The 266,848-nt window shown below is 36.7% G+C and overlaps 12 protein-coding genes and 1 long non-coding RNA gene across 16 annotated transcripts; 5 read left to right on the forward strand and 8 right to left on the reverse strand.

Moving 5' to 3' along the window:
• Positions 1-10,357: 10,357 nt before the first annotated feature.
• Positions 10,358-18,286, reverse strand: LOC124460526. 2 transcript variants are annotated; one of them, XR_006954439.1, is made up of 3 exons: positions 18,083-18,286; positions 17,970-18,028; positions 10,358-10,401 (listed from the first exon to the last, which is right to left on the reverse strand). It is a non-coding gene; the product is annotated as an uncharacterized LOC124460526 (long non-coding RNA). The 2 variants fall into 2 exon arrangements; XR_006954438.1 differs by lacking the exon at positions 10,358-10,401 and adding an exon at positions 10,506-10,667.
• Positions 18,287-55,081: 36,795 nt separating this feature from the next.
• Positions 55,082-59,591, reverse strand: LOC6652934 (dynein axonemal intermediate chain 7 homolog). The gene is made up of 12 exons (XM_002075394.2): positions 59,568-59,591; positions 59,338-59,426; positions 58,844-59,282; positions 58,358-58,515; positions 58,207-58,293; positions 57,952-58,151; positions 57,533-57,892; positions 57,322-57,478; positions 56,090-57,256; positions 55,906-56,027; positions 55,753-55,828; positions 55,082-55,697 (listed from the first exon to the last, which is right to left on the reverse strand). Exons 1-12 carry the CDS (start codon positions 59,589-59,591, stop codon positions 55,082-55,084), a joined length of 3,495 nt encoding a protein of 1,164 aa, XP_002075430.2.
• Positions 59,592-64,263: 4,672 nt separating this feature from the next.
• On the forward strand, positions 64,264-182,615 carry LOC6652939 (potassium voltage-gated channel protein Shaker). Of its 3 annotated transcripts, XM_023181334.2 has the most exons (12): positions 64,264-65,114; positions 164,550-164,673; positions 164,751-164,919; positions 165,179-165,275; positions 166,833-167,028; positions 167,117-167,238; positions 167,510-167,663; positions 168,320-168,491; positions 177,136-177,265; positions 179,445-179,635; positions 180,874-181,260; positions 182,505-182,615. In XM_023181334.2, exons 1-11 carry the CDS (start codon positions 64,969-64,971, stop codon positions 181,251-181,253), a joined length of 1,881 nt encoding a protein of 626 aa, XP_023037102.1. In that variant the 5' UTR covers positions 64,264-64,968; the 3' UTR covers positions 181,254-181,260; positions 182,505-182,615. The 3 variants fall into 3 exon arrangements, with proteins under 3 accessions (XP_023037102.1, XP_023037103.1, XP_046867596.1); XM_023181335.2 differs by lacking the exons at positions 64,264-65,114; positions 177,136-177,265; positions 182,505-182,615 and adding exons at positions 142,770-142,984; positions 175,467-175,596 and having other exon boundaries at positions 180,874-181,664; XM_047011640.1 differs by lacking the exons at positions 64,264-65,114; positions 182,505-182,615 and adding an exon at positions 142,771-142,984 and having other exon boundaries at positions 180,874-181,664.
• Positions 76,623-81,123, reverse strand: LOC6652936. The gene is made up of 15 exons (XM_002075396.4): positions 81,108-81,123; positions 79,924-80,509; positions 79,710-79,861; positions 79,066-79,653; positions 78,725-79,009; positions 78,542-78,670; positions 78,264-78,438; positions 78,090-78,205; positions 77,910-78,018; positions 77,762-77,853; positions 77,488-77,708; positions 77,327-77,423; positions 77,125-77,267; positions 76,828-77,064; positions 76,623-76,763 (listed from the first exon to the last, which is right to left on the reverse strand). Exons 2-15 carry the CDS (start codon positions 80,499-80,501, stop codon positions 76,680-76,682), a joined length of 3,006 nt encoding a protein of 1,001 aa, XP_002075432.2. The 5' UTR covers positions 80,502-80,509; positions 81,108-81,123; the 3' UTR covers positions 76,623-76,679.
• Positions 105,446-106,924, forward strand: LOC6652938 (uncharacterized protein DDB_G0283357). Its single transcript, XM_047011488.1, has 2 exons — positions 105,446-105,519; positions 105,667-106,924. Exons 1-2 carry the CDS (start codon positions 105,446-105,448, stop codon positions 106,922-106,924), a joined length of 1,332 nt encoding a protein of 443 aa, XP_046867444.1.
• Positions 182,616-194,617: 12,002 nt separating the features above from the next.
• On the forward strand, positions 194,618-197,871 carry LOC111519653 (potassium voltage-gated channel protein Shaker-like; the record flags this gene model as incomplete). The annotated part of the gene is made up of 3 exons (XM_023181438.2): positions 194,618-194,810; positions 195,031-195,339; positions 197,778-197,871. Coding segments are annotated over 2 exons (495 nt in total), but the record flags the coding sequence as incomplete, so codon positions are not given.
• Positions 197,872-212,109: 14,238 nt separating this feature from the next.
• LOC6652835 lies at positions 212,110-224,077 on the reverse strand. The gene is made up of 6 exons (XM_002075401.4): positions 223,995-224,077; positions 217,323-218,097; positions 214,685-215,253; positions 214,164-214,623; positions 213,692-214,091; positions 212,110-213,630 (listed from the first exon to the last, which is right to left on the reverse strand). Exons 2-6 carry the CDS (start codon positions 217,396-217,398, stop codon positions 212,244-212,246), a joined length of 2,892 nt encoding a protein of 963 aa, XP_002075437.2. The 5' UTR covers positions 217,399-218,097; positions 223,995-224,077; the 3' UTR covers positions 212,110-212,243.
• Positions 224,078-226,229: 2,152 nt separating this feature from the next.
• LOC6652836 (vacuolar protein sorting-associated protein 4) lies at positions 226,230-229,127 on the reverse strand. The gene is made up of 5 exons (XM_002075402.4): positions 228,986-229,127; positions 228,171-228,319; positions 227,238-228,099; positions 226,938-227,166; positions 226,230-226,864 (listed from the first exon to the last, which is right to left on the reverse strand). The coding sequence occupies exons 2-5, from the start codon at positions 228,304-228,306 to the stop codon at positions 226,763-226,765; spliced, it is 1,329 nt and encodes a 442-aa protein (XP_002075438.1). The 5' UTR covers positions 228,307-228,319; positions 228,986-229,127; the 3' UTR covers positions 226,230-226,762.
• Positions 229,128-229,385: 258 nt separating this feature from the next.
• Positions 229,386-235,304, forward strand: LOC6652837 (5'-3' exoribonuclease 1). The gene is made up of 11 exons (XM_023181297.2): positions 229,386-229,632; positions 229,716-230,822; positions 230,983-231,306; positions 231,366-231,830; positions 231,909-232,177; positions 232,244-232,563; positions 232,632-233,528; positions 233,595-234,307; positions 234,382-234,885; positions 234,954-235,094; positions 235,160-235,304. Exons 1-11 carry the CDS (start codon positions 229,558-229,560, stop codon positions 235,229-235,231), a joined length of 4,887 nt encoding a protein of 1,628 aa, XP_023037065.1. The 5' UTR covers positions 229,386-229,557; the 3' UTR covers positions 235,232-235,304.
• Positions 235,305-235,941: 637 nt separating this feature from the next.
• Positions 235,942-239,840, reverse strand: LOC6652838 (probable ATP-dependent RNA helicase DHX34). The gene is made up of 7 exons (XM_002075404.4): positions 239,216-239,840; positions 238,614-239,150; positions 238,176-238,546; positions 237,913-238,110; positions 236,925-237,850; positions 236,618-236,850; positions 235,942-236,544 (listed from the first exon to the last, which is right to left on the reverse strand). The coding sequence occupies exons 1-7, from the start codon at positions 239,769-239,771 to the stop codon at positions 235,958-235,960; spliced, it is 3,408 nt and encodes a 1,135-aa protein (XP_002075440.2). The 5' UTR covers positions 239,772-239,840; the 3' UTR covers positions 235,942-235,957.
• Positions 239,841-239,858: 18 nt separating this feature from the next.
• On the reverse strand, positions 239,859-240,748 carry LOC6652839 (28S ribosomal protein S14, mitochondrial). Its single transcript, XM_002075405.4, has 2 exons — positions 240,306-240,748; positions 239,859-240,251 (listed from the first exon to the last, which is right to left on the reverse strand). The coding sequence occupies exons 1-2, from the start codon at positions 240,366-240,368 to the stop codon at positions 239,928-239,930; spliced, it is 387 nt and encodes a 128-aa protein (XP_002075441.1). The 5' UTR covers positions 240,369-240,748; the 3' UTR covers positions 239,859-239,927.
• Positions 240,749-241,271: 523 nt separating this feature from the next.
• LOC6652840 (N-alpha-acetyltransferase 16, NatA auxiliary subunit) lies at positions 241,272-245,375 on the forward strand. Its single transcript, XM_002075406.4, has 7 exons — positions 241,272-241,375; positions 241,521-241,658; positions 241,863-242,351; positions 242,476-243,263; positions 243,329-243,756; positions 243,830-244,485; positions 244,588-245,375. Exons 2-7 carry the CDS (start codon positions 241,602-241,604, stop codon positions 244,891-244,893), a joined length of 2,724 nt encoding a protein of 907 aa, XP_002075442.1. The 5' UTR covers positions 241,272-241,375; positions 241,521-241,601; the 3' UTR covers positions 244,894-245,375.
• Positions 245,376-256,514: 11,139 nt separating this feature from the next.
• LOC124460567 lies at positions 256,515-260,838 on the reverse strand. The gene is made up of 2 exons (XM_047011622.1): positions 260,407-260,838; positions 256,515-256,603 (listed from the first exon to the last, which is right to left on the reverse strand). The coding sequence occupies exons 1-2, from the start codon at positions 260,801-260,803 to the stop codon at positions 256,563-256,565; spliced, it is 438 nt and encodes a 145-aa protein (XP_046867578.1). The 5' UTR covers positions 260,804-260,838; the 3' UTR covers positions 256,515-256,562.
• Between the last annotated feature and the right edge of the window lie 6,010 nt (positions 260,839-266,848).

The raw sequence follows: 266,848 nt of genomic DNA on the forward strand, positions 1-266,848 counted from the left end.
AATTTTTTTACCCTACATATATTTTATACTACAGTGAATTACCCGAAGCAATCAAAAGATTGCAGGGTACGCCAACTTATTTCGGATTTTTAAAGCCTTCAAAGGAAAAAAAAGGGTAAGGGAAAAAAAGAAAAATGTGTGAGCACTGGCAGAAGAAAATTTAGAGTCCTCTTTCATAGGCATATAAATTTCTCAACACAAATAATAACTGACGTCACAGTGGCCAACCAGCTGCGGTGCCCCGCGATCGCAGCCCATCGACGGGGGTAACCTGCCTGCGGGGAGGTTATATATGTACATATAACAAAAAAATTATATATAAAAGTAATAAATACAGTTTATAAGTTAAGTTAAATTGAGTTAGATAAATATTTTATTTACCCAATCCTGTGAAAAAACGATTGAATTTATTATTGAATATCCTGCAAAAACGTGCATAAATACATTGGAACCCTAGAGACGAATACTTTTGTGACTTACTGTACATACCCAGCGCGATCAGAAAAAAAAGTAACCCCTGTGTACATATGTGCATTTAACTCCGTAAGAAAAGAAAAGTGTAAAGCAAGGGTGGGCACGAAAATTTAACTTGGGAGCCAGAGCATCAGCAGCAGAGGCTGGGCAGAGAAAAAGGTTATTTTTTGGTCTCGACGCACACAAAAATTTGTGTGTCTCGAGTTTTATGACGGGTCATAAACGACCTTTTTTGGGTCGAGCGAGCGATCGTCATCGAACTTGTAGGCAGAGGGACGGACAAGTCCCGAATTTTACGGGGAGGGGGAAAAAGGGTCGAGATCTCGAGCTCGCAACTTTTAGGCAGAGGGACGGACAAGTACCGAATTTTACGGGGAGGGGGAAAAGGGTCGCGATCTCGAGCTCGCAACTTGTAGGGACAAGTAAAAAATAAGGGTTGTTTTGATGAGTGCTCGAGATCGCGTTCCTTTTTCCCCCTCCCCGTAAAATTCGGGACTTGTCCGTCTCTCTGCCTAAAAGTTGCGAGCTCGAGATCTCGACCCTTTTCCCCCTCCCCGTAAAATTCGGTACTTGTCCGTCCCTCTGCCTAAAAGTTGCGAGCTCGAGATCGCGACCTTTTTCCCCCTCCACGTAAAATTCGGGACTTGTCCGTCCCTCTGCCTTCAAGTTCGACGACGATCGCTCGCTCGACCCAAAAAAGGTCGTTTTATGACCCGTCATAAAACTCGAGCACACAAATTTTTGTGTGCGTCGACTCGCAAAAGTGACCTTTTTCTCTGCCCAGCCTCTGCCGGTAAAGAGCCACGGGAGCCAAAAGAGCCACTACGTGCCCACCCTTGGTGTAAAGTTTAAAGTAGAGAAAAAAAGAGAATAGAGAAAAAAAGTGAAACCAAGGAAAAAAAAAAATCAAGTCTGTGTAAAATCTAAAATTTCGTCTGTTTAAAACAGGGCCCGGCACAAAGAGAGCACTGAAAAGATGTAGTAGTATGTGTGCGTAAGTTGCTTTACACTGCGCAAATTGCATGTGATGAAAGCAAAAAAATTAGAAATGCGATAGAAAACCCTTTCATACAAATTGAAGGGTCAATTACGACTAAAAAGTGGACCGCGGATTCGCGAAAATCTTGACTTTTAGGTAGCGTGTTAACCCTTTTTACCTACTTTTGCTAAAAATAGATTTTTTGTCCCACTTCACATTCTCTTTTTTTATCGTATGCATTTCTAAACAACGACAAGTGCAAGAAACCACAATTCCAGGTAGAATGCTCTGAAATTGCACCCTTTTTACCTACTTCGGCCGATGCTCGAAGATTCGATGATGTAAGTGGAATATTTGCATAATATGATTATATTATAATATTTTTGCAAAAGTTGCCAGTTACATAAAAAGAATAAAGGCATTAATTTTTTCATATGTAGCGATCGAGAAAAGCGACATATGTATGTACATAGATGGCAACCTCATGCTCTGTGTGAGGACTTCGGCAGCCGTTCGGTTACACGCATACGAGGTGCTGAACGTTTTCGTCCCCCGGGGGATATGAGTGCCGGGCTCTGGTTTAAAACTTAAATCTAAAAATCTAACTGTAACCTTAAGCAAGTTTCCAATGCAAAAATAAGTGGCTGTTGGCTGTGTCGCGGATTCGTGTCAGAGAAAAAAAAAGTACCGCTTATTACCGTCCCTCTCGATACCCAAGAAAAAAAGTCAAAGTCAAAAGAAAAGAGAGAAGCAAAGAAAAAAAATTTTAAGAGAATGGTATAAGCGGGAATAAATTTGTGGATCGTGTTAGGGTAGTGGAACCTGAGTAATGAACTTGACCTAATTCTGATCAGCTGTGGTTTTTTTTTTCCATTTTTTTTCCTTGTGATTTTTTTTGGTGAACAAAATGTTTTAGCTTCTCCAGCAGATCGTGAAGCGCTTCATCGATGGACCCAATATCAAAGCTGTGAGTTAAAACCAACTTATTTTTCATTAAATTCTTATTTCTTATTACGATGTTTAAATTTTGTTTCAACATGGAGTAAATTGGCCACAGAAAAAAAAGAAAAAAAAACCACAAGAAGAGGTGGGGAAAAAAAGAGGGAATTAATTAAAGGAAAACCAGAGGGCCGGGGCTAACTTCGACCGCGGCAAAGTTTGTATACCCTTGCAACTTTTTTTGGTAACTCTTTCCTTTTCAAAGCGGAAAAACGTTTTATCTAAAAAGGCTAATGTTTGCGATAGAACGGCCAACAATCTTAGCATAGGAAATAACGAAGATATTGATCAAAGTCACTGTTTTCCACCGATCGTTCCTATGGGAGCTATATGATATAGCTACCCGATCCTTATCAAATTTGGCACAGTCATTAACAGATATATTAAACCAACAAATGTTTAATTTAAAAGCAATCACGTTAAAAGTAACGAAGTTATTGACAAAAGTTACTGTTTTCGAAAGATCGTTCCTATGGGAGCTATATGATATAGTCACCCGATCTTGATCAAGTTTTGCATAGTCGTTTATATGTGTAATTAACTTAACAATAATAAATTTCATGATAATAGCTCAGAAAATAACGAAGTTATTAAGAAAAGTCACTGTTCGTGACTTTGCCATTTGTATAGCAGCTATACGATATAGTGATCCTATCCGGCTGAATCCGAGATATAGAACGCCTTCAGTATATACAAGCCTACATGCAAAATTTCAGCTCTGTAACTCTTTCGGTCTAGGAGGAGTTTGCGTTGATCCAGACGGACGGACGGACGGACGGACATGTCGATTTGAACTCATCTCGTCGTGCTGATCAAGAATATATATACTTGTGACGAGTCACAATACTTGGCAGCGTCTAACACCCCATTACCGTTCCCCTTCTGATGTATATATTTAAGTAAACTACGCCCATGCAGGGCCCCTCTGTTGGTTATCTTTCGTTACGCCCATGGAGGGCATATTTAAATGTTCCAACATTGAATTAACTGAAGTTCTTTTCGACAGACTATACTCATGATCTAAATCTATCTCTTTCTGACTAACGACTTGGCGTGGCAGCGGCGTCGACGCGTCGCGGAGTGGGCAATCTCTCAGCATCGGTCGCTGCGCCGCAAGCCGATGCCAAATGGAAAAGCAAAGAAATCGAAAGTGAAAGAGAGAGACGGCGATCGTGACGCGTGCCAAAGCACAAGACGCATCGTATGATTTCACCGTTAGGACATAAGTAGGCAGAGCAAGGGTGGGTTTAGAATTAGGAGAAAATCTCACCAGTAACCACGAGAGTGAAAAGCTGACAAGTGAAACCAGGAGCAGAAGAAAAAAACATAGTGCCCAAAAGAAATCATCATGTGAGATACCAGGAATTAGCAGGTGAGCCCATGTCCAAAGTTCCCCTTGTTTTGCTTGAGTGCGGTAGGGACCCAGATTACGAATTAGTTAATTATTATTATATCTATATATATACAGTGGCGGCAAATTAGTTGAGTACATTTTTTGTTGACCTTAAATTCTGATTTCATTCGATTGTTACTTAATGTTGGTGAAAAGTTTTGATATGTTAATTTATAACGTTCAATTGGTTATTCTATTGAGATGATGTTCTGTAAATTTCGTGGGCATATCTCTAATGGTTTTTTTTTTAAAATGGGTTTTGATAAAAAGCCCCCAAATTCGGACCCGGCAAAAAAAAAAAGACACATTTTCAAAATTTGTAAATTTGATCGTACACCTTTGGACTCAAAGAAAAAGTTTTAGATCTAGTAAAACTAAGATAAACTGCATACCACAAATTTTCAATTTGGAAACACAAAGAGGTGTTTTCAACAGCCCAACTATTTCCCTCTCTTTCTTTTGATGCAAAACGCCGTTAAGTAGGTAAATGGGACAAAAATTCGCCAACAGGCAAGCAATCAGAAGACGCAGTAGGTAAAAAATATTTAAATCTTGAAATAGTTTTTGTTGAAAAAAACCCTTTTACAAAAAGAAAGAGAGGGAAATAGTTGGGCTGTTGAAAACACCTCTTTAAGAAAAAAACACCTTTTTTGCAGGGCAACGAAGTCTATCTATTTTTAATCCGATTTTGATGAGCAATATCTCATTCGACAGGAAATTTGATTGACTATCTTATCATAGTTCAAGTGTAGTTATACTTTAGTGTGTGTTAGTGGCGTAAAGAGACCAAAAAATTCCATACAAAATTAAATTTTTCAATTGGCTGCAAAATGGACCCTGGGGCCAAATTGAAAATTTGTGGTATGCAGTTTATCTTAGTTTTACTAGATCTAAAAATAGATCTAGATTTCTTTGAGTCCAAAGGTGTACGATCAAATTTACAAATTTTGAAAATGTGTTTTTTTTTGCCGGGTCCGAATTTGGGGGCTTTTTATCAAAACCCATTTAAAACCATTAGAGATATGCCCACGAAATTTACAGAACATCATCTCAATAGAATAACCAATTGAACGTTATAAATTAACATATCAAAACTTTTCACCAACATTAAGTAACAATCGAATGAAATCAGAATTTAAGGTCAACAAAAAATATACTCAACTAATTTGCCGCCACTGTATATATATATATATATATATATATCTATCTATAGAGCTATCGGACTGAAATTTTTTTCGGTGTTTTTTATTACCCGGGAAAAATAAAGTATGAAAACCATCAGGATCGGACCACTATATCATATAGCTCACGAAGAACTAGAAGAAACATTTTCATAAAAATCGGAGTATGCTATGAAATTTACATATGTGATTATAAAATAATTGTAAAATAGAGAGTTTAATTGTTTTGTTTGTATATTGATGAATTAAGTTGCAGAAAACAAATTTTGAACATGTAAAATTATTATTACCAAGGACTGCAAGGGTATATAAACTTCGGCATAGCCGATGTTAGCTTCTTTGATATTTTTATATATATATATATATATGTATATTTGTGGTTAGGGTATTTAAAGGTCGCATATACGTTGTCGATGTGCCACGCGCTTTTAGTTTTCTTTGCAAGCGACAGTTACATGCGAGAAAGAGACAGGGACGCACGAGCGGCCAGTAAGAATGAGAATAGTCAATTCACCGTTTGATTCGGGGCGTGTGTGTGAGCTACGAGCATTCTCTTGCCATTTCTCTCTCACTCTTACACACAGCTTTGATTCAACCGTTTTTTTGTCATTCCTTCCTTCACACTGATTTAAAAGTACAGTCGCGCGTTGGGTTTCGTGTTAGTGTATTTTTTTATTGTGCTTAAAAAAAAAAATATACATATATGTACAGTGGCTCACAGCTTATTTCGTGCAGGGGTGTAGAAAAACTTTAACAGCGTGTACCTCTTAAACTATTGAAGATATCAAAAAAATTTAAATGCAGTTTTATTTAGTGATCATTTATACTATATTTAGTTGCTTTATTGTTTTTGTTACTTTTAAAATAACTTTTATAAATTAAAAAAATGAACATCAGTAGCTTTTTCTATGTCACAGCTTATTTCGTGCAATGCATTTAACCCTAAAAATTTATTCTAAACAAATTAAACTAGTATTTGGTGTGTCCCCCATTTTGTTTAATGACCTCTTTAATGCATGTTTCCATTGAGGAAACCAATTTTTTGGTGACTTCAGGTGACATTTTTACCCATTCTTCCAGTGGGGCATTTTTAAGGTCATTTATAGAAATTGGGCGGGAAACATGATGCTTGGCAAAGGTTAGTCGACACTATGAGCCCACTATGAAGCATGGCGGTGGAAGTGTCATGGTTGGGGCATGCATGGCGACTTCTGGAGTTGGAATCCGAAGGAACAATGGGCAGACATATGTATCTATCAGTTTTAAAGGAGATTGTGAAGTCCTGGTTGAGCTGGGATTGCCCAAATGTGGTCAGTCCTCCTGTCCAGTTTCCTGACCTTAATGTGATTGAAAATTTGTGGGCAAAATTTGACATGACCATCCGGAAAAGGTCAATTTCCAATAAAAATGACCTTAAAAATGCCCCACTGGAAGTATGTAAAAATATGACCTGAAGTCACCAAAAAATTGGTTTCCTCAATGGAAACACGCATTAAAGAGGTCATTAAACAAAATGGGGGACACACCAAATACTAGTTTAATTTGTTTAGAATAAATTTTTAAAGCCAGGTCATGCTAAGTAAGAATATCGGCAGAGTCTCCGGCAGGGTTTCTACAGAATTATCAGCAGAGTCATCAACAGAGTTTTCGACAGGATTAATAATCTCATCAACAGCATATTTCGGAGAGAATTATTAATGAAGTCAGCTACTGAGTTACCGACAGAGCTAGCAATAGGTTCATCAACGGAGCCATCGACAGAGTCCCAGATAGAAATTAGTTTTATTAAAATAAAAACTTTTACAAGAGAGAAGAAAAGAGCTAAAGTTACCAGAAGCAGATAGAGCGAGTCAAGGTCATTAGTGAGACTGTAACCTACCGCACTAAGTCGTTAGTCAGAAAGAGATAGATTTAGATCATGAGCATCGTCTGTCGAAAAGAACTACAGTTAATTCCATGTTGGAACATTTAAATATGCCCTCCATGGGCGTAACGAAAGATAACCAACAGAGGGGCCCTGCATGGGCGTAGTTTACTTAAATATATACATCAGAAGGAGAACGGTAATGAGGTGTTAGACGCTGCCAAGTATTGTGACTCGTCACACGGTGTCCTTTCTTCGCGTGGACGAAATGGCCCGTGACCCGTCCGTGCGGCTTCAGTTGGATTCTGAAAAACCGGTGGTACGCCCACACCAAGAAGCATTGGTTTCGTCGTGAGCTCGGGCCGGCGCTCCTACTTGGTTGTTGGGTGATACCGATGTTGGGAGTGCGTGTCGATAGCCGAGGTCGGGCCTCCTCGTCGTTGGGGCCTGAGTCGGTCTCTTTCTGGCTGGTGACCATCGGGGGAACAAGTCCTGCCTGCGTGGATCATCCGTAGGACGCGAAAGTATGACCACCGACATGATAACTGACCAGCGTCGATGGTACGTAATCCGATTGTTTTCTCCTGTTTGTAGGGTTTGTCCCTCTGACGATTGCTCCTCTAGAGGACCGGGGGCGATCACCTCTATGCTACGGAGATGGATCGGGGTGTCGAGTTGGTTTGTCTCCTGCTGTGCACCAGGGTCGAAGAGTAATACTGCTCCTTGTTCATTCTCACATATGGGGACCATCTCGTCAACAATCGTGGCTATATTTGCCACATAATCATTATTTTCTTTACTTGGTTGTGACATGCCGTGAAAAATAAGATATATACTTTATACACTCCTCATCACTTGAATAGGACAGCCTGTACGGTCATTGTATTTTTGCGAAGAACTCAAAAGCGAAATGATAAAATAACGGTTTTCTTGCAAGTTGTCTTTTAGCAGTTATTCACGTCTATCAGAACGCAACAGAAACCTCTGGAAAAGAGCCGTTATATTTTTTTTTTGCTTTGTGTTGGAATTCGTATGAAATTGAGTAAATTTTTTCTGTCACTTGAATAGAACATGCATTTAGTTTGATCGTTTATTTTGGCGAGTGATCATACAAATTTTGTTAAAGAAGGTTTTTTTTGCTATTTTCGAGTATTGGCTTTAATATAAAAACAAAATGGGTCGAGGAAAGTCCTTAACTGATGAGGAAAGAGGACAAATAAAGGCGTACAAGGACTCTGGACTATCAATTGCAAAAATAGCCAAAAATATCAATAGAAGTCGACATGTCATTTCAAATTTTTTAAGTAATGTGTCTGGCTATGGAAATAATATGAAAGGCCGCACTCATAGTGTGATTACCAATGCTGAGAGACGACTAATATTAAGAAAAGCGTCCAATTCTCATGACTCTGTGGCTAAAATTCGTGAAAAATGTGACGTTAATGCTAGTATATCCACTGTCCATCGTGTGATTTCGAAGGCACAACCTCCTCTCAACATGGCAAGAAAAGCGCAACGACTCAGTTTTTGTCGCGAGCATGTGGCCTGGACCACACAGTGGCGCAACGTGGTGTTCTCGGACGAAAAAAAATTCAATTTAGAAGGTCCAGACGGGTATAGTTATTATTTCCATGATATACGCAAAGAACCTCATCATTTGGACCGTCTTCATAGCAGAGCTGGAGGTGTGATGGTGTGGGGGGCCATTTCGTACTATGGCACCTTTAAACTTAAATTTTTGTCATCAACAATGAATGCATTGTGCTACAAGGAAATTTTAGTAGAGGCTTTTCCACATTTCCAAACCCTTTTTGGGCCTCTCCCATGGACGTATCAGCAAGATAATGCGCCAATACATACAGCTCGGCTTGTAAAATCGTTCATAAAGAGCCAAAATGTGGACCTCCTAAGCTGGCCGCCCTACTCACCCGATTTAAATATAATCGAAAATGTGTGGGGATGGCTGACACGGGAGATTTATAGTTCAGGAAAACAATATTCAAGTGTTTCAGAATTAATAAAAGCAATTGAAATGGCTTGGGATTCCATTTCTTTGAATTATTTGGCCAGTTTGTATGAATCTCTTCCAAACAGGATGATTGAAGTCTTGGAACAGAAAGGTGGCTCGACACATTATTAAATCTTTTTTTTTTTACTTTCTTATTTTCTATTTTTGTATGTTAACGAAGTTATGCATATGTTAAAACATTGAAACGAATTAAAAATGTATTTTTGTTGAGGTGTCCTATTCAAGTGACATACAATTTGACTGCCATAATTTGATGAAGTTTGAGAAAATCATTTTTGTTATAAACTATAGCAGTATCATGAAGTTCTTCATTTGTTTAAAACATAAGTATTAAATAATCTTTAATTTAAAAAAAAAAATGGATCGCTAGCTTTATTGGTTGGGGAGTAGTGTGTCATGGAAAACATACGTTGGAGGTGTCCTATTCAAGTGATGAGGAGTGTATGGTCGGAGATGCTTCCTTCTATGCGTTGCACACTTTTGACCAAAATTAATATACCCTTTTTGCAAGGGTATAAAATACCTTTTGTGGTTATTCCTTTATCGATATTTCGAAATACTTTAGGAGATATGACGTTTTTTTGTGACTCATGTAAGGCAAACTTCAAACTTTGAACGCGCTTAGCTCGAAAACACTTTTTTTTTTGAGTGACGGCAAGGATATAGTCCGTAATTCTAGATCGATTGTAATGAAACAAACTGCAATCGACGCAGAGTGGTCCCAATTCTGAGCCCGACCTTTTTCAGAATTTTTGGATTTTCTGTTTGAAAATAAACAAAAAAATAGGCAAACACAGATTTTCATTTTTGAACGGCCGCCATTTTGCCAATCAACTTTTGCGAATATTGTCGACTTGCTCTTTGCCTGCTAAGCCAACGAATGTTACAACCATCTGTCCGATGTAGTTTTTGTAATGTGAGGCTCCTTTCACAGGGCCTATCACTGCATTTTCAAGCACCGTAGAATAGAAATATGTTTAGATTCTCAGATAAACCCTAAATTGGGGCACTCGAGCCAGGACAGGAACCATAAGAACAACCTACACACACCACTTTCGATATCGAAACGGAAAGCTCAAGGTAAAAGCGAGCACGGATATGAGCAGCAGCAAAAATACTGCCGACTGCATTCGAGAACTGCGTCAACGTCAGCGTCGACGACGCGTCGTCGCTTACGATTCGGCTACGCTCTCGCAGTTGCTTCTGTTGGACGTACGTACACTGGGTTGTTGTTGTGTTTTTTTGTTCATTGCTTTTTTGGCCTTCGTGTCGCGGTTTGTCTCTGCATCGTCTGGGGTCTCCAGCGTAAAAGCTGCGTCAGTGGCCAAATAGTCGTTGGGTATACGGCGCGATGTACAGAGCCGCGAGGAACGCGAACGCAAGCATCAGCAGCAGCAGCAGAACAAACAGCAGCAGCAGTAGTAGTAGCAGCCGCAGCAGCAGCACCACCAACATTAAGCCGTAGCCCCTGTCGTAGTCCCTCTATTAAACAAAAAAAAAGAAGAAATTTTAAATGAATAAAAGGAAAATTTACATCAAAAATTTGTAAATTTGGAAAAAATTTTCCAAAAATTTATAAACTCAGCCTAGATAAAAAAAACCCCGTCGCAGGTTTAATCCTTGTTTCCCTCTTCCCCGTCGTCGTTGCCGTTGTCGTTGTCGTCCTCGTCGTCGTCGTTATTGTCGTTGTCGTTGTCTTCGTCGTCGCGTTAAGCCGCAACGCCTATGGCCAGGAAGAAAGCTCAAGCCTAACGGTTAATATAAAGCCAGCGAAAAAAAAGAATAAAAAAAAAGAAAAGAAAAAATATATATTAACTTTCAATTCAAAAAGCAAATATCCAAAAATATCTAAAGTATTTTTTTTTAAAGTGCAACAAATTTTGTTCCTCGTTATGAGTCCTTAACAAAAAAAAAAAAGGAAGAGAAAAAAACCAAGGCATAGAAATATATGCCAATTTGTTGTTTTTGGTTTTCAAATTTTTTTTTTTTTTTTTTGGTTAATGGATGTTGTTATTGGGCTATTAGGCTGTTGAATTGAATCTTTGAGGTAGGTGCTGGCTTTTGTTTAATTTCTCATTTTTGTTGGCGTTTTCTTTTTTTTTTGGTTTTTGTTGGGTGTTTTTTTTTGTTTTAATATTTAAAAACACATAAAACTCTGGTGACGTAAATACTGAAAATACGAAAACAGTTTGTTTTCACATAGATATACACAAATACAAGCATAATATAATGTGTGTGTATGTATGTACATGCGATATACATATGTACCTATGTATATATATATCTATATATATATATAAATGTGTATATATGGAATATAGGTGTATATTTTTCAGTCGACGCATCGCATTATTAAATTAATTTAATCATATTTATAACAGTCTCGACTAGACTATATGGGATCCGTGTGGGAAATCCAGCGTATCAGTGTTTCTCTACATTTTTTCCCCCTCCCCTTTGTTCCTTTTTTTTCTTTTTATTAATGGTAGTTTTTGCTATGGGATTAATTTTTTTTCTCCTTTTCTAGTTTTAGTTTCTTAATGTTTTTGGAAATTTTTAATGGTTTTCACATGCAAAACATAATGTAGAAGAAGGAATGGGATTTTCGATTATACTTGGGGGAAGGGAAGGAAATAAAAATATATTCACATTGGAAATGTCCTTGAAACGAGATGGTGATGAATGTTGTGTGCCTTGGCTTCTCTTCCTATCAACTCAACACAACACAACACAGCAAAGAAACAATTTCAATTTCGGGCTTGAATTGTTTAAAGTACAATAAAGGTTAGAGGCAAGGGTTGACATAAGGGGTGGTGGGGATCGGGGTTGGGGTTGGGGTAGTAAGGAGTGAATCTTTCTACCTAAAGATGCTGACAGCATCTTGGGGCCCACAAGGGAATAAAACGAATTCTTTAGTACAAAATGAAAGGAGAATGATACGATGACTTGAACACTAATGGGATGAGATGCTAAAATGTTTGAGGGATACGTCCGATTGGGGGCCAAGTTAGGCATTCAGCATTTAAGGGATAAATAAATTCTCCACATTTTTGAAAAATCCAAATATAGCCTTAGTAGCTGCTATGTTTTTCGTATTAGTCGTGCAATTCTCAAGGTAGTCTAGTTGAAATGTTAAAATACAGCCATCATTTAGTGATTTATTCTTAATTCTAGGCGGCAAAGGATTTTTTCTTTTTGATTCATTCATTCGAGGCACTAAATTGGTCATGCAAGGTTTGAGAGGATGAAAAACAGAATCGATGAGTCGTTTTATTAATTGGGAGTCTTCACGCAAATTACCCAATCGAATGGGACTTATCTACAGTGCGTGGCGATTCGTTGAACTCTTTTAATTATTATCTTCAATTATCTCTAAAATTCTTACCAAGTCTTCCGATTCACTTGATTGTGTATAAACTTCATATATTAATAGGAACGATATGCATTTTGCATCGTCTACAATTGATAAGGGCATCATATTTACAATTCTTACCGACTTTGAGTATATTTATCTGGGATATTAGGATTGTTGTGAATGGATATGTATAATAAATGGGATGATAGAAAACAAAAGTTAACCATAAACCAAAATGCTAGATCTAGTTGGACAGGAAACTGATATTAGATATGTGGTGGTTCTAGAGCTGTGAAGTTAAGAAAATTTGTCCCCTAAAGTATGCAATAAGCAACCCTTTTAACAAATTAAACAAATTTCAAAGGAGTTGGAAAAGAATTTGTCGAATTATAAATAGAAATATCTTTCAGGTTAGAACGAGGTAACAAGCGTATATTTAAATTTGTTTTTGTATACCCTTGCAAAATGGGTATATTAATGTTGGTCAGAAGTGTGCAACGCATAGAAGGAAGCATCTCCGACCATATACAGTATTTATATTCTTGATCAGCACGACGAGACGAGTTCATATAGCCATGTCCGTCCGTCCGCCCGTCCGCCCGTCTGTCCGTCTGGATGAACGCGAAGAGCTACAGAGCTGCACAGTTTGTATATCTCGGATTCAGTCGGACCAGACCACTATATCATATAGCTACCATACAAACGGCAAAGTCACGAACAGTGACTTTTCTCAATAACTTCGTTATTTTCTGAGAAATTGTCATGAAATTTAATTCTTATTATACCTATAAACGAATTCGCCAAATTTGATCAAGATCGGGTAAATATATCAATAGCTCCCACAGGAACGATCGTTCGTAGCTTCGTTACATTTACCTCGAATTTCATAAAAGGCTTTTAATGATTCTGCCACATTGGATCAAAATCAGATAACTAAATTATATACCTGTAATATAAACTCATGGAGGAATGGCTCACAGCCCAAGCTTGTACGATGATCTTTTGCGAACTTTAGACTTTTTATATAAAACCTTTTTTCTCGTTGATGGCCATGGGAATGGGAAGATTAACAAATAAAACTTGCAAGGGTATACAAACTTCGGTGCGCGGCCTTCTGGTTTTGTTTTGTTTTATTAACTACTCAATTTTAAACTTTTAAATTACTTGCTTCGTTTTAAAATTCAATTAAATGTAAATAATATTCACAGTTGATGAGGGGGAAAAAATGAGACTGAAAACCATTTACAAGACTTAACCAACCAGAGAGCAAAAACCACTTTGGACACATAATTTGTTGCAAATTTATTGAAAAACCATAAAAAAATATCCGTTTCCTTTTCGATTTCCGTTGTTTCTTGCAGCCAAATCAAAGTGAAAGGCAAAGAAGTGGTGTAGAAGGAGGAGGAGGAGAAGAAGAAGAAGGAGGAGAAAGGAGAAAGAAAAGAAGGACGAACAGGAGCAAGTTGTGTTCATAACATTGAGAAGGGAGAAAGAGGAAAACCATCCCACTCACTTACTCATTCAGTCACCGTGGCGCAGCGCATTAAATGAGCTGGAAATGTCCAAGTGGCCGCAATGAAACAATTGGATGATGATGATGATGGTGCCAGCCACCATGGGAACAGAACCAGTAACGATAGCAGCAGCAGCAGAAGCAGAAACAGCATCAACAGGAGCATCAGCAGCAGCAGCAGCAGTAGACAAGCAAAAAGTAATAGCCCCCATCCAGAATCGATCCCCTCAGCAGTGTTAGATTCGAAAATGAATGGTCGTTAATTATCAATAAATGAAAAGAGAAATATATATGTATATAAAAATCGCGAGTGTCAGTGTCAAAAGTGCCAGTGTATGTGTATGTGTGTTTCCTATGTGTTTAAGTGAGTCTGTCTGTGTGTGTGTGTGAGCCAAAGTGGGCGTGTCCTTTTGCTTGTAAAGTGAAATTCAATTCGTTTTATTCCTTTCTTGCATTTTTTTGGCTGTTTTTTCGGTTTTTTTTTAAATGCATTTTTTGTGCTCAAGATAATAATAATAATAAAGTTAATGGATAATGATCACATTCAAAGCAAAAGTCAAAGTGAAACCTAACTAAAAAAAAAAAACATATTAAACATTAAACATTAAACACCATGTAAAGAAATTATAAATATCTACAATAATATATGAAAATTGAAATTCAGCAACGATACTACAAAATCATCTTCTATCTGTCTCTTTCTCTTATTCTCCATCTCTCTTTCTCTATCTATCTCTCACTGTCTCTTTTTCTCTTTCTTTCTCTGTCTCGCTTGAACGGGTCTCGTCTGTCGGTATATATAATAATATATAAAGTAAATACTACAAAATATTTCAAGAAATATTATTAATGAAAAACTTATCAAATTGATGTTCATACACTATAAAAACCAAATGTATACATACACCTAGCTACTACATATGTGTGTGTAGAGCAACATCTGAATATTTCAAATCCTACGGACTTAACATAAGCTACAGAAACCGCAATAAGGTAAGTGCAAATCATTTTTAATACCAATTTTTTTAAATAAGCATATTGAGATTATTGACAAAATCTTACATATACACTCCGGGCCGTACGAATAACACCACATATTACTTCTTTTAATTAAAATTATTAACTTTTTACAATTTTCAAAAACTTTACTGAATTGAAACGCAAGAACTACAATATTTTTGTAGTACATTAAGTTTAAAAATAGCTTACAAATATTTTTAAATATTTATCAATTATAGATATTGTAAAGTGACTTTTTAAATTTAATATCTGTATAGCTATTTCAAGAACTACCACGTTCTATCATCAACATTTCCAGAATTGCAATGGCCATACGATAAAAGTAGTTGGGAATTCTAACTACATGAAATATATCCATATATACTTACTTATGTATATAATTTCGTCATGATTTCTATACTCCAAAGATCTTAGGTTCTGATAGGTAGAAATCGCCATGATTCGGTTTGCAAATCGTGTTATCTAAACACTCGTTCTTAATATAAACTTTCCTTAATAACTATTTAAAATTAATTACAAAAATAGTTTGAAATGGATGATCAATACTTTCTTATGTGGTAACAATAAAATAGGTCATCAATATAAATTATAGTTGTAAAATGGCATCAAAGTTGCAAAATTTTAAAGAAAGGCAATTGTAAAGTATAACTATTAGTCCTTAATGCAACCCAAGAAAAAAATCATAAAAATCAGCTTTAATATTTTCATGTTTTAGTTAATTATCCAAATTTGTGTTTCATGTTTGCTTAATGCAAACTTTTTAAGAAATGTTTTGTGAAATTCAGTTTCTCGAGCAAATTTAAAAGGAATAATAACTACCCAGAAATCAGGTTTTGTTAGTAGTAGAAATAGCGAAATACTAGAAATACTTTTTTTACAGTGACTTTTTCTTTTTAAACATCTCTAATATGAAATATTTTATAACAGTTTTGGTTCGTTAACATTTCGAAAGTTTTCTCAAATAAAATTGCAATCAGTTCAAAGACAATTGTGAATTGTCTTTTGACTCTTCAATGACTCTTTGATGAAAAGTTGAGGACATCTTAAGTTATTTAAGTGGTTTTTAAACGTATTTATTCGCTCAGTGTAACTGAATTCAATCTTCATTACATAGTAGACAAATTTTGGCAAGAGGAAGTAAAGTTTTTAAGAAGAAACCCCCGAATGGTTTTGGATGTCATGGAAAGTAACGAAAGTCCAAGTCAAATGGTTTCCTATTTCTTAATGGCAAGTGATTGCAAATTCTTGAAATGAGAAAAGTTTTGCTGAAAAGTGAATTTTTATGTTTATATTGCGATATTGTATTGTAGATAATGCTACAAATTGTTTTCTCACCACCACGGCCTCCCCCGCCCATCATAGATTTAATTGCAAAAAATAATTCAATTTGCTTCCATTTTATGAGCACCAAAAAGCAAATCATTGACAATAATCAAAAAGATATAGAGACAAAGAAACAGACAGAAGGAGACAGTAAAAGGCTTAGGACAAAAGAACAGGGGTGTTGTGTGCGGAGGGGGTGGAAGAGGATGGGCTAACATTGAAAGGAGGGTGACGGAAGCGCAACAGCCTCCACCACATTGCCTCGTAAATGTGAATGATGTTGATGATGGCCATCCAGGGACCTGACCTTACAAAGGGGCGTAGTCAAAAACTCCTTCAAAAGGGGGGACGATGACATTGATGATGGCATTTAAGAGGTTTTTAGAAAAAGAATAAAGTCAGCGAGGTTTACAATCAATTGAAAATCTTTTCTTTGTCTTTATCATCTATGTATATCTTAAGTTAGAAAGTTAAACGGATAAAGAATATCCAAATAAGGCGAATATCTTGATCATAGTCAGATCTTAGAACTGAATTCTGGATTGGATGACTTAATAAGGTCATTGAGGGTTCCATTCAAGCGTTAATTGAAATGAACAGAAAAGTTCTTTAATAAAGTTTAACTATACTACGACGAGACATTATTGTTTATATTTTGTTTTTGTTTTTAATGGTGACAATTATTGCTGTGCTTTTTTTCGCTACCCAATGAAAAGTGTCATCAAATATGGAATAGTTTTTGAACGAAGACATAGAGAGAAAATTTAATTTTTAGTGGCCATCTTTTTATTTATTTGATCTTTAGCGAATCTATTTCAGCAGATGTGCTCTAAAATTGTAATTATAGAATAGTTTAATGATGGAATATTGAAAATATGCCAACTATTAACCCACACCGTCACAGCATCTCCTTTGTCCTCTCCCCGCACACCCCCTTTATCGACGCCTTTGCTGGGGACCTGTTTACTGCAGGCATTGTCAGAGAGTCCCATGGTCGAAAGTGCCCATAAACATTTTGTATCCAGTTCTTCTCATCTCTCTGTCTCATTGTGTGTGTGTGTGTGTCTGTCTGTGTGTGTGTGTGTGTGTGCAAATTTGTGAAAAGGTTCTAGGGGTCGGTATTTGGGAACGGGTGGCAAAGTGGGTAGTAGGGTCCTCTTTTTTGGGAAAAAGAAACTGCAGCAGATTTTGCCCAAAAATTTGCCAAGGCCGTGTCTTAACCATTTGAGCATTCCTTTACCCAACCAACCAGCCAACCACCCACCCACCCACACACACACACACACACAACCGTGCATATTATTTTTATGCGTTTGTTTGCTTTTGCGAAAAAATAAACGAAGAACATTTTGCTGTGTTTAATTTGCTCAGCTGCCCATCCCCAGACCCTTCCCCGAATCCATCCCCGGACCCATCCCTGTTCTATCCTGTCGCCGCTGCTGCTCTTGCTGCTGTTGTTGCTGCTCCAATAAACAAACAAAAACAAAAAGAGTCCCGCTTCGCACAATTTTACGACTCACTAGAGGCGTACACCATGCCGCTCCAACTCGGGCTTTTTATACAGCCACCGCCTCTGCCTCTGCCTCTGCCTCTGCCGTTTATGCCCACCCCCTTAGCCCTCCATCACCCGCCTCCCCCACCCCATCGATGTCCATATCTTGTTGTTACTCTAACTTGCTTATTGTGTGTATGTGCTTGGAATTTTGTGTGTTTTTTGTTTCGGTTGTTTTGCGGATGGAAGCCTGCCGACAAAACCACCAGCCACAATCACATCACCAATCTTCACACACACACACACATACACACACACACACACACACATAAGAATAAGTAACTTACAAGCGCGTCAGAGTACTGAGACTCCGTAGTTTTTTCCTCTTTCGTTGGTTCCCGCGACTCTAGAAAGATTACAAATATAAACAGAGTGCCCCAAATTGGAATTCGAAGCTTACCACTGCACGGATTCCCTGTACTCCAGCTGGTGGTCCCCATTCCACCACTTTTTGGTTGGCGAACCGGCCAAAGCAACCCCAGGAATAAGGGGGAGCGGCGAGGGGGAACTAGCCACTCTTTTTTCCCGCCTCTCGCAACTTTTTACTGTGTGGGTGAGAAAAATTTGCCAAATTTCTCCACTTTCCTTCCACCGCGTTGCAGCAACAAATCCAAACAGCTGTGATCGCAGTGTTGATCAGCGCCAAAAGCTCAAACTGAGCCGCCCTGGCAGGTGGCGCCACACTACAGTCTTGTTTGAACCGGGAAAAAAGCGCCAGTTTTTTTTTTTTCCCGCGAATTTCCAAATTCAAAATCAACCGAGGCGCTGGCGCCTAAAATTTACATTTTGAGAGATGGAGCGTTTTGTCCTATCAATGGATCACCAAGCTCGCTGCGATGAAGCATTGGTGCAAGATACGGATGCGGCATTTGCTAAGCGGCCAAAAATTATGCGTTCGCCGCCTGGCAAGGCAATTCTCGTGGAGACTGAGACGTTGGCGATCCACGCTAACCGATCAGGAATGGATGGAACACCGGCAATGGCACCCAGCAGCCCGGAGACTACCATTTCTCCAAAAGTTGTATCCAATGTGGTAGAGCTAAATGAGCTGGGCTCGCTCATTTGGGAAATGGACACGATGTTCAATAAAGGAGATGATGGCAAAAAACCGGTACGCCACATAAATCTCGGCACTAAAAATGCCATAGTGCGGATGAAGGAGCTACATGAAGCATTATGCCACATAATGATCGGCAACAAATCGGTGGTAAAGGCGACAAAGAGCGAAATCGCCACCCAAACGTCGCCTCTGAATGCTAGCCAGTCCAGAAGCGATGCAAATAAAAGAAATTTGGCAGGAAACACCCCCAAACGCCAGAGAGAGGAAGCAATTGCCCAGCGCAATACCCCTCCAAAGCGACAGCGTGCAATGGCACAGAACACCACACGCGGCGATCCGGAGCCAGGCAACCTGCAGAAAGCCATCACGCCCAAACCGCAGGCAGCCCATGGAGCTGAGGAATGGCAGACCGTCTCGCGAAAGAGAGTGAGTAAGCCACCTTTGAGGAAAGCCAGACCGGAGGTTATCCTAATCAAAGCAAATGAGGGCTGCACATATGCCGAAATTTTGAGCATGGTCACTAGAAGGCCAGATGGCAAGCTCGATGAAGTTAAAAATAACGTCAAGAGGACAAGGAAAACGGCTACGGGCGATTTACTTCTTGAACTCAAGGGGGGTGGAAAGGCCAACAGCAAAAAGTTGACTGAGGATTTGTGCCAGGTCCTGGGCCAACAAGCTTCAGTTCGAGCTGCCGGAGCAGAGGCATGGCTTGAAATGCGAAACCTCGACCACCTAGCAACAGAAGACGAAATAAAAAAGGCAATGCAATTGAAAATTGGCGATGTTGCAGGGCAAGTGACTATAAGGGGCCTGCGTAAGTCCTTCAGAGGCAAACAGATGGCCATTCTAAGTATGCCGCGTACTATAGCAGCTACGCTGCTAAAAGAAGGCTCTATACAAGTTGGCTGGGACATGTGTTCGATTCGCGAGAGGCATGCCCAAAAAAGATGCTACAAGTGCCTATGCTTCGGGCACAAAGCAGAAAATTGCACTAGTGCCATAGACCGCACAAACTGGTGTCTTAGATGCGGGCAGACCGATCACAAAGCAGCCGCATGCAACAACAAGCCAGTCTGCTTTAACTGCGTAGACGCAAAACGCACGGATGCGAGCCACTACACTGGTAGTCGCCGTTGCCCACTGGTAACCGCAGGTGAGCAAGTCGCCAGTAAGAAATGATGAAGATTTTACAACTAAATCTAAATCACTGCGGGGCGGCGCAAGATCTCTTGGCGCAAACTATACGCGAACTAAACGTGGATGTGGCAGTTATAAGCGAGCCTTATAAGACGAGAACTGGATGTTTTTGGGCTGCGGATAGAACATCTAAGGCAGTCATATGGACCTGCAGTAGTAGAGCGCCGGCCGCAGAGTCTGTATATTCCTCTGACGGCTTTGTGTGCGCAAAACTAGGCGATATTTGGCTATATAGCTGCTACCTACCACCTAGCCTCAGTTTGGAAGAGTTTGAACGTAGACTCGACAACCTCGCTGCGCACGCAAGGGGTAAAAGAAAAGTCGTTATTGCTGGAGACTTTAATGCATGGTCCCATGAATGGGGAAGCAGCTCAACAAATGCACGAGGACGCAGCCTGCTTGAAGCTTTTGCCATACTAGATCTGGCGATTTTAAATACAGGTACAAGCTACACTTTTACCAGAGCGGACTACGGGTCAGTAATTGATGTGACTTTTGCCAGCAGCCAGATTGCAAGCGCCATACAGTGGGAGCTAAGCAGCCACTACACTGCCAGCGACCACATGGCCATTATTTGTAATATTGGCAGTCGAGCCCAACAAGCAGCAGTGCAAGAAAAACGAAAAATGTACAGAGTTGATGCGCTAAACCCTGAAGTATTCGCATCATCACTAGTGATCCCAGAACTAACTGGAGATGCCAACAAGCATGCAGAAATGATCATGGAATCTGTAGCTGCAGCTTGCGATTGCAGCATGCCCATCCGCAGGGCTCATAGCAGACACCATCCCCATGTATACTGGTGGACCAACAATATCGCCGAGGCCCGGAAAAAATGCCTGCGCGCAAGACGCGCGTACCAAAGAGCGCGAGGTAGCATCACCTCTCCACATCTCGGGGATGAATTTGCAAGCAGACGCCGCGAACTAAAACGCGCTATAAAGGAGAGCAAACGCCGTTGCTTCCTTCAATTATGCGATGAAGCGTCGAGCGACATTTGGGGCATGGCGTATAAAATAACCGTCAAAAAGCTGAAAGCAGTCAGACCCGCTGCACCAAGCGAGGGCCACATGGCGAACATAGTGCAAACGCTCTTTCCCGATACCTCATATATGGCTCCCAGGGAAATGCTGCAAATGGATCACACTGATCACATAAGTGTCAGCACAGATGAGCTACTAGCGGCTGTTGCACAAATGCATGACCAAAAAGCGCCCGGTCCGGACGCGATCCCCAACAAAGCGCTTAAACTAGCAGTGCGACTCCAGCCTGAAAAGTTTACCCAGGTGTACTCCAAATGCTTTGAGGAATGCATTTTCCCAGACATTTGGAAAGAACAAGATCTAGTGCTAATACCAAAGCCAAACAAACCGCAAGATGATCCGTCTGCATACAGACCACTCTGCATGTTAGACTCTGCAGCCAAACTGCTAGAAAAACTCATCTGCACGAGACTGGAGAGTGCGATTGCTGTAGCTGGTAATCTCTCGCCGATGCAATTCGGGTTTCGCAAGGCCAAATCAACAATACACGCATTGGCAACAGTTGTTGAAATAGCTAAAAAAGCAATTGAAGGCCAGCGATGGAAAAACGGTGGTAAAAAATACTGCCTAGTAACCACACTTGATGTGAAAAATGCCTTCAACACAGCTAACTGGAGTCGCATTATCGAGGCTCTAAGTATGTTCCACGTGCCTATCCCGCTCATTGCCTTAATAAAGGATTATTTCCGTAATCGCAAGCTACGATATAGCACAAGTAGTGGCGATCGATTGCATGAAGTACGAGGTGGAGTTCCACAGGGCTCGGTGCTTGGCCCGATCTTGTGGAATGCTATGTATGACGGCATCCTACGAATAAGCCTCCCGACTGACTGCCATATCATCGGTTTTGCAGACGACGTGGCTCTCATAGTGGTGGCAAAGCAGCTCGCAGAAGCAGAAGAAAAGACGGTCATATCGATTGGCCTAGCAAAACAGTGGCTCGCGAACGCAGGACTGGAACTTGCAGACCAGAAAACGGAAGCAGTTCTCATCAGCAGCAGAAAAACGGTGGAGCAGGCAAAAATTGTGCTAGACACATGCACAATCCATTCATCTAGAGCAATCCGGTACTTAGGTGTTTTCTTGGATACACGCCTCTGTTTCCGAGAACACATGGGGCACGCGAGTGCAAGAGCGGCTGAACTGGGAAGATCCCTGAGCCGAATCATGCTCAACACACGAGGCCCGGGACAATCTCAACGACTATTACTGATGAACGTCGTCAGGTCGACCATGCTCTACGGCGCGCCAGTATGGGCTGACGCGATGCAAACGAAGTCATACAGACGAGGATTAGAGGCAACATACCGTCTTGGGGCTCTTCGCGTATGCCGTGGCTTCCGCACAATTTCGGATGACGCGGCTCTTGTAATATCAAGTATGGTCCCAATAGACTTACTTGCTAAAGAAGCGCAAAACATTTTTAGAAGTAGGCAGAGTGCGGAATGGTCACCTTCAGCCAGACGGGTGGCAACTGCAGAAGCCAGGCGATCAAGCCTAGCAGAATGGCAATCACGATGGGCAGCATCGCAGAAGGGCAGATGGACTTTCAAGCTTATCCCGGACTTACATACATGGGTAAACAGGCGACACGGCGAAGTCACTTTCGAACTGACCCAGCTCCTTAGCGGCCATGGATGTTTCAGGTCATACCTGCTCCGATTTGGACGCGAGTCCAGTTCGGAATGCACCATGTGTAGACAAGGCATACAAGAAAGCCCTGAACATGTGATTTTTTACTGCATGAGGTTTACCAACGAGAGGCAAAGGCTAACGGCAGTCTTTGGAGAAGAGCCCACACCTTCCAACCTGGTAAAATTGATGGTCACATCCCAATTGGCGTGGTCGGCGGTGTGCACATATGCTGCATCAACGATGAGCAAACTGCGAGAGCTGGAGAGAGAGCGCAATACTGGAGGGGCATAGGCAGCCCACTACAGACCTGCGAAGCAATACCACAAGGCAGTCCCGCAGGATCCCTGTAGTAAAACTAATTCTTCTTTTCATTTCCTCTTCCTGTCTATATCTTTTGTCACTTTGTATATAATTTTGTTTCCTACCTTAAATATAAATAAATGAATTAAAAAAAAAAAAAAAAAAAAAAAAAAAAAAAACACACACACACACACACACACACACACACAGTGGGGTACCTTCTCCACTCAACCAGTCGCGCTCCCATCCTCCATCCCCCATACCCCATCCCCCCGACCATCCATTCCATCAACATATTTAAGCTGCCGCAGAGACAAGTGCCGAAATCCGCCCGAACTGACTGTTCCTTTTCCTTTATTTTTTTTTTTTATTTATTTTATTTCATTTTCTTTTTTATACACTTGCGAAAAAACAAAAACAAAAAAAACAAGAACACGGGGTATATCCATTATGGTCAGATGGAAATATATTCCCAGCCAACATATATTTTGTTAGAAATTTATGTATATTTCGTCATTTATCCAATTTCCAAAAAAAAAAGTGAAAATTGCAGCAAAGATTTTTAACTTATGGCTAAGTGAAGCTTTCTCTTTCTCCCCCTTTCACCCTCTCTCTCTCTTTGTCTCCTTCTCTCTCGCTGTTTCTCAAATTTTATTTTGAAAGTATTTGGAAAATATTGTGCCGAGTTTTAAACATTTTTGAAACTGAACTTCATTAGGTCTTTAAATTGAATACTGAATTAAATTAAACTAAAATGCCAAATGCAATGCATAAAATGAAGATAAAAAGTGGCAAAAGAAAGGGTATAGAGATTTCGTCATGACTGAAGTCGGCTAGTAACGTTGGTATCTTTTTTTTTTTGCTTATTATCCTTTTTGGTGCTTTTTGGCGCGTGCCAGTGCTTATAGATAAAATATATATACAAAATTCTATAGATATACTAAATTATGGAAATATGTATAAGCAAGTCGCTCGTATGAGGTCAGTTAAAAATGGGTTAGACTAAACATAATATACATAAGTATATATGCATACAATGTAGGCATTGATATTCCTTGTATTAATTAGTTTTTACTAATGCTAAACATTTCGCAAATAGTATAAGTTTATGTATGCAAAATAAATGAAACCAATGTGTTCTCAATTTTTGTTGAAAATTTCGTGTCTGTCAGTCAATAACAATTAAATTCGATTTCACCTTTATGTTCAGAATGGTGTTCATATTTATATGCATGAGGAAAAACTTTTATGTTGTAAGCACTTGAAAGGACTACACAATAATCAATTTACTATTTATTTTGAATGTGAGTCCATCATTGGATTCGGCAAATAGCAGTAAATATTCAGAGTACTCGAATGCGTTTTCGAATGATTTAATCCATGGATATATCATACATGTTGGACTGGGCCAGAATCAGAATTCCGTAGATATAAGTAGTCCCGTTTAGATTTATATTTAGTTGTATGGTAATAGGCTTTATTTTAGATTATAATTAGGTTTTAGTAACTATAAATTGATTGAATTGAATGGTAAATGCTTCGTCTTTAGGTTTTTAATGAAAGCGTCGTTTCTCATTTCTCATTTATCTTAATCTTCTTCTTCTTATCTTTATCTTCTTTACTTCTTGTACACGTCTTCTCGTCGTTGGCTCGTCTTAAAAAGTGTTCTTCCTCGTCGTCTCGTAGCAACATTGCCACATCGTCGTTTTGTGGATCGCTTGCCACATCGTCTTTAATGGATCGCTTGCCACGTCGTCGTTTAACAGCTGTTCTGAGGTGTTTTGGTCATTCGGCGTTACCAACCTAACCCCACATACATATACATATGTATATATCGATATATTACAAATTCGGAGCCTAAACTCTCCCCCTCAAGTCGACAATGATTCATTCCTTTTGATTTATTTAAAGTTTCTATAAGTTTATTAAAATAAGTACTCAAAACTGAAATAAACATAGTTCCATATGTAGTTCTATATATCATATAGCTCCCATACAAACGTCAAAGTCACGAACATTGACTTTTCTCAATAACTTCGTTATTTTTTGAGCTGTTGGCGTGAAATTAAATATTTATGAATTTATTACACTAACAAACGACTGTGCCAATTTGATCAAGATCGGGTGACTATATCATATAGCTCCCATAGGACCGATCGGTCGAAAACAGTGACTTTGGTCAATAACTTCGTTACTTTTAAACAATTGCCATAAAAATTTATATTTCTCAGTTTAGCATAACTATTAATGACTGGCCAATTTTGATTAAGATCGGGTGACTATATCAAATAGCTCCCATAGGAACAATCGGTGGTGAACAGTGACTTTGATCACTATCTTCCTTATTTCCTAAGCCGTTTTTCGCAAACATTAGACCTTTTACAGAAAAAACTTTGACGCGGTCAAAGTTAGACCCGGCCCTCTGGTTTTATTCTGTGTTGGTTTCTTCTGTCTACAGTTCGTGCCTGTGAATTTTATGTAGAAATCCTACCGATCGGCCAATCAAGTTTTATAAAGTTCCTTCTGGATTTGATCGGCAGTTGCAGTTTTCGGGCGCAGCGACCTTGCCCTCATATTGCAACCAACAAGAGAATCTCTTCGTGATGACTCACTAGCTTTATAATGTGTAGACAACCTATTGAGGTATCGGCTTATGATTGGTCTTTACGATTAGCCGATATGTCAACTTAATGATTATCTTAGCATTCTTCATGACTGTCTGACCATCCGAAAATATGATTATTTGCCTGCAACTGCCTCACCAGGTTAGGAGATTGGTGTAAAGTAGATTCTAGCACCTTATAAAGATCACAAAAAGATTTGAGTGTGACAACTTGTTGCCATGAAATGCCGCTATGGTCGGCGATGGTTTTCAAATTAACTGTGTGTGTTACCTTTTGGTTAGTTTGAATTGGGCTGGCTTACTTTGGAGTCCGTTAACTTTGTTGATTAACCGCTTGTGCAATGTTTTTATTCCATTTGCACATGTGTTTTAATTTGATTCAACCTCCACAGTTGCTGCTCCATTTAGGCACTCCCCCCGTCCTCCCCTGACGCTCATCCGCCCTGTCCCCTGTCTGTCTGCCATTTTTTTGGGCACTCTGCGGTCGGGCATTTTATTCATATGCACACAAACAACAACACAACGCGACAGAAACACAACGACAGCAATTTGCCACCGCAAACTGGGGGTATGTTAAATATGCAACGTGGCCACAGTTTTCAGAAAGCCACAAAATAAATTGACCAATCTGGTGTACATTATTCTATTTTGCATGCTCCTCCTTCAAATGTACTCCGTCCATGCACCCCCACACCCCCACATCTCCGCACACCACACCGCCTACCATACACACCCCCAACCACCCTGTCATGGTCTCTCTTCTCTGGTCCCTCGATGAAGTCGTGTGCGCGACAAATATACAAAAAATTTTAATGAAGCAATATCCTGTTGTTGTTCCCATACTAAAAACAACAACAATAATAAAAACACAAACACACAGCAGCAGGAACAAAAGGACACACAGATTTTCATCTACAAAATGTTTGGGATGTGGAAATGCTCGAGGGAAATTCTAAATTGAAAATTTTGTTTGGATTTCAAACTGCTTTTGATTAGAAACAATTGCCATAGCTGTATATCCTTCTCTCTCTGTCTCTCTATATATTAAGGTCCTATTTTTATGTTCATATAAACACTTTTTTTTCGATCATTTTAAAAATCGGTATTAACCGTAAAATATATAGAGATTTGGACTAATTTTGGTTTTAGCTTTTTATAATCCATAAGTTCTAGTAGTATTCAGTGTTCTATATTATTATAATTATCCACATGATTATCCTGAATGTTGTTACTATAGCTGTCACATGCTGCGTATACGGTATTGTTGGCTAACGCGCCGTTTGCCATCAAAAAAAGCAATTTAAATCCTTAAGAGGGAAGAAGAATGAAGAATCGGTTATCAATATGGTTATTATCGGCATATAAAAGGGGGTCACAGTTTAGTTTAATTGCACAATAATAAAAGTCTTCGTTTTTTGCAGTGTTGTTACTTAATATTAGATACTTGATAATTATTTCATTCTTAGATACAGTTCCTGCGCTTTAAGAGGGCTTTCTGGATCCGTCGCTTGTTTCTATCATTGAAAATCAATTTTTCAATGGTCATTCTTTTACGCAAACATACAGTCTAAACCAATCAGGTAAAATGAAACTTGTCAAATTTTAACCGATTTTGTATACGATTTTAATATCTCCTTTGAGTACTTTAAAATTCCAATGTTAGTCATGCTTTTCATCAAGTTTCTTTTAAAACGAGACAAAAATGTCAAAGAACAGCAAAGTATTCAGATTCATGAAGCTCCAATAAAGTAAATTCTTGGAATATTCGAAAAATGCATGTCATAATATTCAAGTTAAAATGAGTGTTTTAAAAAAATGCGATTTTGTTGGGATTTACCATTATGACATCGGTCAGAAATTGGTCAAAAATACAGTCAAAGCCATTATCTTCGCGAATCTGTTTGATTGATCTTTTAGTTTGCATTCAAAATACATAAACTTATATTTTGATCTAAAGAAAAGGCTAATTACTAGACCATTTGTAACTTAAATATTAATATATGTATATAGCATGTGGTAATTTTTACAATATCTATTGATTATGTGGGAAAAGTGGAACAACAAATAATCTCAAAAAGACCCAAAGAAATGTAATTTTTTCCACTATTTACTCTATTTAACTTATTGTGTATAATATTCTCTAGAAATCCACGGGGTACTTGTATTAAAATCACTCATAAAAATGTCCTTAGAGATAAATAAAATTTCTTTGGGAATTCTTTGAGAAGTTTCGCACTAAATTCCCCTTGGATAATTAAGAGAAGAATTTTGGGCAATGCTAAAAACTAACTTGCTTAATGGAATTCTTTTCCTGAGGGATGCAGCGCCATTGTTTTCTTTTGCCTTTTCATCTTTTTGGCATTTAAGCCAATTACTTTTGTTTTGTAACAAACAAATGGTTTCGTTAGTTAAAAAAACAACGAAAATCGAATATAAATGAAAGAAAGAACAATATATAAACCAGAGGAACGGGGCTAACTTTGACCGCGTCAAAGTTTGTATACCCTTGCAAGTTTTTTGTGTAAATGGTCTAATGTTTGCGAAAAGGCGGCTTAGGAAATAACGAAGTTATTGATCGAAGTCACTGTTCACCACCGATTGTTCCTATGGGAGCTATATGATATAGTCACCCGATCTTGATCAAATTTGGCACAGTCATTAATAGTTATGGTAAACTGTGATATATAAATTTTTATGACGATTGCTTCAAAAGTAACGAAGTTATTGACAAAAGTCACTGTTTTCGACCGATCGTTCCTATGGGAGCTATATGATATAGTAACCCGATCTTGATCAAATTTGGCACAGACGTTTACAGGCGTAATAAACTCCAAAATATTAAATTTCACGACAATAGCTCTGAAAATCCGTCCGTCCGTCTGGATCAACGCAAACTCCTCCTAGACCGTAAGAGCTACAGAGCTGAAATTTGGCATGTAGACTTGTATATACTGCAGGCGTTGTATATCTCGGATTCAGCCGGATCGGACCACTATATCATATAGCTCCCATACAAACAGCAAAGTCACGAACAGTGGCATGTAGGCTTGTATATACTGCAGGCGTTGTATATCTCGGATTCAGCCGGATCGGACCACTATATCATATAGCTCCCATACAAACAGCAAAGTCACGAACAGTGACTTTTCTTAATAACTTCGTTATTTTCTGAGCTATTGTCGTGAAATTTAATATTGGTGAGTTAATTACACATATAAACGACTGTGCCAAATTTGATCAAGATCGGGTGACTATATCATATAGCTCCCATAGGAACGATCTTTCGAAAACAGTGACTTTTGTCAATAACTTCGTTACTTTTGCCGCGATTGCTTTCAAATTAAACATTTGTTAGTTTAATATATCTGTTAATGACTGTGCCAAATTTGATAAGGATCGGGTAACTATATCATATAGCTCCCATAGGAACAATCGGTGGAAAACAGTGACTTTGATCAATATCTTCGTTATTTCCTATGTAGGCCGTTCTTTCGGAAACATTAGCCTTTTTAGCTTAACCGTTTTTCCACTTTGATGGCTATAGGTAAGAAAAAAGTTACCAAAAAAGTTGCAAGGGTATACAAACTTTGACGCGGTCGAAGTTAGCCCCGGCCCTCTGGTTTTAAATTGGTCTTGCACCTGCTCAGTTTTTTAAATGAAGTGTGGTAGTGCCGTAACTAATGTAGAAATAATGGTTTCGAAAAGTAATTTTTATTATTAAGATGTCTAGTTTGGACCTATATTTTGAGTTGTGTGGAATTCGTTTCGAAGAATATTTGTTTTTTGTTTTATTTATTAACTATATTGGGATGCGTTCTTAATATTGGTCAAGTGCTTGTCTCATTATACAAGTTTTTTTTTGTTTTGTTTTTGGTTTTTGTGTGTGTTTTTTTTTCTATATATTCTATATCGTTTCGGTTTTGTCCAAAAATAAAGTGCGTTTTTGGGAGCGACAGCAGCCGCGACAAATGACATCGCCTTTGCTCAGTCTCTGTGTCCGTCTGCGTCTCCGTCTCCTTCTCTGTCTTCGTAGCTCCGTTTTGCGTTTCCTTCGTCTCGGTTTCTGTAGGCTTTTTTTTTCTTCTTCTAAATTTATGTAAGTTTTATTTATAATTTTGTTTGGCCGTATTTTGTTGTTTCTGTTGTTGCATTTCGCATGTGTCGCTTGGTTGCATTTTGCGTTTTGTCTATTTATAAGCATCATGCTCATACCACACACGTGTTGTTGTTGTTCTTTTTGTGTGTTTTTTTCTTCTTTTCCATACCCTTGCAAAAAGGGTACATAGATTTTTCTTTTTAATGTTTAACTTCACCGTTTAAAGATCAAAAACTGCAAGTTCAATTATAAAGAAAGACACATATAAATATTAAACTGAATTAGTCCTCTAGTATGACTGATTAATTATGGAGGGCATAGGGGAAGTGTATTTAAATGTCACTGGGATTAGAGTTAATCTGCACCTTGTTTTTTTTTTTTTGCATTCGCTGCATCTTTTTCAACGAATTTCGAAAAAATGCAACGCAAATCTAATTGATGTACGCAACAAAGCCATGAAAAGTGGTGACTCGATGCTAAGTATTTCATTAGCTAGCAGGATACTATGTTGTTTTTGTTTGTTATCCTGTATTTAAGTGCAGCCAATCGCCGCGTTTCTTCGAGACGAATGTGGGAATTGGATACGGAAGGAAAAAGTTCGCGAGCTCAAGTGTTATCCCTATTATTTGACTTTTCCGGATAAACTGGATTTTATAGTACAATCGATTTCGCTATAGTATATTGTACCCTCAATAGAAGCTGAAATATTCTACGATATCCAAGTTACCCGCCATAATCGATCACTTTGCCTTAGTTCGCTCTAATAGAACTTATGTAAAAACTCGGAAGAAATCCATTATAGATTTCATAAGAACCTCTATTCATATATGTGATGGGTTTCAATAATTTGGTACACACATCCGTAAAAGGCAACTGAATAACTAGGATCCTGGTTCGAACTCCAGGCTAGTCTATGGAAGTAGTTATTGTCCGAGCCGATAGCCAATAGTTATCAGAGCTTGATAAAATTAGTTAGGTTGATTACAACTATGTATATCTAAATGCATATTAATGATAATAAAATGTATTTTTTTAAATTATTGACTTATACCCTATTGAAGGCAAAGTAAAGGGTTCATGTAATGATAAGCTCTCTACTTGGGTTCAAACTATAATTCGAAATTCATTTCGGATATCAAAACCGTGAATTTAGAGAGGCTCGAGTTCAATCTTCTAAAGAGGATTATTTCATAGACAGCATAAAAAGATGAACAGGTTATGTGTATGATTATTTAGAAAACCACAAAGTTCTATTATAGGATATATTTAAAAACTTTCAAGAATTATATTCGTAAAAATAACTTTTTGTAGGCTTTGTAAAAGAGAGATTATAAGGACCGTATCAGACTTATTAATAAAACAGTCCTAAGTAAATAATTTTAAAAATGAGGGGACTCCGACTGTCCTTAGTGTTAATCCAGGACTACTTATGAATAACTAGATGGACAAGAATTCAGTACAATACAATGTTTATTCCTTAAGGATAAACTCGATTTAGCCATTATTTGATTAAATTTTTTGTAAAAAATGGAAATTTTATAATATTTTTTAATGGGCGACAGTATACACAGTTCTTTTTAATGGGTTACATCTTTGCATTGGTTTGAAATCGATTTGAATAAACCAAAACACATATCATATTTAAGGTCTAAAGAAATACACTTTATCTTGAACATGTAAAGGATACTAATTTAGAAATATCTTGGATACAAATTAGTATACAAATTCAACTCCATGCTAGACGCTAAGCAAAAAATCAGATCAGCATATTCTTAGATGCTTTTATGAATATTTAACTTTCGATTTGTTCATTGGCAACCTTCAAATTCAAATTAAGATTTCAATTTTGGATACATGGTCGTCGATGACCTATAAAAATTGTTCAAGGCAAGTATATTGAATGTTGTACTATATGCCAGCACCAATCAAATTGATCGACACTAAAGAAATGTGGTACCTAGGTTAACAGATCAGTTGGCCAAGTTTGAACACTTCAATTGCAAATTATTGTCTGGTCGCTCTCCATTTTGCTTGATGGCGGCAATTTAGTCTGTTTTTTCTTCTGTTTTTTATCTACCAATTATAAGTATGTGTAGATACGAAAATCACATGAAAATTGGCAAACGAAATCAATTCGAAAACAAATTGAAAATGGGCCAACTCAAAATCAGATGAAAAAAAAAAACGAAAGCGAAAACGAAACGATCAAATGGCAGACGTTTTATGTTCTTCTTGTGGCTGTTGTTCTTCTTGTTGTTGCTCTTGTTAATTTTCTTAGATACATGTGTATAGGTATGTGTTTGTATATATGAACATACACATATACATACATATATTATATGTAGGCAATTTTATAGGCTCACGCACAAAAAGACATGGGGAGTGCGGAGTGGAGATGGGGTGGGGCAAGAGTAGGCGGGCGGGTAGACAAACAGTTGGACAGAGGTGCAATAAATTTGTCGCCGATATTTATAGAGGAGTTTAGACGCACCCAAAACGAAAACTAAATAAATAAAAGAATCGAAGGACACACAATGTGCTTCTTGGGGCCCATCATCATCATCGTCGTCGTCATCGACATCATCATTCACATCGGCCAAGATATTTTATAGTACGCGCGTGTCTTTTGATAAGCAGCTAAAAATTAGCAGCACCTTCCCCTTCCCCATTCGCTTCCATTTACCATCTTCTACCACCATCTATTCGATAAGCATTGAAAATGTCGTAAAAACCAAGAGCCAATAAAAAAAATTCACATTGACATTGTAAACTGTTAACAAATTGAAAACAAAATAATTATTACAATGCAATTAACCAATCCATGGAAAATTTCTATACAATCAAAGTCGAATTATATTCAATGAATATTGCATATATATTAATTGGGCTATGCTATATATTTGATGAAGAAGGTCTCTGACTAACTTCTAAATGAGTGAACAAGTTCATTTACTCACTCAGTTTAATTGAATCACTATCTTCAGCCTGTACTGACTCTATAGTTTTCTGAGGGGACGTTCATTACGGAACTAGTATATCAAGGACCAAGTGAGTCAGTGAGTTACTGAGTGAACATGGAAGTGAGTCAAAAAGTAATGTCTTTAGTGAAGTTGTTCACCCACTCACTGAAGGGAGTCGTTCAATTTTGTTCACTCATTCACAACCGACCCAACAATAATCCCTAAATAGGCTTGCAAAAGTTAAATAGATTTTAGAATTTACTTTTTTTACAATCATTAATAATAATTGATTTGTGTAATTTATTTCCTGCTACTCTGTTCCTTTCTTGGAGGTTGTGAGTATCCAACGAATACTTAGATTACAGAAGGTACTTTTCATTGTTTCTAATTCTTATTCCAATTCCATTCTTGTGTCATGGGGAATATCTTAAGGTAGTCATCTGAGCCCACTGTTTTTCACGCTATACATTAACGATCTTCAATGATCCAAATTTTGATTGCGAATAAATCTGTATGCATTAGAATTGACTTTTTTTTTTTTTATTTTTTTTCGAATAAATTTGAAACTTTTAAAAGCGTTTGTCATAGTTGTCTTACTTATTAAACCGATAACAGTTTAAAAACGATTCAGAAAAGAGAAGAGCTGAAAAATTATTTGCATGTGCCTATGTATGCAGACGGTGTCAATTTTTGGAATGAAATGGATTCTTCTAGTCAGGTACAATCTGATCCTTAAAATTATCACTACCTTTCCTAGTATTTAATAGTCTTAACAATTTGAGTGTACTTCTGTGCCATAAATGACCTCACTAGGTCCAATTGAGCTCCTTAACTGGTCAAATCAATCTATTTACTAGTAGATAAACTGTTTCCACATTTTATTGATAAATGAAATTAAAGTGTTAAATTAATTAATGCTAAATCTAATGTTGATTAAAGAAGTTAGTGCAAATGTTGATCAGGTTGTTTGTCTGTCCATCTGTAATTAGTCTTTGTACTTTCGCTTTGTTTTAGCATACGTATCTAGGCTAAGTTATTTGGGTTTTCAGAGCACTATAAGATTAAGCTGGCTTAAAAACAGACACTTAAAAATATAGTGATAAAAGTATTTTATTTTCAAAGTTTTTGGAACCCAACCCGCAAAAATTGTTTTTCACCATTTCGTACCCATAATTTGTTGAGATCGGTTTACTACATCATCAAATTCAGATTGGTTTTTCCCATAAAAACATGATTTGCTATTGCCAAAGTTAAAGTAAATATGCGGGGACAATTAATTATCGCCGAGTCGGAGAAGTAATAATTTTCTTTGATGGGAAATGTCTGCCTGTCGTTAAGAAAGTACATTTTTTCAAATTTGATTGAAATGGAATAAAATTCAAATTTATCTTGTGTTTTTTTTTAGTCGAGATAATTTACTTTATATATTAATTTTCAAATGCGTGTATTACATATGTACATATGAATATATATGTACGTACATATGTATAAACAAAATAAATCCAAATATTTTTCATCAAAAATTTTGTGTATGGTATATTTTTTTTTCTTTGAATTTTCCATTTTTATTTATTATTTTGAAATCGAAAAAAGAAAAAAAAAGAGATTGATGTTTATTTATAGAGCCTCGCACATAATGTGTGGGCGTTGTTGGCCGCCTCCGGCGACATCAGAGTGACAAATGGGAGAACAAAAAATAATTATGCTTAACTATCATTAAATATAATTGTTCAATTTAAATCGTAATCGATAAATCAATTTGCAATTGGAATAAAATAAAAATCGATTATTTAAGTATTAAACAAGCCACAGGTGTCTGTGAATCCCATTCACCAGGCAGCCAGGAGGAGGCAGTCCTAGGGCAGGAAACAGCCAGGCAAGGTGAAGACAAAGAACGAACAATGCATTTAATGGATGAAACTAGAAAAATGGCCACTAATCAAAAACTGGCACGAATATTGTGAAACATGATAGACATTGAACATTAAAATACCCTTGAATTACTAAAAAGATCGTTTATCTTAATAGATTCTTGATCTTTTCTCTAGAATCTAGTCTTTTAAATTATTTTTTTAAAATTTTTTTCGAATCAAAAATCGAAATTGAATTGGGTACTCACCCTTTAAGCCTAAGTCAAGAACTAGTAAATTTTATATAATAAAATGCCAATTGGTTTTTCGTTTCGTTGTTTTCGTTAATTATTTAACTTACATATATGTATGTGTGATTTTGAAAGGGTTTTGAATGGAAACCTAACTAGTGCTATCCTTGTTTTGATCCTATTTTAAAAAGGAAGTTGACATAGGAACATTCTGCTGATCATATTCCTGGAATGAAAATTCTTGAAAATTGAAAACTTCTTCTCATTAGGCGTCTGCAGGGTATAGAGAAAAACAAAGAGTTACACCAATAACTAATCAAAACGGAGAGTTGAGTGAAGTGAAGCAGTTAAAACAACAAAGGTATAGAAAGAAGAAAAGAAAGAGAAAGAGTGGGATAAACTACATGGACTCAAAAGTTGGCTTCAATACACACACACACACACACACACAAATATATAGCCCAAAGCCGGCAACAGCTGTAGACTCATTCAGCAATTTGTCGCTTCTTTGTTGTTGTTCTTGCTGCCAGAATTCATTTTAAATTGAGAAAAATCGCAGCTACTGGCACGAAATCACGAAAAAGTTTTAATTATTTTCTAACAGGCAAACCCACATGTATGTGTGTATGTATGTATGTCTGTATATGTGTATGTACGTGTTTATATATGGGTATACAACGTGGGAGACCGATGGAGAAAGTCAGAACAATCGAGGAGTAGTAGGAACAAAAGAGATAGCATATATCCAGTGATTCGACAAGTTTCATTTTCCATTGTACCTAAACCTGCCAAAATTGAGTATCCGTTCATCGCTTATGATTCCAAATGATCAAATTATGATTCCAATGCCGTGCAATAAGTTTCATGGGGTTTTAGTTTCCAAAGTTTGGATTAGAGTTGTGGTGAAAAATCTGTGTCTTTTTAATAATCATTTAGAAGCATTACCAACCATTTAAATAATATACATATGTATGTATATATTCTTATTCAAAGTCATATCCATTTCTGGATCAACATTAACTCCACATTGTAAATATTCCGGACTCATTCATATTTTAAGACTTTATTCCTACGAAGTCACAGATCGTATATAAAATTTGAGTTTAAAAAATTGTTGTGTTTATAAGTCGTTTGTCCTTAAGTTGATCATATAAGAAATGATTGGTTTGTTTTTGTAGAAGATTCGATTTCATTTTCATTTAATTTTCAGAAACAAATTTCATAATTCATCTTAAAGCTTCTTGAAATATTGAAACTAATCGAAAAAAACCAATTAATGGTCCCCCTTTTCGTAAGGAAAAATGCCACACAAAATACCGAAATGCCTATGGCATGCACATACATATGCTTTCGTGTGTGTGTGTGTGTGTGTGTGTGTGTGTGTGTATGTGTGTGTGTATGTGTGTGTGTATGTGTGTGTGTGTGTATGTGTATGTGTATGTGTATGTGTGTGTGAGAGTATAAAACTTTTCCGTAAATGGGAAAATGAAGGAAAGAGTCCGGAGTGCGCCTTTTGAGTGGCTATAAAGAAGAGAACGAGAAGAAAAATAAAAATGAGGAGGAGTGTGGGAGCATTGTTGTTCCTGTTCTTGTTCCTGAGTTCTTTAGGCACGCCATGGCATGGCATGATGTGGCATGTGATGCAGTGGGCAAGGGGCAGGGAGCAAGGGGCAAGAGGCTGATCAGGTGGAGTGAATTTTAATGCAGGTTTCTGCTATCTGTGGGTGAGTTTTGGCAGCAAAATTAAATACGTTAAATAATCCATATATGTTAAGTTACTGGCACACATACACACACACATACACACCCATACACACACACATACACACATACGCACGGTGGGAAGTGAGCGATGCCTACATGGCCAGTGATCACAAGGCAATCCTATGCACTATCGAGGGCCGGCGTAGATACGACAGACCAACAGCGAGACCCCAGCGGTACAACACAAAACGCATGGACATGCAAAACTTCACCAGCACACTAGTTCAGAATGTCAACACCGCCACATCGGCAAGAGGACTATTCGAATGGCTGCGTAACGCATGCGAGTCCAGCATGCCGCGTAAAAATACCTGCCCAAGGGAACACATACCGACATACTGGTGGAATGATGAGATCGCCAACCTTCGCAAGGAATGTCATATAGCCAGAAGGAGACACCAACGGAATCGAGTTAGCGATGATTGCGAAACTCTCCGCATAGAATTCGAGCAGAAGCGCAGGGACCTCAAACTGGCAATTCGCCGCAGCAAAAGGAGATGCTTCAATGACCTTCTTGTAGAAGCGGAAAACGATGTATGGGGCAGACCGTACAAAATCGTGATGAAGAGGCTAAAAACCAACCAAAGGACAGAGCCCCACTCTGTTGATGACATGGACCGCATAGTAGGAGAACTTTTCCCCCCCCAGCCACCCACCAATAGTCCCGCAGCACCAATGGATGTGGAAACTATACCTCCAATAAGCGTACGGGAGTTACTGGCAGCTGTTGCGCGAACCAGAGTCAGGTCGTCCCCGGGCCTCGATTGCATCCCCAACGAAGCTCTAAAAATTGCGGCGTACCAGCATCCGGATATATTCGCGTCTGTATTCAACAAATGCATTAATGACGGAGTCTTCCCAGATCTGTACAAGAGACAAAAGCTTGTGCTGCTACCAAAGCCAAGAAAGCAAGCCGGCGAAGCCACAGCATACAGACCTATATGCCTTCTGGACACGACAGGCAAAGTGCTTGAAAGAATCCTAGCGGATAGACTAGATGAGGCACTACATTCTGCCAACGCACTGTCGGATAACCAATTTGGCTTCCGAAAGGGGCGATCTACTATCGACGCTATCCAAAAAGTGGTGAGCATAGCACGCAATGCAATAGCCGGTGATCGATGGAAAGGAGGTGCCAAGAAGTATTGCATTATAGCCACTTTAGATGTGAAAAATGCATTTAATTCGGCAAGGTGGCCTTGCATTCTAGATGCCCTGCGAAATTTCGGCATACCACACTATCTATGGAAGGTAATAAGTAGTTACTTTTCCAATAGAAGTCTACACGCAGACACACTTGAAGGAGAGAAAATATACAACATCACTGGAGGTGTCCCACAGGGTTCGGTTCTGGGACCCCTGCTTTGGAATGCTATGTATAACGGCGTCCTAAATTTGGAATTGCCTGCTGGGGTCGAGATTGTAGGCTTTGCTGATGACGTAGCCGTAGTAAGTGTGGCAAAAAATCTGAGCGAAGTAGAGACAATGTGCTCGAACGGGATCGCTCGAGTGCAACAATGGCTGGCTACAACGGGCCTTCTTCTGGCCGAAAATAAAACAGAAGCTGTTCTTGTAAGCAGTAGGAAAAAGGTGGAGACAGCAAGTATACAGGTCGGCGGCACGCAGATTAAAACAAAAAAGGCAATAAAGTACCTTGGAGTACTCATCGATACAAGGCTCAACTTCAAAGATCACCTCTCGGCAACGGCCAAAAAGGCCAGAATAACTTGCTCTGCCTTATCACGCTTGATGCCCAACACAAGAGGACCAAGCCAGAGCCGAAAAACGCTGTGGCATGGCGTAATCAAGGCAACCATGCTTTACGGCGCGCCCGTTTGGGCAGAAGCAATGTCCACAAAATCGTACGCCAGAGAATTGGACTCAATATTTAGAATCAGCGCACTAAGGGTCTGCTGCGGATTTCGTACGATTTCAGGTATCGCAGCCATGGTACTAGCAAGCGCAATCCCAGTCGGAATCCTGGCCGATGAATCCAAAAGACTCTTTTGGGCACTAAAAGAGCCAAACTTAGTGCCAACCGAAAAAGAATTGCTACGGGTCCAGGCGCGCGAAATAAGTATAGCAAGGTGGCAATCGCTATGGGATATGTCGCAAAAAGGCAGATGGACCCATCGGCTAATCCCAAGCCTAAAAGACTGGTTGGCCAGGGCCCATGGAGAAGTCAACTTCTTCTCGACGCAACTTCTGAGCGGTCACGGGTGCTTCCGTGGCTACCTACACCGGTTTAGACACGCATCAAGCCCAGAGTGCGCATGGTGCGCCAATGGAGAAGACGAGACGGCCGAACATGTCCTCTTCAAGTGCGGACGCTTCGAAACCGAGAGAGAACACCTCGAGGCGGAACTCGGGGAGCAAATCACGGTATCCAACTTGGTCCCAATGATGATTCGTCGCAGGGAAAACTGGGAGGCATTCAACGAGTTCGCGGCTATCGCCATGACTGAGCTCCGCAGAGTGGAGCAGCTGAGTCGAGTCGAATGACCTGAGAGCAGGAAGCGGGTGGAAGCACGCCTGTGTGAAGCAATACCCTCGCTGGCAGTACCACACAAGCTACTTCCCCTCGCAAACTTTTTTCCAAATTTCCTTTCCTTCTTTGTATATATTTCTATCACTTAATAAATGAATTAAAAAAAAAAAAAAAAAACACACACACATACACACACACATACAGTCACAAATATTTTCAAAGTCCCATGGCAATTTGCGGTCATTTGCTTTTCATCAGCTTGGGAATTTTCTTTATTCTCAAATTTTTCTTCTTTTTTCCTTTGACTCTCATCTCGTTTTCTTCGCTTCGTGTTGAGGCTCCTGTGTGTGTGTGTGTGTGTGAGTGCGTCTTTGTGTGTGTCCGTGAAGATGCTCAAATTATTTATCTATTTGGTCCATGGCCTCCATACCATCTCATCTTAATCTTCTTCTTTTCTTTGCTTTACCAGCAAAGAATCTTTTGATTACAACAGGACACACACACACATACACAAGAGGGAAACAACTCAGCCAAGCACAAATACATATTTGATAGCTCGCTTTTGGGATTATCTTCCACATACCCTATAAAACACGGGTATATTGGAGTGAAAGTTAAGTTAAGGGCTGGGGGAATGCTTCTCGGACCATTTAAATAAAAATATCAAAGAAGCTAACTTCAACCATGACGAAGATTAATGTATAAAAATATAGAAAAATGTATTTACAAAATTTTAAACGATGGCAGTATCAGAAAAATGGACTTTCTGCGTCGATTGTACTTTGCTTCATCAAAATTGGTTCAGAATTAGGGGCTGCATCTTTACCGCCAGTTCAAAAAACATAGTTTGAAGAAAGTTGGAACTTTGCCTCAAAAAGAAAAAAATGCATATCTTTTAATACTCCAATACTCTTAATACTCCAAAGCCAAATAAGAGGTAAAACTAAATTTTGACAACCAAGAAAACCCTTAACTGATCTTATTTGAGTTTATTTTTCATCCATCTAGATTCAGATTTCAGCTTACATTTATTAGATCATGAATGTTTACCTTGCAGGAGTTATAATATTGAAGATAGTAGACTATCGTTTGGTGTTCCATTTCACAGGATCTAGAGATATATTTGTCACCGCAAGACCCCTCATTTTGGAGATTTGATGTGATTTCTAAAAATAAAAAACTACAAAACATTTTTAGAAGCTCCATTTAAGTTCGTGAAATAATAGATTTATAATTATTTTCTCCCTCGTTACCCCTATGAAACATTTCGATGCATTCCGGAAGAGAAGAGGAGAGTCTAATCAAAGTCTTGGATGAAAAGAGAAATTACTTTGGGATCCGTGAATACATTAGAATACAAAGAAAAATCTCTGGAATTTCTCTTAAATCGTAATATTAAAACACACACACACTTACCATTCTATTACATATGTAGTTTGGAGAATCCGAGAATTCGATTTCTACCATCGCTATCTTTATAATAGTTGGGCACACAAACGGGCTGAGTTGGGTTTCCTTTGCCTTTTCTCATGACCATTTTGCTTGCATCGCATCGCATCGCCTCGGTTCGCCTCGAACTTTTGCGGTTTAAAGCCAACAATTCAAATTAAATACATAAATTGTAGAATGCAATTTGGTAAACTCATGTGGAATAATGTACACAAAAGCACACAGATGTGTACACACGCATACATACATATGTATGTATGTATGTGTGTGTGTATGCAAGATACATACAAACGTACATACATACATATATTATGTGGCCTGTGGTTTGCATGTGCAAAAAAAAATTAAATGAATGACAAAAACTTGTTTTTATACCATACACCCATAGGGTGAAATGGTATATTAAAGTCGCCAAAATGTATGTAACAGGCAGAAGGAAGCATCTCCGACCCCACAAAGTATATATATTCTTGATCAGGATCAACAACCGAGTCTATCTAGCCATGTCCGTCTGTCCGTCCGTCTGTCCGTCTGTCCGTCTGTCCGTCTGTCCGTCCGTCCGTCTGTCCGTCTGTCCGTCTGTCCGTATGAACACCTAGATCTCGGAGACTGTAAGAGCTAGAGCCACCAAATTTGGTATGTAGACTCGTGTAGTATGTAGAGTGATCAAGTTTATTTCAAATTTTTGCCACGCCCCTTTCCGCCCCCGCAATTTAAAAAAAGCGTTTATCTCAAAAACTATTCCATCTAGAGACACCATGTTTGGTATGTATATTCGCTTAGTAAATGCACACATTTTGTATGTATAAAAATTTTGCCACGCCCTTTTCCGCCCCCGTAATTTGAAAAACTTGATTATCTCCCGTATTTTTTTACCTTATGCAATCAAATTTGGCACACTTAAATTTAATACTAATATCTAGCAAAATACCAAATTTGATCAAAATCGGACAAAAAACAGTTGAGTTATGCATATAAACGTTTTTCCATAAGGCCGGAGTTGGCCGTTGGCTGGTGGGGGCGCTAGGGAGCTCGTATGATTGAGTGAGCGAGATACTAAGATATGCTTGTAAGAAGCATGTGAAAATGCATTTGTTTAATAAAGTTGAAATATTTGCTTTACTGGTGTATGGTATACCTAAGTCGGCGAGACGACTTACTTACTTCATTTTTTGTGTGTGTGCGTGCGTGTGTGTGTGTGTGTGCCTGTGCAGCTGCACGAAGACACAGTTGCCCCAGGCTCCTGCTCATTTTTGCTATCCGTCGCTAGGTGGCGTCGCTGTAATCAAAATGCCAACGCATAAAAGTCAAAAGTCGTCGTTGTCGACGTCGTCGACATTGTCAAGCAAGGCAAAGGCAAGTCAAATTTTAAGCACACACTCACACACACACACACGCACACTCACACACTCACACAATTTCAAGGCAGGTGCTGCGGTCCCAGCATCTCTCAGGCATCTCGGGCTCAGCTTCAGTGCAAATTGAGGTTAAAAACGAAACGAGGAAGGGAAAATAATAACAATAACAACAACAACAACAGAGAAATGAAAAGAAAAAGAACCTAAAGCTGTCAGCATGACACATGCACAAATTTATGTGTTGCTGTATGTGTGTGTGTGTGTGCAAAATGAAGAGAGGAAAAGAGAAGTGGTTCTTATATGAAATGCAGACAGGTGTAAGGTAACAGCAACAAATAACGGCAAGCCAAATCCAACTACCGCTGTCGTTGTTGTTGCCGCCTTCTTCTTCGTCTCTGCAGGACCTCCACCTCCTCCTCCTCTTCCTTAACATCATCACACTCAGCCGCCACTCATCTCGTTCTGCCTTCATTTTATTCTCCCTTGTTCACCTTCTGCTTTTCCGTATGTAACATTTACTTCGTTTCTTTTTCGTTTGCTTTCTTCTCTTTCTCTCACTCTCTCTCTCTCTCTCTCTTTCTCTCTCTCTCTTGTTGTAATTGACACTTAAACTCGAAATTTGACGCAAATTGCTAAAAGTGACAATAAGCAAGAAAAACGTCGGCAAAAAAATGTTTGCCAAGAAAATGCTACGAATTGGACTTGCAACATGTGTTATATACCGTAAACTATAGAGAGATCTGGAAAAAAATTAGTTCATAAATAAAATGCAGGTATTAAGAATTGCAGTTGAATAGAATAGCCCAATACAAAAAATATTATTAATTTGACATAAGGTCAAAATCTTTGTTTTCTATTCGAAGAACACGAAATTCAATGCAAGTCATTTTAATTAAGTAAATTTATACATAGTACTTATTCATGTATGCATGTATTAACTAACTTATTTTAGTTTATACTATGCTGCTTGGTTACAGGTTTTATATACCATGTGGGTCTGGGCACAAGACTAAAACATTTTTGAGCATATAAATGTGTCGTCTTTTGATGCCGATGTGGGATGATTTCTAGGGAATTGGATGTGCCACCGGACGGAGGATATCATCTTGAGCTTTGCTGTTTAGCTCTATGCCAGATTTAGCTGCTGTTTGCTGCTGCTTCAGCTGGGAGCAAAGTGTTGCTTTTTGCCTTCACTTACGTCATGAGGCTAAGTCTATCTCTGTCGCACTTTAATGTACCTGTATCCATATAATGAATTGTAATTTGAACAGACGTGAAAAAAAACTTGAATGCGAATAACAGCAAACGTATGTACATACGTATGCGAGTCTCTCCGTGTGTGTGTGTGCGAATGCATGAATATATGTTAGTGTGCGAATGTTGGAGAGCCTGGCGGCTATTAACTTAAATTACGTAGCATACTTTTGTGCGAAGCATGCGGATTTAACGGCTGCTGCTGCTTTCTGTTGTTATTGTTGTTGTTGCCGCTGCTTTTCATATGTTACAATAGCTAAGCATTAAAGTCCGACATACATACATATACATATATGCAAAAATAACACACGCACATGTATATGTACGCATATGTGTGTGTATAAGTGCATATGTGTAGCTGAGCAACGAAAATTTTTTGTTTGTGCGCTAGGCAACATTTTTAGTGTGTTAGCTGTCTTGATTAAAGTACACCAACACACACACACACACACACACACACACACTGACTCACACAGACAAACATTCACCTGGTCTACATATGTATGTATATATAAATACATATGCATATAGCCATCTGGCATAGTTGTGTTTGTCGTTTAACACATGTAATGCCAGGTAATGGGTTTTACCTATTTGCTTTTGGCTCTTCCCATTGTTGCATTTTAAAAAAATATGACTAGATTTATGCAAATATTAATATACATAAACATAGACATATCCATTCATATAAAAGCAAATTAAAGCCAAATTATTTGACGTCATAGTTTTATGAAAAGTTAGTATCTATGGGTAATAATGCTTAGATAGATATGTATATAAGTGGTTTTCAATGATAATATATATTTTAATCCAGTAGGAAAGTGAAAAAGTAATCATTACTTGAAAGCAGTTAAGAATCTAGGGATGTGAAATGGGAGATGTATGTCTTATCTGTTTATTCTGACCTGCTTAACACGGTGACCGCCAACTACTAGATAACTCGAAGTATGATTTCCCTTCCAAGAAGCCAACTACGAGTTATCTCGTACTACCTTAAACTACTACTTTTTGTGTAGCTACGAGTAAAACCGTAAAACCAGTCGCCAACTATGAGATAAGTCGTAGGTCCTTTTACTCCTTTAAAAAACATCATTTTTGATTTTTGATGATACCAATGATCTAGAAATAGAGCTTTTAGTAATATAATGTGAAAAAATGGCCTTGGCAGTCAACGTGTTCAAAAATGGTAATTGTTGTTGTTGTTGTAGCTTCTTCTCGTCGTAACAGTTTGTTGGCATTAATCTGTAGATATGCCTGGATCATGGGTTGATCTAGGGCTGTGTAACTTTCCCCCCCCCCTTAAATATACCTAAGAAAGTATTAATTGGTTATGAAGGATTATTTTTTTCCACAGGGTTTTCAAATTTGCTGGATCCACCTCTGTCATCTAGCCATCGAAATCTAGATTATGTCCACTTGTTTTAATGCTTGCCATATTGGTATATATATTTCTTAGACATATCTTTATATATTTGCTATTTTATTTCTTGGATAGCAAATGAAAATGAAATTTAAAAATTTATAATTCTCACAAAATTGACTCACACTTTATGTGTCTCGTCTGAGTTCCATTATCGTTTTCTTTGATATTGAATTCTCTTATTATTCAGAAATTTATGTTTGGGAAAAAGAAAGTTAATAGCTTAGTGAGTTCCCCCTTGGCTTTTTGGTTGGTTTGATTGTCAAAGGTCACATTTAGAAAAAGTCAGAGAAAAGTTTAGAGCGAAGTTAAAAGGCCATCGAAAGCAAAAGCCAAAGTCATAGTTATAAAGTGACAGATAGAGAGAGAGAGAGAGAGAGAGAGAGAGAGAGAGAGAGAGAGAGAGAGATAGAGAGAGAGAGAGAGAGAGAGAGAGAGAGAGAGAGAGAGAGAGTGAGAGAAAGGTAGATAAAGAGGGATTAGTACTAAGTTGGATAAAGGATTGGAGGCAAATTAGCACCTTCTTTTCTACATTTTAAATGGCTAGGCGTGAAACAAAAGCGACCCAAAAAAAAAAAGAAAAAAAACTGTGTCAGCTAAAAGAAGAGTAAAAGAAGTGGTAGGGCAAATACAACCAGAGAAGCTTTTGGGCTCATTATGAATGAATGAAGCTAAAAAAAGAAAAGATGAGAGCGAGATGTGTGTGTGTGTGTGTGTGTGTGTGTGTGTGTGTGTGGTAGGCCTGTTGGTGTATGTACATGTGAATGCTGGTCATGTTGTTCAAGAGTCAAGTGAGTTGACATCCAGCTGGGTCAAAGTGCAACAGGAAAAAAAATCACAACATAAATTCTGATGGAAGGAGCACGAGAAAGAAAGACAGAGAAGCAGTGGGGAAAAACGAGAATGTGTTAGTGTATGTGAAAAAAACACAGCATGAACGAAAACCGGAGACAGAGACAGAGAGAAAGAGAGGGAGAGGAATAGGAAACTGGTACACAGCTAAAATGGAAAATTCCCAAATGACATTCAACACTCGAAAGGCGCGTAAATCAAATGAGGACAGGGACAGAGGTTTCTGGCCGAGATAAGGGTGTGGAATGGAAGCCGGGACAGAGTGCTGTTTCAGCTCCTCTTCTACATAACCACAATGTTGTTGTTGTTGTTGTTGTTGCTGTTGCTGTTGCCTAATGTGTTTTGGCATTTGTCCCCTTCTTGCCGTTCTTGTTGTTGTTATTATTGTTGCGGTTATGGTCATGGGGCCAGGTGTCAAAAACGGAAACGGAAACGAAGTTTGCACTTAGTACCACAAAAAAAGTACACACACACACACACACACACTCACACAGACATAACTTAACACATAAATACATAGGTGGTTAACACCATAGAGTATACGATCCCACTGGGTATAGGGGACTGTTTATGATAGTATAAAAAAGGGATTTACCAAAACAAACCGCAATCAAAAATGTTTCATAATTCAAACGTTATGAGCCACATTCATGTAATAATGCACCAATAATGTAAGGTTGTATGTAAAGAAACTAGCTTAATCATTTCCCGATGAAAACTTCTTAAGTTTTTTAATGCGTCCGTCGAAATTGTGTATAATTAACCAATATCAATATTCAAGTTCAATTTGGGTAGCTATTGTTTTTGTTTTATGTTTTTCTCAAGAAGAACTTTTAAAAATTGATCATAAATAATTTTGTTATCCTAAAAGTATATATACAAATAATTAGCATTATGAATTATAATGTGAAATTTGTATAACAAAGACTCTTAAAACTGGAAAAAGCGGATGAGCGAGGTAACTTCGGGCATCTGTGGATTGTATACCCTTTTTTTGTTACTCTTTATACCATACACCCATAGGGTGAAATGGTATATTAAAGTCGCCAAAATGTATGTAACAGGCAGAAGGAAGCATCTCCAACCCCACAAAGTATATATATTCTTGATCAGGATCAACAACCGAGTCGATCTAGCCATGTCCGTCCGTCCGTCCGTCCGTCTGTCCGTATGAACACCTAGATCTCGGAGACTGTAAGAGCTAGAGCCACCAAATTTGGTATGTAGACTCGTGTAGTATGTAGAGTGATCAAGTTTATTTTATGCATATTTATATTTTTGCCACGCCCCTTTCCGCCCCCGCAATTTAAAATGAAGTAAGTAAGTCGTCTCGCCGACTTAGGTATACCATACACCAGTAAAGCAAATATTTCAACTTTATTAAACAAATGCATTTTTACATGCTTTTTACAAGCATATCTTAGTATCTCGCTCACTCAACCATACGAGCACCCTAGCGCCCCCACCAGCCAACGGCCAACTCCGGCCTTATGGAAAAACCTTTATATGCATAACTCGACTGTTTTTTGATCAAATTTAGTGTTTTGCTAGATATTAGTATTAAATTTAAGTGTGCCAAATTTGGTTGCATAAGGTAAAAAAATACGGGAGATAATCAAGTTTTTGAAATTACGGGGGCGGAAAAGGGCGTGGCAAAATTTTAATACATACAAAATGTTTGCATTTAAAAATCGGACAGAAAACAGTCGAGTTATGCATATAAACGTTTTTCCATAAGGCCGGAGTTGGCCGTTGGCTGGTGGGGGCGCTAGGGAGCTCGTATGATTGAGTGAGCGAGATACTAAGATATGCTTGTAAGAAGCATGTGAAAATGCATTTGTTTAATAAAGTTGAAATATTTGCTTTACTGGTGTATGGTATACCTAAGTCGGCGAGACGACTTACTTACTTCATTTTTTGTGTGTGTGCGTGCGTGTGTGTGTGTGTGTGCCTGTGCAGCTGCACGAAGACACAGTTGCCCCAGGCTCCTGCTCATTTTTGCTATCCGTCGCTAGGTGGCGTCGCTGTAATCAAAATGCCAACGCATAAAAGTCAAAAGTCGTCGTTGTCGACGTCGTCGACATTGTCAAGCAAGGCAAAGGCAAGTCAAATTTTAAGCACACACTCACACACACACACACGCACACTCACACACTCACACAATTTCAAGGCAGGTGCTGCGGTCCCAGCATCTCTCAGGCATCTCGGGCTCAGCTTCAGTGCAAATTGAGGTTAAAAACGAAACGAGGAAGGGAAAATAATAACAATAACAACAACAACAACAGAGAAATGAAAAGAAAAAGAACCTAAAGCTGTCAGCATGACACATGCACAAATTTATGTGTTGCTGTATGTGTGTGTGTGTGTGCAAAATGAAGAGAGGAAAAGAGAAGTGGTTCTTATATGAAATGCAGACAGGTGTAAGGTAACAGCAACAAATAACGGCAAGCCAAATCCAACTACCGCTGTCGTTGTTGTTGCCGCCTTCTTCTTCGTCTCTGCAGGACCTCCACCTCCTCCTCCTCTTCCTTAACATCATCACACTCAGCCGCCACTCATCTCGTTCTGCCTTCATTTTATTCTCCCTTGTTCACCTTCTGCTTTTCCGTATGTAACATTTACTTCGTTTCTTTTTCGTTTGCTTTCTTCTCTTTCTCTCACTCTCTCTCTCTCTCTCTCTCTCTTTCTCTCTCTCTCTTGTTGTAATTGACACTTAAACTCGAAATTTGACGCAAATTGCTAAAAGTGACAATAAGCAAGAAAAACGTCGGCAAAAAAATGTTTGCCAAGAAAATGCTACGAATTGGACTTGCAACATGTGTTATATACCGTAAACTATAGAGAGATCTGGAAAAAAATTAGTTCATAAATAAAATGCAGGTATTAAGAATTGCAGTTGAATAGAATAGCCCAATACAAAAAATATTATTAATTTGACATAAGGTCAAAATCTTTGTTTTCTATTCGAAGAACACGAAATTCAATGCAAGTCATTTTAATTAAGTAAATTTATACATAGTACTTATTCATGTATGCATGTATTAACTAACTTATTTTAGTTTATACTATGCTGCTTGGTTACAGGTTTTATATACCATGTGGGTCTGGGCACAAGACTAAAACATTTTTGAGCATATAAATGTGTCGTCTTTTGATGCCGATGTGGGATGATTTCTAGGGAATTGGATGTGCCACCGGACGGAGGATATCATCTTGAGCTTTGCTGTTTAGCTCTATGCCAGATTTAGCTGCTGTTTGCTGCTGCTTCAGCTGGGAGCAAAGTGTTGCTTTTTGCCTTCACTTACGTCATGAGGCTAAGTCTATCTCTGTCGCACTTTAATGTACCTGTATCCATATAATGAATTGTAATTTGAACAGACGTGAAAAAAAACTTGAATGCGAATAACAGCAAACGTATGTACATACGTATGCGAGTCTCTCCGTGTGTGTGTGTGCGAATGCATGAATATATGTTAGTGTGCGAATGTTGGAGAGCCTGGCGGCTATTAACTTAAATTACGTAGCATACTTTTGTGCGAAGCATGCGGATTTAACGGCTGCTGCTGCTTTCTGTTGTTATTGTTGTTGTTGCCGCTGCTTTTCATATGTTACAATAGCTAAGCATTAAAGTCCGACATACATACATATACATATATGCAAAAATAACACACGCACATGTATATGTACGCATATGTGTGTGTATAAGTGCATATGTGTAGCTGAGCAACGAAAATTTTTTGTTTGTGCGCTAGGCAACATTTTTAGTGTGTTAGCTGTCTTGATTAAAGTACACCAACACACACACACACACACACACACACACACTGACTCACACAGACAAACATTCACCTGGTCTACATATGTATGTATATATAAATACATATGCATATAGCCATCTGGCATAGTTGTGTTTGTCGTTTAACACATGTAATGCCAGGTAATGGGTTTTACCTATTGCTTTTGGCTCTTCCCATTGTTGCATTTTAAAAAAATATGACTAGATTTATGCAAATATTAATATACATAAACATAGACATATCCATTCATATAAAAGCAAATTAAAGCCAAATTATTTGACGTCATAGTTTTATGAAAAGTTAGTATCTATGGGTAATAATGCTTAGATAGATATGTATATAAGTGGTTTTCAATGATAATATATATTTTAATCCAGTAGGAAAGTGAAAAAGTAATCATTACTTGAAAGCAGTTAAGAATCTAGGGATGTGAAATGGGAGATGTATGTCTTATCTGTTTATTCTGACCTGCTTAACACGGTGACCGCCAACTACTAGATAACTCGAAGTATGATTTCCCTTCCAAGAAGCCAACTACGAGTTATCTCGTACTACCTTAAACTACTACTTTTTGTGTAGCTACGAGTAAAACCGTAAAACCAGTCGCCAACTATGAGATAAGTCGTAGGTCCTTTTACTCCTTTAAAAAACATCATTTTTGATTTTTGATGATACCAATGATCTAGAAATAGAGCTTTTAGTAATATAATGTGAAAAAATGGCCTTGGCAGTCAACGTGTTCAAAATGGTAATTGTTGTTGTTGTTGTAGCTTCTTCTCGTCGTAACAGTTTGTTGGCATTAATCTGTAGATATGCCTGGATCATGGGTTGATCTAGGGCTGTGTAACTTTCCCCCCCCCTTAAATATACCTAAGAAAGTATTAATTGGTTATGAAGGATTATTTTTTTCCACAGGGTTTTCAAATTTGCTGGATCCACCTCTGTCATCTAGCCATCGAAATCTAGATTATGTCCACTTGTTTTAATGCTTGCCATATTGGTATATATATTTCTTAGACATATCTTTATATATTTGCTATTTTATTTCTTGGATAGCAAATGAAAATGAAATTTAAAAATTTATAATTCTCACAAAATTGACTCACACTTTATGTGTCTCGTCTGAGTTCCATTATCGTTTTCTTTGATATTGAATTCTCTTATTATTCAGAAATTTATGTTTGGGAAAAAGAAAGTTAATAGCTTAGTGAGTTCCCCCTTGGCTTTTTGGTTGGTTTGATTGTCAAAGGTCACATTTAGAAAAAGTCAGAGAAAAGTTTAGAGCGAAGTTAAAAGGCCATCGAAAGCAAAAGCCAAAGTCATAGTTATAAAGTGACAGATAGAGAGAGAGAGAGAGAGAGAGAGAGAGAGAGAGAGAGAGAGAGAGATAGAGAGAGAGAGAGAGAGAGAGAGAGAGAGAGAGAGAGAGAGAGTGAGAGAAAGGTAGATAAAGAGGGATTAGTACTAAGTTGGATAAAGGATTGGAGGCAAATTAGCACCTTCTTTTCTACATTTTAAATGGCTAGGCGTGAAACAAAAGCGACCCAAAAAAAAAAAGAAAAAAAACTGTGTCAGCTAAAAGAAGAGTAAAAGAAGTGGTAGGGCAAATACAACCAGAGAAGCTTTTGGGCTCATTATGAATGAATGAAGCTAAAAAAAGAAAAGATGAGAGCGAGATGTGTGTGTGTGTGTGTGTGTGTGTGTGTGTGTGTGTGGTAGGCCTGTTGGTGTATGTACATGTGAATGCTGGTCATGTTGTTCAAGAGTCAAGTGAGTTGACATCCAGCTGGGTCAAAGTGCAACAGGAAAAAAAATCACAACATAAATTCTGATGGAAGGAGCACGAGAAAGAAAGACAGAGAAGCAGTGGGGAAAAACGAGAATGTGTTAGTGTATGTGAAAAAAACACAGCATGAACGAAAACCGGAGACAGAGACAGAGAGAAAGAGAGGGAGAGGAATAGGAAACTGGTACACAGCTAAAATGGAAAATTCCCAAATGACATTCAACACTCGAAAGGCGCGTAAATCAAATGAGGACAGGGACAGAGGTTTCTGGCCGAGATAAGGGTGTGGAATGGAAGCCGGGACAGAGTGCTGTTTCAGCTCCTCTTCTACATAACCACAATGTTGTTGTTGTTGTTGTTGTTGCTGTTGCTGTTGCCTAATGTGTTTTGGCATTTGTCCCCTTCTTGCCGTTCTTGTTGTTGTTATTATTGTTGCGGTTATGGTCATGGGGCCAGGTGTCAAAAACGGAAACGGAAACGAAGTTTGCACTTAGTACCACAAAAAAAGTACACACACACACACACACACACTCACACAGACATAACTTAACACATAAATACATAGGTGGTTAACACCATAGAGTATACGATCCCACTGGGTATAGGGGACTGTTTATGATAGTATAAAAAAGGGATTTACCAAAACAAACCGCAATCAAAAATGTTTCATAATTCAAACGTTATGAGCCACATTCATGTAATAATGCACCAATAATGTAAGGTTGTATGTAAAGAAACTAGCTTAATCATTTCCCGATGAAAACTTCTTAAGTTTTTTTAATGCGTCCGTCGAAATTGTGTATAATTAACCAATATCAATATTCAAGTTCAATTTGGGTAGCTATTGTTTTTGTTTTATGTTTTTCTCAAGAAGAACTTTTAAAAATTGATCATAAATAATTTTGTTATCCTAAAAGTATATATACAAATAATTAGCATTATGAATTATAATGTGAAATTTGTATAACAAAGACTCTTAAAACTGGAAAAAGCGGATGAGCGAGGTAACTTCGGGCATCTGTGGATTGTATACCCTTTTTTTGTTACTCTTTATACCATACACCCATAGGGTGAAATGGTATATTAAAGTCGCCAAAATGTATGTAACAGGCAGAAGGAAGCATCTCCAACCCCACAAAGTATATATATTCTTGATCAGGATCAACAACCGAGTCGATCTAGCCATGTCCGTCCGTCCGTCCGTCCGTCTGTCCGTATGAACACCTAGATCTCGGAGACTGTAAGAGCTAGAGCCACCAAATTTGGTATGTAGACTCGTGTAGTATGTAGAGTGATCAAGTTTATTTTATGCATATTTATATTTTTGCCACGCCCCTTTCCGCCCCCGCAATTTAAAATGAAGTAAGTAAGTCGTCTCGCCGACTTAGGTATACCATACACCAGTAAAGCAAATATTTCAACTTTATTAAACAAATGCATTTTTACATGCTTTTTACAAGCATATCTTAGTATCTCGCTCACTCAACCATACGAGCACCCTAGCGCCCCCACCAGCCAACGGCCAACTCCGGCCTTATGGAAAAACCTTTATATGCATAACTCGACTGTTTTTTGATCAAATTTAGTGTTTTGCTAGATATTAGTATTAAATTTAAGTGTGCCAAATTTGGTTGCATAAGGTAAAAAAATACGGGAGATAATCAAGTTTTTGAAATTACGGGGGCGGAAAAGGGCGTGGCAAAATTTTAATACATACAAAATGTTTGCATTTAAAAATCGGACAGAAAACAGTCGAGTTATGCATATAAACGTTTTTCCATAAGGCCGGAGTTGGCCGTTGGCTGGTGGGGGCGCTAGGGTGCTCGTATAATTGAGTGAGCGAGATACTAAGATATGCTTGTAAAAAGCATGTAAAAATGCATTTGTTTAATAAAGTTGAAATATTTGCTTTACTGGTGTATGGTATACCTAAGTCGGCGAGACGACTTACTTACTTCATTTTTTACCTACATACGCCAAAATCGAACAAAAATATCGTCTAAAGAACGGCTCACAAACTTAAGGTGGAGTCTGGATAGGCTTCGCCAATCTTTTGTCGCTTCATTTAGTTGCGATTCCCAACTAGTTTTAGCGTTGAAGACACGTTATGGCTATTGCAACTCTGAAAATCTTTAGTAAAGTCTGCTGATTATAAAACTTGGTGGTTCATGAAATATCTATACAGACAACCTTCTCAACTTTTTGAATTGCCTTTAAAATACTTTTCTTCTGAAAGATTGACCTCGAGCCGACCTAAGTGCAAAGTTTGACTTAAATCTCAAACCAAAATTATCTGAAAAAGCTCAACACAGTTTGAAGATCAATACTAAAAGTTCTTCTTTCACGGCCGATTTAAAAATATTGGATTTGTTATAAATTGATTGTATCTGAAAATAAATAAATAAATATATTTACATTTTGAAAATGCGATGAAGAAAGAAACGATTTTTCCGTCCTCCCTTGAGGAAATTTTAAGGAGCAAATCTAAATTATTTCACTTTGACCAGACGCCAGAGACATAGATAATGTATTTTATACCATCTTAAGATTTTAAAACGTTAAACAAATTGCACAAACTAGTTAGGCAGCAATTTGTGGATAATTATACCATACACCCATAGGGTGAAATGGTATATTAAAGTCGCCAAAATGTATGTAACAGGCAGAAGGAAGCATCTCGGACCCCACAAAGTATATATATTCTTGATCAGGATCAACAACCGAGTCGATCTAGCCATGTCCGTCTGTCCGTCCGTCCGTCCGTCCGTCCGTCCGTCCGTCCGTCCGTCCGTCCGTCTGTCCGTATGAACACCTAGATCTCGGAGACTGTAAGAGCTAGAGCCACCAAATTTGGTATGTAGACTCGTGTAGTATGTAGAGTGATCAAGTTTATTTCAAATTTTTGCCACGCCCCTTTCCGCCCCCGCAATTTAAAAAAAACGTTTATCTCAAAAACTATTCCAGCTAGAGACACCATATTTGGTATGTATATTCGCTTAGTAAATGCACACATTTTGTATGTATAAAAATTTTGACACGCCCTTTTCCGCCCCTGTAATTTGAAAATCTTGATTATCTCCCGTATTTTTTTACCTTATGCAACCAAATTTGGCACACTTAAATTTAATACTAATATCTAGCAAAATACCAAATTTGATCAAAATCGGACAAAAAACAGTCGAGTTATGCATATAAACGTTTTTCCATAAGGCCAGAGTTGGCCGTTGGCTGGTGGGGGCGCTAGGGTGCTCGTATGATTGAGTAAGCGAGATGCTAAGATATGCTTGTAAAAAGCATGTGAAATTGCATTTGTTTAATAAAGTTGAAATATTTGCTTTACTGGTGTATGGTATACCTAAGTCGGCGAGACGACTTACTTACTTCATTTTATTTGTATTTGTTGAACTTTATGCAAAAAGAAAAGTTACATGATTTTTTTAATTACTTAAGCATTGAAAATTTAATTAAAACACTGAAATACTTTCAATTAAATTCAACATTTCTCTTAATAGCCAGTCGAGGTAAATGTGTAATGGGCGGAGGGGTGGGGGTGGCGTTTAGCCAAAAGGCGGAAGGCGGGAGGTATTCGCTCATTAACATAACTAACCTCAAAGGCAATAAAATAAATGGCGGGGAAATGAGAAAAAAGAAAGCGCCAGAGGCAGTTTCACATTTATTTGGCAGTTGGCAGACAGTTTGGCGCCAATTGCTGTACACACACACACACGCATACACGCACCCTTAGACATACTGAATGACCTTCAAAAGGCACACGCTGGGAACCAGAAATCATTCATTCCTTCTCTCATATCATCAACCTTATCAGCATCCCACCCACCCATTGGATGATGTTTGCTAGCTGGCGGAATGGGTTTCTGGTTTCATTGCCTAAATGACAGACAGGCCAGCTCGAACGAGCATTGAGGGCTTAACTCGGACAAGGAATGTGTTAATTTGCGAGCTAGATAGAATGTGGGAGGATGGTGATGGTACAAAAAAGGGAAATTACGCTGACAAAGAGCTTCTTATGTGTGAGAAATCATTGGAAGTTATCAGTGGAAAGGGATGTGTGTTCGATCGATTATAAAAGTTTGTGAATAAAGAGACTCAAGATAATCCTAAAATATCGATTGTAACATATTTGTATGTAATTGAAACAAAAACGTTATCTAAAACTATCGTTTAGTCGATGGACATTAATTTGGTCGGTTTTTGCTTAACAAAAACTCAAGGGTCTTATGCCCATCAGGATTCTTGATATATTATCTCTAAGCACAGGATTCATGATTTTTTGCTTCTCCAAACTTGCTGGCTGGGCATGCGCTTGAGATAGCTGGTAGAGATCGGCATAATATTCCATTCCAGGTATACCGACTGCATTGAAACTAGCCGAGACCTCTGTGCAATCGATTATCGATGTCTTCAATGGCGTTACCAGTAGGGTCGAGTAGTATGGCACTTTCTTGCCCTCAATCAGTTCTCGAACCAACAGCACTGCCGTCCTCGATCCGGCCAAGAGATTCCATCGCGACCAACTGAAATTGTGGGACAGAGCCAATGTGGACAGACATGCATAGCAATGCATTTCCATTACATAGTTTTTCTCACACGATCCCTCTGTATAACAGAAGGCATCTTCATCGGGAAATATATCCACAGCGGAAAGTATAAGCGTGGCTTTCAATTCGCTCAATGACAGAGTTTTGCCAATCATTTCGGTTATGCCCTGAGTGCTGCCGCCCTGAAAATTATTTACTGTATAACCCTCCGCAGTGATGGTCATGTCCAAACTGATTAGTGAGGCGGTAAAACTAAACAATATGGTTCCAGGACTGCAAAACAAAAAGAACACATGTGAAAAGAGTTTGACGGACATTTTGGACTTACTTTTTCATATCCGGTCTTAGATCCCAAGTCTGATAGGGCATATTGCTGTATTTATTGAGAGCAAAACCGAAAATACCTGAAACATAAATTACAATTAAAATCGTTAATCGTTAAATATACAGGCAAAAACCCATGACTTAAAGAAGTGATTACCCATTCTCCCTGTACGAAATTGTATGCACAGTTTGTCCTCATTAAATTTGGTATCATGGACGTCACGTGTACTCCATTTGCCTTGTGTAATGGCAGCCAAATTGCTTTGCTTCTGTCTACGCCTGAGCTTAATATTGTATTAGGTGTTGTATGTGTCATATCGTTATATAAACGTAGAACTTACGCCTCACTGTCACTGTTGTCGCTTTGACTGTTCCGGGATAGAAACTCGTTTAATGTTTGACCGGCTGTGGAGTCGCCAGCTGCAGCTTTGCCGGCCTCAAGTAACTCGAGTAAGCTATCGGCGTCATCAGCATCATCGTCACTGCTGCTATCTAGGCTATTCGAGGAGGTTTTGGCCATCTGTGTCTCTGGGTCTCCAATCTCGTCTTGTAACTGTGAGTCTCGCACAAAGGAGATGCCCGTGTAATAGGCAAAGGCAGCAGCTGCAGTAGCCGGTTGTAGCACTTCCACTAGCTCCTGGCTGAGAGGACGCACATCATCGGTTAGTTGTTCCTCATTTCCCAGATCGTCGGCATGCTCCGAGCTAGTTGGTGATAGTTGCTCGGATATCTGCTGCAGCATTTCCTCCTGCTGTTCCCTTGGCAATTGCAGTCGCCACAATCTATCCATGTCCTCAATCAGTTGGGAGAACAGATAGCATTGGGTACTCCGGCCGACTTTGCGAACTGGTAACTGCCGAAATTTAAGCAACTTATCAAAACAGAGGGGCGGAAAGAGTTCAGCTGGCTCATCAGTATCCAGAAAATCAGCACCAATGCCAATACCTTGATCCAATTGCATAGCTTCGATTGTTTGTTCGGAATTGATGACTATGTCTGGCTTCTGCAGTTGCCCCAATCGCACATGAGCCTGTCGGGCCAGAAACATGACCTTTCGTTGCTGCTTCACCATGCCAACTGGTGGCGTATGTTGTTCAAGACGCACACAGAAGCCTTGTGGCAAACGTGGCACTATGAAATCCTTGACCAATCCGTATAGGTCCACATCGCTGGGTATGGCACGTAGGTTAAAGTCGCTGATCTCTCGCAACGGTGGAGCCAAGTCCGATTTCTGCGAACGCAGGCGAACCGGACAGCGGGGTGAGCTCTTCAGGGGACTCGGTTGGGCGTTTGTTGACAATGGGGTGGCTTCTGTCGGCGTTGCCGTGGCCCCAGCTCCAGCTCCAGGTCCAGCTCCGACCCCAACGGCACTGCCAGCGGCAGCATTTGATGTTGATGTGGCCTCTGGTGGCTTGACTCCATCGGCTAGCTCCATTTCAAATGTCTCGACATGTGTCTCCCAGCGACAGGCTATTGGCGGCTCAAACCATATAACCGAATCGGGCAATCTGTATGAGGCAGACGAAGAGGAAGTCTCTAAATTGAGAGTGTTGCAACACCTTAATGCACTTACTGAAGAGTGACTAAGGCCAATTTATCTAGAGCAGCCTCAATCATGCGCATTTCCGCTTCTATTTCCTCGGGCAAACGACGTACTCCAGGCAAAACGGGAGGCGGTGGCTTGTACGTCTGATAGTATTCCTTATGGACCAAACTATTGGCGACCATAACTGAAAGAAAGTGTATGTATGTGTGTGTCTCCCACATCTTTCAATTTCACTTACTAGTTCGAATAAAGGATCTGGCATTTAATTGTTTATCCTGTTGCGGTGTCTCTAGAAAATCAATGCAATAGACTCCACCTATAATGCGATATTTACGTAAGTTTACATCCGTTTCTAGCATGCCATATGCCTCGGGTCCGATTGCTCGTCGTCGAGCCTTATTCAGCTCGTCCTCATACTCGGCATACAGTTTGTCCACGTCATAGGTGCGTTCTTTTGGCGGCTGCGAGCTGGTTGAGTGTTGATCCTGTGTCAATTGTTCCAATTCCGAGAGAGGTATATCACGTGCGCATTCATCCAACATGGCCTGTAAGATCTCTTTACGTTTGCGCCATTCGCGTTTGGTTTGCCTCAAAACCGCTGAGAACAAACAGAAAGTGAAACATGAAAAGTAATATGTATCCATGTAGGCATCATACTTGCGTTCTCAGAGCGTGAATGTTTCAATTGAAAACTACTGCAATAGTCACTAAAATGATCATAATTTAGCCAAAGTCCACGCAACGCAGAACTCTGTAAGCGAACTGTGGGCGGCAATGATATTTGCATTTCGATGGTGGGAAAATCGATTTCATTATGCGCCGATTGTTCACCAATGCGAGCTTTGGGATTGACAGCTCTGAAATGAGTCTTCTGCTTTGACGACGTAGTGAGATAAATAAAAAGACACTTACATTTGAGCATCTTTGGAAAAGGTCCAAATAAAACTTTGAAATACTTCTGAGCTGTATATGTGCTTAGAAACGCCGGGTCTATCAATTCTAAAAGAAGAAGAAGATTTGTAGGCATATTCACACTAACACATAATATAGAAGATATTCTTACTCCATATCGCGTTCGATGTGCGACATTGTCTTATAGGTAAATTCATCCAAATGCTGTTTGAGAAAAATTCTCATCTCAGTTTTCAGTTTGACCAAATCGGCGGCCACATTTGCTGAACGCTGTTTATAAGGCAGCATGTCGTCTAGTTCATTGAGAATCTGAAAAGAGAGACAAAGTATAAAGATTTCGTATCATCAGTTATTCAGACTGATGTTTCTATAGTGTTCATAAGTTTCTTTTCGTAAATTTATATAATTTCTTGTAGGCTTAATCCAGAATTACAAGAGCCTCAAATTATACTAATAGCTGCTAAAAAAATCGTACGATTCCCCTAAACGCAGAAGATCAAAGCAAAGTCAAAAAACTAGCAACTTGTGAAAATGTAAGACACTTAGTGAGTAAGGAATAAACAAAAATACAATGTTTTAATGATCAAAAAGAGTATGATCATTTGGCGATTCTTTTTAGAGTTCCTTGTAGACTTACACCAAGAACTTCCTTGATGCGCTGCGCATAGACATCACCCAGTTTGCCCTGCTGTTGTCGTAGGGATGCTCGTGTCAAGTCCGCCACCTGAGAGTCTTGTGTAAGAAGTGTCCGCTCATCGGTGCGTAATAACCAATTTCTGGATTCCTTTTGCCTTTGGGCAATGTCCGCATGCCATTGATGAATGTATTTACGCAAATCGCTGGGACTGGCCGCATTCGGTAGGCCATTGCAACGCATAAATTTCTCCCAATCACGTTCATGCCGCTCACCATCCTTGATGGCGTCAATGGCCAGGCGCACAGCATCGAAAAACAACATGCTATCCTTTAGCTGGGAGCGACGTAAACGATTTTCGGCGACCTCCTGCTGTTGTCGGTGTTTGGCTTGTTCCATTTCCAATTTCTTGCGCTGACGCGCTTCCTCCAGTTTCTTCAATCTGTAAATAAAATGAAAGCTAGTGACTGTTCTTTATAGGATGCGTGGAAACTTACTTCTCCTTTTCCATTTCAATGCGCAAGAGTTCGGCTTGTTCGGCCTCCAGGCGGGCCTTTTCTTTTTTCGAGAGCTTCTTTTTCGGTGGCTAGAAAGTGCAAAATGAAGGATGAAGAAAAAACGAGAGTAACAGATTATTTGTCCCATCTGAATCATTATGATAATCGTACCATCTTAGTCCTCTGCTTGAAATCAAATGCCGCTTTTCGAGTCTTTTTATTGATCCAACTTTAAGCATGGACATGGACACCATGGCGACTTCTTTCGGTTGTTAGGTAAAGTCAATGCTCAGGTGCAGTCACACAATCCTTTTGGCACGAAAATGTCTCTGCGTCTCTAGGGTGTCAGTTTCTACCTCCATTTCCTTATTTCCTCCCTCCTCTTCTCTGAGGCTTTAGTGCCATAATTTCTTTAATTAAATATTCACACAACAAGACCAAAAGAGATGCGGATAATGGGGAGAAATGGCATAGCAGGGGCAACACGTGTTCGCCTCCGGAGCTTGCCTTCTTCGTGGTGGCCGGATTTACACGTTGTGGCAAAACTGTCATGGGAACAAGTTCAGTCGAAGCCAGTCGGCGGTGATGAAGCTTAAGGCACCAGAAAGAACAAAAAAGAAAAGAAAAAAATTACCGAAACCAAAACCAAAAGCAAAAGCAAAAAAGAAAAAATAACCGAGTCATTTCCCCCCCTCCACTTTCATACATATTTTCATCCATTTTGACCATCGCAAAAGCTTCTGTTTTGCTGACAAGGGACCAAAAAGAGACAGGACATTGTCTGCTCTTTAAAAAGTCTTTGCCTTTTTCTTATTTACCGACTTTTTCGCTATTTTGAGTCTCTTCCTTTGTTATTATATATAAACTTTAAATTTCCGAATCGTAATCATATGATATTTTAGTCATTCCTATAAGTTATTCAGTCCGTTTAAATTCTGAATAAAGATTGAAGTGTGAGCATAAAGTATGTATCCATACTAAGTACCTCTATATCAGGGTGGGAAATTGTTTTTCGATTCCAAAGATTGTTTTCGTTTTGCCAAAAGTTTCCTATTTGAATTTGAAAAAAAAACTTTTTCTTGTTCCCTTTATAAATTGTCTTTACTTACTACCCCTTGGTCTTGATATCCTACATTCTATATTGTTTTATGCCTAATTTAAACTTTTTGTTGTTGTGTGCTGCCTGCTTTTCTATGCATATATTTATACACATAAATTTTCTTTCAAGAGGTTTGCTCTGGATTCATTTTTTGTATACTCTTGCAGAAGGTTACAATAAAACTGATCAAGTGCAGAGGATGATAAAGGTCCGATGTCTTAACTATTTGGGATGAAATCGCTCTAAACGTACCTAATAGTGGGTATATGAGTTTGGTTCCTAATATGTGTAATCGAATGGTGAAAAATAGTGAAAGAGTGTTCAAACTTCGGTGCATTTGTAGTTAGATAATTTGATATTCTTATTTTATTTGTCGTTTACTTGGCATAAAAGTTTTTCATGTGAGACAAGCTTTTTACGTAAGAGTAAAGGAAAAATCCCTTTAAAAAGGATGGTTTGCAGGAAGATGGAGTAAAAATAAAAGAAAGAGAAGGTCTCGAGAAGGTGGCAATGTGACAACGCTGCTTAATTACCAAGGCAATTTAAATGCCAACCCTCAGACCAAGACCCTTGCACCGAGCGTACTCTCGTTTCCCGATTCTCAGCTAATTGCTTACCACACACACATGCACAACCCTTACACACACACACAAACACACTCACTCAGTAGTCACAGGCGGCTTATCAATTTAATGAGCTTCGCTTCGTTTGCAAGTAATAAGAATCGCCACAGAGATACTTCCAGATGGGGGTAACTGGTTAACTATGCGGTTAATTTGCATAACTGTGAAATTAATTATTAAAGTGGCATCGAATCCTATATACCCAGTACTAATTTAAATTGCATTTAGTAAAGTACTATTTGATTTGGTTTAGCTCAAAATCCATTCTGATAATCCTTTTTTTTTTTCAATTTGTCTCAGTTTGCATATGAAAATTTCTTATATTATCTAAGGGTACACAAATTTCATATTATATCCATTTTATTTGCTATTATCCGGGTGATTCCTTAATGCCCATGATTCTTTCTTCCATATCACAAGTACACATAATCCTTATGGGTAAGCACTTCTGTGACTCAATTCCGATGGCATCTGTTGCCATGCCAATATGAATTCGTTCAAGTAATTAGTTACAATTGGAGTTATTTCCTTCCTCTTCGACACACATACACACACGTACATACCTACATACATACATATACATATCTGAGGATTAAACAATAAGTATCAATGGCAGGAGAACCAAATTTTAATATTTCTTTCGATGAAATTAAGCATTTTAAGAAATATCTCTAACGATAAGGAATATTTCATTGCTGGACACTTGTAGTGCATAATTGGAATTTTTGTGTTTTTTTTCTTCTGCTGGCGCAGCTGTTGAAATGAAAAGCATACATAATAAAAATTTATCATACGCACCGTTGACATTGACAGATCGTTGAGTTGAGCTGCAAGCATCTGTCCATCTGTCCATCCGTCTGTTTGTCCTGCCTCTTTGTCAGGCGACAAGCGTCTCACTCACTCAGACACTCACTGAATGTGTCATGCTTGAGTGAACTTTGTAATATGATGAAAAATTCGTTTTCATTTTTTTTGGGATTTTTCTTTTTTTTGTTTTTGCGTGCTTGGTAAATGAAAATTTTGCACAGCGCTGTTGCTGGTTATAATGCTGATGCTTTCTATCGAGATAATCCGGGGAGTTTACGCTTGTCGGGGATATTTCAACCCATTAGTTAGTTTAGTTGGACTTTAGTTTTATGGACTTAACTAATACCATACAAAGTTGTTCATATTTCTTTAATAAAATATAGTTTTGTTTTGTGTTGGCGTTCATTTATCTTTAAATCAATATATAATTCGGTCAAAAAAGGTTGGATTAGTCGACTATAGAGGAAATAGTGCCAAATTTTTCGTATTTATGGAATTGAAATAGCTTCTAGCCAAATCTGAATTAAGTTGTTATGGGATTGTCGATCTTTTTAACAAGAAACGGTTTCAAAGACAATGCATTTCTCATGTTTAAAGAGCTTTTCCAATTGGTGTCACCATTTAATGTTTTTTACTTATCTCTTAAATTCAAATATTAAAAAAATTTTTTTTTTTTTATACTTTAAAATTGATTTTTCCTTTCGGCAGTTGCTTGACAAATTGCTGTGCTTATAGCAGATGCTGCTGCTGTTGTTGCTGATGCTGCCTTGGGCTGAAATTGCTAGCCAGTTAAGCTACGAATTTCCTTTTTTGCCCATCCTGCCCCTTGGCAATCATTGCAGCAGAAAGACACACACATTCACACACACACACACTCATGCATGCAGCAGTGATTATTAATTACTGTCACGTTGCATGTGTGTGAGAGTTGGACGGTTGGTTGGTGGGTTTGTTCGGTGGCTCGGTGACATTTTCGTCATCAATATCAGTTGAGCCTCTTCTGTCGCTTCATAACCAGCATCATCTACATACCCTACATACATACATACATGTATACCCGTTTGAAAAATATGAAATTATGTGTATGTATGTACATATGTACGTATGTGGTGAGAATCATTTTGTGAAAAGGTATGGTTCGGTTAGATATCTGAATGAGCCGATGGAAGGAGGAAGCCTTCTTAATGTGCTTACTGCTACGTTGATGGCATGGCAAATGCTCTTAAGCTTGAATCACTCTTTTTCCTTTACGTATATCGAGTACTTAGCAGTCTGTATGTCAGACTGACAGTCAGGCAGACGAACATAGAGAGACTTCCCATGTTCGATGTCAGATTTGCCAGACATTAAAGCTTATCCTCACCGCTTTTTATGTATGTGTGTGCGTGTGTGTGTGAGGTATGGCATTGTAGGTTTGAAATTGGTCTTGAGTTGGTCAAAGGCCTAGGTGAAATGCAAATAAACTCATGACCACAAAATTTATAACATTTAATTAGCTTCTTGCCTGACATTGACATTTTGACTTTGCTTTGGGAAAATATTGGAATTAAAAGAAAAAAACTTTAGCCATAACAAAGCCATTTAAGCTAGTGTCTTATATTGACATTTTTATTTAATTCAATAAGATTTTAAACTCTTTTTAATCGAAACAATCTGTCATTTATTTATTTACTATTGTGATAAATATGTTTATAAGTTCATTGCATAGATTTCCCAAAATAATTTAGATTTTCTTGCTTTTCACTTTTCAGCTACCTGTACAAAGGAAATTCTCATCCATATCGTATAACAGCAAACCAATAATAAAAAGAAGCAATTTTGGAATACCCAATTACATATGTACATATTTCTACAAATATAAGAATAATATAATATCAATAATAATAATAAATTGAATTAATAAACGTATTAAACGGTAACATTTTTTGATAACTAAATGATAATAAGGCAGACAACTGCAGCAAATATATCAATTAACAACAAGAACTTAGCTAGAACAAAAGAAAAACATAAATTATAATCATACAGTACGTTTTTTTTCAATTAAAACTATCATAAAGACGTTACAATAACTAGCATTACCAGCGAAAACAACAACAAAAGAAGATTTATAATAATAACAATACTAATAATAAAAACTTTTGTTAACAATCAAATTAAGAAATTATAAAATTAAAACAAAACAGAAAGAAAAAACAAAAACCAAAATGCCATTGTGATTCTTAATTTTAGACAATTTAGGCAAAAAAAACAAGAAAAACAAAGTTAATAATTTAGTAAAGTTTTAAATATTAACAAACATTCAAAAATAAAAAACGCGGCAATAAAACGACCAACACAACAAAATTCAACAAAATTTGAGCAATATAAGCAAACTAAAATAATAAAAACAAAATAAAAATATTTACTAAACAAAAGACAAAAATCAAAGGAGACTTAAAAATCAGACGGAGAAGAAGCAGAGCAACGCCAGCCGCCCAACAACAACAACCACAGCAACAACAACAACAACAACAACAAGAAACAAAAACAATTTTATTGGTTGTAGTCCATCCAGAAAGCGAAGAGAAAGTTAAATTTAAATTGAAACGGTCAAAAGAACGAACGGTCAAACAACCGCCCCAAAAAGTATGCAACAGACAAATGTGAGGCCATCCAAAAACTGTTTGCGCCTAGTGCTTACTGTGTTTCCGCTCTTTCTCTCTTTCTATCACTCTCTCGCTCTGTTTAGCACTCTTTCTGTCTCTACTTGTCACTTTATCTTGCTGTCTCTCTGACTTGCTCTATTGCTCTCTTCCTCTCTCTCTCTCTCGTTCTCTCTCTGTCTGTTCTTTCTTTCTTCTTTTGCAAAACGACAACAACTTTTGCTGCAAAAACTATTTGCCAGGTTTCTTAACTAGCTGAATAATAATCAAAAAAAAAAAACAAGCAAATAAAATAATATAAAATATATAAATCAAGAAAACTCAACAACACCTACAGCAACCTAAACTAAACCAACAAAAACAACAACAACAAATACAACAGGAACAACTTTAGCTTTTGCTGCTGCCCCCCACTGCCACTTTTAAAAGGATTAAAGGGTAAAAAAAAGCCGCCAAGATGACCATGTGGCAGAGTGGTGGTATGGGAGGCCATGGCTCCCAAAATAATCCATGGATGAAACTAATGGGCATTGTCCATAAGGAGCGGCGACATACGGATAATGTTCAAAGTCAATCCGGTTCCAATGAGCGCAATCTAAATCAGTAAGTATCCCAAAAATATATATGCCTATATGTACTTCAATTTATTTAAAATATTAATCCTTCTGTTAGTATTATTGCATAACTTAAACCAATTCTTGGTTGGTCTAAGTTATATTTTGTTTTTTGAATCGATTTCGTGTTGAAAGTCAGAGTTTAAAGAGAAGTTTTAAAAGGATATGGTGCATTGAACAGGATATCACTGCCCTTCTAGAGGACAAAGCTAACAAAAAGCATCATGCGGAATGCAAAATAAGTGCCAGCAAGATCAGTTTTGCCCCAATGTATATGCATTACATATACGACATGTACGCCGCAAGTATTGAATGTTCACACGATATTCAATGGGCTGAAGTAAGCTGGACTCGTTGATAACTATCAAATACTGCGTACTAAACTAACAAAGGTGTTTAGCTTTAACTCCGGTTTTTTTTTTTTACCAGACTTAATATCTTTATAAAATAAGTTTAGTATAGATGTCGGCTGGTGAAATAGAAAATTTTAAATTGAAAACCGCTTCTTGATATAGTTTCATCATATTTTCAAGGGAGAGGAAATGTGCCTCAATTTTTGGTCGTGGACTCGCCACTAGCTTCATCTGGAACCCGGAAACACAAAGAGAAGTCAACAAGTCTATATGTTTTGTTTAAAGGAAATTCCTCTAAACATAATAAAGATTTTACAATAGGAAAAGCAAAGCAGCAGCAATTCTTGTATGACAGACTTGTGAAAATATCTTTTACTTCCACATCTACAGTTAGAAATGATACTCATAAAAAATAAATGTCCAAATTAAATGGTTTATTACACATGCCTTTGTTGTTGTAGTAGTCCAGCAGATTGCTAGAAATGATTGTACAAATAGCTGCAACGTGTTCTCATCTCTGTTCCAAGAATCCAAAACAAAGACGCCTTCTAACCATACTCAAGTATACTCACAGGGTTGCACTCAAGCTCCCAATCTACCCCTGACCTGACCTTTACTCTCGCATATACCAAACGATGGCGATGGTGACGGTAATGATGATTATCCCAATGACGCTACTAAGTATGAAAATAAAAATATTATTATCCTTATACTTTCAAGTGCCTTTCATTATGCATATATAAATTCAACCGTATACCCTGTATATGTATATATATATATACATACCAACTAATCAAATACGAAGAGCATATTAGCTTTTAGTTCATTACACAAATTTATACAAAAGTCGTGATGTACAATAACCTAATAGACAGTCAAAGTGTTCTCTTATATAGAATTACTTCAAAGATAATTAATTAAATATGTAAAAAACAGATTTAATTGATTGAAAAGTTTGTTTTAAGATTATAATAAAGAACCATTTTCTGGCTAGTGCTCATGTATATAAAATAAATTTTGTTGTAGGAACTCAGAGAAATTTTAAATCTGACTTGGAATCATTCTAAATGTAAAAAAGAAAAACGAATTTTTGACTAGTATATAGCAAAAAAAAAAAGCTTTTCCTGAAATTTCTATAAGGCGCAGAAAGAATTTCAGAATAGCATTGAACATATTACATTATTAAAGCTAAAACTAGTTAAGAATCACAACTAGGTGAAGCAAAAAATAGTTTTTTCAAAGTTCACTCTCTTCAAAAAATATATAAATATAATCAATTTTTAATCGATTAAATCAGATTAAATTAAACAGAAAAGTTAAAAAAATTTTGGAAAGGGTATGAGTATGATGTCACACTTGTGTAAACCTTCAAAAAACTAGATAAATATAATTTCTGTAATCGTAAAGATGTCAATTTTGATGGAAAGATTTTGTAGGCAATCGCGTAGGCTTATACGATGGAAATAATGAAAAGTTTCTACTCGACATATGCACCAGTAACAACAACATGAGTTGTACAATTTTTATAAGCCAGAGAAACAGAAACGCGATTACACACAGCACAACACACACATTCATGCAAACACACATCAAATATTAAGAGCAATATGCGACATGGCAGAGGAAAGAATCGAGGCAATGCAGAGAGTTTTTGTTTTTTCTTTTATTTTTCCTTTTTTTTGCTACCCTTGCAAGAAGGGTATATTAATTATAGTTACATTTTGGTACATGTGTACATACCCAATCGGCACGACTAATTGAGTTTATTAAGTCGTGCCATCTGTTGGTCTGTCTTTCCGTCTCTTTGTCTGGATCAGCGCAAACTTCTCCAAGACAGTTAAATCTATATAGACGGCATACATAGAACATCTCAAACTATATCTCAATCGGAATCGGTATATGTGCGACTTTGAATGAGTATCGCTCCCATAAGAGCGAAAGCAGTGATAATAATTTTGATTATTTATTTCAAAGTTGGTTTTATTTTCGATTTAATGCCTGTAGGTGAGGAAAGAGTGACGGACTGACTTGCAAGGGTATGCAGACTTCGGTATAGCCAAAGTTAGGCCGACATTCTGTTTTCATTTTTTCTTCTTGTTGTTTTGTAATTTCACCCGCATGCAAGTGCATGGTAATGGTAAATGGATGAACGAATGATATGGCATAAGTTGAGGGGCAAACAGAATGTAAGGGCGTAAATGCTGTATGTGTGTGGGTGGGTGGGTGTGTGTGTGTGTGTGCAGCCTGGGCAGGCTTTTGCAACAAGCGGCATGTGTGTAAATCCATTTATGCTTCAGTGCATTTATAGCCAATTTAAAAGAAAAGCAAAAACAACAGGAAAAAAAAAAAAATAAAAACAGGATGCAGAAAAGAGAAACGCAAAGAAGAGTTACAGATGCAGATGCAGATACAGAGGAATCCTGCAGTGTGCAGGTTCGTTGTTCGTTGTTCGCTGTTCGCTGTTCGGTGTTCAGTGTTCGTTGGAGCTGATTTGTGGCACTAGCACAAGCATATACGAGCAATGGAAATGAATGCCATGTTGTTCTGTCCAACAATCGAGATCCCAACATGTTCATGGGACAGTACATTCCATTTCATTTGCATTGCAGGGGTCCATTTAATTGCGCAGTTGGCGCATGTTTTACGAACTGACCTGCTCCAATAGCCACTCGCGAGCTAGCCAGCTCCACTTCCATTTCGATTCTAACTTGCCGACCCCATACCCATTTACCATTTACCATACAGCTTGTGTATATGCATAGCATGGCATCTAACATTCACATTCAATATGCTAAATAGCACGAGTCCGAGACTCCTTCATGGCATAGTTATGTGCACAAGCAAAGCCGCCAAATCAGCTGGAGTGAGTTTCATCACGTGCCATCTTTATGCCCATTCGCATACACATTTTCCATTTACATTGCCAGTTCCTCTAGTAAGATAAGTAGTTAGATTTACAGCACCCTTAACAACGGAACAAAGTCTGATTACTTATCGTCATTTGTCTTATTTTCCTCAAGCGCATATAAATAGTTTTTTCTTCACTAGGAATCTTTAAAACCAAACAGTTTCTTCATTCAAAGCAAATCTTAATTCTAAATAGATCTTAATGTTACACAAAGGTATAATCGGAAGTTGTGATTTTGGTCTTTGATAATTTTTGTTTTAAAATCGTAGCACATCAGTTAGTAATTATCGAGACTGGCATATATATAGCGACTTTAAGAAGCAATAGATAAGCCTGTCAGCCAAATTTTACGATGTTTCGTGTGGAAATTAGAATGGTTTTAGTGATAAAACTTTTGTTACTGGTCCCGATTCCGATTAGAATAGAGTCTAGAAATTTCGCTGGCCCGTTAATAAGACTAAAAAAGAAATTTGAATTCAATTTTACAATTGGGCCGTTTTCCACTATAATCCGCTTAAGACTAACGAAATATACTCCGTTTGCATACTTTTAGGCATTTTATTTAAAGTTTGAGCACATTTTTATAAGCCATTATAAAATAGATTATATATGACCCAAAACTAAATCTGATATATATTTAGCTCACTGTTCCAGCAGTAATTTTAAAGCGTAAATTTGAAAAAGTGTATTATATAAATTTTGGAGGGAGCTGAATCAAAACTCAAACTTGCCTGAATATTAGAAAGTAATGAAAAAGTTGAAAGAACGGGTAAAAGTTTTTAATGCATGATCGAAAAGGACATTCATAAGTACAAACTGAAGCAATTACATTTTGTCAGCAAGCTCAATAGTTATTTTCCACATCTTTTTTGAGTGGTATGAGACACTTTTGGAAACCAATGAAAGCTCTGGGGATAATAATAATTTCAGACATAACATTAATCGGGTCTGTCAAAAATCTATTGTTCAGAACTACTCTGTTGGGTTTAAACTTTTGTCCATTGCAAACGATAAAAGTTCTTTAAAAGTCATCGAATACATCTATTGTTAATGCATATTGATTAAGGTGTAATAAAATTTAATGGCATTAATGAAAAGTCAATGATTTTAAATATTTAACTATTGGATGCAATTATGTCCACACAAATATTATTAAAGATTTATAGGGTTATGTGTAGGAAAAAATGTTCGTTATTTTTTATATATATTTTTTTGTGTTTAATTTAATGGTATTTTATAGAAGAAATAATGGATATTTAAGCTTCCATTTTGATGGTTATTAATATCGATGGCCAAATTTGTGTTTACTCTTTTATTTTTTGTTTTTGACTTTAAGAAAAAGTTTCTGAAAGATGATACGAGAAAAAAAAGTGATGTTTAAGACTTACTTCAATTTCAATGCTTAAGAGTTAGTTTTCTTTTCGCTTGGCAACTTTTTTTTGGCACATAAGAAAATGCTCTGGACTTGGGCCAAGTTAAGGTCAAATGTAACGCCTTAATGTAGGAAAACAGGCAGACAGTTTTTGCTGCCTCTTGTCGTTGTTTTTTCTAACTGTTGCTATTTGGATATTTATGTAGTACGCTACTTCTGACCTCTGTTTTTTGGTAATAGCAACAGTTGAACATTTCGAAATTTGCATAAATTTTGTAACAACTATTAGGTATGGAGGCATGTGTGTGTGTGTATGTAAGTGTGTATACATACATATATAAATATATTTTAGTGAAAGGGGCAAACTTTTTGAATTTATAGAAATGTGCACGAAACTGTTTTCATTTTGGGTTTCTTCTCTTTCTCTTCAAGTGTGTGTGTGAGTGTGTGTGTGTGTGTATGTGGGAAAGTGGAAGGCATGTCTATATGAATATTTTATAAGCCTTTTACTCTCTGTAGGTCGAGTCTCTATCACATTTATCTCTTGCTTCTATCGTTCTCTGCCTTTACACCGCAGTTGGGTGTAAAAGGGCCACAGTATCGTGACATTGTATACATACTCATATTTCACGTATGAAAGTGACAAAGCCCGGAGACATAATATTCAACATCAAAAGTAAAGGGAAACACAAGGTAATGATGGCCAACGTGGCATGTCACATTAAGTTCATAGGTTCATCCCTTCGAAGTCTTACATTTTGCATCGAATCGAACGTTTTCTTTGCACCCAAGAACACATCGTTAACAACATGCTAATGAAGTAATGTAAAAACTTTAATACAAATTGATAAAGGCAATCATAAATAACAATTTTCCCTTCATTTACCCTAAACTCCAAGCACCACAAGGACATTTATCCATAGAATGGGTATCAAAACTTAACTAAGAATCATAGGAACGACTGTCCTTTCAGTTAATTTATTCATGATAACAATGTCTAGCAAATTGGACGCCATACATATATTTTAGTCTCACCACGAGCAAATGGAAAAAAAGATAAATGTTTGCCTTAAGTTAAAGTAACTTAAAGAACTAAGAAAAATGTATATAAGTATCTATATATACATATATGTATGTGTGTATGTAGATGTTATATGTGAGAAGGAATGGCCTAAATTTCGTTATATCGTTTTTCCAAACTTTATTTTGCCGTTTGGTTTCTGTCTAATTGCTGGCCATTCTTTAGCTTTCTTCGTTAACTTATCTTAGCTTTTTTTTCCATGAACACTCCCGTTTTCTTCCGCTTAGAATTAACCGTTATTATACCCTTGCCAAAATCGTGGGTATGACTATTTAGTAAATCGATTGACCAACCGACCCCTGTGTGTTGTACTAATTTGAAGTTTTAGCATTTCGTATTTTTCCTAATCATATTTTTCGAATTCTTTGGACCATTTATACGGTTTTTGGTTTGGTTAAAAATTTGAATTTAGTAAAATAAACTGGAAATATATAATTATTATAAGGAACTGGTGAAATAAACTCGAAAACTCGAAAAACAAAGCAAAGAATATAGTGAAATGAACTTTTAATAATGAATACTGAAAGAAATAAAACAAAAAGGATAAATAGATATGTAAAGATTGTAATAAACGTTATCAAGATCTAAGTAGTCATAACTAACTAATATAAAGATTTAGCAAAAGTAAGTAATAAAAATATTTCCGAAAAGGGTTTTCAGTTTCTGAAAGACAATTTTCTTAAGAGAGAACCGTTCCGAGGGAAAAAGAAAGGATTTGCTTTCATGTCTAAGCTTTTGCGCACATCTGCTATACTCCTCCTGTGTTTTTTTTTCTCCTTCCATTCTTATTTTTCTTTTTTGGTTTTTGCCAACGTAAGTAAATTGAAAACCATTTGTTAGGCTGTGCTCTGGGCTAAAATCATTTTTCATTTGCCTGTTGAAATTTGCAATACTTTGTCTGCCACCTGTCCAGGTGTTCTATGGGTGGTTTCTGGGTGGTTCTGGTGTAATGTGTGTGGATGTGGATGTGGGTGGCTCTATTGAACTTCACTCAGGTGAAATTAATGAGCGCATTCCATACATGGACACGAACTGGCCACATCCATGCATACATACAACACGCGCCAAACTCGGCTCATTACCATTGGGGCAAGACCATGGGAGTCCACTGAAGTGCACTAAAGCGCAAGTAAACTGAGTGGGGGAGCTCTGAATGTGGCGTTGTTAGGGGCAGAGTTGTTGGCTTATTGGGCTCTCATTTTATTGGCAGCTATAAAAACGTACGTAAAGTGTCAAAGCGAAACGTTTCGTAAATGTTGCAGCGCAGCCAAAAAAAAAAGAAAGAAAGAAAAAACCCCACAGAAACACACACGAACAAAAAGAAATAAACTTGGCCAACATTTCTTTTGGCTAACATTTCAATTGGGTCTGGCCATAAAAAAAAGACAAAGAAACCCAAACAGGCAGTGCTTACATGTAATCGATTAGTCATAGAAATCATAGATCGACGAGTTGGCTACTCACGAAAAGTAGCGTTGATTTGGTTTGAGCCAATTTCGTGGCTTGGAAATCGAATCAATCTTCTTTGCAAGAAATCTTCCGATTCCTTAACAAATGGATGTTCATCGACAAGATCGTCAAAACATTCTTTAAACACTTAATTGATTGCAATTTGATTGGAAAGCAATCGAAAATATGTGGTGATTTAGGTCCATCATTCCTTTTTGATTGAGCAAATTTACTGGTAAAAACATTACATTGACCATTTGACTTTGATTTGTATTGTTGTTTCGGTGATGTAGTTGAATATTCGCAAAACAATTCATTGTGGCACTCAATTAACGCATTTATACAATCTAATGAAAGGCAGTTGACAATACAAATCCGATCTCCCTCCCCCCCTCGTCTGCTCTGTTCTGTTCTGTTCGTTACTTCCCTCTCTTGCTCTCCATCAACAATTCCCTTACCTTTTCAGTTCTCTAGTGTCCCGGGGGTTTGAGGGGTTGGATAAGTACCAGGCAAAGGTGGCAATGGCAGAGGAGAGACGCGCGTGGGCCGGGGCGGAGGAGGAGCCATACCACTTGTGTGTTTATTTTGAGCCTCAACTGACTGCTTGTTGTTGTTGCTTGTTTGGCATTGTGCATCGACAGCTTTTGTCTGTGGCACGCGGCAACCAGAAGCAACCAACAGAAGCGTCAGAAGAGGCATTGTCTAAACTCAGACAATAGGTACCTACCTACTCTGTTTCCCATCCTATGCCCGTACCCCTCTCCTACTAATCCCTCTACACAAGCAGCCGCCCAACATAGTTGTTGACTGCCCTTTGTGAGCGTATAAACCGGATCCGGGCATTTTTGGCATCGCATCATAATCAATCAGCAGCCCAGTCCAGTCCAGCATGTTACCCAAAATGGCAATTTAATGATTTTCAAATTTTCAAAATGGTCAATGAATTCTCAGGGACTCATAGGCAGAGTTTAACCTTGGTTTAAATGAACAACAAGTTCACAGGAAAATGGATAAACTATTCAAATTTTGAAGATAATTAGAAATTAACAATATTAAAGGAGTTCAAGTCCCATTCAGAATGGACATTTTCTTAACAATAGAGGGATGACGATTTAAGGGGGGGGGGGGGGCTGAATGAGACTAGACAACAATTTGAAACACACTCGATCAGCATGCTGGTCAAGTTACCTCGATATCCAGACTATATCGACTCGACGGGTGATTCCTATCAAGAATATATATGCTTTAAGATTTTAATACGTCATATCATTGCATAGAGACGAGTATATCTAATTGTTATTCGAACAGTAACATTTGCTTCTTTATTGGTCAGATGGCCTTTGTCTACAACTTTTGATGTCGAGTGAAAATAATTTAACGCATCAATGATTACGATAGTTTTATGTGTGTTTTAGGTCCTGATTATTGGCTCAACTTGTGTTGGTGTCCTGGCCCTGTCCTTCATCTTTGGTCTTGTAATTGAAGTTTGCTTAACGTTCTTAGGTTTTTATGGATCAGTGAGCTGACACTGGCACTGGAATGATGGTTTTGGGGTTCTGTTTTTCATTTCATTTAGCATTTTGATTAAAAAGGTAAACATAGTAACAAAGGCAGTTAAACAGGAAGAATAAGCCAAGGAGAGAGATGGAAAGAGAAAGAGAATGATTCAGTAAAATGAGCCTAAGAGAGAAGGCACACAGTCAAGCAGTTATTCTCGTTTGCAATTTAATGAAGCAAACTGTTGCTAAACAGCAGACAGAATGGCCTAGGTTTGAGGCATGCAACGGACGTGGCACCGCTCAAGCATGAAAAAACAGAAAGCAAAAGCACCAGCCAAGTCTAACCACTATTTAAGCTAATCGTGGCAAGTCGAATTCAATATACTCTCCTTGTAAAGGGACGTCCTGAATGTATGAAAAGAGACCCATGATATAAATGAAGGATTCTTTTTAATTGTGATTAAGATTTTTGCTAATTTATCATTATGTCTATCTTAAGCAAATTAAGCTTAATTATATTTTTGGCTTTTTCCAATTACATCAGTTGACACTCAGTAAATAAATTATTATATTCACGTTGACCAAAAGTCGAACTTAAAGTCTAGATTTTGCCTTGTTCCTTTTTTTCTCAGCTGACTGTAGAGAACCTTGCCAAAATTGCGGAAAAATATAGCATACTTTTCGCCAAAACACAGACAGAGACAGAATCATCATATAGAAGTTAAAACCTAAAATTATTTGTTAAGTATTGTAATTCTTTGTAGATTTTCTGATGTCATGAGATAAATTTGTATCATTAAAGACACTTGATTTGTTGTAAGAAGTCTTTCTGGCACCCTTCTGAGTGTTTTATTTTTGTTTTCTGTGTTGGTTTTGTGTTTTTTGGTTGTGAGGGTATCAAAAAGTGTGAAAGGCAAGTGAGTGTACATCTGTTTATTGTCCTTGCTCCTTCTGCTGTCCTGTCTTTTGGCAATTTGACAAGAAAGCATTATCCATACAAATGAGCTGAGGGAAATGAAGCAGCGAAAACGGAGAGATGTCGGCGGAAAGGGGAGGCAAAAAAAATGAAAAATGATATTAAATACAGCGAAAGACGAGAGAGAGGGACAGATAGAGAGGGACAGTAAGATAGATAAAGAGAGGGATATGGTGATGGCAATATGCCAACAAATTTCATATATTTAAAATGAAATAAATCAAAGCAACACATGATGGAATAACAGTAACTAACCCATGCCAAAGATTATAATTGATGAAAAATGACAAATTTTTTGTATCCTTGTGTGAGCGAGACCGATATACATACATATGCCGTGCCGAAAAATCGTTTTATCTTGTTGGCCTATTAATTACAATTTAAATGCAAGGGAATTAAAATTTTGCAGACACAATGATTAAAAGATTTAAAGACAAGTTTGATTATTATTTTTTTTATTATTTTTCCCTCTTCTTTTTGATTGCCATAATTAAAACATTAGACACATACGAAATCATCTAAATTTCTTTGATTTGACAAAAAACAAAATAGAAGTTAGATCGCAAAACTTTATATAAAGTTTTAAGATGTGAATAAGTATTAAGGTTGAAAAAAAATGACAAACAAATAATTTTTATTTGCCCATAATGAAATATGGACTATGGAATACGGAATATGGGAAAATAAAAACAGGATGGCGCTCTGAAGTAAGCAATGCTAGAAATGCAAATTGTCAAACATGCAAAGCAATTTAGCTACACTGGGACACTGGCACGCACAAAAGTGCAGAGCAATCAATGCAAGCTCCTCCTTCCGACTCTGCAGACCCTGCCGACTCTCCCAGCCAGTCGTTTCTCACCATCCGCCTTCAGTCACCACCCACATAGCCATCTCTTCTCATGCCGCCCAAGTGACCTGCCAAACATCAAAATGCTTTTGCAGTTGAAACTGTGACACGCGCACGCTCATTGACAAGCCTTCAGTCTGTCACTCTGTCATTCTGTCAACCGGAGGCTTCAGTTGCATTTTTGGCCTACATAAGCGAGGCTGCCACACCACTTCACTTCAGCACTTGCCATCCCCGTCCCCATCCCCAATCCCCACCCCCAATGCCCATCCCCTCCATACATACTCACACATCTTGTCCATTGGTTCTTGGTTCAGTGCAGCTGCTTGCAAATTAACTCGAAATTGTTCACATTTGCCTTTACCTCCGACTTTAGCTCCCACTGTGCGCATCTCTCGTTTGTAGACTTTTCCCTTGGGTTTAGTTTTCATTTCTCTGGGTACTTGTTGCTGTTGTAATTTGCCTGCATCATCCGCTCTGGCTCGAATTCATTTCCGCGCTTCTTGGCCAATTGCCCTTCATTTTATAAGCAAGCCACAAAACGAATTAATCCTAGCTTGGTTTAGTCATCGAATAACCAATGGCTAATTGTTAAAGTCGTAAAAAACTCAAGTTCACCCTTAAGTATGAAAGGAAATAAGCTGGCATCTGGCCACCAGATGAAAACTAACACAGGCCGACATTATATTTGGTGACTTTAGTTTGAGAGGTGCCCCCAAGTAATATGCCCATCACATCCAGATTTTGAGATAATATAATATAATTTGAGGATCAGAGTAGTCTGAATGATATATTAATCATTTTAGAGGAGAATATGATTAACTATCATTTAGTTGTATGAATATACCTACTACCAACTACGTTGGAGATATTCGCTTTAACTTCATTTGTATTGTTTTTGAACAAATTAACTTTTCGCACATCGCTAGACTATTCACAGTGATGATGACTATCAGTTGATGATAATTGAAAGAGACAACATTTGGTTAATAGAGTAGAAAAAAAACACTTATTTATTTTTGATTTTGTTATTGTAATTGTTGTTGTTGTTTGTTGGATTGATTCGATCTTAACTATTGTCGTTAACCAAACGTTGTTCATTATAGCGTATAGGATATGTTAGAGCGTTCCCTTTGTCCCACGAGTAGAGTTCCTAGAATAAAGATTAATGATTGGCAAAATGTAGAAATAATAAAGAGAGCGAAGAACTAGCTTACCACAGTTAATGGATTGTATCCCACAGTGGTTGTGTGACTAAAGGGATTCGAAAATGGTAGATTTGTATTCAACAGTTTACCCTTGTACAGATCGACAACATAGCGAATTTGTGTATTCTTATCGGTGCCGGAATCAATGGCATATAGATTACCGCAAACGATAAACATTTCTCCGAATTGATGATGATCGAGAGTGATATTGAAATTATATTGCATTTTTAGGGTTTTGGCATCCAACTGTAATGGATAAATTCATTTCAAAATCAATTGATTAGATCCTCCACCATCATTTGTTACCTTGGCCACCATAGTATTGTTGGAATCGTAAGTTGAATAGATAACCCATAGACCAACTTCATCTACATTGAAGTCCATGTAGTTGAAGTCCGTTTTATATAGACGATTCGAGGCCGCTATACCGGCATAAGGTAATTGTGTGGCTAGCAAATAAATTTAGATTGAGAAACTTCTTAAGAGCAGCATGTCCATGAATACTTACTTATTTTCTCATTGGTAAAAAGATCAAGTTTTACCACAAGATCGGTATTCTTTTGCTGATAGTAAAACGAACCGTTGAATACTGCATGAGCATTGCCCTGTGTTAAAGACAATGACTGATAAGCAATCGACTGAAAGATAATAGTCATACAGGACACTTACATGAAATCCTTCGGGTATTTTATATTTATGCATGGGCACACTATTCATGCGATACTGTTGCCTTGTGGTGAATTCAAACAAGTTGTAGGGATCATTCTCATTGGTCACAAAAGTCTTGTCCCTATCCTTATCACTCGGAGCAGCATCCCTCAGCCATGAACCGAACTTCTCATTGACAACTTTATGGAACACGGGTTTACCCACAGCATACAGATAACAGGCTAAAAACAAACAGCTTAGAATGCTGAACATTTGACAATCTAAGTAGACTTACTTTTTGGTCTTTTCGGTAAACCGGGATAACTTAAATTGCCAGTTGGCTGTATTTCAAAATTATTTAATATCGAATCCTTACATTGATATAAACTGTAAATAAACGTGTAAATGAATTGATTTCTTAGTGATTTACATTACTCTCGTACCTGGGATCCGGACATTGATCGCACACAGGACACTCACTTTCAGGTGGTCTCTGACCATATACCTTGATGTTATTACCCACATAGGGCGTTTCACTATTGGGATCTTGGGCTGTAAAAAACAAAAACACGTATATATCCTTAGAACAAGAAACGATGGCAAAGTGTAAGTTGGATACTTACGAGCTATTTCAAAATTAACCATTGTGGCATTTAACTCATTTCTGGCCACACAATGGTAATAGCCGAAATCATCTTTACGCAGATTATTAATGGTCAAACGCATTGAGGTCTTGAAGCTAACAATGAATTATTTATAGTAGTTTGAGTAAATGAGTTAAGAATCATCAAACCCACCCATCGGGATACGATTCGATGCGATATTTATCGCTGGGATCTAATATTTTGCCATCGTATGCCCGTTCCCAATAGCGTATCGCCTCGGGGAAGGCCTCAACCTGACATTCCAGAGTGGCGCTACTTTGATATTCGGCATAGATCATTTGCCGATACACTGAAATCATCGGAGCAACTATCAAGAGAGAGAGAGTGAGAGAGAGAGAGAGAGAGAGAGAGAGAGAGTGAAAGACAGAAAATAAAAATCGTGGCAGAGCAAATCCTTCACTCTTACTTACAGTGCACTTCCACAAGGAAGGTGGCATTGGCCACTGGAGCTATGCCATTGTTGGCAAAACACGTATATGCAGCCATTTGATGCCTGGTTATGTTGGTGAACTTCAAGAATTGCCCGCTAATGGAGGCCACTGCAAATATGAAAGAGTATTTAAACGATCGGTCAAGTTCCTACCACTACTCACTCTCCATGCCATTGACATTGATGGTGCGACCATCGTCACGTCGCCACTCAACTTTGGGCACTGGATTTCCAGTGGCTGAGCAACTGAGATTCAATGTTCGACCCTCTTCCACAATGACCGAACGTTGGGCATCGGGTGAGCGTAGATCAGTTATGGATGGCGGTATGAGTAGATCATTGGAGGCGCTGCCATTGGGATATTGCATTTTCCAGGCATTGATTCCTGGTATGCCAGGTGTGCCATTCGTTCCCGGCTTGCCAGGGCGACCACGAGGTCCAGCAATGCCTAAACATGAGAAGATCAGATATTGAATTATATGCCAATCCCTTGCATATGCTCACCCTTGAGTCCTCGTTCTCCGGGTGGTCCCTGGGCTCCCTTAGGCCCTGTAATAGACATGCCGTCCTTGCCATCTTTGCCATGAAGACCATCTTTGCCATCCCGGCCGGCCAAGCCATTCTTACCATCTGCGCCGGCCCGTCCTGGGACGCCATCAAGGCCGGGTTCGCCAGGCACTCCATCACGACCATCGAGACCAGCTCGGCCCACGCCGCCTGCATCACCCTTGGGCCCACGAGGGCCGGCCGGACCCTGGACACCAATACCATCAACCCCCGGGGCTCCTGGCAACCCGACGTCGCCCCGGTTGCCCTTGGGTCCGGGAATTCCAGGCAATCCGGGGTTACCGGTGGGTCCCTTCGGTCCGATATCACCTTGTGGTCCCTGCGGCGCAGGTGGACAATAGTCTTGAGTACCCTTACAGAATCCCGTGATAATTTGCTCCGGCACCCGACAATATGTATTCAAATAGATCCACTCATCGCCGCCCGGTGCCGCTCCCTTTAGTCCGGTGCGCTTTCGTATCTCTGCATCCTGTTCATCCAGCACCTTGCGATGATTGGGATTAAAAAACTCGATCAATGGATCCGCTGTCGACGAAGAGTTGTTATTCCAAATATAGATTCTTGCTCTTAGTCCTACTTACCATGCATAGATGCCGTTGGAGATGTGACATCCCTGCGCATCCTTTTCCCATGTGGTCCATGTGTTGTATGACTTATTTGATTATCCGTAAATTTACGCTCATTCTTTATGAAGGTTATATCCGGAGACTTTGGTATGCTCTGTGTTGTGGAACTGTCGAAGAATTCGAAGTCTAAAAGTAAGAAATGTCCAAATGTATGTGTACATGTACAAACCTTGACTCCGAGATGTCATCTCTGGTCAAGATCTGTAGAACCATGGCTTTTAGCATGTGCTCCGATCTGACTAGTTCATCCTGAAACTGCTTATGAAATGTTGTAATCCTTGTGCTCTGTTGGTGTGTGTGCGTGTAGAAACTTATACCCAGTGTGGCAATTATTAGAGTCAAGGCACCCAAATAGATATAGACGAGAACCAATGAGGTACTACGAATTTCGTTTACCACAATTGGTGACTTTCTAATGCAGTTGCAAGGGCAAGGACATGGCGCCTTTGTGATATGTTGATCCTCTATATCCTTACACGATACAGATGATTGCCTCACATGTTGACAGTTCTCACATAGCAACTCATTCTGGCTGCTGGTGAGGCTACTATTATTGATGTCTCTTAGAATATTGGTCCTTGAATCTGATGACTCCAAATAGGGTCGCTCATTAGCTGTTGTTGTTGTTGTTGCTGCTGTTGCTATTGCTGTCGTTGATGGCAATCCTTCCATCATTTCGTTTGCATTACTTTTCCGTTTCTTTTTCATTTTGGATTTGTGCAAACTTTGATTAACAGCCAAAAACATTTGTGCGCCTGTTCGGAAAGCAATAGTAGGTAATAATAACAAAAACAAAAACAACAACAGCAACAAGAAGAAGAAATTGATCAAATAAGATTTATGGCCGGCAAATGTAATTTAACATGAATATTTTTAGAAACTAAGAAACAAAAAAAAAAAAAAACACGAAAATCAAAAATAACAACACTACAAAACGATTAGATCTCTATATATGTATATATAAATATCTACAGTATATATATATATATATATATGTAGATATGAATCGGGAAGAGTTGGGTGTATGGGAGGTGGGTGTGTGTGGCAGGGGAAATCAGAATCAAAAGAGTTGCACGAGTTGCATTTCTGTTTGCTAATTCTCACATTTGTTTAAACAATTTGATTTTCTGTTGTATGTTTTTGTTTTTTTTTTGTTTAGATACTTTTTTTTTCACACTTTTCCTACGGAGCCACGGGGAGAGAATGAGTGAGGAAGTGGGAAAAGGCGAAGCAGAGACCCGTGGATAAACAGAATGGAAGAGTGAGTGATAGAGAAAGAGTGTGTGAGAGAGAAAGAGAGAGAGGAAGATGGAGAAAGATTTATATATATATATAAAGAAATATGTGGACAACCTCCGTTCGCGTTGGCGTCTAATTTCCGACTAAATTTGTTGTATGTGTGGCGACAATTTTCTCCGGCACAATTCGCCGGCAAAACTTTTTCTTCCTCCTACTCGACCGTTTGACACTTTTTCCATGGCACCAAGACACAAACAAGAAAGAGAGCAACAGAGAGAGAGAGGGAGAGAGAGTGAGAAAGAGAGTGAAAGAGAGCATAGCGAGAAATCAGTTAGTACGTCAGCTAAGTTAATGCGATTTGTTAATTTATAGACCTTAAAAATATCTGACACATTTAATAATCTATTTTATGCATATATGTATGTATAGATCTAAAAATTCATTTTCGATTTGCAAGTTTGGAAACATTTTCGATTTCTATCGTTTATTCGGATTTTCTTTGCCCGCTTTCGCATTTATATATTTTTCTATAAAGAAAAGAAATAGAGAGAGCACTGTGAATGCGACTCTGGGAGTTTCAAGTTTGACGCATGCGCTGCCCCTTTTCGCTTCTGGATGCATGTCGAGTGAGTGGCAAGTGGCATTTGGCATGTGGCAAGTTGTCGTGCGTCTTTCAAATTATTTAAAACAAACGCCAAAAGAACCGATTTATATTTTTTTTTTCAAAAAGTTGAAAGCATTTTGAAATTAGCAAATTGGAATCGACACAGAACAGTTTTTTTCTTTCCTTTGGTTTTTTAGATTTAAAAAACTATTTATCAAATTGAAATAAATTTATAAGAAATAGAAATAGAAATGTTATGTGCATCCTGTTTAATAAACACAGATACTTTTATCTCTAATATAAAGTAGCCATCAAATGTATCAACCAGTGAGTTGGACAAAATATTCATATTTTTATACCCTTGCAAAAAGGGTATATTAATTTTGGTCAGAAGTGTGCAACGCATAGAAGGAAGCATCTCCGACCATATAAAGTATATATATTCTTGATCAGCATGACGAGACGAGTTCATATAGCCATGTCTGTCCGTCCGTCCGTCCGTCTGTCCGTCTGTCCGTCCGTCTGGATCAACGCAAACTCCTCTTAGACCGTTAGAGCTACAGAGTTGAAATTTTGCATGTAGGCTTGTATATACTGCAGGGGTTGTATATCTCGGATTAAGCCGGATCGGACCACTATATCATATAGCTCCCATACAAACCGCAAAGTCACGAACAGTGACTTTTCTCAATAACTTCGTTATTTTTTAAACTATTGTCGTGAAATTTAATATTGGTGAGTTTATAATACATATAAACGACTATGCCAAATTTGATCAAGATCGGGTTACTATATCATATAGCTCCCATTGGAACGATCTTTCGAAAACAGTGACTTTTGTCAATAACTTCGTTACTTTTGACGCGATTGCTTTCAAATTAAACATTTGTTAGTTTAATATATCTGTTAATGACTGTGCCAAATTTGATAAAGATCGGGTTACTATATCATATAGCTCCCATAGGAACGATCGGTGGAAAACAGTGACTTTGATCAATATCTTCGTTATTTCCTATGCTATGATTGTAGGCCGTTCTTTCGGACACATTAGCCCTTTTAGCTTAAACGTTTTTCCACTTTGATGGCTATAGGTAAAGAAAAATTTACCAAAAAAGTTGCAAGGGTATACAAACTTTGACGCGGTCGAAGTTAGCCCCGGCCCTCTGGTTATACATAATTAAGATTAAAGATCCTAAACTTGGTACCTAAACTTTTTGAAACTCCGGCTGAACATACTTTTATGTTCGAGTGACCGAAATAGAAATTTATTAACTCTCAAAATATATCTCATAGCTTGGTAGCTATGATAGATATATTCAGACAATATAAATAAAATGATGTTGAATGAACTATCAACATGTGTGTTTAACACACATATATGTTAGCGTTTCTCTGTGCCCTGCACCCCGACCAACTATGATGCAGCAAGACGAGATTGCTGAATGAGTTCCGGGTAGTATACCCGTCCTCAATAAAATACTCGTTGACAACACACACACATCCCATAACGCTAAGAAGTACATAGTGACCCATTTTAGTCCACACTATCCACTTGTTCCATGAATGATTTCCTATACCTACAGTAAGCACTTTAACGCTTGACCCAATACTAACTTCCTTTCCTATAGCATAAGCACTTTTCTATTCACCTTTGCTCTTTACTCTCAACATCGGTCACAGTACGATCAATAGACGTTGATCAGTCCTCTTGAGGTATATTTAAGGTCCCGATCTCTGGAAGAGCGGCAGTCTTAGTTTAGTCTTAAACTAGCCTCGGAACCAGAAGTACATTCGAGTGATTAATAAACGAATTGTAACTTTAAATCGAAGCTTCTGTGTAATTAGTTGTATGGTAAACTAGTGGTTAAAGAAAGAGTCTTGTGTATCATCTCCCATGTGTATCCGAAGGATCATGGTAATGCCACACCCCGACATGGAGACACGTATGATAGACTCGTAGCTGGCTCCCGAGCAGGAACCAGACTCGTATTTATAGATCAGACTCGTACTTAAGGCTCGTAACTTATATATATAAAAATTCCCTATATACGTACATATATTAAAAAAAAAGAACCAAAATATAAGTATTACATTTTTTTAATCTTTTTTGGTATTGGTTTTTTTTTTGATTTATTTGAAGATATTAAATCTCAATCATTCTCATTTAATTCAATAATTTCTTCAGACTGGAGAGTTGGAGACTATAAAAGCTAGAGTCACCAAATTTAGTATGAAGACTTGAACATGTGTATAATCTGCTCTAGTTTTAGGATTAATGTACTTAAATTATCATTAAAACAAATTATTGTTGAGAAATATTATTTGCTGTCATACCTTCTAGACTTTTTAAACGGACAATTTTTTTTTTTTTAAATAAAGTCTTAATTAAGTTGGATGTGGGTAATCGGCGGACTAGCTGAAACTTAAAAAATTGTATTAAATCTCATCACACTGGCCAAGAAAAAGTTTAATTTATTTTAATTTCATTCTATTTTTCTTCCTCCAATCAATACGTATAAAATTTTAAGTTATAGTCAAAACTTACCTAGAATTCCAATTGGCTTTCGCATTATTTAAATCATTAGTGCTGTCATTTCTCTTGATTTTTGGGCATAAATTGTCATTCATGTTATCCTTATCTTTCGAGCATTTCAATTTTTAGCTCTATCATTATCCTTGGCACTTTGCACTTCATTTGATTTGCATGTCTATTTGTATTTCCATTTTGAATTTCAATTTACATTAGCTACGAGGCAAAATGCAGCATAAAGCACAAAAAGGACGAGATGAGTACTTGGCCAAATGAGCTGTGCCAAGCAGTAGCAGAAGCAGGAGGAAGGGAAAGGAAACGACTCAGGGCATAGAGCATAGGACAAAGAGCAATACTAGGTTTGTATTGAAGATGTAATTTGGCAGGCCAAGCTAAGACTCTGATAAGAGGAGACTTTCTTTTTCTGGTATGCCCAAATATAATAAGCTGCTTATGGCCAAGGCTAGAAGGATAAGAAGCAACAAGCTGCAGGAACAAAAAGAAAAAACTTAAGCAAACCAAACATTCAACAGCAACAACGAAGCCAATAAATCAAAACGTCAAGATGATGGCCTTTGAAGTGCCTTTTAAACAAGGACAATAAGCGGTAGTCGAAAGCATTGGGAGGGAAATGTGTTGCTTGATGCGTTGGGTGCTGGGGTGGCGACTGAAGAAACAACAGACATCGCTTAATTTTCCCTTCACTTATCCGGAAATGACAAATTAAATGACAAGAGCTGAGCTGTCAGCAGCTCAGCAAAACGATTCAGTTTCATTCACTTTGCCATACCCTGTACTTAGTGTGTCAGAATGGAGAGCGCGTGCATTAAAGTGGCGGAAATGAAGCCTTACTTTCGTTGAGAATCAACAGTATAGGATAATTTATGATTGTCCTTGTTCCACCTCAAGCTTTGCATACAATATAAGCATCATTCACTTTACTTTTGAAGTTTACGGTATCTGAAAGTCGGCGCTGTTGCCTAACGGTCCAAAATTCTTACTGTTAATGACAAATTGATAATTTCGTTCTTTCTTTATATGCTTAACCAAACTGTACAATGTTGCGTATACGTAATAAAAGTTGCGAACGTTTTTCTTCGGTTTTTTATGACGATAAAATGAGGAGACATAACTCTTTCAGTCTAGTTTTTTTTACGACTGCAAAAACCGAAACAAAAAAAAAACGAACGAGAAAAATACTACCATAAATGCCTAACAGAGCGAATGGAATTGGCTGCCAGGCTACAAAAAATCGGTTAAGGTAGAGGCAAAAACTTTACCATAACCCCAAGGCATCCATTAGGGAGAACGTTTCGCGTACTGGTCCCTGAGGCGCCGAGAAGGAATTGTTGCATACTCTTAGGGGGCGATTCGTGGCAACTTCGAATGCATGTATTTATCATTAAGCTTCAAATGTATTTTAGGTAGCAATAATAAGTTTCAAATGGGTTGATGTCTGTTCAAACATTTTTAAATTTCATTTCAAGAATTTGCCGTCCAAATAGTAAAATTACTTACATATTTCTATATTTGTTTTAATCGGCAATAAAATAACATTTTTTATATAATCATTTAAATCTTGGATTCCTGCCAGAATATGAGGTCTGGTAATCATTATTTCCAATTTTTGTTTCAATCTGAAATGAAGAAGAATTGGATGACTAACAAGATGAACTTTTTGTATTAAAAGCATTTTAAAGTATACACATATATTCTTGATCAGTACTAGTTAACCGATTTCCGATTTGTATTTGAAATATTCGCTTAGAGATCTTTAATTTGATCTCTAAGTATGATGAATATCTACGACCTCATGCTTGGAAATGTTCCGAGAAATTCTTCAATATAATGATGATATTGCAATTCAGGTCAGGTTATAATAAAAGAGTAAATAATATTCCATGGTATTGACAAAGTCATTTCCAATGCAATTAAAACTGTTTTCATTGGTATTAAAAATTAATGAAAACTGGTTTCTTAATATCAAATAATGCTAATGAAAAAGCAATTTGATTATATTTAATGATTTCGAAATCAGGAAATATAGGAATATTTATACCCTTGCAAAGACGGATGGACATGGCTATATGAACTCGTCTTGTCTTGCTGATCAACAATATATATACTTTATATGGTCGCAGATGCTTTCTTCTATGCGTTGCACACTTCTGACCAAAATAAATATACCCTTATACCCGTATAAAAAAAACGACCCTCTGTTTTTATTTGAATAGCGCAAAACTGAGACAAAATTAAGAAAAAAGGATGAATAATTTGAAAATTGGAACCAAATTAGGAAAAAGTAAGGAAAACAAAAGTATTTAAACTACATTTAAGTAAACGTTGGCCAGGCAGAAAATTCCAAGTACAAATTGCTTTAACAAGAGATTGATAAAGTCTAATGATATTAACTAATAAATATTAATTGATTTGCACAAAGTCAATATTATCGTATTCGAGAGTGCAAAAACGCAGATTGATATAGCCAATTTAAAGGACAATTATGAGCGCTTATGTTGTTAGGTAATTTATTTTGTGTAACGCAAAACTTTTCAGGGCCGTGCTTTTCAATTGGAATTGAAGCCTAATTGATGTTTAAATTTTGTTGGTCTTTGGGCGTGGCAATTGAACAATTGAAGGGCGGCGCATTCATCAAGCCGATGAGAGTGAAGGATAAAGAAGCATCTTGTCGCTGGCTTCCTCCTTTCGGTTTGCTAGTCTGGTCCTTTGATTTTCTTGTTGGGGTTTGCTTTTAGGTTGGTTTGCATTTGGCTTTTGCATATTTATGAGGCTGAACAAATTTAAAGACTGGATGAGAGATGCCAAGGAGATAGAGACACAGAGATAGACAGAGAGGGTACAGAGGAAGCGATAGAACACGTCCTGGTACGTATGTACGTGGTACAAAGCTCGCAGCATCCTCGACCGGCAGGCAGTGCAGCATTTATTTTTCTTTTCTTCATTTTCGTTTGGTTTTTCCTTTTTTTTTTTTTTTTTTTTTTTACGTTTTTGCTTCTTTTCTTTCGATTTGCTTTCGTTTTATTCTTTCATTTTATTGCTCAAATATTCTCTAATACATTGCGAAGGAGGAAAGGAGCAAAAAGGTATGCAGAAGAAGATGCCCTCGGAGCACGTGTTCGCCTTTGCTACGAAGCAACAAATGCCGAGAAATGAGCCCCGAAGGGGCCCAACGTCGACGCCGCAGTCATCGACGACATCGCTGTCGTCGGTGTCGCTGCTGCCATCAACGTCGAAACTCTGCGGCAGCGATGCGTCGTTTCGCCTGTTGAAATGTTCGAAAAAGCATTGGAAATGATGCACAAAGTTTTTCCTTTTCGATAAGCTTTTGCTTTTGTTGAAAAAAAGCTTTGCTCGATTTTATTTCCTATCCCCCGAAAAAGCTGTCTTCCATGCTGTAAAACTTTTGGAAAGATCCGCACCAAAAGAGAGGAGCTTCTTAAAGATAAATCAAAAGCGTCTGACGTCACAGTTGCCCCTTTCCCAAGGGTTGAATCTATAGTATATGTACATATATTTACTATATATATATATGTACACCCCATGCATGTGTCTGTGTGTATGGATGTATGCATGTATCTGTGTGTCAATAAATGTACCAACTTTAAATAAGGTCATTGGGTCACTGCGGCTGTGACGTCAGTGCAAGTACTTGACCTCCACAATAAAAAAAAAAACGCAAAAACAAAAACAAAGTGAAAATAAATCTACAAATACAAAGCCAACAAAATAAACTTTACTGAATGCAATTTCCTTGTACTAATACTTGATTTTCTTGTTGATCTTCTCATTGCAGGTGAGTTAACCGAAACCTGAAATTATTATATTAATACCGATATACACAATTGGGGATGACCCAAGCAAAGGCTAAGTATAAAAATGTTGTTAACATTGGATTGCTTTTTTTTTTAGAAGTAACTTTCAACAAATGAGACTTTTTCTTGTTTCAATTTCCCATCTCTCAAATAATCATCATGCCAAGGAACTTAAATTAGTGTTGGGTCGTTTATGATTGCTTTGAGTTATTAACTAGAAGATGTAAGCTAAGCCCTATTAATATTTTAGTCGGAGATGTTTCAATCGTTGCAAACTTGCTACTACCCTTAACAGATAATTTCCACAAAGATTATACGTAGTGATTGGGGACCTAGTGAGCAACTAGTGAATTAACTTTTTCAGCCAAAATGAGTTGTTTGGCCCAACATTGTTATAAATTGTTTGACTAAACTTGATTTTCGTTGTCTCTTTCAGATAAATTCTAAAGACTGATAAAATCAAGCATGTTATTTGTATATGTTAGCAATTTTTATAACCAGAAAGTTCAATTAGTGGCAGAATATGCCAAAAACTGAAAAGTTGCAATTAGCCATTGATATGAACTAAACTAGTTAAGGACTTCGCTCTGAAATATTTATCGTAAGCTAAATGGCTAAATGGTTAAATGTTTTTTCTTAAGTCACATATAAATCATAATATTAATTACCAATTTCAAAAGAAAACCAGAGGGCCGGGGCTAACTTCGACCGCGTCAAAGTTTGTATACCCTCGCAACTTTTTTGGTAATTCTATCCCTACCTATAGCCATCAAAGTCGAAAAACGTTTAAGATAAAAAGGCTAATGTTTGCGAAAGAATGGCCAACAATCTTAGCATAGGAAATAACGAAGATATTGATCAAAGTCACTGTTTTCCACCGATCGTTCCTATGGGAGCTATGTGATATAGTAACCCGATATTTATCAAATTCGGCACAGTCATTAACAGATATATTAAACTAACAAATGTTTAATTTGAAAGCAATCGCGTCAAAAGTAACGAAGTTATTGACAAAAGTTACTGTTTTCGAAAGTCGTTCCTATGGGAGCTATATGATATAGTAACCCGATCTTAATCAAATTTGGCACAGCCATTAACAGATATATTAAACTAACAAATGTTTAATTTGAAAGCAATCGCGTTAAAAGTAACGAAGTTATTGACAAAAGTCACTGTTTTCGAAAGATCGTTTCTATGGCACACTTGTTTATATGTATAATAAACTCACCAATATTAAATTTTAAGACAATAGCTAAAAAAATAACGAAGTTATTGAGAAAAGTCACTGTTCGTGACTTTGCGGTTTGTATGGGAGCTATATGATATAGTGATCCGATCCGGCTGAATCCGAGATATACAACGCCTGCAGTATATACAAGACCACATACAAAATTTCAGCTCTGTAGCTCCAACGGTCTAGGAGGAGTTTGCGTTGATCCAGACGGACGGACAGACGGACGGACGGACGGACATGGCTATTTGAACTCGTCTCGTTTTGCTGATCAAGAATATATATACTTTATATGGTCGGAAATGCTTCCTTCTATGCGTTGCACACTTCTGACCAAAATTAATATACCCTTTTTGCAAGGGTATAATTAGTATGTTACGATTAAAGCTCGTTACATAGACACTTTGGGTAGCTCAAATAGATTCTATGGGGAACAGTGAGTGAAAGAGTTTATGTCAATTATCGCTCAAAGAATGATTTTTCGGTTTGAGGGAGTGCTCATCTTTATCTAAATTTTTATCTCTTGCACAGTGGTTGCCATTCAAGTTTATATTTGAAACCTAAACAATACTGCAATGCAATGAAATAAGCAAACCTTTATTAGTTGTCTATGATGAAAACATAATAAGAAACCCAAAAGACTCAAGTATTTAAAGGATATAATCAGGAATTGCGCTTGCTTTTATAGACTGTAACAAATTTTGCAAATTTTTTGAATACATAGATTTTGAAGATAGAATTTCTGAAGTCTTTAGGAAACATTTGCAAATTTGTTCTTCTAAAATAAATAGAAAGGAAGCCATTTAAAACAGAATGAAGTAAGTAAGTCGTCTCGCCGACTTGGGTATACCATACACCAGGTGAAACAAATATTTAAAATTTCGTAAACCAAATGTATGTCTATTAAATTGCTTTAACATGCCCTCATACCATATGCTATCTCGCTCACTCTACAAACACACGAGCACTCTAGCGCCGCCACTAGCCAACGGCCAATTCTGCCCTTATGGATCGCGTAGCAAAATACATTCATAGTTTTGTTTAATTTTCGGGGGCGGAAATGGGCGTGGCAAAATTTTTAAATAGTCAATATCTGCGCGTCTATTAAGCTAGCTTACATACCAAATTTAATGTCGGTAGCTTTCATACTTTTTAAGAAAAACAGTTTTATGTAAATTCCGGGGGCGGAAGGGGGCGTGGCAAAAATTTGAAACAAACTCTATAAGCGTACATACTACACGAGACTGCATACCATTTGGTGGTGGCTGGTGGCTGGTGGCTCTAGCTCTTATAGTCTCCGAGATCTAGGTGTTCATACGGACGGACGGACGGACGGACGGACATGGCTAGATCGACTCGGTTTTTGATCCTGATCAAGAATATATATACTTTGTGGGGTCGGAGATGCTTCCTTCTGCCTTTTACATACATTTTGGCGACTTTAATATACCATTTCACCCTATGGGTGTATGGTATAAAAAGAGGTGAAAATTAAAAACACGACTCTCCCAATGCATAAAGAAATATTTGATTTGAATATTTTAGATTTAAATTGGCGACCAGTCGCCATTGAAGGAGTCATACATTAGTTGAACTTAAGTTTACTTAATGTTTTAAACATAAACCAAAATACGAAAAGCAATCAACGAGCCATTGAACCGTTCAATTATCCATCAATCATTCAATCTTGTTAAGCATATGGACCTAGAATAAACAATATTAAGATAGATTCATAAAAAATCAAAAGTGTGTGAGAAGGAAAAAAGTAAACCGGAGAGGTTGAGTGGAATCGAGCAGGAGAAAGAAATAAAATGAGAATGATCATTGGTCAATGGGGTTATGGATGTAAGGCGAATTGTCTGTTTGCTCTCAATGAACACTGCAAATGATCTACATCCATTTACGCCTAACCGAATGCCCATCATCCCCGCCCTCACCACCTCTTGGAGCCTGTTGCTGTGCTTCAATCAATCGGCAAAAAAATCAGCAATAAACTTGGCAATCGCTAAAATGTGAAAATGCATTAAGAATGATGCTTAAAAATGTTCATCTGCCAAGCATTAAAAACGATTTTTGTCGGCAATTGACGAAAACAAGGCAACAAATCGAATACGATATTCCCTTTCTCATATTTTTCGTCTGTCCCATCATTCTTGCCATGGTCGATGGCCGCTTTACGCAACTTTCTTCAGCGTGGTAGGGGAGGTGAGAGGTGCTTGGTGGTTGGTGGGCGGGGTTGGTTAAAATTGTTTGTTAGAGAGAGTGTGAATAGGCAGATGGACAGAGAAGTGAATGAAGGTCGACACATGATTCTTTTTTTTTTGTTTTAGTTTCCATTTTTGTTTTTTTTTTCTTTTTAGTTTATTTTTTTGTTTATGTTCATTGTGTTAATCGTGTGACGATATTGCCCTATCATAAATACGTATGTATCTATGTATGTACTAACTATTAGTATATAAAAGGGAAATACGTAGATGCAAGTCAGTCTGTATATTCTGTGTGTGAGGGGAAGGGAATGCTAGTTTGTGCATCTGTGAGATACACAAAATAACTTACAAATATATACTTATGTGTGTGTGTATACAACGTCAACAATTTATTTATCATTTTACAAATGAAATAATGCAGAAAGTTTTTGGCCATGTATTGCGTTGTGGTTAGAATGTAATTTCGAGGGTTTCTTAAGAAGTATGCATAAAAGAAAAAGTTTAAGAAATGGGTATATCTCGTAGAATTGAGATATATTCCTTCAAACTGTTCAATCTCGTCTCTTTTTGCTACATTAGTCAGAGATTTTAAAAGTAAATTCTCATTTTTTAGTCTTATTGCAAAATTTGTTCGTGTTCAAATTTCGACGCTGAGGGTGGTCTCAAATCGCCATTGGTATTACATGGTTGCATTCTTGTCTCTTTAATACATTCAATTTTCTCATTAGATATATACCCCATGATTTGTCAATCTTTTAAAAAAAGGCTTGTGTCGGTTAGTGAAATGGATATATGCCTATGGGTCGGTTACTAAACAGTAATCGCCCGTAAGCCAAACTGAAAAACGGACAAATAGTCCTCTGTTGCTTTGGGAGAATGGGTCATGTGGCCACCGATCCCCTAGGAGTCAGACTCATTCAGTCCTGACTTGGTAAGAAGTCATTAGGTGACTGACTGGTCAGCCGAAGAAGCAGTTGAAGAGGTTGGAGGTCATCTCAAGAAGAATGAAAAAGCTACTATGGCCCTATAAGGTAAATCTTAAAAACCAACAAGTCATTTTCATTTAAAAATTGTTGTTCCTAATTGCTACTCCTGGAATAAAAATAGCAGCCCTCGTATATTGCTATTCGCGGAATATAAAAAGCTGCCCTCGTATATTTTCGTTTGGTTCATGCATTTCCCTCAATAGATACAAATTTAATGCTTTCGCTCTTCTTTTGCTCTTTGCGTTAGGTAAACCTTGATGATTCAGTTAAAATGGAAAGCGAAAGATATTTATGGTTTCTATGATACTTTTTGGATGTATTGCATTTCAAAAGGAATTCTCGACAAGGTCTAGGCTCATGTCCATCTAACTAGTCAAAATGTTTACATTGCCATTTGTTCTTAGAGCAATTTGAAACAACTTAACAAGGCCAAATTTCAACTTAAATGTGTTTATGTGTTGGTGAAAAGTTCAATAACACGAATTTAATGTATTCAAAACTAACATAATCAATGTAACTGCAAAATCAAAAATTAACATGCATTTTTAGCCCTAAGATGGAATGCTAGACAACCTTTTTCTATTCTAGTTTTGGTTATTCAAAATATGTTATTTTCCCACACTTTTTTGATACTTGACCTAACGTATACGTAATTTTAAGTCAATAATCGATGTAACGATCCTATAAATCGCTCCCTCAATTGCTTACTGTGTAACCCCTGAAGAAGGTCTCCGAAGGAGTTTAAAATTTGGCAAATCGATGTTTTTTGGCAAAAGTCCCTAGTATCAACAATAACGTATACGCAAGGTGTAACACCTAACAAAATTCAGGATGAGATTATCTTCATTATAATGATAAATAAAGTTGCAAAAGCTGAACGTACATCAATCACATGAACATTCCAAGCACAAAAACTGAATACACAAAATACAATAAAAATTAAAACCAGAGGTCCGGGTCTAACTTCGACCGCGTCAAAGTTTGTATACCCTCGCAACATTTTTGGTAACTCTTTCCTTACCTATAGCCATCAAAGCGGAAAAACGTTTAAGCTAAAAAGGCTAATGTTTGCGAAAGAACGGTCTACAATTTTAGCATAGAAAATAACGAAGATATTGATTAATGTCACTGTTTTCCACAAAACATTCCTATGGGAGCTATATGATATAGTTACCCGATCCATATCAAATTTGGCACAGCCATTAACAGATATATTAAACTAACAAATGTTTAATTTGAAAGCAATCGCGTCAAAAGTAACGAAGTTATTGACAAAAGTCACTGCTTTCAAAAGATCGTTCCTATGGGAGCTATATGATATAGTCACCCGATCTTGATCAAATTTGGCATAGTCGTTTATTAGTGTAATTAACTCACCAATAATAAATTTCACGACAATAGCTCAGAAAATAACAAAGTTATTTAGAAAAGTCACTGTTCGTGACTTTGCCGTTTGTATGGGAGCTATATGATATAGTGGTCCGATCTGGCTGAATCCGAGATATACAACGCCTGCAGTATATACAAGCCTACATGCAAAATTTCAGCCCTGTAGCTCTTACGGAGCTCCAGGAGGAGTTTGCGTTGATCCAGACGGACGGACCGACGGACGGACATGGCTATTTGAACTCGTCTCGTCGTGCTGATCAAGAATATATATACTTTATATGGTCGGAGATGCTTCCTTCTATGCGTTGCACACTTTTGACCAAAATTAATATAACCTTTTTGCAAGGGTATAAAAATAATTGATGGGTTTAGGTTTGGCGATTCAAATAAGGCAGACATTTTCCACTGCGAATTATTTAATGTAAACTTAGAGTTTTTTATTATAGCCTTGCAGAGGGTTTTGCGAAGTTGGTCAGATGTTTGGAACCCAGAGCAGGATTGGTGTCCGACCCCATAAAGTATATATGTATGTATATTTCTGATCAGCATGAGAAGCTGAGAGTCCGTCCGTCCGTTAGTCGGTACAAATCGACTTGACGCCTTTAATTTAAAAGCTATTGGCATGAAACTTGGTACTTGTGCTATTATAAACCTCATCCGGATCGGACTATACCGAAAATTGGTGAAAGAGTTGGAGTATTTTTATAAATTTGACCAAAATGTAATAAGATAATGTAGAAGGTCATATCCTAAAATATTAAAAAGCTCTGATAAATATAGCACAAGTTATGGACAGCGCTGCCTACTACGTTGTTGCTTGATTGCAAAGGACACACACATACAGACGCAACGCTACAAAAAGAATGGGTAAGGTCGGTTTAAGCGAAATAGAAAGCGATGCAATGAGAGTGTGAAAGTTATTTATGTATGTATGTATGTACATATTTGACCACATCTAGGCAATGAGTCACAAAAAGTGTTCAAAACACCTAAAAATAATATTTATAAAAATTGCAAAGGTATATAAACTTCGGTATAGGAGAGGTTAGCTTTTTTTATATTTGTCTTCCATTCGAAGTTTCACTTTTCCAGTAAACTTTAATAATAAAGAAAAAGTAATAGAAAAGAAGATCCCATGGAGTGTTTTAATGAAGGGACACGACATTGACTCCATTCTGACTGCGACTGTTGGCATTCCATAGAACTAATCTAAGGTTCATTTTCATACCTTGGTAAGAACGGTGATCGAAAGCGGCATTAGACTACAACCTGTTTAAATTTTATGGACATCATTGCCTCTATTTTCGATGAATATGAAAACTCTTTTGTTGGAAACCACTACCACCGAAATAAGACGGTTTTTCGATTAAAAATTTTCTTTGAGCTGTACTTAATGTTGGCAAACAAATTTTGTGGCTTTTCAACAACTTGGCTTGGGGGATTCCCAAATTTTTACGAAGTATTCAATTACAGTCTTTCGTATAGGAGTTGTGGTAAATATTTGAGAAGTATAAATAAAAATCCGCAGAGCTATCATTATTGACATTTAATTATTGCTATTGTGTGAGGAATATTAAAATGTTTTAGTTATCTTTTATACGATAATGAATCTCTCTATTTCGTTGATGATTGCACCCACACGTTAACGGAGAGAAGGAAAGAAAAGTTATTGTAAGGGTTTTCAATACAACAAACAAGTTCCTTGCAAGCTGTATGACAAATTTACCATTTAGTTTGGTCAATGACCATTAGAGGATAGTTAGATTCGGCTTATATTTTAATAAATGACTTCTAGTTTGGGTTATGAATTAGGTATAATGGCAGCTATGATTAATTAAAAAGTATCATGAATCTTATTCCATGAGTTTGCCACGCATAAACCTAGCTAAAAACCGTTTTAGCCGGCTCGATTGTCTAGAAAGTGGCAAAACACTTTTACTAACACACACACTAACACATACACTTACATACAAGTTGGATGTATTTACTTTTCGCCTTTGTTGTCGTCGTCGTCGTCGTCGTAGTCGTCGCTGTAGTCGTAGTCGTTGTCCATTGTGTGCTTCGGTCGGCGTCTCGGTTGGCGCCTGATCTCATCTGATATTGATGTCCATGCCATGCCGGATCTTCAGTAACGCGTACGCCGGTGAGAGCTAAGCACTTGCTGCACAACAAAGAGCAAACTAAGAAACCAAATATACAATACGAATTTCCAAAAACAAAAAAAATGAGGAAAATATTCAAGCAACTCAATTAGAATTGCATTCTTTGCTGAATTATAGTATAGTTTCTAGTTCTGTTTTTTTTTTTTTTTTTTTTTTTTTTAAGTGTTTTTCTATTAGTGTGGAAAATGTGATTGTTAATTGTCAGCTAAAGTGGCAAATATTCAAAGAAAATAGAAAGAAAAAAGTGTCGCGAATGATGACGTAGCCATTATACCGTCTCTCTCTCTCGCTCTTCGCCATATCAACCCGTCTCTTTTCACCATGTCGGTTCTTCTCTCTCCAACAGCATCTTTGTGTCTCAGAGTCAGGGCGTCTGTCTCTATCTTCTAGTCGAATTATTGTGTATGAAAATAATATATATATATATACATATATGAAAATTTATGTGTTGTTTTTGTTCTTGTGATTTCGTTTTGGAAAATGTGAAAAATGTGTGCGACAACTGACTGCCCCTGCACCACCGCGAACACCGCTGCCCAAAGCTGCCACCGCCCTCTATGTCTATGGGTCTAACGGTCGCTCGGTCGGTCGGTCGCTCATTGCTGCGTGGAGTGAGAGAAAAAAGGCGGCCAAGAGTGAAAATGTGAAACAACAAAAATATATACAAAAAACACAAACCAAAAAAACGACAACAACAACAAAAAATGAGAAAAAAGAAAAAAAATAAATGAAAATTGTTTCGTTTCATTTCTTTTGTCATTTGAATATAAATAAATATATATCTACTTTAGAGACGACGACGTCTGTCTATTTGTCTCCTCGTACATACATAAATACAAACATACATACATATATCTCTACTACAACACAAACAATATATGTATACATATATGTACATATATAGTATATATATACATACATATACCTAAATCGCTGATTGCTTTAATATATCTGTGCCGAATAGTAGATGCCAGCAAGATTGAGAGATACAAGATAAAATTTATACTACAGCCCAACTAAGTTTAGTTTAGTCGATTCAATTTTGAATGGATTTTGCCCTGCATGGCCCACATCACGACGACGCACGGCAGCTTAAGCCAAGCGCCAAGGTAAGCAACAAACATACAAACATGGTCAAAATAATAACCACAATATTTTACCATCTACATCTCCATTCTAATTGCCACCTTAATCCATTCCCAAAATTTCATCCGATGCCCAAGGCGATCGACCGTTTCCTCATTTTTCTCTCTCCTATTTCATTTGTTTGGCCACGCGTTTTGCTTCATTTGGTTCTATCTGCTCCTTCTTCATGCATTGAGAAAAAAACAGCAGATAAATTTGTGAATTTTTACTATTTCTGTTTTCCTCATTTACTTTTTATTATTCTCTAAATATTTACTTTATCACTTTACGACTTTAGCTATTTATTCAAATATGGGGCAGCCGGGAATTGAGTAAATAAATGAAAGTGTATCTTTGATTTGCAAAACATTCCTCGTCTCATTCTACTAAAGTTCGGCAGTCTGAATGACTTTAAAAATTTTTATATATACCCTATAGAGGGGATCATTAAAGTTGCTTACCAATTTCATGCTGTTGAAACCTTAAGAATTGCTGAGCACCCAATCTAACATCTTGATATACTGGATTTACCATATCTGTGGGGAAAGAGAGAATCTTTTAACCCATTTGTTAGAAAACTACTTTAATATCACCTTAAATGCGATCTAATGTCTAATTTACATTCATGCTTAAGCGACCAAAGCCTATCTTCTTTATAATTTTGCAATTCTCCATCTTTATAACTTCTTCTTGGGTTTCCTCTCCTTCATTAAAATTCATGAATCAATAGGAGTTCAAAGATTTAAACCATGTTTGAGTAAATAGTTTATATAAACTCTTAAAATTATTTTAAATACATAAATGATTTAGTTTTTGCAGCATTCATTGAATAAAGATTATAATTTCTGAACCATTCGCATTATGGACAATTTAAATTACCGAATTGCTATTCATTTCACTATTTTAATTACTAAGATTCTATGTGTTTACTTCATTTAGTTTCCAACGATTTGGGGTTTAGTTTTGTCTCTATTCTCACGAATTGCTTAATGATTAACTAATACAAAGTACTCGATAATTTTAGTAATCAATTGACAGTGGTTTTAGCTACAAAGAGTTATTATGTTTACTTTGTCTCCATTTTTTTTAATTAACTGAATGATATGTGTATACAAAAACAACTTTGGATTATGGAGAACATGCTTTTCGATACCCTTTGAAAATGTCGATAACATTATATCGGAAATGCACATAACCTACATTTGAGCATACATTTGTCAGACATTGCATTATAATTGTTGTGTCAACCGCGGCTTTTGTTTTGGTCTTTACGTTGGCCTCGAAAGATAATAATGATGAACATGAACTTATAGATTTCTGTCTTCGATTTTGGCGTTTGCCGTTGGCCAGCAAATAAACATAAACCAAATGTGCGAAGATAGACTAAAGAATGCGAGACCACGAGACGAAACCACCCACCCTCAAGACATACCTACACACACATATATGTACATATATACTAAGGGTATATGTATACTTAGTAGAGGTTAAGCGATCGACCTTGACAGGGTCTTAAATATTGCGCCAACAAGCGCGCGTGCTTGTCACAAAGGTTTAAGCTGGAACTGGGACTTGGTCTGTGCCGACGCTCTTTAACCCATAATTTCTTTGTCTTTCATTTTCTCGCTCTCTCTCTCTCTCTCTCTCTCTCTCTGTCTTTTATCATCTCTCTGGGTCACTCAGCTGGTCACTCTCTTTGGGGGCACTATTTCCGGCATTTCCAGCCAACCCCTTGAAAATTCAATTAGAAAACAAACAAAACCCACAATGCGCCAATCCATATAGCCAACATTTCTGGAATTCTAGCCGCGTCTTTGCGTCTCTGTACCTCTGGGGCTAGTCGGCACTTTAAAGTGGCGCGCGCGCCCGTTTACATCGCCAAATCAACCAGAAAAAGACCAAAAAATAATATACATATAGAAGAACCAAACTGAAAACACAGAAAAGATTCTTCTTTTCTCCTTGTTGCTTCTCGTTTTTTTTTTTTTACAATTTTGTCTTGTTTTTTTTTGTTGTGCGCCGCGTTGGGTTAACCCAAACAAAAATTTGCAAAACTGGTGTCGGGAATTATGCATGCGGCGCCCACTGTGCGCTCGCCAGCTGAGATGAGACACAAAAAGAAGAGGTATCCGAATGCCAACTCCAACCCCAACTTGGTTATTAAAAGTGACCGATTAAAGAGTGAAGCAACTATAGTCTGTCTCTGTTTGTGTGTGTGTTTGTATGTGTGTGTGTGTGTGTGTGCGTATGTGCGCGTGCGTGATTTTGTTTGTGTTATCGTTATCGGTGATCCACCGATCAATGTGTTAATGGCAAATGAATATTTAAAATAGTCATCATTGCAGGCAAAAGCAGTTCGTCATGCAGGATAACTTTAAAATGATGTAACTATAAAACAAAATTTATATTTTCATTTGCACTAACTAGTAGTTCATTAGATTTAAAGAAATTGGTTACATTTTCCAGTCATTTTCCTAATCATACACACAATAGAAGTGGATTTGTGTAAATGTATCGCTTTTATTACGGATTGGATTTGTCGTGTTGCTTGAATTGAGTCATCCAGTAGGTTTTAAAAACGATCAACTATTTGTGAGTTTTAAATCAGCAAAGTAACAACATTGACCCGAGTTGCTGAAGCCTCAAGTGATATGGAGTCAAATATGACTTTAATTTATAATCTTGTTGTTTCTAAACTTCCAAATAATCGAGCTTCACACTGGAAAGGAAACGATAACGATGCCAGAGGTGGTTTAAATGGCAAAGGAAGGCTTTTTCGCCTCTATGAAGTACTTATTCTTGATCAGCATTACTAGCTCATCGTTTGCCCATATTAACACTTAGAATTGGATCGCGGAGACTATAGAAACTAATGCTACCACATTTCCTAGGTACTCAAATTAAATGTGTTTTGAATTTTTGGTAAGCCTAATTCCGCCCCCTTCATTATACCATACACCCATAGGGTGAAATTATTATTTCTTTTTATTAAATTATATTAAAGTCGCAAAAATATATGTAACAGGCAGACAAAGTATATATATTCTTGATCAGGATCAACAACCGAGTCGATCTAGCCATGTCTGTCTGTCCGTCCGTCCGTCCGTCTGTCCGTCTGTCCGTATGAACACCTAGATCTCGGAGACTGTAAAAGCCAGAACCACCAAATTTGGTATGTAGACTCGTGTAGTATGTAGAGTGATCAAGTTTATTTCAAATTTTTGCCACGCCCCTTTCCGGCCCCGCAATTTAAAAAAACCGTTTGTCTCAAAAACTATTCTAGCTAGAGACACAATATTTGGTATGTATATTCGCTTAGTAAATGCACACATGTTGTATGTATAAAAAATTTGCCACGCCCTTCTCCGCCCCGCAATTTGAAAAACTTGATTGTCTCCCGTATTTTTTTACCTTATGCAATCAAATTTGGCACACTTAAATTTAATACTAATATCTAGCAAAGTACCAAATTTGATCGGACAAAAAACAGTCGAATTATGCATATAAACGTTTTTCCATAAGGCCGGAGTTGGCCGTTGGCTGGTGGGGGCGCTAGGGTGCTCGTATGATTGAGTGAGCGAGATACTAAGATATGCTTGTAAAAGCATGTGAAAATGCATTTGTTTAATAAAGTTGAAATATTTGCTTTACTGGTGTAAGGTATACCTAAGTCGGCGAGACGACTTAATTACTTCATTTTTTTCGCAACGACTGAATCAAAGTCATCAAATTTGACACATTAACTTTTCCTATTAATCTCTATTGGTTCAATCAAATTAGAAATAACCTAGGTATACCTATAAAAGTTTTACACAAAATCACAATCATAAGGAAGGAGTGTGAGATGGCATATGCGTATATATCATGTATCAAAAAGAAAGTTAAATCCCAAGTCCAAGAGTTTTTCTCCCCCCCCCCCATGAGGGTTCTTGGTTCTTTCATCTGCTGGTTCGTCTCGGTGTGCTAATTGTAAGTTCTAATGTTGAAAAATGAATGAATAGTTCGAAGGCATTTCCTCTCATAGTTTATAGCTCAATTCACTAGTTTGTTCATATTGGTCTAAAATTTACATGTATAAGGTATAAGGATTTTTAAAAGAATAAATCTTCATCGAGCCATTCTTTAATATTAATAATAACCTCTTTCACTTAAAAACCTACCCCAAAAAAGTGAAGGTCATAGGTTTTTATTGGGGAATTCTTCTTCCTCTCTTTAATTTTTAATGCTCATAGCCAATAAGCCATCATAAGGCATTATTTAAGTGATGTATTTATTTATTTACAAATAAAATACACATGTTTAAATTTGTTTATAAGATATATCTTACATGTATATACATATATAAATATGAATGCAGATGCGTTAAAGATTGATATGACTAAATGCATTAACTAGTGGGAAAATTATAATGCTGGGATCGTATGTGTGTGTGCGCGCGTCATTGAACGGTCGGAAATAATTTGATGGCCCCGAGAAACACTTTGTTCATTGAAATCTTTATTCTGGGTGTTTTTATTTTGCGCTTTTGTTGTATACACAGCATAGAAATACTTTGGTTTTGTTTTTTAATTGATTTGCTTGTTTAATATATGTGCATGTGTATGTACATATGTGCATATGTTTTTGTATGTTTGGTGGCCATTTCGCCTTCAACGTGGCCATGACCAGCTCGTCACCGGCATTTCGCCCATTCTCCAGTCCGGCTCATTTTGACAAACGCCTTCCCCGTTTCAGGAACCAGCAAACGTCACGTTTTTTATGTGGCCCACACACGCATGCAACGATGTCTTGCGGTGGAGCTGAATGTGGCAGTTGAGGTAAAGTGGCAGAGAAAGTGAATGGGAGGATACCAGAAGTTGCCGTCAATTGGTGTTGTTGTTGTTGTGACGGTTGATGTTGCTTTTTTTCGGTTATTTTTAGCACACAAAATAGTTTTCAACCTTCAGCCTTCAGCAACAGCGGGGAAAATTCATTTTCCGTCTCCAGCTGGGAGATCAACTGATGATGGTGATGATGATGGGGAGCTGCAATAGGTCAAGGAATGAGATGCAGACTGCAATGTGGGTAACAACAAAGAATGATGTATGATTATAGAATTCCAGTGGGTCTGATGGCTAGAGGGAGGTGGTTGGCTATAAAGATAGGGTGTGAGGTGGCGGGGGGATGTAAATTTATTTGTTTGTTTGTTCTCTGTGTCTCTTGCTGGCTCAATTCGTCACATTTGCTGTGGCAACACAAGAATTTGATCAATATTTTGTGTGTGTGTCTCTCTCTGTTTTTGGTTGGGTGGAATGGAGTAATGGAGTGACCCTCTCACTCTTATCCCCTCCCCTCGCCAGCCATCACAACCACCCTTTTGAGTATTCCTTCATGTTTCGCTTCATGTGCCGTGACTACTTATTAGCCATGAAGGTTGGCATGCAAAACGGCAAAAGCATACGAATATCCACCATACTGACTGACACTGGGCAATTTGCATGGCAACAACTGGAAAAAACCTGAAAAACAAAATGAAAGTGCTGCGATACGGGGGTATTGGGATGGGGACGGTGATGTTGACGGTGTCGGTGTCGGAGACGGGGTGGTGGGGGAAATATTAAGAAATACGCTGGCCATGATCACCCCTCGACCGGTGCCGCCAATGCCCTTCTCTATATGCAAGCAAATGGCAAATGGCCGGCAACATTGCGTATGCGTCATATGCTTTTGTGCCACCGAATTGCAATTGTGCATGCAATCATCATAATAAATGCAAAAGACACAACAATGAATACATGAATGATTGATTGAATGAATATAACAAATGATGAACGCAACGAATGCATGAATTGTACACAGTGTCAGTAAAAATGTCATTATAAAGAAATCTGAAATATACTCAAATTGCATTCATATTTCTACATAATCTATTATACCTATATATATTTTTACTGCACTTGAACATCATTTAAAAATATTTCATAATATTACTTTTCAAGTTTATTGAAGGTAAAATTTAGAGATTTGATTCTTACCTGAACTTGACTTGTTTGAATTTTTGAATATTTCCAATTCATTGAAAATATTCTTATATTTTTTTTTAACGCTTACTTTTTTTTTTTTGTTTGTCATGTGCGAATAATTAATGTGTCTATTTAAGGATATATAACCATAGAACTGTTGTATATAATTTATTCCATGTAATTTTTAAAAAAAAAAGTTTTTTTTGCATTTTTGGTACCTAACAATTAACTGGGACTGGGTATTATTACATTACCACCGGGGCCTGGGATATTCTGATAAAAACTAATGGGTCTTGAAGGTCGTACATTTTTGAAACATTCTTCTAGTATCAGACAAAGGAACTAAGATTTCAAAAATTACTTAAGCTTTACTTTTAAGTCGGCTCTAGATGAATCTTCCGATGAAGTTCATTTTATTGGCAGCATAAAATGTGGCAAAGGAAAACCACGAAGTTTTTCATCAGCAGACTTTGCTGGAGAATTTCAGAATTGTAATCGCAATATTCAATGCTGAAACTAGTTTTTTGTTTTTTTTCAGGGGTAAATGATTTCGCGGCCTGATTTGGCGGCCAACGTGGAGAATGGTTTTTTTTATTTTGGGTATTATTCAAAAAAATCTTAATAGTTTATTTAGTATAAATAATAAATGATTATTTGCCATAATGATGATGAGGCAAGCCAATTGTTGTTGCTGATGCACACCATTAACATTAATTGTGACACACACACACACACACACACACACACACACACACACACACACACACACACACACACACACACACACACAAATTGCAAATGTTATGAAACAGAAAAGCCAACAAGAAAACATTGAAGAATGGCAACAACAACAAGGAAGACGACGATGAGAAAGGATGACGATGGGGATATGGATGAGAACGTGAATGTGAATAAGAATGTGGGCCGGAACATGGACGAGAACGTGGACGCGGATGAGGACGCGGACTACGGCAACACGACGAGGAATTGAAATATTTCGTTCGGCTGGCAGCAAGAACCCCAACAGCGACAGCAACAGCAACAACAACAACACACAAATACTACCACGAGTTCGAGCCTCTAGCCGAGAGTTCAGTTCAGTTAAAGTTGAGTTGTGAGCATATGAAAAAAACGCGCGCACACACACAGACACAGACACACACAAACGCACACACAGATACTAGAGGAGGGAGGCTTGTTTTTGTTTGTGTTTGTGTTGTCGTTGGCCGCCATCTGCAGCATTTAGTTAAGTTAAGCAATGAAGTGAACCCAACTGAACCGAAACTGAACCGAAATTGAAACGACGACAAGAACGACGACGGCGACGACGACGACGAGAACCACGAGCAGAACTTTCCTGTGTGTCTGTGTGTGAATGCGTGTTTGTGTATGTGTGATTCAAGTGGCTGCTGCTGACTTTAGTTTTTGCTTTTTTTTGGCTTAGATTTTCCTGGCCGATTGTTTGGCATTTTTGGTTGAAGAAGTCGCAAACGCTGACAGACAGTGCCAGGGCCTCCTCAGTGAATAGTTTGTCCCGACCAGGAAGCCAGTTAACAACGCGCGCTCTCTCTCTCTCTCTCTTTCTCTCTCATTTAATAGTTTCTTGTTCTCGTTCTGTCTCTGTCTTGCTTTGTATAGGTCGGTTTTGTGTGTGTGTGCGTGACTTCATTGCTACTGCTGCTGCTGCTGCTGTTGGTGCTGGCATTGTCAACAATGCGGCCTAAAGTTCATACAATTCTGACACGCGGCGCGTTAAGCACGTGGCTATCCTCTAGTTAACTTGACAGACAGTCTGATAACAGAGACCAAGAGAGAGAAAGAGATAGTCAGACAGAGAGTGCGTCTAAGGCAAAAAGACGAAAGAAAAAGTGCAAGTGCCATTACGATTATTTATTTATTCATTTTTTTTTGTTTGCTCTTTTTTTTTTTCTGTTCACCTACGCCAAAAAGTGGCATTGTCCTTTTTGGGTTTTTGTTAAGTTTCAAGTGTTTATTCAACAGATTCAACTGCCATGAATTGTAAACTAAATGTGATAAACAAGTGGCCTATGAAAAGCTAATACACAGTGTGTCTTTATTTTTGTTTTGTTGTTGTTCAAGTGCAGAAATATGAAAAGTGTTTAAGCAAAAGAAAATGAAAGAAACGCCGCAACAATTAAATAACTCAAGTAAACAAAATTTCCCACTTTTGCATAAAGAAAACTTGAGAACATTGTGAGGAAAAGTATTAATAAAAGTCAATAAATTGTAGTGCAACATTTGGAATCCTTATAAGCTGGATCAAGTATTAAATTGGAATTTAAAAGGAAAAACCAAATAAAGGAGAGAAAACAATTTAACCATGAGCTCTCATAATGGCAATGGCAATGGAAATGGTTCCCATATGAACAACAATAATTTGAATAACAATAGCCATAATGAACGGCAGCAACAGACAGCGCCAGCAGCAGCAGCAACAGCAGCCACAACAGTTGCAGTTGCAACAGCAACAGCAGCAACAACAACCACAGCAATATCAGCATCAGCATCAGCTGGTGCTGAAGGTAATGGAAATGTGGCAAATGTGGTATCATTGCCACGTCCATCTACTGCCCCGGCACGCAGCAGCGGCAGCAGCAGCAGCAACAACAACAATTGCCACAGCAGCCACATGAGAAATATAAGCCATGCTAGTAATAACAATCAACAACAACAACAGGATAGTAATAAAACCACTTTATTGATGGTCAACACAAATCCATCAACATCAACCACAGGCACTGCAACAGCAACAACAACAACTGGATCAGGTCTGACTGTAGGAACAACAACGATCAGCAATAACAATCATGACTCTAGCAATACTTCCAACTACAATAATAATAATAACAATCATATCTATATAAATCCACATAGCTATGATAGTAGCACAACAGGATCTGTTAGCGGATCAACAGCCATAATGCTGCCACTTGCAACCGAATCGAGCAGACAAAACCAATCGCAATCACAGCAGCAACATCAACAACATCAAAATCAACATCAGCATCAACAACAACAGCAGCAACAACTAAACCTTGGTGCAATTAGCCATGCTGGCACCTCAACATCAACAACTCTGAGTACCCTAAATACATATCTTTTTCCGCTAGATGGCAGCAATAATAGTGCCAGCTGCGATTTGGATAGCAATTTTAGTCAAATGGTCGCCGGTGTGAACAATGGCAGCAGCAACAGTGAAATCGGTCGAGCCAGCGGAGGCAGCGGCGGCAACAATTCTCCCCATGCGGCAACAACAACAGCCGGCTTGGGTCTGGGCATGCAATTGGGATTGGGTTTCATCAATAAGCGACGCATTCGTCGATTATTCGGCGTGGGCGATGGAGCCGATAGTGATGGTCCCTATGCCTCAGCCTTGAGGCGCAGCAGTACACAATTGTTGCAATTCCACAAAAAGAAAGAGCAATTAGAGCAGCAGCAACGTATTGCCACAGTTGCATCGGCTAATGCGGCATTTTTAGAGAAGCGAGAGCTGCAACAGCAACAACAACGCCAGCAGCAGCAACAACAACTACAGCAGCATCAGCAACAACCAGGACAACATCAGCAACTTCAATTTAATCTCCTTCAATTGCAACCTGAGACAAAGAAGAAGAAAAAGCCACCTGGTCCACCGCCTCAAGTACGCCAGCAATCCTCACGCACCATGGATGATCCCCTGATGAATCGTCCAAGGAAGCAACAACCCAAAAAGAAGGAGAAGCAACCGCTACCCCTGTTCACCTCCTCTCTGGACCACGGAGGCTATGAGAAGTACCCAAAAAATACCAAAAACCAAGCACACAAAGTTACATTAATTAAATATTTCACGTGCCTTAATTAATTACTGCAAATATATAATATTAGCTATATATCATTTTCAATGCAATTTTTAATTTAATTTTTATGTAAATGAAAGAAAAAAAAAAAAAAAATACAAAACAAAACAGAACAATAAACCAAATATAAATTTGCTTCTTAAGCTTCTCTGGCTTTAATGGCTTTTACATGACTTTACTTAGCTAGTTTAATTCACTAAACACACACACACACACACATACACACATCTATATATAGATACATCTATTTGTTTGTTTAATTTTTCTTTTCTTTGGCTCTTCTGCTCATAAGATAAACAGTTGCTGGGGCCACAAATCTCTGGCGTTGAAAGTCAATGGCCTGAGAGTTGTTGGAGTTTTCGCATCGAAACGGAAGTACAGACGCGACGTCGCCAGAATATGTTTTTTTCTTGATTCATTTGGAATTTTCGTTCGTTTTTTTTTTTTCTTTCGTTTTTCATGATTTTTTTGGCACCGAAAATGCGTCGTCATTTGTGCGTCTAACTGGAGCCGTTATATGTCATCTACCCCGTCTCGGTGGCTCCCGACCGGCTTTTGTCATTTGAGTAAATAGGCAGCCACTGCCAATGCCTCTCACATTGCGTATACGACACTTTGTACAAAAGACAATATAGATATACCTACATACATACATATATACGTATTTAGTTTATCACTTGTTTCTTTTTTTTTTTGGGTTTGCATAGGGTCAGAAAGTTTAATTAGGGTTCACCACAATGTAAGCAATGAATTTTTGAGTCACTCGCATTTTGTTTACATATTTAAACTAACCTATACAAATGTACATATATATTAAGTTGATATACCTATAAATGCATATATACATATATATATATTCTGCTGCTTACATAACATCAAAAAATTGCAACTCTCATCATTTTAATCAAATTGAAAATTGTTGTGCTAAGCAATTTTTAATTAAAGTGAATACACACATAGACAGAATTCATATGGGTTAGAAATTGATTAAAGAGCTTAACCAGTGATTTGATGATTGTGTTATATTTAATCTTGTCTTACTGGGAACACTACCAAAGAAACTAAGTTTATATACCCTACACCTGATTGAGAAACTTGGATGTATATACATATATATATATATATATAATGTATTACATAAAATTTACATATATTAAATAATCGCTTTGTTATATTATTGTATTGTCATTTATGTAATGCATGGCAAAAAAAAAACGAAAACAGAAAAAAAGGCAAAAGATTTTGCTATAAAAATTGCTTTAATGACTTGCGTGTGGCTTTTGTGTTTTGTGTTTGTTTATACCTTTTACACACTTTTTCTCTCTTGCTCACTCTTTCGGTTGTTTTCGTTGTTTCTGTCTGAAAGAAAGCAACAACAATAACCAAAGCAAATCAAAATTGATGTCAATGCCAACAGCATTATAATGACAGGAAAAAAAAGAGGGTCGACTGAAGGAGGGATAAACAAAATGTACGAATGAAGTTCACTAACTACCTCAAACATTACTCTACAGTTTCTGTTAATTGGCAACCTTATACCTTCTCTTTCTCTCCTCCATTGTTGGTGTACCCCTCTCCACGCCCCCATCTATACATATAAAGCACGTGGGAGTCGACAAAAAAACACACAAAAAAAAAAAAACGAAATACACGCGACGCCATTTGATGCGACATATAGCCGCCATTTAAATTGCCCGGCAAAAAGCTAGCGACCTCGCCTAGTACACCCTGTACTACGACTTCTACTACTACTACTATTACCAGAGCTAATACACCCTATACTCGTACATAACTACAAAACAACACCCCAAGTCCCTTCTTGCATGGCTTTTGGCCTAATGTAGACCCGGAATGAGACATGTTGCCCTTGATTTGTGTGCACGGCATGTGGCGGCGTGTTGACTATTTGCATTGCATGTCCACATCGGGACATATATATACTGCTTATACATATACATATATCCCCATGTATATATGTATGTATGTCTAATAATTTCGTAACATGGCCTTTGTGGCGATCTTTGCTATGCGATAAGAGAGTACCTCGGAGAAAAAAAGCCACTCATTTGAAGTTGGTGGCCAACTCGCAACTTTATTTGCACTTTGCTCCAATGAAAAAGCGGGGGTGGTTCGGAGTGGAATTGGCCTTAGGGCTACTGTACTTCAAAGGCCTTTAAGGCGGTCATACTCACAGAGAAACTTATGCACTACTGGGTACATGCACACAGAGAGGAGTTTAAGCCATCTAAATTAGATTTCCAAGCTATATACTATAATATGTTTTTAAAAACAAAATGGTATACATAATATATGTAGGTAGTGAAAAATCAAATCATTGAGTTAAAACAAATTGTGCAACTTATATCGATCTCTTTGTTAATAACATGGATTTTCATAATGGATTTCAAGAATTTCTCAAGCCAGAAATGTTAATCTCTTCATATAATGCTTCTTGATAGCAATCAAAAAGGTGACTTAAATCACACTAACTAACCAATACTTAACTCTTTAGATCTAATCACGTCTATTATCTTGATCCTCCACTTATTAATTAATCGTTAATCTTTTAATATTCATTATTTTTCACAAAATTTCCAAACAAAAAGCTTATCAAAGCTAATTATGACTGGATATATATATATCAGATGTGGCACTGTCAAATTGCGGCAATTATTTAGTCTTGAATATTAAGGCCATGAAATAATTACTCAAAAAGTTTCTCTCTCAAACAATCTATTGTATCTTAGTTTTCCTTTTGGGGTAAAAGTAAGAATGTTTTTTTCTAGCAAAATATGTTTTTAAGACTAGGTTAAAATTTGATCTGATTAATATATATCTATTTCGTTTAGCCTTCAAAAACCATTATAGAAATATCTTTTATTGGATCTTTTTGCAGTTTAAGTAAATGGCAAAAGGTCTTAAGTTCTATGCATAAAAATTGAACATCGATTTGGATTAGATTTGACGTTGAAAGGGTGTTAACAATTCGTGGCTGGCTTTAACTAGTTTTCTTTTTTGTTTGTGTGGGCAAGTGCAAGTGGTTGAACATCTAGAGGTTGGTGAGTTTTTTGGTGGTGGTCGGACCATTGCCAAAATGATTTGCATAATTATATTTTTGTGTGTGTGCAGTTTTTGTTATTTTTTCTTTTTGGTTCCTTGATTTTTGTTCATTTGGCTCTTAGACGAAGCAATTATTAATTATACATAGTGGGATTTTACCACGCCCACTTATGTATGCCCCCGACAGTGTTTGTGCAAATTGAAAACAAGGAAAATGAATTTCCTTTAATTTTACTTCTATTTTTCCTCTTTCTCTCTTAAAATAAGCTTGGAAAGTTTTCACAATTTGCCAAACAAGCAAAGTGATATTGAATAATTTACCTCAATTGTTATGCCATTTGCTTGTTGTAGTTTGAACTTTAAAGTATTATCGATTTGGAAAAAGGAGTTTGATTTAGTTTTTGTGCTAAAAAGTTTAATGGGTGTGCAACAGCCGAAAGGTGCTTTCCACTTTCGCGTTTTTAATTCATTTTCCTTTGAGTTGCGGTTTGTGACTGCATCTCAATTAATTTCGTTTTCAAACCCTAAAAAGTATGCTATACAAATTGCAGTAACTTATGCCAACATTGGCACACACACACACACACGTGCGCGCATACATATGTATAAGCTAGCGTATGTTTAAATGTGGCAAAACTTTACCTCAAGTGCCTACCAATTAGCTAACTTCTCTTTAACCCTTTCCACCCGTTTCTTTTTTGTCAGAAGTAACCTTGAACTCGCCGGCAAGTCGAAGCACGAAATACAAACACATACTCACACACACACACACACACACAAACACATACACATGGACACACACAAATCGAAAACAGAAAAGTAAAGAATGAAAGTAAAAGCTGCACGTGCTCCTTGCTCTTGTTGTTGTTGTCGTTGTTGTTGCTGTTGCTGCTGGTGTTGCCGTTGCAGCTGCATGAATAATGCCTAATAGCGTCGCTTACCCCTCATTGCCGCCTGCCATATTCTTGGATGGGTGTGAAGGTCGTAATTTGCGGCGCCAAAATGCAGGCCGAAACGAAACTGAAATTGCATTAGAGCGAAACTTGATGAACTTTTCTGACGTCATAGTCAAAGTCGGAGACCCCATCACCTGGGCCTAGTTATCCTCCATCCATGCGACAGCACCTCTACCGCCGTCAGATTTCTCTTTGGCCTGGCCGCCGACTTTTTGCATTTATTTATTTTTTATTGGCCACTGCGACAAATTTATATTTTCTGCATTTTCTTCAATTTTTTTTTTTGGTTTTTGTCGTGGGGTTTTATTTTTATTTTATTTTTTTTTTTAGTAAAGAAATGTGGAAAGTTTACTTTTCAGCGAACGTCAGCAGCGATTGGGCGATTTGCGCCAATTTGTGTCGTTCATCTTTTTTGAGTTTATGGCTAAAGCCGCCCCAAACAAAGAATGAAAAACAATCACCCGACCTCAACTTATACTCATACTCAAACCCTGCAAATGCAACATTGACTTAAAAGTTGCTGTTGTCAATTTATTTACAATCATAAAGTTTTCAAAGAGACAAAATCACGCAAACAATTCGGCAAGTTCTTGTTGTTCGTCTTGCGGCCTGCTGTGTCTTTTATTGAGCTCAAAGTTAACATCATCAGTTTTTATATGGTCAGGGGTGGTGGCACTCATCTCTCTCTCTCTCTTTCCCTCTCGCTTGCTATCTATCTCTTTCTCTATATATGTATGTGTAACACACGCTTACTCTTACTCTCTTCTCTATCTTTGTATACATACCATAATATATGTCTTCTAAATTTGGGACAAATTCTTTGTATTCTTTAGACATGACTTTTAATTTTTTTCGCCATTCTTCTTTTTTGTTTTGTTTGTTCTTGTTGGTATTTTGCATGTTTGGCACCAAAATAAAAAAAAAGAGGAGAAAAAAATAAAAATTAAACAAATCAAAGATATAAAGAACAGTAAAGCCCAGTTAACTATGATTATATTGCAGTTTTTATACCCTTTCAATCCTTCATAACTCACTGCATATTAATGTCTTAGATCAACAAATTACATACACTTTTGTGTATATAAATTTCTGATAAACTATGTCATATATATATAAAATATATCGTTGCTCATCATGACAATCAAACTACTCACTTAAATGCATAGACTCTCTCTTTGAAGTGCATCAATTGTTATGGAAATGTAGAACAATTAGCCACTGTGGCGACTACAATATATTCTCTATCTTAGATGCTGCAAGTGCCAAGAAACAGCAGCTGAATTCTTTTTTGATCTATGGCTAAGTTTCATACAAATCAAATATAAAACTTTGTTTAGAGTTCTGATGAGATTGAGAATTAGTTTTTCGACTAAATCTATTATTTATCATTTCTATCAATTTCAGTTTCGTAAACTAGAGACAGTTAAATAATTTTTGGTTCTTGTGATATATATGTACTTAGAACTATTTTAAATGCTCTAACTAAAATGCATCAGAAGTAATTGCAGTTAGCTAATTAGGGTATAGAAACTTCGTGAGAGAAAATGTTGTTTATTCTTTTTTTCGTCTAATTTTTGTACTCAGTATAAATGACATTTTTGTCAAGCGCCTCGTATGACAAAGTGTCTCAGAAATACTCATATAAACACACACACACACACACATACATAGATACATAGTCCATATATGTATGTGGATGTATGTGTATGTCTGTATATATTCAAACATAGGCCTATTGGGCACTCAAGTGGCCGGAATTGTTGCTGTTGTTGCTGTTGTTGCTGGTGTCGCAGTTCAAACGCCAAATGGCAATGGCAGCAACAGCAGCAATAACAACAACAACAACAGTAAGAACCACAGCAATAAAGCTGGCGTCAACGTCAACTTTGTTGCTGCTATCTCCGTGCTGCTCTAGTCCTAGTCAAATGTCTTTGGTTGCTGTTGTTGCTGCTGTTGTTGCCGCCTTTCGCCAGTTGGATGCCCACAAAAGTGTCGTCTGCGTTGCACTTTGTTGTTGAAGTCAAAAAAAAAAAAAAAACCCAGCAAAATCGTTTTTTTTTTTTGTTTGAATTTTCTTTTCAATGTTGATGTTGTTGCTGGCATTGTCGCTGCTGCTGCCGCTGCTGTGGTGACAAACAATTTTTGTTGCTGGTGTCCCTTAGAGTGTGCTGCAGCTGCAGTTGCTGCTGTGTTTGTTATACGTACATACATATATATTTCTTTTTGGTTTTTTGATATTTTTTCGGCAGTCAGGCAAAACATTTTCGGTTCTGGGGTTTGTCGGTTTTGTCGGCTGATGGTCTGATGGCTGATGTTGCTGCCGTCGTCGTCATCGTCCACGTTGCCGTTGCCGTTGCAGTTGAACTCGGCGCGGAAAGCGGAAGCATTGCTCGCTCCTGTCTTGATGCGAAACTCCTCAAACCCAAAAAAAGTTTTCAATAATAGAAAAAAATAAAAAGGATATATTCTTTTCTTTTTGTTTGGTTTAATTTGGTGTGGTTCAATTCGCTTTGATTTGGCCTTAATACCAAAACGATCTTGCATAGATCAAATAGTGAATTGTTTTCAGTGCGTCAGTGTGAGTGTGAGCGTCAGTGTGTTTGTACGAGTGCCGATATATGTGAAAAAGAATGGAATCTAGCCAAGTGCTAGATTCTCGATGGGCCGTGATTTTTTGGCTTTTGCCCGATCTCCTTAATTTTTTTTCTTGTGCTTTTCACCAAGTTAAATCAATTCTGTTAATGTGAGAGAAGTGAATGTTTTTGTGTGTGTGTGTGTGTGGAAAGAAATGGTAAAGGAATAGCCCCGGCAGCACCAATCAAACAACAACACCAACACGATAGCAGCAACAGCAACAACAACTGCAATAACAGCAGTCGTTACTCCAGGATGTTCATCTACCATGCCATCAAGGATGAGCTGGAGAAAATGTAAATATCTAGATGCATATGAGCGAAAATTTAATTTCTTGATTGATTTTCCAGCCTTCAAGGCTTTTCCTCTTTTTTTCTTTTCTTTTTTTTTTGCTTTCTTGTTTGTTTCTTTTGTCTTCACTCATTCTCTTGTTCGCTCATACCGTTTTTCCTGCTTTCTGGTCTAAATAAAATTAAAAAATTACAAATTTATGGCTAGCAGTTAAATTATGCAGATATATTGTTGTCTCTTTTCTTTAGATAGATACTATTTGATTTTGGTGGAAAATCAATTGATAGTAGAATAGAATAAGTTAGGACCAAATATTAAAGTATACACATATGTATGGTCTTTTTTTCTCTCTCTCTCTCTCTATATATATATATATATATATATATATATGTATGTATATATACATGTTGTATATATGTATATAGATACTATTTGTGTGTGTGTGTGTATGGACAACCACTTCTTGTGCTAAATACTCTTCTCAATTGACTTTGCTGGTTGAGTGTGTGTCTGGTTTTATTTCATTTTTCTGTTTTGGCTGGTCTACTGTGTAGCTAAAAATATATTTCAGTAGTCCGTTTGCATACCCACCATTTAAAACTTACAAAAGGGTATAACGGGTATTAATGAAAAGCAAATATGTATATATGTTTATATATCACATACCAAATGTGTATTGATATAACTTCAGATTTGCTATGTAAAGCCTCGTAGTAGATATGCATACTCAAATTCCCATTACAGGATATTAAAAAGCCGACACCTTTTCTTTTATATTTCGAATTTATTTTTTTTTTGTACCTACAAGTAAATTTAACAACTGGAACAACAACAACAGTTGTAACATGAAACTCAAAATAAAAAGGGAACCTGTACGCGTTTATATGTATGTGTGCATGGCAAGGGGTAGGCATTATCTGTGAGTTGTGATGGTGTAAAAATATAAACATTTTGAACAAACAGGGCGGGAAATATGCAAACAACAAGCCATGGAAGTATTATTGCTGTTTTCCGAACTTGATAAAAAACTTTTAATACTTTAAAATGTTAGAAATTGTTGACTACTTGTTTAAGCTTTAAATTAAGCACAAGTTTATCTTTTGGAACAAAACAAAGAGTCTGAACAGTCGTTTAATCAACAGACTGGCAAGTCTAAGTTGTAATGCCATAACACCTGAGCAGGGCTAAATCTAGTTGAGAATTACAGCTTAATGAAGCAAAAAATAGGGGCAGAAAGTTCTAACACCTTTTGAACTGAAAAACACAATTTGAGAATAAATTACTTATAATCTGTATTTTCTACCGACTTTTAGACTAGAATATCTTATTCTAGTAATGCCAAGTCGATCGTTTATTGTTATTTGAGGTGTGTTTCGATTTGAAAGTATTAAGCGCGTTTATGCTTTTATAGAGAATACCTTTTAATAGTCAGTATTGGTTAGATTTTGCCACTTGAACTTGTCTAATCGAACCCATACATTCAGTTGGGAAATGACTATAAGGGAGAAAGAAATGCAATGCTCGAAAACTTTGTGCAATCGTAATTCTCACGAATTTTTATTGACCTATTCTGAGTTTAGTCGTTTTGTTCTTCTTTGGTTATCAAAAAGCTTGAACCATTAGGAAAAACCTTTGCGTGCTTCTACTTGTTGTTGTTATTGGTTGTCTATTGTGGCGGATTTTGTTCCTGTTTTTGTTTTTTATTTTTGTTTTCCTTGCTGTTTGTTGGCCTTGTGTTTGTTGTGTTTGTCTGTGGCACTTGGCGCTTTTTGTCTCTTGGCTGGGCGTCGTTGCCTTGCACCTTTTTAGCTCTTAGGCTTTGGTTGGCCTGGCACCTTAAGCCAGGTGGCTTAAGCTAAATGCATGTAAAAAGTGTCTATATATACATATATATATATATATATATATATATATTTGTTTATATATGTATAAATGCACATATACAGTGGTATGTCTGAAATGTGGAACAAATGTCTATAATTATAACGTGTCTATGTGTTTGTTTGTGTGAATTGTGTAACCATTAGAAGTCTTAGACAATAAAAGTAAAAGTAAAAGTAGCAGAAAGTCAAAAACTTACTTTGCCTTTTTCTTAGGGTTGATGACAGCGTGAAAATTGTGTGAATGTAGTGATGAGGGGCAAAACGAGGGGCTTGGGGGGCGGAGTGCGGGCGAGGGCGGTAAGTGTTGGGTGGTGTAATAGGTGCCGTTTAAGAGGCGTTTAACATTTTTGCCATTTCCATTCTCATTTTCATTTTGCTTTTTGCAATTGCAATTGCATTTCATTCCTTTTCGCCAATTTTACCAGTTTTAGTAATCAATTTTTGTTGTTTTTGCTCTTTATCGATATGTTTATGTGAGTGTTTGTGTGCGTGTGTATGTGATAGCTTGTGCTTGTGTGAGTGTGTGGGTTTATTGCGACTAAAATGGTGCAAAATGTTGTAGGAACTTGGCCAGTTGCATAAACGTTGGCACTAGTAGCGGAACGTCTGGAGAAAGTAATATGAAAATTTAATTAAAAGAAAGTAAAGAAAAGTTTAAAACCAACCCGCAAAAAGTGAAAATGTGTAGAAAATCAAGTGACAACAAATTAAGGGATAAAATGCTAAGTGAAATAAGTCGAAAAGGAAAAGGAAATGTGTCAAAAAAGGGGAATACATATTACACATTCGCATTTACGCATACATAAACACACACACATGCTCTAAATGTGTGTGTGTGTGTCTGTCGGTGTCTATATATACACTCACACACATGTGGACGAAAACTGAAATTGAAACGGTTAACTTATGTTTTGGTCCATCATCAACAATGGAATGCCATCTCTCTTTTGTATATTGCCTGTCTGCTCTAGCTCGTTAATGTTGTCTAACTTTCTCTGTCGTTTTCACTCCGTTATTACGCTTATTTCACTCTCTTGCTGCTCTCACTCTTCATGTTTCTTATTCTCCAATTTACTCTCTCTCTCTTTGCTAAAGCATCCAACGACAAAATGCGAGAGAGATGAAACGAATTGGAAATGTGTGAAACACTTAAATACTAGAACTTAACTTTTACTTTAGCTACATAGCTCAACTTGGGTCTAGAATACATATGTATACTCTTCCATATACCTATATACATTAAGTTGAACCCACAACAAATTAACTTTGAAATTAACCTTTATATGCTAAGTTAAATAACTTTGGTTAACTGAAATGAAAACCATAGATTAAAACTATTAATGGAAAAATTGGTATAAAGTATTTAATTTTTACTTCATTACCTTGCTGGTTCAATTAATGCAGAAATCTGATCTGAAACAAATGACATACTTATGTACATATGTAGTATAAATGCTCATAGATTATCATTTTAATATTCCTAGATTTTTATCAATGACCTGTGTGACCTTCTTTTGTGTACAACATGGTGAATACATTAGAAAATACTTAAATCTACCGAAGAGCAAGAAAAACACTAATTGCTTTTGATATTAATGTGAACATTCAGGTTTATTGAACTATATCTGAGCTATAGTCTATATACTTTTGGGAATACCCGTTTTAAAAGTTTTCTTATTTTTAAAGAATATACACTTTTTGATTTTTTCAAAATTTGTTGCTTTTTGGGCTACCATATAATAAGGTTTTGAGACTTGCGTTGAGTTTATTTTTATTCCTTTAAAAAACTAAATAAATATAATACATATGATATGCTTATTTCCACTACCCAAATGTTTTCAGGATTAAGTTGAATCTTCGATTGTCGAATCGCTCTTGAATTGAGCATTGTTTTCCTAGAAGGGAAATAATTGGTGTTCGACAAATTGATTTAGAGTTTAAAGGGACAACAGGTCGGATGAATCCCTATCTATTTTCTCTTTGTGAAAGTAATTTTGAATGTCAAACTTAGCTGCAATCTGAATGTTTGTCTTCTGTTAAATAAACCATGCGTGTTTTAACATATTTACTTAAAAACTTGGTGCATTAGTGAGTGAAGATTATGTACATTGGCATGTACCTAGACTTCATGTGTAGACACTTTACTACGGTTGACCCTTGGTTGAGCATTAATTTCCTCCATCCACCCGCCAGTCACCACATGTCACATGCCACACGCTTCGCCGCTGTTTTCCTTATTTTGACGTTTCGTTTCGCTGGCTCTTTGGGGCACATACATACATGCCTTTCTATCTATCTCTCTCTCTCTCTCTCTCTCTCTCTTTAAATTTGTATTCTCTTTGCCTCCATCTGTGTTATTCCACATGCTCTCTTTCATCTTGCCAGCAGCAGCAGCAGCAGCAGCAGCGGTAGCATGGTTTTCAGTGTGTCAGTGTTACACATAAATGGTAAAGCCGGCTAAATACGATGATTGCCGAAGCCATCTCGGTCGTCCAATGCTTCCCTGCACCGGTCAGCCCCTCTTCCAGTTTGCTCTCCATCCAGCGAAAAAAAGAAACATAACGAGAAACGTTTTGGTAAATGAAACATGCTGCCTACTTTTTGGTGCTGGTGCTGCTGCTGCTGCTGCATTTACAAAGCTCGTTGAGCGGCATTTTTCCGTCTTTCTTTCTTTCTTCTGCGTTACGTAGACAACGAAATGAAATGTGCGAGGAAAGTAAAAAAATAAACCAAAATAATCAGAGAAATCCAACGTTTAAAAATCTACAAAAATTCAGTTAACTAATTCTTTGTGTGTGTGAGTGTGTATGTGTACATACATGTATTGTAATGTGTCGGCAAAGTGTAAACAAAAACATTTTTTTTAATTTGTCGTTTGGCGCATGTCTAATTCTAAAAAAAAATACGGTCAAATGAAAGGAAACAATTTCGGAATGCCAAGGCAATGACAATATCTATAGCAGCTGTGCTTTCTCTATGTGTGTGTGTGTATTGTGTGTGTGTTTGTTTGAGTGTGTATGTCTGTCAGTTTAACTATTCTCTAGAGAATTTCGCACGACGCCAGCTTGACCCAAGTTGTATGCGTAATAGTTACATAGTTCTCGTAATGAATTAGACGAGCTAAACAAATGAAAATGTTGAATTAATTAATTGCCATTTGAGGTCATCAGTTAAGCAAAAGGCGCCAACTTGGTCGGAAGTCACACAAGTCGTTTGTGGTTTTCGGTTTCCTTTTTTTTTTTAATTTTTTTTTGTTGGTTCACTCTGGGTGAAAAATGAAAAAAAAAAAACGAATAACCAAACAGCTGATGGAAATAAAATAACAGCTGTATATATGTATATAATGTATACTATAAATAAGTGCATTTGTGTTTGTGTATATAAATCTCTAAATGAAATATTTGCCTCCATTTGCATCCACCTTAAAGACGACCTTGGTTGGAGGAGAAGAGCAACGGATGGCAAAGAAAGCGCACAAAGAGAAAGCAAGCGAGTCAGAGAAATGAAAAGCAAGAAAAAGAGAGAGAAAGAGACACACTGAGAACGTATAAATGAGAGAAAGAGAGAGAGAGAAAGATAATGTGCGAAACAAATTGGCAAATGAAACACTAATAAACCAAACTACATATCTATAAATATGTATTTATAACAAATGACTTCAAATTACAACATGCTCACTTGCCCAAATAAATAGGCAATGTTTTTTTTTCAAACAAATTTTTTTGTCTGGATAACAAAGGAAAAATTGTGGAAAAAAAACTGCTGCAATTATAATAATGCAACATGTGTTTACACACATGCATACGCCCACAGACTCCCTTTTTCACACACACACACACACACACACACACACACACTTTAATACATATACATATATATGTATGCATATGTACTTACATTCAATAAGCCGCAAAGAGCAGCAACAGTAAACAACAACAATCGACATGTAACTGCAAAATTTGAAAAACACTGCACACGAATTGAAACAATTCAACCAAGTTGATGACCACTTTAAACCATACAACCACAACGACAACGTTTCGAGTCAATAAGTTTAAATAATATAACAAGAACCGCAGAAATTAAAAACAAAATAAACATACATATGTACATACATACAATGTGGTACAACGTGATGTCTGTCATGAAAAGTTGCATTTACGAGAGGCTGTCGGAATCAGCCATTGAATAGTACATACATGTATATAACAATATGTTTTTACATGTGTAATTTGCAGAAATAAAGTTTTATTTGTTAACTAAAACAAATAAAAGTGTTATGTGTGTTTGATTTTGATCCTCGGATCCGGATATCAGTTTCCGACAACCTTTTACCTTAAAAAGTTCAAATCACAGTTAATAGTTTATAATTATTGAGAGTTTTTTTTGAATAGATGAAGACTTTGTAAATTAAAAATTTGAATGAAATATCAAAGAAGCTAACATCGGCTATGCCGAAGTTTATATACCCTTACAGTCCTTGGTAATAATAATTTTACATGTTCAAAATTTGTTTTCTTCAACTCAATTCATCAATATACAAACAAAACAATTAAATTCTTTATTTTACAATTATTTTACAATCACATATGTAAATTTCATAGCATACTCCGATTTTTATGAAAATGTTTCTTCTAGTTCTTCGTGAGCTATATGATATAGTGGTCCGATCCTGATGGTTTTCATACTTTATTTTTCCCGGGTAATAAAAAACCCCGAAAAAAAATTTCAGCCCGATAGCTCTTACGACGGCTGAGTAAAACGCATTCGCACAGACGGACGGACAGACGGACATGGCTATATCAACTCAGCTTCTCATGCTGATCAAGAATATATATACTTTATGGGGTCGGAAACGTCTCCTTCTGTGCGTTACAAACATCTGACCAATTTTATAATACCCTCTGCAAGGGTATAAAAATGTAAACAAATAGCTAATATTCAGAATTTAACTAACATTTATTAAAGTTACTTGCTCGATCTTCTATTCAAAAAACATAACAAAGTATATAAACTAGCATTTATGTGTGTGTGTGTCTGTGTGGAATCAAGTTAATTAAATTTAATTTCAACGGATTTGTTCTCTTTAGATGTTGAAAATGTTTAAAAATGGCATTAAATTCAAATAGAAGTACTGAAAGAACTGAGATTCTTGTTGGCTTTCCAAAGCGACATCAAGATTGTTTTACAGTGAAGCAAAGCTAATGTGGACATTAAATAAAAAACAAAAATAGTAATAAAGGAATGCATAAATCAATGAAAAACGACGACAAATTACAGAAACAAGGACAATAAATAAAGGAAGTCAAGCAACGGCACCGGCCGTCATGCAGTTGCAGGCGGCCAGGGCCAAAGACCAAGAAGCAGACGACGACGACGAAGAAGAGGCAGAAGGCGATAGAGGAGATCAAGAAGGAGGTGTAGCTGTAGCAGTAGCAGGAGACGGAGAGGAAGAAGAAGAAACAAACGAGCAGGAGAAAAGGAAATTTGCATTTAATTGGCACACACACACACATATACAGACACGACTACTATTTCTATACATAAACACGCACACATCGAACACACACACACAAGAATACAAAACTACACATACGCACAAACATAAATGCATGCATAAGCATAGCAAATAAAGAAGAAGAGAAATCATTGAACTAAAATTTGTATTGTGAATCAACCAACAACAAACAACAAAACACAACAACAACAACTATAAAAATGCAGATGATACTTGTTGCTGGCGGGTAAGTGTGAATCGTCTCCGTACCTGCCCTCCCACCCATTGACAAACCAATCCACCCAGCCCCGATATTTCTCAGCGTTCCCCGCCTTTTCCCTGCTCCCATCCTTGTCCTTTTTCCATCCCATTGACTTATGTGTTGTTGGTGTCCATGTGTGTGTTTTTTACGTGTGACTGTGTGTGTGAAAAAATAACCTAAGGCTAAGTTGTATCTCTTTATATAACCGGATGTATATACAGGAACATGTATTTCCTGATTTCTCTCTTTATACTTATATATAAAAATATCTTCTTTAACAGTTCACTAGATGTAAGCAAAAACTAAAGTCATCTATGCGCTAATTATTTCAAATTGCTTTCAAAATTTTTGATTTGTTTATGTTTTTCTTGGTAGTTTTAAGCTTAGCCTTTGCTTGGCACTTTTGTACAAATCGAAATAACTTCTTTAATAAATGTCTTTCAATGATCAATTAATAGATCTTACTAATCTTTCTTTACTTATTTTACTTTTCTCTTTTCCATCCATACGCAATGTTTGCTCCGATGACATTTTGACCAACCTCATTTCCGTCTCCAATGTGCAGGTAAGCATTAAAACTAAAAATCAGACATAAGCTATTAATTTAAGAAAATTTTACCATAAGCTTTAAGCAATTTGGTGAATGCTGAATTCTTGCTTTTAATGAATAGGTATACATATTTTGATTTTTATTAGAATTATAAAATTAAACACTCATAAGAATGTTTGTGGTCATGTTGGGGTTTTATTAGACCATAGGGAAAGTTTGCAAGTTTTTATACCCTTGCAAAAAGGGTATATTAATTTTGGTCAAAAGTGTGCAACGTATAGAAGGAAGCATCTCCGACCATATAAAGTATATATATTCTTGATCAGCACGACGAGACGAGTTCAAATAGCCATGTCCGTCCGTCCGTCCGTCCGTCTGGATCAACGCAAGAGCGTAAGAGCTACAGAGCTGAAATTTTGCATGTACGCTTGTATATACTGCAGGCGTTGTATATCTCGGATTCAGCCGGATCGGATCACTATATCATATAGCTCCCATACAAATGACAAAGTCACGAACTGTGACTTTTCTTAATAACTTCGTTATTTTCTGAGCTATTGTCGTGAAATTTAATATTGGTGAGTTAATTATACGTATAAACGACTATGCCAAATTTGATTAAGATCGGGTGACTATATCATATAGCTCCCATAGGAACGATCTTTCGAAAACAGTGACTTTCTTCAATAACTTCGTTACTTTTGACGCGATTGCTTTCAAATTAAATATTTGTTAGTTTAGTATATCTGTTAATGACTGTGCTGAATTTGATAAATATCGGGTTACTATATCACATAGCTCCCATAGGAACGATCGGTGGAAAACAGTGACTTTGATCAATATCTTCGTTATTTCCTATGCTAAGATTGTAGATACCTATAGAGATAGGTAAGGAAAGAGTTACCAAAAAAGTTGCAAGGGTATACAAGCCGCGGCCCTCTGGTTTTTAAGTCTTTTTTATCGGACATTTCAAAATATTTTCTCAAGCTATTTGTTGTGTTCAAGACTATTACTTAAACTTTGAAACAAAAAAGTAATCAGCAGTCATAGAAACATAAAGACAGGATATTATTTTACCATCTCTTCTCCAAACTTATGCATATTTAGGTTTGCAAAATCATCTTCAATTTATACAAGAGAAAAAAAAGATCAATAACAGAAGTGGATGGTCGAAATAAGTCGAAATTATCAGGACATCCCAAAATATCCTTTTAGAGGTGTACATCATTTATTAGAGATTCATGTAAATATTAAAGCCTATGTTGAAAATCGCTAATGTTTACATGTTAAGGACTGAACATTGGGCAAAAAAAAAATGTATGACATTAGAAGTAGCTTAGCCAATATTTAATTGATATTTAACAAAAATTTTTGTTTCCTCTTTAAAACATATGAAAAGGGTTGTCCATATGACATGAAAGGCAACCAAATTGTTCAAAAAATCTTAAATTCCAAATTATTTTGGCTGTATGCTTTTGGTATGGGGGAATCCAGAAATCGTTAAACCCAAAAACCCATTCATTATACGAATCTCTAAAAAAAAAAGCTTTACCTCTAGCTTGATATTTAGGAATGTCCTGATAATTTCAAATTTACAGTTGTGATTTTCAAATTAATTGTCTTTTATTCTCTTTGAAAATGGGCATATTTTTAAACCCTTGCAGAGAATATTATAAACTTGGTCAGATGTTGTTCAAGCAGAGAAGGAGACCTTTTCGGTCTCCTCTAAAAACGGTACTAGAACAAAATCCGTGAAGAAGTTGTGGTATCTTTATAAAATTTGCTAATAAGATAGTTTTTAATGTATAACATCATATCTCTTAAAATTTTTAATAAGATCGGATTTATCCGAACACAAGTTGTAGTCAACACAAATCGGATAGGCTTGAACGCCGCTTACAGCGCTGCCCTTGTATAAGAATGCGTGCCGATCACTTACATATATGCATATGTAAACATAAGAAGTGTTTGAGATTGAGATAAAGGACGAGTTAAATACATTGAGAGATAAAAAACCTTTATGGGGATTTGCCAAATGAACATCAGACGACTATATTTTATAGCTCCCCATGGGAACTGTCAAAACAGTTCAATTTTATTTTGAAATTAAATTCGCAAAATCCCCCTGGATCTAATAGGTTCGGGTTGAACCTATTATCTTTTTAATTTTAAGAGTTTGATACTATAATATTTCAATGAAATTGAGACACAACTTTTTAATAAAGTGCTTCAGCTCACCTAGTCACATATTTCATTTAATGTGAGGAAACAAAAGAAATTTATTCTTATCCGATTTAAAGTTCGATATCCGGTACCTCTCCAGTCTAGAAACCCATAATAAGGCACTGGCACTCAATCTGCTGGATAACAGCATGCAGATTAGAAAAGAAGTCACCCACTTGACCTGCCATTTAGACCAGAGATGGACTGGCGATTCCACCCCCATTTCATGATAACCTTTGACAATATTAGTTCAATGTCCATTTAGGATAGATGGCAAACAAATAAACATAAAAATCAAATCAGATTTTAATTAAAAATATCTCAATTTTCACTTTTGTTTAAAGGCTTTACAAGTGTATAGTCGATTTTTCTTAGTTTTGGGTAGGTAATTGGGTAACAAAAGAAAATGCGTTTCTTATGACTCGCTTATAGATTTGGATAATCGAAACGAAACCGAATCTAAAACGGGCTTTTGCGCACGAAACCAAAACCTTTTTTTGGTTTCATTCCTTGGTGGTTGAATTTCATTTTTGAAACTGTTAAATTGTTAGTAAAAGGGCACCCTGTTTTGTGGACATACTAAATCAAGCACATCCTTGCAGATTGCTTTTTGTTGGCTTTGGTTTCTACCGAAAAGCTTTAGATGGCGAGCTTGTAGCTTTGGTGTTTAGGTTGGCGTCAAAGTTGTATTGCAAGCTCAACTATCCTGGAAACCACAAGTTGATTACGCGGAGCTTTCGTATTACGTTCGAAATAAGCTCTACTTTAACATGAGGTTGAAAGCTCATAGAGACTTAGCTGAGCGATTGTCTCTCTCAATGTGTGTGTGTCTGTGCGCAAGTGAATGCTCTTTGTCGTGTTTATTTATTAATAATTGCATTACTCATACGCCACATTGGCGCTCTTTTGCCTTCTGCTTCTTGTACCTTCTGTTCAAGTACCACGCACACAAATACTCACGCACACGTGACACATACATACATATGTGACATAATTGCAACTGTGTGAGTGAGAATATTTGTATTATAATAATCATGAAGAGCAACGACAACAACAAGAGGACTTTAAAGCCTATATAAATAAACAGGAAGGAAGGACACACACATAAAGGGAAATGGTGAATGAGGAAGAGAGCGAATCCAAGTGGGAAAGAGGGTCAAAACGGCAGAGGAGAGGGCAACCAGTAGGCCGATTTGGGACTCCTGTTTATGGCCTTTTCGCGGTTTCATACCTCAATTCGATTTTCACTTTTGTTGTGCCGCCTCCCTAGCGGCATTTTGTTTGTTTCCCTTCACACATACACACACACACACACACACACACACACACACACACACTTGGAGTAAGAAAAAATAAAACAAAAACGTTGATATTGGTGGCCTGGCCCAGTGTCCATGCTCTACTGACGACCGACAACTGACCGACCGGCCCCGGTCAGAGTGTCGCCAGTTAGTTCTTTTTTGCTTAGCCAATGTTCAGTCAGGCCTTTCGGTTTACATATAATTTTGTTGTTGGTTCTGGTTCTGGTTTTGGTTGTGTTCGTGCCAAGTGGCACTAAAAACTATTTGCCCGAGCCGAGCCTTAGCCTTAGCTTAGCTAAGCACGCAACAACGCAGAGTTTGAGAGTTTCAAAAAACAAAAAAACCAACCCAACAACAGCAAAAAAATAAAACTACAAAAAAGAAAACAACAACAAAATCGAAAAACGAACGCAAACCGAGAACCAAAAAAAGGAAAAAATAAATAAATTCGAAGTCGGAGTTGTAGTCGTTGGAGTAGCTATAGGAGTCCTAGTGAGGAGTCGCCAGGAGTCGATGGAGCTGTCGCTGTCGTCGTTGTCGTCGTTGTGGCTCGTCGCCTCTCGGAATGCAGCTGCAGTAGAACAAACAGCAGCAGCAGCACCAAAAAGCACGTGCTATATGCGGCTCGGCTTTCGGCAATCGGTGTTCGTTTCCCTAGCCGAGGCAAGGCCATTTCCAGCTGGCTTTGAAATATTTTTGCAGCATTTTTGTCGTTCAGTTGTCGTAGTCGCAGTCACGTCGTCACAACGGTTTTTGAGTTGCGCGTTTCGCCGACGACGACGACGACGGCGACGACTACGGCGGTGGCGTTGGCCAAGTCAATCAGAGTCAGACGTCAGTCAGTTTGTCAGTCAGTCAGTCAGTCGAGTCAGTGAGTCGAGTTAGAGTTATTGGTATTAATTTTGTGTTTTTTTTCTTTTGTTTTTCATTCTCCCGGTTACTCGCCGTTTTTCCCATTTTTTTTAAAATATTTTTTTGGCTTTTTTCTTGGTTTTTTTGGATTTTTTTTTTTTTTTTTATCCAGGTGCGTGCCAACGATGTAAAGTCGCGCGTGATACTTGTTGTTGTTAAACGCGGTTGTTGTTGTTGGTGGTCTTGTGTTTTTTTTTCCGATATTTTTTTTTGTTTTTTTTTTTTTGGTGCCAATGCCTGGTGCGTGCCACATAAAACTTAATTTAGTAAAGAAAAAAAAACAAAAACAAGAGAAAAAAGGTGTTTAAAGTTGCTTAAAAAGCCATTTGAGCAGCGCCAAGAAGAAGCGGCAAAAGTAGCGCACAAAAGGTGAAAAGTAAGCAAGAGCAGGTGTTCTTGCAGGCGGAGCAGGACGATGTGCAAGTGAAGGAACACACACACAGACACAGACACACAAGTGGTAGCAGCAGCAAAGCCTGTGTGTGGTTGTATGGGTGTGGGTGTGTGTGTGTGTGTGTGTGTGTTTGTTTGTTTACCTTAATTAATGCACTGACAAACGGTAAATGGTAAACTCAAAACTAAGGTCCCCATAGGAGGGCAGAGTGAAAGCAAGGCAAGCAGAAGCTTAGAGCTTTGGTTCTAGCCAACTGCCGCTGCCGCTGCCAACTGCAGCTGACTGGGCTAATTAATATTTCAACATAGCCTTAATTTCCATGCAACTTGGCCATATAATCAAATACCAATAAACACAACATCTACTCCCCAATTGCATAAGCCACAACTCTATCTCTCTTTCCCTCTGTCTATCGTCATTTCGTCTATTCATCAACAAAATGGCAAAAGAGAAAAGAAATTCAAAGAAAAATTACGTTCCTAAATGTTGACCCAATTCACCATCAATACCAAGTTCAACTCAAAATTCTCAATTAAATCACATATTCTCATGTACCGAAAGTTTTTTCCCTTTGAAACATCAAAGAACACAAAAACAAAAAGAAACGAAAACAATCGTACGAAGAATGCAATTTACAAAAACTTTATTCAAATGAATACTGCAAATGGGGGAAAAAAAAACTTTGCATCACAAAGCAAAAACTATCCAAATATGTTTACCTCTCATCAAATGTCTTTGAAAATACAATTTTAAAATGGGCAAAACTGAATTCCTTGCAGTCGGTCTATTTCCCATTCTGTTTTTCAAGCGTATTGTAAGTCCATAAAGATTCTATCAACGTTTATTTTTGTATGGGTAAATCTTTAATTTCGAAAACCCAACCAAAAATATTACAAATACGACATAAATTTTAGAAAACTTCCTAGAAAGCCTTTTTCAATAAATTTTGTACATTTCTATCAGTTTTTGTACTTACTGATAATCATAGAGAGAGGGAAGATATATATATATATATATACTCATATATATATAGAATGAAAGAAATAAAAACAATTTATGATTCCATAAAGTTAAGTGAACCAACTCCAATTTCAATTTGAGGTAAAAAATCGCATGAAGTTAGTTTCTAGGTCTGAAATTTATCCTGTTAAATTATATTAGCCAAGATTCGTTTTGCTATTGACTTCCCACTAATAACCCAGTTATTACATAATTTATTGGGCTTCTTCTGCAACAAAATTTGCAGTACTTGAAATCTTGCACATCTCTTCTCTCTTAGATTCCGCATTAGAAAAAGTCATATATCAATAGAAATTAATATCTACGAAATCTAAGTTGCTATGCCATTTCTATAGCAATTTTTAGGGGAATTGATGTTTCCTTTTTTTGGCTTGGCAATCTTAATCAGCGACAGTTCAATTCATCAGCTGTCTCTGGGACTAAAGTTGCGAATTTTTTTGCCACCTCACTCTCTTAATCTTCAATCTGATTTGCCTTCAATGCATACATATCTTCTGTTTGAAAATCAAGTTTACTTCGCACACGCCAAAATTAATTGAGCACTTCAAGAGTTTGGTGGATACCTATACACATACTTATACAATACATATATACATATAGGTATACATTTGTATATATATTTTTTGTTTTTGTTACCTGAAAAGGAAAAAAAGGGAGAGAGAATATAAAAAGAATGGAAAGAAAGCTGCCGTGACGGTGTTAACCCTCTTACCTATGCCAACTTTCGGCCCACTCACACAACAAACAGAGAACTCAAAGTAAACGCCAGCCCTAGTACCCAAACCAACCCTTCTTCTCTCCCTCCTTCCGGACCCCCCTGCCCCTTCGTCATAATCTACTAGGCAACTGATTTATTTTGATTGAACTTTGCATGCAAGCAGCAGCAGCAGCAGCAGCAACAACTGGCAAGTGGAAACATCATAAAACAAAAGCAGTTTGTGGTTAAAAATTGACGAGGACGGAGGGATTGGTGGTCTGGGGCATGGGCAGGGGGTGGTGTTTTGGTGGCATAGACTAAAGTCCATTCGCACACGCACATTACCCAATGGAAAGCCGCTTTTTAGGCGCCACTGCTAGAACCAGAACCAGAACCAAAGCCAAGTTAAGCCCAAAAAAAGTCGTAAACGCGTTCTTCTTGACGAGTTTGAGTGGCTAAAAAGTGGCTGGCAGTGGGGCGGACGGTGGTTGGGGTAGTGGTTCTTCGGTTATGAGAACAACTCTGGCATTAGAATAAAAACAGCAAAAGAAATAGGAAGGAGAGTGAGTGAAAGAGAGATTGTGAATGGAGGGGTGAGAGATGTGTAGGCCATCCTCGCAATGCTAATAAATCCCCTTACCCAGCAAATACAAAAGCAAATTCTAGAATTATTCAAGTATCAAAGTGCCCATGGCCATGGAAATTTAAACAATAAAAGGAACTCTTAGATATGCAAGAAGGTAGGGAACGCAACCAAAAATAAGCATAAACAAAACGTCAAAACGACAAAAAGTAAGAAAAATTCAAAGAAGTTAACCGACGACTTTTCACGACATTTCCCAGAAATAAGATAAGTATCTATGTTGTCTTTTCAAATCTAGGTAAGCAACACGTTAAGAATAATCTAATTTTTCAAAAGGTAAACTCGATTCCGATTCCGCCAAGACTTGCTAAAGTAAATATATGATGCAATATGTACATTTAGTTTTCTTCAACATTTTCTCATCCAATTTTCCGGAAAGCGCAACGCAATTTCTGCTGGTCATCGATTTGAATTGTGGAATGACTATGCTAATTCTTAACACTGACACCCACAGCCCACCGCTTACATTTTCCAAGAATGCCCCAATATATATGCTACACATTTTTTGATATGGAGAGCATATGTTTGTACATACATATATTTGATGACGGAATACACATGGCATAGCAAATTAATTTCGGAAGTCATCTTCAAAGTTCTTGCCCAGTCTAACGATGATGCAATAATTCACTTGATTTAGTCCTTGCCAGGCCACAAATTGCAAGTTTCGTCAAGCTTTACATGTTTATTCCGAAGAGGTTCAAGAAATATTACCGACCTGGCATGACTTATGTACTCACAATATGAATATGTTTCACTCTATAGACTTTTATTAAAAATTTGACCACTTATTCGTGTCCTTCGGAATATCGTTCTCATTGAAATATATTTTTATCTCCATGCCTTTTCTTCTGGGCAAGTAAAAATCATACATTCAGCCAAAGACTGATAAGAACTAGATACACATTTCCATAAAACAAGAAAAATGCCTAAAATTAAAAAATTTGTTAAAACAGCCTCGAAACATTTTCATATGTCTTTTGTTCAGTTTTTCTCGAAATCATTTTTAAATAGAAACTCTACTACGCCACGGACGCATGTAGAAACTATTTTAGAGGTGTATCTAATCAGAAAATTAAGATTTTTAGACCTCGATATTCCTGGATCTGTCCATGTAATACCCAAATAATCATAGATGTGAAATACTGAGTTACCAAATACCAAAAATGTAAATTATTTGCTTGATAGCAGCAAAATCAATCATAAACGTTGATCGGAGAAAAGTATGAAGGGACAGCTTCGTAAGGTTCGCAAACCAACATGAGAATTCTCTCTCGTCCTACTCAAGTGGTCTTTGTTTTTCTACTACTATGGTCCACTTTAATCGGATAGTTTATTGCTTGAATTCAATTTAACTCTGCCACATTTTGAGCACTCAGAAAAGTATGGATGAAATAGTGAATCAATTTTTACAGCAGTTAGTTAAATAATACGGACATTGCTCAGAGAAAAGGATATAAGGACAACAGCGTAAAGTGTGCATTTTAACATGAGAATTCGTTCTGCGACCACTCAAATCTTTTCTGTCTATGGTTCAGCTCAATCGGCTTAATTGGTTTCTGTTTGCTAAACTTTTTCACTCACAAGAGTGTGGATGAAAAAGTGAATCGATTTGTGTGAAATAGAATCAACTCCACTAGAATTGAGTAACTTCTTTCGAAACCTAAACCAAGTGTTATTTTAGATTTTTCCATAATCCAGTCGCCTTGTGAACAATTTCCCGCAGACTGTAATTACATAGGGATGAGAGATGGTCAAAATGATTCCTGATGACATTTATCTGCAGCTCAAATGGTTTATTCTGTTTGCTGATTATGCTCGAAGGTTTTTTACGTGTGTATTTTGTCTATTCAATTAAAATGCTAGCCTGAGGGGTCTTTACTTTTTATTGGGTTTATATTTAGCAAAGGAAAAAATATTACTGGGCGGGGAGGGGGGAATTGTAAAATTTCTCCTGTCTGTTTGTTGTGTTTGTTCTTCGGCATATTTTTTTGGTTGTGGCACAAAAAACAAGAAAATTTACGCACTGCGGAGGCTTTGCTTTCTATTTTTTTTTATGCGACGATTTCAAGCATTTTCCATTTGTGTGTATGTGCGTGTGTGTGTGTGTGTGTGTGTGTGTGTGCAGTTTGCACGTGTTCCATATGAATTTAATTTGAAACACACTAAAGCAAATGTGTTTGTGTGTGTGCGTGTGTTTTAGTGTTTGTTTGTATGTTTTCTGTTTTCATTTTTTGGTTTTTGGGTTTTTCTAGTACCTTGGCTTTTCCCGCATTTTATTTGCCTTTTCCGTTTCTTCCCTAGGCTCACTCTTTTCGTTTATTTTTCTTTTCGTCGTTGGTTTTTTTTTTTTATTTTTGCAGTTTTTCTTTCGTTAGTTTTGGTGCCGTTTTCTTTCTTTCTTTTTTTTTTGCTTCTGTGTTTTGCGTAATTCTTTTTACGACTCAACAAGCAGCAACAACATATAACCAAAAAAATGAAAGACCAGAATGAGAAAAAAAAGGCAACAACAATTTATTGATCTGTAGAAGCGGCGCTTGAAGCCAATTTCTGAAGGTCAAGCAGACGCATTGTGGGAGAAAAATGGAAGGTACATATGCCGGAATGGAATATGTACATATATGGATATTCGGTTAGGGCTTATTATTTGTGCACTATTGTTCTTATATAAGCATAAATACATATGTATTTGAATGTGTATATGTATGGGTATGACGTCATTGTAAATTAGTTTTAAATTTGCAGCAGAACCAAAATGCCAAAAACAAGACACGAGCAGCAGCACCGTCAGCTGCAGAAAAGCGGAAACGGAAGAAGCGACGCACATACAAACACACACACTTACACGCAATCAGCCACACACACACACACACACACACACACATATAGACAGACAGGCACACATGTATCCAATGGACGTGCAGTTTGTTTCTCGTGCTGCTGCTTCTTCCGTGTCAAACATTTTCATCCACTTGTAAGCACAGTAGGATAAAAAGGCAACGAAAAAAGATAAATAATAAAAAATGCGAAGCAACTTCAAAAGATGCCGCCAACAAGAGCTGCAGCAATAGCAACAGCAGCTTGCAGCAATTGTTGTCGACAATAGCGTAGAGAAAATACGTATGTATATAGGCAAAAGGATATGTGGCAAGTGATACAAGACAGAAAGAGAGAGAGCGCGAGAGAGATGGAAAGAGTGAAAGAGAGAGGGGGGTAGTGAGGTTAACAACTAAAAGCCAAATCCGTGGGATCCCAAAAAAAGAAAAGGAACAAAATAAAGTAACAAGCAAAACCTAGCAAAGACGCGTCAACGGAAAAATAGCAAAAACTTATAGCTAAACCCCGGAGACTGTTTAAATTACACAGACGTGTTTCATACCCTAACCGCTATAAATAGAAACTTGGGTAAATCCGATCAGAAGGGAACCTCGGATCCTGGTTAATTTTTTATATCCAAAATGGATTTCCCCTTCGAAATAAAGACCTTAATCCGCTACTTCTAAGTAAAAGACTTTGCAATTTAAGCATTAACTCATTAAATTTTTTATCTTCATATCGAAATTGTATTTATGGAATGTTTATAAATTGGTTTGAGATATTTCAGTTAGCCTGACTGACAGTAAGAATTCGTTAAAATTATACATAACTAGAACGATAGAGCTATAACTGCTTGCCTATGAATTTCATTTTAAAGTAAAACAATTCTTTTATTTATATAGACAAATGAAAACGTAAAAGAGTTTTATCACAAATCACATTTTAAACAATGAACGAATGTCTTGGAAAAAGTATTCATGGGAAAACTCCACATGCCATGCCAAATCTGTAGAGGAACTGAAATTGTCATTTCAATTGTGAAAATATTTTTGGCCACTTACACCCCCCCCCCCCAAAAAAAAAAAAAAAACAGGTTTCAAATCTCTTTCAATTGTCACAACTTGAACATCCTGCCATCCAACCATCCATCTATACTTCTATCCATTCTTGCTTACTTTCTTCTATCCATCCAAATCCCAGTTTTTGCTCTATCGCTTCAAATGCTTTGCCAACTCAAGCAGAAAATCGCAAAAAGAAAAGAAAAGAATTTAACAAGGGGGACAAAGCCAAGGCCCATTTGAAGGTGCGGACTGGATGGAGAAAATCAGGAGTGCTAAAAGGGGGTTATTAGTGATAAAGAGAGAGGGAGAAAGGCAAAAAGAGCGGGTGCTGAGCGCACACACTTAAATTTTATTTTTCTAGTTTTTTTTTTGGTTTCCTTTTTTTTTCATCTGTTTGTTTGTTTGTTTTTTTTGTTCTTCTTTCTTAAGGGGTTTGAGGATTAAATTTCATTAATGCTTAAATAAAATTTCTGTTGGCATTTTGAAATCGATTCCGCATTTGAATTGAAAAGAGTAACAAGTAAAGTTGTCGAAATCAAAATACCCTGCACTCAACATAAAATTAAATTTACTTCAAATTGCTTTTCATATTCATGGGGAATGCAGAAAGGCAGAGTAGAATCTTCTGTTTATAACTATGTAAATGATTCTGATATACCCGAATGCAGGATACTTTCCGAGAACACAGCAAATAATGAGAATTGAAAACGACAAAAGAGAAAAGCCGGACGGGGTTTGCCTAGAGGGGTTTTGGGTCAGTCAATTGGATCGGTTGCGTTTTAATTATGCAGTCGGCATAAAAGATTGGGTCAAATTGAATAGAAACTCTCCACCTAGTTAAACTTTACTCCGTTTTCAATCTTTCATCTGCAGCTGCACCTGACATACATATCCTTGCTTCCTGAGTAAAAGTTAAGTACAACTAGTACATGGAACTCTAATTCACTTCAATTCGTTTAAACAATGTTTTCCATGCATCAATTGATTGCCTAAACACAAGCGTTAGAAGAGAGAAGTTGAAGCTAAAACTAACCAAAAGTAAAATTAAAACTTTTGGAAAATGGAAACTCCTCCTTCCTCTTGGCGTTGAATACAATTTAAGTAATTGAAACATAATAGTAATGGAATTAAAGACTTGTCATTTCAAACAATCGATTTACGTTTTAACTTGTTTTGGCATTGAAAATAGAAAATTTAAATATTTGCGAGACTAAAGATTCGCATAGAGATATCAATTGCGATTCCGACAAATAGTATATAGAAATCTATATGTATCTAGCTATGTCAATTTCCATAATTGCCTAATTAGATAATAAATCATTCACAAATATTGCCTATTTAGTTTAGCAAATTTAACAAATTTTCGCACATTTTCAGTTTATTTCAAACCATTCCGAATGTAATTTGCTCTCTTAAATGATTTTGTCATTTCTGTGGTTCCTTTTATTTTTTTTTGTTTTTTCCTGCGCTTTGCCAACAACTCAACCCCACCCCAACCACCGTTTACCACCTAAACATTAAATTAAGCAAAAATAAATAAACAAACGAAAAAATAATAACAGCAGCAAAGAAAAAAAAAAACAATACCAAAACCACACAAATTAAATAAAATTAATTCAAATGACACAAATGACAGAAACAGAGAGAGAGAGAAAAAAAAACGAAACAAGGAGCAACAGAGAGATAGACAAAGAGAGAGAGAGAGAGAGTGAGAGAGAAAAAGCCAGTGAGCGAGGGAGAGGGACTAAGAGTTTTATCCAAATAAAAATGAGCGATAAAAAATTAACATAAAAACAAAACAAAATACGCGAATGTCAAACCAAAGTAAACTTTATGTTTATGTATGTACGCATGTTTGCAAGTATGTGTATGTATGTGTGACTGTATGCCTGTGTGAGTAGTATACATATACATTCATATGTAGGTACGTGTATGTATGTGAGTCATAAAAATTTCTGAAGTTTGCGCCAAGTCTTTAAAACAGGTGAAGCATTTTCTTACCTCCTTACAAAGGTTATTGCAATTTCCTACTCATGCATACATACATACATACACACACATACATGTAAACGCATACCTATACATATTTTATTTTCTTAAACAACATTCTGCCATACTCTTCTTCCTTGTGTAAGAGCATAGAGAACATTTTGTTGTATTAAGTCAAAATTTATGCATTTCCGTAGATTTTCTTTGCTTTGGTTAATGGAGAAAAGTGAATAAATTATTTGGCAATAGCTTTTCCTTTATGCATTAAAAAAACTCTATTACAAAATCAAATTGTCTTTGTTTATCGTTGGGATCAGTAAACTTGTGTTATTGTGTTAAAAATGCATTCCTTTTTCAAATAATCGAATTTGCATGTTGTTATAAATTTGCTTAGTAATTGTATTAAATGATTTATTTTATTCTTTGTTATTTTATTTTGGATTTCAATTAAAAAATCTGATACCTGAACTTCATTTCTTCTTTTGACACTTTCTCTCTCTCTCTTTCATTGACAATTATTTGCCGTGTTAAGCAGGAAACATCCAACCTCATGCTCATTGATTTTCATAGCACTTAGCCTAATTAAATTTTCCCGTTTTGGGTTAATAGAAGAACATTTTTTTTTTGGTCTAACCAACATCGATTTGGGGGACTTAAAGTGTCGCCATGCGGTTCTTTGCTTTTCCACTTCCGCCTTTTTTTTGCCCCTGATTTGTTGTTGGTTTTAGGAACCACAAAAACCTCATTCATATATACATACATATACAAATATAGTACATATGTATGTACATACATATGTGTGTGTGCAGAAAGTTCATTAAATGCTTGGGGTACCAAACAAAAGAAGCACCAAACAAATCGAAGTTTGAAAGTCACGTGCAAAATGAACGACCAACAGCAACAACAAAAGAAAAGACAACTAAAACAGGAGAAGAAATATGGGGTTCGAGAAGAAGGTCCTTCCTAGGCCGTGTTTCAGTCCCTCATATATATATATATACGTACATATGCCATATAGTCAGATAGTCAGACAGTTAGAGCAACTTTTGTGAGCTGTCAGTTTACAAATTTTTCAGTTCCAGTCACAGAGAGAGAAAGAGACAGAAAGATCGAGAGAGAGAGACAGAGTTAGAGGAAGCAATGGAAAACGGGGTAGGAGAAACCGACTGGGGACTCGCCTCGACACGAAACTATAAATGTTAATAACTAGCAACATTGTTACCCGTTTTTTCCTGGTTCATTTTTTTCTCTCTTTTTTGTTTTTTCTTTTTTTTGCTATTAGTAGGTATTTAAGGGTATATAAATATTAATGATTACGAACTCTGGCATAGACCACGAGGCACCGTAAGGAATGACAGTAACAGACAGGGAGCGAAACTCAAAGCGAAATTGATGAAATATTTTACGTCCTGAGATAAGTTAACTACTTAAAAAATACAAAGCAATTTCAAATATTTTCTCATTGTTGTAAACACATTAAATAAAAAAGCTATGAATAGTTTCGGCTTTGAATATAACCGACTGGGATCTACACAAATATGAAAATTGTCTTCTTTTACCAATTTTCGTGTATATGAGATTGCAGTTGATTGCCATAGTAATTGAATAGCCAATCTTTTAAAATTACTTTTGACAAACTTAATTTAAATATATCGAAATTAAGCTTTTAACTACTAACTACTTAACTTAAATCAACCACAAAAGTATTTCTAGTGAAACAATAGAAAAAACTTCCAAAGTCAGAGTCAATAAACTTGATAGTCTATTTTATGTTTTGCTTCTTTTTTTTTTAATAATAATTGTTAAAAGTCATGCCCTCAAAGGTGAAAACCACCCTCTTCTCTTCGGTTGTAAATACTTTACTGCATACCTTGACTACTGCATAGAAAGAAAATTATTCTGCTTCGATGTAATGATTTTAGAATACCCTGTTCCAAGATAATCTGGAAATGGACAAAACCAAATTTTTTTTGAGCCATTGCTTCAACTTTGTTTACCTTGAGTTGAGTGTCCCTAGCTTTGAAAATGATTTAAATTGCTTAGAAATGAAATCACTTTAGGAAATGCATTGATTGTGTTCAATGATGTTTTTTCTTTCTTTTTTGTGTTCAAACTAAATGAGGATGAAGGTATAATTGAAGATACATTTCAAAGACAGATTCACTTGGAGCCTTTTCAAGATTAAAGAGAGGGAATAGTGGGTGAAAGGGGGGATCGAAAGATCAAGAACCGAGGCCATCACTTACCTGCTTTTGGCCAGCTAAAACGCATTGGGTAACAACAAAGTCGAATCGCTCTGGCTTGGCAGTTCTTAATTGTTTTGCTCCACCTCCAGCCACGCCTACCACCCCACTTAGCTGGCCCCTTCTCACCGCTCGAAGGGGTTATTTTAGCCGTTTCATTTCGTTCCGTTCGCTCCTCTCATCCGTTTAGCTAACTATAGTGTATGCATCGTGTTGCTGCTGCTGCTCGTCCTCATTGCGGTAGTTATTGCTCCAGTTGTAGTAGTAGTTGCTGTTGCTGTCGGTTTTAGTCTGTTAGACATAAAAAGGAGGAGGCAAAAACAAGAAAAAAAAAGTTTTAATGGTATTAGGCAAAGCCAAAAATAACACACACACAGAAAATAATGAAACCCACCCACCCACACCACAGCACACACAACAAGAATAACAACAACAATAATATTGTGAAATTAGAAGCAAAAGTGTGGAGTTTAGGAATAAAGCAGAAACCAAACAACAACAACACCAGTAGCAGTAGGAAAGTGATAGAGAGAGAGAGAGAGAGAGCGAGAGAGAGAGAGAAGATGAAAAAAAACCATAGCATGCTTTCAGTGGTTTGTTTGTGGGCGGGAGTTTGCCCGCTTATTCATTAACCAAAGCCTTGGGAAAAGGCGAGAGAGAGTGAGAGAGAGAGTGTGGGAGTGGGTGAAAGAGCTAGGGGGTCCAATAGAAATTGAAATATGCAGTTTGTGCAAATGGTTCGTACCTATTGTTTATACGAATTTCATTTGTTCCATTTATATTTGTAGTTTAATTTGTATTCCACCTGTATTTGCATTTCATATTTGGTTTCAATTTGATCAACAAAGTTTTCAAAGAGCGGGCGGGGATAGAAAAAGAAGGGAATTGTATGAATATACGAATACATAACAATAAATACATACATACATATTTAATTTGTATTTTATATTTACTCTTGCAATTTTAAACAGTTAATGTCTGACCAATATGGAAAATTGTAATTTTCCTATTAAACTTTTAACATTGAATGAAAATTTAAATGGCATCATATCCAGACTACACAAACAAATTCATTTTCTCAGTGGAGATATGAGAAGGGCACACAAATTGCAACTACAAATCAACAATAAACAACCATATTTAATCTGCCAAAAAAAAACAAAAGGAGCAAATTAACCTAATCTAAGCTAATATCTTGGCTAACACACACACACACACACACACACACTGACTCGATGTGCTTATTAATGAGACAAGTTTACTATAATATATTAATTGATTTATGTAAATTTATCCTTGCGAAGGGTGTCACACAATCGACAGCATAAATTAAGCACCTTAAACTAATACTTAAAGCTAAGTTTTACCAAAGTTTTTAATGCCCAAAAAGTTATTCAACTCTGAAATACAAGTGGAGTAATCACTCCGATTTACCAATCTTTAGCCACACACTCACGCTCATTATTTATTTCAATCGTTTTTTTTAATCGTTCGAATTAATTATAGATGGAAAGAGAGAGAGAGAATGAGTGGTCGAGTTTGTGTTATTAGTCGTATAAACTAAAGCCTAAATTGGGTAAATGAAATGATACCCACATTTGTCTACTCATGTCAGTTCTTAGTTTTGGGCCGAATGAATGCCTGCCTGATGGTCTATTTAACCTGACACTATGTATGCGTGTATATGTATGTGTATATGTATATAGGTACATATATGTTCGGGCTAGTTTTCTGATATTTGTCGGCGCTTGTCAGTCAAATCAAATTTGTTTTCGTTGTAGTTGCCCCTAGCCTTTTATTCTCGTTTCTCCAACCCTTAGCCAATTGCCGCGCCCGTCGCATAACATCTCCCTTCCACCTTTACTCTATCCCTCTCTGTCTGTCTTTCTATGTCTCTGCCTGTGTCTATCTCTATCTCTATCGCACTTTCTAGCTGACTCTATCATTCATTGGCATTTTCCTGCTGTCATTTAAGTAAATCGATAAAATTGTTGTATTTGGCTTTGGGCTGGGTAACAGTGTAAATGCTTTGCATTTAGATTTTAGTTGCATCTGTATTCGGCGCTGTCACGCCCACTAAAGAAGTTCTATCCTTCTCTTTCTCTCTCGCACTCGCACTTTTGAATCAATCAAGATCTATTTGACTAAATGTTGAGTGGACACTTTTCGCAGTCTTTTCCACATTTTATTTACATATTTATCGTTCCAAAAAATTCTGCAGGCTCTTTTCATACTTCACCACCTTTCGGAAGGGCAACTTTCAGTATTCTGTATATTGGTTTTTTGGCACACCCCCTGCTGTACGCCCAGTTTTTCAGTTTCAGTTTTGTCTCTGGGGTGCTCATGAAATCATAATTTTTGTGTGGATAAAGCAAGCCAGTTTACAAAATGTCGTTGTTTATGACTCTTCTGGGAAGAAGAGTTAGTTTAGTGGGCCAAGGAGTGTTTACTTTTGCATTTGTGTTGGTGTTGGTGTTGGAGCAGCTCTAAACAATATTGCTATCCCTATTATGGTATACCATGGAATTTTAGTGAATAATTTAAGACTGAAAGTATTTACGTATGTATGTGTATGTAAGTACAAAATGTTTTGCGAAACTTTCAACTGCCCTTTGAATGGCAAATAAATGTTGTTGAATTTTTAATGAAATGAAAGAAATTGAATTTGATTTCGTTTCACTTGGTCTCTTGCTTTCACACCACTTGACCACCTTTCAACGAACTGACCAACTGGCCAAAATGGGAGGACATTGTTAAAAGGATGTCCCTCATTCAAACAGGACCTGCCATCTGGCACCTGGCCCCTTTCCCTTTCCCTTTCCTATTCCCTTTCCATTCCCCATCTTCTTGTTGGCTTTAAATTAGCGCGCTTAACTCAATTAAATGCTGGAGTGAGGATTGGCAGAGAGTTAGCTGGTTTGCTGAGGGGAAGGTAGGAGGATGGAAAACTGGATAAAACGTGGATGTATATACATATATATATACATATGTGGTTATGTGGTAATGTGTGTGGTTGTGTCTTTACTTGTGTGCAAGTGTGATGAGGGTGTGTGTGTGGCGTTTGCCTGGATGCGCTTCAGCGAGCATTTTATGCTTCAACACTCACTCACACACACACACGAATTTATATATTTCGCTCTCCTTTCCACACATTTCGCATTCAATTTACTTGATTCTAATTTAATAATGAGCTGAATAGCAAAAAATTTTGGACAAAAATCCACTTGTATCTAAGTAAACCACAAAATGTTAAAGTTGATGAACATCGAAATTGCAAATATACCAAATGACAGGCAAAAGGATGGACGGGGGTGATACAGAGCGAAGGTGGGGTTAGGCACCGATATCAAAATACTCTTTATCGATTTTGTGTATAGTTAGTCGTCTTCGCTTGTCAACTTTGAAATTATACATTTCCCTTTGTTTAAATTAACAAATTTTAATCAGTCACAACAAAAATACATAACCAAAGAGCGATTGAGGGTGAGGTGAAGACATATCTAATTGAATGTCCATTGGACTTGGCCTTCGCTTTTAGCCCTGACCTTGAAGCGGCCTATGGCCCATGCCCCCCTCCGCCCCCCGCCCCAGCCCCATGTCTCGCTCAGTCTCTAACTGCCTTTTGCCACATTTTGGTTAATGCGCTTACATGAACAAACGTCTAACCTAAAACATCAACAAATGCGCACACACACCCAGACACTCACTCACATACACACACACACTCACTCACACACATGCACATTAAGTGTGTGACACAAGTGTTTGACATTGCATTTTAAGCTAGAGAGCAGCCGAGCAACTGTCACTTAATGGCCACCACAACAGCGAGATTAGTGCAATGCCAGCAACAGCCACCTGCAACCGCACACGGATCGTATACGTGATGCGGCGCCATGCTCTGCTGTGTGCGATGTGAGGGCGCATAAATCAATAACGAAAAAGAAAAACCCCCCTACCAACCACCAGCCCTTTGCATTCCGCCCTAATCCTACTCTTTGTCGTATTCTTCATCCACCTGCCTTGGCGAGTTAACAATAACTTAATTTCGACACGGAAGCAAAACTACCAATGGCGATGGCCAATGGCAACATTGTAGACGAGAGTGGGATGGGAAAGAAAGGTTCTGAGGCTTATTAAATGTTACCCTAAGAGTGCACTTTTTCAAATTTGTCTTTTAATGATAATAGAAGAGGATAGGTTAGGAAAACAGCAGGAAAAAGGATACAAGTCGCTCTCTCTCTCTCTGTCTCTTTATGTAGTCGGTACATACATTTGCTACATTAGTATAATATTTGATTTCATTGATGATAGATAATAGCCCTCAATACACATTACTCCTCCTGTCTGTGTGTGTGTGTGTGTAGAATGGAACATATGTATTTTTTGATTTTGTTTGCTTTGTCTTTCTCGCTGTTGATTCGATTCGCTTGGGTTTCGATTTTCGTGGTTTCTTCTACTAGCAATGGGTGTCATTCGCATACCCTTGGCAAATAGAGAAATGTATGTACATATGTACACAATATACCTTTTGATGAAATTCGTCTGTATTTTCACTCTACTCCACATATGTATGTACGTATCTACCTATCCAAGAAGGACTTTGCGAAATCATTTAAGATACTAAAGTTAGTATTTTATTAGGTTTTCACATTCCCGCTAGAATCATTGGATTTGTATTTTTTTTTTAGTACGACGTTGTTCTTTCAATGTTTACTTATCAATTGGCAATGTTCTCATGAGATGAGATTAAGGAGACGACACAGAAATAAGTATAAGGAATACATATTTTACTAGCAGTTACACGAGAGGAAATTATAATACTTAAGGCTTGAGGCTTTCATTCCATAAATTTCTTTTGAAACATCGTTAATTGAAATTGTTGTCATGGCGATGAAAGTGAAATGAATTGTGGGTAAATTTAAAGTAAATCGATTGTCATAACTCAATTAAATTAATTTCGAAATGACTACGACCAATGCAAGTTTGTCATTTAGTATGATCTTGATGAAAAGTTATATATTTAGCTGGGAAAACAAAATTAGCTCGTAAAATGAAATGCAGTAATTATTAGGCAACAACAACAACAACAACAACAAAGATACTAACGATATTTATTCCGATAACAACAACAACAACAACAACAAGAAAAATATTAATAAGCGAATATTTAGAAATGAGTTTACCAATTCAAGTTGGCTGCCGCCTTAAAGTGCAAAACGAAAAAGTGTCAAACAATTATCAAGTGACCTTCTTCTTCTTCAATTAAACAAGAAGAAAAATTAAACAAAAAACAACAACATAATCACAACAACAACAATTGTAATCAATCATTAAAATAATAATAATAATAATAGTAGTAGTAATAAGACAAAGGATTACAAGGAGGTGGTGCATCATCATCATCCTTAGCCTTAGCAGCAACTGCAGCAACATTAGCTGTTGCCATGGCTGCCGTTGCGGGCCTTTATGGTCTTGGCGAGGATCGCCAGCATCGGAAAAAGCAGCAACAACAACAGCAACACCAAAAGGAACAACTCGAACAGAAGGAGGAGCAAAAGAAAATTGCCGAAAGAAAACTACAATTGAGGGAACAACAGCAATTACAGCGCAACTCCTTGGATGGATACGGGTAAACACAATAATAATAATAATAATAATAAACACACATTTCATATATCAATATCAAATATCTATATACAAACATACATATGTATGTAGATATATATATATATATATACCAACACATACTGGCATAGTAATTTAACAGCAAATGTCACCCATACGACCTATAGTTCCATTTTTATCTTTTGTGTTCAGGACACATATTCCGAAAAGGTCCAATAATACATATATGTATGTACATATATTGAATAGTTTTGTAATTATTTGCTTCATCTGGATTTGGCATCACAAATGCAGAAAATTGACACACAAACTATCCCGACATTCTTGGGTAATTGGCAAGTATTTCAGTTTAAAAATCAACAATCAGCTACTATCTGATTACAATTCTTTCCATTTTTTTGGAATATACATCAATAAAATTAAAATTTTATTCGCTTTCAGGGGTTTAAGGTGCTTAGAATAGTCTCTACACTTTGACTTCGTATTGAGATGGTTTTGCTTAACTCTCGATATAGTGTAATAATATGCCAACAATTGAAATTCAATTTCCTCTTCATGCCACATCACTGAATGAATGTCATCTAGTTCACTCATATGAACGCCTGAGCGATTGAGCAAACTTATTTGGCAATTGAAGGCCTTGCATTACTTCCACAACATTTTTTTTAAACATTTTTCATAACATTTTCTTCGAGTGATGAAGTCTGAAAAGTATGGACATATCAGACAACATGACGTATGAGTGATATTAAGCAAAAGACTTTTGCACTTGAGTTATGAGCAAAAGCGACAACAGATTTTCTTGTTAGACATTCCATGCGCCAACATGACGTATGAGTGATGTTGATTTGGAATGTGCAACATGGCGAACGCGTGATCTATATTCTTTTTTGAATACATTAATCGTACCTTTGAAACTGCAATGGCAAGATTGTAACATTTTCATTGCATTGCAACAAAAAAGCCATGTCTATCCACGTCGGTACGTATGTTTGTACGTGTATGTAGATAGGTAACTCAACTAAACACTTCGCTTTGCACTTGAAAGAAGAAACAAGAAGTACATTTGAGGACGAGTGGAAACAAAAAAAAGGCAAGAGGTAAAGCCAAATTGTTATTTTGCTCAAGTAGCAGAGCGCCAAAGTGGCAGCAACATCGGAGCAGGAGCAGGAGCAGGAGTTGAAGCAACCTTTCGCTAAAATGTATGCAGTGGATTTCAGTTGTTGCTATTGCTGGCTTATACATACATGTACATAGCTATATATTTTTACTGCTAGGACAAAGCCCGCCTCTGCCTGCCTGGCGTCTGCCTGCGCCATTTCTGTCTTTCTTTCATTTTTGTTGCTGTTGAGGAAGTTTCTTTATTGGACTTTTGCTTGGGCTTAAACTCGTATTTTATAGAATGATATTTTTTTGGCTGAATGCCAAAAGATACATTTCAATGTGTGTGTGCATGTGTTGGTCCATGTGTGTCTTTGCATGTATGTATGTGAGTGTTGGTTGGTTGGTTTTGCTGGTTGGTGCTTGTATGTAGATGTGTTTGGCTTCTATGCTCATGTGTTTGTGCATTGAAAGCCTTTTGGTAATTACATTAAACATGCCCAAAATGTAGTAGCAATTTACACATTTCACCCTGCAGTTGCCAAAAAAAAAAAAAAATTGCAACCAAAATGACAGAAAAGAAACCTAGAAAGAAAGAGAGAGAGAGAGAGCGAGTGAGCAAACGAGCGAAGGGAAGAAAAGTGAACACAACTGCTGCAACTGCAAAACTCTTGCGGCCATAAAAAGTAAAACTTAGCAAAACAGCAAAAAGAAGAGAGACAGAGAGAGAGAGAGAGTGAACGAAGGAGAACACAAAAACAAAAACAAGAATAAAGGTTGAGATGGAGAAAACGGACAATAAAATGTCATTGTGTTGTCTTTCGGGCAACGGTTAAGCGGCGGCATATGTGAGACTTGCTCACTCATTCACTTACACTCTACCATACCGACTAGCGGCTCACATGTCTTTGCATTTCTCCCTATATGTGTGTGTGTGTGTGTGTGGATTCACAGCAGCCCTCAAGGACGGTTGCCACTTGCTCGTCCCTTCTACTTCAATTTTTGCTGCATTAGTGTCAGTAGGCAGTTATTTTTCCACTTTCTCTCTTATATTCCATTTATTTTTCCCTTCGCTCTAACTCTCTCTCTCTCTAGCTCTCACTCTCTCAGCGTATATAGTTTAATCTAATTCTTTTTGGCTTTAGAATTCTCCTCAGCTAAAACTTTTAAATAATACTATATTAGATACAATTTTAAAACAAGAATTGCATATACATGAGAATTTTCTTTTTGTATTTTCCCTTTGAATTTTCCCATTGCCAAGTGATGTACTTTAACTTCCAAATGACAAAGTATTTAACGAAGCTTTTCTTGTCTATTCTTGTTGCTGCAACTTTCCTCCAAAATGCTCATATCTCATAAGAGGCATATGCTACAGGAATTCGATCTATGAGAAGAACTAAACTTTTGATCCATTGCCAAATAAATTATGTGCAACAAAAAAAGTTGTTTAAATTGTGGCCTACTTTTCAGGGTAATTTTTTTTTAATATTTTGTTCAAGTTCACTTGTAATTTATTGCTTTTTATTACTTGCTCTTAATTGTGTTGACTTAAAAGAAGATTTTACAAGTGCATTGAATAATGTTAAATATTCTTGTATAGATTTATGCAATTTTATCAATTGATTTTTAGTGTAAAACAATGATTCTTATGCTGCCAAAAAAATAAAAGTCGATTTGTTGTTGTTGTTGTTGATGCTGCTGCTGTCGCAGTTGCAGTTGTAGTTGCCAAATGCCTGCCAACTGCCTTGTAACTGTCAGCAAAATGCAGACAAACTGACGACAAGGCCTACAAAAATGGAGTCAAAGTGACGCCACGGTTCTTAGTTTGCGAAACAATGATAGAGACAAGAGGCAGAGAGAGAGAGAGAAAGAGAGAGAGAGTATGTCTGGAGTAAAGAGGAGCGGAGAGGAGAGGAGAGGAAAAGGTTGGATGGAAGACATTGCACATAGGCTGGTGGTAGTCGTTGTAGCCGACGGTGCTGCAAATTAACATCATGACACACATTTAAATGCAGCTACAAGGCAGATGGTCCCCCTGCACTAGTCTTTCTGCTCCTCCTTCAACTTTTTGTTTTTCCTTTTTTCTGCTGCAGACTTTACAAATTGAGGTTATAAGCCTGGTCGCACACACATCCTCACATGCACACACACACACACACTTATAATCAGTCAGGCAGGCAGAAGAAGTGGAAGAAAAATTTGTATACAAAATTGACCAAACCAAGTTTAAGTTCGCTTAAAAAGAAAGATACACTTAAAAATGATTGCATAGAAAAAGGCAACACATCTAATTCGCAATTTGATGTATTACTTATGTACTTACTTACATTATTATGATCATAAATGCAGATAGCTAACTGTTTTATACGGTCTTGTCTACTGATAAAATTGAATATATCTCATATATTTACGAGTTTGGGGCAGAAGAACAAAACTAATGTGGGTCAACACTTTCTGTTTTTCGCTTCAGTTTCACTTTGTTTTTTTGAGGTTTCCATTTTTTTGGCTCCTTTTTTTTTGGAAACCAGAAAACGAAAAGTTGGCCAAGTTTTTTTCCCCACTTCTTCTTCTCTTGCATAATCATGGCCAATATCAATATGCAATTGTTATGAGAATATCGAAGGCCAAGTTAAGCAGCGGCTACGGCTACAGCTCCGGCGTCAGCAGCTTCGGCAGTCATATTTCACACGCCCAAAGTGACAGCGACAGAGAGAACGAAAGGGTGGAGAGAGAGAGAGAGAGAGATTGGAGATGGAGTGACGAGATAGAGGAGCCAAGCAGATGGCAACAAGAAGGAGCAAGCACTCAGTTAGCCATGAGGCCGGAAGTGACAAGCAATTTGACTAACGGCACAGCTTGCCACTTCTACTCCCTACTTCTGGAGCATAGCTCCTTTCTCCACCACTTTGACTTGGACTTTGGCTTCGTTTCTTCTGCTCAGAGTTATCCTTAGGCACATCCTTTATAGTATCTCAATCGCTGGCGCCAAATCCTTAATGCAGAATACATATATGCATGTGAATACACACACACAGCTACACCCAAACTTGCCTGCAATTCAACTATAAATTTTGCACGTTGTTTTGCTGTGCCTGCACAAATTTGGCCAACTAAATCCCCCAAAGCCCCAAGCCATAGTTTTTTGGGTGTGTGTGTGTGTGTACACACGATGTTTTCTCATTATATATGTATGTATGTGGCAACCATTTTTTGCACATTTTCTCCTTGTGGCTACCGCTAGTTGTAGTTGTATTTCTAGTTATTGCGGCTTTATCTCCATGGAGGAGATGCAAAAAAGTATGCGGCCCAAACTTGATTGTCATTATATAGCTCATACGCCCCATACTCCATTCTTATCCTAGTGTTTACCACTTTAGAATGCAAATTGGTAAAAACAAACAATTAGTAGCTAATGCTAAATAGTATATAAAACAAACATTAACCTTATGATTTTCACTTCTATTCTGACATTAATTGAACTTTGACAAAAGTTTAGCTCAAAGATGTGTCTCAGGATAAAACTGATAACGGATTTTAGGAAAACATCAGCCTGTTTCCAAGCAAAAAAGCCAGTACCTAATACATACATATATATATACACTTCAATAGATCATATATTATAAAATTAGCTTTTGGCAATAAGAATAACTCATGAGCTTGGCAAAGCTTTCCATTAATTTGCCTTTATGGCCGAAACTCGTATACCCATACATACATAGATAAACTAATGCACTTTGAGGAAAGCTTTCGATGGTCTATCTAAAAAAATCTACTGTCTAAAATTTTGCATTAACTCATAATAGTTTTTGGTACTTTTTGTTCATTCATTTTAATGGAGTTTCCAAAAAAAAAACACCAAATTATTTCATGAACATAAATTATAAGTATGAAAATAATGCATTATGGTTAACCATTAAAGTGCAGCACACTGCATTTTCGTATTTTCAATGCTATTTCAGTTAACAGGTAGAAGAAAAGTGGTCTTATTAAATTTTCAGCAATGTAAAAAGCATTTAAATTCTTTATTTGACTGAAGCAATTGGCTTTTCCTCTCTGCTTGCGCTATGCAGCTTTGCCTTTGGAGCTCTACTCTCCCCCCACTCTCTTCTCTTTCCCTCTCGGTCTGGGTCTCGGTCCTCTTGTCACCCTATTTGCTATGAGAGAGATGAGTGCTGCTGTTTGGCCATCGTTAGCCATAAATTTTTGGCCAGCTTAACAAGCGAGCGCCCAAAAGTATGCAGCAGCACCAAAAATGCAATCATCTTTCTGTCTTCCTTCCAACGGTCTCTCCCTTTCGCTTGTTCGTTCGTTCGCTAACTGTTACTCTCCTCCCGCTCTCTTTCTCTTACACTCTTATGCTCACTCTGTCTTTCTCTTTCTATGTGTGTGTGTGTGTGTGTGTGTGTGTGTGTGTGTGTGTGTAAGAGTGAGAGTGGTTTACAAACGTAAAACATGACACTAAAATTTTTATGACTCCCACCAGCCTTTGAGTTTGGTTCTAGCTGAAGAGTCCTAGCAAAGTGAGAGAGAGAGAGACAGAAACTCGCCCCTAATGGCATATAATTATACCAAATTTACCCATAAATTGTGCACATCGTTTGCTAATTGATCAAATGTAAATATGTTTTCCAAAAATTGAAAATAAATTTGGCCACACTTTGAATCGCACTAGTAACAAAATTATTTAGTTAATGGCTTGACGATCGAGTTGCTAGTCCTGGTCAAGTTGTCCTTAGCCTCAGCCTTTTTTTCCTCCATTGACTACAATTAAATTCCGACCTTGTCGGCTAATCAGCTTGTGCCACTACACAGAATGACAGTCTCTCGCAATTACTGTGTTTCCTGTGTTTCGTCGTGGCAAATAACTTTAACCTCTCTGTCAGTGTCCTGAACTGCTTAATTGAATTTCTACACGACATATCAATTGCATTTCGAACACTTTTAGTTGCAAATATTTCTGACAGAGATCTCGCACAAGTTAATCAGGGCTTAAAAGACAATGGGAAAAGAAAGTTAGATGTTGTCAGGAGACTGCACGATACCAAGGGGTCAGGTCGAGACTAAGTTTTGACGTCACATTGAGTGGAGAGAGCGGTGAACTATGGTGAACTCTTAGCCCCATGCAGAGACAATCCAGCAAGTGAACTTTTTTTGCTCCGTGCCAGTGTGTTTGTTCATTGTCTCGTCATGGAGAGCTTTAATTCATATTTGTAAATGCGCGCCCAGCATCTGAAGGTCGCCGCCATCGTAACTATGTTTGCTGCTCAACTTCCGTTTCCGTTGGTGGCGCCCTCTGCACGGAAAAACGCAAGCAAGAAAGCTCGATTTATGGAAGCTGGATAACCGTAAGCACAGCTTCCCCGTTTCCAGTTGATGGGAACACGCATAGAAAGCTTTAGTCAAAAGACAGCTGCGAATGTTCCATTCCATTTGTTTTCGTGTCGCTTACACAGACACCCACAAAAAGCATCCTCATGTTATAGGAAACCTTTTCTTGTATGGAGCCAGCTGACATTCTGGAATTAGGAATCCGATATGTGTGCACAATTTCAACCGTCACAGCTGTCAGGTGAATGTGAATTAATTTAGGCGCGCAGCATCAGAGAATGAACCCAAGGAACGCTGCGAATGGAACACAAGCAACACAAAAAAGCTCCCATTGACAATCACGGAAACTCTTCGGTGAGACAATTTTTAGTAGCTAACAGCCAGCAGCCGACAGAAGATGCCGACGATGAGAGGATGTGGTGAAAGCCGAGCACAACGAAATTGAGAAAGTGCGTGGTGTTCCTATTCCATACCGTTCCACATTGCATCAACAAAACATATACTACAAACACACAAAACGTCAAACGAACTGCCGCGGGCAACACAAAAAAAAACGACAAAAAGAAAAAGCGACAAAAAAAACACTAAACGAAACGACGAGTAATAAGCAAAAAAAAAGTAAAAGTAACTGAATACATAAATAAAACGTCAACCAAGTCAAGTATCTCTATTCCCAGCAAAAAATAAAACATCTTTAACATTGCAAACCTCAATAAACAAAAGTAACAAAAACCGTTTTTCAATTACTTTTTTTTTCAAGTGAATTGCAAGAAATGTGTGCCAAAGTGTGTTAGAAAATGAAAAAAACAACAAAAAAAAATGAACATAAGTTAAATTTTCGCGAATTTTCGCAATGTGTTTTAAATAGTTCAAGTTACTAAAAAAAAATAAATTGTTTGCTGCTGTTTTCTGCGTGTGCTTAACCTTGACATATGAAATATAAAACCCCAAAAGAAACAACAACAATAACAAAAAGACAAAGATATATATATATAAAAATAAAGATTTTAAATTTAATTCGATTGGCGTTTGTCTCTGTTATCAATTTGATGTTGTTGATGCCAAATCGAAAATATTTGTTGAGGCCATGAGACATGACAAAATGCCGATGAATGTTGTTTTTTACACATTGTGTGTCGTTTTCGTGGGCTTTGTCGATTTTAAATTCAATCGGCATGCCAAACATTCTACTCTCTGTGTGTGTGCGTGTGTGTGTGTGTGCATGGGTGTGTGTGTGTGACAAACATACAAACATATTGACCGAAAGTATCTAAAAACAGCTGAGATTTTACCTGAAGAGCAGCAGCATCATTATTACTTTGCCTTATATTTTCCTTCTTCTTAAGGACATTCCAAAGGCAATTTGTGTGTTGGGCCTGTAGCCGCTGCTTGCCACATATATCTCTCTCTTCCACTCCCCCTCTCTCGCTCTCTCTGTCTTTCTTTCTCTCACACTTTCTCTCTCTCTCTCTCTGTCTCTTTCTATATATATATCTATATGTATAGCTCTCTCTCTATTTAACTCTCTGGGTGTGTGTGCGTCTGTGTATTTTGTTCTTTAGTTGCTTGTTCTTCTTTTTCTTCTTCTTTGTCGTTGTCATCTCCTTACACCTTCAATGACAATATATATATATATAAAAAAAGTTCATGTTCCATCATTAAAATAAAATTAAAGTGAATACAAAAGATCTATAATTCGAAACAGCATAAAATGGAAAGAAATATTCAGTGAATAATCCACATAATTGGAAATAAATTTGCATAGAGCACTCATATAAGCAGAGTCTATAATAGAATGCATTTGTTTTGCATTGATTGAGTGAGATATATCTATGCAATTTACATTAAGTTGATTTCTGTCTCCCTTCCACCCAGTCTACCCAAGAGACTAACCGAGCCAACCATTCCAATTATTCGTACTAATTTTTTAATTTAACAACTGAAGCAAACCAACCTTTGTGTAATTGGCAATGGATGAACTTTAGCAAACAAACAAATTCTAAACTTCTGTACATATTGCTCTCATGTGTCATCGCGTATTGAACAAAGAAACTATTGACCTTTATATGATGCCCAAAACTTACACACACACGTGTGAGGAGACACAGACAGGAGGATATAGAGAAAGAAGGGGAAAGAGTGTGAGTGAGTGAGTGAGAAATTGATGGATGAACTTTCTTTCAATTTTTTTTTTTTGTATATCAGAAGGATGTGTTTAATGAAAATGAAATGTGCTCCAAAGTGAAATAAAGTTCAAACTGTTGCTGGTATATGTATTATCGTCTTAGATTAAAAGGCTGCTCTAATCAAAATTGATGGAGTGATGTTGGCCTAGAAGCAAAACTCAGTTACAAAGTCAATCAATCAATTTACTCGCTTTCATAGATTACAATTCAAACATCAGCAGCAAATCAAATTCGTTAAACTATTTCAACAAGAAGAAAAGAAACCCAAAATCGTGAAATTAAGTAAAAGCAAAATAAAGGAAAAAATGTGTTCCTCATCCAACAGCGATTTGTATGTATTTGTTTATAATTTGTTAACATGTTTTGAATTTTTTTTTATTTGTTTAACTGTTTTTTATTTTGTTTTGTTCTTGAAAAGTTTCAGTTTCAGTCTCAGTTTGAGTTTTCAATTGAATTTTCAGTTCTTGAGTTCTTCTAGAAATGGGGCGAAAAAATAAAAGCGAAACAAGCCGCGGTGTGCGGAAAATGAAATCAAAGCATATGAAAAGAAGGAAAAATTTGTGAAAACAGAAAACTTAATAAAAATTCCTCCTTCTTTTGTTCTACTATATGCTAAGGAAGTGTGGAAAAGAAAGCAATGAAGAACAGGGTTTAGGTTTAGCTATATGCCTCCATTTTTTTGATGTTTTTGTTTTTTTTTTTGTTTTTTTTTTTATTTTCTTTTCCATTATTTTGCCCACTTTTTTTGGTTGTTGTTGTTTTTTTTTTTTTTTACTTTGTTACTTTGGCTTTTCTGTACCCGGCCCGGCCCTTAGAGAGGGATGCAGCCAACAACAACAACAACAACAAAAAGACGCAGACGCATGGAAATAATAGGAAAAGCAGCAACAACAACAACAACAGCAGCAAAACTGACAGCTGCTTAACACCACAGCTAAGTCTGTGTGTGTGTGTCTGTATAGGGACAGAGAGTAAAAGAGAATGGAAAAATGGGCGTGGGGTAGGGTGGGTGGTAGGCAGGAATAGGAAGGCGTTGCTTTCTGTAGCTGTCCGATAATAACTGCAAAGATAATGGCAAAGCAGCCTCGCTGCTGGTCTGGTCTGGTCTGCGTTTGCTATACGCTTTGACTCTAGCAGCAGCAGCAGCAGCAGCAGCAGCAGCAACGAAGCAGCAGGCAATGAGAGAAATGCCAAAAATACACACAAACACACCCACACAATACTCCCACACAAGCTTACACCCACCCACATACACACACACATACACATACAGACGCGGCTAACGGTAAACGCTGAACGGTAAAAGGAACACACGACACGAAGCACGCACAACGCACGAGCGTGCCATGTGCGTTTCTTTTGCTTGGCTCTCGTTGGTCTCGTTTCGTCCTTTCGTTCATTCGTTAAGTTGGCATTCGAGTTTGTAGATATTGGTATGTGTGTGTGCGTGTGAGTGTGTGTGTGTGTGTATGTGTGTTACTGTGTAGGTGTCTCTTCGTATTTGTGTATATGTGTGTTAGTTGCATAAATCCGCCAACAAGTTTCCCATTGTGGATGGCCCCACACACATACACACACACACATATGTGACGAGTACAGTGTATATTAACAGTGGTTTAAATATATCTACGAAAAACTCAATGTCAATATATAGCATCAGGTTAATGCACAACAAACTGTTTGCAATTTATCATATTATTAACGACTTAGTTAGTTTGTCTATTTACTTATTAAATATTAATAACATTTTCAATTCTTAGTAATGCATTTTCATTGCATTGTTAAAAAAAGATATATAAATATAGATGTGGCAGCTAATTTAAAAATATATATACCTAAGTATGTATATATAAGTCCTCCAGATCTAAAACACATTAAACAGTGCAAATCTCCTTTTAGTAGAGGAGTAAATACATAATTTGAGTAAGATAAAATGAGATGGGAAATGGCAAAAACAACATTTGAAAGAGGACGTTAAAAGTTTGCCAATAAGGTGTAGACAATTTAGAACCACTCTATAGTGGGTCTATACCCTAAAGTCTTGTCGTTCATATTTAACCAACTCCAAGCTCAACAATAAATTAGATTCGATTGTTTTCAGGAGTTGTAAACATATTTCAAGTTGAGATAAGATGCTTAGGATGCATTTGCGAACTTGCCCCTTAAAGTATGTTATCACATAGGCTGGAAAAGTATTAATTACACAGGCCGACATGATTTTTGGTGACGTTAACCTGAGAGACGTTTTTAACTAATTCGGGTACGCTGATTCTGACTGCATACTCAGTTTTTGTTCATCACATCCAGATTTTGTGAAATTATGGGATCTAGGGTTGGAAAATAGGCACCCAAAAGTATACTATATAAAGTTAAAAATTGTTTTTCGACATTTTTAACGAATTGAATTTCTTGTTTAAGAAAAATAGCTGTTGTTTGCCAACATTACTAATAAACAATTTGTTAGATGCATAAAATTAGAATAGTTCTTTAAAGTTAACAAGTTGCAAATTCTTTGAATCCCTATAGCATACTTTTTGGTTCGAATTTTACTCATTTTGGAACCAAATCCAAAGTGTATGATATTATGCATGATAACAAAGTAATGCCTCTTTAATTTTGTGTAAATTGCGTTTAAATCATACTTAATATATTAATAGGTTAAAATAACAACTTTTAGAGTATAGTAATTTGTTTATATTATACTAGAATATATTGAAAATGAGGCCATTTAGAATAATTCCAAAGCATTTTTTTCGAAATCCCGACGTGATGGGCAAAAACTAAGTAAAGGGCCGTGATCAGCAACCCCAAATTACTATAAAAGACCTATTGAACATAGAACACTTTTTCATGACCTCGAAAATGTCGGCCTGTGTTATTTGCAACAAATTAAAGTTTAGGTAAACCTGAAAATTGTGTACAAGCAATGTTTGCTTTAAGGATTTTTTTTCCACACAGTACTCCATAACTTCTTTACATGTTTTAAAAATCAAACACTTGGAGTACTTATTGCATACTTTTGAGAACAAAATTTCCCCATTTCTTCCGCCTAGATCCGCCTATGTAAGATGTATGTAGTTAAAAAAATTTTTTGACTAACTGTGTACGCTCCCTATTGCCACTTTCTTTTTGCTTGCTCATTCTGTCGTTTGCTCCCGCGCTTTCTCTCTCTTTTAAGCTCCCGCCTGTTTTTACAATGACTCAGAGCTGGGTGTGTGTTTGTGTGTGTGTGTGTGTGTCGATGTATTTATTTTTTTGTGTATGGCTGTGTGTGTATGCGTGTTCGTTGCCCTGGTATTGGTGTCATTACAACGCCAGTTAGGCGCTTACACGCTTCAATTTCTCGCTTGCCACTTATGGCCCAGCAAACTCGTCGTCGCCTTTTTCGTTGTCCTTTCGTTCGCCATCTGCTCCCTCCTTTTTTTCGTTTCTCATGTATATTTCTTCTACTTCTACGTATTCGTCTCGATTCCTTCTCGTTTCGAGTCATCTTGCTACGTTTCATCTTGTGTCACTTCGTTTCACTTTGCCGTTGCCTTTGGTTTCGTCCTGTGTTTCATTTACCAACTCGTTTCGTGTCTCATTTCGTTAGTGGGCTAAACACGTTTTATTTCATTCCACCTTTTATTTTTGTGTGTGTTGTTTTTTTTTTTTTCTCTTCTTCTTTTTTTGCTTTTTTTGCGCGCGGTCTTTTTCCAGGCAATGTGTTTGGTCCTGGAAAATTGAAACGAAAAAACAAAAAAAAAAACAGAAAACGACATACGGATATATTCTTGGTGTCACTTGATTTTTTATTTTTCCGTGTGACCACTTAAAATGCAATTTCATGTGAAGCAAATCCCTCCTGTTTTATAAATATGCCTAGAAATATGCAATAATTATTTTTACTTCAGTCCTAGTGCTGTGTCAATAGCAAATTATGTGTGTGCGCGCGTGTGAGTGTATGTGTGTGTGTGTCTAGTTACCTGAGCGACAGCTTCTTTTTTTCGCGTTCTCTAACCTTTCTCTCTCACTCTTTATCGCGCTCTCTCTTTCTCTCTCTTTGTTTTTCCGTCTCTCTTGCACTTGCTGTCTTATAAAAAGGTTCAAGGTTGTAGCGCCAACGAAAGGTACAAGAGTGAAACAACAATTGAACAACACAAATGAAAAACCATAAAATGGAAATACAAATTCAGTTTTCACTCATAATTCATTAGAGGGAAAGTATTCAAAGGAGCAACAGCAAAAGAGGAAAATCACATGAGTTAATCTAAGATGGAGCCTGAAAATCAATAGGTACAAAGGACATACAAGGCATGCTCTGCATGCTTCTCCCTCTCGTTCTCTCTCGCTCTCTAGTTTAGTCTCGCTATCTATCTCTTTCTGACGCTGCAAAAAAAAAAAAACACACTAACCCACACAGACACACATTTTTGGGCCTATTTTTATAAATACAAAACAATAAGATAAATATCTATATGTGTGTGTCTGCGTGCGAGTAGAAGTGTGCCTATGTGTGTGTGTGTGTGTGTGTGTGTCTGTGTGTGTGTGTGTGTGTGTGTGTGTGTGTGTATGTAAAAGCGGAAATTAACATTTTCACTTGCCTAGTTCCGGTTGGCACAATAAAATCAATGAAAATCGTTTAAGCACAGCAAGAATTCCAAAAAAAAAATGAAAAAAGAAAAACCACAAAACCAAATAAACGAAATGTGAGAAAATAGTGCGAAAGAAAAGTGCAATATATAGAAAGGAAAAACTTTCGAATCAGTAAAGAGTAAACAACAAATGGAAAAGCGCTGCAGGCAATGCCAAATGTAAAAACAACAAACAAAATGCATGGCCCAAATAAAAATCAAAAACATTTATAACAATGAGCAACAACAGCAGCAACAAAAACACAACTTATATGCATGCCACAAGCCAACACAAGCAACAATAACAACAGCAACAGCAACAACCACAACAACTACAACTGAAACAAAATCAAACACAAGTCTTCTTCTTTCGATATCAACTCCATTATTAGTAACAAATTTGCCAAATCGTATAACCAATCAACAACAACAACAACAACAAAAACAACAACAACAACAACAACAACAACAACAAATAAATGGCCGTTAAGCTTCAACTGACCAAAGGAAATATGCAACAACAACAACAACTACAACAATCCAATCAAAACCACAAACAAAATTATTACCAAAAAATATCTAGCTGAAGAAACTGGCCAAAACGTAGTAGTGCAACAATTGCGAGCAAAAGTTGTGGCTGAAACAAAGGATATTAATTTTCATCGAAATTGATTAACAAACAATTTGCTCCAATTCAACCATTTCCCGCATCGATTTCATTGAGAGATGGGGTCTAACACCAGTTCTACGACCGCGTCAGGAACAACCCTTGAGCGGTGAAAATTTATCAAATGCATCGCCCCCTCTTCTGCTTGATAGGTAAACAACAAATGCATATACATATCTTTCAATTCATTTGTAAAAAAAAGTGATTAATATAAACTTTCCAAAACCATAAAGTTGGGGTCAGTGTACCTTAAGGATGTTTTACTTCCCTTATGTTCACCCAACCTTTTGTTTTTTGTGATCTAACCATTTTATTTAATATTTAAATTTCACAATATATTTAGTTTACAAAGTCTTTTTGGGCCAATTAACTGCAACTTAATGATAGGAAAAGGCCAATGGGGAAATTGATTTTAATATGGCAAGCAAATAGGAAATGTTCTGATAAAGTCATTTTAAAATTTGTTTGATTTTATGCCAAAAATCGTGTGTAGAATATTAGCTAAAGGCAAACAAGGCAATAAGGCATTACCCCCTGCCTCACGTAAAGGCTTCTCGTTCGCTTGTCTCTGGCCCTAATGATTGAGTCATAACCATATCCTTTGATGACATCCTGTTATAGGTCCCACAATGAATTGACATCAGTTTGACATTGATAATGAAGATGGAGATGATTGGTAATGGGAAGGCAATCTGAGGTTATGCCTGGCTAGAAGGAGACGGCGATCTGATGTGGGTCCTTTAGATGACAATGAAATAAATGGAGATGGGAGATGGGCAAAGGATATTGGGCGACTATGAAACTATTGAACTATTGAAAACTCTTAACCGTAGACCGGAATACAGACACCTTTTGTTCGGGCACTTTCGCTTTCCTTGCCACAAACAACAATTGCCGCACATTTCAACTTGCAACTTGACTTTTCAACTGCTTCTTTTTTTTTTTTTGTTGATGTTGATGTTTTTTTCTTAGTAGCTTGCTTGCTTTGTTGCCTTGTCATTGTTCTTGACTTTTTGATCCTTTCCTGCTGTTGCTGCTGCTATTGCTGTTGGGGACAGGGCGACATGACAAGCGACAACAGCAACATCAACGTCAGCAGCAATAGTAACAACAAAGCAATGGAACAATGCCAGTTAACAATGGAAAACATAGACCCCCAAACACGTATACACATCCCCACCCACACATACACACACACACACACATACACACACACACACACATATACACACATGCATTCATTATGTTTCGCTTGATGTCTGCACTTTTTGCACTTTGTTTGTCCGTCTGTGTGTCGCTTTCAATCGTTTTCAATCGCTCCCTCTCTATCTCTCAGACTCTCTCTCTCTCTCTCTCTTTCTATAATTTCTGCATCTTTTGTTATCTATTTACTTGTTGTCCGAGTTAAATTGAAGGCATAAAAGTTAACAGTCTTCACAATAAATGTGAAGAAAAGGAGGTAAGCAAATGAGAAATTTGAAACGAATGTCACTGGATGATGCTGGGAGAGTGGCAAAAGTTTCATTTAAGGACAGAACAAATTAACAAGAATAAAATATGTTCTCCATAATCATTATAACTTCACAAGAATAAATTAGTTTAAAGTTTACTTGGACTCTATAGGTAATTGGGATTCATTCTGTAGTTTTTGTGCAATTTATAAAACAAGATTTACCTTTAAACCGGCTTTTGTTGTTCACTCAGGAGAGTGCAAATCAGGATTAGTTCAACGAATAATCGGACAGAGAAACTATATATGAAAATACTACAATTCTCATTTGATTTTAAAATAATTTTGACTTATTTCTTGGACCATTTAAGTGACCAAGCGCTTTAACGTCAAGTTTACAGACTATTATAGTTGATTGCATTACAAGGTTCCTAATTAAATTTAATCGGTAATCTGTTCAGCTATTTTGGTGTTCCGTCTCGCTTGCACTCACGTGATCAAATGGAAGGGGACACTTTTTCGTACATGCTAGTTGGTATTACAGGTTCAAAAGGCGTTTAAAATGTAAGAATATAATTACATTCAATTTAAATCTACAATTAATTGTATTGTAATTCATAGAATGCCGAAGTGGTGGCATGTGAGATCCAACTTATTACAAAGAAAACACCAAAGACAGTGACTAGATTATATGTTGATATGTCTTTCATACTAAATACAAAATAAACCAATCAAATTGCATAAAGACACTGGTTTTAGTGGTCAGTCGCTAATTATATTGAGTTTATTTGCTCAGCAGGTTAGCACATTATGGATATAAACTATTAGTCAAAATCGGTAAGAGATACTTTCGAAAAAAACACCTATTACAATAGTTGTTGAAGATTTGATTTCTGAATAATGGAAAAAAAAGAAACAATTTCAATTTAAACAAAAGATCAATGTTATAGTTACAATAAACTTTTTAATAAACACAGGTTTCGCATGCTGTTAGATGTACTTCACATCATAAGAATAAATACTGATGGACATTAAAATCATTTCATACGTAGACAAGGGAAGACTGACTATCGAGAAGTTCAAAGTTCATAACACCGAATGCGTTTGGCAATCAAACATTTGTTATTTCTAAAGACTTGCTTAAATTGAAGCTTTTCGACTTTTTTGCACCAGCTACAATCCCGACTATTGTATATGGTAGTACGTTCACCATTTTCCTTTTATTTGCCTTGGTAGTTGGCCTTTCTCTAGCCACCTGCACCACACCATCCGCCCACACTCCAACTTCCTTTGTCTACGTTGCGTGGTGTGCGGGGAGAAGAGAGAGTGCCGGGATCAGAGTAAGATGAGTAGAGTTTGCTTGCCAACTGGCCGAACACGTGCAAAGACCCAAACGAAACATCAGGCAGAACAGGCAACAAGCTTCTTAACTTGGCTTGCATGCTTCTGCATGCAATTTCTGTAATAGAAGGAAAAAAGAAATCTGAATACAAATGGTAATGGCCAGAGGAGGAATTGGCAGGTAGAAGACTGCCGAAATTGTGCATGAAAACAAGAAGAATAAGAAAGAAAAAAAAAATAAAATAAAACCAAACAAAAAAGTAAAACACATACAAGTTGTGCACGCAAACTCGAGACTGTGGCCAAGGTCAGGCACAGGCAGTCAGTCAGTCAGCCAGTCAGTCAAGTTAACTATAGCCTACCTAGAGCATATGGGTGAGACCCACTGGCTTTTGGCTGGTAACTGGTAACTGCACAACTGGGTCGTTCCGAGCATTGTGAGTGGTGCGGCCCTTTATTCATTTCGCATTCCCATTTTTGGCAAAAGTTATTCCGCTTTATGCGCCTCCATTTCAAGCTGAATGCCATCTGTGACGTCAGCTCTTTTCTTCTTTTACTGCACCTTCATATAATGGTAGCATGGTTATTTTTTGCACTTCCGGTTTTATAGCTAGTAGACTGCAAGGAAACTAAGTGAAACGAAACGGAAAGAAAGTGAAGACAGGACAACGACACGCAAACTTTGAAAACAGAAAAAAGGAATCACTTTTACGTGACACTTGGTTTTTCATTTTTTGCATCGAATATTTAACTTAAGGAATTATTAATTGTAAAAACATTCGATCGAATTTTTAAAATACTTTACAATTATAAAACTGCTTGTTAACAACAAGGGGTTTACAAGCAGTGTTTGATATCGTTGTTTAGGCAGATTTCATTTTCTCATTTGTGATGTGAAACTGTTTACTTTTTATTTTTATCTGCTTGGGCTCGCGCGTAACAGGCTTTGTCTTGGTGTCGCAGGGGCCACTTGAACGTACTGCGCATAGTATCGTCAACGTCCGCTAATAAAAAATTGTTTATATTTTAGTTTAAATATTTCGTATATCTATTTTTGTGATGTTCTCCGTTTCATGAGAAAAAAATTTATAACTTGTGGGGCAGTAAAAACCATAATTATGTTTAAAAATAAGGTTGCAAAATGTTGGAAAATATGACAAATTACTATCTTATAGATAAAAGGGTATGCTATGTTTGACAGCGTATATGTAAATGCCTATAATCATTTCATCATCATTAAAAATAAAATGACTATTTTGGAAAAATGATAAAAGGAGTCGAATTGATAACTCTTACGCTTTTCAATGGCTGAAAATCCAAAGTAAATGTTAATGACATTTACTTGAATGCCTATCTCTCTTTCTTAGTTTCTTGGCACTCTGTCTATCTTTTTGAGTTTCTATTGCTCTCTATGAAGCTTAAAAGCATTTGTTCTCTTTTTTAATTCATAAATTTTGAAAGTACTTAATGGTGTTTTTGGTGCTACAAACGGACAAAACAAACAAACAAACACGCACATACACACTCATTCACACATATATACATGCAAATCTGAAGGAGATGGCAGCCATGGAGGGAGAAAGATAGAGAACAGCTTTCGTTGCCTTGACTGGCAAGCGCACACACACACACACACACACACACACACACACACACACACACACACACACATACACATACACACAAGCATAGCGAACCCAGTAGAGGGACACAGACCCAGAGAGAGCAAGAGATAGAGTGAGAGAGAGAGAGTAAGATGACGGCCATTATTGCATCTAAAACACGCGCCAACAGAGATATAGGCAAACTGTGTACATATATGTATATGTATATACATATGTATTTATGTAAATACATACATATACAACTTGACTTGTGAAATTTTCCAATTTCTCGATTTTCGATTTGCGATTTCAACTTGCATTGAACTTCAGGCTTATGTAATCTATTTGCCGCTATGGCCCACCTGCCGCTCGATGAAGTTTACACGCAGACACAGATACATACATATATGCATTTTGTACATACATACATACATATAGTATATGTACATGCTTCCACGTATGTGTGTGTAACATGTATTTGGGTCGCTTGCTGCATGAAGCAATAACTCATCGACGGCAGGCGACTGGCGACGAGGCAAAAAAGCAAGAAAAAGTGCAGGCGACAATGACGTCACAACATTTTTTTGCTGCAGCATCAAATGTGCGGCAAAAGTGCCGCTGACCTATTTAAAAAAAAACACTCTCACACACACACACACACATACAGACGCAAGTAAAATAGATATAGGAAACAGATTGACCGAGAAAGACAAAAAGAACGTAGAGAGAGAATGAGACAGACGGACAGAAAGAGAGAAAGAGTAACATGAATGGGGTCAGCATTTCGAAACGCCGACTTGAATATACCCTTTATCCAACTATCTAGAGTATGCTGTCAAATGGAATCTTCGGAATCTGTCTCCCGGCATCTGACTCACATTTAACCCACTGCACTCTGCACTTCAACTTACGCACTACTTCCGCTTTATTTTGTTACTAAATAGCTAATCAATATGTTTAGTTAGAACTGGTTCTGGGACAATGTTGTATGTACATTTGGTTTCGTTTAATACCCCATATAAAAAAATCGTTTGATGTTGTGATATTTACTTTTTGTTCAATTTCGTTTCGTCGTTCTATCTTGTCAATCTTGTCCTTTAATAGATCTTCTTTGCTTCAGCTAAGCTTTACTTCTAACTAACATAAAGACCATCGAAATTTAATTAGGACATACTTCGGTGACCATAATTCCTACGTTTGTAGGTACGTGTGTATACCCTCTGTATAAATACATTATACATACATATACATATATAATTCTGATGGCGCCCAAGGGTATGCACATAAAAAAGGTGGAATCTGCAGTTGCAAGCTTTGCCGTTTTTTTTTGCTTTATGTAGCTTGAATTCCCAACTATTATAAGCGTTGAAGATATGGTATGGCCACTACAACTCTAGATTCTTTAGCAAAGTCTATAATAATCTTTTAAATTGGTAAGATTTATTGACCTCAAGCCGGCTAAAACCCAGTATTGCTTAACTATAAAAAGGTCCTAATCTAGACAAATAATATATGTATATATGTTCATACGCACGAGTCTACAAAATCAAGAACCTGCAGTTAGAGTTTTGAAAATGACTTTGAGAAACGAACAATTTCTTCTCACTTTGCCATGTTTTATTATGATTAGCTGCAGCAATTAGTTAGTTACAATGCGGTATGCATTGTCATCCGATTGTACAGATAGCAATTGAAATATTGCCACATATGGATAATCTTTCCCATTATGGGATTATAGTATTCGTTTTGACTGGCTTAGCTATTATAAATATACATATGTGTTCATATGTACATACATATATACATATTTCAATGGCCATAGATTTAGCCCTAAACCAAAAAGTGTTGAGAGGAGGGCCAACGAGAGGGGGTAGTGGTCGATCCATGCACTTACACGCTTAATTAAATGCCAAGACATAGAGAGCTCAAAAAAGTAGGCAGCATGCCCATGCAGCAACGCCTTGCTTCGCGCCAACCAACAAAAAAGCATGCCACCAGAAACAGTAGCAACAAATTGCACATTGTCAGCAGCAACATCAGCGATAAGGGAGACCATTTTATTGGGCACATAGCCAAAACGATGGGCGGGGCATGGGCCAACAAAATATGTATATACATATATATGACTGTAATAGAATTTCAATCGCAAGTGTAAACATATATTGCATTTCCTCTTTACGATGATGATGATGATGATGATGATGATGATGATGATGATGATGATGACGATGGGAAGAGAAATGGTGGGATATGATGATGATGGCGATAGGGATGTGCTTGTGGATGTTGTGGCCAGGGTTAGGCTTACGGTTAGTTGTGGCAATGAAAGTGCTTGAAGCATTTTTGGGCCCGTAGCCAAAAATAAATTTTAGCCGTCTTTAAATGTGAATTTAATACCAGCAATCACACACGCTTATCCATCCTTTCTCAATCCACCACTTATTTCATTCTTTGCCATCTGTTTCGACTTTGCCTTCTCTCGATGGAACCGCCTTTCCATAATATATACAACATATGTACATACAATCATATATACACACACATATATTTATATAAATCGATTGTAACTCAATTACAATTGCATTACGACTTTTACTTTTTTGGTTTTTTAATTCACTTGAGTGATTTTTATTTTCCTACTGGACATAAAATACACAAGGCAATCGGCATAAATACATAAATAAATCAAATTCATATTTAAATAATAATTAAGAATTCGCAAATAATTGTGCACAAATATTGGATAATACATACAGAAAACATACAGCATACTTATGTATGTACACTTAAACGATGCCTTTGGTTACACTTGATAAACTAGTTTTGGCTGATAATTAATGATAATATGCAATCAAGTCTCTAAATATTAATAATTCTTTCATCAATAGCATTTTTTTAGATCATTCGAGTGACAAAAAATATCCGGTGGTTTTTTTGATTCTATAAATTAAAGAGATATATTCTTTATGAGTATTAATAACCGAGTCACTCGAGAAATATCCGTCTGACATGGGAATAGTTTGCCCAAAAAATGGAAAATTCATTTAATGTATGGCGTATTGACTTTCTCTCTGTGGATTGAGTCAAGCTCAAAATTGTAAAGCTGTGAGAGTTGTTCGTATTATTGGCATAATACTCTCAACGAGTTCATTTTAATGTCATATGTCTTTTGCATGTTTCGATTCCTAACAACAAGTGTCTCAATAAGCAACTGTTTAGATAATTGATCAGATATTTTAAATATGTTTGTACTCATTGGATTAAATTTTCTTACAGGTCTTTGCCCAAATTGAGCAGTCAAGACGAAGAAGGGGGGGCTGGTCATGGCTTTGGTGGCGGACCTCAACACTTTGAACCCATTCCTCACGATCATGATTTCTGCGAAAGAGTCGTTATAAATGTGAGTATCAAATCAAATTCCTCTCCTTGTAAATACTTACTTATATGCTTTTGATTTTGGTTTACTTTCTATTTTAGGTAAGCGGGTTAAGGTTTGAAACACAACTACGTACGCTAAATCAATTCCCGGACACATTACTTGGGGATCCAGCTCGGAGATTACGGTACTTTGACCCGCTTAGAAATGAATATTTTTTTGACCGTAGTCGACCGAGCTTCGATGCGATTTTATACTATTATCAGAGTGGTAAGCAAAATTCTAATACAAGAAACCAAAACCTATTGTATATCAACTGAAAATGATTATTGCTAACAATTGTCAATTTTTTCTCTTCTCTTCCGTAACTCCAAAAATGAAACACATAAAAAAAAACACAAAAACGAAAACAAATGACCTAATTTAACTATTTGAAACGTAATAACCTATCACATCACTTACTCACTCACATGCACACACACATACACACCGATACCAACTTGCCATACTCTTGACGATCGCTTTACAGGTGGCCGACTTCGGAGACCGGTCAATGTCCCTTTAGACGTATTTAGTGAAGAAATAAAATTTTATGAATTAGGTGATCAAGCAATTAATAAATTCAGGTAAGCATGTGTTGCCCACCCCCTCTATTCACCTACCCACCTACCTTCCCCTACCTCCTACTCACATTAAAACGTTCCCCCTAAACAAAACAAAACAAAACTAAAAACAAATTAAACAATTAAATGCAAAATTAACTTGCAAGTTTGTTGATTTTCGTTTTTCTTTTCTTATTGGTAGCAGCAAAATTCATTTTATTTAATCAGCTGATTATAATTATAATAAGAATAATAATGAGGCAGGCAACACTGCATACAATACACAGACATAAGACAAGGACACAAATACACTAACAAAATACATACAAGAATAACAGACAACTAAATACAAATCTAAGCAGGCATGACGAGTTGAAAACGTTATGTAAAAAATCGTAGCCTACTTTGTTGGGCCAATACCAAATCAATTTTCATTGTATTTTGGTCTACAAAAACCATTTTCCACAAATTATAAACCAACTTAAAATAAAACAGTTAAACATTGTTTTGTTAATTGTTTTGTTAGTTGTTTCAATTATTTTATTGCATTAGGCAAAATATAACAGAGCATTACGTATACGCAGGGTGTGCCAGCTTTACTAATGATATTGAGATTGATTGTAACTACGATTGTAATCAAAATGCTAAACTGTTGCAAAAAGGCCAAATTACTTAAATTTTTGGAGAAATTTTTTTATATAAACAAACAATTTATTTGTGCAATTAATGACAATGCATTTGTCTGAACAGTAGTAGGAAATTTATTAAATGTTCAACATATTTTCGGCAACTTGTGCCGGGAAATTCTTTTTCCTTAGACACACAATCATACACAGACACACACAGATAGATAGACAAGCAAACAGACGTAAAAATACAGACAAGAGAGCCGACATGAAAAACTTTTTGGCGGCCAACCAACAAAAGCAAAATATAAAAAGTTGAAGTTAATCACTTGACCACCAGCTTAAAATTTTGTTGATACGGCGAAACAGAGGGTCAGTGTGGCCGGTATGCCGTTGGCATTAAAGATAAAGAAGACAAGAACAAAATGATGATGATGATGATGATCCTGATGCGCAAATGTGTGCGAAGAAGATGATACCAGAAGCAGAAGATGTCAATCAATTTGCACAAGTTTAAGCCCAATTGGCAACGTTTGATAAATACATACATACCAAGTTGGAAAGTTGAAGCCTGGTTGAAGCAAAGCCAAGATAAGATTTATGCATTTAAAACATGCCGGTTTTTTGGTCACACCATACTAAAAGCATATCCACACATATATACACACATATACATTTACAAATATACATATATATAAACTTACACTGCTCATTGAGAAGAAATTTAGCCATATTAAATACTAGTTAAAGCTTATATTAACTGCTGCTGCCATATGAGAATTTGGCAAAACGATGCACAAGAGATTGAAAACACACCAACACATATCTGTTTAACATACAATATTAAAATATGTACTTAATTTAATCTAAAAATGATGATGTCATATGCCTTTGGCAGTTTGATTGATTATTCTATTTTTGCTAATTACGTTTATCTTTTGCATTCTTTCCACAGAGAGGATGAAGGCTTTATTAAAGAGGAAGAAAGACCATTACCGGATAATGAGAAACAAAGAAAAGTCTGGTTACTCTTTGAGTATCCAGAAAGTTCGCAAGCCGCCAGAGTTGTAGCCATAATTAGTGTATTTGTTATATTGCTATCAATTGTTATATTTTGTCTAGAAACATTACCCGAATTTAAGCATTACAAGGTGACTAAGACTAAATCTTACACTATTTCTACACCGGCATTGAATCAAAACACTTTATCCATCTATTTGAACTTTCAATTTCGCTTAGGTGTTCAATACAACAACAAATGGCACAAAAATCGAGGAAGACGAGGTGCCTGACATCACAGATCCTTTCTTCCTTATAGAAACATTATGTATTATTTGGTTTACATTTGAACTAACTGTCAGGTAACTATAAGTGAACACCCAAAAGCCACCAATATATTTTCAAAACCAGTCTCCCAGAGCTACCAGCAATTAGAAGATCCTCTTATCTCTGTTGTAAAGCTGCCGCCGGCTGCAACTCCCATCCCAACATTGATTGGTCTTTGCAAAATTTGTCAATATTATATGAAATTCTTCACATTACTATGTACTTACATATATATACTTATTATTGCGCGACATTTCATCATCGATTTGTGTCTTTCTGTCTCTCGAATTTCGATCTGTTCACCAGGTTCCTCGCATGTCCGAACAAATTAAATTTCTGCAGGGATGTCATGAATGTTATCGACATAATCGCCATCATTCCGTACTTTATAACACTAGCGACTGTCGTTGCCGAAGAGGAGGATACATTAAATCTTCCAAAAGCGCCAGTCAGTCCACAGGTATGAGATTTTTGTTTGGCCAAAACTCCAAAAACCACAAAGAAAATAAATATGTATTATCAACAATCACAATCAAGAAAAATGAAAAACAAAATCTTTAACATGCAATCAATTAACCAACAAAATACTCATTAAAACATCAATCACAAAAAAAAAAAAAAAAACCAAAAAAAAACAAAATAAATCAAATGCAATTTCTGTTTGCTCATCTATATTTAAATACCATGATTTATCAGTTTGCCTGCCCTTTTTATTTGAACCTTTTAAGAATCTACGTTTTGTATTATTTCATTGTTCATCTGAAACTCATTCGAAATTATGTTAAAGTTTTCGCTATTTGCTTTTTGTATTAAAAAGAAGAAAAAATCCTAAAATGAATCATTGTTGTAAATTTATTACTAACACCCAAACAAAAAAAAAAATACTCTTGCTTATATATATATTTTTCAATATATATTTATATATAATCATGCATCTATCTAACTCTATAAATTATATACACATACTTTTACATATACCTACCCCATATATATATATATCAATCTATATATATATATATATATATATATAAACAATATATATATATATAAACAAAGCAAAAAAAATCTTCTATATATATATATATATATAAACAAAAAATAATTTAAAATTTTTAGGACAAGTCATCGAATCAGGCTATGTCCTTGGCAATATTACGAGTGATACGATTAGTTCGAGTATTTCGAATATTTAAGTTATCTAGGCATTCGAAGGGTTTACAAATATTAGGACGAACTCTGAAAGCCTCAATGCGGGAATTAGGTTTACTTATATTTTTCTTATTTATAGGTAAGTTTCAAACAACAACAACCACAAAAACAAAACAAAAACAATTTAAAAAAAAGCCAAACAAACAAAACACCACAACAAGCAAACAAATACCAAAAATACAGTCAATGAACTACTTACTACTCTTTTATATGCTCAAACAATACCAACAAAAAATATATACCTAACTTAAAACAAACAAACAAACAAAACAGACTGCGACACCTTCAAATACACCATCACAGACCGAGAGGGTTAAAGCGAATACTTAAAACAACCACAAAAAATACATACAGAAAGGAAATATATTATTTGTACAATATACAGATATATGCCTATCTTGATATCTCCTTTAAGTAACCAACAAGCACATTTTCGTTATCACTATGTAATCATCATTTGTCCATATCCCTATCCTTTTTACTTCCTAACTCTAACTCTCATCAACCAATCAAAAAGAAATTCAAATTTAATCAGCTTAAAAGCCAAAACAAAAAAAAAGAAAATCTTTCAAAAATATCAAAATCAAACAAATAAAAAGTAAACAAGAAAATATGCTTCTTAACACAAACTTTTGTTCTTTTAATTGTTATTTACGTTAACCCACAAAAACAATGCCAAAGAAATACGATATACGAATAATAGGACAATTACAAAATACAAATCCATACAATATACTACATAAACATATACCCAACCATACATACATATACATATACCTAATTTAATAATAATAATAATAGATGCTCTAGGGGATCGGGAACAAAGTGAAAATTCATAACTGAAAACTTACTTATATAGCGTATGCTATCTCAGTAAAATTCGTAATATATATATATCTACATAAATATAAATGTATAGTTTATGCTATTATTACAAGTATCAAACAGTATTTTATGTCTACCAAAAACATTAAAAAAAAAAAACAACCCAAAAGTTAGCTCAACCCCGAAAAACGAAAAACTTACCGCAAAACTTATCTTAAATAAAATTAACTAAAAAATACTTAGAGTTACCACTACCAAAAACAAAAAACCCAACACATACACAAATCAGTTAAACCGAGCAACAAGTAATACAACAGACATTTAGCCTCATTCCCAAAACGTTAGACTTAAGTAAGTACAGTCAGTGCACTTCTTCAATATATTTAGATGATCTTTGAGAAGCATTTAAAGTTCTCGATCGATGAATAAAACATTTTGACTGATCCTCAACCAGGACACTTACAGTCCATTAATTAATTTCTACCAATTAGCATCATGCTGTCAATTTTCTACAACGGTTCCAGTCTTTACAAAAGCAGAAAACAATTCTAAATATCGTATGTACCAAGGCAATTGTAGACAACTCATGTGAGTTATCGATCACTTGGAAATGTGCAATTGTTGCCCATTACCAAGGCAATTGTAGACAACTTATGTGAGTTATCGATCACTTGGAAATGTGCAATTGTTGCCCATTATCGCCAATCGATACTGCTTCCATTGAGCCGTTTTCAGTTAACGATCATTAAGAGAATGCTCACTGACTGTACTTGCTCACAAATTGCTTATTCTATACAATAATATAATTAATAATTGTCTTACACTAAATATTTATTTAGCGATAAGTAGGTAATATATTTTGGGACTCAGTATAATGAATTATTTTGGAATTTACAATTTTGTTTTTGATATAATCAAAACCATATATATATATATCTAAAATATGTATACTTAAATATGCCTATTAATTTCATTATATTTGGTTTGTCGTTCCTTTTTTTTGGCTAGAAATATTTATAAAACAAAAAGAAGCCAGCAGTGTCCAATATGTACTCGAATTTTAGTCTATTACTCCTGATATACTCTGACAAAGTAAAAAGTGAAAATCGAAATGCTTTTTATAAAATGCCCCATGCGTCCAAGTCGTTGGCAATTTTAAGGCGTCCATGCAGATATTTTGTTGCAAAATCCTTCTATTTTTTTGTCTATATTCATACATATATTTTCTCCTATTCTATTCAATTTATCTTTCTTTCTTTCTCTCTATATCTCTCACTCTATCTTCATACATATAAATTATATATAAATATATCTATGTATACTTAACTTAAACTTTCGTTCTTTATATATTTACATATATCTCTATAACTTTCAGTTTTGACATTTCTTAATATTCTTGCACAAACTGCATTTCACTCAAACCGACATGCCTTAAAATTGGCAAACTTCTTGGCGTTCCAATTTGTCCAAATATAAAGGAAATGAAATGGAAAAACAACTTTTAGGATAACAACAATATGCAATATGCAAATATTTCAATAAATATATTTATACATGTTCAATATATGCTTTCCGTTTTTCATTTCGTTTCTGTTCTATTGTTGTTCACGTTGTTTTTGTGTTAACATATACATATATTGAAAGTTGTAACCGTAACCGTTAACCGTAACCGTAACCGTAACTGTACAAACAAACAAAATTCTATTGTAAAACTACATCTACGTTGCCTTTTTTTGATGTCCGTTGTAAAGTTGTTGGTTTCTTTGTATTTTCTATTATTTAATTAAATAACTATATATATATATATCTATATATACATAAATATATGTATATACATATATATATATATATATATATATATATATATATGTATGTATAACTTACAATTAGTTTGTGTTAAGTTTTGTATTGGGTTTCATTTTGTTGCGTTGTTTCTTGTGTAATATGTTTAGAGCCTTAACCTAATGGAAATGCGGGTAATTTTACCGCTCAATTGTACAGATACCTACATGCATATATGTACATATGCATATATATATATATATATATATATATATGTCTTATATATATATATGCATATATACGTACATGTATATATGTGTATGTGTGTTTAGCATTTTGTATAATAAAATAACTTCTAGTTAAACTAAATACAAAACATGCACTCTATAGTTTAGTCTAGCCTATTCGAACCTCTCTCATCACTTCAAGAAAAACTATTTATATCATACACATAAAAAAATACATGTGTACTACTACAACCTGCCACTTTCATATCTTAGCAAGTTGATGTCAATCGTAGGTCCAGTTCTGAAATACCAATAATAACAATCCTTACCAAACAAAACAACACGAAGGCCATAAGATCAGTCTTTAACAAAAATTCACTTGATAAAAATATGTTGTCAGACTTTTGATTCTGTCATTTTGACCCAAATAGTTCTTGTTAACACGTGTTAGCAAAGTTTTGGCTACAAAGGATTGCAAATTTATGTTTGTTTTAGTTCTTAGCAATTGCACAAAGTCAATTGTTTAATGTCTTTTCCTGCTTCTTGATCTTAACTATAATTATGGTTATTCTGAATTTTTTAAAATCGATCAATTTCCCTTATTATATGTTTGTTTAGTATCTTGACACGAACTTTAATGAGTTTCCCTTTTTTGAAGAAAAAACTAATTGAAAAAATATATTTTAAAAAATGACTATACAAAAGGAAAACCATATTTCCATACTCCATATACTCCATGACATCATTTCGTAGGAAACATTACATTCACTTCATAAAACATTTTCAAAATGTAAAAAAAAAAAAACAGTAGTTGTTCGTTTCGAAGGGCAAAGGCATACAAAAATAACTATAGATTACGTGATAGACTTTGGGTAATCGTCTATTATGATTCTATTGAGGTAAGCTGTGCCTAAAAATGTGGAGGAGGTTGTGTCTTTTAATTGACTGTGTCACTTTCCATATACATACTTACCATGAGTTCACCTAATTTTCTTTAAACAATATTTTTATTCATTATAATTTGTCTTGCCGTAGTGTAGAATACCAAGTATTTATATACTATAACTATAACTAACTATATATACATAGATACGTATAACTGATGATATTAACATATAACATATGTATATTGTAAATGTACAAAAGTGTAAAACTACATACAAACATACAATCTTTAGATAGTCTCCATATAAATATATATATATATATATATATAACAATTAACAACAGCAACAACAAAATCCTTAAATGCCATAAATCTAGTGAGTTGCAACAATCAAGTAGAATTACTAACTTAAATCGATATGATTATCGATTTTTCTCTATAAAATAGACAAACATTTCTCGTCTTAACTTAACTCTCCACCTTCACACACAAACAAACAAACAAACAAACAGCAACAATTAAACAAACATACACACATTCGAATGATTTTCATTTACAATTTGTAATATTTTGCAATCTATTTTAGACTATCACACTCATAAACACTCATAACAAACATACATACATACATACTTACTTGCATACACATCAAATAGATCAAACAAAACAGACGAAATCTTTCAATACAAAAAGAAAAAAAGGAAAAACACTAAATGAACTTTGGCATGCCGAAGTTTCTATACCCTTGATTGCCTCTCCAAGTCACTGACTTCAATGAAAAGCTATCCACCAAGAGAGAGAATCCATATATGTAAATATAATAAGTAAATTTTGGATCTGAAAACTCCGATCAGCTTTTAATTATCTTTTGAAATTTCAATAAATTAAAGTCAATCTAATTATCAGATGGACATTATTCTCTGAATGAGCTATTATCGATTACACAGGCCGACTTTTTTGAATTCACAAAAAAGTGTATAATAATTGGTCAAATGTGTTGAAATTATTTAAATTTAACGTATTTGCGATATTTCATTGTATAATCAAAACATAATATTATGCCAAAACATTATTAATAAATTAGGTATTTGAAACAACTTCCAAAATATCAAAGGGATACTTCTAAAATGTAAAAAATTTGAACAAAAAGTAGATTCTAGAAAGTAAAAGAAATTTTTAAAGAATTAGTAAAATCTCTTCCACCAAAAAAATTGTTTATTAGTAAAGTTTGCAAACAAGAGCCATGTTTCTTTAACAGGATACTCTAATTATATACATTTATTCAGGATATCCTTTGACTCTCTATATATGCCCATTTTCCAACCCCATTTTAAAAAATGTCGACGTGACAGACAAAGAATTTAGTTCTTACTCAAATTAAAGTCATCAAAAATCATGTTGGCCTGTATTATTAAGGAATTTGTCCTCATTTCACTTTAATTGTAATAAAGTTTCTCAATCAATGAATGGTTTCTACTAAAAAAAAAAAAACCAACATTTCTTCCCAAAGTGGGCGATTTTGTGAATTTTGTAGGCATAAATACAATAATAAAAATAAAAAACAAAAATAAAAACGTAGTTACCATTGGGAAACTTGTCATACTTGACAAGGTTAACATTTATTTCTTGGACTCTGTTCCTTTGAATATGTCTTTTACTTTTTTACTTTAACAAAATGTTAAAAGCTAAATAGCATACTTATATGATATGTATTGTTCAGTATGAAGCCAATTTCTTTCATTATTACTTACTAGCTTAAGTGAACAAATTATGAATTTTCCACAAAGTATGCAACGATTTTCTTATTTTCTCAAAAATGTAACTATTAACCAGTCGACACAGTTCCTGGTTGCTATACATATAAGCCAAACCGTCACGCCAATAAGAACAATAGAATCGCAGATTTTCGCATAAAAATATGGATGTTCAGATCCCTAGATTTTCTCTTTAAGCCCAGAAAAAAGCTTTCAAAAGCATTTCACGCATTGCACGGCCGACAGAACCAGTTGCTTGCTTCAAGTGTATATATTACTTATGCTGATAATGATATTGATCAACTTAAAGAACATTTTCTAGATTTTTCTATGAATCTTGGCCCTAGATTTGAAGAGAATATTATGTTTAATGAGATACTTAGCATACTTTTTTGGGCAAAATACGGTTTTTTGACCATGGAGGCCACGCCCATTGTCTATTACCTCACGCATTCCGATGAGACTGAAAATTATTGTTAAACATACATTTTTGAATTAAGTGCCCAAAAAACGGCTCGGCACCCCCATGTGCAGTCATGTAGTAATATTTTATAAACTGCAAGTTTATGGACACAAACAATTATATTTCCTACTGACTGCTTACGAGCAAAAGCCATTGGTATTATCATATAATACACATCATAAAATATTCTTAACTTTATGCTTAAGTTTAGAAAATCGCCCACTTTGTATTGACATACAATTACTACATATATTTGTCATTTGCAAGGGTATACGAAAACATTCTTCATACAACTTTTGTTACACCTCTCTCTCTCGTTTTATAGTTTCTGTGCACAAGTCAAATCAATTCTATTCAATTAAAACAAAAAAATAATAATAATTTTCAAAAAAAAAAAACAGAACTGTATTTATAACAAGCAAAATCAAAAACAAACAAAAAATGATAAAAGAAATAGTTTTTATGTACGTATATCTTGTAGTTGTTTTAAAAGGTAAATCAAAGCAAAAATGCAGTCGACTTTTAACACATTAAACACAACAGCAGCAACATCACTTGTGCTGTATATAGAAATATATATACACACACACACATACATGCCATACACCTAGACACAGACTCGAAACATACATACATACATAAACATATAACTATCTCCTATCTTTATATATTATTCACACTGTCTCTTCTTTATATATCTATATATACATATATATAAATACATATATGTATAATATATATACACACTTATTTGAAACGTTTCTTTTTTGTTCTTAACGAATTTCATTTTTTGTTTTTGTTGAACAAACATATGTATGTATGTGATGTATTGGGATGGGATGGGGAGGGGGTTAGGGTCTATAGTACTACTTACTACCTACTTACACATACATATGCGTGCATATACAATACATGCATACATATTGTTTATAACAAAATTTATTCCCAAGCAGAAATTAAGTATACTATTTCGTATATAAATACATAAAAATAAAAGCATCAACCCTTTTTGTTGTGTAAAATCATTTTCTAATTTTCAAATTGTTTGTGTTTCATTGTTTTTTTTTCGAATCAATCTGATAATTGAAAACGATCTCTATATATTGTGTATATATAGGCGTGGTCCTATTCTCATCAGCGGTTTATTTTGCGGAAGCCGGCAGCGACAGTTCGTTTTTCAAGTCCATACCCGATGGCTTCTGGTGGGCTGTTGTGACCATGACTACGGTGGGATATGGTGATATGAGGTATATAGCCAAAAACCAATCAATATCAAGAGCAACAGAAGCAACAACGTTACAAATATATACACATACCTATATATATATAATAATATATATTAGTATTTACATAAAGAAAAGCTTTCGCTGATATCCAAAATCTGCTACTTGAAGCTAATCCTAGATCTCTCACTCTCTTGTTCTTAATGTCTCTCTCTCTATTTCTATTTCTGTTAACCATCTTAAATGTTGTACAGTGGATAAAAAAAACGAAAGCATTGTGTATAATTCACCTAATTCTATAACCTTATATCTCTCTCCCTCGCTCTCTCTCTCTCTCTCTCTCTCTCTCTCTGTCTTCCTCTATTCGTATCACTTTAAGTGTTTTGGTGTGTTTTTTTGTTGTTTTTTACTATATCAATCCTGAAATTGTATATATAATATTTGGCTCTTTCCACAAGAAAAAAAAAATAAACAAAAATAACCCAAAAGCCAAGCAAAAGATTTGAAATTTTTCAACCTTCTTTGGGATAGAAGAACTGACTGCTAGTACAGTTGTGCGCAAATTATATATTTTGTGTGCGTGTGTGTGTGTGTGTGTGTGTGTGTGTGTGTGTGTGTGTGTGTGTGTGTGTGTGTGTGTGTGTGTGTGTGTGTGTGTGTGTGTGTGTGTGTGTGTGTGTGTGTGTGTTTATTGTATTTGCTAGTTTGCTTGATTCGATCCCAAAATATAGAGAAATTTCCCCACTTTCCATCTCTTCTTAGAGCTCTCCCTCTCTCTCCCTCTCTCTCTCTCTCTCTCTGTTTTTAGTAAATTTACTGATTTGCTTAAATTTTAATTGTTTTGTTTCATTCATTTAAATCCCATTTTATTGGCATGTTTTATTTTGAAAAGCTTTTGTTTAATGTAGACCAACCAAAATGGTTGGATATATATCCATATATAATCGTACATATATATCACCATATTTCTTGGCCAACAGAAAGTGCAGCCCACCAGAAACTACAAGATTTATGTTAAATTTGTGTTTGTTGTTTCCTTTTCAACCGCCCAGAATATATCATTCGAATTCTGCTTGGGAATATCAACACAACAAGAAATTCAAAATAATTAACTGAACACAAGGAACCTTCAATACTGTTTCGTTCCGCTTTGGATCGTCTCGTTCCTTTTCGTTTCGAATCGTTTCCATATGATATTATCGTCTTGGTAGTAGTAATAACAGTGCCCCGCCCCTCCCGAGTTAAGTACATACTAAATACATAACATGGATAAACAGACTGACTTATCGACAATCCAAACACTATTAACAGACTTATACAAAACAAAAAAAAACAAAAAAAAACAAAAAAACTTTTGATATTAATTTTTTTATTTGAACAAAACTTAAAAATGAAAAAAATGTTATTTTGGTTTCCGTTTTTTTGTTTGTTTTTAAATACAAAAACACCTCTGATATTTGTTAATAAGCTACAAACTCAAAAAAAAAAAAAACAAACAATATATATTTTTTATACCATTTCGGAAATATGAAATGCAAATTCTTCCATCCAACTTTTTTATAGGCGTCGTTCTCTTCTCATCGGCGGTTTATTTTGCGGAAGCTGGAAGCGAAAATTCCTTCTTTAAGTCCATACCCGATGCATTTTGGTGGGCAGTCGTTACCATGACCACCGTTGGATATGGTGACATGACGTATGCAAATCTATACAATTCTATAACCTTTAACAATTATGATTTATACTTTTCGATTATCGAAACTTTAGTTAGTTTAATTTGCCGCTCGAAAAGAGTTATGTTGATTTCTTACTCGTCCACGAGTTTTTTATTTCAATTTCTTTCGTTTCGTTTTTGCGTTCTGTTGTAACTAACTAACTAAGCAAAAAGAAAAAAAAAAAGAAAAAAGAAACCTAAACCTAAAAAAAAACGCAAAATATTAATATATATGCAAAGAACCAAGCTGAATTGTCTTGTAAAAATTTGTCATATGTAAACTTTGATTTTGTATTTCTAATTGTCGTTTATATATTACTATAAACTATCCTTAACTCCCCTCTAACTCCTATGATTTAGTTTTAACTCGCTGAGCTGTGTGTTCGTTTAGATTCTTTTCATGTAACTCATTCCGTTTTGATTTGTATTTGTTTCTCATTTCATTTCGATAAGTTTCATTTTACAAAATGGCTTAGCTAAAGCAAAAAGGTGCCGTGTCGTATTTGCCTTCAACTTTTTATTTGCATTTGCCATTTGCGATATTTATTTAACATATTGAATTCTTTTGAAACCACCAAAAAAACCAAAAAAATATCAATGTAAAGTTGTGTCGTTGTTTAGAAAAAGAAAAACCACAACAAATGAAACAAAATAATAACAAGAACACACCTACACATACATATTCAGACACCCACATAAACATGGCTGAAACAAATAAGAGAAGAACAGAAACTGTGTTAAAATCAAAATAATTGCAGCATGTTCCATTCCATCATCTCTCTCATCTCTAATGCGATAATGGAAACTTATCGTTTCATTCGCATGTTTGCATGCTCCAGTTAAGCGAACAGCTCCATCACACACACACATGCACACAAATCCATTTACACCCACATCTGCACACACAGAAACAATCACCGATATATTTATTTAGCCAATACCCAAACCATAGGTGCTCCTCTTGTGTATTAAGCCTGAGCTTAACCTCCCATCTAAGTTCCCCACCCAATTCCAGATCACGAACTTATTTTACACCTGCAGCGACAAATTTATTCCGCACTTTTTCCCCGCCCATCACCAAAAACTGTGCTGTGTCTCTTTTCTCTCTCTGTGTTTCTCTTCTCCGCCGCACTTATAAAATAATTATGTTATATGTAATAGCTGTATGTATATATAAATATCTTTAACTACACAGCCATAAGACTTCCCCTTCCCCCCTCTACACTCTCAGTACGCTACTACTCCTTCTAAGTGTTGTGCCAAGTCAAAAAAAAAACAAAAACAAATGGTTTTATTTAATTTTAATCTTATCTAGACTAAATGCCTAATAACAAAAGAATATTACATACTTACATATATGTACTTTCTCTCTATATGTATATGAATATATATAAACATACTTACTTACCTATAGTTTTTCTAATGCCTATGATTTTGCCAAAACAAAAAAAAAAAAAAAAAACAAAAAAATATTACCAAATGCAAAAACAAAAACCAAAGAAAATACCAAATTTTTACTTTACATTTCTTATATATTTGTATTTTCATTTTATTTATATCGTTAACATCGCTCGCTTCATCCAAAAATACCAAACAAAACAAAAAAAATATATATATATCTATATATATATAAACAAAAAATATATATTTATATATCTCAAATCAAAAACCAAAATCAAAACATAAACAAAATCTAAAACCCACAAAAAAAAATGACCAAAATCAAAAATCCCCAAATAAAACGCAATTCAAAATCGACGACAAATATATATATATATATATGTATTTATACGCACAAAAAAATAAATCTGACAATAATATTTATAAACCAAAAACTGGCCTCAAATCAAAATGTAATGCAAAATGAATGCGGAATCACTAAATTACAACAACAAATCTACCAACAAAAAAAAAACCCAAAAAAAAAATAAAACAAAACCGAAAACAAAAAACAAAAAACAACAACCGAAATTCTAACTCGTTTGATATACGAATGAAAATATTGATGAATAAATTTGATAATTGCGAAAATCGATCGAATTCGAATAAAATGAAATGAAATATATATATATAACAACAACTACTAAATAAACCTAAATGATAATGTTAATAATACAACAACAATAATCGGGAACAAAACAAACAACAAACAAAAAAACAGACCCGTCGGCGTTTGGGGCAAAATTGTGGGATCACTGTGTGCCATTGCTGGTGTACTGACAATCGCACTGCCTGTACCGGTTATCGTCAGTAATTTCAATTACTTCTATCACCGCGAAACGGATCAGGAGGAGATGCAGAGCCAAAACTTTAATCATGTTACTAGTTGTCCATACTTGCCAGGTACATTAGGTAAGTTCGAACACTGCCAAAAATCCGAATTTTGTGTAGGTTTGTGTTTTTGTGTTGTAGAGCCATAAAACAAAACTCTCTCGTACTGACAATCCATACTACATACCTATATAAACTACTATATACATACACGCACACATATACGCATCTACGGATATTGTATTCGCCAGTTAAGCTCGTGGGACGCTATTGCGCATTGGTACATCCGTATGTCAGCAAGCTGCTCGAACGAGTAATGCAACTTGTGTACTCGTTACTCGCTGTTGATTACTCGTCCCCGTCGTGCTGGTAGCATGTACTAGTTGCAAATACCGTCTAGTTTGGCCACTTGTACTATTTGTGCGCATCATTTGGTAACTTGTCGTTGCCACACTCGCTGTACTCGCTGTACTCGTTGCTTGTACTCGTCGGCTAGTACCAGTAACGAGTAGGGGAACTATAGTGACTTGTGCTAGTAACCACACGTTACCCATATCTTACATTCATTCTACCCACCCACCCTACCAACCAACCACTCCCACCGTACCCACCATCTATCTAATCCACCTAAATAGACCTCTCAGTTTTAAGCCGAATAAAAATAGAAACATTTACGAAGAAAGAATCAAATGCGGCTGGGTAATCACAAGAAAAAAAATGAAACCAAGTATACCCAAACTATTGATTGACGATATGGGTGATCTTGCCTTGTACTGAGAATACCGGCAACAACATTCATCATCATCAATACGAAGCAATCATCATCATTCTAAATGCACAGAAAAATGATGATTCAAATTGATAGATAACTGCATACACATACAAACAAATAATGTGTTCACGTACTCTGTGTTTTGTGTATAATTGTAAAACAAAAAAAAACAAAAAAAAAACAAAAAAAAAGACAAACAAAAAGAAGCTTTTTTGTAATTGAATTGCATTACAACTGTATGTGTGATCTTCTCTTTCTCTCTTCTTCTCTCTCTCACACTCTCTCTTCTATTTTGTTTCTCTCTTTATTCCGTCGAAAAAATCAAATAAAATAACGAAATCAAACCTAAACCCAAAACCCGAATCAAATACCAATTGTATTATGTAAATCTCGTTCCAATCCAAAAAAAAAAAAAAATTACCCATCATACTCCGATCCTCATCCAACCCAACCATCCACCCATCCGCCCATCCATCCATTCCACACACCACAAACACTGAAACAACTGCAACACTAAAACCAACAATAACATAACACTACCAAGTAGGTCAACACATGAAGAAATCATCGTTATCTGAGTCCTCATCGGATATGATGGATTTGGATGATGGTGTTGAATCGACACCAGGACTAACTGAAACGCATCCTGGACGTAGTAGTACGGCAGCTCCATTTTTAGGAGCCACGCAAATGCAGCTGCAGCCGCCTCAGCCACCGCCGCCGCCGCCGCCGCAGCAGCAGCCAGCGTCCACCTCCCTCGATAAGCAGCAACATCTCTACCAACAGCAACAGCAACAGCAGCAGCAGCAACAACAGTCCATTACAGTAGCTGCAGCAGCAGCAGCAGCAGCTGCCGGTGCCGGCAGCAGCAGCCTCACCTTGAGGCATAATAATGCTTTGGCTGTTAGTATCGAGACCGACGTTTGACTACTGGGTAAGTTTACTGGGCCAGTCGACTGCACAAATGTCATAATCTTCTTAATCTTGGCTCACCTTGCCACACACCCACTCACATAGACACACACACACTAACCTATCGCTACACATACAAAACCCACATACAACTCAGAATACTATAAACTCAAGTTTTACCCATAAGTTTCAATCAGGCGATGGCATTGCAGTCAAATGCCATGTATTCCTATTAGTTGCCTTATCTGAATGATAACTATTCCGAGGCCTGTTCTATTTCCCTCAATCGATTTCAAAATATTTTAAGCTATGTATATAGATATTTCAATCATGAGCGAATATCTCGAAAGCAATGCTTAAGAAAAATAAACGAACTTCACCATCGAGTTCCTTGAGCTCAGGTTATTGAAGACACGTCTTCAATTTAAATTTACTGAATGTTATTTTTTTTAACTTTTGTGAACTCGTCTTTATTTCAGTCGAAAAACATTCAGTCGTATGTTTTTTGAAATTACTCAATTTGCTAGAAGAACAAATGTTGTCAATTATTGCCAAACATCGATTTTGTCAAGGACTAAAATCGAGAAAAGGTTAGAATTTCGGGTCCGACGAAGTCAATTTCCGAATTAATTATGTATGACTTTTAATTACTTAAAGTTACTTGAGGACTAGCCTCAAGGGATGTTCAATACAAATAACACTATAAATACAACACATTATACTGGATGAAACAAGAACTATATAGTTATATAGTTAAATCCTATCCTATCCTTTATTCACTCACCTACTCTCTCTCTCTCTCTCTCTGTCTGTCTCGCTACCTTTCTCTGTCACTCCCAGACATGTATTTTTATATCTGTATGTTTACACTGAAACAAATTTCAATTAATGGTGAAGAGTTTACACTAAAAATGTTGAGTGAAGACAAACGATTGACTCATAATTAGTGTTAGCTCAACACAAAGTATATATATTTTTAAACTGATTAAAATTACAATAATATGGATTTTTATTAGCATTAAAAACTATTTTCTCTTTTCTCTCTCCACGTGATGCGCGCTCGCTCGCTCTCCTCCTTCTCTCTTCTTATCATTTTGTGTTCCATGTGCTTTTTTGTTCGCTACCCCCATGCCCCCGGGTCATGAATATATATAAATATCTATATCTATATGTATAATCTATGTCTATATCTATGTCTCGACCTTAATGTATATTTACGTATAAATTATCGATATCGATATATATACCTATATTTAAATAAACTAGTACAAAAGACGTTAAGTGTTACCAATTTGGCCTTGACAATTGTTAAAATGGCTGCCAGAAATGACTACAAGCAACAGCAACAACAACAACATCAACAACAACAACAAAATGAACCTGTTTATATATATTTAATTTAATATAAGTAGAACAAATAACAAAAAGAAAAACAAAACAAAAAAAAAAGAACAACCAATTTAATGTATGGCTAAATCTAATTCAAATTTAAAGAAATAAAATACCAAAGAAAACAGACAAAGATGAGGAACCCATATAAAAATAATTATAATATTGTATGTATAATTTATTAAATTAATAAACAATTAATAACCTAATATAATTAAAATAAATTAATAATAAAAACAAAACTAAACTAAAATATATATTTAAATAAAAAAAAAAACATCGAATAAAACCAATAAAATAATGTCAACATTGTTTTTTGGTTTACTTTTTGTGTTTTTTTATTTTTTATTAATAATTCGAATTAAAACGTAATTCCAATAATGGAAGAACAAAATTTCAAGTGTATATACAATAAAAAAATTAAAATAAATTAAAATATCCAACGTATACATACACACACAAGCATACACTCATATACATACACACACACACACACATACAGCAGCATTAATTAATAAAAAGAAAACCAACTAAAGCTTTAACGAAAACCAAAAACAACTTCTATTGCTAAGTAATTCAATTCAGAAAAGAAAAATAGCTAACCAAAAGAAAATGTGTAGAACAAATTCCCCCTTGAACCGAAAAGAATATGAGTGTACATAACACATACAACCATACCTTCATACGCAGGTTATCCCACCACCCACCCTTGGACCACTCTTTGATCCTTTGATACATATCCCTTAAGGTGCACTTACAGTCTACAGCCCTCATTCTTCATGGATCTATAATGGATCTTCAAGGTATCACTGTCTGAATGGCTTGACGCCTAAAAGCTGTCTGCACTTTCGAATTCTAGGTTAGCTGGAGCATTTCAAATTTTAGAAAATTCAAAGGTTTGCAATATTCCATACGAAAGTGTGCAACTATTGCATTCGAATCTGTCTATTACCTAGACGTTCGTTTTGGAAAGCCATGCCGAGATCTCTCACTAGCAGACTTTGCTCCAACTGGTTGGGAATTATAATTATATAAAGTGAAAAAGATACAGCTTTTTTCCACATTTCGTTGCTTTCTTTCGATTTTCGATTCACTCATCCGAAATACCGAAACTCTACAAAAGAGTACTTAACGAAGAATATTAGTGAGGGAAAACTGCCGTAATTATTAAATAAACATTTTTTATAGTAAGGCTAAATCCAATTAAAATAATATAAAACAAAAAATAATACAAAGAATGTAATGAAAATGAGAAATACGCATTATCAAAAGCCATCAACCTCTAGCCCCCTATACAAGGCCCCAGCAAGAGCAAATCGATCCGACCCACACACACACACACACACTCATATATGTGCACTCACACACACATAGCCAGCTAGCTCAAAAGCGTGTTCTGCTTAGAATCCCCCCGATTTTCGAATGAACTAAATGAAATGTAAAAGCAAAAAGTACAAATATTCATCAGATTCCCAAATATATATGTACATATATTTGTGAAACTATATAAATAGTATATTCTGATGCTGCAAATATTTGTTTTTGGTTAACAAAATATAAATAAATAAATAAAGAAACGACTGCAATTAAACTAAAACTTACTAAGTAATATTAAACAAAAAAAAAAACAATGAACAAGAACAGCTTAACCACATACAATAAAAGCAGCAAAAGCAACAAACAAACAAACGGAAGCAAAATTGAAAGGAAAACAAGAGAAAAGTATAGAAAGTAAACGCTCTTATGATTTTATAATACATATATATGTAAAGAAACAAAAACATACCATTCAGAAATATCCACATATACAGCATGTACATGTACATATATACATAGAGAAGAGACCATTACAACAACAACAACAAGAACAACAACCAACTAAAATGCAATTAGGAGGCAACTTAAAAACGAGACACAAGTGCAGTGAATGTCTTTCAAAATCTTTAAATAAGTTCGAAAACACATACACACACACACACAGACACACACACACACACACACACACATGCAAACATTCCAAAACCATTCTTGTCACCAGCAGCCCAAACCGCCTAATCCACCCATCCACACAAGTCCAGAACAACAAATGAATAGAAGCGAAAATATATTAATCAAATAATACAAATATTGACTGAATATATAAATAAATAAAACAATTATAATAAATGTATATAAGACAAACAAAAACAAAAACAAAAAATTAAATTATATTAAACAAATAATTTATTATTAATTGTATTTAAATGTAAAAAGGAAATTGAACAAACAAAAGCTTTGAATACCGTCCACGCACACACACACACACACAGCCACTGACACCGACTTACTATACTCATACACCCACACACATACACCCACACACATACACCCACACACATACACTCACACACACTCACACACAGTCACACACATACACATGTCTTTTCAAAGATACGAGGTCTGTCCAACAAAAAGAAGTTTTGAAACTTTTCGAAAACAGCCCATCGATTCACAATTGACGAAACAAGAGGAAAGGCAAATCGAAGATAACATTAGAGAGAGCAGAAAAGAACAATTTCTTATTTCTCCACAAAGTCATGATGCCCTCAAGAGATCTGTTATCCGAATAAGTCCGCACATTCGTGTCAATGTCTATCATGTGGAAATTGCAGACTGATCGCCGTTTGAACTGCAAGTGAAAATTACGCCCCAAAATAAATAAAACAGAGCAAAGTGCCTTAAGGAACCATTGGCGGCGACGCGTTAACTGGGCCAGAAAATACATCGAACGAAGCGGAGGATCAGGCAGAATAACAGAAAGGGCACACAAAAACTTCTAAAGTATCTTTTCGATTCTATATGTACAATATGCTTCTTGGGAGCCTTCTTGCCCCTCCCTTCCAACCTCACCCTGCCCATCCAGGCACTTCAGCAGTCAAAGACAAAATCCAAATAAAGTAATCACCAAGTTAAGAATCAAATCAACTTCAAATGCTACAGTGGGTCAAGTCAATCTGCAAGGACCTCAATACGCACTCTCCCCTCGTTGAGCAGTGAATCATTCGATTCTTTATGTATATAGCTAGATGTCTTACTACTTCAAAACTCAAATACAATACACCTACATACATGTGTACACACATATACAGTGTGTATGTGTATTTGTATGTATTGTGTATCAAAATCATATCTAATCCAATCTTTGATAGGCCCTCACTGTAGAAGTCCTTCCTTTTTCCTGCCACATATAAAAAACCCCAAAACTAAAAGCTGTAAATACTCAACGACAACAACAACTACAACTACAACAATAAACCATTCAACTACCAAAACTATCAACTAAATTAAAAAGTAACAAATAGTAAATAATATTTTTTAATAAACAATAAAAAGAAAAAAAAAACAAAATAAAACAAACAACTAAACTAACAAAAAGTCAACCCTAAAGAAAAAAAATAAAAAAAAAACCTCCAAACACCAATAAGCTTAAAAAGAGCAAAAAAAAATATTAATAATAATAAACATAATTAAATAATAATAACGATTTTCTATAATTTAACAAAGAACCCGATTAGCTTATTTAGTCAAAAGTCATCAACAAGAAAGAGAAAATGGGCCGCATGTAAAAATAAGGTTGTTTTTTTTTTAATTTTTTTTCCTAGCCTTAAAATAGACAAATTGCCTAAAACTAAGATTAAATAAAAACAAAATGGAAAACTAAATATTTGAAAGGAAACCATATATATATATATATATATATATATATATATACATATATATATACCTATACACAGATACATACATACATGCATATGTATGTGTATTGATGTATTAGCTAATAGGACTTGAAATTGATCGTTTCTGAATTATTTTTGATTTCCATTTAACTTACAGAAAACGAGCCATTAAAATTTAAAAAACCAAAAAAAAAACATATAAAGCAAACTCGTGTTAACTTTAAAATTAAAAAAAAAGCTTAAAGAAAAAAAATTTGGAATAAATGTGTTCAGCAAAAATAGAAAGAGAAGCAAAAACCAAGAAAATGTTATTATATGTTTAAAAACTAAAAAAAAAAAAATTAAAAAATAAGAAAGAAATTTAATAAAATTAAATTCTTAACACAATTACAAATTGTACAAAAAAAAAAAAATTTAAAATGAAGAAACAAAAATAACAAATAGATATTGTATATTAAAAAAAAAACAAAAAAGGAAGAAAGATCAACTTTAGCTCAGTTTATAGAAAGAATTATTGATTGCTGATCAATCATCAAAATCATCAATGGAAAACTAAACCAAAACAGAAAGTGAATAAATTATATATGAAAAAAAAAATTACCAAAAAAAAAAAGAAAACACAAAAAAAACAAAAGAGAAAAAATGAAATTGAAATAAACATTTTTTTTTTGTATTTTATTCCATGACAAAAAAAAAAGAAAAATCATACACTTACTTGTAAATAGAATTCTAATCAGTTAAATTATTAATTTTTATTCCTTTTTATACGACAAATAGGGGCGCGGCAAGGTTTTCTACGAGCTCTATAGATCGGTTTTGATTCCACTTTCGAATCAAATCTTTTCTTTTTATAATTGGTTTTTTTGTAACCGTAGCATCAAATGATTTCAGTATTGATTACAAGCAGATAACACATGTCAAACACTAATTCTACGTCTAAGGTATAGTCTAGTCCCGATCATCTACTGCAAATACTTCTATTTATATCGAAACCGATTCAAGATCAATCTTATAAAGAAGAATTTTGCACAGTCAACACAGCATATCAAGAATCACCAAGTTCTCAAAAGACTTTGCTTAAGGACTACAAACTTACAATGTCCAAACAATAAACGCTAGAACTCGTTGAGAATTATAGACAAAATTTACGTATTTTACAATACAATTGACGTCGTCATCACTCCAGTGCTTGTGATTACATAGAACAGAAAAAACCGAACTCGAAACTGGCAACGATCGCAAACTAAGATGTTTTTATGTTTCCGCAAATCCATATTTCCTTTTTTCAAAACCCATTGTGGCTATTTTGTAAAAAAAAGATCTGCAAATGTCTAGCTTTTGAGAATATTTGAGAACTCTTTAAAATAATGGTTGGCAATTTCAGATAATTCTGTAAGCCATGTATTTTGGTCAATTTCGAACCGATTTGAATACCTTTGAAAGCAATTTAGTATATTTTAAAATCGTATTAGGTCCCGATTCTTAAAAAACAAGTTAGAGTTCTCATGAAAATTGGCTAAAATGTTAGTTGTTGAAAGATCACACAATACCAAGAAAAAAACTTAAAACATTTTGAAAATCGGTCAAAAATTGACACAGTTACAGATTCGCAAAGGTAAGGGTTTTCAACATTTTTGAAAATTGCAAAATATTTCGATTTTTCGATTAATTATTGGCCAAAAAAATATTTTTTGAGGTCCTAATGCAAGACTTTCCAATAAGGAACTTTAGACATGAAATAGAGGTATATTTTGTGGTTTATTTATTTCTAATATTTTTTATTTTTATTCGTAGAATATCGTTGTCTTTATATTTATAATTTTGATTGATTTCCTAAGTAAAAAAAAACAACAAACAAACTTGTGTAGAAAATTTCTTCTAGTAGTAAATAGTCAAAGAAGCTAAAACAAAAAAAAAAAGTAAAAAGATAACAAAAAAAAAGTACCATGTAAATACCCTAATTTAATTATTATTCATTTAGTCGTAACTTGAGCGCTCAACTTTAGTCTTGTACTTTATATGGAATACTAACTCACTAATGGATGGCATATCATAAAAGCAGCAAAAAACAAAAGATTTAGTCTCACACATACACACTCTCTCTCACACACACACACACACACACACATACACACACACACAATAAATGCATAGTTAGGCACTTAGCTGAGAAAAAGGCAAACAATCATTTAAATTAGTTTTCGTTGTTTTTTATATGCTTTTACTTATGGAACTACAAAAAAAAAAAATAATAAAAACGTCACGAAAAACAAATACTAAATTTAACCTACTCGGAGACAGAACATCAACAACAAAATAAAGAAGAAAATTTCAAAAATGAAATAAGAAGCAAACATATCCACATAAAAATAATAAAGTACCTACCAAAACGATTAAAGAAAACACTAATATGAAAAAAAAAACAAAAATCCTATAAAAATACCAAAAACATAACGAAAAGACAACAACAAAATCTCCCTTTCTCGCTCTCACACACACACATGCTCGGTCTTTCTCTCTCTCTCTCTCTCTCTCTCTCTCTCTCTCTTTTCTAGTTTCTTCGATTTTGAGAAAAAAAAGAACCGTAAAACAATCTTTTCAAGTTTTCCATTAAATTTAAATAAATACCTTAAAATTTATTACGGAATAAAAACTTATATGCAATATGCAAATAAATCAAAGCAAAAACAAAAAAAAAAAACAAAAAATTTTAAATTTAAAAAACAAAAAACGAAATGCCAGACAAAAAATACATTAAACTTAACACTTCTCACCTTTCAAGCTTAAATAAATATAAAAAAAAAACATAAAAATTTCTATTAACGACAAAGACTGGAAATAGAGATTTACAAATAACATTAAAATGAAGCCATAAACAATTAGTTTTATTGATATCCTTCTCTTTTTTCTTTGAATTTTTGTAACTTACTTTATTTGCTTTTCATTGAGAAATGAGAAAAAGTTTTTATTTCTAGTATTTAGTTAGTTTAAATTTATGCAACAGAAAGATGAAAAAAGAAATCCAAAGCACACTTAAAATACAAAACAATAAAAATGAAAAACAGCAAAAAAACCGTACATAAAAACAACAAAACAAACTGTTCAAAGCAAATAAATAAATAAATTATAAAATGAGCAACAAAAAAAAAAAGAAAAACTAGTATTACGCATAATAAGATATTATGACAAACAAACCAAAAATAAAAAAAAAAATACCAAAATGAATTGTTGTTAAGATTAAAAATGAAAATGTTTTATAATCGTTATTCAATAAAAATAAAAATAAATTTAAAAAAATCATGAAAAAAGAAAAACAATTTGACCGGACAGATACAAAATTGAAGAAAACGCATTTCCCCATTATCAATCACATAAATAAGTATTTCGAATTAAGCTTAAGTAGTTGTACCATGATTTATCAATTACCCTAGTAATTAAGTAATAATTTAGCTAGGCTACAGAGTTATATACATATTAAATTGTAGTACTATAGAGTACATCACTTTTTCAATATCTTTCCAATGCATGGCATTAATAAGCTCATTCCCAACATTTGTTAGGTACATTCCACTGCATTCCATTTATCCAAATGACCATTACTGTCCCGTAATCCCGTAAAGTACTTTTTTATTAGACGTACTATATTTATATTATAAATAGAGATTAGTGTCAATATGTACAACCATTTTAAATTAGTATAAACCCAAACGATTGGAGGCAAGAACAACAAACAAAATCTATTAGAATACAATATATATTTATATACATGTGTACATATAAAATGAATACCAATCAAATTTTGAAGCCCAGGCCCGATATCTCAAGAACGAGATCCAGCTGAGACTCTTAACCCAAAACAAGATAAATCAGTGGCAATCGGTGAGTGTGTCTAAGCCCCTCCTACCTATCTCACTCTCTCACTGTCTTTCTCTCTATATATACATTTGTAACTCTCTCGACACCTTTGTTTCCTCCAAAAAGCCGGACCAACATCGGCTGTGGCCTTGCTGCTATACTCTTGCAAACTCGCCATGGCTCAGATATTTGCTATAAATATCGGTTCATCGTGTCTCTGCGGCCTGTTTCCATTTTCGATTCCAAGTAAATTGATCTTCCCTTTTTTGTTTTGGGTTCCAACTAAATTTTGTCCGCTCAATTTTCAACTTGTTTCTATATTTAATTCTCTTTTTATGCTGAAAACCTATTACGAAACGGAAACAGGCCTGACTATATGTATTCGTGTGCGTCGATCAGTGAAGATCCTTTCAGATTTTCCGGTATTTGCAAGGATATACGAGCAAAGATCAATTGCGCCATTGATCCAATTCTTTACCTTATTGTTGTTTGTGTGTTTACTCGTGTAAAGAATAAAATCAAGGTTTTTTTTTATTGGATTTTGATATATGTATAAACATTTCTATATACATACATAGCTACCTACCTATCTACATATATACATATATATATATATCTTTTATATAAGTAATTGTGCTTTTCTATAAATTCTACTTGATATATATATGAATAATAATAATAATATATCAAATATTTTTGTACATTTTTTGTATGTTTTTTTTTTGGTTTTTTCTTGGTTTTTTTTTTATTAAACTTTGTCTTTTTTTCTTAACTGTCTTGAAAAATAAGCAAAAATCAAAAAAAAAAAAAGAAACTGCTTTAGCGCTGCACTTCAAAAAGAAGCCCCGCCTACTGCCTACAGCCGCCTACAGCAACAGCAACAGCAACAACAACAGCAACAGCTATACCATCAAATGAACAACAACAAGAACAACAACATCAACTGCTCTTCATATATAAATATATATATATATTTCATACATACATATATATGTACGCATATATATCCCGACACATATATATGTATATATATACATGTATATATGCATATATCTGTATTTTGATCTCCTGGCTATAATGGCTACGGCCATAGAGCTCAGGCTCTGCGGCTCCTGCTTCTGCTCCTAAGTCCCGTTTCCCTGTGCTTTCCGATTCCGGTGCATGTGCGTTAAATTGCTATATATATATACCTCTATATATAAATGAAAAATATCCAAAACAAATGCATAAGTCGAAATCGAAAAGAAAAAAATAGAAAAATCAAAAAAAATATCAAATATATCAAAAAAAAAAAAATAAGAAAAAAACAACCGAAAGTACCAGCAAAGCAAAACCAAGCAAAGCAAATCAAACAAAAAGCCAGAATGCAACAAAAACTAAGGCCAAATCAAATAATTAAAAAAAAAAAACCAATTTAATAAAAAGAAACCGAAAAAAGAAGAAAAGAAAAAAAGATTCACAAACACACAGACACAAAAGAAAAAAAAGAAGGAATTTACCATGGTCGCACGCTTAGCACATCTTCTAACTCTACAGACACCCCGCCACCCTCCGCCACCCACTCGCTCACACACTCACTCACCAACACACACACACACTCACACACACACACAGGAATGCATACACTCGAAAATTACAATCGTATAACAGTTAAACACACAGTTTTTTCTTCAAATGCTTTAATTTTGCTAACTTACTAACTTTTCTTTGTTATCATCACCAACCAAGAAAAACAACTAACCAAACTGCTTAAAAATAAATAACTAACCAACTTACATGCATATATACCTACATACATATATACCTAATACTATATCTAACTACCCAACAAAATATACTTAGCAACCAAAAGTTCATCTCGCCCCAAAATTAAGAGAGAGCAAAGTGCATTGTTGGATTGTCTTCAACAATGCAACGCTTGAACAGTGTTCGAAAATGAAAAACAGAGACGACCAACACACAATAGCACTCACTTTCCAACACCAACAACATTGAAAATGAATCATTAAGTACAGTCATCACAAAAAATGAAATGCCATCTTGTTTTTTAATATTTTCTAACTTTTTTCAATCGAAATGTTCATGAACAACATCAACATTTATATATATATCCCTCTCTATATATATCCGTTTCTTTCTATTTATATCTGTCTCTGTCTTTCTGTGGCTCGTTCACTTTATATATTTTTATCTCGCTCACTGACTTTTGGTGGTGACTGTACTTATACATAAATTAAACAACAATTAAACAAAAACCAAAAAAACAAACAAACAAATTGCAACAAATACAAAATTACATTATACATTATACCTAAATATTTAACTCTTCGTAGTTTTTGCAGTCATCTATTCACGCAGATGTTGCGCTATGACGATCGATCGAACCGACCGTTTCCGTTTCCGTTCCAGGCGATTCAAATCGTTTCGGCTCGGTTCGGTTCGGCTCGACTCCGATTTGCTTTGGTTCTTTTTTAGCCCAACGCATTCATTTTTGTTGTATGTCAAGTTTAACAGCGACGACGCCAAACGCCGGCACATTTTGTTTATACCAACTAACCAATCAAGCAATCAAGCAATCAACCAACCAACCAACCAACCAACCAACCAACCAACCAACCAACCAAACAACTAACCAATCAATCAATCAACCATATACATACTAGTATATATATGAAATTATATATCTTCTATATATAAATATAGTATATATACACAACATATACAAGTACTATACCAATACAAATACAAATACTTTAAAACTAACTAACTAACTACATTTTTTTTCTTTTTGGCAATACGCTTTCGGGTATTTATTTGTTTTATGTTCGCCACAAATCCACCACCCATCCCAACCCTTACCTCACCCTGCCGCGCGTTTTATGCCCTTGCGAAAAGGTTATATTAATATTGATCGAAATAAATGATCTTTTACCAGCATCGCGACGAGATGAGTTTAAATAGCCATGTCCGTGCGTCTATCTGGATCAATACAGTTCGGAAAATTAAGCGTTCTGCTCTCATTCGGATCAGATACCTTACTTTAATTGAAACGATCAAGCAAGAACTCGTTGCTTTTCACGAAAAACTCATCAAACTAAACAATTATCTTGTTTGTTTGATAACCAAACGTCTGTGTCAAATTTCATAAAGATTTCCAGTTTCCATCTTTCAAGGACTCGATTTTAGACCAATAACTTTCTCATTTTTCGAGCAATTCTTCTGAAATTTAAGACTTGTTTGCTTAATATAGTCGTAAATGAGGGTATCAAATTTTATGAAGATATTGCGACTATATCATATAGATCCTAGAAGGTCTTTTCACTTTGTCGTAGTTAGGAAAGTATTAACCCAAAAACATGCAAGGGTATACAATCTTCGGCATGGCCTTTGGGTGTGTCTTTTTGTTTTACTTAGATCCGTTTGTTTAATTTCATTTTGTGTGGATTTGAACGCGAGCAACAAAGCAACGAACAATTTCAAAAGCAATTCAAAAACAGCAGCAACACGAAACAATCAGCAACATTTACTAACTACATATAGTTACAATAGCAATTTGCTTTCAATGTCAATATGATTTACATGTATTATATTTTTAATTTGGATTCGCCAACTAACTAACTCCAAGAAACCGAAAATCCTGACATTCCCACCCCCAACCTAACCCACTCCCAGCTAACAATCCTGATCCTAAAAACTCGTTACTCTCGTTTTTTTTCTGGTTCTTTTTTGAATAAGTGTTTTTGTGTGTTTTTTGTTGATTTTTTTCTTAATTTTTGGGTTTCGTGTGTAACGTTTCCGTTTTGAAATGTTGTGTTCATATCTTTTTTGTGTTTTCTGTCTTTTTCTTTGTTTTTTTTTTAATTAACCAGCCTTATATCAATATATAACCATATATTTACCAGCAAAGCAAAAAAAAAAGCAAACGCAAATTATATATAACTATAAACTTATAACTTGTTTCTACTTTGTTTACTTTACTTTTTATATACCTCAATATATATATATATATATTCATATATATATATACACATATATCTACATATATACATATATATATATATATATGTGTGTGTATACAACTTTATTTCCACACACTGCGTTCTTCTACAACAACTTCATACCGAAATCCGATATCCGAAATATTCCAAACGACATCAATTGATCGAACAAACAATTTGCATATTTGATAATCGAAATTTTGAAAATTTCCAACAACAACAAACGAAAACTATATATTCAATATATATATATATATACATATATCTATTGCCAATCGTATAAAACCAACAACAACAAAAACCACAAACAAATTTGACAAAAAAAAATAAATAAAAATGACAATCGCAAAAAAACCAAACCACAAAAATATCAAAAAAAAAAAACAAAATCAAAAATCAAAAAACCAATCAAATATAAAATAGGCCCGTCGGCTTCTGGGGCAAAATTGTCGGCTCTTTGTGCGTGATCGCTGGTGTGCTGACAATCGCACTGCCGGTACCGGTTATCGTCAGTAATTTCAATTACTTCTATCACCGCGAAACGGATCAGGAGGAGATGCAGAGCCAAAATTTCAACCACGTTACAAGTTGTTCATATTTGCCTGGTGCACTAGGTACATATAACTAACTATATATCCTATATATAATATGTATTCTCTCTCTCTCTCTTTTTATATATTTATCTCTCTCTTGCTCTCATACACACAAAAAACTGTGTCTTTCTCTATAAATGTATATGTTTATTTATTTTTCGTTACAATTTTATCGTGTAAATTAAATATTGTTTCATTGAAATGTCATATAATATTGCTCATTTTAAATTTCAACCATAAGGTCAACATTTAAAGAAGTCCTCACTATCCGAATCATCATCGGATATTATGGATTTGGATGATGGCATTGATGCAACCACACCAGGTCTGACTGATCATACGGGCGGCGGCCGTCATATGGTGCCATTTCTGAGAACGCAGCAATCCTTTGAGAAGCAACAATTGCAATTGCAATTGCAGTTGCAACAGCAGCAGCAGCTACATCAGCCACAGGGACAAGGCCAGAATGGTTTGAGGAGCACAAATAGCTTACAATTAAGACATAATAACGCCATGGCCGTTAGTATTGAAACCGACGTCTGACTACTAGGTAAGTGAGTGAAACATCCTTTGCTATGCCCTAAATTGTTATTGAATCTATTTTGACTTTGTGTCATTGCTATGGCCTTAAAATAAGTGATGAGACATCTTATATGTGTCCACCCTTTTTCCTGCGAACTTATCAAATTGAACTCCACCCTTCTTCCAAGTCCTAACAACCAGAGTTCAACACTTGACCTAAATCCTGCCTTTTGGGGTCAAGCCATTTCGTCCAACGTTTCTTCAACTACTTCAATCCCTTTCAAATGATATTGCTTTGAATTTAGACACAAGTCTAGGTATAAACTAGTGGTTCTTATATGTAGCGGATTGTCGTCAGGGTCGAACAGTCGTCAAGGTTCAACCTTAACAATATCTCTTAATTTACCAATGGAGCTATCTGTGTGTTTATGATCATTCCAGAACAAATTTCGAACAAATTTTAATGCAATGCAAAAGTATTATATAGTTTTAAAGAACTTTCAAAAAATTTAACTTTTTCGATTTACGATTCATCCCAAAAGTAAAAAAGCATTAGATATGCCAAATGTCGTCAAAGTCGGTCACTTTTATTCTCGTTTGTTGAGAGATTCACGCTATAAAAAAACGACAGAAAGAGATTAAGTCGACTCAGTAATGCTAATGCTGTTCTATCCGATTGTTCTGTCTCTACATCCCACATTGGGCCAGATTTTATTATTTTTTTATTGACGATAATAACTAATTAAATAATAACGGTGCATTTTTCACGCTTACAAAGTAACAAATTTGGTTAATTAACTGTTTGTTCTGTGGAAATTGGCTAAACATATTTTCGCTTTTCCTTTAACAAGACCAGTCCTCTTAATCTTTGAAATATAAAGGTTAAACTCTGTCAAATATATTTAAAAAAAAGTATTTCGAATCAAACCATCGATGCTGTAGTTTCGCATTGTCTTTGTAAAGTCTTATTTCAAAAAAAATTCAACTCAAAGTGTTTGTGTATTATAAAGTAAAAAAGGAATTTTGACCAACTTGAACCACAAAGGATTTATGCAAATGTTTACCCTGCATTGTTTTTGCCCAAATTTTTTACGTTCTCTTTATATTTCGTAATTTAACCCAAATTTTAGGTAAGATATTATGTCCTACTGGATGTCAATAAAGCTATTTTTGACTGGATTCTTGGTAAAATGCATTGAACTAAAGTTCAAACTAAGTTTTAAGCTAAAATCTTCAAGGAAATTTGAAATTTTCTTATTTATTTTGTAATTTTTCCAACATATTTGAAAAGAACAAATTCAGCCTAAAAGTATGCAATGCAAAATTATATTTTAGTCATACTGATGTTCTTGCAAAATTTTAGACCTCTAGCATTTCAATTTTAGTTTATACAAAAAAAAATAACAAAATCTGGCTTAATGACTTTCCTTTCCTTTCGTTTCCTTTCCTTTCCTTTCCTGACCTTGTAAAAAAAAGTAAAAGTAAAAAGAGTCTTTTACTATATGAAACTAATTTTATACGGCAAAAATGATTTAAAAAAACGAAAAAGATAAAGATCATGATCACGATTAACAGCGGAATATAATCATATCACTATCTACCGTGGACTGAAGTGAAAATTAAAAATTAAGAACGATCAAAAACTATGGTAGAAAAAAGTTCCAGATCTGGTCTCTGTATTCGTTATATAATATACCCCTTTCAGTTTAAAATGTCCTTCATTCTTACAGTTTTTTCAAACCAACCAACTTTGACTGCAAAGTTCAACCTAGACTACATTTAAAATTTGTTTTTTTAATGTCGTAATTTTCTTTGTTTTAAATAATTAACTTCAAATCAATGGAAACCGATTCGTTTTCCTTTAACTTTTTAAACTCCATCCGATAATGATGGAAATTCCTGTTCAAACTGAAGTTATGGCCATGAGTCAACCCTGATGACATTTTCTTATGTTACATTTTTCAAATTTAAACATCCTAAGATCGATCTTAAAAGGATACTCCAACACTGAAGGATTCTAAATGGTACATATTTGGTTGTAAGAGAGAATAAATCTCTTTTTCGGGAAGTTTGATGTCGACAATTAATCATAATTCACTCAACTTATTAAGTTTTTGGTTTTGACAACACATCAACAGTGTGTGATTCAAATTGGTATTGACTGTGAGCTTCATACAATACCTTCTATACCTTTCATTAGCTTGTTTCAAATTACCACCATTATTTCATATGAAATTAAACAACACACAACCCACCCCCAAAATATTTTTGGTTTTTGTTTGTTTTGTATATGTAGTAGTAGCCAAAACGAATGAGAAGGTAAGAAATTTAAATTATATGATGTGTATATTCCTTCCACGTATCTATATTGTGGCCTGATCCAGAGCCAGGTGTACAACCGAAGGTTTTTGTTTATCAAAGTATTTGAGTTTTTTTAAAATTCATAACTTTCGTTTCATTTCTTAGTCAAACAAATGGAAAATGGACGAAAATTGCGCAGTGAAATGTTACGTTGGATGCCAGAAACGTCATCAAAAGCAGTTTAAATATAGAATTTTATTATTAAAAACAAATATGATTAAAATAATAATAATAATAATATAAATTACAATTATAATGATAATAATAATAATTAGTAAGCAGCGTAGTTGTAAATTAACAAAATAAAATGTAAAACACCTACACACACACACATACAAAAACACACTCACACACACACACACACAAAACCAGAGATCCAGTTTAATAGGCTTATTGAACTGGATTCAAAAGAAACCAAAATGAAAAGGATTTAATCGAACTGGTTTACACAATTGTTCAACTTTTTTTTTGTCATTTTTAAATTTGCAATTCAAATTTCAAATTTGGCATTTTTCAAATCTATACCTACACACACGCACACACACACACACACCACTAGTAAGAGAAAGGCGAAAGAAAACCAAAAACTACTTGATACCTATGTTCAAATTTAGCAATTAAACAAACAACTAACAATTGTTATAGTCGAAAAACAACAACAAAAATTATAAAAAAATACACACACACACACTCACAAAACATAAAATATAATAAATGAAAACAAAACAAAAAGAACAAACCAAAACAAAAAACCAAAGAAAAAAACAAAAATTAAATCGACTTATCTTAGTAGAAAAAAAACGAATCTAATTGGAGTTTCTTCCCGTTTTCTATAGAAGCTAACTAGCAAAATGAAAAACGAACAACTTAAAAAATAAACAACAAACACGTAACACAATGACAAAAAAGAAGAAAAAAACAAAACTCACACAACACAAAAACTTACAAAAACTACAAGAAAAACGTTAATAGCATATGAAATCTCGGTTTGATTATTTATTTTTTTTTTTTTTTATTTTTCACAAATGTTTCAATTTGGTATTATAAAACTATCAATAGACGAAGATGATAACTAATTATTTATATATATGTATATACTACAAAAATCAAAGTAGAATTTGCAGCAAACGGAAAACAGTTTTTCAAGTTTCTAAAGAAACCTGCAGGATCCTTCAGTCCTACAAATTGTCAAAAAGTCAAAGTTTTATTTGAATAAAACTTGAAATATTTTTAGATTTTGGTGGAAAAATTCCGCTGTACAGCTGCAGCAACTGTCAAGTTTATGATTTATGTTTGCTTGCAGTAAGACTAAGTGTCTAGTCCTTTTGCGAGTGTGACTTTATTTATCATTTCAAATTAGTAAACTATAGAACTCTATGCAGAAACAAGGAAAGTCCACTTTTAATTCGCATTGTTGATCTTTTTACTTCTAAGAAAGGGAGAAAGGGAGAATCGTGTATACCCTTTAAAGCCTCATATAAGTCCCTGATTTGTTATGATTTTCGCTTTTCAAAATGTGATTTTTACATTGTTTTGTTTCGCCGTTTCATTGCTGCAAATTTAAATTAAGATATTATACATTTGCCCAAAAAAGGAAAAAAAAATACAAATATTCATTTTTATCAAATACACACACAAACACCCGTACATAGACACAATATTCACACACAAACAAAAGAATGCTAAAAAAAAACAAAAAACAAACATCAAAACTGCCGTTAAGTTTAAAAATATTGAGTAATACAATGGATATAAAAATATGAAAATATATTTATATATATAAATATATATATATATATGTATATATTACTATATATGTATATTCTTATTAATACATATATAGATAAACTAAACTAATACTAAAAATGCTATTTTGTAAATAATTAAGTCATAAAACTAAAACAGAGCTAAACAAAGAAAGAGAGTCATAGGCAGCAACAACAAATCACAGGCGAGACGAAAGAAGGCAGAAAATTTAATGGAAATCATAGCAATCCCCAAAATGAAATAAAACTAAATGAAAACCAAGGAAATACCAAAAAAGAAAAAAAATCCAAAACCAAAGCTGCTAACGATACAAAAACAATAATTAAACTTAGCAAACCAAAAAAACAAAAACAAAAAATCAAGAAGCAAGAACTAAAAAAAAAAAATAAAAAATTACAAAAAAAAAGTATCAATAAAAAAGCAAAAATAATAAAAAAAAAAGGGAAAAACTAAAAACGAACAAAATTAAGAAATATTACATTTATAAAATGAAAATCGCAAAACAAAGAAGCAAAAGGAAAAGATAAAGCCGAAAGATAAAACGCTGATCTGATCTTCCATAATATTGTCGTTTTTTAACTCAAAAACTTTACCAATGTCCATCTTCCTAACTTCCTAGCAATCCAGTAGTGGACACTTCCTTCTTACCCTACATTATCCTTCTAAGCAATTGCAACCACTAAGTCAATTTCCAAGTATAAATACACGAGTGTTTAAATGTATATAGAGTACCTATGACCAGGCAATTTGGTATCGATTTAAGTGGATCCTATTTTAATCACGACAGTTGAGCCGAAAATCTACTATAGACACTCACGTCTTCCATTCCTTGTCCGAAATGATTACCTAATAGAGTGAAAAAGAAAAACACAGCCGATCTAGCACAAAAATTATTTTAGTGGAAAATACACTATAAGAAATTTCATTTTACTGCAATCGAATTGTAATAGTTAATACCAAAATTTTGCTACTATAGAAGAGATGATTTGCAATTGAATCTGCAATCTCTATAGTTCTTATTATATCCATCTATCTGCAAATTAAGTTGAGTTGAGCTTATCGTTATATATTTCTGAGAAAAAGGTGGACATCAGCGCTGCTTCTTTCGGTTTGATTCACTGTTCAAAAGTCGTTCGAATTTATATTTAGTTGTTCACATGAAATCAAATTAAAGCCAATGGTCAAGCAAAATGAAATCAGCTGAACCCAAAATGCAATTCCGAATCAAAATATTAAAGATATTATTCGATCTTCAGATGGTTTCGTAAGAATTAATGCAAGGATATTGGAAACAAAGTGGACTAACGTTTTCTGTTTGTCAATCACATCCTTAAATGAAAATGAAAACGAAAAACCAAAACACAACAAATATTAAACTTAAACAGATGAATACGCCAACAAACACACGCACACACACACACACACACACACACACACACACAATTTGCATGCCTTATGCTTCAGATATTTCTATACTCGATATTCTGTATTCTAGCAGTTCACAAATGTCCTTTCTCTCTATTTTGCCATTTCCCATGAGGATATCTTGGGAACCTATCATAGTTACAAATATATACATATACATGCATATATATGTATACAAATATATATATATATGGTATTGTATTTAACTCTAAACCTCTGACTACAAAGCTTTCTCTCCTCATACTAATGCCTAACCAGATTCATATTGGAAAGAAATACATATAAAAAGATATACATACTTAAAAGTGAAATGATTGAACATACTTTGGACCACAAAACAAACATCTCATTGAAAAACGAAAACCAAAACCGATACACGAAAATGATAACGAGCTAAAGCTAAATAAAAAACAAATAAAAACAAAAATTCTGAATCATGCCTATAAGATATTTATATAAAACCCAACCAATATCATAATAAAAAAATTAAAATGATATACATATATATATATATTTATATATTTTGTTTTTCTATTATTTTTTGTGTTAAATATGCGACTGAACAACAAATTATTCTTACATTTTTTTTTACATTTTGCTTTTTATTTATGTTTTTTTTTCCGCTGCTTGATATATTTAAGAAAAAGAGAATTTATACAGCAACAACAACTAAACAAAAGATAATTATGTAAATATGTAAAAAAATAAAAGAAAGAAAAATAAGAAAAAAAAACGAATCAATTTTACAGCTTTGAAAACCGTCCACACGCACACAGTAAAAAGAAAGGGGAAAAACAAACAAAAACCAAAAACAAAAAAGAAAAGATAGAAGAGAAAAAAACACTTGAAAATTAGTTAATATACATATATTTATTTAATTTGGCCTAGCAAATACTTAGTTACCAAATATCAAAGTAATCAATTTGCATACCCAAGGGCATTTTGAGTTAAACAAAATCCGGTATCTGATCTTACAATTAGTTAGTACAGGGTATCCCATAGTCGGTGTTTTGACTTGCTTACGCATAATTATTATTTAATTAATTTGTATTTTTTGGTTTTGGGATTAATTTTAGTTTTTTTTTTGTTTTGGTGTTTGTAGATTATTTGAATTCAGTTGAAACGATTTTTGTAAGCGATTAGTCCACTAAAACAAATATAATATCATGAGAAAAGAAAAATCTATTAAAATAATATATACATATATATGTATATATATATGTATCTTACATATATTAATATAGTAAATTTAGTATATATACATATACATATATGTATGTATGTGTAAAAGAAATGAAAATGAAAATAAAACAAAAAAAAACATATCGTCTTCGAAGTCATGTAAAAATGCAAATAAATAAAATTAATAAATTTATTTTTTTTTTTACAACAAATAAAAATTAAATATAAATTAATAAAACGCTAAATAACATAACAAAAAGTAATGCTTAAAACTACTCAAACAAACAAAAAGAAAATATAAACAAGGAAAAAGAAGAGGCGGAAGAAAGTGCAGAGCAATGGTAGAAAGTAGCAAGGGAAAGAGAAGGGTGGCTACCACTAAAGGTGATATTAATTACACACGCACACACACACACACACACATACACACACACATACACGGACACACACAGACAGACACAAAAAGACACACATACAACTTGCCAAAATTAATTAAGTAATAAAATCGAGAAGAAACCAAAAACCAAAACTGCTTCATTTAAAAACCAAAAGTAAATATATAATAAAAATAAAAACAAAACATAGCAGAAAAGATAAGAAACTAATTCAGCATATTCTACATACATACTTAGTATATAATACTTAGACCTACTCTATAATAATGATATTACTAATAATACCAACAAATTTTTAATCTAAACATTAAAACAAAACAAAGAATACAAGAACTTAAATTACTTTCTAGCTGAGCTTTTGCTTTATTCAACCTCCTCCTGCTCCCTCCCTTCCTTCCTTTTAACCAAACACAAAATACACAAAATATTTAAAATATATACCCGTATATCGATATCAAGTTTTACGAGGGTTGTTCAAAAAGTCACGTCTAAACTTTATTTCGACTTGGATGCTCGAACTGCTTGGCTTATACGAAACACTGCTTACATTTTAGTTGGACAATGCAGTTAATGTGTCGAAAGCAGTTCAACAAGCAGTAATAATACCACTGCTTTATTTCTGAACTTCGCCTAAAGATTGAAAGTTATGAATTTGTTATTATATTGGCAACTAATCCACATTAAATTAAAAAATTGTATATTTTCAATTAGGAAATTTCAACAATTAAAAAATATCCTTTCGGAGTAGTTGACAAATTTCACTCCTTTCGAGTGACTTTTTGAACGATCTGCTAGCAAGAGATGGAAGAGATTTAATGTTTCACTTGAATTTGTCCTGTTTTTCTTCATTCTGTTGCCCTAATATTTTCTTTTCCCCTTCTTCCCCACCACCACAACCACCACTTCCTTCTCCACGAAGAAAACTGAATACATCAAAATCACAAACATAAAAAACAAAGACTGGAATATAAAAATAAAAAAGACAAAAAAAAGATGCATTAAAAACACGAAATGAAGAAAAAATACCCAAACATATATACATATACATATATTATGTATATATACATATGTTTGTGTGTGTAAGTACATTAATATTTGCAGATATCCAAACTGTATGTACTACAAGAAACAAGCCCAAAACCAAATCAAAAGATATATATATATATATAAATATATGTATATATAAGTCCAAAGCAAAACCAGTTTATCTTATATATCATAATTTGTTTATCGATTTTCCGTTGCCATTTGTTTTAGTCACAACAAGAGTCCAACCAAATACAAATGATAATTTAGCTCAAGCATGAGAAATATATTAATAAGAACTAAATCAATTATGGCAAATATTTATGATAACGCTAGAAACACACAAACAGACACACACACACACACACACATCACGAGTGATACCTGCGAAACCTGCGAAGTCCTCGAAATTCTGAACTTATCAAATATAAATTTATGTAGGTGATATGAGACAAAATTTTGTCACTACCTTACCTCATCAGAAACTACGATATTCAGTCCCAGTCGCAGTGATAGGATCGCGCATCTCATACACTAGAAAACTAAATACATACATACATAGATACACATATACATATTAGACACCCAGCTGAAAATTTGATTTTTTATAAGGCCCAAAGAGATAAATACAACAAAAATCAAAACTCCTCCATTTAAGCCTCCCCTTCCCCCCTTCCACTCCCACGCATTTCCCACACAACCAAAAAAGTAGCAAAAACAGCAGCAACAACAACTCCAATGTAAATTATGCGTACAACAATAAAAACAAATGGCATATGCAAAACTACTTATGACTAATAAAAAAGCTAAAACCCAAAAGAAATTATATATATATAAAACGGAATATATATATATATATATATATATACATTATATATATACATATATATATATATATAAATTATGGGAAATCAAATATAAAAGATAAATTTAAAAAAAAAACGCCGCAGCAATTATTTATAAAAATTACAAAAGGAAAAAAGTTGTTAAGATTCTAAAAATGAAAAATGTTTTATAAATAGTTAAACCAAAAATGACAAAGAAAAATATAAAAAAGAAAAGAAACAAAAAAAAACAGATAAACCTAAATTATTATATATATACATAAAAAACATATATATAAAAAAAAAAAACAAAGCTAAAACAAACAAGCGAACAAAAATACACAACAAGAATACAATAAAAGGCACAGAGCAGAAAGATAAAAGAAACAAAATCCACACAGTTCGACTTGCATTCAAATATAACAGAAGTAACATTTTTTTTTAATCATTGTAAATTCCAAAAAATTGCAAAAATTGGTTCCAATCAAACGCAAAAATACAAATACAAATCCAAATATGAACAAATAAATACACACACACACACACACCCATACACATACACATACACCCAGAGACACAGACAGACTACACACGTTACTTTATGAACAACAACCAAAAACAAAACCATAACAAATTAAATGGACAAAAGTATATAATAATAAAAATTATGCTAAAATGAACAAAATACAGAAAGAAAAAACAAAAAAAAAAAAACAATACCAAAATTAAACCAAAATGTGCACATTATCTTTTACTTCATGGGATCAAGGACTCCAAGGATTTATTACTGTTTTTTCTATATTCATATATAGAAAAGGCACCCCGATTTCAAATCGCATTTCAGAAACTGTGCATTTGTATTTTTACAGATATTTTTAATGGAGCAATTGATTCCTATGACCCTCTACTTAGAGTAATATCTAATACATAGCTAGTCCATAAAAGCAAATTAACTATTAACTCTCAGCTTAGGATAGCAATATTTTTGGAAATACGGCCCAATTAGAAGCAGAACCAATCTTCGTTACAAAAAACCGAAGATTTAAGATTTTTTCTTAACCCAAAACTGACAAAACGACAGCTGAAAGTTGGGGTTCTGTGCGTTTTCCTTCAATACGATTGATTATAGTGCCTAAAAGTATCCACCTAAATTGTTGTTTTTTTTTATCGATCTCTTAGTCTTTAACAAGATTTGTAGCTTTTAATTTCTAGTGTAGTGGTGTTAGCTGTATGTATATATGAATATATATACCAAGCAGACATGTATATGTGTATATATATATGTGAATATATATAGACAAGCAGACATATATATGTGTATATAGACAGAAGTTGTCCTGCCCTTGCAAAATTGTTAATGTCTAATTTCTGTTGTACCGGTTCAAAACTTTGTACTCTAATTTAACTTAAATATATAACTTAGAAAGTACAGCCTTATATTCATATAAACCATTCTTTGATCCCCTTGAATACACATATAAAAATGCATCAATATTGCTTCAATCCTTTGGGAGTAGTTCAGAATATCTCCAATACACATCGATGTGAGTCTCAAAAACTTTGGACAAATATTGGCGAGTATGGCACAATCCAAGGCGTGCCAACATTGACATTTTGCCGCTTTACCTTGACAACATCCCACGCACCATTGTGGACAACTGCTGGACGACGATACAATGTATATCCATCATTTCCCGTGATGGTTTAAACAATCAACAAAGAAACAATTTACGGTAGACCATTAAGGGTATCTAGTTATTTTTTACGCTTTCGTAACAGAAATGCAAATACTTTCGGAATGTCAGTCGCCAGTCAAATGATTCACTTCACGTTCAAAAATCTTCGAAAATTCACTGTAGAAAATTGATATAATTAGATCACAAACACATGGTCGATTTTAAACCGGCAGAAGTTGCTACTCTGCAGCGCCACCTGCATGAACACGATGTCGCTATGATATTTATTAGCCATTCTAGTTGCAAACAAAATCGCAACAGTCGCAAATGATATATTTGTATCTTTACATCTTAAATACAGTCCAATGAAGTCGTTCATTCTAAATGACATGTGCAACGACATCAAAATACGGCCACAGGACATCATCTAAGCGTTAAAACAATAGAAAGAAATCATACTTTACATATACATCTTTATTATCTACAACTTGTCTTGGGTACTTGGGTTGAACAATGTACTGGAAGACACTGCACCATCCAAAGCAATCTCACATCATAATTCTTCCCACATCGTCCACATGGTTGTTGGCGTAGTAAAATTTATTCGCCTCCTGTATTACACCAGACTGGGTGGAGGATTTTAAGACTTCAAGCACCTGCTCCGCCACCGCTATACGTTTCATCGCATCCGTGGTGTGATTGTGAAAGTGAGCAACAATCTGGTCCAACTGTTGCGGCTCGATCTTCTCTCGGAGGAATTTTAAAACATTCGTCTCGTTCACTAACATTTCCGCCATGATAATAAAAGAGGGAAGACAACAAAAATTGTAGTTATTAAAAGTTCAAGAAAGCACACAAAATGATCCGAATTGAGTGGAATTTCAAAATATAATGAGACTACAAATCTATCCTGAATGAAGGAAAAAGCAAGGCCAACCTGATATCTCTTTTTGTGTTCGAAATTTATTTTGCCTTTGACGTGATATCGTCTTTTAAATGTTAATCCCAAATAAAACAAAACAAAATAAAAATTGCAAACGGAATCAAAGTAGCACAGTGGAACACAGATTGAAGCTTTTGTCGTCACTTATCATGCCTTTCGCTAAAGTCAATGTCAGGAGCTGGATACATTTGTAGTCTCATTTCAATTTAAGTCGTCGTCCAGTACGGATCTTTTTCTGATTTTTTGAAATTGTTTGAAATTTGAAATTTTATTAGTAGCAACATTTCTTTTAAATATCATTTTTTTTCTTCTTATTTGTTATAATGACAGAAATTTTAATCGACCAAAATAAAGTATTGCAATTCCTTCGAGAGCAGGTGGAGCCACAAACTTCGTGGCAGATTTATCTTCACTTTCAAATGCAGACCACGGATCCGATGAAGCGTGAAACGGTAGAAAAGCAGCTGGTTGATGTCTTGAAGACTTCCACCCAGTCTGGTGTCATACAGAGGAAGAATGATTATTACTGCGCCAGCACTTATGTGGAGGATGTGAAAAGGATCCTGATGGATGATAAAAAATGGTTCACTCCCAGTAAGATTTCTTTGGGACCACGCAGTCAAATCTTTGTTGGAAGTCAGAGCATAAGCAGTGAAGGGGCCATCAACGAAGCAGAGAGCAGTGTTAACAGTGTGGTGTCCACTTCAAGTACATTGTCCAACTGCAGTGGCATGTCGGCAGAAGCAACGATGCTGTCCACTACCCAAGACGATGATTAGAAATTCGGCTATCCAAATTGTAAAGAATGCAGATGTGTTATTTATATATATTATTATGTATATATGTATTATTTCTATTGGTCTAGTTTTAATTAGAAATTAGTTTTTATTAGAAAATTATGTTTTCAATGAATCTTACTAATAAGATTTTAAACCATACGCAGCACAAAAGGTGAGCAGGTTGTCTGTATAGCTATTTCAAGAACCATCAAGTTCTATCATTAGCAGACTTCGCTAAAGAATCCACAGTTGTAATGGCCATACATACCCATACGCAAAAAAAGTCGCCAAAAAGACGCCAGAAAAGACATGTAAATAGAAAGCTTGCCATAACTTGACATAAGTTTAGGACTCGATTTTTAAATTAATTTTCAAAATTCATTGTTTGCCAAATGTAAGACAATGAATAGTTATTAAATAAAACCAGATTTAAGGGTCACCAATCGCTAGGTTTATTTTCCTTTAATCAACAAAAAGCCTCGGCGAATTTCAAGTTATGACCTCGTATGATCTTGCTGCCGGCTCAAGAACGCTAGCTAAAACAAAGATAATAAAAGATTGGAAAAACAAACTAGGTCATGACAAAGAGTATCTAAGTAGATGTCATATGTCGGTTGGAGACAATTAACACAGTTGGTTCATTACCTCGACTAGTTGATCTTACAGAATATTTATCAGCCAACCCAGTTCAAGCGTTCATTACGAACATGGAACCAGAATAAAAGAATTCTATTTTAAATAACATGTGAAAACACTTAAGACTAGACCAAATATCGTCCACAGGACATTACCTTCAATTCAAATAAATCAGATATATAATATAATATATTTATAACACATATTTCACAGCATTCTTTACAATGTAGATAACCAAGTCGACATCCCACTCTGCTGGATAATGTACTTCAAGTGAACTCTGAATTCGTCAATGACTCCGGACTCTTAGTGGCTGCCGTGGCTGTAGGCACCTGTGTTGGGTTGGTGCTACAGCACTGGGAATGAACCAATCATCATCATCCATCATTATCCTTTAGACATGCTCCACATGGGTGTTGGCGAAGTGAATTGTACCCTCCTCGTAAATGACACCAGACTGGGTGGAGGTCCACTAAAATCTCTATCATTATAACAAATGAGAAACAAAATAATGATATTCAAAAGAATAGTTGCTATTAATAAAACTTCAACAAATTTCGGAAATCAGAAAACGATCCGTATTGGCCTGAAATTCGATTAAATTGACTACAAATGTATCCAGCTCCTGATAGACTACAAATGTATAATGTATCCAGCTCCTGAAATTGACTTTAGCGAAAGGCATGATAAGTGAGGGCAAAAGCAAGGCCAATCTGACATTTTGTTCGTCTTGAATCTATATTCCACTGTGCTACTTTGATTCCGTTTGCAATTTTGATTTTGTTCTATATCCCGTCAAAAACAAAATCAATTTCGAACACAAAAGGAGGTTTCAGGTTGGCCTTTCTTTTTCCTTCACTCATCATGCCTTTGCAAAGTCAACGTTAGGAGCAGGATAGACTTGTAGTCTCATTATATTTTGAAATTCCACTCAATTCGGATAATTTTGTGTGCTTTCTTGAACTTTTAATAATTACAATTTTTGTCTTCTCTCCTCTTTTATCATAATGGCGGAAATGTTAGTGAACGAGACGAATGTTTTAAAATTTCTCCAAGAGAAGGTCGAGCCGCAACAGTTGGGCCAGATTGTTGCTCATTTTGATAATCAAACCACGGATGCGATCAAGCGTGTAGCGGTGGTGGAGCAGGTGCTTGAAGTCTTAAAAACCTCGACCCAGTCTGGAGTCATACAGGAGGCGAATAAGTTTTACTACGCCAACACTCATGTGGACGATGTGCGAAGAATTATGATGGATGAAGACGATTGGTTCCGTGCTACCCCCAGTGAGATTGCTTTGGAGGGTGCAGTGTCTTCCAGTGCATTGCCCGACCCCAGTACCCAAGACAAATTGTAGATAATAAAGATGTATGTATAAGGATGATTTCTTTGTATTGTTTTAATGCTTAGATGGTGCCCTGTGGACGTATTTTGGAATGAACGTTTTCATTGGACTGTATTTCAGAATAAAGAATTTAAATGTAACATTTGTCTTGTAAATATTCTGTAAGATCATCATATTGTAGCGACTGCGTATTCGTTGCCAAACTAGTCGAGGTAATGGACCAATTGGGTCTACTTACACTGTCAAAAGCTTCTAATCAAAACTTCTATCACCTATGACATCTTCGTGACGAGTTATGTTGTCATATGGAATGGTAGTCTCTCTTTGTTTTGGCTATCTAGTCAATATACAAAGCTTCTTTTTCTCTTTAACCGGCTTTAGTAGCGCTTGTAATATAAGTATTTGTGTTTGGTTTCGATGCTCAATTAAGACTGTTTTACTGATCTTGAAACCTTAGAGCTCAGCGTTGAGTATATAGCGGAATCGGTATGGCCAAAATATATAATGACTCTGGTACATAAGAATGACAAAATACGTTCCAAGTGCGAAATGTTAAGGGGGAATCGGCATTTTTCCAAATGTTGCTTGATCGAATATTTATCAGAATTGTCATTCCTACTCTTAAGTTCTTTAATATTTGATCGTCTACATTTTGAAAACAATTTATTTATTTTTTACCACTTTATACCGGATTCTTTTTCAAACCTTTGAAAAAATTGGCCAACATCAAAAATTTCATTTGAACTGAGATCGCGAATTGGGGCATAGAATCTTCTTCAAGAGTTTGTCCTAGGCAAATCCTTTTAATTTTCATTCTAAATTCCTGCGCAGGTTTTTGTCTACCTTGAAGACATACTCTATAGTAACATTGAAAAGATTATGTATTCATTGAGGTAGACTCCTTTTAATTTATGTTGACGTTAGGACAGTCCCGGCTAAGGCCTCTTCGTCATAACAGTCTATTCGAGTGTTTTTTTTTATAAACTTTAATTTAAATTGTGTTCTTTATCTTATTTGGTGTTTTTTATTTTTAATTCATTAAAGGTAGGTGAACTTAAACTGCGCGTGTTTGTTACCTATCTAGTGGAGGTAGACAATTCGTTGGATAAGGGATTTGGATGGACCGATTATGTCGGATATGGTTGGCAAGCCCAGGTCTTGGTGTAGAGCTAAATTAGGGAGGTGCCATTCTGCTCCTGTAATCATATAGCCCAAAGAGAAGGGCCATAAGAACCCTCTAAACATCCAGTCTTTCGTTTGGAACTTTCTGCAACATTTTGATAGGTGCATCTTCTAGTTTAATCTTCCTAGAATCCTCATGTCCATCTTATTGTTTAGACATGTGGCATTGGGAGTGGGCATTTGGAATTGTGCGGAAAGGATAGCCGTATCATCAGAATATATGACTGTACCTAATTTGATCAAGACCGCCTATATCATTTAGCTCCCATAGGAACGATCGGCGGAAAACAGGGACTTTTGTCAATAACATCGTTATTTTTAGCGCGATCGTAATAAAATCGAACGGGCCAAGTATGTCCAAATCCAGTCTTAATTGCAATAGTTAAATATCATAAGTCATGATAAATTTCATGTAAATAACTCAGTTGAATTCAGTACTATTATAAACCAATTATTTTGCGATTGTTCTAGTATTTACCCCGAAATAGTCCTTTAGATGCACGCCGCGATCTACGTTTCAGAGTTCATTGAGCGATTTAACTTTTTACACCCTTGCAAAAAGGGTAAGCTTAAAAATCTTTTTATATATATTAATATTTGTTAGTTGTGTGTACCTTTTAATGACTGTACCAAATTGGATCAAGACCGCCTATATCATTTAGCTCCCATAGGAACGATCGGCGGAAAACAGCGACTTTTGTCAATAACATCGTTATTTTTAGCGCGATCGTAACAAAAGTTAATTTTTGACATTATAATATATCGCTTAGTGACTGTGCCAAATTTGATAAATATCGGATAACTATATTATCCAGCTGTCATATAAACTGATGATGAAATGCTAAGCTAACCAGAGTAACCAAAAAAAAACTTGCACGCCCGAAGTTGGCTTAGGCCCTCTGGTTATTTGTGTATACTTCGTATATATTACGGAATGGCAATAAAAATGAATGATGGAGAGTTATTTATTAGTTTTTGTCAATTAATTTATTTTATTTTTCTCATTTAATAAACTTATCAACTAAATAGCTTAACTTATTAAAAATCTGTCAACAGCAAAATGTATTTTTTGTTTTGTCCGAATTTTAGAAATTCCATTTGTTGTTTTTCTCTTCTTTGTGTTTTTTTTTTATTTATTAATTTTTGTTTTTGTGGGTTTTAGATAGATTGGAAATATTTACAAAGCTTCGCCGAGCTTAAAATGAGGGAGGGCGAGGAAAGTAGGAAGGTGAGAATATGAAGAAGTGTGGGAAAGGGGGTTTGGTGCTCCACCTGTTTGTTTTTTTGTTTTTTGGTGCTGAATGCTTGTGCGGTTGTTGCCAGATTGTCATATCACATTGTGTTCTTCCTCGTATTTAGTTAGTTATTTTTAATAGATTTTTAATTTCAAATTTCAAGATAGATTTCTGGCTCTACGACGTCCTGTTGCGGCCTTCACCTTTGGTCTATACGTCGGCAGATCAATGAAAACGGCTTGATATTCTGGTACCTCTGGCCGCATGGACCGTGACTCTGTAATCAGTTGATTTGTATAGTAGGTGACCTCCTGCTGTGGCTCATTCGCTGCAGGAGCGGAATCAGTACCAGCTGGATCAGCTGGCGCTATACGCCTTTGGGCCGAACGACCACGTAGGAGTCGAAGAAGATTACGTTGCTGTGCCTTTGATGGTTTTCTACCCGCTCGGGTCTTGATACTGGTATTAAGGAAGGCTGCTTCCTCGTAGCGTGGGATATAACGAGGCTTGCGGGACTCTCCGCGATCTTGGGCTGTGACATTGAAACCGAAAAATCGCGGAGCCTGGACAGAGATCAATGGCAGCAAGGTTTCACGGGCGTAACGTTCCGCTTTTTGTAGCAGCTCGCCCAAACGGAAGGGCAAAAGCTGCACGGTTTGTGCCTCATCGGTTGAAGGATTCGCGGGAGTGTGACCGGGCCGGTTCTGGCCCATTTGGGCCATCATTTTGGGTAAACTACCAACTGTGGAGGAATCGGCTGTGTTGGTGGTGGTGCTGCTACTGTCTGTTAAGTCTATTTCGCTCAAGTCCAGATCTTTGCCTTGTTTAACCCTTGGTGTGGTAGCTTTCAGAACGGGTTCCACAATCTCCTCTGTGGTCGAGTCCTGCAGATTACGCCCCCGGTTGACAGCCATTTTGCGATCCTTTAGAACAGGCTCCACTATCTCAGAGGAGGCATCGGGGAAACTGCGACTCGTTTCGCTTGCCGCCGCATCGGAAGTCTCATTGTCCAGCGAATTGCCGACTAAAATGGGCTGCCAAGGCAATGCAGCTGAATGACCCAAGGCATAGGTCTGATTTCGACCCAATTTGAAACTGGTTCCCAGATTAAAGATGTCCTTACTTTGCTTGGCACTCTCGACTCCATCGACTGAGGACGACACACTTAAACCAGATTCCTGGACACTTGAGTCGGGTATGTCTGTGGGGGAATTGCTTGCGCCGTTGGTGACAACCGATGGTGTTGCCAATGTTGTATAGGATCCATAATCCTCTTGATTGTCCAATTCACAGTTGCCGGCCTGAAGGGGCATACGTACGGGATTGCCACTGCTAAGCTTAGTTGATGGACGACACAGTGAATGACTCCGGCCAAAGCTATCCGTAAGTACCACCTTATCGATATCCCAATGGGGCAAACCCTTGCTCAGCCATCCACTGTACGACTTGTACAGCAAACTCAGAGTCGTGGGAAACCCTAAGGCGGGATGCGGTACTATGATCTTGGACACAATATCACCGGCAAAGAACTCCGAGTCGTCTTTTCTGTTAAAACATCAACACAACAATCAACTCAATACTGTTAATCCTGATCAAAGTCACTTACTCTGATATTTCAAAGGTCTCATTGAGACCGCCATCGCCCTCTAATATGGCTTCCAGGCGTCCAATTGTGCGCAAGGGCAAGTCGTTGAAGGAATTGAATATCTGCAATTGAAACTGATGGGCACAGAAGGGCTCCTCTTCGCGGGTCAACAAATAGAGTTGGCCCCGTCCTGTGGATCGATCGGCATAGTAGCCCATATTGCCACACCGCGGAACACCCTCGGCCAGATCCTCATCGTCTTGGGCACATGGAAAACATTTGCCCTTTAGGAAATCATCATAGCTGGCACAGGGAAAGGCGGGAAACATGCAGCGAGGTGCCACCGAATCAATAAAGAACTTGTAGGCTCTACGATGATTGCACAAGGAGCGTCCCTCTTCATCCTCGGCTGCCTGGGCGGCTGTATGAAGAAATATTAGAGATCGAGAGTTATTCAAAAACTTGTCGAGTTTTGGCTCTATGAAGAACTCACACCAAATGAAATCCGTCACAGCTCCAACAAAGAGATTCGAACAGCCTGTCTGCACACGTCCGCCATTTGGATAGTAGTCCACATGACCCATTGGCTGCCATGAGCCCAGGCCACCCAATATGAGATTCTCACCATTCGAGTGAATCACATCGACAAACTCAGCATCTTGACTGTCCAGACGAACCTTGGGATGTTGAGCCTCGAATAGGGGACCAGCTGGATCTAGGCCAGTAATGCGAGACAAGCCAGGCAATTCGGCACCAGCGAAACCAGAGACATGGGCACCTAGGCTAAAGCCAATCAGATGAGTCCGCTTCAGATTGAGACCCTTGTGTTGTTGGAGATTCTGAAGAAGCATCGCCAATTGTTTACCCACCAGGCGGGTATTGGCCGCCGCTCTCACATAATTGGGAAAGCTGGCTCCATTCTCCCAGTCCACACAAATCACAATGCAATCCTCCTGCACAGAAATTACAGAGATTTGAAATCATGGTAAAAAGTGGAATCTTTTGTTTACCCACCACAGCCATTAGGGCCGTCTTCATCTCGTAGATCCACACATGGGGGCAAGCGGAACCAAAGCCATGGACAATGACACGTACGGATAGCTCATCGAAACCCTCTAGATCAGCAATTGAGGGCATCGCTTTCTTTTGGCTGCCAGAGGAAGGCTTTTCCGTGGTGGAACTGAAGTTGCTACTGCTCGATGCATTTAGGCCCGCCGATGACTGTGCCTCGTTCATTTCATTTAGGTCACGCTTCGATTTGCCACCGAATGCCGCTGTCATATTGAGGAACGACAACTCCATCAGTGGCCGATCGGAACGCTGGCGGGTGGAATAGAAATAGAACTTTGTGTTGATCTCCTCGGGTGCTGAGGGCAGCATTTCAAGATAGGCAAAGGGTCCCGAATCCTCAAAGCAGCCAAGTTCGCCATAGCAAACCCGTTTCACCGCGGCTCTCTTGCTCCGCCGCTGACGCAGACGTTGACGCTGTTCGTGCTCCAGCAGAGAGGCACGCACAGCACGCGATAGTTCCGTATAGTTGGCAAATGCCATACCAGAAGACGTCAATACATCCTGGGCGAGGTCTATGAGATGATCAGATAGATATTTGGTTAGATAGATGTGAGTAAAGCAAATGATCGATTCGTCATTAATTTGCCATAACTTCAATGCGGATCACGTTTCAACCAAATATTTTATTGACAATTTTAACGACTATCCCGATAATCTTGTGGATGGAGAGGGAGAACAAACCTGGCGCCCTCTATTGCTATTTGACGTTTCAATCTTATAATGATATCCATTGCTTTTGAATTGAAGGAATTAACCTCATGGTTTTAATTTTGCTTCAACACATTTGTTAGCTCTAGCTTTGGCTTTTCGCTGCGTATGACTTAATCGACTCTGGTCGGATTGATAAATTGTCGAGGCGTGATTTGAGTTTTTAAATAGCCCCAACCCAGCCCAAAAACTAAAAGTCTCTCCCTCCCTCTTTCTGGTCATATTAAGCTGCCGCCACACACAGCGAGTCTAGTGCTCTTTAAGGCAAAAGTACGTAGATGCATATACGGATTTTGGTTAATCACGTGGCCACCTTATAAGCAACTACGGAAGGAATGCAAATTATTCAACAATTTGACAGATTGACTGGCTCTAGTCCAACACATTGGCAAAGAAGATCTAAAATCATGGCCCTCATTGGCTTTACCATTGATGATGTAACCAAAAACAAAAAAAGATGCAGAAAACCCTCAACCATGATGGAACCAAAGTGACAAATAATGATTTACGCTCGGATGACAGGGCAAAAGTGAGTCTAAACTCACTTGTATCATTATATCTTTTACACATTATCCAACTGCAATTTAGCAAAAGGTGTGCACAATGTAAACAAACAAACGGCAGAGGAATAGGGAGGCGAATAGGGAGAAGGAAAGACAAAGCGCTTTACTAAGCTATTGTAATTCCCTGTTAATACGTAACCCTAAACTCATTTGGAGGGGATACACGTTATACAAAAATTCCATTATCTACCCTAGACAAGTATTAATTTTCAAAGTAAAAAAGTGAGATTAATTCAAATAAGTAAACCAAAATCGATTATTTAGCACTCGAACTAAGCATATAATCATTTTTCATGGCAATGGAGGCACAAGAGCTAATATATTTCTCCGCTTCCGAGAAATTTGTCTCAAGATCTATGAAAAGTTTCTTAATTGCAAATCAAATAATCTAAAATTACTCTTTTTGTCGCCTTGTAACGCCGACTAGTTTTAATCCTAAACAGGAGCGGATCCTGGCAGATGGTCCAAGCGGTCTGGACCCTTAAAGCACCTTTCATTATATTCTAAGTATATTTTTTCTATTCTGAGTATATTTTATGCTTTTTCACTTGTAACTAGAAGGGAATGAATTACAATTCATTAAATTTTTCATTGTAAGAAAAATAAAAAGGTCAAAATAAAACAAAAATAACATTTACTTAAATACTGAAGAAAAATTTAGTCTTGCTAGAAAAGGTAAGTAGGTACACTGATAATGTATTTTGGATCACTGCGAAGACTTTTTCGACTTTACGATTCTACCTTGAAAAATAATTTTCAATCGTTAAAAAATAGTTCTTACTTGGAGTCAGCGGAAAAGATTGCTGATAATAATCGTCAGCACTTTCCCCTAAAACAAATAAGCAGCTCATTATATTCCCAACACTTACATTCCTAAACCAAAGTCAATGTATATCACCTTCAATGTAGTCAACAATTTGCAATTTACGCAATTTGTTTAAATTGCTCTTCATGATAATCATCGCTGTTCAATGGCAAAAGCAATAGACCATCAAAAAACAAAAAAATCAAAAAACATAAAAAAAGAAAGAAGAAAGAAAAATAAAACACATTAAACACTAAAAGCGGAAACTTCCATTGTCTCTCTATCTCTCTGTCTCGCTCTCTCTCATTCGTCTCCACCCACTCACAGTGCCACTTACTATTAACATCATTATCATCATCATCATGATTTGAGATTAAAATTGTTGTCACTTGTGAAAAATAAATTTGAAAGCCTTCTCATGCTCTCAGCAAAACAGCAAAACAAATAAATGAACTAATTAATTAATTTAGTTAATGAAAGGCAGGTTCACTAGACGTATACTTACTATTGCTAGATGACTGCTGATGACAGAGACTTGAGGAGACAAAGAAGGGCAAAAATATGAGTAGCATCATCATCATTGCCTTCTCTTTGTTGGATTCACTTTGGTAGGATTTGCTTGTTGTCTCGTTTCTTATGTTTTGTTTGATTACTTCGGATCTCTTTTTTAAATTTTTGTTTTTTGCTCTTGTTTCTGTTTAATATTTAAGATTAAAATGGGATCTGGGAAGCATTGATTTGTTTCTGTTTGTTGAAATGTTCGTTTTGTTTCTTCTTTTATTTTGTTTTTTGTTTTTCTTGTGGTGTGTTGGGTGGTGGGTAAAGGGGATGTGGGGGTTTTTGTTGGTTTTTAGTGTCTGTTTGGTTATGCGAGCAAAAACCACACACAATAAACAAATTCACTTTCACTTGGCACAGACGATGAGGCCAAAGCGCTGAAACGCTATAACCGCTAGTGTGGAGACAACGATGGCCAATGGCAAGTGGCTTGACGGTCGTGACTGGTTCCTGGACTATAACTTTGCCTTCAGTCGCTGACTGACTCACTGACTGACTTTGACTTGGACTGTGACTCCGTCTAGGCGTTGGCTATATGCTTTGATTGAATTATGTGGCATCTCCAGCAGCATGAAAAGTCATCATTGCCAACCTCATCATCACGACGAACGTCATAATCATCACCATAGTCTCTGGCGTGGCTTTCTCCATAGACCAACTCCGATTTGTGACATGTTTGCTTATAGCATTTTGATTGACGGTTGGGTCTCTTCAGACCAGATCTGCAATTACAACCATATATTTTAGTTATATACATCATACATACATTTAGCATCACATCACATACTATAGCATATTATGGTATATAAATATATATCTATGTAGTATAGGGTATGCATGTCAATTGCCATTTGAAAACGCCAAGCACATATTGTATAATAAGCCGGTTACACACATTTAAACTGGCTTAAAAACAGGATATTGCATTAGTTAGTTAGACAAGTCTAAGTCTAGGCTAGAGCTGGCCATTGACCTTTATCACTGACGTCTTCAAAATGGGCTCACAAAAACAAAATGATTCGGAAATTGTTACGAGTATAAATAACAATTGTTATACTAAAATCTTATAGGCCCCGTCTAAGAGTCTAATTAAGGTCAATTACAATAATTTTTAACTACGAGGTTCTTCGACCATCCGAATTGCACTAGGAAAAATGTGCGAGATTTTTGTTTGTCATAAGTATCTATTTTCTTGAAGGATAAACTCCTTTTTTTCTTTTTAATCATTACAGAATGTGGGAAATAAAGTCACTCATTTACTTTTACTTTGGTCATTGGCAAGTTCAGCAGATAAGCAAAACACAGGTTTATCCAAATCAAATCTAGTCTTGACTTCTTACGTGTTTTATTCGCAATTCAGTTAATTTCCTACTAATAATAATACTCTCCCCTCTTTTAGTTCTTCGGTATAGTCCCAAATTGCCGAATATGTGCCAATTTCCGAACATTTGGATCCATCCACCCTCCATTTGGGTCAGAGTCAAATCAACTACAAACCATCAAACAGTCATAACCCTTTGTCACCATTTTGCTTTCATTAAAGCTGCAAAAATTTCTTAGGATTGACAAACGAAAGTGAAAAGTATCATAAACTGATATACCATCATATCATACTATGTATGATGTGTCTGTTTTCTTATTGATTAACAAATTGCTGTGGTTGTTGTTATTGGGGCCCTCTTTTTCGTTTTATTTGTTTGTCAATTTTTTGTTCGTTGCATTTGTTGATTCACTTTCGTTTCGCAAGACTTTATGTGTGATTTTTTAATTAGCAAAGTGTTAGATGGTTGGGTTATTGAGTATTAGACAAGATCCAAATGAAATGAATGCACAAAGTGGTAAATTGTGTTGTCAGCCGATGTTAAATAATCTAAAGCTGGTCTGAGATGCTGATGGGCCAAGAGAGAGTGGGAGTGAGTGAGAACGAACTAAGAAAAGAACGGAGACAGCACATTAAATAGAATTTAATTTGGCCTGTGGTTAATCAATTGGCAATTTTTGCAAAAGATTACTTTAACATTAGCTGTCTTCTCCATTTCTCTCACTCTCTCTCTCTCTCTTTCTCTCTGTTGTATGTGTCGGATTATTAAGGTATCTGGCGTGGGAATTCCCACGAAAAGACATTTTCATTCTTCACTTCTATGAACACTCGATGACAGAAAAGTAAGTTCAAAAAAAGAAAAAGGGAAGACATCAATTAAGGGCCCTTTGAGTTGACTTCTTGTCCATCATCTCAACATCGGATCATCATCATCATAATCATCACTTCTAACACTTTGACAATGACAATGAAAGCGGCAAAGAGAAAGAAAATGGAAAGTTATCTTAACTTTTAACAAAATGCTTCTAAAGCAACAGAGGTGACTGCGGCTTTAGCGACAAGAGCGTCTACTTCTCATTCTGTTTCTTCTTCTGCGGGTTAGTTCCAGTTTCTATGCCACAATTCCAAGACTTAACCACTTTCAAATAGATTAACCCAATTTGGTTGCTTGGCTTTCAGATTGCTTATTTTCGCATTTGGCGGCTGCTAATTTAAGCTCATTAAATGCTGAAATCGCAGTTGAAGTTGAAGTTGCTGTTGGTGTTGGAGTTGGCAGAGAAGGTGTCTAGCATCTGAGGAAAAGTGAGTCGAGAATTGGCAAAGCGGTCACGTCTCGAGCCGAGTGGAGTGGAGGAGGATGAGGTAAAAAAAAAAAACCAAACCATGCCAAGGAAAAGCGCAAATGATGTGTGCCAGAGAGTTTTCCAACCAACAACATCTACCCAGGTAGCCAGTTAGCCAGCCAATCAACTAAACCAACTAAACGTATTAGTTGAATGAAGAAATGTGATAGACAAAAGACATTGCTAAACGAACAACAAACCAATCTGTTCGTGGGAGGGCGGAAAACTTGGGCAGCGTCAACAATTGGCGGTTGCCAATATCTTCGCGCGGATTCTTCGTTTTAATCACTTGTACTTGATTATAGTTTTTTACTTACACACTTACTACTAATTCCGGGATGAAAGAATACTAGGAAAAAAATCGAGATACGAAGGAGAAAGGTATTCGCGGTGTTCCTCTATAGCAATAAATCAAACAATAAATCGAAAGCCTTTGTCTCTCACTTTAAATATATATATTTTGTAAGCAAATTGCTGCATTTTAATGAATGTTGCTGATTGATTTGTCAGGGCGACAGACAGACAATCATACAAATTCGTCAAATGTTTTCCATTTTGTTTTACTAACACTTAGCACCAGGCGGTGACCATAAATTCAATTTCGATTGATTTTATGTACTTGCCAAATGTTGTTTTTTTTATTATTGTTTAATAGCTGTAGCCATAAAAAATGTTGTTGTCCAACAAAATACTCAAATTTCCTTAGCTAATTTTCGCCACAAGCTAGTTTCCTGTTTTCCGTTACGAAAAACGAGCAGCAGAAAATCAAAAAAAATAATAAATAAAAACAAAATAAAGGGAGGAAGCAACAAACAGCTGGAAAAAAGAGGCATCAGTGCATAAAATTTCCGCTGTTTTTCTTCTTCTTTTGTGTATGTGAGTGTGTGTGTGTGTGTATACCCTAAAAGAAAATGGGTATATGCCATCGTGGACGTACATATGTATATCTAGTGCGCTAGATATATGTATATCAAATCCATGGGCTGAAAGCGCTCACGCATCCGGGATACTAATATCCTGCGGTCCCAAGATTTTTTGCTTTCGGCATATGAGAATGATATTTGCAATGAATCAGAAATCAGAGATCAAAAGAAATAATCTAAAATTATAAAAATTCAAGCTAGTGAAATAGAACTTTTCTCACCAATTTAAGTCTTCTAAATTTATTTTTCATTCCACAAAATTATCTTATGTAGAGTATAGAATTTTCAACACAAGCCCAAATTAGCTCTATCATTTTGGTTTCAAGTTAGTCGCACTTATTATTGCCATACACTGTGTGTATAGTTTTTATGACTTTTGTTTTATGGTACCATCTGAAATTAGTTGCTTTTATTACATTTTTATAGGTTTTGTTGTTGTTGTTTTTTGGCCCGTTTTTATGTTGTGCTTCTCTTTCACAAGAACTCATAGCCAATGCATTGCATTGGCTAATAACAGAAACAAGAAACCATAAATAAATTAACCATAAATCATTTGTCATGAAACCCAAGTCAAACGGTAAAGTGCAGCAACAACAGCAACAACTACTAGTACATACAATTACAATTACAACAACAACAACAACATGACCATTTTCATGCAATGGAATGAAGTACCTAACAAACGAACAGTTCATTCATCAGCATTAACTTACCAGTTTTCATACCCTATACACAAAAAGGTTCAAAAGGTATATACATATAAAAAATATAAGCACGGACTCAAAATGTTCCTTTTCATTGGATTTGTTTTAGTCAACAAGGTTGGTTGGAATTTACCTGAATAAAGAGTAAATATTTATGATTGATTATTAATTGATCTCTACTGCTTTCTCCTATAAGAATTAGAATCTATGACAATCTTTTTATTGAGTTTATTTGCTTTCTAATTACAAGTGTTTCGCCCCCAATTCAAATGCCATCGTCATACAAATTCTGCCTTGGTTATAGTCATATGTATGTATGACTAAGAATTTCAAATGACCTAATATAACCGTTGAGGGCACAGGGTATCTTAAAGCCGGTACTTGCAGTCTCATAGTACGCAATTTTAATGGTTCACCAATAATGTTATATGAGCAGAGCGGAAATAACTAGAGCTTTGACCTATTCAGCTTCAGCCATTTAAGACACACACACACACAAACACATTTAGCTCTTTTGCCTTATGAAACATATTGACCCAGTTCCTAGAGCAATAGAATTAATTCTCAAGAAGACAGCCAAATGTAGGTAATATTATTGAAATAATATCCATTTCATAAGTGAATTTTTAACTTTAAATATTGTGTATAGCTGAATAAATGTATCTTTCAAGTGAAGTCAACAGTTTTGCAGTTTATTAACCTCGTTTATTGCTGGAGTTTACGTTAATATGTAATTTGAATTGAAAGTCCATTCAATTTACAACGAATGGTCTGCCTAATTGTTATGATATACTTAGTTGGGGTAATATGTTAATGAACTACTGCACCTGCTGAAATAAAAAGTAGACACACTTGATGGCAAACGGACTTCGAGGGAGGGGATTTATTTTTAGTTCGCCAATATATGCAGATTGTATGCCTTTTGAAGAGATTTAACTGATTGCATCTAGCAGTCATTTAAGACCAAAAAAATCAAATTCAGATGAAATTTGAATCTCACCTATCCGCACCGTATAACATTTGAATAGTTTTAAAGGCAATATGCTTTTAGCCATTGTCGAGGGTATTTCGAAATAAATCAATTTTGTTACAAAGTGTTTTACCAAATTGAAATGGTTAATTTATTACGGTTAGTGGTTGTTGCTGTTGTTGATTAGGCTATGGTATGAATGGCATTGAAGGAATTTTATGCACTTTAATTGAAAGAGCTTGATCAATATATACAAACAACACACACACACACACACACATATACACGAGAATGCGCTTATGCATGTGTATATACATACACAAATAAATATATATAGCTATATGTGATGATTTTCGTCATAAAAGTCAACTTTAAACTACAACATGTAGTTGTTGTTGTTGTTGTTTTTGTTGCTGCTGGTGTCTACAATTCGTGTCAATGTCAGCATGATTTTTTCTAAAAAAAAAATTATTTTATTTTGTGTGTGTGTGTGTGTGTGTGTAGAGTTTTGATTTTTCATATGAAAAGAAAAATCAAAAGACTTAGGCGACAAACTTGCCAGTCAAATGCATTATAAAGAAAAAATTGAAGGTCTTATCACGTCTCAAGATTTAAAATAATCTAAATAAAATATATTAGTTGTCGAAGGGGGTCCCCCGAAATGTCTCAACATCTGAAACATAAGTCCATACCATAAGTAATACTTCGATTTGAAGTTAATAGTGAAGCTAGAAAAGATTTCCAGCATCTACAGTCATAGACATATATGTACACATATATATAACACGAAAAGGTCCATTAGAGTGTAATTATGCATTATACATATGTATATCTATATTCCAATTTATTAAAAATCATTCGATCCATGGCTGTGCAGGATTTGTTAGCCTGGTGACAACAAAGGGACAGCAGTGTTCATATAGCATATAGGTTCATATAGGTTTGGCATGGCAAACGTTGCCCTATAAACTAACTTCTCGATTGGCTTTACAAACACACAATTCAAATGCATGAATATATATACAAATATGTATAGGTATATACTTATGTACATATGTATGGATGTATAGTTTGTACGTTGGCGGCGGCTTCTTTGCTACTCTTCTCCCACTTTTTTATTTCGGACCCGGCTCACAGTTTCACTTGAAGCTCGTGAAAGTTGCGCTTCGGCGGCAACAGCAGCAACAACAACAACAAAGCACACAGTAAACAAAAAATACAACAACAACAAAAAAAGCAAAAAGTGCAGAAGAAAAAAGGTTGACTTAGAGGGCCCAAGCCCATTAATAAATGCAAAAAAATTAAAAAAAAAAAAAAAAACTTTATAGAGAAGAAGAAATCACAATTAATATACGCACTTTTTATACCGTTTGTTATTGCTTTTCGCTTGTTATCTCTTCCTCTCTCTCTCTCTCTCTCTTACTCATAAGTTGCGCAAAGAGAAAAACTAAAAAAACCTTAAAATTTGTGTTTTTTTTTTGGTTTTGTTTTGGTTTTGATGCATTCACGTAACGGCAAAACAAAAAAAAAACTATTCACGCTGAGCAACAACAATAACACGACTGGTTGACGAAAGGAAATGGAACGAAATGAGTTGCAGCGAAACGAACTGAACCGAACCGCTAGCCACCGCACCTGAATAACAACTGAAACTGAAATTTAAGTGGAGGTAAGACAACAACTCGATTGGGGCACCAACAGGGGCGTTTCGCGAGGGCCTGAAGGGCTTGGGCCCACACCGAAACAAACTAAATAATGCCATAAAATGACATGATTATTGAAATATTTAATTGACTATATTCATCAAATTTTTGTACACCTATGTCGTACACTGGCAATACAATTTATTCGAATAATTTAAATAGTTTTCAAACTTATTAAAATATTTGTTGTATTTTATCAATTTGTTTAAAGGCTCATATAATTTAAATATTAAAAGTTGATTCTACTACTCTGTTTCGTCAAATCAATGCGGGCCTGCTTTAAAGCAGTTGAGCACGTAGAGCTGCCAGATCGTTCATTATGCGGCGCACGTTGAATTGCAAAAAGCCGCGGCGCTGCCCGAAAAATAACAAACTAGACTTGAATGCGAAGAAACTGTCCCTACGAACAGTCTGTGAAGCAAACCGATTTGGGCGATTTCAAATTGCTGAAGGCATTCGCAGCATTGGGTCAAACAGAAAGTTCTAAATTGGCCCAGTTAACAAGTGAGATTGCAATCTTTGTCATGCTCCAGTTCAGGGAACGTCTCCCTGAGCAGGTTCCAGTCGTGTAACTGCATACATACATAATGTTATTCATTATTTATTATTTAATTTCCTCCTTTTTTTTTGGGGGGGGGGGGGGGGGGGGGGGGGATTACAGATTTATGCTTAAGTGCAATTAAACTTCTTCAATTCAACAGGAAAATAAATTTCGGTTTCTTGATTTCATTATAAAGTAAACATATCAGTAAACAATGTCTCTCCGTTTTTGAAAGTTATAATTTTTTATTCGTTATTCAAATCATAGTGTTAAGAACTATATAAGCTATGAAATCAAATTATCTTATTGACAATACAAATTAAAATTCACTTTTTTGGAAGAGTTTTGAAAGTTATTTCCCATATTTATACCCCTTTAGATGCTAGTATAAAGTTGTTGAAATGTACAGAACGCAAAGAAAGATAGAATTTAGAACGTAAGGAGTGCAATGTGCTTAGACCACCTCTTAAACAATGGACAGAGAATAAAAAGTTCACAGATAAAACCTTTTTTTTATGGGAAAGTATGCAAAATAATGCTTTATGGATCCCACGGTAGAGCTAATTGTCATCAAGAGTAAAGGTTCGTGCAAAGCATAATTAATACACAAGTTGCTTAGGCATTTAAGGAAATACCGAAACAAAAATTCTAGACCTTCTTCAAGATACGAAGAGTTTGTTTTTTTTTTATATGTTTAATAAGTTTGCGAGAGAAACCAAGAATTAATGTTACAATGTTAAACGAAGTAATCAGGAAGAGGAAATTATTTCCATCCTCTCGGAGAATTAGAATTTTTTTTATCCAATCACTATTTTCTACAGAATTGTGTGTGAGACAGACATTTTAATAATTGGTAAAAAAACTCCACAGCTTTTAAAAGCATGAAAACTGCTTGCACTGCTTTGGCTTTACCGACCACAAAATCTCTATGGCCTAGTGGAGAGAGTTCTTAGCTTTTAATGCGAAGTTTTATTTCCATTCGAAGCAAACTGCAGCTAAGTTTATTCATTTATTCAAAGGCACTTCTAATAAGCAGCCTTGTTTAAAATCTAATCTTTTTCAAAACTTGATATATAAATAGATGCTAGAAAAGCGAAGATTGCATTTTACACACTAGTAAAATAAGAGTCCAATTACTTATTTGTCTGTGTGATATTTAAAACGAAAGAAGGGTGTTTGGTTTAAACATATTATTTAGTAGATATATTATATTTTTTCTCTCTATCACAAAGCCAAAACATTCAGATTATTTATTGTGTTCCATTAAAACAAATTGTCAATTGAGTAGATATATGTATATACATATATGGACTATTTACATATATATATATACATACATTTATATAAGATTTGATTCAATACATAGACACGATTTCGTTTATTATTTTAATACATTACATTTTTAAATAATTAGATTTAGTTGCTTTTACATTTTGCTGAAGATGATGGCTGTTCCTTGATTTAACTTTAGGTTTATGGAGAGGTTGACTTGGCTGTGGCATTATGTGGGCACAAAGTTTCCAGAATATGCCCACGTGATCGGTTCATTTCATTTCTTCTTCATCCTTTTCCTTCTTAACATTAAAAGTACAAAAATACATAAGACTTTATATGATTACAACAAATCCGCATTTCTCTCACACTCGCACGACAAAATTTGAATAACAATTTTTCCGTTTTGTTCGCCATCAATGTACGCATATATGTATGTTTGTATATATATATATATAATTGAATCCTATGTAAAACATTAAAAAAAGAGTTACAAATAAAAGAAGAGCCAGAGAGAAGAAAACGTATGTTTCTTTTTAATTTATGCAATAGGCAACAATTAGAATTAGCAAATGGTGCAGCAGGTGGTGCAGACTTGCGGACCGGCTCTTTAACCCTCCTGCCCAAAGTCCTCTGTGAATTTACGCAGCTTGCTCAAGTCTTCCTCGTTGACAGTGGGTTTCGTGCGCGACAAGGACTTCAGCATATCGCGCTGCAACGAAATAAATTAGAGTTAGATATTTTAAGAGCTACAAAACTAATCACTATCTTCTATTAATACATACCATAGTCACAGGGGGTTCAAACAGTTTATCGCTGGGCACATCCATCCAATTCATTTCAACGGCTCCATCATCGCCTGGCGAACATGGGACCAAAAGGTCATTGACAGTTTCATCCTTATTTGTGGGACTGGGACCCGTAACCCGCTTGAAATGGGTTGCTGTTTGTACCTTTCGTACGGGCTCCATGAGGGCATCGCGCACCACAATGGATATATCTGCGCCAGAGTATCTAATCATCGACGAGAGAGACAATGACAATATTGAGATTTTATTCACTGCAATTGAGATGGTTGTTCTCACCCCTCGGTCTTGCCGGCCAGTTCTTTAAGATCCTGTTCGGTCAGCACGTGTGTAGTATTACCCAAATGTATTTTAAACATAACCAATCGGGCATGAGCCTCCGGCAAAGGAATGTATATACGCTTCTCGAAACGTCTCCGAATAGCAGAATCCAATACCCAGGGTATATTGGTGGCTCCCAATACTAGGATACCATCCGTATCATTGCCCACTCCTTGCATTTGCACAAGAAACTCGGTTTTAATGCGTCGCACGCTGTCGTTCTCATTGTCCGATCGGGCTGAGCACATGGAATCGATTTCATCAATGAATATAATCGATGGCTTATGCTGGCGAGCCAGCTCAAAGAGATTCTTAACCAATTTCTCGGACTCGCCCAGCCATTTAGACATCAAATCCGAACTGGATACTGAGAAAAATGTCGAGCGATTCGCTTCCGTGGCCACAGCCTTGGCCAGATAGGATTTACCCGTACCGGGTGGTCCAAATAGCAATATACCCTTCCATGGTATTCTTTTACCGGTGAAGAGCTGTGGAAATTTAATCGGCAATATAACTGCCTCTTTGAGGGCCTCCTTGGCAGCATCCAAGCCAGCCACATCGGACCATTGCACTTTCGGTTTCTCTATGACAATTGCATCCGCCAGTTTGCTTTGCAATTTCTTCTTTTCAGGATCATCGCCATCATCATCGTCACTATCAGATTTCTTATCCTTATCATCCTTCGATGTGGACTCGCCGCCCTCTTTGAGCGGTTTCTTTTTGCCCTTCTTCAAGTATTCCTTGAGTTTCTCGGCGCGATCTAAATACTGCAGACATTTTGCCCGTATAGAATCTTTGGCCTTCTCACCCTGAGCTTCATCTAAATTTGTATGTGGATGGCAAACGAATAAGATAATCAATGATAAATTAAGGCTTTTTATATTCACTTACACTTAATAGTATGAAGAAAATACTCAACGCCATGCTCATACAGCCGCAAGGCCTCGGCATAATTCTTATTACGATCCTCTTCCGTGGCCTTTGTCACCAGATCAATGGCCTTCTGTAGGGTAGTGCCGGATGCCATGGTGACTTTGATGCTAAAGAAAAAAAACGTCAAGGACGTATCAAAACAGAAAAGTAAGTATAAAGTGTTTCAATGTTGTCATGCAGCAGGATTAAGAGATCGGCGAGGCTTCAAGATCTGACGGGAAAGGATTCAAATACAAAGTAGTTATAGCTCTGAATCCAATATAGCAAATAATCCTTAACTAAATCCGATAATTTCTAGGTTCTTCGTTTACCGATCGGCTATCCGTTAACTATGCGTCATCACGAAGCCATGGAAATGCGTCAGTGCTTAGAACGATCCTTAATGCCGGATGGGTATTGGGGGTAACATCTTATTGTCTATCAAACATTTACTTCATCGAATTGTTAACGCCTTCCCAGCATCCTCCTCTTTAATCAATTTGCCCCCAAAAAAATCATGGATTTGTTTTCTTTTTGGTATGTCGATATTAGTTCTTCCGGTATTTCGTTTTAATGGAATGAAATATTTGTTTAACTCGGAACAATTCTTCTTTACCAAGGAATTGAATGGTTTGTATCGAATTTTCATTTCATTTTCGTCGTTGTTGTTTTTTCTTGTTTTTTTTTTTTTGGTGTTGCGTCTATGACTAATAAGGGGCCAGGCCAGAGACAAAAACAACTTGGATGACGTTTTTTCTTACTCTTATTGTTATCGTATTTTTGTTGAAACTCACTTGGATTTCGTAGATATGAATTGTCCCTGGCTTAAATTTGGAACAGCCCCAAGGAATTACTAAATATTATTTGCAACTGCGATGTAAAACAACAAAAAAAGAGTTTACTACTTTTGTTAGTTGCAGGGCTGCAGAATCATCGATGCCGCATCGACTAGAATATCGTTATCGACATTATCAGAGCAAAGTTATCGACGTTGGCGGAGCAAACCTATCGTAATCGACATTTTCAACACTAGTGCAGTGTTGCCAGAATTTAAATGTCAAAACCAGCTAGATTTCTAAAAAAACGGACGATTTCCCGTCCGTAAAATTGCGAAAAATAATCCAGAACGCAGTGCTTTAGCATGTGGTTTCAATATACATAAATTTGTATTGTATTATATCGTTTATTTATTTTACAGTTATGGCAATAATCAACTAGTGGCAGCACTGATAGTAGAGTTGCTCTTTAAGAAGTGGAAGAATCGCTAGATAACACAAGGTAGAAGAAGAGGTGTGGAGGAGAAAGCCTGTGTCAGGGACAAAGCAAAGCCAAAAAAAAAGGAAAAACCATATAGAGTTCTTAAAACATGGGTGTACCAAAATTCTTCCGTTACATCAGTGAGCGGTATCCGTGCTTGTCGGAGTTGGCCCGAGAGCATTGTGTGAGTACTGGCAGCCACATCTGCATTCGCCTTGGGTCCACTAATCCTTTTACAACCACCCCCATCTCCCCATGTGCCAACAGATACCTGAATTTGATAATCTGTACCTTGATATGAACGGTATAGTCCATAATTGCTCCCATCCGGATGATGCTAATATCCATTTCCACCTTGAGGAGGATCAAATTTTTCAGGATATTTTTAACTATGTGGAGAAGCTATTCCATCTGATCAAGCCGCAGAAGCTGTTCTTTTTGTCCGTCGACGGAGTGGCTCCACGTGCCAAAATGAATCAGCAGCGTAGTCGTAGGTTTCGAACCGCCCGCGAAGCGGAACAGCTTGAGACCAAGGCCTCGCAAAGGGGCGAGAAGCGTCAGCACGAACGTTTCGATTCAAATTGCATTACGCCTGGAACGGTGTTTATGGAGCGCCTGCAGCTGGCCTTACGTTCATTTCTGCGCACCAAAATCTCGTTGGATCCTCTATGGCAAAAGTGCAGGGTTATCCTCAGCGGCGAAGAGACGCCCGGAGAAGGAGAGCATAAAATCATGGATTACATACGCTACTTAAAGTCGCAGCCAAATTTCGATCCCAACACCCGTCACTGTCTATATGGTTTAGATGCTGATCTGATCATTTTGGGACTCTGCACACACGAATTGCATTTCGTTGTTTTGCGCGAGGAAGTGAAATTCGGAAGGAATGTTAAACGGGCCACCCTTGAGGAGACACGATTCTATCTTCTCCATTTGGGCCTATTGCGAGAGTATTTGGAATTGGAGTTCAATGAATTGTCGACGAAGGAAAAGAAATTGGATGTAGCTCAGTTAATCGACGATTGGGTCCTAATGGGATTTATGGTCGGCAATGATTTCATTCCAAATTTACCCTGTTTGCACATCTCTTCAAATGCCCTACCATTGCTGTATAAGACTTACATTCAGGTTTATCCTCAATTGGGCGGCAATATTAACGAGCGTGGCAAATTAAATTTGCGGCGATTGCAAATCTTTATGACCGCCTTGTCCGAGGTGGAGCTGCAGCAGTTTGAGGACCATTTCGATGATCTCAAGTATATGAATGCTAAAACAGAAGCATTTGATGTCGACGTCAGTGAGATTCAGAGTGCCAGTGCCAATGGAGAGAGTTTTAATTCCGATTTGGTTGCATTGATTGATAATAGTATGAAGGCAAGTAGCGAGATTGATTTCATCATAACGGTAGAATTTGTTCGTTTTAACCTCAATTTAAAAAACAAAGAAAAAAAACATGTACATACATACATATATAATTGTGTGTACCTACATAAAAAGTATACTTAGATTGTTAATCTGTCTATATACCATTTAGCTCTATGACTACGATAGCGATGACGAGGAGCACTTTGAGGATTTGACTGATGAGGCATCATCCTTGCGACACGAATTCCAAAACTATAAACGCAACTATTATAGGAACAAGTTCAAGCGTGAAATGAAGGGTGATCTAGTCGAAGAGCTAACACATCATTATATCACTGCACTGCAATGGATTCTAGATTATTATTATCGTGGTGTACAGTCCTGGGATTGGTATTATCCCTTTCATTATGCACCATTTATAAGTGATCTCAAAAATATCGAAAACGTGAAAATCCATTTTCAATTGGGCAGACCATTTCTACCCTTCCAGCAGGTAAGTCTCGACTGGAATTACAGATTGTATTTATTTCTTTTTGTCTTGCGTTTTTACAGCTTCTAGCTGTCTTGCCAGCGGCTAGTTCCAAGCTTTTGCCAATAGCCTATCATGATCTGATGTTGAATCCGGACAGCGCACTAGCCGAATTTTATCCCACTGAATTTGAAAGCGACTTAAATGGCAAGAAACATGATTGGGAAGCAGTCGTTCTGATACCTTTTATAGACGAGCGACGTCTTCTCGAGGCTATGAGGCCCTGCGAGAATTGTTTAACCACAGCCGAGCGATCAAGAAATCAGCATGGCCCCATGTATCAATATGACTTTAGCGAACAGTCTGTGGGCTCAATGCCATCTCTGGGTCCCATCAAAGCCCTGCAACATGTCTTTTGCACGGAGACCGCAAGGTGGGCGAAAGAGATCGCTCTGAATCTGCCAGAGAGCGTCTGTGTGGAGCTGCCAAATAAGGCAAGGCATGTCTTCTTTCCTGGATTCCCCACCATGAAGCATTTGCCGTTTAATGTAGGTTCTTTTTCTTGACAATTTGACTTTTGATATCTAACCATAAAATTGGATCTTAAATATCATTCATAAATTTAGTTTGAGCTTCGCAATGATCGCGTGAAAGTGTTCGAGCAAGTTAGCCGCAATCAGAATATGGTATTAATGCCATTGAAGCGCACCTTGGAGGACACCTTGACTGCAGTCGCTGGACAGTATTTGGAGCAGGTGGTTCACATTGGCTGGCCGCATCTGATCAAGGCCAAGGTGGTGAGGGTCGCTACAAGAGATGAGCGTGTAGATGAAAACGGTTTATCAGCGAATGATTCACGACGATTTGATTCGGAAGGCAAATCACTGCAGGAACAGTTAAGTTTTTTGTCCATTTTTATCAGGTTCCATTGGTGTTAACACTTTGTTTTCTCTTACTTCAGTTTCTCCACTCGCATGGGCATCAAATTTGATAACTACGATGTCTTGGTCTATGTACGCACCTACGCTGGAAGCTCCGTTGAATTTGGCAAGAATTGCTCAGTTTATACGAAAGATGCCTGGAGCAGTACTGTCACTGGGTATCCAGCCCAAGGATTAGTTGCGAATCTGGCCGTACACGAGAATATGAAGAATCAGTTCCGGAAGATTGAGGAACTCTTTCCAGTTGGCAGCCAAGTGTTTTTCATAGGCAATCCATATTATGGCAGTGAGGGAACTGTCCTTGATCCCCTTTTGGTTTATTCCTGCGGTCGGGTGCAAGGTGAGTGCTTGATTTGCTCTGCAGATTTTGTAACAAATGGGACTTTTCATTCTTTTTTATCTTTGCAGTCAATATACGTGTACACCCAGAACCAGATCTTCAGGCAGCTCGTTTGCTACAAGAAGAGCGGGAAAATGACTACATTAACTCCTATGAGGCTTGCCGGTATCTAAACATCAATAGCAAGGCTTTGGGTCGTCTTACGGGCACAGTTTGGGTTGTCCTTGGACCGCGTCGTGAGAAAATGGAAAATGTTGCCAAACACAATATTGGTCTCCAACTGAAGTATCCACGGCAAAATGAAGAGCGGGCCGGCTACTGTCAGCGTTTAAATAATCAATGGTTCTTCTCGACTCTGGCTCTAGAGCTAATGCAGACCTACTGCGATCTGTACCCCAACGTAGTGGCCTATTTCTCCATTGCCAATGATCGCAACGAGTTCATCTACGAGGAGGATATATACCCAGATGCCGTGGGTCAACATAATATTGAGGATCTGGCCAATTGGATTCGCCAGCAGCCGCATATGAAAGTGGAGCGCAATACCTGTGGCTCCAAGACTGTTTGCAAGGAAACAGTGGAGCTTCTGCTAACGACCGTCGATGAGTTACGATCACTGCCCGTGAAAGATGTGAAGCTGCAAGTCAAGCCTCATTTGTTAATTAAACCGAATGTCACTCTACCCGAAGTATACAGAGCGCGTCGAACCGTGCGACTGTTTGATCGTGTCATTGTAGTGCGCACAATTTACATGGTGCCCCTGGGCGCGAAGGGCACTGTGATTGGCATACACCTGGTAAGCGATCCGAATCCTGTGCGGTTGGAGTGTGTCAATTCCGTCGAAACATTCTGTGATATTCTGTTCGACAAAACGGTACCCAACTGCAATGACATACACGGTATAGCCGAGGAGCGGGTCTACAGGGTGCCCGAGAGTGCTCTCGTCGTGATATTTACTTCGAATGGTAAGTGAAGGATATTATTCGAACGATTGTGTTATATCTATTGAATTCAAATTCCCAAATTAATAGACGGAAAGGCACAGAAATCGCAACCGCTGCAGCAAAGGCAACAGGATACGGTCCAGAAACCACAACAGCATCAAGCCCAAGCTGGCAGCTCCAACAGACGGTACATCACTGCTGCTGGCACCAAAACGAATCAGATAACGATGAAGACAGATATAGCCGATGAGTTCGTTAAGCCAGTGGACAACAACGCAGGGCCCGGAGTTGGTGCCAATTGGCGAGACGAAGCCAAAGATACTCAGCGCCGACAACAGCAGTTAAAGCAACACAAGGATGTTCCAAAGCCAGATCGGACATCGGGACTGGGACCGGGACCGGGACCGGATAATAGGGCCAAAAGTCGCGGCAAGAATGTAGGTGCTCCTCAGGATCAATCTTTGCAGTCCACATCTTCACCAAACAGCGGTGCCAACTGGCGAGAAAAGGCCAAAGAAACTCCTTCGTCACAGGATCAAACGTCCACATCGCCACCAAGGACTACTGCCGCCAACTGGCGTGAACAGGGTAAAAGTAATCAGCGTCAACAAGAAACGCAACATTATAAAGATGGTGGAAAGACACCAAATCGCCAGCAAGGCGGCTCCAATGATGGGGGTAATTCTCAAGATCAAACTTTGGCTCTAAAGAACCTCTTGGGTATACAGAAGTTTGATCAAAAGCCAACAGCACCTCACCAGTCATCTCTACCCTTACCTTCGATGGCACAACAAATGCCTGTACGTTGATTAGCAAATGATTGCACTTGAAAAATGATTTATTGTTATTTCTTTGATTTGCATTTTCGTTTCAGAAATTACCAAAGCCTCCGCTATTTTGGCAGCAGGAGGCTCAGGCTGAACGCATTCAGAGTCAAGAATGGTATCGCAAACAACAAGACGAAAAGCCGCCATTGATGCATCAGCAGCATCCGTTGCAGCCACAACAACCACAACAACAACAGCAACTTCAGTATCAAACACAACAGCAGCAACAACACCAACACAAACTTCAATATCTTCAGAAACAGCAACCGCAACAATTCTACAGCAACAGCAATAATAATGTTTCCGCTCCGTTCCGTCAAAATGCAGGAATGACAATTTTCATTGGCAACAACAACTATCCGGCGTATCCGCCGCCACAACAACACCAACAACAACATCACCACCAACAACATAGGGCACAACAAGTAAAACAATATCAGCAGCATCAGCAGGATCAGCAAGGAAGCCGGTACTCATCTATACAGGATTTTGTGCCCATTCAGGCATATCGTCCAAAGAAAGGTCAACGCAAAGACGCCGAAAGCATTGAGGTTAGTAGTTTTTCTATTTAAATTTTAATTGCTCTCGTATGTATGTCTTTTACCCTTTTCGTTTGTAGTCAACACAAGCACCAGCAAAAGACAGCCGCAAGGAAAATGAAAAGAGCCAACCAATCGAACAAGTGGAGCCAGAGCAAGCAAAATGTTCGACAGCTGATGAGCAAGTTAGAGCAACATCATCGCAAACGATCACCAATAAGGTAGATTAACAAACAGAAAACAACAATAAAGAGTTCCCTCTATCTCTATCTCTCTCTCTTTCAAGACAATGCCCCAACGTAAGCAGCGTGTGCCCCGGATTGGAGCTAAATTTGATTTCGACTATATACTCCATTAAAAATCACAAATGTTCATTCAGGCAGCTTTTTACAAATTTTATGATATATATTCCGAATATTTAAAAGAAATTATTTCGAACTTTGATTTTTTTTTTTTAATATTGTGGTAGTATATAGTAGTATTAATTTGTATGTTTAATTTTTTTTTAATCATTACTCACTGTATCACGAAATACTAATCCTCAATTCAATTTTTTTTTGTAAATTTTTTTTTATTGTTAAATCGTTTTTCTATTCAAGCAATTTGTTCTGTAATGGAAATTCTTAAAAAAGTTATTAGTAGTTTAGTATTACTCTAAATGTTTTCGAGTAGCATCACATGCAACTTGGAATATTTTGAAAAATTTGACTAAAGACAAACAATAAGATAAGCGCAGTTGAGATTGTAATTAGGTGTCTAAAGTTTTGCTCATTAAGACATTAAATGTTAAGTATGAATTGTACTTTTAGCTTTGGCTGTACATTACACCACTACATCGGAAATTTAACTACATGTATGTATTTATATGTGTGTATTTTAGTTATTTTAATCTTAAAATTCCACACTCAGAAAAATCTATTTATGAACAGATAACACTGAAACACAGATATATAAATATATATATATATACGAAAAAAGACAACCTACGAATAAATAGATGTTAATTTAGAAATAATTATGTTTCAAAACGGAATCTATAACTGGAACTTCATTTAAAACTCAAGCAAATGTTTAAATTATATTTTTATTTTTTGTCCTTGTCACATTGTTTTCGATGGCGCAGAATGTCAACTTTGCTTAACTTTAATTCACATTTACAACTTTGACAATAATAATTGTTGCCTGTTGGTTCCTTCAACTGGTTTTGGTTTGTCGCCTCAGAAGTTGAAGGAATTTCTTTAGATTCTTTTGTCTTTTGTCCATCCCTCTTCTCTTTACACTTTGGGCGATGCTTTAATTGTTCAACTATATCGTAGTTGTCCAATTCAAATTCACACTTGTTACATTGCCATGGCATCGTCTGTAAATAGTCATCCATTGCCAAACTCCAATTGGCTTCATTTAGGCAACCATAAACCACATTTTCGGTAACATTTAGGCCGCCCTTTTCCAAGTTCGGAGTCATCGGATAATCCCTGCCGAAGGGATTGTTATCAAGCTTTACAGCATCCGAATGTTGGTTATAAAGCTTCTTCAAATCGGCAGGCAAAAGTCGTTTTAGGCCATAAGTAACATCCAGAGACATAAAATCTAAAATATCTTGCCAAAGATTATGACTTTTTTCGGTGTGGACATCATTTGATGGGTTTGTTGCGTCACTGCTATTAAGTTCTACGAGGAGCAAAGAAAAAGAGTAAAGGAAACTGAGTTAAAAAAATGTTATCGGCCGATGAGATTTATTTACCGTCTAATTTGGCATAGAGCTGTTTATGCCATTTGGCCCGCAAGTTGATGGCTTTAGTTAGCAGCTGTAAGCCACTTCCCGGCATGGGCAGGTCTAAGGCGAGCCAACCATCGCACACAATCCGACTTAGCCCCAAGTTGGTATCAATGCTATAGCCAAACAACAACAACGTCTGGGCAGCTGGCAACCGAATGCAGTTCATCAAATAGGGCTTGGCTGTTTCTAGCAGAGATCTGAATATAACCAGAACAGATTTGATTAATCCCGATGAATCATAGGCAATCCCTGTGTAAAGAGGGGCACATACTGGTAGCAAATTAATTGATGTCTTCGACTCAGCGGCTGCTTTGGTGTATAGTAGTCCGGTTTGCTCTCGAAATCACTTTCATTGAGTTTGAGAAGATCAAAATACTTTGCGAAATATGAATTAGGATGCAGCGAAAGGAACGGTTTAAGGCTGGTATGAAAAAACTGCTGGGAGCCGCCTTTGCAATAGTTGAATTCATCTGGCAGTGCCAATTGGGGATAGAAGCCGCTGACCAAAAGTAGTTTGAGCAGCACCACATCCCGATGTCGTTCCAAACGGGCAGAGCGCTCCAGAGTAACCAGTTGGCGATGATCATTTTGGAGGCGAAAGTCTACATCCCGTATATCTTCACTATGAACATCCTCATCCTGCTGGTCATCCAGTTCTCCATTTGACTGATGTTTTTTGAGCATTTTTCGTTGACGAGGTTGCTCGAAACGTTGACGTCGCTTCAGCGCCTTCAGCTGACGGAGTTCACCGTGACGCGTGGCCCGCTCGGAACTGCTTAAAGTCGCATTCGATTGAGGCTTGGCCATGTTGCAGCTTTCCAAAATGCGCTGGAACTGTTGACGCAGTTTTGTGACCTCGTAGAAGCGTTGCTCTTCAATCCCTAGACCATGACACCACTTTCTGGTGTTCTCTCGCCTCATCTTAAGCAATAGCCATTCACGATAGATGCGTATCAAGGTGAATAGATCGCCCTGATCCGACTCCAAGGGCTGACGCTGTCGCTCACAGCGCTGATCCTGATGCGCACGAGTGGTTAGGGGATTTTGAACACTCAGCATGGCGGCCAGTGTAAGCAATTGTTCTACTTCGGGGAAAACACATCCCATTAGCAGCATTTTGCCAATGGTTAGATCGACTGGTAGATTCGACAATGATCTGCCCAAGGGCGTTATCTTCTCATCCACACTTAGAGCACTCTGCAAACATACAAACGAATGACAATTGAATGATTTGATTATATGGAAACCATATTCCTTACATGCTGCTTTAAGCCCAGAATAGTTTGCTCTATGCGTTCACCTTCTGGCGCTTCAATGAAGGGAAATTCTCTGACATTTGGCAAACCCATTGATACCATTTGCAGTAACATTGTGTCTAAGGGTACACGATAGATTTCAGGGGCTGGATACGCCTCGAAAGCTTCAAATTGCTGTTGTGGATAGAGACGGAAGCAAACCTAAAAGAACAATGAATAGCAATATAAGATGATTGCCGCCAACTGTTGACCAATTGTCGACTTACTCCAGGTCCAGTGCGGCCTGCTCGACCCTTCCGTTGTTCGGCCGATGATTTAGAGACCCAAAACTCCTTTAGACGTTGGCCCTTGCAGATGGCATCGTAACTCATTTCCTTCACCTTGCCGGAGTCAACAACAAAACGTACGCCATCAACAGTCAGTGAGGTTTCAGCAATATTTGTGGAAACAATGCACTTGCGATTCCCTTCGGGAGCATAGTCGAACACCTTATCCTGTTCGGCCAAGGCCAAGCCGCTGTGTAGAGGCAACACCAGCCAATGGGACTGTTCTCTAGCATATTCCCTAATGGCCTCGCAAACCGAATCGATTTCATTGACGCCACTAACAAAGATTAGGACATCGCCTCGTTCGGTAACTGGAAAAAAATATAGAAAAAAATTTGCCATAAAGAGAATATAGAGGTATGCAGATCCATTACCCACGTGGATACTGTTGATCAATTAGACTCAGAATTTGTACAAATGGAGCCGGATCTAGACGTGATCCTTGCATACGTTTGGATTTGGCACTAGCTTGACCTGCTTTTAACTCCAAGGCAGGCGGCGGCATATAGCGTAATTTTATGGGAAACAGCCGACCTGGAACTTGCACCAACGTGGCTCCTTCATCTCGGAAATAATTGTGAAATAGTTCAACGTTTATCGTGGCCGACATCAAAATCAATTTCAGGTCAGGCTTAGCTCTCAAAAGACATTTGGTAACACCCAACAAGAAGTCCCCAAAGAGATTCCGCTCATGAATCTCGTCGAGAATGAGAACATCATATTGCTCGAGATTAGCCGCCACGGCCAATTGCCGCAACAAGAGACCCTCAGTGATGAAAATAATGTTGGTTCGTTGGGTTTTACTTCGCTCGAAGCGTATCTGAAAACCCACTTTGGAACCATAGTCGTCTAGCAGCTCGTGGGCCACACGCTTTGAGAGGGAAACACAGGCCAGGCGGCGAGGTTGAGTGCAGGCTGAGGGGATGAAATTCGAGGCAATTAGCATCAGTGCTAGCTAACGAATATTTTTTAATGCTTACCGATACTTTTGAAACCGAATTCGTAAAGAAATTGTGGTACCTGGGTAGATTTTCCACATCCTGTATCCCCGGCCACGATAACTACTCTTGAGGAAGGAGAGTCCAATGCTGTTTTCAAATCTTCTTTGTATCTGGCTATGGGCAGTTGTTTTTGGGCTTCTCTCAGTTTCTTAATTTTCTGAAATTTTTCCTTCTGCTTGAAGTCCATATAAATTAGCACTAATTGCTGGAACTGCGCTTCAACTTCGCTTAGTTTCTTCTGCTTGTCTGGTCTCGCTTTCATTAACATGGCCAAATGTTTTCCCTTGTGATAGGGTTTCACATCCTTATATTCGGCTTCACTGAGAAGAGAAGGTAGCTCTGGCTGGCCCATGGAACGCAGCATAGATTCATATTTCTGGACAAACTTCCAGAAATCCGTTTCATTCTCCACCAGACTGCAGGACTGACGTTTTTGAGCATGCTGCAACAAATAACTCAGTTGGGATTTATGATCGAGAAAGCTAAAGTTTACAAGATTAATAGGAACGTTCTTTTTCCGGCTCTTCGAAGACATTTTCTAAACAATATTTGAGGGCGACAGTTGATAGTTTTCGATAAAACCAAACCAACCTCAGTGTGAACAGCTGTTAAAGGTATCGAGTACTTTTTACAATATTTATTTAAATTTATATTGATCAACAAAATGCCTTAATTATCCTGCAATGTTTTTCTACCACATAGCCCGTTGGACTCCCGAGAGTTTATTATAGTCGGCCAGGTGACGCCAAACTATACGACTTAGCCGATATTTGTGGACAACGCCGCGGGGTCGTGACGTAAGTGCACACCGCTCCCGCACTCGAACTAGCGAAGAATCTCGTGGAAATGCGGCAATCTCTGCGTCCGCTACTTCACGCAACTCCACGGGCAAAATATCATTCTTACGTAGCGAATTTACTCGCAAACGCTCTTTGGCATGCTCGCTCACACATTTCCGACGCTTTACATCACGTATCATTTTCCAATCAGCATATTTCGTCCGGACTTGCTGCATCTGTAAAACATTTTTTTAAATCAACATATATCAAATACTATTTCAAATACTAACCCCACAACCGGCATATTGTATGGTTTGACTGACAAAGCCGCCAATACGGCCTAGGGAATTCATTGCTAGTTGTTTTGTTTTTCTTCAATACGCTCTAATATAATCCTGATAGGTAGTGCTATCGATATTCTTTCAAGTGTTTGACTCGATAGCAAGTCAGCTGACTTTTTGTGCCAGTGTCTGCCTTTCGGGCGAACTGCGATTTCTTGAGTAGTCCACTTTTTATAATTCAATTTTAAGCTAGTTCCAATTAAATGTGATAAAAAGAAGCTTATCGGCTTGCCTCTATTATTAAAAGCGATGTTTTCTCTCCCATAACTGACTGAATTATTGCAGTTTTCATTAATAACTCTACGTTTTACATAATAAGTGTTCACTCTGTTTGTGTGTGTGAGTTGTTGGACTCTTACTAGTTTAATTGACAATTGCTCAAAAATATTTATACCAATCTATAGGTAAGTGGATATTTATAGGCAATGTTCATTAGCTTACATATACACATATAACATATAAAAATACAAAAAAAAAAAAAACTGGCTAATATATGGACATATCGATAGTTGAGTATCTCTGCATTAAATTCAGTGCTGCAGAACTAGCTTTTATTCTTAAAGCTATATACTCTTATATACTTCTATATATATGTACATATATTTCACTACCATGTGATCAATTCTGCAGTTGCCAAATTGATTTTAGTCGATTTAAAATAATAATTAGCACATCTATTAAACAAACAACTACTGTAAAATTATATATAATCTTCAAATTTTTTGGAATTTCTAAAAAAACTCGAAATATATAGTTGGCTATATAATTTTGTATGCCATCACTAATACTAATTCATGAAAAAGTAACGAGCTATTTGCCACTCACCGGAGCACGTTGACAAGTCGCGTGCTTGAATGGGGCAAGGAAAATTCATATTGGAAAAGTTATCGATGATTTGTCTACTTTTGCCCCCAGTTTCATGTGCATGTGTATATCGGCTCTAGTGGGAACCCGAACCCTTCTCTTCTCCTCACTGACGACTTTTTTCACCCCAGTAGCGAACCGATTAGAAAGCAAATGTAATACAAAAATTTTATTTAGAACAAGAAAAAAAAGATAAAATTAAGAAAAAATAAAAGCAATTACACATAAGAGAACGGTACAAACTGAACAATCGTGACTAAATTACCTTTTCCATCTCATCCTCCTTCATTTGCCCGCCAGTTGCCGCCTGCAAATCACAAATTCGAGCCGAAGTGGAAGAAGCAGACAGGAAACAGCAGAAGTCGAAAATCGTGAGAGAAGATGCCTTCCAGTGATCCATTGCCGCCCAAGGAGGGGGCCCTGTTCCGTAAGCTACTGGTAAGTGGCCGGGCTTCAAAACAGAACCAACTATTGGGCAGTACCAAATGGAGTGCGTGAGTGTGCGCCTGTGTGTGAGTGAGTGTGTGTGAGCATGTGAACCTAACCTCAAATGGTTTTTGTACTTCAATTTTTTTTGCGGCAAAAAAAAGTGATGGATAATTGTGTTGTTTTGAATTGTAATTTTGTGTAAATCTTCTGCAGAAATGCTACGAACTGAAGCAATACAAAAATGGTCTGAAGTTGGCCAAGCAAATCCTATCAAATCCCAGATACACGGAGCATGGCGAAACCCTGGCCATGAAGGGTCTAACCCTCAATGGTTTGGGCCGTCGTGACGAGGCCTATAAATATGTCCGTTTGGGTCTGCGCAACGATTTGCGATCCCATGTCTGTTGGCATGTCTACGGGTTGCTGCAGCGCAGCGATAAGAAATACGACGAGGCGATCAAATGCTATCGCAATGCCCTCAAATGGGAAAAGGACAATTTGCAGATCCTGAAGGACTTGTCACTGCTGCAGATTCAAATGCGTGATCTGGAGGGCTACAAGGAGACCCGTCATCATTTGTTCACCCTACGACCATCGCAGCACGCCTCCTGGATTGGCTTCTCAATGAGCTATCATCTACTTGGCGACTATGAGATGGCCAACAACATTCTGGAGACGTTCAGTCAATCTCAGACATCGATCGTGAGTAACCCAATGGGAAAAAGAATCGGCTAGATTCTAGATTCAGGCCACTAGGGTGGCCTGATGAACCTACATATGTAATACCCTTTGTGTTTTTCTTCTGATTTGATTTGCTTATGTTTAGGAGGCCCATGATTATCGCCACTCCGAGTTATTGCTCTATCAAAATCAGATACTCATCGAATCATCGGATCTGCAGAAGGCACTGGATCATCTTATTAAATATGAGTCACAGATTGTGGATAAATTGGCTGTTCGCGAAAGCATGGGTGATTTGTATATTAAATTGAATCAAGAGGAGAAGGCAGTGCCTATTTTCGAGGCATTGATTAAACGCAATCCCGAAAACGTCTTGTACTATGAGCAGCTTTTGAAAGCAAGAAAGCTGACCGAATCCAGTTCGATAGTGGCTGCATATCGTGAATATCAAGCTCAATACCCATATGCCCTGTGTCCACGGCGATTGCCATTGAATATAGCTGAAGGTGATGAATTCCGTCAGGTGGCCGATGAATATCTCCGCCGTGGTTTAAGGAAGGGCATACCCCCGTTGTTTGTGAATGTGCGCAGTTTACATCAGAACCCGGCGAAGGCTTCGATTATAGAGAAACTGACGCTCCAGTACTTTGAGAATTTGACTCGCTCTGGTCATTTTTCACGCGAAGATGCCGACAACGGTGTTGCCGTGGAGCCAGCTTCAGCTTTGGTTTGGACTGCTCTGTTCTTGGCCCAACATTATGATTATATGCGGGATACGGATCGAGCCTTGGAGTATATTAATGCTGCCATAGACCATACGCCCACCCTAATCGAGCTGCTCATAACCAAGGGACGAATATTTAAGCATGCTGGTGATCCTGTTGAGGCTTATGTCTGGTTGGAGGAGGCCCAAAGCATGGATACGGCAGATCGGTATGTGAAAAAGCGTTTCCTTATTATCCGTAGTATCTTTAATATCTTTGTTTTTAATTTGTCAGGTACATTAACTCCAAATGCGCCAAGTATATGCTGCGAGCCAATATGGTCCAAGAGGCCGAGGAGATATGCTCGAAGTTCACTCGCGAAGGTGTCTCCGCCATGGATAATCTGAATGAGATGCAATGCATGTGGTTTCAAACCGAATGTGCCCGAGCCTTCCAGCGCATGGGTCGTTGGGGCGAAGCCCTAAAGAAATGCTATGAAGTGGAGCGTCATTTTGCTGAAATAATTGAGGATCAATTCGATTTCCATACGTATTGCATGCGTAAAATGACTCTGCGCGCCTATGTTGGTCTGTTGCGTCTCGAGGATGTTCTCAGGCGACATCCATTCTACTTTAAAGCAGCCAAATGTGCCATTGAGGTTTACATTCGGTTATACGACAAGCCACTCAAAGCGGAGACAACCATTGAGGAAATCGATATAGGTATGTATATAGGCACATAAATTTCGATATACACAGGAGCACTGAATTGATTGTCTAAATTTTATTCTTGCAGAAAATCTGCCACCTTCCGAGCTGAAGAAACTGCGCAGCAAACAGCGCAAGGCCAAAAAGAAAGCCGAATTGGAAAGTGCCCAAGCGGCGCAGGCCCAAGTAAAGCGAGAGCAGCATCAAAAATCCAAACAGCAGGCGAATCAGGAAACCGATCCAGATGCCCCACAACTGGACGAACTTATTGCCGAGAAACTGGAACGTCCCGATGATCCGCTGGATAAGGCCACCGAGTTCCTTAAACCGCTGCAGCAGTTAGCCAAAGAGCGCATCGAGACGCATTTACTGGCCTTTGAAGTTTATTATCGCAAAAACAAATTGCTCTTAATGCTGCAATCGATCCGACGTGCCCGTTCGGTGGACCCAACTCATCCGGTGCTCCATAGTTGCATAATACGTTTCATGAAGGCCCTGCTACAGGCCACCAAGCAGGGCCCTCCATTCAATGGGCATGTCCAGCAGGTGCTGGATAAGGCCACCAAAGAACTGATAGGTCAAAAGACGCCACAGCAATTGAATGATGAGTTTATAGCTAAGCATAACGCTTCCATTCTGCATTTATACGAGGGAGCTCGAGGATTATACGAATTGGATCCCAGTAAAAAGGATCAGGCCGTCAAATTAATAACCAGCTACGATCTGAGCAAGCTTAGATTAGAGGTCAGTTTACCGGTTTACCCATTAGTACCATTACCCATTTGTAGGATTAACTTTGTGAATCCTTATTTAATTATATATTTTTGTACCTCATTTCTTTTGCAGGAGGCCATTCAAATCTACACAGCGTTGCGGGACGGCGATGTGTTTGGCGATTGCGAGACAGAGGCTAATGACTATCAACAAGCTTGTCATCAGCGTTTTCAATACGCTCGCATATTCCGCAACATTGAGGAGCTCGAGGCTCAGTTGCAGGAAAAGGAGAAGGCGGCAGCTGCTGCTGCTGCTGCCAAATTGCATGCCGAAACGGAGGACGAGCAGCAGCAGCAGCAACAACATAACCACCAACAACAGCAGTTGAATCATTTGGACTCGAGTAAACCCCCTTCAGTGGCGGCTGGGGCATCCTAAAATGGAATGTGAGAGACTGGTTACCAGCACTAATACCAACAACCAACAATAATTACAACAACAAATCAACCAACTTAACAACAATGAAACATCAATCAATCATTCAATCAATATGAACAGCAAAAAGCTTCAATTCAATAAACAACAAAAAACAAAAAAAAAAAGAAAACCCAAAAAAAAAAATCGAAATCAAACTAAATGAAGATACTACTAACATTCATAATGCACAAACCATAGACTCCTACCAATTCATCACAGTCATTGTGGTCCTCGTCGTCGTCTGGGATATCCTTTTTCGCGCTATTTTTGTTCTTAAGTTGTTCGTTCATTCTGGTAATTTTTCTAGGCCATTTTGTAAGCATTTTCCTTGTTTTGAATGCCTTTATTATTTCTTTTTTTTTTTTTGTTTTATTGTATGTACATATAAAGTCGTAAATAATTCTACGCCAATTGAGAGAGAAATAAAACCTTAATTATAACAATTATTATGTTGCATGCTGTAAACACAATCCACCACCCCACATTGACTATATAATCCACCAAAAACGTGTCCAAATCATCTGCCCAAGCATGTATATGTACTTGCAAATACGTATATATTTATTATAATTTTTTGTTGTTCTTTTCTTTGAAAAACTAAAAAAAAAATACCTAATACAAGACTAATGATATGCATCTGTAGTACACTTTTGGCGGGGTATTGGCATGGTGGCATTAATTATTAAATCGCTCTATATCCGGGCTAGAGAGCTATACGAGGCCTTTGATCAACGTTTATAGATTTCCACATTGGTCCAAATGTATCCAACGGAGTTCCACAATGTCGTGACTGTTCTAAAAGCAGTTAATATTATTTGTTTTCCTTCTCTTTTACAAAGTGCCCTGCTTCAAATTTGTTTACAATGAGTTCCCATGAAATCAGCTTGAAATTGGTGTGAGAAATGTTGACTTGACAAAATTCATTGTGTTTGATTAGTGTGTGTACCAGAAAGTTCCTCTACTTTGAATTAGTCTTTAAATAATTGTTAAACAAATAACAATTTAGAATCAAAGTGAACTATAGTTATTCCTGTTACCATAAAGTCGTTTGAGTGTTTAAATTGCCAGCATGGATGGACTTCGTTTTTATCATCTTCGCTTGGCGCTCAAATTGACTGCTCGCCTTTTTTTTCGCAAATGGATGGACCCATAGAGAACTATATAGATTAAGCAAAATCATTGGACCTCGGATGGATAAGCGTGAGTGGTGGTGAGCGGTTTACTGATTTTGATTCCGGTCAAAACGTCATCATCCAATTCAAAAGTGGTCTACAATCGAGTTGAAGTAACTATTAACCCAGCCAGCAAAAGGAAAAAGAAACATTTTGTAAGCCTTGTAAGCCTTTTGCGAAAAATTGAAAGCTGCTAAAACTATGTATATAAATGTAACTCGATCTATAGTGACAACAGGCCATTGAAAGCGATTACGACGACGGAGATGAGAAGACTTGGCAAGGACTTGGCGAATCCTCTAAAAAATGTTTTTCCAATAGAGTGTAGTCTAGTCTAATATTATTAAAAAAGAAGCTTTGCATAAACAGACACTGGGTTCTTTCTAAGTACCGAATTTTACGTATACTCTACAGTTTAAATTCTTAAATTGGTATTTCCTGACTAAGAAGCCTTGCATTTTGTGTATTATATCAGAAAAATTTAGTATGTCAAATGTAATTTGATTTATTTTCATTGTTTAAGCCAGCCCTTTCTGACTCCACTCTGTGTAGCGTCCTTAAAAGGTCCATGTTAAGCCGCCCTTCCTGCAGCAGCTCTATTCCCCTACCACTGCGTATCCGCTTCTCTTTCTGGGGCTTTTGGTGGTGATCTCGGTATTGCTGAATTGTTACCAAGGACTCCAACCAGGAGCGGTTCGTCTCTTTAGGACAGATTAAAATTAGCGCTTGCGGGCGAGGTTGGTGCTGATCATCTAGCACTGGCGGGGTTGTTGGGCTACCAATATTTTGACCTTACTTTGTTTTTGCCGTCACTTATCATGCCTTTGCTAAAGTCAATTTGTAGTCTCATTTTAATCGAAATTCAGGCCAATACGGATCGTTTGGTAATTTGAGAAATGTTGTACACTTTAGGTGGTGTTGGGTTGGTGCATCCCAAAGAAGTCTCAATGAGGCTAGCTCTGGGAATGAACCAATCATCTTCATCCATCATTATCCTTTGCACATCCTCCACATAAGTGCTGGCGCAGTAATAATCATTCTTCGTCTATATGACACCAGACTGGGTGGAGGTCTTCAAGACTTCAAGCAGCTGCTTCAGTATCGTTCTCCACTTGGTCTCTTCCTTGGTCTGATTCTTGAAATGCTCCAGGATCAGAACAATTGTTGCGGCCCCACATTCTTCCGGAGGAATTGCACTACTTTAGTTTCGGTCACTAAAATCTCTGTCATTATAGCAAACGAGAAGAAAAATAATGATATTCAAAAAAAATGTTCCTACTAATATAATTTCAAAAAATTTCAAAAAATCAGAAAAAGATTCGTACTGAACGACGACTTAAATTGAAATGAGACTACAAATGTATCCAGCTCCTGACATTGACTTTAACGAAAGGCATGATAAGTGAGGGCAAAAGCAAGGCCAATCTGACATTTTGTTCGTCTTGAATCTATATTCCACTGTGCTACTTTGATTCCGTTTGCAATTTTGATTGTTTTGTTTTATTTGGGATTAACATTTAAAAGACGATATCACTTCAAAGGCAAAAAAAATTTCGAACACAAATAGAGATATCAGGTTGGCCTTGCTTTTTCCTTCACTCATCATGCCTTTGCAAAGTCAACGTTAGGAGCAGGATAGATTTGTAGTCTCATTATATTTTGAAATTCCACTCAATTCGGATCATTCTGTGTGCTTTCTTGAACTTTTTAGAATTACAATTTTTGTGTTCTCTCCTGTTTTCTCATAATGGCGGAAATTTTAGTGAACGAGAGGAATGTTTTAAAATTTCTGCGAGAGAAGGTCGAGCCGCAACAGTTGGACCAGATTGTTGCTCACTTTCATAATCAGACCACGGATGCGATCAAGCGTATTGGGGTGGTGTTGCAGTTGCTTAAAGTATTGGAAACCTCTACCAAGTCTGGTGTTATACAGGAGGCGAATAAGTTTTACTACGCCAACACCCATGTGAACGATGTGCGAAGAATTATGATGGATGAAGACGATTGGTTCCGTGCTACCCCCAATGAGACTGCTTTGGAGGGTGCAGTGTCTTCCAGTGCATTGTCCAACCCAAGTACCCAAAACGATGATTAAAACATTGGGTATCCAAATTGCAGATAATAAAGATGTATAAAGTATGATTTCTTTGTATTGTTTTTATGCTTAGATGATGCCCTGTGGACGTATTTTGATGTAGTTGCACATGTCATTTAGAATGAACGACTTCATTGGACTGTATTTTAGAATAAAGGATTTAAATGTAACATTTGTCATGTAAATATTCTGTAAGATCATCATATTGTAGCGACTGCGTATTTATTGCCAAACTAGTCGAGGTAATGGACCCATTGGGTCTACTAGTGTAAGTTTAAGCTTCTAATCAAAACTTCTATCACTTATGACATCTTCGTGCACTTTGTCGTAACGAGTTATGTTTTTCGAATGATAGTCTCTCTTTGACTATTTAGTCAATATACAAAGCTTCTTCTTCTTTTTAACCGGCTTTAGTATTGTTTTATTAATCGTATATGATTTATTTGTATTGAAGCTTAAGTCCTGTGGACGATATTTGGTCTAGTTTTAAGTGTTTCCACATGTTATTTAAAATATATTTCTTTAATTGTGGTTCCATGTTCGTTGTTACCGCCGTCATTACAAATTTAAATATTAACCGTCAACCCGAAAATACTGGGTTATGGCAGCCCTGAAAATACCATGGTATGGCAGCCCTGAAAAACACGAGCGGGACCGACCGAGAGTTTGGCGTCAGTCTGTGATGGCACCAGGGGAAGAAAGCGACAAACTTTTTTAAAGCGTCTCGTTAAAATATTTATTAAAAGCGTTAGGAAGCCTTCTTCGTTTAAAATGTCAAATTACATCACACATGTTGTAAAATCGCGCTAAATAAACTAAATGCTATATAAACTGTTACTTAAGTTTGTTTTAATACAAACAAAACCCCGTGCGTCACATTTCTTTAAAAAAGTCTATTGAGGTTAAAAAGTTTCCGCGTGCCCGAATTTCACCATATGTATCAAGTGCAAATACATAAAGACACACATATACATGTATATTAGAGCGTAACTACACATAAAGTGTTCAAAGCCATGCATGTGTAAAAAACCTTTAAGTAGTACATGCACAAATTGCAGGGGATAAATTCATAGCACAATATAATCGGAAACCAATAGACTAAAACAAATCCAAAGCATCATGAATAAAGATCAAGACATTTGTAGTGCCTGTAACAAGAGTCGTCTAAACAGTAGTACCCAACATTGGGTTCAATGCGACAATTGCCAGAAATGGTACCACTTTCAATGTGCTGGAGTCAATAGCTCAATAGCAGAGGCTGAATGGATTTGCAACAGCTGCCAACAAGCGCTGGACAACGTGGCATCAACAAGCACTGGTCGTGACCCGTCAACAGGAGCGCCCAATATACCAAGTGCCAACAAAGCCACCGAACAACATTGCCCCGAATCTAACGCGGCAAATACGTCTTATCTCGGCAAACTAAACTTAGTCGAGCAAACTCAATCGCCAAGCTCAAATTATTTGATGTTGGCAATGCTGGAGGAAAGGCGGGAAGCCGAAAAAAGATACATCGAGCAAAAATACAACTTGCTTGCACAGCAGCAAGGAACGCAGGTAACGTGTTTCCAATTAAATGGACCTACTGCTTCTCAGCTAGCCGCAAGGCAAGTTTTACCTGCAGATCTACCCATCTTTAACGGAAATCCAGAGGACTGGCCAATCTTTATTAGCATGTACGAGAACAGCTGCCGTATAGCGGGGTTTTCAAACGCCGAAAACATGCTACGACTTCAGAAGAGCCTCAAAGGTAAAGCCTACGAACTAGTTCGTGATAAGCTACTGCTGCCAATACTGGTTCCTGATGTTATTAATACGCTCAAGACATTCTTCGGACGCCCGGAGCAAATACTCGATCGATTGATCGACAAAATAAGAAAAATATACGTACACAAGGATAAATTAGAATCCATCGTTGATTTCGCAATGGCGGTGAGAAACGCATGTGCAACCATGGAAGCGTGCAATTTAACCTCACATTTAAATAACCCGATGCTTCTTCGAGAACTTATCGACAAACTACCCCCCCAGCAAAAGTTAAACTGGGCTATGCATCCACGTAACGAATCCATCCCGGTTATAAAATCATTTAGCGATTGGTTGTACAAAATAGCTGAGGCCGCAGCCACTGTCATGCCTGGCCAAAGCACTAAGGCCAATAATGTCAACACACACTCACAAGCACATCAACAACCACAGGAAGGACCAAATAATCGAGATTTTAGATGAGGGCTCATCAGTCACCCTCATCGATGAAAGCATTTTGGACAAGCTGAAGATCTCTTCAACGCCAGAGCCAATTTGCCTGCAATGGACCGGTGAAGAAACCAGAAACGAAGAGGACTCCGTTAAGACCCACCTACAAATCTCGGAAGCGGGAACTGACAAAAAGCTATGGCTCTACAACGTCCACTCAGTAAAGAAATTAGGATTGCCGAAACAAACCATCAATGTTGAAGAACTATCCAAGCAATATCCTTATTTGCGTGGTTTGCCGCTAAAGTCGTACCAAAACGGTACACCACTAATTTTAATCGGCAGCAACAATTGGAATCTAGCAATACCCCGCAAAATCCGCGAGGGCAGACGAAACGAACCCATTGCTTCAAAGTGCACATTAGGATGGTGCATCCAAGGATCAACAAACTCAAGCAAACACGTAACAATGCATCATTGCGAGTGCAATTGGAGTGAAATAGATAAAGCCATAAAGGAAAGTTTCACAATGGAACCAATCGTATCTAGAGAATTGCAATCCAAAAACGATAAAAGGGCGAAGGGCATTCTCGAAGATACCTGCAAAAAGGTCAATGGTCGATACGAAGTCGGCCTACGCTGGAAAGACGACACAGTCATTTTACCCGAAAGCTATACCGCAGCGCTGAAACGCCTCCAATGCCTACGGGCCAAAATTAAAAGAACGCCGGAACTGTTTGATAAAATTCAATCACAAATTGACAATCTATTAGAAAAAGGATATGCATCGGAGCTCAGACCAGAAGAAATATCCGATCGAAAGGAACGCGTCTGGTATCTCCCAATATTTATTGCTTTAAATCCGAATAAGCCAAACAAAATACGACTAGTATGGGATGCCGCCGCCAAAAGTCATGGAAAATCGCTGAATGATTTTATGCTTACTGGGCCTGATTATCTAAATCCATTGACTTCTGTCCTAATGGCCTTCAGAGTAGGACGGATTGCCGTGTGCGCAGATATAGCCGAGATGTTTCATCAAATAAACATTCAGGAAAGCGACATGCACGTCCAGCGGTTCTTATGGCTCAATAAAAACGACCACACTCCAAGGATCTTCGTTATGCGCGCGATGACATTTGGAATTAATTGCGCACCTTGTATTGCCCACTATGTACGCGATAAAAATGCAGAGAATTACCAAATCAAAAATCCACGAGCGTACGAATCCATTACAAAGGCCCACTACGTGGACGACCTCATCGACAGTTTCAAAGATGACCTTGAAGCCATAACAGTTGCATCATCAGTTAGAGACATACATGCCGATGGTGGATTCCAAATAAGAAATTGGTGCTCAAACTCTGTATCTGTTCTCCAAAATCTAGGAGAACAGCAAATAAATCAACACCCCAAAGAATTAGGGAACCCTGAAAAGGTCCTCGGTATGTATTGGGACCCAAATAATGACGTTTTTAAGTTTATCTTCAGATTTTCGAGATTGAAACGAGACGTCCTAACCTATGAGATAGCACCAACGAAACGAGAGGTCTTACAAGTACTGATGTCTATATTTGATCCCCTCGGTCTATTATCGTGCTACACCGTAGGCCTTAAAATGCTGCTTCAAAAAGTCTGGCGCACAGGAATAGGATGGGACGAAGATTTACCCGAACAACTCCTCGAACAGTGGCGACAATGGAAAGGTGTCCTACTGCACGCCAGCAATTTAGAATTTCCGCGTCACTACTCTGCTCTGCTGTTAAACGAAAGCCAGGTAGACCTTCATACCTTCGTAGACGCAAGCAAACATGCCTACGCCGCAGTAAGCTATCTTCGCATTAAACAAGGTCAAAACATAAGTACAGTGTTGGTAGCAGCCAAATGTAAAGTAGCTCCACTCAAACCTGTATCTATACCTCGAATGGAACTTTTGGCAGCCGTCATGGGCGTAGGCCTAACAATGCGTATACTCAGCACTCGAGGCCTAAGAATCGATTCCTGCACATATTGGTCCGATTCTAAAACGGTCCTTAACTGGTTAACCATGGACCCAAGAAGACTCCAGTCATTCGTCATGCATAGAGTGGGCGAGATAGTCGACAAAACCAGCCCACACCAATGGCGCTGGGTTGGCACAAAGGAAAACGTTGCAGACTTAGCCACAAAAATTTTCAAAGTACCAGATGCATCTCGTTGGATTAAAGGACCCGATTTTCTAGGACTGTCTAGCGACAAGTGGCCAGATCAAAAGGGAATATCTGAGAACGTCTCACAGGAAATCGAATTGCGTAAGAATGTATTCGTCATAGTAAAGCTTAACCATTTCGATTTTGCAGTAGAATACTTTTCTGACTGGAAGCGCCTATATCGAGCAGTGGCCAACGTCATGCTGTACGCCCAAAAGTTACGCGCTAAGTGTTCGGGAAAGCCTCTACCACAAACCCTAAGCCCCGAAAATATACAAGCAGCAAAATCTCTTTTATGCAGACAGGCCCAATTAGCGACGTACTCAAATGAAATCAATTCGCTCAAAGACAAATCAGTGGTGGACAAGTCAAGCTCATTAATTGCTTTAAATGTTTACCTGGACTCAGAAGACATCATCCGCGTGAAGGGCAGGTCAGACAGTATAACTTCTGACGGGGACGCAATCGTAATCACAAGACACAGCAGAATTGCCTTTTTAATCGCAAAGGATTATCACGAAAAATCTCACCATATATTTCACGAGTGTACTATCAACCTTATTAGAAGCGTATATTATATACCACGCCTAAGAGTACTATATAAAATCGTCGTCGTATCCACAGCGAAGCCTCAAGTGCCACAAATGGCACCTATACCGATCGCCAGACTAGCTTCTTTTCAACGACCATTCACATATACGGGAGTCGACTATTTCGGCCCCATACTAGTCAACGTTGGAAGACACAAAGAAAAGCGCTGGGGAGTCCTCTTCACGTGCCTAACACTGAGGGCAATCCATCTAGAGGTCGCCTACAAACTCGATGTGAGCTCATGTATAATGTGCCTAAAAAACTTTATGGCACTACCCGGCACACCGAGAGAAATCTTCTCCGACAACGGAACCAATTTCAAAGCTACGGAAAAACTAGTTAAGGAGGAACTTGTGAAGATTGACTTCGATCAAATCGCCGTTCACTATGAAGCTATAAAATGGCGTTTTAACCCACCAGCCGCACCCCACATGGGAGGAGCGTGGGAACGTTTGGTCCGGACTGTAAAATCCGTCCTAAAGGCCATTTGCCCCTCTAGCAACTTTAATGACGAAACTCTTCGAAGTGCCTTAATGGAAGCCGAATTTATAATTAACTCCAGGCCTCTAACGTTTGTTTCTTTAGATACAGGTGACGATGAAGCGCTTACACCCAACCACTTGCTTCTGGGATCAAAAGCTGGCTACAAGCCAGTATCAGGCAATGTCGCCGACTTAAGGTTACGATGGCATCAAACGCAATCGTTTGCTGATTGCTTCTGGAAAAGATGGGTGAAAGAGTACACACCAACATTAACTCGACGCAGCAAATGGTTTACTAAGCGTCCACCAGTCGATATCGGAGATGTAGTTATTGTCGTGGACGATAATCTGCCGAGGAACCTGTGGCCAAAAGGCCGCATAACCGATGTCGTAACCGCCAAAGATGGCCAAGTTCGCAGAGCAACCATATGCACACCAAACGGCATCATGATACGCCCCGTTTCCAAAATTGCTGTTCTAGACGTCGGATTAAAGGAAAGTGAACATCCTGAGGTCGTTCACGGGGGGGGGGGAATGTTACCGCCGTCATTATAAATTTAAATATTAACCGTCAACCCGAAAATACTGGGTTATGGCAGCCCTGAAAATACCATGGTTGCCCTGAAAAACACGAGCGGGACCGACCGAGAGTTTGGCGTCAGTCTGTGATGGCACCAGGGGAAGAAAGCGACAAACTTTTTTAAAGCGTCTCGTTAAAAGATTTATTAAAAGCGTTAGGAAGCCTTCTTCGTTTAAAATGTCAAATTACATCACACATGTTGTAAAATCGCGCTAAATAAACTAAATGCTATATAAACTGTTACTTAAGTTTGTTTTAATACAAACAAAACCCCGTGCGTCACATTCGTAATGAACGCTTGAACTGGGTTGGCTGATAACTATTCTGTAAGATCAACTAGTCGAGGTAATGAACCAACTATGTTTATTGTCTCCAACCGACATATGACATCTACTTAGATACTCTTTGTCATGACCCGGTTTGTTTTTCCTAGTTTGGCGACGCTTTTTGTTGATTAAAGGAAAATAAACCTAGCGATTGTTGACTCTCAAATCTCGTTTTGGTTTTGTATCAAAAAAAAAAAAAAAACATTTAATAACCATTCTTCATTCGCCACTGCAAGTTTTGTAATTGCAAATGATATTTCTATATTATAGGTATGAGATTTCATATACTATTAAGAACTTTTCAGAACCCTTTACGGTTGGCCTTGCTTTTTCCTTCACTCATCATGCCTTTGCAAAGTCAACGTTAGGAGCAGGATAGATTTGTAGTCTCATTATATTTTGAAATTCCACTCAATTCGGATCATTTTGTGTGCTTTCTTGAACTTTTTAGAATTACAATTTTTGTGTTCTCTCCTCTTTTCTCATAATGGCGGAAATGTTAGTGAACGAGAGGAATGTTTTAAAATTTCTGCGAGAGAAGGTCGAGCCGCAACAGTTGGACCAGATTGTTGCTCACTTTCATAATCAGACCACGGATGCGATCAAGCGTATTGGGGTGGTGTTGCAGTTGCTTAAAGTATTGGAAACCTCTACCAAGTCTGGTGTTATACAGGAGGCGAATAAGTTTTACTACGCCAACACCCATGTGAACGATGTGCGAAGAATTATGATGGATGAAGACGATTGGTTCCGTGCTACCCCCAATGAGACTGCTTTGGAGGGTGCAGTGTCTTCCAGTGCATTGTCCAACCCAAGTACCCAAAACGATGATTAAAACATTGGGTATCCAAATTGCAGATAATAAAGATGTATAAAGTATGATTTCTTTGTATTGTTTTTATGCTTAGATGATGCCCTGTGGACGTATTTTGATGTAGTTGCACATGTCATTTAGAATGAACGACTTCATTGGACTGTATTTTAGAATAAAGGATTTAAATGTAACATTTGTCATGTAAATATTCTGTAAGATCATCATATTGTAGCGACTGCGTATTCATTGCCAAACTAGTCGAGGTAATGGACCAATTGGGTCTACTAGTGTAAGTTTAAGCTTCTAATCAAAACTTCTATCACTTATGACATCTTCGTGCACTTTGTCGTAACGAGTTTTGTTTTTCGAATGATAGTCTCTCTTTGACTATTTAGTCAATATACAAAGCTTCTTCTTTTTAACCGGCTTTAGTATTGTTTTATTAATCGTATATGATTTATTTGTATTGAAGCTTAAGTCCTGTGGACGATATTTGGTCTAGTTTTAAGTGTTTCCACATGTTATTTAAAATATATTTCTTTAATTGTGGTTCCATGTTCGTAATGAACGCTTGAACTGGGTTGGCTGATAACTATTCTGTAAGATCAACTAGTCGAGGTAATGAACCAACTATGTTTATTGTCTCCAACCGACATATGACATCTACTTAGATACTCTTTGTCATGACCCGGTTTGTTTTTCCTAGTTTGGCGACGCTTTTTGGTGATTAAAGGAAAATAAACCTAGCGATTGTTGACTCTCAAATCTCGTTTTGGTTTTGTATCAAAAAAAAAAAAAACATTTAATAACCATTCTTCATTCGCCACTGCAAGTTTTGTAATTGCAAATGATATTTCTATATTATAGGTATAAGATTTCATATACTATTAAGAACTTTTCAGAACCCTTTCAGACTGAATTATTAAAATTACACTTACGCAGTGTGGGCTGATACAAAATGGTGCATAAACCAAAATAAAACCATAGATACATGCTCCTCTACTTATTGTATGAAAAATCCCGCGTACATGCTGCTTAGCAAATATATTTTACTTTTTGGCTCTTACAAGGTCAGGAGCACTCTTTTCTAAACGATATGGGCAAATACCTAAAAATCATCAACAGGACATCAGACCATTGAAATAGAAATAAATTTTACTTTCTGATTTATCAGTTGAATTATATTTAGGACAGAACTGTATTCTTTACAATTTGGATGGTCAAATTTCTAATCATCGTCGACAGCATCGTTGCTTCTGCCTACATGCCACTGCAGTTGGACAATTTACTTGAAGTGGACCCACACTGTTAACACTGCTTTCTGCTTCCTTGATGGACACTGCACTGCTTATGCTCTGACTTCCAACAGAGATTTGACTGGGAGTGAACCATTTTTTATCATCCATCACGATCTTTTTCACATCCTCCACATAAATGCTGTCGCAGTAATAATCATTCTTCCTCTGTATGACACCAGACTGGGTGGAGGTCTTCAAGACATCAACCAGCTGCTTTTCTACCGTTTCACGCTTCAACCGTGGATCCGTGGTCTGCGCAGGAATTCTGCGCAGGATTTCCAATATTTTTGTTCCTACTAATAAAATTTCAAACAATTTCCAAAAATCAGAAAAAGATTCGTACTGAACGACGACTTAAATTGAAATGAGACTACAAATGTATCCAGCTCCTGACATTGACTTTAGCGAAAGGCATGATAAGTGAGGGCAAAAGCAAGGCCAATCTGACATTTTGTTCGTCTTGAATCTATATTCCACTGTGCTACTTTGATTCCGTTTGCAATTTTGATTGTTTTGTTTTATTTGGGATTAACATTTAAAAGACGATATCACTTCAAAGGCAAAAAAAATTTCGAACACAAATAGAGATATCAGGTTGGCCTTGCTTTTTCCTTCACTCATCATGCCTTTGCAAAGTCAACGTTAGGAGCAGGATAGATTTGTAGTCTCATTATATTTTGAAATTCCACTCAATTCGGATCATTTTGTGTGCTTTCTTGAACTTTTTAGAATTACAATTTTTGTGTTCTCTCCTCTTTTCTCATAATGGCGGAAATGTTAGTGAACGAGAGGAATGTTTTAAAATTTCTGCGAGAGAAGGTCGAGCCGCAACAGTTGGACCAGATTGTTGCTCACTTTCATAATCAGACCACGGATGCGATCAAGCGTATTGGGGTGGTGTTGCAGTTGCTTAAAGTATTGGAAACCTCTACCAAGTCTGGTGTTATACAGGAGGCGAATAAGTTTTACTACGCCAACACCCATGTGAACGATGTGCGAAGAATTATGATGGATGAAGACGATTGGTTCCGTGCTACCCCCAATGAGACTGCTTTGGAGGGTGCAGTGTCTTCCAGTGCATTGTCCAACCCAAGTACCCAAAACGATGATTAAAACATTGGGTATCCAAATTGCAGATAATAAAGATGTATAAAGTATGATTTCTTTGTATTGTTTTTATGCTTAGATGATGCCCTGTGGACGTATTTTGATGTAGTTGCACATGTCATTTAGAATGTACGACTTCATTGGACTGTATTTTAGAATAAAGGATTTAAATGTAACATTTGTCATGTAAATATTCTGTAAGATCATCATATTGTAGCGACTGCGTATTCATTGCCAAACTAGTCGAGGTAATGGACCAATTGGGTCTACTAGTGTAAGTTTAAGCTTCTAATCAAAACTTCTATCACTTATGACATCTTCGTGCACTTTGTCGTAACGAGTTTTGTTTTTCGAATGATAGTCTCTCTTTGACTATTTAGTCAATATACAAAGCTTCTTCTTTTTAACCGGCTTTAGTATTGTTTTATTAATCGTATATGATTTATTTGTATTGAAGCTTAAGTCCTGTGGACGATATTTGGTCTAGTTTTAAGTGTTTCCACATGTTATTTAAAATATATTTCTTTAATTGTGGTTCCATGTTCGTAATGAACGCTTGAACTGGGTTGGCTGATAACTATTCTGTAAGATCAACTAGTCGAGGTAATGAACCAACTATGTTTATTGTCTCCAACCGACATATGACATCTACTTAGATACTCTTTGTCATGACCCGGTTTGTTTTTCCTAGTTTGGCGACGCTTTTTGTTGATTAAAGGAAAATAAACCTAGCGATTGTTGACTCTCAAATCTCGTTTTGGTTTTGTATCAAAAAAAAAAAAAAAACATTTAATAACCATTCTTCATTCGCCACTGCAAGTTTTGTAATTGCAAATGATATTTCTATATTATAGGTATGAGATTTCATATACTATTAAGAACTTTTCAGAACCCTTTACGGTTGGCCTTGCTTTTTCCTTCACTCATCATGCCTTTGCAAAGTCAACGTTAGGAGCAGGATAGATTTGTAGTCTCATTATATTTTGAAATTCCACTCAATTCGGATCATTTTGTGTGCTTTCTTGAACTTTTTAGAATTACAATTTTTGTGTTCTCTCCTCTTTTCTCATAATGGCGGAAATGTTAGTGAACGAGAGGAATGTTTTAAAATTTCTGCGAGAGAAGGTCGAGCCGCAACAGTTGGACCAGATTGTTGCTCACTTTCATAATCAGACCACGGATGCGATCAAGCGTATTGGGGTGGTGTTGCAGTTGCTTAAAGTATTGGAAACCTCTACCAAGTCTGGTGTTATACAGGAGGCGAATAAGTTTTACTACGCCAACACCCATGTGAACGATGTGCGAAGAATTATGATGGATGAAGACGATTGGTTCCGTGCTACCCCCAATGAGACTGCTTTGGAGGGTGCAGTGTCTTCCAGTGCATTGTCCAACCCAAGTACCCAAAACGATGATTAAAACATTGGGTATCCAAATTGCAGATAATAAAGATGTATAAAGTATGATTTCTTTGTATTGTTTTTATGCTTAGATGATGCCCTGTGGACGTATTTTGATGTAGTTGCACATGTCATTTAGAATGAACGACTTCATTGGACTGTATTTTAGAATAAAGGATTTAAATGTAACATTTGTCATGTAAATATTCTGTAAGATCATCATATTGTAGCGACTGCGTATTTATTGCCAAACTAGTCGAGGTAATGGACCAATTGGGTCTACTAGTGTAAGTTTAAGCTTCTAATCAAAACTTCTATCACTTATGACATCTTCGTGCACTTTGTCGTAACGAGTTTTGTTTTTCGAATGATAGTCTCTCTTTGACTATTTAGTCAATATACAAAGCTTCTTCTTTTTAACCGGCTTTAGTATTGTTTTATTAATCGTATATGATTTATTTGTATTGAAGCTTAAGTCCTGTGGACGATATTTGGTCTAGTTTTAAGTGTTTCCACATGTTATTTAAAATATATTTCTTTAATTGTGGTTCCATGTTCGTAATGAACGCTTGAACTGGGTTGGCTGATAACTATTCTGTAAGATCAACTAGTCGAGGTAATGAACCAACTATGTTTATTGTCTCCAACCGACATATGACATCTACTTAGATACTCTTTGTCATGACCCGGTTTGTTTTTCCTAGTTTGGCGACGCTTTTTGGTGATTAAAGGAAAATAAACCTAGCGATTGTTGACTCTCAAATCTCGTTTTGGTTTTGTATCAAAAAAAAAAAAAACATTTAATAACCATTCGTCATTCGCCACTGCATGTTTTGTAATTGCAAATGATATTTCTATATTATAGGTATAAGATTTCATATACTATTAAGAACTTTTCAGAACCCTTTCAGACTGAATTATTAAAATTACACTTACGCAGTGTGGGCTGATACAAAATGGTGCATAAACCAAAATAAAACCATAAATACATGCTCCTCTACTTATTGGATAAGAAATCCCGCGTACATGCTGCTTAGCAAATATATTTTACTTTTTGGCTCTTACAAGGTCAGGAGCACTCTTTTCTAAACGATATGGGCAAATACCTAAAAATCATCAACAGGACATCAGACCATTGAAATAGAAATAAATTTTACTTTCTGATTTATCAGTTGAATTATATTTAGGACAGAACTGTATTCTTTACAATTTGGATGGTCAAATTTCTAATCATCGTCTTGGGTAGTTGACAGCATCGTTGCTTCTGCCGACATGCCACTGCAGTTGGACAATTTACTTGAAGTGGACCCACACTGTTAACACTGCTTTCTGCTTCCTTGATGGACACTGCACTGCTTATGCTCTGACTTCCAACAGAGATTTGACTGGGAGTGAACCATTTTTTATCATCCATCACGATCTTTTTCACATCCTCCACATAAATGCTGTCGCAGTAATAATCATTCTTCCTCTGTATGACACCAGACTGGGTGGAGGTCTTCAAGACATCAACCAGCTGCTTTTCTACCGTTTCACGCTTCAACCGTGGATCCGTGGTCTGCGCAGGAATTCTGCGCAGGATTTCCAATATTTTTGTTTCGTCGACTAAAATATCTGTCATTATAGCAAACGAGAAGAAAAATAATGATATTCAAAAAAAATGTTCCTACTAATAAAATTTCAAACAATTTCAAAAAATCAGAAAAAGATTCGTACTGAACGACGACTTAAATTGAAATGAGACTACAAATGTATCCAGCTCCTGACATTGACTTTAGCGAAAGGCATGATAAGTGAGGGCAAGGCCAATCTGACATTTTGTTCGTCTTGAATCTATATTCCACTGTGCTACTTTGATTCCGTTTGCAATTTTGATTGTTTTGTTTTATTTGGGATTAACATTTAAAAGACGATATCACTTCAAAGGCAAAAAAAATTTCGAACACAAATAGAGATATCAGGTTGGCCTTGCTTTTTCCTTCACTCATCATGCCTTTGCAAAGTCAACGTTAGGAGCAGGATAGATTTGTAGTCTCATTATATTTTGAAATTCCACGCAATTCGGATCATTTTGTGTGCTTTCATGAACTTTTTAGAATTACAATTTTTGTGTTCTCTCCTCTTTTCTCATAATGGCGGAAATGTTAGTGAACGAGAGGAATGTTTTAAAATTTCTGCGAGAGAAGGTCGAGCCGCAACAGTTGGACCAGATTGTTGCTCACTTTCATAATCAGACCACGGATGCGATCAAGCGTATTGGGGTGGTGTTGCAGTTGCTTAAAGTATTGGAAACCTCCACCAAGTCTGGTGTTATACAGGAGGCGAATAAGTTTTACTACGCCAACACCCATGTGGACGATGTGCGAAGAATTATGATGGATGAAGACGATTGGTTCCGTGCTACCCCCAATGAGACTGCTTTGGAGGGTGCAGTGTCTTCCAGTGCATTGCCCAACCCCAGTACCCAAGACAAATTGTAGATAATAAAGATGTATGTATAAGGATGATTTCTTTGTATTGTTTTAATGCTTAGATGGTGCCCTGTGGACGTATTTTGGAATGAACGTTTTCATTGGACTGTATTTCAGAATAAAGAATTTAAATGTAACATTTGTCTTGTAAATATTCTGTAAGATCATCATATTGTAGCGACTGCGTATTCGTAGCCAAACTAGTCGAGGTAATGGACCACTACTTACACTGTCAAAAGCTTCTAATCAAAACTTCTATCACCTATGACATCTTCGTGACGAGTTATGTTGTCATATGGAATGGTAGTCTCTCTTTGTTTTGGCTATCTAGTCAATATACATTTTGAAAAATCAAAAAAAAAAAACTTTCACTCGTTGCAGAGGACGGACGTGTTTTTTTTGCGCCTATCAGCTTTTATTTTTTCTCGCTTTTTTTACTTTTAATTAATAATAATTACAACATCCGAATTTTATTTTCATTTCGCGAATTCTTGCAGATTTTTTTACCTTTAGAATTTTTATTTTTTATTTTTTTGTATTTCCTTTTGTAATTAAATTAAACTTTTGATAAAATGGTTGTCTGCTCAAAAAATAATTGCATAGTTGCCACTAATGCGGTTGACTCCCATGATTATATTCTTTGTTGGTTGTGTGACAATGCGGTTCACGTTAAGTGTGCAGGTTACACAGGCAGACACTTTAAGGGCAGGTTTTAATAAACTCCAAGCGGAGTTTACTGCGGTGGAGACTCAGTTCAGAAGTTTGTCCGATGTGTCTGGGCAATTACCCATTCCAATGGAAATTGCCGATAGTTCTAAAAGTATCGAGGGCCCCGTAAACAAGTTGACTGCTGCAGTGGGTGACTTGTCCAACGTTACTGCTGCGGCTGACGCTTCGGGACCGCGGCCTCTCGTTGGCATACCACCAAAGAAACATATATTTGTTTCTAGGCTAGACCCTGTTGTCACATCTGATGATGTAATAGCCTATATTCGGAAGAAAGTTAACGTCTCGAATATTGCGGTGGAGAAGTTTAAATTTTCTTATTCTCGGGACATTTCGTCCTTTAAAATTAGTGTTTCTGCCAATATCTTCGACACTATATGTCGAGAAGATTTTTGGTCTAAACATATAATAGTTAAGGAATATACTGTAAAAAAGAAAAATCGGCAACCGATTCGCTTGCCTACAACAACAACTAATACTATTCCTGCCACATCAGCATCTGCTGGTGTGTCAAAAAACTAGCTTCGTCCCTTAACCTGGGTTACCAGAACGTTAGAGGACTGAAATCTAAACTTCCTAATCTCTATGTAGATAGTCTTTCTTTTGAGCATAACATTCTAGCTTTCACAGAGACGTGGCTAAAACCTGATATTGCTGATGCATCGGTTTTTTCCACAAACTTTTCTATTTTCAGACGTGACCGGATTTTTCGCATAGGTGGTGGCGTTCTGATAGCTGTTGATGCGGCTTTATCATCTGAAATGATTCAATTTTCTAGTACCCAGGAGATTGAGTTTGTCGGTGTTAAAGTAAATTTTAAATCTTTTAATGCTTTCATTACTTGTTCCTATATTCCACCATTGTCAGACATGGTGGTATATTTAAATCATTTAGAGGCAATTCAGTTTGTCTCCTCTTTAGTTTCGAGTCAAGACATGCTCATAGTTGTAGGTGATTTTAATTTACCCGCTTTAGAATGGTCACTAACAGATGAATCTACCACGTTGCTGCCCTCTTTGTCACATGACTTTATTGATTGGCCTTCTAGGCTTATCTTTATCCCAAGTCAATCCTGTCTTAAATTCTAATGGAAAATCGTTAAATCTTATTTTTGTATTGGATTCTTCTTATTGTGAGGTTTCTAGGATCGAACCATTTGTTCTTCCAGAAGACAAATTTCATCCTACATTAAATTTAAAAATTGATTTGCCCTTGCTTTCACCATTACTTGGTTCAAATGAGTTACCACTAACTAGGTGCTTTCGTAAGACTGACTTTGCCAGCCTTAATGAAAACATTGCTACTACCGATTGGTCTTATCTGTACAATTGTAGTGATATGAACTCGGCTGTTCGTTTTTTCTATGATACTCTGAATTCACTCTTTGATATTTGTGTGCCTCTTGGTAGGCTGGAGCGGCTTAACAAACCTCCTTGGTTCTCTCGCGAGCTATCCAATTTGAAAAATGTGAAGACACGATATTATAAGAAGTTTCAAAAAACACGTCGTTCATCAGATTGTGCTCTGTATACAGTCGCTCGTTCAAAATTCATGATGCTTAATACACAATGCTATAAGAATTATCTTCAGCGGTGTAAGCTTCAGTTTTCTTCTGACCCTAAACAATTTTATAATTTTGTTAATTCTAAACGTAAGACCTCTGTGCACCCATCTTTTTTGTCTTTTCAAAATAAAAAAGCGAGCACTGATCAGGCAATTGCCGATATGTTTGCGAGTTTTTTCAAAATAACTTATTCCTCAACGGAATATCGAGCAAGTCCGTATCCTTATCATTTAAAAAAGGCTAATTGCATTTTTAATCCAGTGATTGATGAAAGTTCTATTCTTAGCGAACTTAAATTAGTTAAACCTGTTTATTCTCCGGGCCCAGACGGTATTCCTGGATGTGTACTCAGGTTCTGTGCAAACGCACTATGTAATGGGTTTGTGAAACGTAGATCTACAACCACTAACCTTTTAGAATTTACATCAATAATTATCAAGGGGTTCAAAAATGGTAAACAAACTGATGTCATATACACTGACTTCAGCAAAGCCTTTGATTCCGTTAATCATACCCTATTACTTTCTAAGCTGAGCGACATTGGGTTTCCACCCCTTTTCCTTTCTTGGGTTCGAGAATATTTAACAAATAGAAAACAGAAGGTACTTTTTAAGTCTTCTTTTTCCGTTTTTATTTCTGTGACTTCTGGTGTACCTCAAGGTAGTCATATTGGCCCTCTGCTCTTCACACTATTTATTAACGATCTTCCATCAGTGATTGTTCATTCGCGTGTGCTTATGTATGCTGACGATGTCAAGCTTTGTCTTGCTTATAAAGATACAGATTCATTTAGTCGGCTACAAGCTGATCTTAAAAACTTTCAATCCTGGTGCCAGTTTAATCTACTAAATCTTAACACTTAACAAATGTAAGGTAATGACTTTTTTTCGTAACTCTCCTCAACTGGTCACTTATTTTCTAAACAACAGCCCTTTAGAACGTCTAAATAATATGAATGATTTGGGCGTACTTATGGACCATAAGTTAAATTTTAACACCCATATTTCCACCACGGTCGCAAAGGCCATGATTGTCCTGGGTTTCATTAAAAGATGGTCAAAAGAATTTGATGACCCCTATACAACTAAAGTTCTTTTTACTTCGCTTATCCGTCCTATTTTAGAGTATGGATCTTGCATTTGGTCACCTCAATATGAGTCGCACCAGATTAGACTAGAATCCGTTCAAAAGCAGTTCTTGCTATTTGCTCTTCGTGGCTTAGGCTGGGATCGCAATGTCAATTTGCCTAGTAGACTTCTCTTGATTAACCTTCCGTCCCTAACTAACCGTAGAATTATGCTTGGTGTCATTTTTATGCACAAGCTCCTAATTGGTGATATCGACTCGCCTGAGTTATTAGCTCAGGTGAATCTGTCGGTACCATGTAGACGGAGTAGACATCCTTTAATACCTTTATCCCTTAGTCGTTGTTCTTCTAACTATGCTATGCATGAACCTTTTAGGGTCCTCTGCTCTGATTACAATCTTCTATCCCCTGTAATCGGCTCAGAGTTTTCTATTAATATGCTTAAAACATCTATCCTATCCCATTTAGTTAATAGATAGCTATAGTATAATGTGTTTGTCTGTCTTTTCTATTGTGTATTTTGTCCACGCGATTCGTGCCGTGCGTTATATGGCTGCACCCCTCGGTCGGTCGGGTGGGAGGTGGGCAGTTATCTGCTTGGGCTCGCGCGTAACAGGCTTTGTCCTGGTGTCGTAGGGGCCACTTGAACGTACTGCGCATAGTATCGTCAACGTCCGCTATATAAAGCTTCTTTTTCTCTTTAACCGGCTTTAGTAGCGCTTGTAATATAAGTATTTGTGTTTGGTTTTGATGCTCAATTAAGACTGTTTTACTGATCTTGAAACCTTAGAGCTCAGCGTTGAGTAAATAGCGGAATCTGTATGTCCAAAATATATATTTACTTAGGTAAATAGGAATGACAAAATACGGTCTAAGTGCGAAATGTTAGGGGGAATCGGCATTTTTCCGAATGTTGCTTGATCGAATATTTATCAGAATTGTCATTCCTACTCTTAAGTTCTTTAATATTTGATCCTCTACATTTTGAAAACAATTTATTTCTTTTTTACCACTTTATACCGGATTCTTTTTCAAACCTTTGAAAAAATTGTCCAAAATCAAAAATTTCTTTTGAACTAAGATCGCGAATTGGGGCATAGAACCTTCTTCTTGTGTTTGTCCTAGGCAAATCCTTTTAATGTTAATTCTAAATTCCTGCGCAGGTTTTTTGTCTACCTTGAAGACATACTCCTTTTAATTTATGTTGACGTTAGGACAGTCCCGGCTAAGGCCTCTTCGTCATAACAGTCTATTCGAGTGTTTTTTTTTATAAACTTTAATTTAAATTGTGTTCTTTATCTTATTTGGTGTTTTTTATTTTTAATTCATTAAAGGTAGGTGAACTTAAACTGCGCGTGTTTGTTACCTATCTAGTGGAGGTAGACAATTCGTTGGATAAGGGATTTGGATGGACCGATTATGTCGGATATGGTTGGCAAGCCCAGGTCTTGGTGTAGAGCTGAATTAGGGATGTGCCATTCTGCCCCTGTAATCATATAGCCCAAAGAGAAAGGCCATAAGGACCCTCTAAACATCCTTCTTCCGTTTGGAACTTTCTGCAACATTTTGATAGGTTCTTCTTCTAGTTTAGCTTCCCTAGAATCCTCATGTCCATCTTATTGTTTAGACATGTGGCATTGGGAGTGGGCATTTGGAATTGTGCGGAAAGGATAGCCTTATCATCAGAATGTATTCCAATCATAATGCGGTTGGCTAGGGACTCGGTAGAAGTTTACATGCCACCATTAAAATAAAGTTAAATATCATGAGTCATGATAAATTTCATGTAAATAAACCAATTATTTTGCGATTGTTCTA

This window comes from Drosophila willistoni (assembly GCF_018902025.1).
Source record: "Drosophila willistoni isolate 14030-0811.24 chromosome XL unlocalized genomic scaffold, UCI_dwil_1.1 Seg142, whole genome shotgun sequence".
Classification (NCBI taxonomy): domain Eukaryota; kingdom Metazoa; phylum Arthropoda; class Insecta; order Diptera; family Drosophilidae; genus Drosophila; species Drosophila willistoni.

Excerpts from the sequence above, each read along its gene's own strand:
- LOC6652934 (XM_002075394.2), bottom strand. The coding sequence starts at position 59,591 with ATGGTGTCCATGTCCATGCTTAAA. Across the intron at positions 59,283-59,337 it reads ATTGAAATGGAAAAGGAGAA|ATTGAAGAAACTGGAGGAAG; the intron begins GTAAGTTTCCAC and ends TTTTATTTACAG. Across the intron at positions 57,893-57,951 it reads TTCACGCTCTGAGAACGCAA|CGGTTTTGAGGCAAACCAAA; the intron begins GTATGATGCCTA and ends GTTTGTTCTCAG.
- LOC6652936 (XM_002075396.4), bottom strand. The coding sequence starts at position 80,501 with ATGTTTTTGGCTGTTAATCAAAGTTTGCACAAATCCAAAATGAAAAAG. Across the intron at positions 79,862-79,923 it reads GATGACATCTCGGAGTCAAG|TTCCACAACACAGAGCATAC; the intron begins GTTTGTACATGT and ends ATTCTTCGACAG. Across the intron at positions 77,268-77,326 it reads TTTTACCAATGAGAAAATAA|CCACACAATTACCTTATGCC; the intron begins GTAAGTATTCAT and ends TTTATTTGCTAG.
- LOC6652938 (XM_047011488.1), top strand. The coding sequence starts at position 105,446 with ATGAACAACAATAATTTGAATAACAATAGCCATAATGAACGGCAGCAA. Across the intron at positions 105,520-105,666 it reads GCGCCAGCAGCAGCAGCAAC|CAGCGGCAGCAGCAGCAGCA; the intron begins AGCAGCCACAAC and ends CCCGGCACGCAG.
- LOC6652939 (XM_023181335.2), top strand. The coding sequence starts at position 142,800 with ATGGCTGCCGTTGCGGGCCTTTATGGTCTTGGCGAGGATCGCCAGCAT. Across the intron at positions 164,674-164,750 it reads GCGAAAGAGTCGTTATAAAT|GTAAGCGGGTTAAGGTTTGA; the intron begins GTGAGTATCAAA and ends TTTCTATTTTAG. Across the intron at positions 167,239-167,509 it reads ACATTTGAACTAACTGTCAG|GTTCCTCGCATGTCCGAACA; the intron begins GTAACTATAAGT and ends TCTGTTCACCAG.
- LOC6652835 (XM_002075401.4), bottom strand. The coding sequence starts at position 217,398 with ATGATGATGATGCTACTCATATTTTTGCCCTTCTTTGTCTCCTCAAGT. Across the intron at positions 215,254-217,322 it reads TCAGCAGTCATCTAGCAATA|ACCTCGCCCAGGATGTATTG; the intron begins GTAAGTATACGT and ends ATCATCTCATAG. Across the intron at positions 214,092-214,163 it reads TGTGACGGATTTCATTTGGT|CCGCCCAGGCAGCCGAGGAT; the intron begins GTGAGTTCTTCA and ends TTCTTCATACAG.
- LOC6652836 (XM_002075402.4), bottom strand. The coding sequence starts at position 228,306 with ATGGCATCCGGCACTACCCTACAGAAGGCCATTGATCTGGTGACAAAG. Across the intron at positions 228,100-228,170 it reads TTTTCTTCATACTATTAAGT|ATGAAGCTCAGGGTGAGAAG; the intron begins GTAAGTGAATAT and ends ATACAAATTTAG. Across the intron at positions 227,167-227,237 it reads CTGGCCGGCAAGACCGAGGG|ATACTCTGGCGCAGATATAT; the intron begins GTGAGAACAACC and ends GTCGATGATTAG.
- LOC6652837 (XM_023181297.2), top strand. The coding sequence starts at position 229,558 with ATGGGTGTACCAAAATTCTTCCGTTACATCAGTGAGCGGTATCCGTGC. Across the intron at positions 234,308-234,381 it reads CGATGGCACAACAAATGCCT|AAATTACCAAAGCCTCCGCT; the intron begins GTACGTTGATTA and ends TTTTCGTTTCAG. Across the intron at positions 234,886-234,953 it reads AAGACGCCGAAAGCATTGAG|TCAACACAAGCACCAGCAAA; the intron begins GTTAGTAGTTTT and ends TTTCGTTTGTAG.
- LOC6652838 (XM_002075404.4), bottom strand. The coding sequence starts at position 239,771 with ATGTCTTCGAAGAGCCGGAAAAAGAACGTTCCTATTAATCTTGTAAAC. Across the intron at positions 238,547-238,613 it reads AATTGATCAACAGTATCCAC|TTACCGAACGAGGCGATGTC; the intron begins GTGGGTAATGGA and ends ATTTTTTTCCAG. Across the intron at positions 236,851-236,924 it reads CATCAATTAATTTGCTACCA|ATCTCTGCTAGAAACAGCCA; the intron begins GTATGTGCCCCT and ends GGTTATATTCAG.
- LOC6652839 (XM_002075405.4), bottom strand. The coding sequence starts at position 240,368 with ATGAATTCCCTAGGCCGTATTGGCGGCTTTGTCAGTCAAACCATACAA. Across the intron at positions 240,252-240,305 it reads TACAATATGCCGGTTGTGGG|ATGCAGCAAGTCCGGACGAA; the intron begins GTTAGTATTTGA and ends AATGTTTTACAG.
- LOC6652840 (XM_002075406.4), top strand. The coding sequence starts at position 241,602 with ATGCCTTCCAGTGATCCATTGCCGCCCAAGGAGGGGGCCCTGTTCCGT. Across the intron at positions 242,352-242,475 it reads GTCAATCTCAGACATCGATC|GAGGCCCATGATTATCGCCA; the intron begins GTGAGTAACCCA and ends GCTTATGTTTAG. Across the intron at positions 244,486-244,587 it reads TGAGCAAGCTTAGATTAGAG|GAGGCCATTCAAATCTACAC; the intron begins GTCAGTTTACCG and ends TTTCTTTTGCAG.
- LOC124460567 (XM_047011622.1), bottom strand. The coding sequence starts at position 260,803 with ATGACAGATATTTTAGTCGACGAAACAAAAATATTGGAAATCCTGCGC. Across the intron at positions 256,604-260,406 it reads ACCCAAGACGATGATTAGAA|ATTTGACCATCCAAATTGTA; the intron begins ATTTGACCATCC and ends CGATGATTAGAA.